The sequence below is a fragment of the Tauraco erythrolophus genome, chromosome 4 (assembly GCF_009769465.1).
Source record: "Tauraco erythrolophus isolate bTauEry1 chromosome 4, bTauEry1.pri, whole genome shotgun sequence".
Lineage (NCBI taxonomy): Eukaryota > Metazoa > Chordata > Aves > Musophagiformes > Musophagidae > Tauraco > Tauraco erythrolophus.
Window position 1 is genome coordinate 14,469,118 of NC_141468.1, and position 205,150 is coordinate 14,674,267.

The following is a 205,150-nucleotide window of genomic DNA, read 5'->3' on the forward strand; positions in this document are numbered from 1 at the left end:
GGGCTGTTCAGTCTGGAGAAAAGGCGGCTCTGGGGTGATCTTATAGCAGCCTTCCAGTACTTAAAGGGGGCCTACAGGAAAGCTGGAGAGGGACTTTTCACAAGGGCATGTAGTGATAGGACAAGGGGCAATGGCTTTAAACTGAAAGAAGGGAGATTTAGATTAGATATAAGGAAGAAATTTTTCACTCAGAGGGTGGTGAGGCACTGGAACAGGTTGCCCAGAGAAGCTGTAGATGCCCCATCCCTGGAAGTGTTCAAGGCCAGGGTGGATGAGGCTTTGGGCAAGCTGGTGTAGTGGAGGGTTTCCCTGCCCATGGCAGGGGGGTTGGAACTAGATGATCTTTGAGGTCCCTTCCAACTCTAACCATTCTATGATTCTATGATTTCAGGAAAAAGACATAACAGATAAGGGATGACTAACGAGAGGCAATAAGCACCTTACAGAGGGAGAGGGGAAGAAGGACTTCTGAGGCACACAGAAATCTTGCCATGACACAGTAAGATAGGGGACCCATAGAGTATTTGTAGAGCAAAGCACAGCGTAAAGTGGAGACAGGGCATACATGGAGGAATTTAAGAATTCCTTCACAAGTTCACTGAAGTTGGGCATAGATGAAGTGAATGGACAAATCAGTATCACAATATTTTAGCTGAAAATTTTGAAAGAAAGATTGCTGACTTCTGCACGTGTTCACCTGACACTAGCAGATCTTTCTAGATTAACAAGTATGCAGAATAACTATTATGCAGAGAACATTGTACTCTGCTGTAGCATAAAATCATTATAAAACCAATATTAGCTGCCAAAGATGGAGAACCCACCTCAAATTAGTCTGTCTTGACATCAATCAGCCTTTCACATAACATATGGGAGACCTTTCTCTTTTAAAATAGAGCTTTTTACACTAAATCAAGGACAATCAAAATTAAAACCGTAATAAAATAGAGAAGAACTTTTGAGAGTATTTCGATAGTATATACCAGATTTCTCTGAATGAAACAACCAGAGCAATTTTGCGCTCCAAAGCCAGAAAGCTGACAGTTAAGAAAAACATAATTTCTTTTTATAATAGTGGTGGGAAAATGGATATGAAAACGTCGTGTTCTGTATATCCCCCTTTTGAAAAGTCACTTGTCTATAAAGGTAGTGAAATTCAAACCAGCAAGTTTATTACTTTCTTCAGTGCTGTTTGGAATCCCTTCAGGAACATTTTGGCTTTTAGAGAGATTCCAGCGGCTGTATTTGCTTGTGGAAAAAAAAGCAATTTCATGATCTCTCCTGGAGGAGTCAAAACATTGTGAAACAACTGTAAACATCATAGAGGCCAAGAAATAAACTCTGAAAAACTGTACATAAACATGTATACACATTTATAAATAGAGCAATTTTTCACCTGTGAGAACTGCTGAATATTTTAGCATATGCATTTCATGTCTATGGCTGCTGCCGCCGCTTTATTTGTTTCTCTAAACATATCAGAAAAATTTAGACAGAGGGTAAAGCACAGTGAAAGAAACTCTAAGCAGAACAATGCCAAAACTGAGGGCTTCATGAGTGTAGGCATTTTTGTCAATCTTGTGTGTGAAACATACAGTTGACACCAGTCAAAAAATATGCTTCCTCACAGTATGGTAGTACAAAAGAGTTCTTGCCAAGACTCCGATTTGCTAGGCAGAGAGAGAACAAAAACAATCTTCAGAATCTGAAAAGTTTATAATATTATGTTAAAACACAACTATAGACAGCTGAGACAGAGGAAAACAATTAGACAGCCTTAGCGTGATAAGCACGAGTCTCCACTGCTTTTTTAGAGGGAAGGGGACAAACTGTAACAACAAATTCATACAATTATAGGATATTAAAGTAAGTTTAGCATTTTCCAATTACCTACTACATAATTAAATTTAAAATTCAACTTATACAAAAATTGGATGAAGTTCAAAAAGCAAAGTGGAAAATTCGTATTTTTGCAGTATCTGATAAATAAACAGTATGATTCAAATAGAAATGAAAGTTGGCATGATTTCTAAATTTACAGAATAGTTCAACAAATATGGGTGTTTTCAAACTGTAGAACTGCAGATAGCATCACAGCCTTGATCCAACATACAGAATTGCAGAGAAAGGGAATTACAAGTCTGCTTTGGAACGCGGGTCAAATCGGGCTGAGAACCGTCTTGTGAAACAGCTTCAGGACAGCAATACTAAAAGTCTGAACTCAGACTCTCAAGACTAACACCAGCATCTTTACTTCAGTATCTCTCCAGCAAACAGCAATGTTCATACACAAGTCACTGCAGAATCCAGATAGGTGGTGCTTAGCTGCATTGACTTTCCAGAGTGGTAGATGCAAAAAGTAGTAAAAGTTAATTCTGAAGAGATGTAGCTCCATGTATGCAGATGCATCAACTAGACCAAGTAAGACACAAAATTTATAAAAACATCTGTTGAGGGAACTACACTTCAAGTGATTGACTTCATTAACAAATCCCGATGAACTCCTTTAAACTTTCTCTTTATTCCTTGCATTTATAAATGATAGGATATCATTTTTCTTCCTAATCAGCTAAGGAAGCCTGAATAATTTCAATCAATGTTATGAGCTCAATTGGCTAATTTTTCTGCAAGTTGCTAAGGAGCACCTTCCCAGCTGCCTGCAGGCAGAGAGGACGGCAGGGGGCAGGGGCAGTACCCAGAGCAGGAAGGCAAAGAACAGAACCTCAGCTGAACAGTGGGGCATGATACAGGATATTTACCCACATCTTCATGCTACCTCCTTTTGCACACAAATCTTAAAAATTACTCTGAAAACAAGACAATTCACTTAGTGTTTCACACTGAATTAGGTAGAAAAATCATGTAATGTATTTGGAACATCAGAAGAGCAGTATCTAGTCAGACCAAAAGCTGATCTAGCTCTGCATACTTCCAGCCAACACTGGATGGCTGGAGAGGGACAGAAGAATCCACCAGTCACACAGTGCGGTGATGCATCTCTGAATCCATCCCCTCTCCCTTTGAATTCCTGATTAACTTTCAGTATCTGCAAATTCCGAGGGAAAGGAGATTCTCCTCCGACCTCTGCACAACTTGAGTAACCAGTGCTGTTTGTTTGGTTGGTTTGTTTGTTTGGCTCCTTGATGTCACCTCATTCTTTTACTGGATGAGTCACTGAATGATCACAACCTTTCTATGTCACTAGATTTTTTTCTGACTTTGTATCTTCATTTGATAATCCTTTTTCTAGGCTGAAGAAGTCGATCTACCTGCTGTCACTGGCATGAAAGCCCTTCTCTGCCTTCCATTGTCCTTGTCATCCTTCTGTAGAACTATTCCAGTTCTACCATATCCTCTTCAAGGACAAAGGAAGAGATGAGAGCTACAGATAATGTTAATAACATAAGAGTACCACGGATTTCTTCAATGACACAGTGATCTTCTCTTCAACCTCTAAAATTTTATTTCCTAATGCTTCTTTCCTAAAGTTAAAGCTTACTGTCTTGCAAGCAGCAGACCTTCTGTTTTAACTGGGCAGAGTCTGTGCTTCAGCATGAAGGGATGTGTCTTCGAATGACAAAGATATGTCAACATGAAATGAGCACTAAAATTAAAACTGCGTCATGTACAATAGGGCATTATAACATGCATTTAATTCAGAATGGATTGTTTGATTAGACTGTATAACGTCATAGATAACTACTTTAGGGGAATGAGAGCGCATCGCATACCTAAACTGCTTCACAGTTTCTGTTAAATGTTTTGTTGTTTCCACTTGTTTTCAGGTCTCTACTATTTGGGATGGAATCACCCTGAGCCACACACAGACTTTATTGGCTGGAGTTGTAATTAGATATGGCTAAGACAGAATTTGAATGGTAAGATTTGCTGCTTCCCTTTTCACTTGGTTTCCATGAGGAACTTACTTTCTGCAGAAAATTTCTGGTAGCGTGACGAGCAAAAAAATCCCTGAGATCTAAACCATTGTGTGCTGTAGAGACTGCCTCTCTGCCACCCCTGAGAAGAAATGGTTACCATCACTACACACACGCTGAATTACTGAGGTGAAAACAAACAAAACATGCCTTGCCTACCCACTGAAACCTAGGCACGCCTTGAGAACTAAGGTGGCTCAAGGAAGCAGTTCAGAAAAACACCCCTGAAAAAATACAAATTGCAAAATACAAAGAAAGGAACTAAAATAATGCAATACAAACATTTCATAATAGAAACACATGAGAATTTTTAATAAACTTGGACAAAAATATCCTGACTACGAAATTCTTAAGCCTTATGATACAGAGGAACACTGACAAGCAGCGAGCCCTGTGTGCAGCGAACCTTGCCAAATGCTCCATGTTAACTTGAAAAGAAGCGTTCTTGCCTCCTGGCATTGCAGGTAGGAGCCTCAGCATGAACAGCAACAACACTCCGGCACGGCAGTGCCATTCTCCTGAGCAGTGAAGTCACATTATTTCTTCATTACATTTGTAGCAAACGGGTGAATTTAATCCTGCCCCGGCAGACTAAGTTTATACCCTGTGGGTGCCTGAAGCTGTCCGATCTTATTCTGTGATTAATTCCAAACACAGAAGTTAGAAAGATTTATCCCTTCTACAGCCTCTCCTACACGTCCTTTTTATTTAATTCCTCTTCCCTTGAAATCTCTCTCTCACCCTAGCCTAAAGGTGCCTCTAATAACGCTTTGGCTTTAAAATCTATTTTATAACACTTTCTAAGATCTAGTTTTTGTTACCTTTTGCATGAAATACAGAACATTCTTTGGCTTACAACAACACTGTAAGTATCTGGCAAAATGGCTAATAAGCATTGTAATTCATTAAGGAATCACACAGGCATCTTGAAATCGGAGCTCTAATTAAATCTGCATTTATAAATTTGATATAGTTTTCTTTTCCCGCAAGCGACAAGTCAGAAAATTAAAGATGAAAATAAATCTCATTTTACTGTTAGACTCTGCCACATGCCATATCAGCTGACATGGGATGAGCTGGAACTTAATCAAAAGCATGAAAATGAAATCGAATCAATATTATAGCCAAAATATAGATGGTAGAAGTAAAACATTAAAAACATGAGGTTTTGTATGCGTGGAGAAAGAAGAATTTCTTCCTAGCAACTACTTTTTATCTGTTTTCTTCAATATTTTTAACCATAGGGGCACACTTAGACTGTATCTACCGAAAAAAATAAAACAAGAAAAAACAGTGAAATATACACAGAGCTAAGGCTTAAGTATCTTTGAATGGTTTCTGGAAAAAAGTTCTCGATTAAGCAACACGTGATAACGTTAAAGATGATGCATAGCATAGTACAGAGTCCAGCCTGATACACCTCCGCTCTCATGAGGAGCATCAAATACTAAGATATTGGAGGAAAAGGGGGAAGTGGGAAAGCAGCACTAACGTTTAAGGGGAGGGAGGAGACGATGGTAAGAAACAGCAGCACTCACTTCAGGAGAAGTGGGTGACAGCGGGAAGCCCCACCTAACCAAAGGCTGGGGATTCCCTTGGAACAGGCGGTTAACAGTTATTTGTTGAACTGGCTGTCATCTAGTGGAATTATAGTACATTGCACCACACTTTTTACAGGTCTCTAACCATTTCCCTGACAAATTATCTAACATTTAAATTCGGTATCTGGTCTCAAGAGGGAGACTTTTGTAGTATTTTTTCCAAAAATCAACTACTTCTTAATGCTTGAAAGAAATAACTTCTATCCTCCATCATGTCCCAAGGTATTTCTTGATACATTTTTGTCTTTCTAGAATTCTCTTTTTCTACGCTAAACTATCATATGGCAGGCTGGCTCTTTCTGTGTTTCATTTATATGATTTTTGAGACTGAATAATGTAAACCACTGAAATTATTTAACTTGAAGGGCTTTATTGATGAATATGAATCTTTATTAAACTCTCCACAGTGAAAATTACAGACGGACCAAAAAGACGGCTATATTCTTTCCTCTTGAACCCTCAGATCTCATTTCAGATTCACAAATAATTAATGCCAAATAGTGATAAAAATGGAAATGAGGTTAATGAGATGAAAAGAGCTTGATGACCAAATATCATATTGCATGGCTTCCATAGTTATTTTTGGAAAAGACAAAAAACAATATATGGAGTGCAAAATGGAGCAAATCAATAAAGTAACAGCCCCAGAATTCATTATTTATTGTGTTGTGTGGGAAAATAACTGAAATTGAAGGGGAATGGGAGAATATTGTCCCCCAAAGTTCAGCTTACATCTCTGTAATATCAAAGCAGCTCTGAGACGGGACACAGCTGCTGCTCCCAGGAACACAATGCACTTTGAACAAACAAGGCCTATGTAATACCCTTGAAATGGGGAGTAGAGTGGTAGGGAGGTATCATGGCTCATCCCTGTTATCAGAGATGAGGGGTGTCTGGTGAAGATAACCATATAATTGCCATCAAGGAAGACGAATCACAACTGCTGCCTCAGCAGTGATGCTGAAATTGTGTCCTTTAGCTAAACTTTGCTACTAAATCACACCTCCACCTTGAAGGCTACCTGCCTCTGAGCTGCGACCACCCCTCACCAGGGAAATTTACACCAATCCTAATAAAGGTATGTATGACTAGAGTCACTCGAGCTCCACCTAAAAGAAATGAAAAAGTATAAAATGGCGAAAGACAAAGGGGATGTCAGGGAGAAGCCCCTCCATCGAAACGTTTGGGATCAGTTGATGGGCTGAACCTCTCTTCTCTCCCCCATAGGGACACCTATTGGGTAAGAGCTCTGTGTTATGCGTGCTTAGTTACTAACATCTGCTAGCTATTTAGTATTATCACTGATCAGTAATAGTTATATTATTATTATAATCAAAGCTGGTTTTGTAGTCAGTCACTATCACTGGCTATCTATGAATCTATATCCTGTCACGAATAAAATTATATATACAAAAGTTCCAGAGACTTTTGCCCTTACTATTGTAAGGAGGTTGGGCTATAGTACTACTGAAACTGGTGTACTCGCCAAAGTTATCTACACTGGCAGACCAGTCGTTTTGACCTCTTAACGTGACATGTTGCAATGTAGCTAATGCACCTTTCTATGCGTGTTTCACTCTCATTATTGGCAGTAAACTACACCTATGACAAGAATGTAGCCCTTGACTTTACATCATAGAATCATAGAATCATAGAATGGTTAGGGTTGGAAGGGAACTCAAAGATCATCTAGTTCCAACCCCCCTGCCATGGGCAGGGAAACCCTCCACTACACCAGCTTGCCCAAAGCCTCATCCAACCTGGCCTTGAACACTGCCAGGGATGGGGCATCCACAACTTCTCTGGGCAACCTGTTCCACTGCCTCACCACCCTCTGAGTGAAAAATTTCTTCCTTAGATCTAATCTAAATCTCCCCTCTTTCAGTTTAAATCCATTTCCCCTTGTCCTATCACTACACGCCCTTGTAAAAAGCCCCTCCTCAGCTTTCCTATAGGCCCCTTTAAGTACTAGAAACCTGCAATAAGATCACCCTGGAGGGTGATCATCATCAATGTCCACATCCTCTACCTCATTTTTAAAATTATTATACAGTGATAATGTGGGCTATGAAGTCCATAAAAGTCTTTTAAACTGAATTCAGTAGTTCCCTACTTGTTTGTAAATGCTATAAGGACAATTGTCTCATGATATATTTGTACCGAACTCAGGAAAATATTTATTTGGCTGGCTTTAGAACTGCCAGGCTGTATCTTAGCTGCTAAAACGCAGTCACAATAAATAACATGTTAACTAAGCCGTCTTGACAGAGACCAGCTTTGGAGCTCTGCAATACCACTTTTGAAAAAACTGTTTTTCCAACACAACTGCCAAACTACTTCTTCATCTTGTGACCAAAGGCATTTCAACACGTGCAGTCTCACTGTAGGCTTAAGCCTAACAAAGACCGGGCTGCCACCCAAAGCCCTGCAATTTCCCCCTTCCCATTCCTCTCTTTTTCCCTGCCTCCTCCTTGCAGGTGTTAAATCCTGCGGCTGCAGAGGCTGCTGCATCAGAGAGCTGAGCGGGCTGACAGCCAGCCAGCACAGCTCTTCCATGGCAGACTCAGGCCTGGCTGCACCAACATCAGCCCCAGGGGACCAAGGAAAAGGCCCCCACGCCCTGAGGTACCTCGATTCCTCACGCACCAGATGGCACCACCCTGATCCCCACGGAGCGGCAGGAAGACTTCCAGCACTCAGGAACACCGGCTGGGAACTCCTCAAACAGGCCTGAGGCGGCCTCGAGGCCCGGCGCCGCAGGACTCGCTTCCCGCCTCTAGGTTGGAGCCGCGGTTTTGCCTCCCCCGCCCCCGGCCCTGCCACCGCAAGTCCCCGCAGGCCCCGCAGCCCCGGCGCCCGGCCCGCCCCGCCGAGCGGCGTCCCCCGTTCCTATGGCGACGCCGGCCCGCCGCCTTTGCCCCGCCCCAACGGGCCTCGTCCCTCACTCTGGCTTCTGATTGGCTTCAGCATCGCGCCCCGCTGCCCAATAGAAAAAGACCACGGAAACGCTCCGCCTTCCCCCATCGCTGATAGGCCGGTGGGTACGGCTGCGGCCTCTGGTTGGCGGGCGCCCGCGGTTCCTTCCTGCTCGGCGAGCGGGCGGGGCCGGCGCCTGTCGCCGGGGCGCGCGCCAGCGGCCGCCGCCTGTTTACCAGCTGCCCCGGTGCCGTTCTCCGCGTGCAGCCGCGTCACGTGACCGAGCGGGAGTAAGGGCCGCCCGCCGCGTGCGGGGCTCCCCGTCCCGTCCCGCCTCAGGCGCCTCCTGCCGCGTCGTCCGCCACCGGGCGACATGAGAGCGCTGCCGCCGCGCTGGGCGCCTCTGGCGGTACGGGCGGCGGGCGAGTGGTGGGCGCCGCCCGTCCCCCGCCGCGGCTGCAGCGACTCCGCCGAGGCCGGCGGCCGTAAGCCCCTTCGGGAGTGGGCGCTGGCGGTGAGCCCGCGGGGCCGGCTGCGGGTGCGGCTGCCCTGCCAGGTGAGCGTGCGCCCGCTGGACCCCCGGCGCTACCCGGGCGCGGACCGCCTGCTGGTGGCCGTCAGCGGCGCCGGCGGCAGCCCCCCGCCCCGCGGCCGGCAGCAGGACCGCGTCCGGGTGGAGTACGACGAGGCGCTGGAGCAGGTGGCGATCGTCGCGGACGGCGTGGACAGCAAGGCCGCCGTGGACGTCCGGACACCCGTGAAGTTCGGTGGGTGAAGCGGGGGCGGAGGTGGGGGTCCCCCGCGCCCCCGGCGGCAGGGGCGGCGTCGCGCCCGGCTGCCAGCCCTCTCCTTCCGGCTTCCCGGCACGCCGAGCCCGGGGGGAGACGGGGCTGCGCTGTCTGGCGCGGCTGCTGCGTCGGCGGGGAGCGCCGTTGGCAGCGGATGTTCGGAAATGGCATCATGCCCCCTCGAATTAAGGAGGTTCAAAGCATCCCGTTTCTTTCTGTGTTTCCTGACTTAGGCGTTCGGATACATAATTTGTTGACCTTTTTGTCAGCAATAGTAGATGCTGGTTCTTATGCTATTAAGTGGCAGTTGCAGTGCACACTTTTATTTTCGCTCTGACAGCTGGGTTCCAGAGAAGGAGTAACTGCAGCTCAGCTGGGAGACAACAGTCCTCAGTATGTGCTATGGACACCTGCAGTTCGACAGTTGGTCCCGGTGGGATTGTTGGACCTGCCAGCTCCATTAGTGGTTGTTACGCTGAGTGGCCATCCGCAAGGATCAAAAAAGTCTGGAAGGTAACTTGGTGAAATGCCAAGAAGGGCTACCTTATCTAGTATGAGTCTTGCATTTTCTTTTTGGGCACAAGGCAAAAATCTGTGCAGAGTTCCTGGTACAGAACCTACAAACCACTTGGGAGAGCAGCTGTAGTGGCTGAAACCAATAAACATCTGTGTTGGACTGAAATACTGACAGTGACTTCAGGTTTAGGGAAGGAAAGAGTCAAGCTTGCTGGGATAATTCCCTTCAGTGATCTGAGGTTTAGGGAGTACTTGACCCAGAGAGATTTATGTTTAGTCATTAATGAGGCTTTTTTCCTGTGGATTTGTACAGTGCGGAATAAGTTTTACCATGCTGAAAAAACTTTTCAGTCTGCAAAAAACCCGGTCCTTTGGTTGGCTTTAAGTGACTGTTTTAAAGGCTGCTGCTTTATTTCATTTCATGCTCTGCTGCAGTTGTGCTATAAGAAATGGTGATCTCATTCTACTTATGCTTCATACATGTCATCTATGACTTTTGTAGAGCAGGGGGTTATGTTCTCTTGGTTACCACTTTTCCAAACCCTTACAGCAAAAACATTCTGCACCTTTTATCCTCCCTTACATTTTTTCCTATTTCTTGAATTCTGCTATGTCTTTTTTTTTTCTTGTTTCCATTTGGAAGACCTGAACTGTATATCATTCAAAATGGAGAAGTGCTATGGATAAATCCATAGCAGCTTTCTCTTTCATTTTCTAGTCTTACTCATCCCTAGCCCACTGTCCTGTCTCCAGCAGTAGTCATGAAGAGATGCTCAGGGAACAGTAAGAACAGGACAAATATAAATGATATTTCGTTTAGGTGAATATATATAATTTATATATAATATATTATAATAATATATTATATATAATATATAGTGTATATATAATATATATTTTATGATATATTTTATATATATATACACACAATATACATGATATTTCATTAAGCTGTCAACTGTTTTCAGCTTGGGGGATTTTTCTGAGCCTGATACCCCCCTCAGTGAGTCTCTCTTTCAAGTGTCTGCTTACATGTGTAAACGGTTTCAGGGTGAGAGCTTCCTGGAAAATTCCATACCTCTTGGCAAAAAGTCCCACAAGGCATACCGTCCATTCAACTTTCTGCTATTTTATCATTTGTGTATGTGTATTTCAAGATCTTTCTGCAATTTGTCAGTGAGTTTTTAACTAATCTGAATAATTCAGTCTCATTGATTAAACTTTTCAACTTTGGTATTTGTGCTGATTTCCAAATTTGTGTAGTGTTGAAGATGATGCATGGTTTATAGCCAAAAGACAATACAGGACTAAGGATATTGTCAAAGACATCTGGTTCATTCTCTTAAACAGATCAACTGTTACCTGTATATTCATTGACTCTTTCACTGAACTTATAGCAGGACTGTCTTTTCCAAGAAACTTTACTAGTTTTGACTCTTCCCCAAGAATTGTCAATTACATTCTTGCAGCTTTTGGTTGTTTTTTTTAACCCCTTCTTGGCAAGTGCAAGGATTACCTTGTCTTGTCTGTAGTACGTTCACAGTCCATCACAGGATTAAAGACAATCAACCTGAAACCCGCTGTTCCATTTATTACCCTTCACTTCTCTGGTACCAGATGTGTCTGGTTACTGTAGCTGTTAGTGATTTAATATTTCACTTTTTCCAGGATCTCTGAGTGACTATTATGTGTTATTCCACACTTGGTTACTCTTGAGGAGATAGAATTCATTGTATTAATATCTGGAGAATTTCATAAAGAGTTTCAATGTGAGGAACCTTCCTAAAGGTCTCAATAATGAATCCTGGTCAATGGAAAAAAAAAAACAAAACAGTTTAGCTTTTGTCCTGTCTTTGAGATTCTTATTATATTCTGAATGTCAACCAACCCTGCAGACTGTCTTACAGTCTTCTTTCTTGAAATAGGCTTTATTATTTCGTAGATTTCTAAGATATTCCAGTTGAGTTTGTGGTAAGTTCATGCAACTCAGGTTCCCTGGACAGTCTGTGAATTCTAATCCCCTTCCACTAGTTGCTGTTTGTCACCCCATAATTAGCATCATGTTAGTGTTCTCTGTTCATACTGTTATCCAGGCATACCCAGATAGTTCCTAAAACATAAATTTTTTTTTTGTACTTGGTGACATAGAATTCCTACTTACTAGAGAGGTTCTACTTGAAGTGTCATTTCAGCTCTGGTTTGGTTTTGGGGTTCTCTGAGTAGTATGTGCTTGGGTTATTCCTGTTCTTTATTTAGGAAAGAATTATCCATTAAATATCATAGCGTAAGCAAAAGATCTTATCCCTTGTGAAAACACATCTCAAACCAGAAAGAAACTGTTGTTGCTTTGCATGCACTTTTGACTTTTCTCTGGCCTTCCTTGAACGCATGAGGAGGATGTTAACTTAACTGTCACATAACTGTAAGAAGTTGAGAAGGTGATGTGAATGTCTTTACAGTATTCTAGCTTCTTTCTTGGTTTTGGAAGTTGCAGCATTTCATAACAGCTTTTGCAATTTAGGTTGGAGCTTATCCATGAAGCTTTAAGCTAGCTAAAACTCCTTAGATCCTGAAGAGCACATGCAGAAGATGCTAGACAATGAGCTTAAGGATGTGTTTCAAACCAAAGGCAACTTGCAAGCAGCCCAGTAGGGCAAGTACTAAGGGAACCTTTATTTCTGTCTTAGTGTCTAGTTTTGTGCTGTGTATAGTCTTTCAATATCATACACGATCTGATAATCCTTTCTGAGACATTTAATTTTCATACATGGTAGATGTCACTGAGTTTCTCTTTAATCTAGCTTATTTATTTTCCTTTGGGTCACATGTATATGTTAGCTATTTATCCTAGGGACAGTATAGGCACACGACTGTAGGTTCGGAGTCTGTTCAGCACATAAAGAGAGCCCTGTGTCTTGACATGTTGAACTGCATGTGCTAATTAAACTTGAAACCAGCTCTTTGATTTCTGGTTACTGTGCGTTGAGTGAGTACGTAGAAGTAAACCCAACTGAGGTCTTGCATAACTGGAATTTGAGAATCATCTGTCCCATCTGACCATGTGGTTCCCAGTGATATACTGTCATAGAATCACAGAATGGTTTAGGTTGGAAGGGACTTTAAAAATCATCTAGTTCCAACCCTCCTGCCATGGGCAGGGACACTTTCCCCTAGATCAGGTTGCTCAAAGCCTCATCCGACCTGGCCTTGAACTCTTCTAGGAACGGGGCATCCACAACTTCTCTGGGCAGCCTGTTCCAGTGTTTCACCACCTCACTGTAAAAAATTTCTTCCTTAGCTCTAATCAAAATCTCCTCTCTTTCAGTTTAAAGCCATTGCCTCTTGTGCTATCACTACATGCCCTTGCAAAAAGTCCCTCTCCAGCTTTCTTGTAGGCCCATCTGAAGGGTCACTATGATTTTTGGATTGACAAATACATATTTGCATACCTATAAGTTTGTGTAAGTCTTCGATGGGAATGTAAACTTCATTCCTCTTCTAGATACATTTGGAGGATCTGTGCAGCTCTCCCCAAGCCCAAATAGAAGTTACTTGGTGGCTACAGTCCAGCAGTTGTGCTGCATCTAAAAGGTTTGAGCATACTTCCTGCATGACGAATTTCATGAGCCTCCAAGTTGGAAACAACCTTTCTGTGCCCTGCAAACACAGACGGGGCTGAAGGACACCTGAAATGGCAAAGGTGACAAAGCTGGGAGTGATGCCCTACACAGCCACCAGCATGAGTCTGGGAACCATTGATCGGCACCAGGTCGGCACAGCAAAAACAACTCTGCCACAAGTCAGGCTTGGTTGTGGAGTAACACAGCTGAAGTACATCCAGATCTGTGGGATATGGCGGCTGGATGGCTTTGCCTCAAATGATCTGTTGTTTGCTGCACTGTTTCTATCAGCACATGGTTTTCTTCAGCAGACAGATCCAGTCTGGCACTTTCAACTCTGATATTCCAGTTATTGCTCCTTTCTAGCTTTGCCTGCTAATTTTGGTGCCACTCAGCTGCCTAGCATGAGCTAAAGACATGTCCTGCAGTGAGGTGCCACACAAAACTGTGGCTATGGCTCTCCCTGTGGCCATGGAGAGCAGGGAGAGCCACCCAGTTTTCTCAGGACCCGGTGGTAGTAACAGTGCGGGTCCCACATGGATCTCCTCGCCCCACTGTCACCCCAGGGCACACCCAGCACCTGTGCCAGTCTGTGCACTGGCCCACGCTGCTGCCTCCAGCGTGGAGCAACAGGGAACACCTGGACAGGAGGGAGGAGGTGGCTGGAGGAGAGATGTAAAGCCCCAGTGGTTTCGGTACACCTCCACGGGCAAGGCTTCCCTAAAACCACTGCCAGTCCTTCTCTGGTGAAATGCCCTAAAAGAGAAATCAGGAGGTCCCCAGCAAATGTTCTTGCTCAGGGTCTCCTGCATGTACCTCCATGGTGTGTAAAGGGGCCAGGTGGCAAACTCCCAAATCTATCTTCCTCCTCTGCATTGGTAGCTGCCTGTCCAAGTTCACTGCACGCACCTCTACATGGATGTTCCCATGTTTTCTAGTCAGAAAAAGGCAGAGTTTACCCCAAAGTTATACCAGGTGGAACTGCCACTGCCATTGCTCTGCAGTGAGACCTGGGATTGCTGCAACTCCAAAACCTGCCTTCCAGGGAGGCAGTGGGGTTCTTAGGCTTTGCTTTAGTATGTACATATTATATTAGAATCATAGGATAATTTCGGTTGGATGAGACCTCAAAGGTTTCTAGTTCATCCTTCTGCTCAAAGCAAGGTCAAATCCAAGGAGGATTCTCAGGGCTTTATCCAGTCTCGTTTTGGAAACATCCAAGAATGAAGACTACACGACCTCCATTGCCAAACTATTCCAATGCTTTTTCCATAGTATACTCTGGTGAAGAGAACAGTGTCTTCTATGCCAAAGTCAAGGAGGAGAACCACGAGTGTTGAAGTGGTGTCCAAGCTTCATGGAGTATAGTATCAAAGCCTGTCCCCTTTGGCACAGGATCAAGCACTCCTGGTCTAGGCCCACTTGTAAGCCAGTATGGGTGTTTTGATATTTTTTTATTTGTTTCTTTTTTATTATCGGTTCTCTCCTTGGGAAAACTTAACTCTACCACATTAGTCTTAATTAAGTCCATGAGATCACTTAGCTTTTTGGCCAAATACTGTAGATTCTTGTGGAACTAACTAAGCAAACTGAATGAATATATGGGTCTTCAATGTTTCTGTGAATTACCAAAATCGTAATTTTATGGAATCACTTAAGCAATTTTTCTGCCTGCTTATATGAGGGGAGAACCTAAGCTCCTGGGACTGCTTGTTTCTGGTTTTTGTTTTTCACAAACATTAGTGGAAAGCAAATGTGAATGTTTTTAACAATGTGTTTTTCTGAAGTCTTAGCATATTAATGAGTTGGAATCATCACTGTCTACTCCCAAGTATGGCAGGCTTATAGCTTCAAAGTAGCAAATGCTATAATCTGATGCCCTCAGTAAATAGTTTTTCCTGGACTGAATTATTTTTACATGCATGCTCACTTACTGATAAGCTTCCTCTATGAGCAGAGAAGTGGATCATCATTAAGTACTTCTAATAGTAGTCCAGGGCTACTGAGTCGCTTTAAAATAAGTCATTTTCTAGTCTATTTCCAGTATTATAGCTTAAGGTAGTATTTCTGGGGTACCGCTGCCTACGTTCTGATACCAAAGTTCTTTTTCTCCCTAGGTACCTTTATTTCCAATACAAGTCCTTTTGCATCTCAAAGATTTTCATGCATTCTTTGAGGTTTGTGTGGCTCAAGTTGGCTTCAGCTCTCATCTCTGAGGAAGAATCAAACTAGCTACTTTTGGAGCTTTGGCACCAAAACAGATTGTATTTGGTTCCTCCTTGCTTGTTGAAATTTTGTTAGCAATATTATCTAGCTTTTAGCCTGCCCCTTCGTGGAGTCATCTACCCTTGCTTCAGGAAGCCTGTTTGTGAGACAGAGGGGCTCCATTCTTTGTCCACTAATTTTTGCTATATCAAAAGTAGCAAAGCGCTGTGACTGCAGAGGATCAAGGCACGAAGTATGTTTCCAGGAATCTCTGATGTTTCTTAACAGCGTGCTCATGATTCCCCAGATTTCTGTGTCCTCTTCTGGCACTCAGCTTTGACAGAGCAAGGATTACACTACTACCTTTCAAATGATGGCCATAGTATGCCCTGCAGGATCAGAAGTTTTTATTAACCTTACTCTTGTAAAAGTCTTATTAAGTTGATATCATGGCTAAACTGACGGCTCTTAAGCCTTTTCATCACCCCTTTTGACAGAGCCAAGAGGGTATCAATCTGATTGAACTCAAAGATTGGCACAAGCAAACTGGCTTTTGGACCTCTCTCTTCTCAGAAAGCAAAATAGAAGAAGTCTTGGAGGTAGATCCTCCCAAGGACTGCACAGTTTTTCAGTGAGTGGTTTGAGCAGTTTTGAGTAAGATAGCTTGTATTTCAAAAATAATATTGCTTTGATTTTGATCTCTCCAGGTTTGTGCTATGCAAGGACATACTGTTTCAAGCTCAAATGTTCGGAGAGCGTCTCTATTTGTGTCTCTCTGGGAACTGTGTTTAAACAACCCAACTGCTCTCTGAGAAGTAAAACCTTGTGGAAAAGTTGCCTTGATTTCAGAACCCGTAGATCAGCATCGATCAAACTGAAATGGCTCAGATGCCACTTAGATATTTTTAGTCTGGTGAAACTTTCTAGGCTTTAACAACATAAAACCTCGTGATGCTGGCTCTCAAGCCTCTGGTGATAGTCACCAGTTCAGTTTGCCAGGTTTTGTGCTTTTACATGCCTTAAAGCCTATCTTAGAGTTTACTTAGATTTAAGAAACTTATAGTTTGATTTAAGTCTTGGTTACAGTATCTCTTTCTTGGAAGTCTTCTGTGAAAAGGCTAAGCAAATAATACCTGCAAATAAAACAGCTTTCTGAAAAACCTGCTTATCTAGTCCACTTCTTCTAGCCCTCTTTCTTAAGGAATTGTTACCTTTGAACACAGTCTGCATCCTGCACTAAATTTAACCTCTTAGCTTAGTGTGGCAATAAAGTAGCATTCGTGAAGCAAAGATGTAACACGTTTTAGCTCTGCTTCTTGGATTCTCCTGCTTTGTCAGGTGGCAAGGCTAAGACTTCCCTTCGTTGTTAATTGGAGCTCTCAGTCTCTTGTCTTCATGGTCTGCAAGCTGCTGTTGCCATGGTTCCAGCATCTGTCCTGTGCAGCAGCATGACAGTATTGATCTTCAGCCTCTGCTGTGTCACAGGTCTGGCCCGGGGAATCTCACCGGGGCAGAGCTTGTTATACGTACTCTGATTCTTCTTCGTGTATTTCTGATCACCTCAGCAGATAGTAGAAGTGAAAGAAAAGCTTTCACAGGTGTTTAAATGAAAGTTTCTTTCCCAGATAATCTCATTTTCTTGAGAGAGTAATAGGCTCACTGTCTCTTAGTCCTTCAGTTATGTCTCTTGCAGCAAACACTTCTAACTCCCGTTCACTTTTTCTTTTTTTCCACCTTTTTAACCTTAGAAGAACAAAACCACTTTTTTCTTCTCCTGCCTTTATGTTTTGCCAGTCATTATGGTGGTCATTAATATAAATAATCATTAATATAGTCTGAATCTCCAAACTGCACATTCTCAAACTTCTTACCGGTTCCTTAAACTCAGGGGTGAGCTCAAGTGGCTGAAAAATGGTTTTGCTGCTCTTGCATGAAGCACTATGAGCCCATAAATTTGTCCCTTGATAACAGAGTTAGGGACAAAGACCTAGGGACTCTTCTTTGCGGGAGCCTACCAACAGTAATAAGGTGAGGTGATTCAGACTAGAGGCAAACATGCTTCTTCATGCCGGGTCAGGGGGGGTAAGTCAGGCCTCCTGGGTGGCTAGGGAAGAGTGACGCATCCAAACTCTTCTATCCCTGTATTTGTGTTATGTTACTGGCTAATTGAAGCAGCACAGGGCTAAGCAAGACCTATGTATTTATGCTGTTGAATCTCATTACTCTACATGTGGCCTCAACCAACCTGCCAACCCCAAAACCCATGTCAGGGTTCCCAAATGTCTTGGTACAATTGCTAACAGAATTGGTGACTAGGGTGGCTATGAGACGGGGATGTTTGGGAGTGGGTTAAAAAAAAAAAAAGGATAAAACGTCACTAAAGGACCACACCCTGCTGATTCCTTGCCAGAGGCTACAGTCACTCTGCTTCCTCTTAATGTTCTCTCTAGAAGCTGGATGGCCATACATGGGCTTACAAAAGTTTCGGTTTCAATTGTCGATAGTGACTAGTCATGCAGTTGAAAGTACATGGCCAAACTTTGCAAGAAGGTTCTTTACTAACAAAGCAGCTGCTTTTTTCCCCCCTACTACATGTAGTCACTAAATAAAGTGATCAAGTACTACGTTACATAGGTCTGACTCTTCTCATTCTGTTGCTAATAAAACTCTTTTAATTCTAGATTTGGATATCAAAACATCAGGGACTGGCTGCGTGAAGATTCAGAAAATAGAATGTGATAACTGCAAAATAGAAACGGAGAAGGGGACTAGTGTCTTGCAGTCAATAAAGGTACAAAGAACCCTCCCTCACTCCATCAGTGTTTTAAAAGGGCTTGTGTGGTGGAATGTAGTATAAAAACTTAAATATCAGTTCTGGAGATGAGAAGTACTCAGATATTTGAGTGTTACTGTTTGTGTAGCACCTCACCTTTATTTATTGCATGCAGTTACAACACAAAGTCAATAATACTAAATAATGTAGAGTCAGAAGTCCAGGTACCTTTGATAGCCAAAGACAGCAGAAAAAGTGACAGCAATGAGCCTGATATCTGCTCTCCCTGCCCCTCAGGGAGGAAAAAAAAGACAGACTGGGATTTCCTGTCTAGTAGGCTAATAGTTATGCTTGCTCGGTTGGGACTTTGCAGCATGCTGCTTTTTTTTTTTTTTCCTGTAGGCTTTTTATATTTCTGATATATCGATGCTATTGACAAACTCTTTAGGTTCATTTTCAATCAGAAGTTATATATTACATGTCCAAAATACCTGACTGAAATATATCTGATAAATACTGTGTATATCATGGTCATCACCTTGTTTTTTCAATCATAAGATTTCAGGTTTGTTGACATAGGCTTTTGTAGAAATAATCAAAGTTTATAGAATCATAGAATGATTAGGGTTGGAAGGGACCTCAAAGATCATCTAGTTCCAATTCCCTTGCCATGGGCAGGGAAATCCTCCACTATACCAGGTTGCCTCATCCAACTTGGCCTTAAACACTTCCAGGGATGGGGCATCCACAACTTCTGTGGGCAACCTGTTCCAGTACCTCACCACCCTCATTGTAAAAAATTTCTTCCTTATATCTAACCTAAATCTCCCCTCTTTCAGTTTAAATCCGTTGCCCCTTGTCCTGTCACTACACACCCTTGTAAAAAGTCCCTCTCCAGCTTTCCTGTATCTAACACAGGTGCTATTTGGAATTCACTTGAAAATTTGGGATTGTGTCTCCAGGAATTGGTATTAATTCAGAACAAAGGCTTTTCAAATAGGGTAATTTCTAAGTTGAACTATTTTTGGGATATGAAAAATCTCTCAAGGTTTTTCTTTACCATGTTAAGAGGTGATTTTATAGCGTATGTATAGGAAACTGAGCTTAAGGGGAAATTTAATATGCAGTAAAGCTAGGTTTGCTCCATATTCAGTGAACTAAAGACAACTTGTATCTTCCAAATTCTGTGTAATTGATCATATTACTCTTTAAAAGGTAGGTTTTTGTTAGATTTTAGTTAACAGCACTTATATGTGTTACTGCTGTCTAAAGCTTTGGTTAAAAATGACTCTTATATAACAACAGCAAACAACAGTAAGTGAGAAACTACATAATATGAGAAAACAAGGTAGTTTTGACCAGCAATAGTGATAGTAATCACAGCATGCCATCACAGTTGTCAAGAATTTTTTATGATGTCACAGAGAAAGGATTCTGAGAAAAGAATACTAACTAATTTCATCGGCATCTTTTCTCATGTACAATCTGAGATGTGAAGAATGTCGAATTTTAAAATTCTATTTTCTTTGAGACTTCGAGTAGCAATTAAACAATACTCCTTAAAGAACTGAAAAGAAGGCTGCAAAGTCACCAGTTTGGGGTTTCTGGGACCAACTCCTCCATGGCCTCATTATAGTTTAGAGGACCTTGGTGCTGCTTTTTTCCTCTGTCAGCTTTGAGCCTTGCTTGATTCACAAAAATGTTGAGAAAACTGCAAATGTAAAAGATGATCCTTTCCCTGTGCATGTGCCTCAATGTGTCCACTATGTTGGTGGCCACAGGAAGCTTCTTTACTCCCTTAAGCCTCAGATGAGAAGAATGGCCTTGTTCCAGAATGCATTTAGAATTTAAAGAATCAAGAAAGAACTGCATATTTCAACTGAAACTCTTATTAAAACAAAGCTTTAGTAGATTATAAGGCTTTGGTGTTTTTTTAACCAAAATAGTTACCCAAAGTATTCTTTTGGGTTGCGAGTGGTGATTGATTGTCATTCTGGTTGCTGTGATGGCTTCAACATACAGTACTAGAGAAGATACGTTGCCACTCTAGGTTTTGTTGACTCTGAAGTAGTGTGGTGAAGGTTTTGAATTAAAATTACCAACCAGGTAGGTGTTCAAGAGCAAACAATTGCTCAATTACAGTATCTTTTAGCTGTACAATCAGTTTTTAGTCTAATCTTGTTTTTGAGAAGTACTGTAGTTCTAGTAAGGCAACTGTAACTCAGTTTTTCTAGATTCAGGAATTATGCTCTGTATTAGCAGAGAAGCAGAATTATTAGTGAGGAACAGAATTATTAACCTCTTGGGTTTTTTCATAGCTGCTGAAAATGTTACAGACGAGATTGTGTAGTGCAGCGCATGAGCCGAGTCCCCTTTAGGGACTGTGCTTTACTGGGCAAACTGAAGCGATGCTGCCCTCCCCTGGGTGCGTTAGAGCTTCACTTCGTGTTATTCTGTGTTCACCGAAATGTTCCTTCGCTGTCGCGCTGTCCCCAAACCTCACTGACTAGCAAAAGAGAAGACCCTTCCTTTACAATAGAGAGGAAAAGATTGTTGATCAAGGACTTTAAATAAACAAAAAAATCTGTTCGTGTGAGGATTATTCAAGAGCACCAGCAAACTGCTTCACGACTGCCAGTTCTCTTAACTTACCACAGGCTGCGAGAAGTTGTCTGTATAACTTGTCATTTGAAAAACTTGCTGATTTTTGGTAGACTGTATGATGTCTTTACAGAAGACAGAAATTTGACATCTGTTTTTCCTTAATCATGCATGCCAGTAACTGAACAGGAAAGATGAGCAGTCTGTATGAGGTTGTTTTATGCATTTTGACTGGTACTTTTGGTGTGGTAGGCATTATCCAGCCAGTGAGATTTGGTGAGGGTTGTTCCATTGAGATTTTTTTTTTAGTTGTTGTTTTGTAATTGGCTAAAACCCACTTCACCCTCTCCCTTCCAAGTGTCTAGGTCAACTGATAGTAATTTCAAAATACAGTTATGACTTCTAGGTCTTCTTTAGAGTATAAATTATTCCCAAATTCTTTATCGAGAAAGAAGTGCTGTTTCTTTTTAATTTTTTCTTCTGCTTCTTAAGAGTCCATCAGTTTAGTAGTGACAGTGGGACCAAGGAGGCCCTTTAATTTTGTTTCTATATTCAACAATTATTTCCAACTCTTTGACTGTGCCAGTGATAACAAGAATTTCCAGATGTCTCTGCACGATCAGTGGAAGACCTGCCATGCTTCCTCACCACACATCATGTCTGAGACTTATTTGTTAAAGTCCTGCACACTGTCCCTCTTTTCCTTGAATTGAACAAATTTTTCTGTTTTAACATCTGTCGTGGCCTTGACAGCCTTTTACTCCTTCCTCAAATCTCTCTCCCTTGCTAGGAGAAGCCTTATGACAAATTAGTGCTTCTTACTTTCAGCTAGTGGAATATTTCCTCTTAATGAAAAAGCTAGTTGATCATTATAACTTGCTTCCTCTCTCAGCAAATCTCACTGCCTGTTAGGTGTCTCTATTGATATTAATATTAATACATTGATATATTATTGTTATCTACCTCTGAAAGACTGTGGGTTTTTTTAAAAGGATAGGGATAGTCTAATAATTCTGGGGGAAAAAAGTTGAGGGACCTGTGTCTTATCAAAGCTTTTTCTATCCCAAAAATGATAGAGTGAAAAATAAAAATTGAGGAAGTAAGCGTGTATGTTGTGGTTTTATTTTACTCAACTATCAGTGGTCATACTGGTAGGTCATTGCTGTACATTAATTCTTCTAATCTTACGAGTTCCCATGTTTTCCTCAAGTTACATGCTTGGAGGATTTGTTCTTTAACCATTATTCTGATAATGTGCCTAATGTAACTGCCTCAAAGGATCTGTGACATCTGGCTGAAGCATCTAATTTAACTTTATCCTGTTTACTGTATATGAAGACAATAATCTGTTATATTTACATAGAAGCTTAGCTGAACAGCTGAGTTATTTACAACCTTTACAAGGTCTGGAGCACTACTGTAGTCTCAAGTCAGGGATGTTGTGTTTTACTGTGGGGAAGCCTCTTAAATGAAGAGAAGACAGCAAGACTTGGGAACACAAAGATTAAGAGTAACTGGTTTAGAATTCTTCCTGTCTTAGAAACCCCATGAAACTTCAGGACACATCAGAAATGTGTCAAAGAAGAGTAACTTAATGTTTTCGATATTGGAAACTTGATTTCATATATATATATTTTTTTTTTAAGTCCTTGATCTTGTTGCCATTCAATTAGACCTAGTTAACGCAGTTGATTATGGCTTATCCAGACAGATGTTTAATCATCTAAACATCTTGAATACTTGATATGCTTGATTGTCACATTTAATGGATGGTGTACTAAATTAAATACCATTTACAAGAATAATACCCTTTTCAACAGAAACAAATATATCTGAAAATGGAGGCAGTGGTATGGGAGAATGAAGACTATGTGTGTGTGTAAGCTTATCCAGCATTAAGTATAAAAAATGCTGATTTTTTTTTTATTCCATTTATTCCAACATTCACGGTAGTGAACTTAAGCAAAAGAGCTTTGCTGTTGAGATCTGTAGACTTCTTAAAGTCAGATTTGTTTACATTGCAATTTATGAATACAGTTGGAGTATTTAAATCTGATTTTTTTTTTTCCCTTCTCCCTTCTTACAAATGAAGACCTAAGGTACTTTTTTGTCTTCTCTGAGAATTGTTTTTTTATATTTCTGTACTTTTTTTTTCTCGTCAATTGTATGCAGCAGCAGCTGGAAGGTATACGGGCTATAGCATTTTTTACTTGAAACCTGGTTTCTTCATAAAAACCTTGAGATTCAGTGCAGATATATGCAAAATACCTAATTTGAGTTAGCATCTGGTTAGAGCAAAACACTGTAGGATCTGATTCTACTTGCAGGCCTACGGTTTTCGCTAGTGTGCATACATAGAATTTTGTGGCTATACATACTACTCCAAGCATAAGTAGCTCTGTGGTGCGTTTTCATATATATGTGATTATCCTACAGACTTCTGTGACACGAAAGGTTCCAGGTCACTGGAAGGCTCCAATTTGCAAGTTCATTTGTCACTGCCAGCTCATGTTTCCCATCTGCTGTAGCACTGGGTAGAGGCATACCTTAGTTTCTGGATGGAGTATAAATGAAACAAAGTTCCCTTTTTCTTCCTCTGATGCTTATTTTAAGATATACTGAGTGAATGTTTTTCTAGTTAAGAAAAAAAAACAAAACAAAGTACTCACCTGTACTGAGAATAAAGGATTCCTCAGCATCATTCTTTCCATTGGGTTTCTAGTTACGAAGAAAGGTGATTTGTTTTGAGTTTGACTCCACTGGAAATAACCAGCACATTTAGCAATCACTTGAGAAGAAACCTTCACACTAAAATGGAAGTTTGTGATCCAAGGTGGTTATTGCGGTACAACTTGAAAAATAAGATAACTTGTTTTCTAATTATGATTATCCTAACAATATGATTTTTAAACTTTTTTTTCAGAGCCATAAAATTGATATACGAACAAATGGTGGCAAAGTAATTGGTCTTGGAACACTTTGTGGAAATACAGATATTCGTGCAACAGAGAAGGGTGTAAGTAAGAAGAAAAACTTTCTCTTCAATAGCTTACTCAGCTTGTCTGTTGCAAAACGACTGAATTAAAGAATATGCTGAAGAATATTTAATTACCATCATTGGTTGATTGCCATTTCACTGTTAACTTACATTTGTCTGTTTAATTATACTGGCTTATCTTGTGCTTGATTTAGATTAGTAAACGGGCTCCGCAGAAAGAGCAGTAGCAAGCATGTGGTCATTCCATCAGCACGGCGGTTGTGCTAGCTGATGCACCTCATCAGCTTTAATTATGTAGACCCTCACAACATTTTCTTTCCAGCTGAGGAAATGTAATCAAATGTAATCTTGTGATGACATGCAGTGAGAAGAAGAATGAACAGGAAAACAGTTTCATAGAGAAGTAGCTTGCTTTATTCACCAGATGGCAGTATGAGACAAACCTCATACTACTCTAACCTGGTTTCATTTCTTGCATTAAGTTTGACTGATCAGTGCTGATTAATTGACAGTTCTCTTGGAACTCTTACTAGTGAGTGGAGTTAGGATCAGTCCTAAGCCACTAGTAGCCATGGGGAGTGGAAGAAGGCAGAGGTAGTTTACAGCTTTCTTGATGTGTCATTCATCTTCCTGCAGAGGCCTTCTGATGGAAGGATCTGAAAACTGGAATCCTTGCTTTCTACCAGTAAATAAGATTGCGCTCAATCTAAGAAGTGCTTTGACCATTGTGGATTCATGCTGTTGACAACATACTAGCATGGTGGTGGACTTCAATTTAGAGTTGTGTTGCTTTGTTATTCATCTCAAACTAACTTGTTACAACAGTTCAGTCCATGGGGTTCATTTTAAATAGCATCTTGCTGATGTTGATAAAAACAAGTGGATAGTAGAAATATAATTAGATCTATATCTACGTGAAAATATAGTTCATGAAAATGAGAAATATAATTGTTTTGCTTTGAGTCTTTAAATACTGTTTAAAAACCTAACTCTTTTCAGACACACTGTCCTTATGAATAAAACAACCTTCATGCAGATTAAATTTGAAGTCCTCCTTTGTGATCATAAATGTTGATATAGCCTGTAATACTGTTGGAAGTCACTCTTAAAGTTGTAAAGCTGTAGTAACTTGAGTGAACTGAGTCATTTTAACAGGAATTTATAGCTATGGAACAATATTTTGGCTTGTTATTGAACTTCTCTTTAACAAACTTTGCTGTGTAGTTAGAAAGGACAGTGTGAGATTTCATTTTCTCAATTGGCCACTTCTGTTAATAATCAGTTAGCCTTACATCTTCTGTGTGTGTTGGTATGAGATGTTTCTTCCACCAGTTGTAGTCATCATTATGTAATTATGGCTCAGTCAGCATTTCCAGCCCCATCCTGGAGGTGGGGAGGGAAAGGATGTGGTAAAAGATACTAAGCACTCGAAAAACAGAGCATTTTTAAGGAGGAAAATGGAGAAGACACTTATAGAACACTTGAGCAAGAATAGCACAAAAAGGAAGGCTGAGATGAAGAATATGTGGGGAAAGAGTTGTTTATGTCATATTTAAACATAGCAAGATGTTAGTATTCATCCTGGAAATGTGTTCAGGTGCAAAAACATTCTCAGTCTGATTTATGAAGATAGACTGACACTTTTTTTTTAGAAGGTAAGAAACTGATGGAACTTGAACATGTGGTCAGTCTCAGTAATTGTAACTCCCAAGGCTCTACTCTCAGGAAAGGAATTTTTCCAGAAAACCTGGTGGTTCAATGGACAAAAATAATGAAACTTGTTTGACTGGGGAGTCATTAGCTAATCTGTGCCACAGGGACTTTTCTATAACACTTACTTAGCAGAGCCAAACATCTATGTTCTGCCAAAAATTCACAAAAGTTAAAGAATTTGGGATTGAAAACATATTTAGTCTCAGTAAAAAGCAATCCCACTTTTTCATACTTTCCCTATCTAGAATACTTTTTTAGTCTTGTACTTGAGCAGTCTGACTCCCTGTCCTGATTTGGGTTATTCTGAAACAAATGTCCCTTGTAATGGTAGTTTTTGTTTTATTCTTTTATAGTAACCAGCTGACTCAGTACTTCTTTTTATCATGTACTGAGACAACTCTTTTTATTGCTGTGCATTTTTAAGAAAGGTAGTTGAGGCTGATAAATAAGATGAGTTGGTGTGTGAGCTTGTTTATAATAGAGCACTTCATAACATTTAAATAAGATAAATAAACAGAGTCAAAACTTGCATACTTGTAGTAACAGATGTAGCTTTTTGGGCTTTCCGTTTCCTATTCAGGAACGCCACAAGGCAGCCAGTTTGCGCAAACTATGCAGATATTTTTATTTTATTCCTGCCTCCCCTTAAAGTGTAGTTTGCTCTGTCTTAATTATGGTGATAGCAATGATGGCCTTGCTAAAATTGGAAAGGTTCTTTGCAAGTCATTTAGCTCTCTTCAGAACAGGTTTAGATCATAGAGCCTAAAATGACAGCGGTTTATGCTTTGCTATCTGGGGTAAGGGAGTAGTAGAGTACTCTGTGAGAAGCATTCCTAGGACAGATGCAATGTAAACTTATGTTTGTTGAGATCTTTGCTTGTCAGAGTTTTGTAAGAAGCATCAAAAGATTGAAAAGCTGAGTTGCTGTCACTTTGAGTAGTGACAAACTACTTGATATCATTGGTTTTGTTTACTTTTGATGCTTAGATTCTGTAGCATGGTTCTAAGCAGCATCACCTGCAGAGATTGTAGGTATTGACTGTCAAATATCTCTAAATCTAGCACAGCACTTTGATCACCAGATTTTCTTAAAGGTTAATGTAACTTGTTACATTCTTGGAGACCTACTATGTATTGTAGCATCATGTCAAAAGTCTTCAGGCAAGTCCATTCTGTCATCTTATGGCTTAAAGCGTAAAGATGACGTAAAGCTCAGTATGTCTGTGTTGTTAAGGTTACAGTATAACTTGGCTGCCGTATAGTCCATACTGAGCCAACCTCTTTAGCTCACCTCTTGGGACACAACAGAGCATGGAGTTTGTGCAGCACTACATCTAGTTTGTCAGAATACCTCTTACTTCATCCATAGCTTATTCTTTATATTATATAACACTGGAAGGGTTGACAGACTTTTTTTTTTGTATTAACTTTTTCCACAAGATCACAATGCTAAAATGACAGAGTGGATTTAAAGATGAATTGACACAAGACGTGGTTTGTTTTAGAAGGCCATATATCATTTCATGTGATGAATAAGGATTTTGTGCAATTCACTTAGAGTCTGCGTAAGCAAGATAAAAGAAATTGAGTGGGGGTTAAGTATAAACTATTGCATGATTCAATATAAATCAAGTTTAACTGAGAAAGAATAGAATTAAATTCATATGGTAGTCGCAGAAGTGTGTGATTTGTTCTGTTTTGTTCAGGTAGGCATAGGTTTTGTCCCACGACTAATTGCTTGTACATAATCTCATCTATCACCTTTTATTCCACAAATCTTATCTGTAGTGCTACTTTTCAAATCTTATCCTTTCTCTCCATTTTTGTTGAAAAGAAGTAGAAACGGAGATCTTATCCCTCATTTTTCAAGGCTTTGTATAGCTTGAGGCTTAAGTGCAAGAATAGAGGCCTGAATAACCAAGGTAATATGAACAACTATGCTGAGAAAGAGCAGCTGTTGGTTTGGTGGGGTTTTTTTTGCAACCCTTCACCAAAGATATGTCTGCAAAGTAAGCCAGTTAGCAATCTATGTAAATAGTTGTATGAAACAGACAGTGGATGTTTCAGTATGTGGTGGCAGAACACTGATTGCCAATACTTTAATTGTCATAGTGCTGTGTGAACATTAAGTCTTCATTTTAAAGCTAATTCTTTTCTTTTACTTTTCAAAATGAAGTGGTTTGGTTTTTAAAAATAAATCAAGCTTTCCTTTCATCTATTTGTGATTATTTGGGTTCTTCACCTGTATGATGGATGTAATAATTCAGAGGAATGTTGTAAAGAATTATTAACTTGTTGGTCAGAGCTCTTGGGTGAAAAGGGTTTTTTGTTTTATCGTGTGTAGCTTTTAACTAAGAACTTGATTCTCTTTATTCTGCACCAGCAACTGCTTTCCGTGTGTTTTGCCTCTTACTAGCATTACTTCCCTCTGCCTTTTCAAACTGTGATGACATGTTTTCCATTATGTTTATTTAAGTTTATTTCTCTTAGAGTGTGAATATAGAGAAGCTACAGGGGACATCCATCAACATATCAACTGAAGATGGGCTCCTGAAAACTAAGTATCTCTATGCAGAATCATCATCTCTATCTTCAGTAGCTGGTGATATTCTGCTGGGAAGTATTCATGGTAAGAAGGAAATACTGTCACATGGTTAGGGAAACACTGTCACAAATTTTGCTGCTTTGAAGTTATGCATAATGTTCACAGTAACTAGTGGACTAATGCTATAGACTGACACTAAATCAACTGTCCACAGTATATAAACAAAAAAGTTCTATATTTCTTAGAGACTGAATTGATGAGAATTAACTTACCCAATAGCATACTGTGTTTATTTTTAAAAACAATTTTGCAAGTATACTTGTGAAATAGGAAGAAGCTTATGTTCAAAAGAAGAAACATATCACAGATACTAAGGATGTCAAAATATTTTAAAATTCAACAATGAAAATTATACCAAAAGCAGTGAAGAGGCTTCTTTTCTCCCTCTACCCTTTATTTTCTTCATAGGAGAAGTTAACTCTTACAGCATCTACTAAGAACTATGGTAGAACTTAGTTGTATTTCAAAGTTTTTAGTAGAAATGGTCTGTGTATGTGCTGGCATCTTATGCTAACAGTGATAATTTCTGAGTTTTGATTGGGGGAAAAAAGTCTCTAATTCATCTACCCTTTATTGTCCTTCACCTAGAGCTTAAACTAATTAACTTGAGTGTCTTCTGTATAAACAGCAGTCAGGGTTGGAATTTGGTGTGGTTTTCTAATTTAACAAAATTGCAACTGAATTCTGACTGTGCTGTAATGTGTTTGTGGTGATTTTACATCCTCTACTTGTTTTACTTAATGTTTAAAGAGTGAAAATTACTCAGGTCAGTCAGAGTTCCAGATTCCCAGCGATATGCCTTATAAACAATTTGCTGCAATTTCTTAGCTGTCATCTTGCTTGAGGAATGACTCTTGTTCCTTCCTTAAAGGAGCAAGTCCTTTGTCCGCTTATAGTAAATTTAAGACAGGTTCCTAAACCTGTTACGAAAAGTTCACTTCAGCATGCATAGACGGAAATAAGATTGTTTTGTTTTCGTGTTGTTATTATATTTTTCTAACGTGTAGACTGATTGTTACTGATACTTCTGTCTGACAAGCTGTTTTGTTTTGGTTGTGTTTTTTTCCTAACTTCAAACCGATACCATGATACTGTGGAATGATCAGTTTGCAAGGATGTTCGTGCTGCTGTGCACATCCAAAAATTTATTTTTGTTTTCTTGGAACAAAAATGAAATCATAACTGCTGAGGTTAGTGACTTACTTCCGTAGTAATGCCTCATTGTCATTTAGCTGAAGAACAGTATGAAAACAAATAGAATCGTATCCAAATTATGCAGACATTTCTTACGTTGCTTCAGGGTTATTTTCATGAGCTCTCTATTAAATGGGTCTGGAACACCTAAAGTTATTTTAGCTGTTTCTTTTTAAAACAATTGCAAATTAACACTTACTTGATCCTTCTAGTCTATTTTTCCAGAAAAATATTTTCTGCAAAATACCATGCTCCTCAATCATGTTTTGATAATAAGAGCAAATACTTTCAAAGTCTTTGAAGTTGTTATATTGCATATATATATATACATATATATAAGAGGAAATGACAAACTCAGATTATAAATTTATGTCAGAAAAAAATTGTTCACTCACTGCTAGTCTTTGCTCATGAGGTAGCTCAATTTTAGTAGTAGTTTTGTGTGTAAACACTTGAACAGATTTTTTCTTGGGCAATTATCCCCACTATTTCCTTATAGCTGACAGTATGCTGATATTATTGTTGGTATAAAATCAGCACATCTGTGCACAGAACTGAGCTCAACTTCATTGCTTTTGCACTGAGAACTTTGAAGTCAGGGCAACACAAACTCTACAAACCTGCCTGAGACCCGCTTTGTAGTTGGAACTAGGGCTGTACAATTCCAACGTTGTTAGTGCCCAAGCTTGAGTGCAAACTTGGCTCAGGAAGAGCCTGAATGGAATTAAAACTAGGACCTGGAAGACTAAAACTGACTTTGTGTAGAAACACTATGGTGATTCTATATTGGAGTCCTTAAGCAATCCCATAACAGTGATACTCTCTTCAATATTCTTGCTGTCCAGTGCCTCAGATCACAGAGGCACGAACCCCCACCAGCATGATACAAGAAAACTATGGACAGAAGATTGCCTGAGCCTTTTATTTTTAAAGAAAGTGGATGTATATTGTGTGCACTATGTATTTGATGTTGTTGAAATTGGTATTTCTGTTACAGAACAAAAATTACCATCATGTTTTTTTTGCAGAATGCCTGTATTACCATTAGCAGGATGAATACAAATGGTAGACTGAATGTTTGACTTTTAATTTAACTTGTTTAGCTCACTTTTTAATGTCATCTAGATTTCACTCCTTTCAGTGCATAATTGCTGTGTTTGTACTTTACTGGTAATTTAAAACCTTAATAGAATTTAAGATTTTACTTAAAGGTATCTTTCTTAAGCATATTCATATTAAAAATCACCATCTGTGAAAAGGTGTAAACTTTATTCACACTGCAGGGAATTTGAGTAATGCTGTCTTAAAAAAAAAAAAAAGCTGTCATTTTCCAGGCACCTTTTAGTGTAAAATCTAAGTAATTTGTTTATCCGATAAGACAGCTAGATTGATGAAATGCCCAGAAATGGGGCTGTTCCCAGTGTATATATCTGAAGTCACTGAAACATTTAAGATGCCCTTAGAATGGGCGTTTAAGATCTCTATGGAAATACCAGTGAGTACACATGTGTTTTTCTGTAGTCCAGCCCACAACTGAAGGGAAGGGAGTCAGTGGTCCCTATTGTGAATCTCATCAGTTTTGCAAAGGAAAAAAAAAAAGTTAAAGTAAGAGAATGTGCATGTAGACATTTCTTAATTGCTGTCGTGGTTTTAGGCTGATCCAGCAACTAAAACTCACACAGTCTCTCCTTCTCCAGTAAAGTAGAGAGGAGAGAAAAAAAAAACAAAGGGACTGAGGGTTGAGACAAGAACAGAGGGAGCACCCACCAACCATGGTCCTGGGCAAAACAGACAGGGCTTTCTCAAAGCAAAACAGTTTATTAATGATTACTTAGAAGGACAAAGGGAAACAAAACCAATTACTTGAGAGGACAGAAAGAAACAAAACCAGATCTTAAAACCGACACCTTCCCCCCCCCCCCCCCCTTCCTTTTCCTCCCGGCTCTACCTCCTCCCCCCAGCAGCACAGGGGGCAGGGACTGGGGGAGTGCAGGTCAGTTCATTCCGTGCTGTTACTGCTGCCTCTTTCTTAAAGGAGAAGGAGTCCTTACACCCTTTTCCCCTGCTCCAATGGATCCCCTACCCACGAGGAAAAATCCACAAACTTCTCCAGTGTGAGTCCAGCCCACTGGAAACAATCCTTCCCCACAGATTGCTCCGGTGTGGGCTTTACCACAGTCTCGGGTACTTAGGGAGCTGTAGCCACTCGCTCCGGCGTGGGTCGTCACGCAGACTCCAGATGCCGCTCTGCCTCGTCGTGCGTCCCAACACGACCATCCTCAGGCTCAGGCATCTTCTCCCCACGGGCTGCAAGTGGGTCTCTGCTCCACCGAGGCCGTCCTGGTTGCAGGGGGGCTGCCTGCCATCTCACCATCAGCCGCAGGGGAAACTCGGCCCCGGCACACCTCCTCCCGCTCCATCCTCACTGACCTGGTGTCGATGCAGCTGTTTCTCTCAGATCTCAGTCCTCTCCAGGTGAACTCAGCCCAGTGGGCACCCCGGGAGTGGGGTGCCCCCGAGTTCCCCAGCTGGCTCTGCCGCCGCCATTCTCCGTGGGCGGTGCCGGCCCGATGCAGGCAGCTGCCCGGCCGGGAGCCAGGGAGCGGGGGCAGTGCCCTCCTCCCTTCTCTCCTCGATCCTGGGCAAAGCACCTTTTCGGGTTCCTTTGTCCTGACTTAAATAGGGCAATTTGCAGAGGCGCCCTATTGGCTCAACCCCGAGGGGGATGGCATTCTGATCTGGTGGCCAGAACTAAGCCTAACCCGGTTCCAAAACCGGGGAGGTCGCAGGGAGCAAAACCCCTCTCCTGCCACCAGAACCACCCCCCCCTCCACATCAAACCATGACAATTGCTCTTCTGGATGCTTCGTAGTTTTGTGGCAAACGAACCACCAATTTTTGAAGAAATTGGTTTCTAGTAATTTTAATCAGTTTCTGTAACTGGTATTACAGATGTCAGGTGCCATTGAGCTTTCTAGTTGACCTAGTAATTACCTCTAGTCAGGTCTTTCTCTCTTTGCTATTGACATGTCTAAAAAAGTACTTAGCTAGCTTAAAAATTGTAAGTGTTCAGTGTTGACCTTCATGGAACAATTACATGACCAAAAGTACACTTCTGTGCACTGTCTGTTGACAGTGCAGGTCACAACACAGCAAGACATTCCTATCTGCTTTAAAAGCAACTTTTGTTCTAGCTAGATGTTTGAAGTGAGCCCATCACACTAATATGTTTACGTTACACAACATTAGTCATGTCTGCCATGTAAGTTCGTGGTTAATAAGAGTTTGATTTCTAAATGTTTAGTATTTTTCAAGGACCTACTTATCAAAACAGAAAACAAAAACCTCAGAAAAACAAAGAACAGACCAGCAAATCTGCAAATCCCAGGGACTATATTCAGCCACAGTCTAATCTAGCTTCAGCTCCATGGGAGTTGCTAGCTGACAAAACCCTAGGCTTTTTTGTAAGTTGTACAAAAATAAGTACTAGTCATGATAAAAAGGGGAAAAGGGTGACATAATTACAGTCTGCCTTTTAGAAACAGCAAGCAGTAAAGCCAAACGTCTTTCAGGTTCTTTGAAATATGGTTTTGTTTTGACTTTAATTTTCAGAACCCCTAAGAATTTTGTACAGCATGTGCTTGAAATGATGAATTTAAGACTATTGGTGATAGGCTTCTTTTCTAGCTTTCAACCCATGGAACTGCTAAGAAAAACACTACAGGTCATATACATTGGAATGTATCCTACCCTAATGGCTGTTTACTAGTGTATAATTACAGAAGATGGGAGCAGAGCTTGATCCATTTGGAAATTTTAAAGGCCTCTTCCGAAAGATCTGAAAATTGTTGTGAATACTGCGTATTACTAAATTACTGTGATCAATCTTTTTTTTCAGTCAGTTGTCCTCCTGGGAGGATGAAAGAGTGGCAGGAATGACATGTTGTGGTTTAGTTTTTTAATTTAAAGCGTTTATTGGCAGGCAATAATACCCGTGTAACATACATGGATCTATGGAAGTTTCTACTAATGTTGTTAGACTGTTAGCAGCATAGATGGCTTTTCTATTATGAGGTACATCTGTCCTCCTTCAAAATTCTCTTGATACCACAAGTAAAGAGGAAGAGTATGTATTTTAAGATTTAAAAATAAAACACAGTGCCTGTTTGAAGTAAGGCAAGGTCAGTGGGAGGCCATTCTACGTTTTTATGCCTTATACACTGTCTGATGTTCTCCAGTTTGCCCAACACACTCAGATCTTGCAGAATCCAATGAAAAATGTTGACAGTGGGTCATCATGCCCACAAGAGAATAAGCTTGGAGGGACTAGGTAACACTCAGTGATTTTTTTTTTTCAAGTGATTGTCCAGGAAGTGGCCTTTGAGCATAAAACAAAAAATGCCCCTGGAGGGAAGGGGCATGTGCATATGTGTGTATATAAAAAAAGAAAATAGAAACAGTTTTTGTTACTCACCCTATTGAACCACTTAAATCCTCCATAGAGCTTTGCAGGCATCAGAGCAATTAAAAAAAAAAAAAGAAAAATTTGGCCCAAAATAAAATTAGAAAATACTCTGCTTTAGCCTTACAGAGCCTCTCTGCTTTTCTCTCCCTCGCATCCAGTCTGTGCCTTTAAGCTTTACTCAGTGTTTTTCTTGTCTGGAATCACTTCATTGTTACCCACATGTGTTGAGATTTTTTTGTTTGTAAAGCAATAATATCCAAGCAATATATGCTATTTTAGTTTAATATTAATTAATAGTTTAATGCTGTTTTGCCTTTATTTGCAAATCAAATATACTACGACAACTATAATGCTCTTGCATAGGATCACATTACTTTAGTCTTTGTTATGATTTCAGAAACCAGATAAATAATATGCTTTTAACACTTGTTTCCATTTTCTTTTCCTAATAGGTGACACCAGTCTTGAGACCAAAACAGGGAGTATCGCAGTAGGTAGGTTCTACCTTCTCTCTGAGGTGTCTCTTTTCTCACCCTTCCCTTCTCGTTTCCAAAAGCTAAATATTCACAGGGAAAGTAAAAAGGAGGCGATTCCTCACAGGTATTTCAGCTCTCTTTTCTTTGTACGAGTAGCACTGATAGCTGTGTAGCTGAAGGAGATCCTTTCCAAACTTGACTGCCAGCCTTTTGCAGTTGGGCAAGGCACACTGTCTAGCTTTTGATGCACAAGTTAGACTGAATCTTGGTGTCATCTTTTAGACTAAGGTGGGATAAAAGGACATGAGAAAACACTAAGCGTGCATCAAGTGTAATAATTTTGCCTTTAATCTAGTTTTCTACCTTACCTTTGTTGATATCAATGATTAGCGCAGTTTAATTTTTATAGCGCGAAGCATTAATCATTGATGAATTACATATTGGAGGAGGGGAAGGCTTGGGATAATTTAAATGTTTCCAAACTATTATGCTAATCACTTTTTTTCCTTCAGAAATAAAAACAGCTCATAAATTTCCTTTCAAGAGCTTGAGCAACAGGATAACTCAGAGTTATCAGTTGTGGTATCCATTGTATTAGTTGCATTATTCTAGGAAAAGGTTAGGGCCCCTTTTTTGACCATTTTATAGTACATCAACACAAAAGTAAGAAGCTCAAACTCTGCTTGTTACTATGGCAGAAAATTGAAGTAACAGAGTCGTAGACAAGGCTCAGTGTCTCTCGAATGTACAGAGAAGGATTTCCTCTTCTGTAAATGAACTCAGTTGCAGGCTCAAATCTCAAAGACTTCTGCTAATGGTGGTAACCACAGTCACTGATGAAGCGTTGTTCAGGGACGAGCTGTACTGTTACAACTCTTCTTATGTTTCTCAGCAATCTATATTAACATTCCTGGAAAATGAGTGCAATACACATCCTTATGACTTAGTCATTAAACCACAGAATTAAATTAAGTTTGCTAGTCTGTTTTTCCTTCTGTTACATAAACTCAGAGACTATGAAGAGTGTTTAAAGAAAGTTTTCTTAACACAGGAGGTATCTTTTTCCATCAACAGATGATGATTTTTTTTCCTTAATTAATCAGGTTCAGCTTAAACATTAAGACACATCTTTCAGTTGAATAAACTTTATTTTTCAGGTTTCAATTCTGAAAGCACTAGTTAGACTTAATCTTTTCTTAAGGAGCACTCAACATCCTTTAGATTTTCATGCATTTTTCCAAAGGCAAATGACTTTTAAGGTCCAGTGGTTCAACTCTTAAAAACTTTAGAAAGAAAATGTAAAGTGTTAAGTGAAAGGCTTTTGTGTATGAGAAATTCACACCACAAGATAGCTTGTTTGATTGCCAGAGACCTGGCAGAGGTTTGCTGATGGAAATAGGAAGAACAACTCAGATCTTCTGACTTCCTTAGCTAGGTTTTCATAGGGATGTAGTTGTTAATTTTACTGGAGGCAGAATTTTACCAGTTAATTGAAAAAAATGCACTCATCTCTAGATTTTTGGGGGTGTAAATAAATCTCTCAAAAGCTAAGGATGCAAGTCAAACTAAAACATGATTGAGAATGCTGGATTTTTTTGCAAAATATTTTTTGGAAAATACAAGCAATTGTATTGATGGTTTTATGCTTGTATAATTCTGCATTAAAACAGGAAACCAGTGCTGTTGTCTTTCACTTCCTTTCATTTTGTACTTTTTTTTAAATTATTTATAGAATAGTTTTATCTGATCTGTTTTTGATTTTAGTATTACTTGTTTGTGTAAATATTTTTATTTTTTTAAGACTATCCAAAATTCAGTCAGATTTTAAGCATATGGCAGTGTTTCACACTAACATTGTTAAAATATGAAAGTAGAGATTATTGCCTTTTTCTTTCTGTACTGTGAGCTTTGTTAGACACTGACAAATTATTTTCCAATGTTTTACTAGAAGCTTCCTAACGTTCTATGGGTTTTGAATGACTCCTTAATTTAAATCAATCAGACCTATTTTTACTTCTAGTGTTAGTTACTACTTAAAATAGTCATTAGAATTCTGAATAATCTCACAAAAAGTAATGGAGTACCCTGGTTTTAGAACTACCTTAATTTTTAAAATTTTTACTGGGTAAATTCAAAAGGAAATCTCAGATTGGAAGAGACCTCAGGCAGTTGCAGAATCACAGAATCGTTGAAGTTGGAAGGGACTTCTGGAGGTCTTGTCCAGCCCCTCTGCTTAAGCAGTCTCTAGTCTCCAATCTCCTGCTCAAAGCCATGCCAACTGTGAGGTTACTCGGGGTTTTGTCCTGTGGTGTTGAAAACCTCCAAGGATGTAGACTGTACAGCCTCTCTGGGCAAACTCTTCCACTGCTAGACTGTGCTCAGGGTGAAAAAGATTTCCTTCTATCCAGACTGAAACTCTTTTTTTTTTTTTTTTTCAACTTATGTCTGTTGTCTATCATGCTGTCATCATGTACCACTCCTGAAGAGCCTGGCTTTGTCTTGTTAGTCACCTCCTCGCAGACACTAGGGAACTGCTGCCAGGTCCTGCAGCAGTCTGTTCTCCAGGCTGAGCAAGCCCTCATTCCTCAGCCTCTCCTGATGGGGAAGGCGTTCCATGCCCTGACTGTCTTGGTGCTTCTCTGCTGAATTGATTCCAATTTATTGATGTCCCCCTTCTCTTGGGAGCCCAACACTGGATGCTGTATTCTAGATGTGGTCTAAGAAGTGCTGAGTAGAGGGAGATAATCCCTTCCCTTGATACACTGGCCATGCTCCAGTTAATACTGCCAAGGATACCGTTGGACTACTTTTCTGCCAGGGGCATGCTGCTGGCTTATGTTCAGTCCTGCTAGAATTTGCTTATTTCTCAATGTTGTTGGAATGGTCTGATTATGTATTCTCTACTCTGCTGCCAAACCAAATTTTCCCTTGCCAGCTCAAAAAAAAAGATTGTTTTTTCTTACTTGATTACTTATGTTTAACCCACTTATGCATTGAAGAAATGAATCTTCTGTGTTTGATAGAGTCAGAAATGATAAAGCTCATGGTGCTGGTTTTGTTTCAGAGGGGAAGAAACAACCTTAACCAGCTTACGGGCAGCAGGGACTTATTCTAGCCAGGAAAACACTAGCTGGGGTCCAAGAAATTATCTTTTTTTTTTTGTAAACACGTTAGTGCCAGTTTGCCTTGTTCTACTAATTTCTTTCTTCAGTAACCCACACTAGACAACCTAAAGGCTTCAGTGACTTGCTGTGATGCTCAGTCTTAAACTGAAACCTAATAATTAAGAACATTTGAACTTTCTCGAAAACATAAATACATGTATAGTCCTGACATGAAAGTGAACTGATGTGTCTGAGATTCTCTGTTGTGATGAGAGAGCATAGTCATAAGGCAATTTCCTAGTACTGAAACAAAACACTAAAGTTCTATTTTAAAAAGGGAATCAATTATGGAAGACAATTATGGTATTTAAGACAGTTGTGGATAACTGAAAAAAACCCTAAACCAATAAACAACTTGGTGTATTTAGAAGTAATGCTGCATCTGTGAGTTTTGAGGGTTCAGTTTTTAATACACGATCTAGGGAATTTTTAAATTAAAAATCTCATTTCTGAATTCCATTCAAGACATTTACTGTACTTCATAAAGTACAGCTCTTAAGTACTTTTAAAAAAAAAACAAAACACAAAACCATGCACATACTTGTCTCTTGATAGCAATTAGTTCTAATGATCTAGTATTTGCCATCTACTTGAAGTATGTTAATATTCCGGCTCTCATTTTAAATGTGCTTCATCTTCCAACTTTGTATCTCAGAACTTGACCACCTTCTGTGATATGCTCCTGTATCTTTTTTTTCCCCATTGTTCCCATGCTTTCTTCCACACCATCCTATTCTAAGGGTGCTTCTTTCCAAGCAGGTTGGAATCAGCTGCTGTTTCTTATCCCTCAGGTGTCAGGTTTTAAAAAATGAAAGTTAAAAAAAAAAAGTCCACCATGAGTTAATATCTGCTGAGTTACTACTTGGTTTTATCTTCAGTCTTTATTTCCATGTTCCACTTTCCTCTTTTCGTCCTTTTGAATGTAGATTATATAGCATTCTGGACAGTGTATGTTGTGGAGAAACTACTTACAGTTGGAGCATAGAGAAAAGGCTGCTGCCTGAGAACAATAGGGTTTTCCTTGCAGCTTAAAAGAATAAATTTTTTACTTCTGTACATGTTCTATTAGCAATAAAAAATGTTGGTAATGTTACGTCATGTATGTTTCATAGCATCTCTTATTATGGCACTGAAGATTCTGGATGTTAGAGTAGTACTTAAAAACATAGCTCCAAAACCAATATAAACTTTTTTCCGTCTCTTGACAAGATATATATTTCATACTAGTAGAATGTATATCTTGCTACAGTTGTCAATATCTATTTGTTTGTAGCAGAAAAATGAAGGACTACACCACCCATTACATCCACGAATAGATACTTCTGTTCCAATATAGAGCTAGCCAGTATACATTCCAGACAGTAGAAATACAACTAGTCATCCAAGAATGATCCAATTCTAATAACTTCTAACAGGCAGTATTTTTCTACAGATATGATGTCTGAAACTTTCATTGTTTTTTCTGAAAAATTGTTTCCTTCACTCACTATTTGGGGTGCACTGAAAGCTCTTGATAATTGACTCTAAAATGCTCTCTTGTGTCTCCTTAAGTACTATCACTTATTTCGTATGCATTAGGTATGTTCTGAGAAATGCTGTATCCTGTAAGTATCAGACTTTTTCATTTTAATTCAAACATATGCCATTCTTAATCTACAAAAATTTAGCTAATGAAGATACGCTAAGAGAACAAATCTGAAAGTCTGAATCTATGCAGAGCTAGACTAATGTATTCATCCTCCTTGGAAAGAAGCAGCTATATAGAAGAACTGCATGTCACTTAGGCATTTTAAAATATAGGGCTGTGTTTAGTGTTGCAGAATAGTATTTATTTATTAGATCTGGAATGCAAAACTTAAAGTGCTTTTCCTGTTGGGATAAAATAGCATTGACACTGAAGAAATCACTCTGTAGTTGGAGGGTTTTTTCCTCAGTAGGTCAGCATTCTCCTTGAACATACTAAAATCAAAGCTAACATTTTCTTACTACCCCTTTACAAGTGTGAAAAGCTATGAATTTTGAAATTGAAAATGAAATCCTATTGTTAAAAGGAGGCTGTTATGTTCTGATCTGTAATATAAAGTCAGTCCTAGAAAAGAAAGCATAATGTGTAATGAACATGTCATCTGGAATTCATTTGATCCACCCTCCTCCCTCCAAACAGGGTCACCTAGACCAGATTGCCCAGAACCATGACCAAGCAGCTTTTGAATATCTCCAAGTATGCCAATAAGATCCCTCCTGAGCCTTCTCTTCTTCAGGCTGAACAGTTCCAACTCTCTCAACCTTTCCTCGTAGGAGAGTTGCTCCAGTCCCTTAATCATCTTTGTACCTTTTCTGGACTCTCTCCAGCATGTCCTTGTCTCTTTTGTACTGGGGAGCCCAGAACTGCACACAATACTCCAGGTTTGGCCTCATCAATACTGAATAAAGGGGAAGGATCACTTTTCTTGACCTGCTGGCAATGATTTGCAGCCCTGATACCATTTGCCTTCTTTGTGGCAAGGGTACATCACTGGCTCTTGTTCAACCTGGTGTTCACCAGAACCCACCCTGGTCCTTTTCTGCCAAGCTGCTTTCCAGTGGGGTGGCTCCCAGCATGTACTGGCACCTGGGGTTGTTCCTGTGCAAGACTTGAACCTTCTCCTTGTTGAACTCCATGAGGTTCCTTCCTGCCAGCCCATTTCTCTTGCCTGTCCAGTTCCCTCTGGATGACATCATGACCTTTTGGCATATTGGCCACTTTTCCTAGTTTCGTGTCATCAGCAAATTGGTGAGAGTGCACTCTGTTCCACCATCCAGATTGTTAATGAAGGTATTAAACAGGACTGGACCCACTATTGACCCTGGAGTTCGCCACTTGTTACTGGCCTCCAACTCGAGGCTCACAGATGAGCAGTTTTACATAACTTATTCAGACTTCCACAGGAGGTTTTGTGGGGATTTCATATTATTGATAATCATGTTCCTGACTAGATGCACGTATTTCTTCAGAAGTTACTTCCACCCCATTAATCTCTTAAACATTTAAAATAGTAGAGACCTATAGCTAATTGGTTTGCAGAGATGATGAACACTGTATGATATAGTCTGTGGAAGAAGATGCGTAGATGTGGACAGTGTGGATAGATATTCAAAGGGGAAGATCCCATTTGATGTACAGCAGGTCAGAGGCTTATCAAGGTGAAGTTGTACTTGGCACATTGTATTATGATGCAGGATTGCGGCATGTAATGATTTTTTTTTTGAAACAGAGTAAGTTACCCAAAAGAGACTGTGACTGTTAAAACCAATGGATATAAATTTAAAATCTAGGTATAAAATAGATCATTTAGAAGTAAAAGGATAATCTGGACAATTTAGGTAGCAAAGGAATTGTTTTCGTGAGAGGTTTCTTTGCTTTCTGTGGTACATCATTTGTTTTGCCAGGTCTGGATGGTGAGTGTGGTAAGGACTGCTAATGATGTTTTTTTAGTAGTATGTGCCATTCATCTATTTAATGTATGCATTTCAGTTTCTCATAATGTTTTTCATGTGACAGCTTTAGAATAATAAACTGAAACAAGAAAATTGATCAATCTTTATCAACAAACCATACAAGATAGCCAGTTAAGTAGGAATTAAATCTTTTTCACAATTCAGATGTGTTGGAATCTTATACTTTTTCCTACCTTTAACCAAATCATAATAAATATTGTGTTTTCCTATTGAAATCAGTTTTGTCGCTAATTTTAAAATGAGCTAGGTCAGTCATTATGTGCTATTAGGAAAGTAAATGTTTTTGCTTAGATTTAAGGAAAGATCGCTTGTGTTTAATCTTTTCTTCGATACTTGGCTTTATAAAACAAAGGATGAAGAGATATTAAATGTTGCGAATGATGTTACAGTTTTGTCTTCTTTGTGGGCCTTTCAGTGATCTTCAATCGTATAGTTTTTCTCAAGTTATGTGTCTTAGGTCTTATTCTTCAAGCTGTACTTATTTTTTTTATAAAGTTTAACAAAAACTTTGTCAAGGACATCTTGCTTCACTGCTTTTTTTTTTTTTTTTTTTATGTACTAGTAAATTCTTAAATAACTGAAGTCGCTCAAGAGTGTAACCATCTGTTCTGTTTCCAGTAGAACAATTCATTCTTGTACTTCCCCTTGAGTTGTCAGTCCTTAGCAAACTCTGATTTCAAACAATGCACTTTTATTTTTGCCTTCAGTTATTCACATTGATCTCAGCTAACAGTAGGTATATATTTAAAAATAAATTGCCTTGGTTTTGTTTTGTCATAACTGTAAAATAGGTATTGTCTCCATTATTATTTCAGTGATGTATTTTGTATTACCAGATTGTGTTACTTAATATAGGGTAATTTTTCTTGTTGAAATATTTATTTATTTATTTAAATTTGACCTCTTTTTTTTAATGTAACCTCATCTTTGCTGGTTTTAATCCATTTTCTCTTTTTGTTTTTTTGGTTTTTTTTTTCCCCTTCTCATTTGTTTACTATTATGGAAAAACAAAACAGCACCTTTAATAGACTTTGTGGAAGTGATGAACAACTTCAAGTCTCTGGGCATTCTTATTTGTATCTAAGCATTTGTATTTAATATAATATCCGTTAAATTATTTCCATAAATCATATTAGGTTTTTTCCATGAAATGTATTTCATGTTACTTCCATAGATCAAAGCTAAACAGATGCTGTAATGTCAGCTTTAGTGTTCAGTTAGTGCTGCTGAGGTTCTCGGTGTTTTTGAAACTTTGCTGTATTTTCTTCTGCCATAAAAAACTTCTGTTCAGTGGTGTACTCTGGGAGTCAAAATCTGGCAAGTCATCCTCCCAAAACAGTGTTCTGCTTTCCCTCAACTTGTTTTTTGTTTTGTGTTTTTTTTTGTTGTTTTGTTTTTTTTTTACTTTTAAGGTAAATCTGTGCCTTGGTGAAGCTGTGCCTACTGCCCTCTTCCTGCATCCTTTATTCTCTTTATGCCTTCTACAAACAGACTCTAGTCTTTCTCATGAAATTAGAATTGAGGTTTTTTAATGTATATGCATATATATATATATATATACACACACGTATAAAACAAAATCTAGAAATGAACTCTCTGTTCAGTCTTCAGGTGAGGAAAATAGCTTTGCAAAAGACATCTTTTTGCTCTGAAGAGTCTCACAAGAGCTGCGTTTGCATTTGATGAAGAGTGGGAAGGGGAAGGAGTCACTGAATAAACATTAGTCTCTCTAAAGTACCATCAGTCCGTTGTGTTGTACAGACTGTTAGCAGTTGTGTTCCCTGGAGAGGGCTGCTGTCCCATCACAGGAGACTCTTAGTGTAGATAAAAGAACTAACTGCATGTTTTGATTAAAGCGGAAGAGTCAGAGGCTGGATATTTCCTGTATCTCTTACCAACAAAATCTTTGTCAAGGTTATGCAGAGTCTCGATGATTGGCTGTTACTTAATTTGATTTGGAATATCTGCAAAAATAGATTTTACATGAAAGTGTTGATTTATTGCTACCAAAAGTTTTTTCATTAAAAATATTGATTCATATAAAATTTTTCTGTTTCAATGAATTTAATTTTCAAACTTATGAACACTTTTAAAAGTTTCATAAGTTTTTTAAAAGTTTTCATAAATAATAAAATGTTTTGTTGTGACTTACACAATCAGAACTTTATTTCCCAGTTCATTAATTTCATTGAATGAAGAGTTCATTTTTTCTTTCAGATTAGAAACAGAACTTCTTTAACACAATCTACTGAGATCAGAAAAACATTCCTGTCCAATTCTAGTTGTTACTGTTTTCTTGTTAGTCAAAGACAGTCTCAGTTTCTCAGCTGACTAAATATAGATTGGTTACTTTTTTAAAAATTACTTTCCCCTCCAAAGAAATTGGTTTTAGCTGTGGGATAATAATCCCTTTCTATGTTTTTTTACTTTTGTATGTAATACACTGATCTTCCACATCTGTGCTTGAGATCTGGCATCAGAAAAGCTCCAGATGAGTGCATTTAGAGCTAAAACTGTATGGCAAGCTTAAGGCATTATTGCTAGACGTCCTTGTTGTAATTAATCAACTTCATTCTCTCATTAATGTTTTTATTTTTTAAAACAGGAAGTTTCATTCAGGTTTGAATTTGTAATTTTAGCTAGTTCTGAAAGTTTGACTGTTTCTTTTTCTACGCACATCCAGAAACTAAGAAAAACAGTCTCTATCAGTATTTCAAGATTTCTTGCCAATATGTTTGTTTCCAGATGAGTATCTGAAAAGATATTTCACTGACTGCCTTTTGTACACATACATGTGTAATTTTTTATGCATCTTCAGATTTGCTTTGTAATTTCTTCGCAATTTTTATCAGCTATATATCTGTTCAGTAGTTCAAAAGTGAACTCTTTAGGACTTCACAGTAATATGGTGGAAACGTGTGTATTTAAAACTGAAATACATTGCAAGTAATTAAAGACTACTTCTCAAGTGTACAATTAAGGCTTCTTAAAGGCTTTCTATTTGCAAAAAAAAAAGTCTCTTCAGAAAGTTTTGTTATCATAAGTTTCAGCAAATAAGGTGTAGAAGAAAATATTGATGTTTCTATTCCAGGGCAAAGAACAAATGCTGTTTTCCTATGTATATTAAAGTCCAATAGTTATCTCAAACATTTGTTTAGAATTCAGATGTGGTGAATCAGACTTTACAAAGCCTGATAACACAGTTCTGCGTAACAAGATGTTACAGTGCACAACTGCTTGTTGTTTGCGCGGTGTAGCTTTCCTGGGTAAAGTTCTCCCTGTGCAGAGTCTGGGCAAATGAACTCTTTTGGAAAGTAAAATAGATCTTAGTGTTCAAATTTTGTGCTTGATCTTTGCACAAAGATGAATTTGTCCTTGTAGAAAGAGGACAGTGTTACTGAGGACTTGTAGACGCTACAAGTCCAGTAACAACTGCAGGGCTATGGCCTTGGGACCAGTGTGCCACAATTCTGGACTGGGGAGATAAGTTTTGTTCAGGAACCTGTGTTTCTAAGAGAAGTCTGACATTCAGTAAATGAATATAAGATCCTTCTCAAACACAGAAGAACTGACAAAATCAGCTCAAAGTACAAGGAAAGATTCTAGCAAATTTTTACTTAAAAACAGTGAATGATATACAAGTTCTTTTACTTTCTTTTTCTTTTTTTTTTTTTTAGATTCATCAGATGGAAGTCTAAAAGCCTCTACACATCATGGGGCAATAGATGTTTATGTCAGTCAATTAAGAAAAGTGGATCTGAAATCCCAGAAAGGTTAGCAAACTAAACCAAATATTTTTTTGTGGCAGCTTGTGATGTTAAAAGAAAAGGAGGTAAGGTGTTTTTTTTGTTTATCTGTCTGGGAAAAATTAATTTGTGATTGTTGGTTATCTATGTTCTTTTTTTACCTCATTATTAGAAAATGTGTATAAATATTTATAATACAGTAAACTCTGTAAGGGGCAATGATACTTAAAATGGATTACAAAATTTTTTTATTTTTCGATACTTTGTTGTTGTTTTTTTTTTTTTCCTGGCAATCTACACAGAAGAATTCTGCAGAGTTGACTTGGATTACAATCTTCCTTTGCCTTGAGTACAGTTTACTCCATGGTGCTGATATATGTATGTGCAGAGTGGCAACCGTTGCATGTTTAAATTTATTTTTCTTACCTTTTCCTGGTGAAATGTCCCATTATTGAAATTGGAAGGCAGGAAAACAAAGATGAGAGAGTCTTACCCTACCATTCTTCCTTTTTACTCCTGATTACTCACTAGAATTTCACTTCTTAATTAAAAGCTCACTCCTAAAGCTGGTTTGTAGTTTTACACTATCATATCTTCTGAAGAGCAGATAACAAAGCCCTGAATACTTTTTAGTCCTAGTTCTGTGAAAAAAAACATTACAACATTTCTGTAATTGACTTTAGCATCATGTCAGACAGTTCAGGTGGTTTAAGTGAACACAGTATTTGGTACCCTTCTCTTGTCTGTGAGACAATGCCTGTGCCCTGTTAAAACCTAACAGTGACTCAGAAGCAGAGTAACAAAAGTAATGCATGGAAATCACTTGTATGCCGTTCTTCTGTACAAGCTATTCTGATTCCATTGGTGCAAAGAAATTTATTTTTATATTACTTCCATGTTACCTTTTGAATCACTTAATACTAAGTTATGTCTCTTTGAATCAGTAGCAAAGAGGAATGTATTTAATAAAAGCTAATTAATGTTATTTTCCAAACATTGCCTGACATCTTTTCTGGCAGCACAGTTTAGTGAAGGCAAAGTTGATGAAGTTCTGTTTTGGTTTACCCCATAAATTCAGAGTAACTGCTGACAGCTGCAGTGTAGAAAATGTCCCATTCGTGATAAATTAGCTGCATGTGTGTTGGATATTATGAGTCACATCACTGAGTAATTCTCCAGGGAGGACCCAAAGATGAAGACCTTTTCCCTTTCTTATTCTAAGGCTTTTGTGTATCCAGCAAAATTTAGGCCTAAATTATGCTGACAGTTATTTGTTCATCAGGACTGTCACAGGCAAGTGATTCTGCTGAGTTTGAATTGCATCGCTAGGGTTGCTTTCTGACTGCAACTTAGCTGTCATAACATCAGTTTTCTTATCATATTCTGCTTTAGCTTTTGGGATGTATTTAAAGAAAAATTTTTATGCTTTTCTAAAATGAATGTTGGAATTGGGCAAAAACTAAGGGGTGCGTGTACAGAAAGTGTAGTCTGAATTTTGGTAGGTTTTTGTTTTAATGTGTAGGGCGCAGCTTCCAAATATTGTGACTGAGTAATTCCAAATACGACTAACATGGGCAGGTGGCGGCCCAGCATCTGCCTTCAGTCTGATGCACAGAAGCACGTATTTAGGGGAAGCAAAGTCAGAATTTCTATTCTTAATCTCAAGGGTAGAATTATTCAGGCCACCAAAGCTGCAGTTTTGCTAGCAGTTTACATTTTAGTGATACGTTGACTAACCAGTTTAGACGTTTTGAGACTGCATCTGTTCAAGGGTGTGAACAGCTGGCCCTGTGCACTAAAGCAAAGACAATCGCTAGCGTTAACAGCATGCATCTCATCGTTCCAGAGAACGCTTCTTTCGTAATGTGCCATGCAGTGGCTGGATTAATCATCAAATCTGATCTCCTATCCTTGCTTAGGAGTGTTGATATGCAACTAGAAGACGAAACTAAAGTCATAATACTTGTGAGATCTATTAGATTTACTTCTCTTTTTTGTTCCTCTAATAAGGTCCTCTACCAAGAGCTGTTGCTAGCAGTATATGTCAATGTTAATTTTTCATGTTTGCCAGGGAAATACTGTGACACCATTTTCTATGTATGACAGAGTATTCTGGTTATGATAAATGGAGATATCTTCATTTATCCTTTCAGAGACAGAAAAAAGAGGTTACTGTGTCCGGAGGCTCTTAAAAAAAAAAAAAAAAACAAAACCAACAAATAAATGATGATTTTATTCAAGTTAGCTAAATAATTGCCTGTTTCATGGTTTAATGTCAATGTTAAACTAACTAGCTTTCATTTAAATTTATACCAGGTTCTATTACAGTCAAGGTACCTGCCTCTCTCAAAGCCTATCTACAGTTGTCTGGAAGAAAAGTGGATGTGAGCTCAGAGATCCAGTTAAAGGAAACACAGAGTGCCTCCAAAGATGATCACGTAACTATAAGTGGTAAGGCTTACTAATCTTGGCTTCCAATAAATGTCTGTCTGGCCTTAGTCAAAGGCATTTACATTTCCTTATGAGTTTATTGCTCTTGGCTGCTTCTTGTTTCATCTGTTTCAGGTTCAAATGTTTGGTTGTGCCATTGAACTCCCCACATTACTAGATGACTTTTTTGTTTTATTTGGTACATGACTTGTGCATGCAAACAACCACTACTCTAACAAAAGTCTTTTATTCCAGCAAATTTGTGAGAGGTAATCTAGGGCTGAATTTGACCCATTGCTTTGTTGACTTAGACAATCACATATAATAAATTGCCTGGAAATGTCTAAAAATATAATTAAAAGTTTTCTCTGTTGGGTGGGAGGGGGAAGTGAAAGGGTATATGGCGTATTGATAAACGTACAGTATAAATGTTAAACAGTTCAGGAGAGGCTGAGAAATGATGGTGAGAGATAGCCAGGAGAAGAGTAGAAGAAGCTGAAACATGGAGGAATAGAGAGTAGATGGAAAGGTGCCTGCAATTAGTGGAAGCATTCTTCTAATGCATTTAAAATTGAACTTGGGAATCCCAAATCTTGCTGCTTCCTGCTTTAGAAAACAGTTGTACAATTCATTGTCAGGGCGTGTATTTCTCTCCTCTCCGAACGTATCTTTCTACAAGTTAAGGCTGTTGCTGTTACCAATTACTCAGTTTGCTCAAGAGGAAACATTAACATAATGTGTCTGAAGGCTCCAGCTTTGTTTTCGAATGTGTAATGTCAGTATGACCTGACTTGATAGCTTAGTGGGTGAGGCTTTGAGGTTTTTCTTCGGTTTTAAACCGAAGAAAATATGCACAAAACTTCTTTTCCTCCCACATGTAAGATAATAATCTCAAAGTCAGGAAATGTCATGTATATACAAAATTGTAATATGTAGCCTTCTTACATAAAATAGTAGCCTTGAAATGTATAGGTGTATCTCTTCCTGTCTTGAACTGTAACTAGCATTTAAATTTACTAGTGGTTATTACTTTTTTTTTTTTTAAACTGTGGTTAGAAGTTCTCAGGATAGAAACCTGTGGAAGGACTTCAGATTTCAGCAAGGGTCTGTGGAATGAATCACGCCAGCAGTAAAACAACACATCTCCCAGTGAATGAGGACCACTAGCCAGTCAATCATCCTGTTACTCTGGCAAGGCAAAGATAAGAGTGGTGTTTCAAATGTACGCAGCTGAATGGCTTCTCTGGTTTCACGACCTAGTCAGAGTGTTGGTGTAGGACAGTCATCACTGGAGCAGATGCAATTTTTCAGCCCACCATTTGGTACGGAAAAAATCTTGGCAGTTGAGGCCAACAGCAGCTCTGATTAGTTAACCCTCAAATACACATGTGTGTGGCAATCAGCAAGCATTATGCAGAGGGATCTGCATTGGACCACTGATCACCAGGTGTTTAAAGAGGTTACAGCATTGCACCAAAAATTTATTAAACATAGATCTAAATTTATCATAATGAAAAATACGTTAATGAGAAATAGACCCTGGAATGGATTTTCTACAGGATGCAATTTGGTTAAACTAATGCTGGCCCAAAGTAACGTATCTTCATCTGTCTTTATACCCAGCACTTAGCTGTGCTGAGTGTTTTCTCACATAATGTAGCCAATGGTTTCTAGCAGTGCTCTCCTCCCTTTTTTTCACTCTTCAGTAAGAAGCAACAAGGGAGATGTAGTTGATTTTAACCTGTGCTTTGCTCCTTTTCTAACTCTTCTGAAAATGGTACCTCCCCTTTCTTTGCCAAGTCAGTAACATTCCTTTGGAATGGCAAGGGAGATGCTTCCTGCTTCTTCTCTTTTACCTTATTCCATGGAGACACTTTATTCTTTCTGCAGGACAAGCACTTGTCTTCTCATTCTCAACAATCTCTTCTTCTTAAAGTTGATATTTGAGAATTTTCCTTTACAAGTAGGTTCTAAAATAATTAAAAATCACTTAATACTGTTTCTGTATCATGAAAGCATTATCCACTCTTGAAGTCTATAGCTATCCTGCGACTAAAGAAATATAAAATGGAGAGAGAAGAGGGATTTGCCAAGTAGGAAAAATCTCTGTCTCACCAGAGCATGGCAGTTTAGATTTTTATGCTTCTGAGCTCAAAGGTTAGTTTAAAAATAGAGGATTTTTCAGAAACTGGCCAGTTCTCATGTGGATAACACAGGAACTGACTGCTTTCAGGAAGCTTTACTTGCCTCTGGGAATATTGTGAGAGATGTTAGAGAGGAGACTCTCCAGTGGGGAGACAGGGTAGAGTTCTGTGACTTGGGTAAACATGCCCCTCGTCTATCACCCTCTAGGAAAGCCTTCCCTACTGCTGTTACAGCAGCTATATGTACGTTGCTTCATGGCTCTCCATTCTATGCTGAGTGGGGAAGTCAGTAAGCTACAATCCCACGAGCAATCACATCCAGTATTTTGCAAGATGGCCACGGAATAGAGCGGGATTTAGTCAAAGCAAGATGATGAAAGCCTGGAGTGAGTGCTGTAGAGGCAGAGTGATGAGAGTGTGAAAAGGTGTTTTGCTCTTTTAGAAAAGGAAGGGACTTTACTGAGTAATTAGGACACTTGCTGAGAAAGGGAAAGAACTAGAGAGCAGTGCCAGGGAGTTTACTCTTCAGAGTAATTTGCAAGGGTAAGGCTTCTGTTTCCATTGGCATCAGTAGGCACTCCTAGTAGTAGTAGTATGTGTGGTATAATGAAATCTGTTATAAAACCAGATTTTTGATGCTAAGTGCTTGTCCAGCTTCCATCTGTGGAAGCGTTTGTTTGGCTGTCTAGTTTGAAAGTGTTTAACTCACTCCAGTCATTTCTGATGGCAATCATGTCAAGGCATGCTTTTCCTTTCCCTGGCAAAGAGGGTAGGAAGAGAGGATTCTGCTTAGCCCTTGCTGCTTGATGTCTGTACCTTTCTTGTGTCTCCAGGTCTGCCTATATTCTTAAATCAGCTGATCATTAACTATATCTGGAACTGTATATGGTAAGAGGAAGGGTAGAAGGCTAAAAAGTGTCAAATATTCAAGCAGAAAAAGAGCTTAGACTGTCATGCCAAAGGGGCTACAAACATGTTGAAGAGCAGGGTTAAAATTCAAACAGTCTTGACTTGTATGCATTTAGGTCATTTTTCTAACAAGTCCTTTTAAGTTTGAAGTACAGAGGTAGGAATAACTACCTCTGTGGTCCCAAGAAGAGGAATACTTCAATAAAAAAATCAGTAAACAGGAAACAATAATTTTACATAGTTGCAAAAAATAAACAGTATATTAACATGACTGTTCCATAAAACTCAAAATAATCCCTTGGTCTTACATGGCATTAGTAATACTTTGCTGGAAGGTGTCCAGTTTTGAGTACTGTACTTCAAAAGTATGTGGACAGCTGTAGAGACTCTAAAGGAGAATGCATGATTTATGAGGGAAGACAAAGTGGAAAAAAAAAGTGTTGCTTCTGTCTGAAGAAGATAAGACTGAGGAAAAATAAGATGCACTTTTCCAGCATGTAAGTAACTGCTGCAGAGATGAAGGAAATAAATTGTTCTCTGTCCACTGGTGATAGGACTAGAAATTATGATTTGACCTTACAGTAAAGAAAACTTAGCTAAATAGTAAGATAAACTTTCTGGTAGTAAGCACTTGTCTGGTGAGGCCATAGGACTGTCAGTACTGCAGACTGTGAAAAACAGACTAGGCAAGCTTGTCAGGTTAAATATAGTGCATCCTCAGGAGGCTGCTCTCAGCCCTGTTTTCTCTTGTCCTAAGTTGATGTGACCACCTGCTCCCACCCACTCCATAGGAAGGTTGAGGCATGTGGACGGATAAATTTGGGGACTAAGTGAATGCAGCCAGTGGGCACGCTTCCTCCCACTTCTGTTGCCTGCTTGTGTGTTGACAACTGTAAGCTTGCTGGAAAAAGTCTTGCAATCATTGAGAGACTTTCTTTGGATCTTTGTATCTGACGGTGTTGATTTCCAAATCTAGTTGTCTGAAATATAACCCCCCAAACAAACACAAAAACAAAACCAAAAAAAACCCATGTAAATCTTCTATCTCTGAGTGATGCCAGGCACTGATTCCAGATCTTTCTCCATCTCTGATCTCAGTTCTAGGGCCAAGTCCATATCCAGCGGCAAGCTTTGACCTGATGCCATCCGTCTGCTTGGTGCTGAGTGAGCTTTTAACTTTGGCAATCACTTACTCCATCTGGTTTTCAGCACTTGCATGAGTTTCCTTGGTAAAAGTCCCACAGTGTCACCAGTGCTTCTCACAGGCTATGGATGGTTGTCTTTGTAAGTTGTTGTGTCTTCCTATTCTTACTTTCTCAAGTTGGCAAACCAACCTCTTCATATTTTTCTGTCCTCTTACAAAGAACAGAGTCTTTGGGAACATTTGTCTGCTCCCAAGTCAAGACATTCTTACTCCCGATTTCATCCAGAGTGACAACAGTTGGAGCAGTTCATAGGATTTTTAGCCTTTGGTACTAATCCCACCCTATCTACAGGACTAGAGCTTTGCTGAGCCACATCCGAACAGTGTTCCTCTCAGAGCCATGTCTTCTGGTGACTGTGCACACAGGTAATAAGGCGAATAGGGCACTGTCTTACATGTTAACTTACACCTTCCCTTCAGTGTCTGTCCTGGGGATGGAGAGGAATCTCCTGTTGTCTCCTCTAACCTCCCCTTTCCTGTGAAAGTTTCCAGGTAGATGTTGCCTCTACCTTTTTGGGTTGATCCAGCCTCCAATTACTCTTTTGATCACTAGAAGCAACTTCTTCCTCATGTGCCTCTGGAGAGAGTCACCCTGTCTAATTACCAGATTCCCTTGAAAAGGTGATACCATTCTCCTATGTCTGTCTTCCTGGGTTTCTCTTAACAGCTTCAAGGCTTTTCACTGTTTGGTTCTCCAGGTAGGTGTAAGGTTCCTCCTTACAACAATCATTCGCTTAGGCATGCACTGAAATAATAAGGCTTTGTGTCTGTGGGAAGTTAGATCTGGATTCCCCTCTGGAACATAGGGGACTTAGATGTTTCCTACCTCAATGTCCTTAAGAAATACCTTTTTTCTCACTGCTCCTCATCCAATAGTACAGGGAGGGCAGCCTATGAGGTGCTGTGGAGTTACCCTGTAGGATTGCTTCAAAGCCAGTGTGAAAGGAGGGGGCTGACTGCATGAGTCTCGTACACTGTGTAGGAGGCTTTACAGATGTGTTTAACTGCTTTTGTTATCAGAAATTCTATACTGTTTACTTTAAGGTAATTTCTGTGTTTTCAGCTGCATGGAGCTCCAGGGTTAAATGCAAACACAGCTGAAGGGACAGTGAATAACATGAGGCAAGCAACTTGCCTTTAAAAGGGAAATAACTGAAAGAACTTACGGCAGTCTGCTGAAACTTAAGTTTCTTCTGAAACTTAACAGCTGTCCGAGTGTAGCACTCCTTCTCCCACTGCGCAGCTGACTTGGGTCTGGTGCATTCAGAGTTACGGTTCTTATCCCAGGAGTAACGCCATCCGCTGCCGTGTCCCTCCCTGTTTTCTGTGTTCTCAAGGCACTTCTTCAAAACTTTCCTTCTTTCCTAGAAGCAATTTTTATTGACTCTTTGCCACTAGAATTGAGTGGGAAGAGCTTTGTTTTACAGTGTCCCTCTAAACACTGTCCCTCTGTGTAGCCTTGATCCTTAAGGAGTATCTTAAAAAAAACAAACAAAGACCCAGGTTCTATCTGGAAAAGATTACATTCCTTCAAGTCGAATAGGAAGTTCATCCAACTTTTATAAAACACTTTAGATGAGATGCTATCCTACAGATTTTTATTGGTTTCAGCTTGCATTTAACTCAAGCTGTTCACAGCCTTTTTGAGATGTACCAGAGTTCTAACAATACCAGTGAAAAACATTTAAAATATGCTCATCTTTGGGCATTTTATGATCAAATGGAGCTCTCTATTTGCTTGCCTTCCTGGAGACTTGAGAAAGTAAACAGTCAGTACTTCACTGCATAATGTTCTGCAAAGGTGTTCTCTGTGTTTAGACACACATTGGGGGGAAAAAAAATAAATTCCTGGGCATTAAATTGGAAGTAGCCACGCAGCATAGTGGTGCATCTGTCTTCTCCTGAGCTCATGCTTTTGTCTTGACTGGTGAGTTTTGAAATGAAAATGAAATTTTTTTTTTATTTTACTTTTTACCCTTCCTTTCCTTATTCTCAATCCAACAGGCTGTTGGTTTTCATGATTTAATCATGCTAGCAAAGTCATCCTCAAAATCCACTTACATTCCCACAGTATTCAGAGTACAGGCAGTGAGTACAGTTAAGACCAAACTGCCATCAAAAGGTCTCCAACTAAACCCTGTTGCTTGATTAGTGCCTCATACACAAAGCTATTTAAATATCTTAAGCTTCATTTGAACCTGCTACTGGCCATAGGCTTCATAACATTAAAATAGTTTGAAGATCTTCATCCCTGGGGAGTGGAACTTGACACTCACTTTCCTGCGAGCGATTCGGTATTTTCTGCATTCCCTTCACAGGCAAATCTCCAAAAGAAGCATAAGGAACAAAACATTTTTCTAAGTTCACATAGCAAACGCAAAATGAGAAACAGAGCTCAGACAACAACTGAGCTTTAAAACAGCTCTTGTTAATTTGTTTCTGTGTTTCCTCAGAACTCTTCTTTGACTTTTTAGCAGAAGTGTAGCAGGGTGTAAGCAGTGCATGAAGCTGTTCGTTTGCAGGGCTGATTCTGTGCTTCAGTGTTTGTTCCTTATGTGGAAGTACAAACCATAATGAGAAAAAGATGAGAGAGGAACTGGGACCAAGCACTCCAATATGCACTGTCTGGAAATATATCTCTGCCCTATGTATATTGTGTCCTCTCTCCTTAAGGAAAAAAAAAAGCTGTGTTTTCAGTGGTCTACAGCTCTGTTAAAGGATCAATTGAAGTTTTCTTTTACATCTCTTTGCTGGTTCACTTTTTTGACACCTGGAGGCTATTTCTCGTTTAAAATTCAGACTCATCTAATGTTTTAAGGGCTACCTCTACTTAAAAGACAGATTTTTGTTTTCATTTCTGTTCTGCATTCTCTGATACAATACTATTGCAAAACAATGATTTGGGAAAGCTTTCTTTTAACAGATTTCACGTACAACACATTTATCCAACTTTGTGATGTTCATCGTAGATTTAAGTGTATGCTTAGATAGGAAGTAGAACTGTGGATTCTGCCTTACAGTAAGAATGGTAGTGAGACCGTGTGATTGAGACTGCTGCTGCCTGGAGCAATCAGGAGTGCAGAAATTGTACGAGGACATTCACATGAAGATCCTTGAAGGCATGTTGTAGCCTAATAACAAAGGACACTGAAATGCTGCTTCATTCAGTGGGAGAACTCCATCAGTGTTGGACTCCTCTGAAAATCCTGTACTTCTAAACAGTACCTCAGCCTGCTAGTGAATTGATGTGGGTTTGGCCCATAACATTAAATTAATCCCACTTGGAAGTACCAAAGCACTGAAATGCTATTGAAAAGTTTGGCAAATAGGCTTGAGTTGTGGAAAGCAATGCAGTGATGTCAGTTGGAGTTTTGCCACTGGTTTTGACGTGGCCAAAATTTAACTTCAGCTGTGTTACAGGTCAGAGCAGAGCATGTTTGCAAAGTTGCTTCAGAATCTGCTTCCCTGCCATCCCTCTTGCTATTCCAGGCTCAAATTAGTTCTAAACTTAGAATTCACTCAGTCACACGAGCACTAAAATAATAACAAAAGATATTTTGTAAAGATAAACCGAAGTGAAGGTTGATCTTGAGATAAAAGCACTAATTTGGGACTTAGAAGATCCCACTTTAAATCCCTATTTGGTCTTAAATCTTCTGTGTAAATTTGGAAGGTTGTTTATTCTCTCTTGGCCTCAGTTTCCTAATTGTAAGATGAGAGTAAGCTGAACTTTCTCCTTTGTCTGTTATATGGCGAGCTGTTCAGAGCATGTCCATGCATACTAAGTTTATGTAAAACATGTCAGACAGACAGACATCTCAGGGGTAGTTTTTTTTAAGCCATTATCATAAGAAAGCAGTAATAGTAGCAACATGTCTGGTCATCTGGAAAGTCAGGTCTTGGCCATTTGTCTTTCCTGTGTTTACAATAAAGATGAAAACTTTTCAAATTACTTAGCCAGATTAATGTCTAATCTAGATGTATTTCCTAGCCCATAATAAAAGCTATGGCACTATAGAATAAAACCCACAACTTTATTTTCCCATCGTATGTTTATTGTAATAGATTAATGCAAAAAACTGTATCAAGAATGAAATATCAGAAGCCTCTGTTAAAAATATATAAATTCTACCAAAAAAAAACCTATTTCCAGGGAGCTTGAAAACAGGCAATGTGGAGATATGTTTACTGTGTGTCAAATTAAACTGAACAGAATTCTCTTTTCCAGGTCACATGAATCAAAGGAATGAAACAGACAAATGGATTAAGGCTGATGCACAAAATGGCAAAGTGTGTCTTAAAAGCCAAAGCTGGATCCAGTCTGTCAAGCTGAAGAGTTCTTAAAGGTGAAATAGGCCAAAGAGATTAAATCAAAAAATTGTAAAGGAACATTTCTGTAAAATTATGAAACTTTGTTGGTGTCTATTCTTAATATAATAGAGAAACAATATTAAAAATGAGGGCATTTTAACCCAAAATTTGCCCGTGACAGTGGCTGGTGCTTAACAGGTCTGGTTTACTTTTAGTGCCTTTTAGGAATTACAAGATCTTACATACTCAGAATTTGTATAACTTGGCCCACTTACCACGTCAGTTTAAAAGCTGGAAACTTTCAAACAAAAGTTTGGAGTTGTCATTTAAAAATAAAAAGCATTTTCAACAGCTGGTATTTGAAAATATGAAAACTTACTTCTAAGATGACATGCTCTGCAAGCTATATTATATTATTAAATTAAACATCTCAGTACTATGGGAATTCTTCTAGTTTATGCAAAGTGCAGAGAATTTTCTTCAAACAAATTATTCACGGATAAGGCAAAACCACTTTCAGAACTGTAGTTCTTATTTGGTCTTCTCGTTGGGTGTTTGACCTCTAAAGCAGCTTCTGCCTTGTCAATGGGTACTGGATGTGTAAAACTACTTACATGAAATGACAGAACTTCCTCCGTGTCATTCTGAACCACTTATTTGCCGAGAGCAATAAGAGCTCTGTCTACCATTGTTCACCTGCAAAGAAAAACTTCTAAAGTAAATACTCAAAAGTGCAATGGCCTGGCTGTTTTCAAGGAGGAACTCTGCACCAAGAGTCCACATAAACATTCCCCTAAAGTAGAAGCTGCCAAGAATGGAAGTATTGGCCTAATAAATGAGGACTGTAATCTATTTGCTACATTTCCAGTGACTTACAGTCAACCTTGCGTGACGGGACTGTAAGCTCTTTGAGGCAGAAAGGCAGAGGGAGGTGAGGGAAGCATGTATGCCCTGCACAAGGGCATACATGATTTTTGTGGAGGATTTTGTGTTACTGTAAAGTAAACGGAGCTTTAAAAGCCTTTGCATACATATACATGGTACCTTATAAAAGAAGTACTGAAATTTGTGTTTTAAAACTGAAATGTAAGAATTCCTGCCAACTGAGTGGACAGAGGGTAGCGAAGAAGAGTTCAGAGCATCAGCTCAGGTTTTAAGTTGTGTGTGTATCATAATGGTACATTATGAAATGAACTTCTTCCCCACAGGATTCCCCCAAGAGGTATAATTGCGCCTGGCTAATGGACTTCCAATAGTCAGGGGCAGCATTTTTACTATAATTCAGAGTGGTTAAAAACTCCACATTCTGTTTCCCGTTGTGTGTACTGTTTGTTTGGATGAGGTGGGCACTGATGTGTATGGCAAATTATATGTATTTTTAATATAAACACTAATATATAAAACATTACTAAGATTGTTACTAAAAGCATTATAATATTACTAGTTGTTAGTAATTATCATTATTATTGTACTTTTAAATATACAAAATTAATAAATGCTTAATGGTTTTAGATTTCCTGAAAAATTTGTGAAACTAGTGATTTCTGTGCACTGCTGCAGACAAAGAGAAAGAAGCATCTCTAAATTCACACTGAATTGAAAAATAAAACCAATGTAGTAGATATTTCACAATATCGAGTCCATTTAATGGTTCCATTATTCACCCAGAATACAAAGCCTGTCAGACTCTGTGATTAAGGTCATGCTTTTTGGGACTGCTGCATCAGCAATTTAAAAGATAACATAGTAAGAAAACATGTTATTTCCTCCACGTTCAGAAGAAAGCAAGCTAAGGCATTCATACTCTAAAAGTGGCTGAAATTAAACATTAGGATTGCTAGTTACTTGCTTAAAGAAGCTTAAATAAGCCATCAGAAAAATTGCGCTACCACTAAATCTGCTCTGATTATATTCTTTCCAAGCTAATAAATATTAAGACTTGCTAGAACTTTAACCTAAAGTTCAAGAATGATCTGAAAAAAGACAAATCTCTCGGAGTTTCCTCAAAGGCATTGGAATAATGTCTTGTTCTGCTATAATGAGCTGAAACTTTATCTTTTTCTTTAGACAAGGAAAGATTAGTGGCTTATGAATAATTAGGATTTGAATGGTGAATCCCGTGTGTGCTCTTTTTTTTTCTGTCCATTTGATGAGAAGACACGTTCCTGTAACTGGAGGAAGTTTAACGCTTTTCTCATCTGCGCTCCTCCTCATTTGATTCTCCTGCCTCCATCAGCTGCCAGCTAACCCACAGTTCAGATCTGCAAAAGCAAACATCAGCTTGCTTAGAGAGCTGAACTCGGCCTGAGAGAGAGGCTTTTGTGGGAATGAGGGCTCTGTGTGCACAGTGACTGTTGGGAAGTAGAGAACTGTGCTTAAATGTGCAAGTTTGTCGTGTATTCAGGAGTCAGTAGTTACTACCTATTCACTGTTCTTTGTTGCTGATGAACGCTGTACTTGATGAGTACCAGCCCTGTCAAGTGTGAAGTTCTGTGGAAAGTCAGTGTGTTTATATCCTGGAGAGGATCTTCATGGCAAACAAGAACCCCAAACACAAAGAGATTTATTTATTGCTTACTCTGCATGGGACTACAAAAACTTCTTGTTATCGAAAGATTAAGACAGCTCGAATCAACATCTCAAAGTTAGGAATGTTGTTTCAGTGCGGCTTGCTTGAAGGCATACACGGTCCTGTGAGAGAGATTCACAATGCTTCCTTACTAATTCAACAAACAGCCTTTTATTAAAGTATGATTAGTTTTAAGAAAAATAATATAGTGTTCTTTTCATGCTCTAGTGAAAAATTCGAACTGTAGATGATGTTGCACAATTTCTTCATTTTTCATTTTGAAGTATTTATTTATTCAAGCTCTGATGTGTGATTTTTGGTGAAGGTGATTATGTTACCATCCCGGTCATATCCAAGCCAGGAAGGAGGGTCAGCATCATTATGTTCTTGTTTCTCCAGTGTGGCTGTATATTTCAAGACAGCTTGTCTGCAACAAAAGTAAAAAAAAAAAAAAAAATTACAAGAGTAAAAAAAAAATTTTGCAGAGGCTATTTCTACAAAGAACGTTAAAAGCTAAGTTTAATGAGCAGGAGTTCTTTGTTTTAACTGAAGCTATCACTGTTAGAGATGGCATGGAAACTAGAAAATAAGATAATTGGTTAGATTACAGACACATAGAATAAATTAAGCTGGAAGGGGCCTCTGGAGATCATTTAGTCCTGGTCGTGCTCTAAATGGATCCAACTAGACCAGGTGGGTCATGGCTTTTCCAGCTGAGCTCTGAGTATCTCCAGGGATGAAGACTGCACAGCCTCTCTGGGATCCTGTTCAAGTGTTTGAGTAGCCTCCTGATTAAAAAATAGTTTCCATGTTTGTAATCAGAACTTTACATATGCCACTTGTCCTAACAGTGCACCTTTAAGAACAGTCTGGCCGTGTCTTCTCTTCTGTATCCTCTGATCAGAGTTATAGACAGCAATAAGGTCTCCCCCAGCCTAAGCCCTCCCTTCCTGTGACTGAGCAAAGCAATTCTCTCAGCCTCTCTTTACGTGTCACATGCTCCAGCCCGTCCATGGTTGTGGTGGCCTCGTCTGCACTTGCTGTAGTGTGTCGGTGTCTGTCTGGACTGGGGAGTCTAAACCACAGATCTTTGGGGCTGAGTGGGCGATGCCATTGGAATAATAGCATTGTGTTTTGAAGAAAACGTAACACCAAACAAGATAAATAAACCAGTTACATCAAAGATACCACAGTCTCCAGAGTGGTTTTCATAGCTATATAGGAAGGCTGCAGTAACTATGCAGGTCCCTATCTCTGTTCTTTTCTTTGAATTGTCTGTCTGGCACCCGCAAGTATTTTTACCCTTTCCTGGTTCACCTTCTGCTTTCCTTTTGATTAACATCTCCGCTTGTAGTTATCTTCTGTCACCTACCTCTTTTTGAAGTGTGTTGTTTCTGAGGCTGAACTTCACAGGCAGAGTGACAGAGCCGGACCGTTACCTGCGCTGGCCATGGGCTCACCCCGAGGCTGTGTTTGGCAGCTGCTGTGATAGCTGAACCCGAACAGAATTGCTTATGATGACCAAACACACCCATGACCCTTCTGATCTCCCTCGGCATTTCACGACCACTGCCCCTTTGCAGCGTTAGAACACAAAAACAATGAACTAGAGCACAATGACACAGAAATAGGAGAAAATCAGGCCCGCTGAGAGAGATACCCTAAAAACAAGTTGAAGAGCAACTCTCTCCTCTCCCTCCTTTCTAGGCAGTGTCAGTCCAGCAGCTTTCATTGCCCTCCCGAGCTGAAGAAACTCAACCCACCACTTTCAGTCTTCTGAACGTCTCTTTCTTTCCATCACCTCTGCAACTTGGCTGTCAGCCCACTCCTGGCCGTGCAGGGCACCCGCCTCCCCCCATTGCTGGCTCTCGCGCTCCAGAAAGCTCCCCGGGGCCGAGCGTACTTGTGTGCTCATTGGGGACGAGCCAGCTCTCTACACCTCCCATCCTCTTCAGGAGATTGTCTGAGCTGTGTGCCACAGCCGCAGCAAGGTAGTATTTCTCCCTGCTGGCCAATTTCCTAAGCTCTGGAACAATATAATACATGGCATCTAGACAATACTAGAAAAAAATCCAAATTGAAGTGGTCTGTTATCTGCCGGTAATGCTTCTACAGTATTATTAATGATGTTTTTTTCCAATGTGAAAATGCTGGAGATGGTTACAAAAGAGGCAGACATGCACAGCGCTAATGCCTGCACCACCACAGCAGGAAAGGGGAACCCGGGAGGGGTGCAAGAGGGACAAAAGTAGTGAAGCAAGGAGGGCTCTTTTTCAACCACTGCAGGATATTTTTTTTTAAATCTAACACTGACACACTGTATGAACACAAGGCTGTATCTGTTTTTATATTAGGGAGGCCTGTGCCATGGAGGAATGTGTGCACACTTTATATGAGCTATAAGCTCTAAGCTATAAAATAAAAATCAACTCATCAAAGTCCAAATTCCTGTTTTTCATGGAAACTGCAATGTATGGTGGCTGTCTGAAGCATGTATAAGGGGAGCTATTACTATTTTTTGGAAACTTACACTGTCCCATGCCTGGAGCTACACTTGATTAGTTTGCCAGAAACAGCCATTCATTAATCATCAACACATGGCAAAATAGATCATTTATTTAAGATAGATACGCTGTACTATGATAGAGCCTGCTTATTTATTTATATAGTGTCTTAAATGATCACATTGATGAATAAAAACATTACAATTATCTTTGGCAAAGCAAATATCTCTTGGTACAAGTCAGACAAAAGCCCAAACACATGGCCTGAGCAGCTCTGGAGTATATAATTGAATCTTTACCCAAAGTTTCAATCCCTTTTACTAAGAGGGGGTAGCTAGGAAATACAGTTCTGCATCACAGTCTGAATCCTGAGCAATTCCAAAATTCAGAAATGTTTTACTGGGTCTATCATAATAAAAAGCAGAGGTTTTGAAAAGACTTACAAATGATGAGATTACAAAACACAATCAAGAATAAAAAGTAATGGAAAAGAAAAACTTACACATGGGAGAATTGTTTATAGTGCAAATATAGGAGAAATTAAGCCCAAGAGGCAAGTGAGGCAGTCAGCTAATGGGAAAAGCAGACAGCATCCTGCAAGCATGCTCTAGGTTACAAAAAGTGATAAGACTACACAAAATCTGAAGTATTCTGAGGTCTATGTCAGCTATGGTAGTTGTATCGTTTTATGGCATCCAATTCAAGTGCACACGTTGGCTGAAACATGGTGCTCTGAGAGCCTCCATGCCACATCTGAAGCTCAATTTACAGTCACTGAGAAGACAGTACTATGATATTTTTGTTGCTTCTTCAAGAGAAAACAAAAGTAATGATTCTTAGTCCTTTACCAAATCATGCGCAGGCTGTCTTCATTTCTAATTACGCGTGTTGGACTCCCAGATCCTTTCTGCCTTGAGACGTGAATATTTGGGTAATACCTAAGAAATTCTGCTTTTTCAAGAAAAAGAGTTCTTGCAATCACCTTTCTAACCAACAGAAAGCACAGCAACAAAATCCAAAACAAAAATCAGAATGTTCTCCACATGTCGAATGTACTGCAGCTACTAAGACCCAAGATAATTTGTTTAAAAGGCAGAAATAGTATTTGTTGATGAGTCACTTGTTAACAGAGGAGTCATGAGTTTAAAAGAAACGTAACTGGTTTCACACTAGTGCAGACGAGAAAGAAGGAAGCATTTAATTTTGCTCTCAAAGAACAGCTTTTGGTGCAACCAAACTATTACAGACGAGGCAGTTTGGTGAGAGCGCAAGGCTGGCTGGCTTCTCAAGGCAATGCCACATTTCCTTTCTCATTTTCCACCCAGAAACGTTAATAGAGAGCGACACCTTTCTCTGCACTGCAGCTAACTTTAAATGCTGCTTGTGTTTTGAAGTTTAAGGAGAATGTTTTACAGGGAAGAGAACTGTTTCCCTAAAGATGCCAATGTGTTAATTCTTGTAGGATTAGTCCCAACTGAATCACAACCGATACAAACTTTTACCACACATGCCACATTTTAAAAAGCAGTTAGAGTTTCTTTTCCTCTAGGAGAAGAAAGCAATTGCACCAACATAATTTATTCCCACAGGTGGATTATCCATGATTCTTTATGTCATTTAGAAACAGGATTAATTGAAAGGTCGTAAGCCTCTGGATACAGAAATATGCAGCAGGGTATCAGGCCATAGACTCTTTTTCTTCTAACATTTAATAAACCTGGAACCAGGCTAGTATGTTGGCAAATACAATCTCGGACGCTACCTGATACTGGAAAGAATGGACAATTTATATGCTCGTAACTGTTTCCTATGAAGCTGCATTGGGCTGAAACTTGAAGAACTTTGTGGCTCCATATGTTTTGCATTTTAATCTAATGAAACAGTAAGAAAAAAAACTTTGTAAAAGAATGTGACACAATACAAGAGATATGCCTCAATACTTGGAGGGCTCAGTCTGCTAAGAGATGTCTGCTAGGACTGGTTAGAATTTAATAATAAACAACAGGGAATTCCTCTGGCAAAATGAAATATACATGATTTATGGATTTTTCAGGGCAACTTTAAATCAAAAACTTGTTTCTTCTATTGTGTATTTAGAACCTAAGCCACTAACATGTTTAGGTCTCCAGATTAATCTGGTTTTTACATAGATGTCCTCTTCCATCTCCTGAAACAGGGACTGAAATGTCTCTGAAATGAACGTTTCATACCTGAGGAATATAAAGTACACCTGAAACCAGCCTTTTCCTCTAAATTTTGTGAAAATCTAAGAACCTGAATAAGGTTTTAAGAGTTAGTCTGAAAACAGAGAATGAGGCCCTGTTGTTCATTTTTCTGACAATCTGTTGCTTATTACTGAAAAAATTCAGGTTGTGAATGAAACACATAGTTTTATGAACATATATTTTGACACATTAGTGACAATACTGTCATTGCTTTTGATGTCACTGAAAAGCTATTGCAAAACAACTAACAGTGTAGCATCACTGCCATATTTTACTGTGCTGTTGATGTAGTTATTGGCAGAAGATAATTTTTTTTATCATCTTTGCAATATTGGCCTTGAACTACAATAAAAAATAGATTTTTCTAAAGTGTGGCACATATAGGATGTGGAATATATCTGAATCTAGGTGTAAACTCCCTTTCATTTTCTGAATATCATTCCATCTAATGACAATTTGAGAGTCTGATTGAAAAGCCACTCGGATCTTGATGTGGTCAGTCTATTCTGCAGCCTGCCTAGGTCTAGGGAGGCTCTTCAGAGCTGTTGGAAGGAACAAGTGAAAAATCTTCAGTGATGAATTACTCTACGTGATCGACCACTCAATAGTTGTGTCCTAGACTCAAATGGCACAGGGTGGGAGTCTCCTGTCATTGAACATATGGTGCAAAGCATTAGAGACTGAGGCGGGCAAAGAAAAGAACCATCCACCATCACACACCGGAAAACCAGGCTCAAGAAAGTAAAATGATCAAAGTTTGCTTAGTTATAAAAATCATAAAAAAGGTCAAAGATAACACTGGGTGGAGATGTATTTCTCATGGTTGCATTTTGTTTTGTAAAGACCTGTAACTCTCCAGGGCTTTCTTTACAGTAAAAATAACTGGTTGGGAAATTCCTTGGCTGAGTCAGAAGAGTTTAGTCCAGACATTTGGAGAACCCATAGCATATGGGACTCTGAGGCAGAGGCATAATCCTGGGTCATCCTGCAAAGGCTACAGTAATGCAAAAGGTTTTCTGAGAAGTCAGGTCAGCTCTTTGATCATGGCTCACCCAACAGAAATTGGCACTCACCCAAATTTCTGTTCCTACTACATCTCATTTCCACGGGAAGATGTATAAGCAACCATAGCCCAAAAGGGATGACACACTATTTAGTGCACTAAACAGAGATATGAAGTCACAGAAAAAGCAAGTCAACAAGAGTAATCAGGAGGTAAAAGAAAATCTCTTCAGGCTTAACATAAGAAAAACTATTAATCAGAAAGTTATGAGGAAATTAATCATATTTGAAATATCTTTTTTTCAGAATGAAGTGTAGTTCATTTAGAATATTTTTTTCAATTCATACTTTTGCATACCAATCCTTCAAAACACCTTCTATATCTAACAAGTATTTAATTAGAAGTAGAGGTTTTGAGATGGAAGTTCTAAGATGACATTAAGAAAACTAAGTCAGAGAGAAGTAAGGAAATAAAAACAATGACAGCAGAAATGTTTGTGGCGAGACAGTTAGAGGGAAATAAACCAAGGAGAGTTTGGAAAGCATGAAGCACATTGGAAATATCTTTGAAGTTATTAAGCATCTGCATTGGTCTTGTGGTCTCTAAAGTGACTATTAAACCCTGGAATGATTTAGCATGGGTGCACTATCTACAGTGGTCCTGTTAGAGTGGAGTTAGAGCTCTCCTAGTATAGATACTCTCTATATAATATAGTGTTATGTATTTTTTACTTTTACTGAAGTCATAAAGTTTGATTAAGTTATATACTCAGATATATCAACCATGCTTAAACTTTAGTTCTTTTCCAAACAGTTTCAGTCCCTTTGGCATGCCTGGCCACTGTGCAGTTCTAGGTGTACAGCACCTGGTCTGTGATGCTCTTAACCCCCATGGAAAGGTGACGGACATTGGATCTGCATCTTGGAGACACAGAGCTGAAAACTCAGCTCTAAACCTGACTAGAACCAACTGGCTTTTAAATGCCATGGGGAATCAAGAGGCTGGGTCCATTCACACCAGTAGGGAAGCTGGATTACATTGTGGTAGATGACTCGTTTTTTTCCAATTGTAGATACATAACAAGATGTTTCACTTGTACTTCATGAAACTATGCGTATGATACCTTGACTCATTTGCTGTAACCATGCTGAGCACAGGCCACATCAATGCTCAAATCTGCTTTTGCCATATACTGACGTGCAGTCATTGAGAAACAGGCTCCCACAAACCCTCAGCATCAGAGTGTGATGGCTGAAAGCATTAGGCCCAGCCTGTTTTTCTCTCACGTTCCCATGTTCCTTTAAGGTGATATCCTGTGTCTGCAGAAATTTCCCTAACAGGACATTGTCCACCATAAAGACAGACGAGGTCCCTATTTCCCTTCACTTCTGGCTGACACTGAAATATGTCACTGCCCACACCAAGCCACAAGAATCCTAAGGCAGCAATGTGGACACCTTCTAGATAAGAGAGATGACTCAAGCCAGATACCTGGCATGGCAACATGATGCCAATGAAGGAAAAAACCTCATTTTTTCCAGTTTACAACAACTTCTGAAATAAGATTAGGAAATAGCCTCTTACTTGGTAATATTTCTACAGTACAGCATCTTGAGAATCTGGAGTTGCTTACAGCCTTTCCAAAGATATTTCAGTGCTTTGTCAGTAAGATGAATACAACCTGTGACATCCAAGAAGTGGAGATAATGGCAGGCTGCAGCCAAGTATTGGATACAGGTATCAGTCATCTGTAAATGAAGCAACAAGACATGCAGAAATTATTGAACAGCTGAAAGAAAAAAAAAAAAAAACAGAGCACAATTTTAGTGTCTGATTTGTGGGAAAATTGTTTTAAAATACTTCATAGAAGTAAAGTTTCTGGCACAGCAGAATCCTGAACCTCTGCAAGAGGCTCTACAGGAACCGTCACTTAAATATCAGGAGCATATTAGATATTAGTTAACGGTGATTCCAGTACAGTCTAAAGTGTTGTAAACCTAATCAGAATGGTTTAACTTTTCCAAGCTCATAATTGTGCCTTTAGCCTTACCTGCTATTGCATTGTTGTCACTAAACTATTAGGTTGCACTTATAGTTTAGTTATAGCAGTTTGGTATCTCAGTTCTCTGTTACAAATGAGTGTCTCACACCAAGACCTTTTTAACCTATAGTTGTTCTTCTTTAGCTCTGAAGCAGAGCTGCTTAGTTCCACCTCACAATTTCCTTTTTTCTAAGCTGATATTCATTGCCATTAATACTGGAAGTCATATATGAGAAAAACATGAGACACAGAGTCTTCAAGGTACATAAACAGTCATGCCAGCTACTTAATTGCTCCACTGACAGTCAAGAATGCATTATGTACGTAATTTAATTACCTTGTTCAGTCATGACCAAAAATCAAGAGGTAACATACTAAAGACCTTTTAAAGATATTTGATTAAAATCAGTGGACTGGGAAGATGGAAAGAGAGCCGAGGGTTTCCCTTGCATTAAACAGTCAATCTCTAGAGAATCTAAAAGGAGGTAAGATGAAGCTGAGACCTTGGGTTATGAAACAGAAAATTAGCATGCTATCTTGTGATATAGTCCTCCTGGAATATAGAGGCAATTCTGTGCTTTGCTTATTCCAGATTTAGCTATATGCTCAATATTAAGTTCTGAAATAGATTAAAACATAGATTAAAAGTTTAATAAATAAATTAATATTCCTATTGAAATGGAAAGAAGTTACTGACTCTGAAGTCAGTAATTGTCATGCATTTAAGAGAAATTTACATTCATCCTACACCCAATCCTACTCCCTTTAGAGGACTGAATTACAGAATTCATTGTCCAATGAATCAATCAATGTCAAACTGTGTCTTCAGAACATTGCTATTTAAATAGCTGATTCCTTTAACCAGAGATTTATTTTCAATCAGTTCAATCAAATACACATCTATTTTTCCATGTGTAGGATGCTTCCCACGGCATCATTTTTTTCCTATGAAATAAGAATTACTCTTGAATCAGGCTCATTCCTTGAGCAAGACTCAGAACTACTGAATATTTTATATTATCAGCATTTGCAAAATGACTTTTACCTGTCCTAGGTATACAGAAACATGACAGGGAGGCTCTCTGCACTTTCACTGAACCTGGTGGGGTTTGTTCAAAAACAATTTGCTCCAGTAGATATGATTAAAGTGATAAGCTCTTTCAATTTTAGAGTAACCTGAATAGCACGTGCCAAAACATTCTTCATAGAATCATAATATCGTTTAGGTTGGAAAAGACCTCTAAGATCATCAAGCCCAACCGTTAACCTAGCACTGCCAAGTCCACCACTAAACCATGTCCCTAAGCACCACATCTACATATTCTTAATGTCCATTCTTAATAGACATGTATTTCAATATTGATATTTTCCATGTTCTCTTGCTATGATTTTTTTTTAATTCTTTTTTTTTTATATATATAGCTGATGTTGCAAGACATGACTGTCAGACATATTAACATATATCCTTTGGAACAGATTAATTCTTACTTTAATCTCCTGACCATTTTTAAACAGTCTCTGAGTGGAAAATATTTCCTTCCTTACCAGCTGGATCCTCTCAACTTATACTAGAGATTGCCAAAGGATTTGAAAGACCCATTAGTTTTAACATCCACAGGTGTACCCATCTCATTTTATGGAGTTGCAAGCTGGATTCTAGTCAAAAAATTACTTGTAAACTTACATGTAGGTTTATTTGAAAGAGTCTTCATGTTCTTTTCTGAAAATAGTAGGGTATTAGCAGTTAACAGATTGGCTTTATAACAGTTTAAAGAAAAGATACCATCTAGGAACAAAGTTTTGGAAGGGGATTACTAGGTCACTCAGTCTATTTCTTGTTCCCATTTCAAGGAACTACAAAATAAGACACAGTTCATTCCCTTATCAAAGGCCATCCTAACATTCCTTAATACTTTGTTCCCATCTCCCTTCCCAGAATGCTGTTTTACATTTCATTGCTTTGATAATCAGAAACTCTCTCAGTTTCCAGCCTAACTGTATTTACTGCTATTTTATAGGGGGGATGTGTTTGGGTTTTTTTTCTGTGTTAGTATGTAAGGTGTAATGGAAAGCACGGCAGAGAAGACTGCTTGCAAAGCTACCTAACTTCAACTACTTTTGGAAGATCTCCATGCACAACTTTTGTTATTATTGTTATTATGAAAAAATAGATTAATATCTATCTAAAAGCAAAGGATACAGGAGATTGACACCCATCTATACAATAGTTAATGGTGTACAGTAAGTTTCCATAAGATATAAATCAAGGGCTATTGTAAGAGAGCAAATTCCTTGGCCTGCCAGATCTAACAGAAAGCCTGTGGGTTATGGCCTAAAGGCTGAGAAACTTGGGAACTTTTGGAAGGCTAATGAAGTGATCAGAATACAAAAAATTTAGGGCTGGCTTATGAGTCAGCCAGTTCATCTCAAACGAGATGGCCAGAAGGCCAGAAGGCCATCTGTTCAGCCACTGCAATGGAGGAGGAGGTCATGAGGACTGTGTGGAGGGCTGAAAGGACAGTCAAAGGTTATGGAGATGGGTGTTGGAGAGCAGTAAGGCAGGGAGAAAATATGGTTGCACGTGTATTGTGGAAGGAAACAGGACACGGGCACTTCAGTAGGAAAAAAGGGGGAAACTGGTCTGATGAATACGATCAGAGAAACATAGATTCATAGAACAGTTTGGATTGGAAGGGACCTTAAAGATCATCTAGTTCCAACTCCCCTGCCATGGGCAGGGACACATTCCACTAGATCAGGTTGCTCAAATCCTCATCCAACCTGGCCTTTAACACTTCCAGGGATGGGGCATTCACAACTCCTCTGGGCAACCTGATCCAGTGCCTCACCACCCTCTGAGTGAAAAATTTCTTCCTATACCTAATCTAAATCTGCCCTCTTTCAGTTTAAATCCATTGCCCCTTGTCCTATCACTACACACCCTTGTAAAAAGTCCCTCTCCAGCTTTCCTGTAGGCTCCCTTCAAGTACTGGAAGGCTGCTATAAGATCACCCCAGAGCCGCCTTTTCTCCAGGCTGAACAGCCCCAACTCTCTCAGCCTGTCTTCATAGCAGAGGTGCTCCAGCCCTCGGATGACTTTTATGGCCCTCCTCTGGACTTGCTCCAATAGGTCCAGGTTTTTCCTGTGCTGAGGACCCCAGAGCTGAACGCAGTGCTCCAGGTGTGGTCTCACGAGAGCAGAGTAGAGGGGCAGAATCACCTCCCTCGACCTGCTGGCCACGCTTCTATGGATGCAGCCCAGGATACGGTTGGCTTTCTGGGCTGCAAGTGCACATTGCTGGCTCACGTTGAGCTTCTCATCAACCAACACCCCCAAGTTCTTCTCCTCAGGGCTGCTCTCAATCCATTCTCCGCCCAGCCTGTACTTGTGCACCAGCCCATGTGCAGGACCTTGCACTTGGCCCTGTTGAACTTCTTGAGGTGCACATAGGCCCACCAGTCAAGCCCATCAAGGTCCCTCTCAATGACATCTCTTCCCTCCAGCATGTCAACCACACCACACAGCTTGGTGTCATCAGCAGATTTGCTGAGGGCACACTCAATCCCACTGTCTATGTCACCTACAAAGACGTTAAAGCATGCCAGTCCCAATACTGACCCCTGAGGAACACCACTTGTCACTGGTCTCCACTTGGGCAACTCTTTGAGTGCGACCATCCAGTCAATTCCTTATCCACTGAGTGGTCCATCTGTCAAAGCCCAGTCTCTCCAATTTAGAGACAGTATGTAGTGTGGGACAGTGTCCAAATCTTTGGAGATGTCCAGGTAGATGATGTCAATTGCTCTTTCCTTATCCACCAACGCTGTAACCTCATCATAGAAGGCCACTAAATTTGTCAGGCATGATTTGCCCATAGTGAAGCCATGCTGGCTGTCACCATTCACCTCCTTATTTTCCATGTGCCTTAGCATAGTTTCCTGGAGCATCTGCTCCATGATCTTGCCAGGCACAGAGGTGAGACTGACTGGCCTGTAGTTCCCTGGGTCTTCCTTTTTTCCCTTTTTAAAGATGGGGCTATGTTCCCCCTTTTCCAGGTGGTGGGAACTTCCCTGCACTGCCACTTCACAAATATGATAGATAGTGGCTTAGCAACTTGATCTGTCAGTGCCCTCAGGACCCATGGATGCATCTCATCAATTCCCATGAACTTATGCACTTTCAGGTTCCTTTAGACTGTCTTGAACCTGATCTTCTCCTACCATGGGCAGTTCGTCATTCTCCCGTGATGAAATTTTAAAGGCTAGTTCAAGACGACTTTTCCAAAAGTAGTAATAAACTTAGTCTATTCTCACTTGATAGTGATGGAAGCAATACTACAACTTTTTCCATTAAATTGAAAAAAAAATCAGCATTGTAGAGATTGCATTTGAATGCTTATTGCCAAAATGCAGCAAGTATTTGGTTTTGCTATTAAAGAAAATAATTGAAAGCACAGAAATAATTAAATGCACAAAAGTGAGAGTTAAGTCAGAGAGTACAGAGAAGTAGATTTAGTTATTCAGAATAGCCATAATTTTAAAAAGTAACACACATTCTGATACAGGAAAAAGATAATTGAGATGCAAGACTTTAATCAAAAAGAAATTATTCCGAAAATATAGGAAGTGAAAATGCTGCAGTATAACCTCATTTTAAAGAGGAACTAAGTTTCAGTATAGATTAATCTTAAACTAAATCAATTAATAGCTGGAAATAATTGGGTTTTTTTCCAGCTATCTAGACATCCTGAATGACAGTTAGTTGAGTAGCTTTCCTAAATAGATGTGAGTTAATTGAATATGGCTGCAACTGCAAATGGTTTTATTGGTAATAAATAACTACTAAACATGATACACTACATTGGACTCACCAAGGCACACTGATGACAGCGGAAACCTCTAGCAAAGCTGTCACAGCAACTGGGATATTAAGGGAATATTCATATAGCCTGTGGATGACTAGTTTTCTGAGTCTCCTTCTAGTAAGTCAGTAGAGAGACGGTCAGTCAAAGAACTAGCAGTCAGTCAAAGAACTGAGGACAGGTTCCCTGACTGATGCTTTGTAGGAACACTTCTCTCCACTGACTATAAAAAACAATCTAAGAAAGACTCCCTTGCACAACTATAAGTTATCCAAATACCTTGTAATTTTTATTTTCCAAAGGACTTTTGAGCTTAGAATCCTCAGCATTTTCAAGCATGAATTTACCTCTCTGGGTGCATCAGCTTTTAGGCACTACTGCTATTTTCAAAGTAGCCACTGCCCTGCCATGTAAAGCCACAGGTATAAAGTTCTCATGTCCCAGTTTGTGCTTTACCTGAGTTCAGAAAGAGCATTGGAAAAAAAGAAAGCATGAAAATATCAAGACTTATTAAAACAAAGACACCATCCTTTGGAAGCACCCAAACCACCAGAAGCTTAGACAGTATTTGCAGGAAGCATCCCTAAAAGTCTCCCTCTCTTCACCCGTCCCTAGGCATCAACCCCTGAAGAGACAGACTTTTACCTGATCCAGCATGGACACCTTTATGTTGTAACTGCAACCGTTAGAAGAATGCCAAGCACTCGCAAGATCCAAGTCTCAGAACTTAAAACTCATGGAAAGTCAGCTGAACTTAAGCTCTGATTTCTAAATTAGTTGAGTATGCTGTAGAATTGTGACAAGATACAGACACCAGCAGGCCAAATTTCTGAATGAAATATTAAATAATTCTTTGCAATAGCAATCCCAGAGCTATTGCCCCATTTCTTACACTTACCCTTGGACAACCCGCTATGTCGACAGATGTTAGTCTGTGGCAGTGCAACGCCATTGCTTCCACAGCTTCATCAGTCAGCTGAGGACAACAAGAGATGTGGCAGTGTTCCAGGTATTCTGTGCCCTTGCAGAACTCCTGAAAGAGCGACAGACAAACCAATCATTCTTAGGTGACATGCCTACTCTATTTTTCTCAATTTATGATACATTTACATCAATCGCTTGATCCATTTCAGGTACTTCAGTTTTCTAGGTACCCTTTCTTAGTAGCAAAGTCATTCAGCCATTGGCTGTGAATGTGACTAGAAAAAGAAGAGGAGAAGACGTGCATTAAGAGACTATTTCCCATTGCTTATATATCATCCTATGTGTTCATTAGACTAACATCCATATAAGTTCCACTGTACATACTAAAATATGTCAAATTTGGGTTCTTTAAATTGAGCACAATCCAGAACTTAAAGTTCTGTGCTTAAAGGACCAGCCCCTAATACATTTATTCTTCTACTCTCTGCAAATGAACAAACAACTGTATCTGTATAAATTACATTATTTTCTAGGAAAGGAATGGGTAAGAATCTCAGGACTCTCACTCAGGAGTTCTGGGTTCTGATTTGCTCTGTGAAGCTCAGGCCAGTTAGCTGTGGCTGAAGTGCCATGTAATTCCTGCTGTGATACCTATTGACTACAATTTCTATCCTCATTTTTAGAGCAAATAAGCACCTGCAGATCCTACTGACTTCAATTCCAGCACCTCTGTAACTCAGGTATTAGCTTTTTTTGTACACCTTGTAGAATAGATCATTTTGGAAAACATCAGACCTCTCCCAGCTTATAAAATGAAGCTGACATAACTTCACACATTATGAAATTGCAAGAGCTGTTTACAATACATTTTGGTGACCTGCAGATGGCAAGTGATAAACAGGTGTAAGGTAGTATTATTACTACTATTATTACTATTATTATTACTACTGCTACTATTCAGAGACTCCGGCTTCTACATGAGTTTTTTAATTTTTACATGAATACCTTTTCCAAGTTCTCTTCTACAAGGCCAAGTGAAAAGACCAAAGGGAAAATTTGAGCAACTCAACGTGTTCATGTATTTTTCATCTTACATTTGATACTTGCACCTTTGACAGGTGATGATATGAACAAAAATGTTTGGCAAAATGCACGTTAAAGTGTGTATTTAAAATAGCATTGGAGAATCCCACATAAAACTTTGCTTCTAATGAAGCATGGGTAGTTATAACTTTTGCATACTATGCACATTTTATTCTTTGCAATGAATCTCTTATGAAAGGCCACATAGATTCATAAAATACAGTTTTCTCCTTTGCACTCCGAAACTTTGTTTACCTCTTGGCCTGAATCTTTTTCAAACCTGAAAATACTCACTTCTAGGCCACCAAAGAGAAGGAGAAGGTAGACCATAATTTATGTTTGTGGAAACATTCTCTTGAAGAACCTGCAGATTTGTTAACTCAAGAACCAAACAACCTCAAATGGTATTTCTTCACCTAATGTGAGTGTTGCAGAACATTGTGGAGCTCAAGTAAAGCTTTAGATTCAGTGAGAATCTCTGCTCTTCTGTGATGTCCAGCCTACGACCATCATAAGATGCCTTAAAGTTGTCACTGAGCTGATCTTCTAGGCCTGCTAATTTTAGCCTAAGGCCAATGTAATTTGTTATTTATTGGAACAGAAATTCTACCTCTACAGGGAAAAGAAGGAAATAACCATGTAGTAGGTGAAACTACTGGTTTCACAAAGGTTTTCAAAACTTTCAAGAATTAGTCCTGAGGCAAACAGACTAAGACTCTGTGTGCATGCACACAGAGACACACAAATGCACATATTTATCACGCATAAATATTACATATTTATCATTTTGAAAAAAATCCATAGTAATCAGACTATTACATTTGACACATGGTTATCTTCTCAGGAAGATACAGGAACTCAGGCACTAACATGTGGTTGATCACTGGTAAACATTAGCTCTTTGATGACCAAAAAGCATGTGATTATGCATGATTTTCATAAGCCTTACCTAAACAGATGCAAAGAAAATTATTAAGTCTGAAATTTGTTTCACAGATCGAAATTTTAAAACTTTTTGTCTGTATCCTCACTCTAGCTTGCTTTTTTTTTTGTCTATCAGTACAGCTGTAGCAAGGCAGGGCTTCTTGGGCTTCTTTTAGGCTTCACAAGTAGGATGTGACTTCTTTAACTTAGGACTGGTTAGAGTGGACAATTCAGAATTTATAAAAATTGACTTCTGTACCTTTCCTCTTTCAGTCCTAGCTTTGCAGGCTATTACCTGCAATTCAGAAACATTCTAAACCAAGTAACTGAATATTTTTTATTAATGTGTAAAAGAAGCTGCCCTCCCTTCAGAATTAGGCCTCCAATGTGATGACTTAATCACTACATTCTCAGCTAGGGTACGTAGCACAAGTTGAAGCCAAGATTTCAATGCCTGTGAGCATTATCTTGTTTTCACTGGCATAGTTTGTCTGCATACATATTTAAAATATCATTCAAAGTTAGGTTCTGAATTTGCTCATAACTTTAAGTCTACCCCAGCATTATTTTGCAAATAGCACTAAAATTATATATCCAAACAGAGGAGATGGAGCTTTGTTTGCTCTGTATCCCTGGTTGTACACCTATAAAGAGAATAACAGAAGAGGTTGTGAAGGTAAATAACGTTTGCAAAACTCTACAAAAAAAATTGAATACCATATGAAGGAAATAACATCATTTTCTAACCTATTTGCACGTAAATAAGACCTGAGGGCATCAGGACATAAGCATCAATGAAAATTTAAAATACTAAATTGCTGCTCATTAATTAAGCATCATCTAAGTTACGAATGAGAAAAGATCCTATTTATAAAATATGTGATCACATAAGCATTTACATGTCGCGGACTGCCTGTGTCTTCTTCCAACGGGTCGCAACCAAACGGCTGTTGCGACCACAACGTATCTCACAATCAGAAGGCTCTTCTTATCTCCAACAGAGAGCTCCAACTCACGCTCTCCAGGGGCTCCTGCTACTCCAAACTCCAGGAGGGAAATGCCCCACTCCCTCTTGGGAGTGCCCCGCCTTTAAGCTTCTCATAGGTCACGTGGTCTCCGGCCAACCAACGTGACTCAGCACCTGTCTTGATGAGGCACAGGTGCTTCTCATGTAGCAGCCGGGAAACTTCCCCGACAATTCCCCCTTTTCTTTTAAAAAAAAATGCCTCGCAGCCTTTAGGGTTTCCAACATTTCAATTCCATTTTCCGTCGCCGTTTGTAAGTCATTCTCATTTTTTGCCGTAACGTGACGGCGGGTATATCCATTGATCCGGCGACGACGGATACATCCACCTTGGCTGCTGTGGCTGCTTTTTCTGTTGATCAACCTGTGGCTGCCATAACGCTCCCGCAAAAGTTTTGTCCAGACCATTATGCATCTGCATACACTTTCTCATCCTTTTATTTCTCAGCCAGCCGTTAGTGTAAACCTCTGAATTGCATTGCCTAGCAATATGGCCTATTTTCCCGCACCTGTAACATCTCTGTTTTCCATATTTATGGCAATTAACCGAGCCATTAACTCTTCCGGCATTTATTGTCCGCCTTTGACCCTTTCGTCCTGGGCATTCCGATTTTATATGTCCCAGGTTTCCACATCTATAACACTTCTGCTTCCTTACACGCAGGGAACCCGGAAGGGCTAGTGCCACGGGGAACGCACTAGGCCCTCCCCTCATTTCTGTTATAGATGATTCTTTATTGTTAACTGGTACCCCCAGAGCTTCAGCCAGGTCCCAGTCCCTGGCCTCTATTGCTTTTGTTCTAACCTCGTCCCAGAAGCGAACTGGGTCATGAGGCTGAACTGTTACTGTAGTCGCTCCCAAGGGGTCTGATTCCAATAAACAGGCGGATTCTGGCGACTTTCTCCTTGGTCTAGGTGCGGTTGGTAACTTCCCAGCAGAACTATCACTTGCTTCAGAGGTTTCTCCTGCAGTCTCTCTTGCTGCAGGGTGGGTCATGGCCTGCTGAGAGGTTTCTCCTGCAGTCTCTCTTGCTGCAGGGTGGGTCATGACCTGCTGCAGCGTCTTCACTACGGTTACTAACTGCTGGGATATACCTTGCAGCATTGTCATAACTTGCTGTAGTATTATTGGCTGCACCAAACGTACCTGGGCCGGATAACCAGATACTGCGGGATAAGAAGTTGCCAAGGGTGGGGCCAATTGCTCAAATGGCGGAGCCGTAGGCATAATAACGGGGGAAGGGGGAGCTGTTGGGGCAAAGGGTGGGGGACGTTTTAACACCTCCTGCAGGGTGGGGCAAAGTCCCTGCACAGTCCCCGCAACTTCCTTGATCTCCTTGAACAGTGAAGATAGACCCGATTCACTGTCCGTGCTGTCTGAGGTCAGTCCTCCCTCAGACAGTTCGTCGTCTTCCTCAAAACCTTTGCCCATTGATACATAATCTGTTGCTTGAATTATATTATCCAAGGCCCCCCATGTACGCAACAGGTCGGTTTTGGTCGAGTCCTTATTCTCAAAGACTACTTCATAAAGCAACTTATCCCCCAACTTCTTCCATAGCTCAAGGCTAAAGGACGTATTGAGACTCACTAGGTCTTCACGCTCCGCCGCCCAGTTAAGTAAATTATATAGATCCTTCCTTCTTATATTGGCCCCCGCAGCCATTATCGCAGATTCAAGAAATGCAAAAGTCTGGCCTTCCTTTACAGAGTTCTGTCTCATGTCCATTCCCAGCGGCTCACCTTGTTCCAGGTGTCTAGGTCAAAACTGGTCACTCCGCAGCTCCTGCCGCTCTCAAGCTTCGCTGGGTTTTATCTCCACCGCAGTTCACCCTGCGGTCCAGGCAGTTCACGTTTCGACAAATCACGTCAGGGTCACCAGATGTCGCGGACTGCCTGTGTCTTCTTCCAACGGGTCGCAACCAAACGGCTGTTGCGACCACAACGTATCTCACAATCAGAAGGCTCTTCTTATCTCCAACAGAGAGCTCCAACTCACGCTCTCCAGGGGCTCCTGCTACTCCAAACTCCAGGAGGGAAATGCCCCCCTCCCTCTTGGGAGTGCCCCGCCTTTAAGCTTCTCATAGGTCACGTGGTCTCCGGCCAACCAACGTGACTCAGCACCTGTCTTGATGAGGCACAGGTGCTTCTCATGTAGCAGCCGGGAAACTTCCCCGACATTTACATACTGTTATAATGCCTGGGAACAAGTAAATCAGTTAACACTGTACAGTCAACATTATTTTTGGCATTTGCTAACTTTCAGCAATTTACTTAAGAGTCTTAGTAAAGCCTTCTTAATACACATTTTCTTTTCACATAATTTAAATATTCCTTATATAATCAAAGGACAACCAATATGTGCAGCATAAAATGGGGTTTCTCTCTAGAAATTTTCCATAATAGCCTTATATTCAACTTACAAAAAAGGACTTGCCATTTCTTTTTGAGTTACTTCCTTACCTCTTAGTCTTTCTCCTGCCCTCCCTAGATCCACGACAACATGGCTTCTGTAACTCCTACATGTACTCCCTGCTGATGCTTTCTTCCTCTAAAAGTTCAAATTCATATGGCAGACAAGGAAAGTGTAGACACTTCTTTTTTCCCATTCTTTTTTGGAACTTACTTTATGCAGTGAGACAATGAAATGGCTTCTTAGCCATAAGAATAGCACAATGTAGAAGTGAATATTCTCCTCTGAAAGCAGCAGCACTGGCACTACACTGACTTTCCATGAGATACACAAAATGTACATAGTTGGTCATTGTTTGGTTAAAAACATGGAACTTCACACAGAACATTCATGAAAGGCGAGTCAGAATTATTCCTAAAGAAGAAAATCCTGATGGCCTGACGTGTATGTTGGGTAAGAAGATTCAATCCAGATGCATCCCTTGCAGTACAGCAACAACTGACTCATTCTCACAATATATGGTAATAAAACGATGGATGTTGGAGCTTTATAATGGAAAATGCATAAAAGATGAAGACTGGGATTATGTGATGGCATTGCCTGTACCTGCAGTCTTATGATCCACAACTGTTTATGGGCATGAAATTGATTTCATTAAAAAACATGATTTAAGCATTTCTGTTACATATAGTTAGGAACAATTCTCAGTTACAGAAAAAGATTGCTCTTCTTTGGATGTAAATCCTCTCTCCTTCCTAACAAGATGTATGTATGGTTCTTTTTCTACTGTAAAGTTACCAACTTTTGTTTATTTCTTATGTTGTTGCAAAACAAATCAGTAAATCTATGCAATCATATTGAATTTGCCAAATCTCCATAAGGATTTAAGTAAACTTCAAGCAACCTGTGATAAGGAATTTCACAGTTTAACTACACATTTTGGAAACAGTCATGTCCTTTTCTTCACTATAAATTTTCAGACTAGATTCATTTCATGCTGACTAGATTCTGTATAGAAGTACACAGCAAGAAGTTGACCTCTATCCACCCTTTTCATGCCACTTGCGATTGAACAGAACTCAGTCGTGTTCCCTCAGCCACCCCCTTGCCAGACTGCAGGTTCCTTGCTTACTTATCTGTTCCTTTTATGGAGATTGTACCATACCTCTGATCATCCCTATTACCCTCTCTGAATCTTTTCCAGTTTCCAGCGCAATGCTTTACCCATAAAAAGAATTACAGTAACACCGCATAACTGATTTACCAAAACAAGACAATGAGTACTAATAAATTAGAATTTACTATGTTATCATCATCATGATGATAGCATGAAGTAACTGAAGCACAGTTACTGCTGTGATGATAGTGTAAGTCTAATAAAAATTTGGATGGTAAGTCTCATTGGTGACGTTCATGTTAAAAAGCTAAAGTCAGTAAATCATAAATATAAAAAAACTTAAAAGCATTGTAAAATGAAATTCAAATACTGTATTAGTATTAATATTTCTATAATTGCTGATTATTCAAAAGAGGAAGTATTTTCTCACTGTGTAACTTCATAACTTACCATCAATGTAAATAACTGCCTTTGTGGCAAATTAAATTTGCAGGTTTTTCTACAAGTTATTTAATTTCCTTTCTGATTACTTTATGAAGATTGTTGACCCTGGGAAATTTCTAAGTTCATAGGTAAAATTTGAGATCAGAACACTAAGCAATGCATGTTTTAACCTATTTTTTTTATTTTGAGGACGATATCTAGCTTTATATTGCCCGAATCCAGTATTTAAATTTCAAAACTAATTTTAAAAAGAAAAACAATGGAAAAAATGAAGTTTAGTAAGATGAGCATGATGAGATTTTTAGAATAAGAAGTCAGTATTTCAAACATCTAGATTAAAATACATTTAGTCAATTTTCTAGTATATTATTTTCATCATTAGATATGAATAAATTATGCACTTGATGTTTTCATAGGACATTTTTAAAGGTTTTATTCGAATAATGACACAGAGAAATTTGTGCTATTTTTCCTATAAAATAGCTATGACATTTATTCAATCTGGAGAAGATGCACATGCATTTCTTATTGAAATACAATTTGTTATTTTTAATCATAGTAATCATACCATTTATGCTGGTAAGAAATATGCCTTTAGATGTATACTGAGACGTGTTTTTGTGTCACTAAGAGATAACGATATGTAGCAATATATTAGCAGCACATGAGGAACCAACTGTAACAGACTAAAAGAAATTCAACTATTCCATTCAGCTAGGCGTGCTAAAAGTCATTTAAATACAGTATTCAACAAGTGACTGACTAAAGAAGCAGAAAGCAAGACCTGAAAGCCCACACTAGTGATGGGAAAAATATGGTTTAGATAAAAACTGGTGAAGGAGTTGTAGAGCAAGAAAGAAATAGTAGTACCAGCAATATAGATAGCAATTTGCACAGTACAATTCAGTAGAAATTAGGGCTCTTGAGGAGTGAATTTCAGAGTCAAGCAGAGTGTAGAATTCAAGACTCATTAAAATTCATGGAAGGAATGAAAGCAAAACGGAAAGGAATGAAAGGGGAGAACTATTTGTAAGAGTGAGAGTGTAGAACAGTGTAATGAAGAATGAATGATGATGTATAGAGTAAAATAAGATTAGTTTTGGACATGGTTAATTTGAAGAAATAGAGAGGCTTCCAGGAAACATCAAGAACAGAGGTGAAGTTTTACCTGAATCCCAGTATCACTGATGTTTTTGCATTCTGATACAGTAAGTTCCTTTATTTTTCCATAGTGGCCGAGGGCTCTCAAGCTCTAAAAATTCCAGAAAAATTAATCTTAAAAATCAATACATGCAATTATATATAATGACATTTAATATGTTAAGATGGTCAATAATATCCAATGCCTGTATATTAAAGCTTCTATCTAAGAATTACAGCACCTTTTAAAACATTCTTTTCAGTGGAATGCATATAGTTTATCCTCCCGATTTTTGCTTGAAGTACATACAAGGGTTAAGAATTCTTAACTGAAGAAAAGTAGCGTGGTATGAAATGCTTCCACAGGACACAGACCAGGACTCTCATTAAGCAAAATACATTTACAGATCTCCTTCAAAATTGCTGTTTGAAAGTACTTTTCACAATTTTTTTTTTTTTTGGAAGAACAAAATACTATTTACTACTACTAAATATCTTTTTGCTGCCTTTATGATTTACTTACCAGTATGAGCTTTATGGCTACAGTTATGGTACAAAACAACATTTGAAATGGTGCTGTCACACTCATAGGTGCATGAACCACCCCCATATTCGAGACAATAGGGAGGTGAAAATTTGGTAAATTCCTATTTTAGGAGTGCAAAAGAATCCAAAGATGCTTTATGATTTTTACTGCTTGTACACCAGGAAACAGGACCATGTTCTGATCCTAAACTCTCTAATCTTAAGGAGAATTAAATGTTGATTTCATAAAATGTATTTTGATAGCCACAGCAGGATATCCTGTGCTTCCTGTCAATAAACTGTACTGAAAAACAAAGTTATCATTTTATTCCATATGGTTAATAAATTATCTACAATTAGGCAGTGAATAGCACTGCACAGAGAGGAAATATTGTCTTGAAAAAATAAGCACATGTAAATACTGTCTGGAATCCAGATGTGGACACTGTAATGATAATGCTGGAAGAGTGCGGCTGGAGTTCAAATTTTGCAAATTCCTGAAATCTCACAGGCTGAATAAAAACAAAAAATGGAGCAATGAAAGAGATTTCAAATCCTGGCTACTTATGAAAACAAAGAAATTTGCATTTTTCTCAGCAGATGCAGTTATGTGGCGACCATTACTTTCAACAGCTTCATGAAAATCTACGGATTTGAAATTTTTGTTGACCAGAGCACTCTTATTCAAGACAAAAAAACAACTACGCACTTAAAGCCCAAATGGGTTTATGTCAGAACTTGAATTCCTTACAGCAGAGACTGATAGTGGTAGGTGTGACCTTATGGACATAACTTCTTCTTGCATTTTTCTTTATTTAAAAGTGGCACCACTTTAATGTATTTGGTAATTAAATACTAAAGAATATTATAAATATTTTTTTTGTTACACGACAACCAATGCTGCTATGACTTTAAAGTTAATTTCTAATCATTTTATATGACTAGAGTGACATTGAACCACAAACCAACTTTTTTTTTTCAGTGAAAATCAAAGTCTTCTTTGAGGTGTTTCATTAATAATTCCAGATTTGAGAAGGGAAAAAGTGAAGACATGGAAGACAAAGAATGTCATTAGGAACTGTCTCTTACACAGAAAAACTAGGAAAATTTTACATTTCCAAAAATAAACCTCTTCAAACAAAGTCTATGCAGGAAGTCTAATCTATATGAAATTTTTACCTATTATTTTTGTATCTAACGTACACACAAAGTAGCCAATTATCACTAGTTTCATTAGACTTCCTGATTTATTCAGTAGTACTCCCTGATAAATAACATCAGGTTTCCCCATTCAGGATACTAATCTATTTCTACATACTTTCTCCTATACTAAGCCTCTAGGCATTTTTGAAAGTTATGGTCAGAGCTATCACATTATCATTGGAACTCCTGGAAATAGATGCTAGGAAAAAAGATACTGTGCAGACTAGGATCACTCATTCTATGTGTTTCTGAAAACATACTTCTCCTTTAACATAAAGAAATTACCCCATGTTTCTTTTATCAGTCTTCTGTTGCCATGCAAAAAGGGAAGACTTTGTCCTGCATCTCTTGTATAGCATATGTATAGTATCATTTCCATGTAGAAAACAACTTTAAAAGAAACTTCTTGTTCTTCTCCAACAGCTGTTTTTCTCAAGCAATCTTAACGTTTTTGTTCTGTTTCCTTTACTTTATTATGTGAGGCCTACACACATTTGCAGACATAATTTATTGTTATTTCACCAAGGTTTTTGTAGATGAGAAAATGAGTATCTATTGTACCAATCAATGACGTCTTCTCTTGCTAGAGACGAAAGCCATCTGAGGCGATGGCATACCAAACAGCAACTCTTTATTATTCAGATTCACGAGCTGCAAGTCTCTGCCTTTCAATGCAGACTGCAGTGAATGTACCGTCTGTCGGTAACAATAACCATGTGCTACTCTATTTTCAACTTCTTCTAAGATTTCTGTTCACATAGCTCTTTGCAACCTTAAAGCTCAGCATCTGTAATGTATATTTATGTTCCAGAAATATACAGATGTTACTTCCTGTTCATACCACAAACCAAACAGATTGACCTCAAAGCGACTCCAATCTTGGAAGACAACTCTTAAGAGATATTTCCCACCTTTGATTTGTGAGCTGTATACTATGAAATGACTCAGTTGATCCTCTAAACCACTCAGATTTCTGCACAGATTTGTCACAGTCAGGCACCAGTTTCATGGATCAAACACTCAGTAGAAAAGAAAAATTTAACTCCTATCATTTCGCTAATAACAACTCATATGTGGCAGAACAGTTCAGTTTCAGATCGCAAAATGTACCTTGCTGGAAAATGAGTAAGTTCTTAAGCAAATGTAGCTATAGTGTTTCCAATATCTGAGCTGACAGAAAGCTGGGTCAGACCTGTTTACAGGAACCGTAGAGACATTTTTCTATCTCAGCGCAGAAATCCGCCTGTATGTGTATAATGCATGTAATAAAATTTAATTTCTGTACCTAACAATGTTTGCAATTAGACCACATCATAACTTATGAAATATGTTTGCTACCATTTCTTGACACTAAGTCCATACAACAGGGCTTCCATTGTAACAAAATGTCCTGTAAAAATAACAAGTTGAATTTTCAACATAGCTAAGTCCCTTTAATTCCTACCGATTTGCATTGGGACTCAAGGTGTTGGCACATCTGGCACGGATTGTAATGACTCTGTGTTAGCACTTCCTATTTCCATGCAGAATTAACTTGCTAAGTCTCCAGGTCAAGTTCTCTCTTTCTCTATTATCCCAAGCAAACCAGACTGCTAACATCTGAATTTGGAGCCCACTGTAATATATGTTAACATTTCCTTTCCTCTGCCTTGGGATTGTGTGTCGTTTGTTACATTCTTTCCTTCGGAAATCAAATGCTGCTAATTCATTTGCAGTCTGTTGCTAGTTACATCTATTAGATTTGATAATATTTTTTCCTTAATTTTTACAAGGCTCTTCACCAGTTCTACTGGCCTAATTTTCTAACAGACCAAAATGTGGATTCAAGTCACCACAGATTCAGAATCCTACTGAGTGCAAAGAAATTAGTCTAGATAACTGTGGAAAGCCAAAATGTCTTTTTTGGTGGGTTTTTTCCCTCCTATTTAGAAACTTTGTATTAAAATATTAGTAAATATTTATATTGCAGCCTGGTCTTCAGGACCAGCCAGGATCTGAAGATCATTAAGTACAAACACATAAGAAAAGAAAGTTGAGCTGCTTATACATCCATATAACCACTGTTCCAGAGCTCCCAATGATTACAAATTATCCTCAACTTTAAAGAGTGACTACACATAGCACGCAAAAAATCTGTGACTGAGTAGCTGATGCGATGCCACAGATAACACTTGAGGAGGCATTTCAGCCAGAAGAGAGAACAGGGCCTTAGATTACTACAGAACAGAATTTCATGCATGACAGTCATTGCAGAAGAAAATGAAGAAGCAAAGAATATTTCTCTGTATACTTCACGTTTCCTTTTTATCTTTGATTTCAGAAGTGTATCAAAGTTCTTCCCATTTTTAAAGTATTTTACCTATTTGTTATGGTTTAGGCTATTTTTTTTTCCTCTCTCATTATTACACTGCATATAATTCATCACTGATACTAAGCTTTCCTGAGTCTTTGTCAGGGAATCTACTGTTCTTGTTGCTGGATGCACTATACACATCAGGAGTCAACTAAGTTTCTTTAACAATTTCTTATATTTTTCTTTGCTATGTTTTTTCTGTCTAAATCTTGCTTGACTTAAGACACTTTCTTCAAACGTCCTCACACTTCTATACTTAATTTTTTTCTAATGTCCCAAGAAGACGGGTGGTCCAGGCCATAATCATCAGCAGCTTGTGTCAGAACGAGGAAAGCTAGGCAGCTGCACACTTTCAGACTCTCAGACTTGGAGCAAAGCTGTATCATATAGACATCAGAAAAAGTTCAAGACATTTTAACAAAAATTTGGAGAGTATGAGAATAAAGCTTATAACTAAACCTGCTTCTCTAACTCAAGGAAGCATTTCCACTGAGTCTGCTTTTATAAGAAAGACACATAGGTTTTGGTCCTAAATCCTAATGTTTCCAGCTCTGTAACAGAAGCTTGAACACCTTTCATATATTTTAAATACCTTTACAATTATATCTAAAATGACTTGCATTATCTATGCATTCGTGAACATGTTCACCATACTCACAGTTTAAAATATTATGGTCGCTATTCCAGGGAATTTGAAAGAGCAATACATGAGGGAGAACAATAAGGGATGGGAGGCTAGCTAGAAAAAAAAAAAGGGAGTTTTCTCAAAGAATTTAAAGGTAATTTTTCCAAAGAACTCAACATCTTTGCTCTGTAATTCTGTTTTGTTTTGGTTTGGTTTTTTGTTTTAAAGAAATACTGTCACTAAGTTGCAAATCTTTTCATTTCTAAATCTCTTTAAAGTTGTTTATAAGTCTAGGAAACCAATTTCTAGTACTTCAAGAATGACAAAAACAGAACAAATGTCCTTCTCACTATCAAAAAGAGTTACTGAGACTTAAAAATGTGTTATATGTTTCAAAAGAATCAATTTTGAATAAAGAAGGAAATATTTTCTGAAATGTAAAAGGATGAATGCTAAAATAACTGAGTGAATAAATTAATATTTAAAATGTAATTGTGGGCTTTATTTAATGTTATAAATTTCACAAGAGTAAGAGCAATATAGTCAAAGCCCTAATGAGAAAAGCACAGTAACTTCTTCAGTGTTCCACCAGTTTATCATATGCATTCGTCATTGGATGATATTTGGTTTTGTTAATTAATGGTCTTTGGCTTATTTAGCAAGACACTTAAGCACACTACAACTTATACATGATGAATTACTTGCCTTATCCTAGCTTGTGTTTAGCAGTTTGCCTAGGTATTTTCTCTCTATGTAAAATGCATGACTTTCTATACTATACCAAAATCTGAATATATGCAATGATTACTTTTAGTCAAATTCCAGTCTTTCTGTTGAGGAGTAGACTCAGGACAAGGATAATAAACTTCTCCAAACATGAGAGAGACTTCTCATGTATTTCTTATTAGCACTACATTTTCTAATTACTGTGAGTCTACAGGGTACTGTAAGTTTTTTTTTTTTTTAATATTATCAAGATTTCTTGTCAGGGACAATTCTAAGAGTCAATATATTTCTTCCAAATGCAACAAATTCCCTGAATGAAAGACAGATCACAATAGGAACCTTCACTTGTTGAGCATCAGAGTAACTACAGAAGAGGAAGGCATCCACAGTGGAAAAAAACCTTCCATTTTGATTAAGTAGTCATACCTGAGACACAAATCTGTAAGAAAATATGACTCTACTGTATCTTTTCTCCTCCATCCTTCTCTTAAGTATGTCATCCTTATTGTAGTAAATTCTGCTCTGCTTTGATGGACAGAATGATTCTGCTGTCATTTGAAAAACCAGAAAGGAAAATTGTCCCGTGTAGTGCAAATCTGTGTTGCACGTTCTACATTTTTCACACTACATAGCAAGACAGCAAAAGCAACAGACCTCCACTGCACAGACTGCAGGAAAGCATATGAGCCTTACAATTTTTCTTTATCAGCAAAGCGTAATGGTGTTGATTACGGCACATAAAACATTGTGTTTTCTGCTACCTTTTTAAAGCAAAACTTACAAAGTCTAAATCAAAAGAGATCTTAATAGAATTTCCTTTATATGCTAATAAAATGCATAGCATTTTAGTCAAAGTCAAAGCATACAAATAGTAGCTTGTTACAAAGCAAACTGCTAGATATCCTTTTATCAAATAACATTTTAAGGTTAGAAAATGTATTTATTATACATGAGTGAATGTTACATACTTAAACACAGCAAAGAGCAAAAACCATAACAGTTTTGCAGCTAGTACCAGCCATCAGATCAGAAATTATGAAACCGATAAACAGTAAATTTCCGGATTAATTTATCTGTCTTGTGGGAGAGAGAAAACTGAAAGCCTTAGAAATGCAGTGTAAGCAAAAGAGCTTGGCTTATTGCCGAGGTCATGGGTTCTGCTATGTGAAAACTAGAGTAAGAAGCAACACAGCATTTGAAAAGACTAGCTGTGCCAGGCAAGGAGAAAGAAAACATTTATGTTGAAACATTGTGGGACTCTAATTCAAGGCAGCATAAACTTCATTCAGATATAATATTATGATATTTTAAATGATCACATTAAATGAAGTCTTCTTGGATTTCCCAACCCTCTTTACTTAGCTTAATTTTGTGTTTTATTTTCAGACCTCCGTAAAAGATACAGACATTTTAATTACTTTTTCACATTTTAATTACTTTTGCACAAACTTTGTGTTAGAGCCAAATAATAAAGTTCTTGGTCAGAATTCTGTTTGAACAGTGACTGAGTGAACAGTCTCTATGGCAAGTTTTCTTCAGGAGGCTTCCCCTAGATTTCGGTGTTCAGTGAAAAGAGTTTGCTCTAAAAGTAAAAGAAACAGCAGAACTGGCTCTGAACCCTGCACACGAGGCAGGACCTGCCAAGAACATCTAATGTGTTGACCTGCAATGTTTAACCTGGCTCTCACACTCACTATTTTGCTTTCCAAAGTCTTAGCAACTTGTCACATTGAAGATACCTTTTTAGCAATTCTTTCACTAGCAATTATTTTCTAGACCACAGTGTAGAGAAGTGCCTCTGCTAGAGCTATCATTCAAGATTTTTCACCACAAAATCTAGTTCACAGAAAACACAACTTTTACAAATTTAAATGTTAAAAATACCAGTTTTTCAGTTTTCCTCAGGCCTAATCATCCTGGAGCAAAACAATTCTGCTTAATAAACATTCTTTTCAGATCAGCTTCACAGGAGCCAGACTTCCTTTCTGATGGTTTCTGTTTCTCTCTTTCAAATGTGAGAATTATCCAACTTAAGAATTACCTTTTATTTGCTACTGCCTATACATGGGCTATACATGCTTCTAAAATACATTTTAATGACACTGCAACTCCACTGCTTCATATGCATGCAGGTGTTTAAATGAATGGTTTTTGATTGCATTTTTTTCTGAAAGCCTAGATAAATAGTAAACACATTCTTAATTCTTTAATCATATATATACCATATCTGAGATGCTGGTTCCAGAGATATCAATGGATATCAATGACGACATATTTCCTAAGGCTTGAATTCCAGCATCAGTCACATTTTCACAATGATGCAGACTTAGGTAGGTCAATTCATGACATCTAAATTAAATAAAAAAACAGAGCTGTCAGCTTTTCTCTTTTGTTACAGAAATGTAGTATAGCACATACATTTTTCTCATAATCCTTGCTAATGTTTCAGGAGACTTATGAAAATAGGTGTTCCAGACTTTTGATACGTAGCTTACACAGGCACACAAGGACTCCACTCATAATGCATAAGCATCACAAATGTTTCAAATCATGAACAGCAACCAAATTAAATCAAAATATGGAAATCAAGGAACTGTATTACCTAAAAATATTTTTTAAATTAGTTTGGTGCTTGACTTTTCCCTGTCTCCAAATCTCTCATATATTCCATATGAACTTCAAAGGTCACTGCAACAATAGAATTCAGGACCCCATGCCTGTACCCACACCCAACAACAGCTATGCAAATAATGGTACACAGCAAATGAGGACATTGCCAGTTCTGCAATTAGCACTCACTGCCCATACATGGAAAACTGAATTTTGCTCCGTAAGTAAGTAGCATAAACTGTATCTTCCCATAATAAAACCAAACCTAAGAAATGTGACTCCTCAAGCAATGCACTATGCTCAGAGCCTTAGGGGTAACACTCCATCATTAAAACAGAGGAGGCATTCCCTAGCTTACCAGCAAGCATGCTACAATTACTCACAACTACTGCTACGAAAGAATAAACAGGGGCCTGCTGAGAGATCTAGTAACGAATAGAAAGACTGATTCCAGTCTCCTCTGGAGAATTAAAAATTATCTTTTGATTGCCAATACCAACACTCCTTCTGAGGAACTGGAATTGAAGATTTTTAGCAATGAAGTGCTTTTTGTTTGTGAAGACATGACTATTTATTGAGTTTACAAAATGTGACTTATACACACTAATCTTTTAATGCAGTTTTGTCACTGACAACCATCATTTAAGCACTTTTTTCTGCCTAAAATTAAGACTTCTCAGGTTTCCATATTTATATCAATGAATTTCCCTTTATGTAATGGATCATTTTTTAAGAGATTCACAAAATCAAAAGGGACTAGTCTTTTATTTAGTCCGATTTTCTATTACAATTGGCTATATAATTTTACCTATTTATTAACATATTAAGAACTTCAACATTAGAAATATAATGCAAGTCTAACCACATCAGAAAAATATTGTACTGGACTACGGTACCTTTGTGCTATTTCTATGACAGAAGCATCAGTGATAAGAATACAATTAGTCAAATTCAGCTCTCTTAGCTTAGCTCCTGAAGAACCTTGTACAAATGGCCTTACACCTCCATCACCGATTCTAAAAGGGAAATATAGACAATATTTATAATATGTATTTTTCCTATTCCATGTAAGTCAATATACAACTTGCATTCAGCAGCCTACATTGTAGATACGCAAAAACTATTAATGGTATTTTTTAATTAGCCTTTTAAACCCAAAAAGTAGTCAGAATACTTAATGGATCACTTAGAAAGATGCTGCTCTTTGGATCTGCTGAAAACCAGAACTTTCTGGAAAAAAAAAGTGTGTTGGAAATTATGAGAACTTCCATTAGTTCCAACACTTCAAAAGACAAAGCTTGGAAAACATATTTAGAAATCATCAGAACCTGTTTAAACATTTCAGAGTAATATTTGTATTAGTATCTTTGTTAATTTAAGGAACTGAAATAATTTAAAGGATAGAGGCAAAAGTCATAGGTAGCGTATACATGTAGTAACTGTTCTGTACACATACATGAAGAGTTAACCTGAGATCTTCCTTGGAGCATTTCACGTAATCAACTGCATATCTCACATGCAGCTAACTTATGATATACATAAAGGTTATAAAAATTAAGTAGACAGAAAATATTTCAGCCAAGTTGAGAGGGTTGGAGAGCTGACTACAACTTGGATGATTCAATACAGTTCATATCTCTGGTATGTTTAACATTACGGTACACTTAGCTTTTCAATGCATTCCCAGTATTTCTTCTGTGTTCCCTCATGAATAAAAAATTAAACCCAGAATTCTGTAGGACAGAATCATATTTTGGCTTGTACAGTTTGTTGCAGCACAAAGAATCGCTGCAAATCCCAAAGTTTCAGAAACACATGGGTAAGAATAGCACTAACTACTAATAAAACAATAACCTGAACAGAGCCCCATTGCGTGACCACGAGCTACAGATGAAGCTAAAATTCATAAAGTGTTAAAGTAATCACTCTGCAATAATTCAACCACTGTGGTAGTTTTGGTGTTATGTCACAATGCAGTTGCTTTTCGTTCAAGATAGACAAATTCAACAAATACTGCTTCAGAATAATTAACTTGCATAAAGTCTGTAAGGAATGCAGAGAAAAAAAAAAAAAAAAAGCTATTCTGTAACCACACTGGGCTTGAGGGCTGAAATAGCCACATTGTAACTTTTTTAATAATTGTGCTGTGAATACACATGCTAAGTTTCGCTAGTCAGCTCATTAACTGTGTAAGAACACAAGCCACACACTGCTTCATCATAAATGAAGATAGCATACTTAAACTGGAAAAATATATCAAGGGTATGAGGCACCAAATTGCCTGTGTCTGGTTTTAGCAACCTTTTAACTTACATCACTATTATTTCTTAATTCTAATAATCATGGTCAGTTAATTATCTTTCTTCATTTTTCACATGTAATCAAATAGTTACTGTAATTCAAGAATTCTGAACCTTTAGATTTGTTCTTTCTGTTTCTTTCATTTCTCAAAAAAAAAATCAGCATGACTAAGTTAAAAAAATTTAGAGTCTTAGACTAAGAAAACACGTCAATGAAATAAGGAAATGGATTAAGAGCACTAAGAGAGCTAAGCATTTCAAAATCTGTTCTTCAGATTCTACCACCTTCCCTTGATTCTATGAGAAACCCCTAAATGTCTCCAACTCGCAATATGAACTTTTATAGCAATACAATGTCCAAATAAGAGAAACACAAACACTAACAATTCCCTTTTGTAGTTCCATATCTCTTGAGAGAAACTCTTGACCAAGTTGTATTGGGTTTGCGTGGCAAGGTTTTGGCAGGTGGGGGGCTGCAGGGATGGCTTTTGTGAGAAGTTGCTAGAAGCTTCCCCTATATTTGATAGTGTCAATGCCAGCTGGCTCCAAGATGGACCCACCACTGACCAAGGTCGAATGAATTGGCAATGGTGGTAGCACCTCTGGGATATCCTGCTTATGAGGGGAAAAATTTGCTGTGCAACAGCAATTGCAGACGGCGACAGGAGTGAGAATATGTGAGAGAAACACTTCTGCAGACACCAAGGTCAGTGAAGAAGAAAAGTGGGGAGGTGCTCCAGGTGCCAGAGCAGAGATTCCCCTGCAGCCTGTGGTGAAGACCATGGTGAGGCAGGCTGTTCCCCTGAAGCCCATGGAGGTTAATGATGGAGCAGAGATCCACCTGCAGAGCCCGTGAAGGACCCCACACCAGAGCAGGTAGATGTCTGAAGGAGGATGTGACCCATGGGAAGCCCATGCTGGAGCAGGCTCCTGGCAGGATCTATGGAGCCATGGAGAGTGGAGCCCACACTGAAGCAGGTTTGCTGGAAGGACTTGTGACCCCGTAGGTGAGCCATGCTGGAGCAGTCCGTTCCTGAAGGATCACAGCCCATGGAACGGACCCACACTGGAGCAGTTTGTGCAGAACTGCAGCCCATGGGAAGGACTCACATTGCAGAAGTTAGTGGAGAACTGTCTCCTGTGGGAGAGACCCCACGCTGGAGCAGGGGAAGAGTGTGGAGTCCTCCCCATGAAGATGAAGGAGCAGCAGAAACAACGTGTGATGAACTGACTCCAACCTCCATTTCCCATTCCCCTGTGCAGCTTGGGGGGAGGCAGTAGAGAAATTTTGGAGCAAAGTTGAGCCCAGGAAGAAGGGAGGGGTGGGGGGAAGGTATTTCAAGATTTAGTTTTTACTTCTCATTATCCTACTCTGCTTTGATTGGTAATAAATTAAATTAATTTCCTCAAGTCAAGTCTCTTTTGCCTGTGACGGTAATTGGTGAGTGATCTCTCCTGGTCCTTATCTTGACCCATGAGCCTTTTGTTATATTTTCTCTCCATTGTCCAGCTGAGGACAATGTATAACTCTGCACACATTTTTGTTACAATCTGTAACTTTGTTAATGATGAAACTCCATGAGTGTCTGCAAAAGCAATAAAATAAGTACAGAGGTTTACAATAGCTTTACAACCACTTAAAAAGTTTTGTTAAGGTAATTCAGCAATTCTTTAGCAGTAGAGACAGTAGACATACGTGCAAACACACTCACAGCCCGAGATTTGGCTAACAAACTGGAAAATCCAGCCTTCTGAATGTTAAACCAGAAAATACAGGCAGCTGTCCCACCTGCCCAGCTGAATTACCAACATGACGTCATGGTGTTACTCCAGCACTTCTCCGTGCATCTACCTGCAATGTTATCAGATTTTTATACAGCACCAATAGGCATAAAAAGTACTTTAGTTACACATTAAAGCAGAATCCCTAAAACTTCACATGACATCAGAGATTTTAAGATGAGCAGCAATTCTAGCTTCTTTTGATTATTTTATAGGTCTGTTGATTTTGAAATGTTTGGAGGTTTTGCCTTCCCTATTGCCTCCCACCCTTGACTCCATCTGATCCTCCACCTGATCACCTTCTATGACAGGGTGACCCGCCTGGTTGACGAGGGAAGGGCTGTGGATGTAGTTTTCCTAGACCTCAGTAAAGCCTTTGATACAGTTTCTCATAGTGTTCTGGTTGAGAAACTGGTAACTGCTGGCCTGGATAGGTACACCCTCCTTTGGGTTAAAAACTGGCTGGACGGCCGGGCCCAAAGAGTGGTGGTAAATGGGGCTAAATCCGGCTGAAGGCCGGTCACCAGTGGGGTTCCCCAGGGCTCAGTGCTGGGTCCAGTTCTGTTTAACATCTTTATCAATGACCTGGATGAGGGGATTGAATGTACCCTCAGTAAATTTGCGGACGACACCAAGCTGGGAGGCTGTGTCGATCTGCTCGAGGGTAGGGAGGCCCTTCAGAGGGATTTGAACAGACTGGATCGTTGGGCTGAGGCCAATGGCATGAGCTTTAATAAGGCCAAGTGCAGAGTCCTTCACTTGGGGTATAAAAACCCCAAGCATCGCTATAGGCTCGGGGAGGAGTGGCTGGAGAGCTGCCTGGCGGAGAAGGACCTGGGGGTGTTGCTTGACTACCGGCTTGATATGAGCCAGCAGTGTGCCCAGGTGGCCAAAAAGGCCAATGGGATACTGGCGTGTATCAAGAATAGTGTGACCAGCAGGAGCAGGGAAGTGATCCTGCCCCTGTACTCGGCACTGGTGAGGCCACACCTGGAATATTGTGTCCAGTTTTGGGCCCCTCGCTTTAAGAGAGATATTGAGCTCCTGGAGCGAGTCCAAAGAAGGGCGACTAAACTGGTCAAGGGGCTGGAAAATAAAACTTATGAGGAGCGGCTGAGGGAGTTGGGGCTGTTTAGCCTGGAGAAGAGGAGGCTGAGGGGAGACCTGATTACGGCCTATAAATACTTGAGAAAAGATGGTGGGGAGGTAGGGGAAGGGCTCTTTACATTAGTGATGGGTGATAGAACAAGAGGAAATGGGCATAAGCTTAGTCAGGGGAGATTCAGGTTGGATGTTAGGAAGTATTTCTTCTCTGAAAGGGTTGTCAGCCACTGGAATAGGCTGCCCAGGGAGGTGGTTGAGTCCCCATCCCTGGATGTGTTTAAGAATAGGGTGGATGAGCTACTTGAGGATATGGTTTAATGGGGATTAGGGATGGTTGGACTCGATGATCTCTGAGGTCTTTTCCAACCTAGAAATCTATGAATCTATGAATCTATGATACTAGAACAAAAAAGTACTTGTATAAAGTATTTTTTAAAATATTAAGATATGTGTATTAACCTTCCAAGAATTTATTTTTAAAACTGAAAGATGTGTTAACAGGACATCTTACAAACACAATTAGCTTTACTAAAATTCCTTTGCAACCGTTTACAGAAATCTAGACATGATATAGTACCTCATGCAGTCTGCTACATTCAGTACGAGAATATGCTTCAATGGTGAAATCATCTTAAGACCAGCATCTGTAATCTTCTGGCAATCAACCATATGAATGTGCCTGAGGTATGGGCAGCATTTACTCATCAGCTTGAAACTTAAATCAGTAATTTGGTTATTCCCTGTTAAAAAATATAAATATGTAAGTTAAACATCTGACATACATTAAGGGCCTGATCCAAATACCCACTGAAATCAGCTGAAAGATTTCTTTCAAATTATCTGCACGAATTTTAAAAACACATCATCCTCATAACGTTGTCAATTAGTATACTAACCTTCAATGCTGACCTTGACAAGTTTACATTCAGCAAGGGCTTTAAAAGTTGAATCCGAGAGATGTGGAGAGTCAAGAAAGACAGCAGACGTTATCTGTCGGCATTTTTCAACCAGAGCCTTTGAAGGGAAAAAGGTGAAATAAAACATTCATATACCTATTCTGTCACATGACAGAAGATCAGCAAATATTCTGCATATAATACTGAATGTTACAATTTCAAACAAATAGTTATAATCCATTTTAATAGTAAATTCTAGCCAGAGAATAGTATAAAAACTAATTAAATTCTCCATATATTTATCATGTTTGGGAAGAAAAGGAGAAGAAGTAACTAACTGGAGACAAAAAATATGGCAGACATTTCAAGAGTTATCTAGTTAGCAATCTCTTTTGCAGAAGCCTGAAAATTCTATTTTGGTGGGCAAAATAAGTAGCAGAATGCTGTTCCCATATATTATGTTTGCTTTAACACTGAAAAAAAAATTAAAAACTCTCATTTGTAAACTAAAAGACCATAATTCAGCCACACCCATGTAGCAAAAGAAGACAAGACAACTGAGATTTTCTGAAAGTGAATGCAACTGAACAGGATTTATTAACATAATTAGATAATAGTTTTAAAAATGTTTTCAGGGAGAAAATTTCCTCTTAAATTCTATTTGCATAACTTTCTTTAAAGTCAGTTGAGAGGATAACACTGTTCCAACATCAGAAAGTTTCTCAAAGTACGGATTTATTTTCAGTTTCTTACTTGAATACATCTGTCTGTAAGAGTTGGCATTTTGTTGATTAGCAAATCTTGAATCCCACTGCAGCCATTGGCAATATTTCTGAAGCCATCAACTGAAATCTAAGTAAGAAATAAAATATTTATGTTTTAGCAAGCTTAACAAAAAAAATACAGAAAAGGCTTGAGATTTTTTCAGTGGTTTAAAATCACAGGTACCTATATACCCACTAAAACAAGAAACGTATTAATTCCATTAAAACAAAAACAGACCCATGAGGTACACATTATTCTGAAATTTTAACAACATAATCTAAATCTAGAATCTATTCCAAATATGTGCCTACTAGGCAAGCAAGAGTAAGGCACAATTTCTTCAGCCAACACCTTTTATGGGAGTAGCAATGAATGTCATTGTCACATCCTTCTACCTTTGTTTGCCCAGCCTCATGAAGCATTCACACATGACAGGTACTCATATCTAGTTTGAAGCAAGGTTTGAATGTAGTAAAATATCTTTATTATTTTTTTCCAGATCCACAGTAAAATGTATATTAAATTCAGATGGGATACAAAAAAAGATCCTATTTGACCACAATAACATAGAGCTTGCTTACAGAATCCTTCATGCAGGACCACATCACCAACTCTGCATACTCTAACAGAGCAATATCCAGTGGAATTATGAATGGACAGTTGGATCTGTCAATTCAGTTTATTCCCTTTATCACTCCAAGGAGTGACTTCAGGGAGTGACTCCAGGGAGTCAGTTCTTCAACTGTCCAAATTCAATAGATGCCAGCTCACTCTTGCGCATACAAAGTAGATCTTTGGATACATAAATCCTGTGTAAAGTCTCCTTTTAGCTCCATGTTCTACAGACAACATGGAGGTGAACCATTCCTCCTCATTCCCCCAATATTTGCATTTAGAGATCTCACTGCTTCCCAGGATTTTGAACTTCTATGATAATAATAACAATCTTGTGCAGCTCAGACTACAGCTGTGCTTTGCACCAGGAATTCATTTGCAAAACATCCACAAAAAAGCAGTCTGGCATGCCCTCCTGGGTACCAAATAAGGCGTGTGGAGACAAGAATCCAAAGGAGGAAACTTCGAAGATAAGTATACTGGGAGGGATACTTGCTATGCCACACTTCTCCAGCTGCTGCAGAAGCCTGATTTGCGTAGTTATACTGCTTAAGGAGAGCAGCAGTGTAAAACACAGGCTTTGGTTAGGCTATACACCTTGTCTGATAGTGGACACCATTAGCAGACAGGAGATGGTCGCAGAGAAGCAAACCAGAAGCTAAGCAGCAGCTAATCACCCATCACAGGCCAGTATGGTAGCAGCGCGCCAGAAGATGCTTCCAGTTCTTGCATTTGCAGCCTCCAGCCTTTGTAGCACATTTGACTGCTCCCCACAACTACTTGTCATGGAAACAAGGGTCAAGTCTGCTTTCATTCCACTCTAGCATCGAGTGAGAGGGTTAACACATCGGGTTTCTGGCTCTCCTTTTTGCAAACTTTACGTTTGAGTTCTTTTGGCGTGTAAGATTTTTTTCATGAATGGGGTATCTGACTTTACAATCAAGTTACAATCAAGGCAGACTGCCTTTTCTTTTCTGGCACAATGTCCCGTCTTTTAACTTATGGCCAGGTTGGCTTGCTCTTTGTTTTCATGCTGGAGTGGCCTTTTAAACAGCCTCTTTATAAATTGTTTTAAATATTTTGAGATTAAATGTCTTTTCTCTCCTTTGTAAGGGATTGTAGAACTCTCTGCACTTTTTCCCTTGTGCAAGGGGGTGTCAGCACTAGAGGGGAACTGGCTACATGTCTGTCAAATGTGTTCTTAGGCTTGAAGTGTTTGTGCAGGTCTCATGTCCAGACAGACAGAATATGTTGTGGCTCATGACACACCCTGGCACCGTTAGCACTGTGCATGCAAATAGTTCGATGTGTTTTAAGCTCAGGACAAGTATAGCATGAATGTTTTTCCTACAGTGGGTCTGTAACAGCCTGCAAAATGACAGTGAAAACCTTACCATCACAATAACTGGGAAATATTTTGCAGGTAATGCATGGCAACATAAATCCCATCAACTACCCTCAGTCAGCTGTCGATGTTCAAGGTCAGGTCTGATACAGTGCAGCTGTGTAACCCTGGATCAGGCTCCTCTGAAAACAGCTATATTGTTAAGAAAGCTGAAGAAGGAAAAAGAGCAAAATCTTGGGAGGGAGGAGGGAAGGCTGCAGAAAAGGATTATACAGAATGATAACCATCTTGTAACTACAAGCTGGTCAGAGCCTGTTGGTGTGCTCCAGGCTCTCACATCCCCTCCAACTGAAACATGTCTGCTAGACAAAAGGACATCATGAATTTGGGAATGTGGTAGATGTGGGTAACTCATCAGTGAGGATCTGCAGACAGTACTGCAGATCTTGCCCATCAGTGTGGATAGGTTGGACTTGACCATGCCAAACGATTGCAAAACACCAGTACTAGGGTAAGGCTACTATGCCAATGGCAATCCTCTTCTCAACTGGTAGCGATTACCAGAAGGTAAAATGTCCACATGGAAAAATGGACAGAATATGAAATTCAGTTGCCCAAATTCTACAGTTTTGTACTCACTATTGGTATATGTAATGTAGGACAATACAATCCTACCTCCAGTTTCCTCTGCCCAAAACCTCCAGTCTGTATAAAAGGGATTAGTTTAAATCATGAACATCAGCAAGCAGCTGCCAGAGGGAGGTATGGGGAAATCTCCATTGTCTGCTGATCAAGAAGCACTAATTGCTTTAACATGGCATGACCAATTCATTCAAGTAAGAGTTTACCTAACCCTGCAACAGGCCTCCTCATTGTTGGCTCTCAAGCAGCGCAACAACAGAAGACAGCACATTTCTACAACGTGCACCAAGTACTTTAATGTGTTAAAGTGAAACAAATCTCCCCCTAGAAATTTCAGTTTGAGAGGTGAATTTCTGGTAATCGAGTCTTGTTCTTGGTCCATATAGTATAAAGAGCAAACCATTCCCAAGAGGAGAGAGGGTACGTTACATCATAGTTTGTTGTAATACATGGTAATAACACTGTCCATTATAATCTGAACATGATGCCTTTTCGAAAGACTGAGGTTTTCACTCTTTTTAAAAAATCAGCCAGTTTTTAAGCAGTTTGAGTATGCTTTAGCTGTTACAGTAGGATTTCCCCTTGTAACTGCTGAACACATTTGCTATGATGAGACAGAATAACTCTGCTCCGAAGGAACAGACGCTCCAAAGCTGAGACGCAGAACATGCTGCATTCAGCTGTGCTTAGTGTTCAGACTGAAGAGATTTTGTAGGACAGTTCCTATGCATGCATCGACAGTAACCAACAACTTACTCCTCTGACTGCTAATCAAAGAAAGGTGTGGGGCTTAAGGGGGCCTGCTGCCAAGTGTGCTTGGGTTGGTTTTTTTTTTTACCACGAACACACTGTTAGCTCTTAAGAGTACCTACCTAGGTTAATGATCACAGTTAGATACAGAGAGTAGGAATACAAGATCCCTCATGTCAAGGTACTTAAAATTCAGATGCGAATACAATTAAATGATGTATCTTAGTTACATTACATCAATTGTTGCTTTGACCAAGATTTTAAAAATATCGCTGAAAAATCTAAATGCAGACTCAGGAGCCTAGTTTTAAGCTCCTGACTTTGCAAATGTTACCCATTTAACTGAGCAGTAAGATAAATATTTGCAAGGCTTACAGGTTGTTCTGATAACTTTAGAAGAGGAATGACAGTTGAGAGGAGTTTAAAATCAGGGAAATAGGTAGGAAAAATGCTAAGTCAAGAACGTGCCAATAATATTGATGGTGATTTAAAAAATAGACTGCAGATGCTAAAGCCTTTGTTAACTCCACAGAAATTAGGAATATTACTGAGATGTCTATGTTAGAAAACTATGAAACCTGGGATCTCTGTACAGTAAAGAGCAAGAAAGATCTCAAGGCAGCTCAGATCTGAAAAAGTCTGAGTCACCTCTGGACATGTGTCTCCCTCTCTAATTTTCATATGGACAAATTAAGGAAATTTTCTAGGCAATATCTTATGTTAGACGCCTAAAATTAAGTGAAATTCCCATTCTCAAAAGGAGATAGTAGGTAGCAGGTGATCAGATCAAACTCAGCAATGTTGATGGAGAGAAGTAGCATATATGTTCCTGGAATTCTGCAGTAATGACTGCACAATGTTAACTGCAGTCTAAAGCATTTTTAATCATTTTGTCTGGAAAAACACTGTTTGCTTAACATAGCCATTTGATACCACGAATAGCAGCAATTGAGTGTTTTCCTCCATACAAGCCAAAAACAATTATACTGAAGCAGCTAATAATACCCCTGCACAGATTGTTTCAAATTTTTCTACTTGAACTGTTTTTTAACTTAAAGCTGAATAATGGATCTCAGGCATCAGATTGAGAAAGTTCCAGTGTGAAACACGCATTCAGATAAGATTCCATTAAATTAGTCAACATTTAGATGCTGCTGCAATATCATATGTATTTGTTTTATTTTCCTTTATTCCTAGAACAATAAAATCTGAATCTTGAATTTATTTCCTAAAGTGCCTATGGATAATCTACGAAATTTTAGGCACTCTTGGAGATAAGGTATAGAAATATGAAATTTTGTACATATTTTAGTAAAACAATTGCTTTCTCAACTCACTTGGAATTTCAGTGTTTAATAGATCGCCTCAAGAGCAAACAGCTTGACCCGAGAATCAATGTTAGGTTACATATGGAATCTAATACTGCATTCTTCGCAGGTTTGGGCTTATTTGCTCCACACACAGTACTGCTTTAAAATTCGTTCTTTCTCCCCTGTAACAATTGTATTTATGGAATCCACCCTGCAAGGCAGAACACTGTCTGCAGCACAGAAAGGATTTTGAATAAACACTATTCTACAATTCTAGTATTGTCAATGCACTGTGAGTGCAGACACTTGAAAATCAGTGTTCATGATTGAGGAAGTATTCTTGTGGTGCACAAGGGCTATCTTTTTTTTTTTAATTCTGCGTTTGGCAAGAATAATAAAACAAATTGTGACATCCTTTCAGATGTTGGGCACATTACACTGATGGCTTGCCTCCACATGTCATTTTTCTTTTAATTTTCCACTGTCCAAAAAAGCTTATATTAACACACTCCTGAATTAACATATTTGTAAAATATAGAATAGTGCATGTTTAACTTATAATTAGGTATTCTTCAGTTACATGAGTTTATCCTCAGGAAATGTAACGGATTCCTTTTCTTCAGTAAATAAATAAAATCATGGCTCAGATTTTCTCCCCAAGCGATGGTCCCTTTCTGCTGCTTGATACATCTGAAGAAGCCAGAATTTGACAATAGCTGTCAAAATGAGAATTCTCCCAATGAAGTCAGAGTATGAGGAACTCAGATGGTGAAAACTGGCAAAGCCTACACCAGCTATTTGCCAATAGCTTCTCTGACATCCCCACAAACACTGCAGGATGTTAAGAAATGAAAGGGTCAAATTTATTTTTCCCAGTGGCTTGTGATCTCTTATCCTGTTGTTGTAAACTACAGTAATTGACCGACCACTCTAACACAATTTGGGCCAGAAAAATTCCAGTCTGAAAATCAACCATAGATATTGGCAGAAAAAATAAAAAGTCAAGTTCTTCGAAAACCTCCATGTTTCTAATTTAAATGAAAATATCTCACCAAACTGTTCTACCTGTATAATCTCAAACTAATATGTGGGTAAATGACATGCAATTGCTTTATACCCTTCCATCTTTTCAGTTTTGCATCTAATAGCAGAAAATTTTCCACTTATACTGTTCAGCTTCAGAAGTAGGACAAAGAAATCTTATGCTTTCTAGGTAATTCTATGAGAATATCAGTTGTGTAATAGGACACCTTGTGAGTGGGACACAATAGAATTTCTGTGTTTTCTTGAAAAAATTTTGAAACTCATTAATGAAAATATTTACCTCCCATGTCATAACAACACAGTCTTAATTACTGAGATTTTATGCAAAAAACCCATACCTGCAATTCATCCAGTATTATTACCATGTATTAATATAATAGTCGAAGGAAAGACTGCCTTCTTTTATGACAGTGGACTAGAAAATATGTGCTTAATTCCCAGTTTTCTGCCTGACTGTGTTTTAAAAAGCTATCTAAATGCCCTGGTTCACAAGTTGCCACTCGCAAAATCATTAAAATCATAGAATCATAGAATGGTTTGGGTAGGAAGGACCTTAAAGATTGTCTAGTTCCAATCCCCCTGTAACAGGCAGGGACACTTCCCACTAGACCAGGTTGCTTAAAGCCTCATCCAACCTGGCCTTGAACAGCTCTAGGGATGAGGCATCCACAGCTCCTCTAGGCACTCTGTGCCTGTGTTTCAGCATAATCAGCTAAGTGTATTAGCATAACCACCCACTTTACAGATGGGCTTTTTAAATAGACATTCAAATCCTACAGTAGTAATGGTAATATAAGAACTCATATAAAAAGCACTGTAATACTAAAATGAAAGAAAAAACAGGAAACATGAAAAAACAGGAAAAATATATTCTATAGAATATATATTCTGTTGTAAAGAACATTTTTTAGCATAATTTAAATGTTTATACTATAGCTTCACTATGTTCTTCTAACTAAATCTGAGACATTAGTTCCCTTTGGCTTAGTTCATCCAAAAAGGGGAAAAAAAAAAAAAGAATTCTTTCTTATTAAAATGTTTCTGCAACAGTGATGCAATTTGATGCTCTTTTTGGTTTTAACTGTTTATTTAAGTACTCAGTCATAATCATTAAGAACTGTTCCAGAATCGTGGGGAAACCCAAAATGGAGGAAGCTGTGGAATCCCTTTCAGAGATGTCTAATACACTGGTAAGCAAACCCACTTTGCTCTGGAAAGGGGAGGATTGTGGTTTTCCCAGTTCGATGATGATCACTTTTCTCTGACTACTATTAGATCATTCTTTCTAGAGGCAGATCCTTACAGCTCATGATTACACTTATGAACATGAAGCTTTTGGAAAAAATTACCCATTAGTGGCATTTTGAAAAAGTAACTCAGAGGTAGGTAGTTTCTGACTTTCCTCTAACCTCAGCCCTCATTTCAAATTTCACACTGTCACCACACAATAGTCTCAACACGATTCTCAGGAACAAGAAACAAGCACTCACAGTAAAGAGCAGTCAGAACAAGACTGTTGCCCTATCTGCCTTCATCCTTGGTTCTGAAAATGTTTTGTTAGATGGAAAGTTAAACCGTTATATTCCTCAGACTCCATCTCTTTATCATTTCACATGTATTTTGTCATTTTCAGAATCTTCTTAGTGTACAAATACATGTGGGAGTCTTTATTAGAACACTGGCAGACTTTTATTGCCTTACAGTTTGGCATTTCATATTGCTTTTGAAGTGTGTTTCAAGATACAGTATATATTTGAAAGTTCCTAAAATAGTACCAGATTCTAAAACCTTGGTTTTCTGTAGAAGTTGAGTAGGAGACTAAAATAATCCAAAACATTAACTATTTTTAGATTGCAGTTATAAATACTACTTCAATTTATATAATAAATCAACATAAAATAGTAACAAAAGTTCACTTTTTAATTAATTTCCTTCTCAGGAAATCAAGTGTAAACTCGTACTTTTCCAGTGCAGAGTGGCTATCATTTTTTTCATACCTTAGTAAAAACTGCATTTTCAAAGCTCCTGATTCAAAATCTTAACTAATCATGAAATAGAATTAGTCTATTTATGGCTACAGAAAGTAAGCCTTGTTCTCATTATGCAGTAAGTACTAGCTGTTTATAGACCTGACAGTTTGTTGGAAGTTATCCAAACCTATAGTGCTATTATTCCTTAGTAAAATTTAAACAGCTGTAGTCATGTAATTCAAAACCCTGGAAGTCTGCTGCAGTGCTTGTTCTACTTCAGTATACCATGAATGCAGGCTGCAGCCAGTCATATAAAGGATTCTCTTCTTCACAGAATGAAAGAAAGACGTGAACTACAAACCTGAATGCAACCTGAAATGTCCAAATAGATGAGCTTGTGACAGCCTTTTCTAGAGCCCAGGTACAGTAAACCTTTGTCTGTGAATTTTCTGCAGTGAGCTAAACTCAGATATTGTAAATTGGGGAAGCTGTTTTGCAAAAAAAAAAAAAGAAAACAGAGAGCAAATAATTACAAGGGTATGTCACAGAATCAAAAGAACAAAATATACCATAGTTAAAGTATTCTGAAAATTATTGTAAAAAAAGACGTTCTGTATGAAATAGAGTTATCTCCTTGCTGAAGTTTCAAAGTCTCTTTCTTCTGCTGCACTTTTTGTTCTGCTCCTTGTATTGCAAATTACTGGGGAATAGCACTATCATACAACATATTTTACCATATGAAAACAGTATCATTTTAAAGTTATCTTAAATAACTGTAAAAGCATACTTTTTAATTAACTGGGATTTTTGTGTGCATGCTTTGAAAGCTAATAGATTTTTCAGGGTAAGTTTGCTGGACTGTCTTTGCCATTGATTTTACAAGCAGTGCCTGCTGGATGAAAACCAGAACTCTATCAAAGGATGTTAAGAGCATAAACGTACAGTTAGAGCTTCTCGAGTCATATAATTATTTAGAAGAGTACTATTAAAAGAATCTGAAAAATTTAGAGATACAAAAGGGAATTATCCAAAAGTGAATCATCTAATGTTACGTTTTGATCAGTTCTTTTGGAAAAACAGTTATTTTTACTAAATGTTAGTTAAAGAACAAACGAAAAAACAAAATGTTTAAGTGGAAAATGTAAATCAACAGCACTCTGTAAAAGCAAGACTCTATACTCCAAATATACTTAAGATTCCATCTGCAGCTTTGGTTTATAACATACTGAAAACTATTCATTTTACTGAACTACATTTCTAACCGGAATAAAAAACAATTGCCACAAGCACCACAAGTGAAAGCACACAGAAAATCAAAACCTGGAATTAGGACCTACTGCTCTGGTAGACATTTAGTTGTAGGGATGGAGTCACTCAGTTCTGCAAGTCAGCAAAAGTAGGCATTTTGAAGAAAGATGGGAACACCTACTGAGGAGCTGACTGCTTAAGGAGTGGCATACATTTTGGAACTGACTTGATACTTTCAATATGGAGTGGGGAAATGTGCTAACTTGTATGGAATACAAAAAAAAAAAAAAAAAAAGAGATAGAAAGCTGGAAAAGAATATTATCCTAAAAGAAGGATAACGTGTATCAGAACCAGATATTAGAATATAAGGCCATGTGCTTCTGGTGTGGGTTTTTTTAATGGAAAAAATTTAATTCATATTAAATCCAGAAATAAAAGTATCCTTCTTTGTGGAAGTATAAGCATTTTTGCACTTTAGTGACATATTCCACAGAAATGAGTGGGTAGAAACAAACTCAGAGAGAGTATACTTTCAATCTTATCTGAAAAAAAAGAGATAGTCATTTAAGAGACTGATTTTTAAACACTGGCAGTTCCGAGTCTTTTTAAAGCATATGTTGCTACAAGGGTGCACAACTTAAGATTGTGATCAAAACCTTCCAATACTTTTGAAGAGACACTGATTTTCTTTATAGATCATATGACTCATTTTTATGATCTGGCAATTTCAACACATGCCTTCTTCTGCCACTTTTAAAGTAACATCTTTCTTAAGCTTGAGCACACAAACTACTAAAAATCTTTATTTTGTGTTATAGCTAAATTCTGCAGGAATTCTGTGATACCGTTTTTTCAATTAATTTTGGCATTAGCAATCTCAGGATCATTGTTTTAAAGCAATCTGACAAAATCATCTTCTGGCATTTATTCCTGGTAGGCAATATTCATGTTTGTCATATGCAAGATCTCAAGGTCTCTTCCAACCTAAATGATTCTATCACTCTATGAAACTGTCGCTGATGATCTATGTTGTGTAATACTAAGGTTAAAATGCTTGTATGGAACAGTAGGAGAGAATAAAAAACGACCAAACAGCCTACACTTTACTTGATCCTTGTTCCAATAATGGACATCTGATACACAATAGCAAACCTCACGTGCATTATTATGAAACGCAATACTGCCACCTCTGAGAACTTTGTATTAGTTACCTTATTACACAGGACCTGTGGGGAGCTAATGTTTTCAAGAAGGCATGTGAAACGTTTATGAAATTTGTCTGCTATCAAAATCTGCACAGGACAGCAACTTTTTGTACATCCCCGTAATCTCAGAAACAATGAGCTTTGCTTTTTGTCTAAAAATTGTCAATAAAGACAGTGGTATCTTATGGTTTTAAATCAGAAGCATCATGTGTGACTGGGAAAATTTCTTATTAATGAGGTGCAAGCTAGCTGCAAAATATATTTTGACAGTGGAGAATTTTTCTTTTTGTTTTAAATATTTTATTGCACTGAAAGCTTCTTGAGAATTCTTTCTTGAGCGCACGCTATTTATGCATCAAAAGAAATGAATGGTTCTGACTTCTAGTAGCAACAGCATGCTCAGGTAAACAGAATAACATACGCTGAGATTACCTACAGAACATCTGTTCCAAACTTCAACATAAACACATGGAAATTTAAAAAGACAAAGTATCAGCCAAACCAAAGAAAACACATACTATGACAAGAATTATACTGATGCAGAGATGAGTGGTAAAATTGGAGACACTAAATGGAAAGCTTTGCCAAAATAAATGTTAGTTAAATGAGGATATGACATCATAGACTAAGAAAAACAAAAGTCAAAATGTATTATGCAAATGCCAAAGAAAAACATGTTTCTGAACTTTGTGGGGCTGCTGTTGAAAGGAAGACATTTGTTTTCCCCATAAGAAAGAGAAACAATGTACAGTTATCTTCAAATCTCCATACACCTTTGCGATGGCTGCCACTGCGGACCAGCGTGCCTCTTTTCCTTTATGACACCTTTTAATGCAGCACTTCTCCCTACCAGCCAGAGTTCCAGGCTCATGGAGGGACGCATCTAAAACAGGAATGGCAGCCCTCTGTAAGAATGTATATTTTCTGCCTTCAGCTCACTAATCTTCCAAATAAGAGTTCGGAATAGGAATAACTCTTTCTTTTGCAGTTGTCTCACAAGGCCTTGGCTTACACAATACACCTATCCACAATCTTCTCTTGCAAAAACAAATTTTTAAGAACATGTGTAACTTGCAAACTTCTTGCGTCATCATGAGTAACTGGACATGCCCAACAAACTTTTGTCCAGCATGTTCTTTCAAAAGTTTTGGTAAAACTCTGTGGAATATACAGGGTTATCTAGCATGTATTTTTAATTATACCAAAAAGAGGAATGAACTGCTGTCTAGGTCAAATGCACAGGGCATTTTTTTTCATTTTCTACAGCAAACACAATCCTGTAAATCACTCAAAATGAGTATTTCTGCTACATATGCCTCTAAGTTTCCTGCAAGATTAAAACAAATGCACCTTTATATTTCTGTTTAATTTTACCTTGACAATTGTCGCAATGTTCCATTAGTAATATCTGTATATGACAGATTTAAATAGAGAAGAGCTCTGCAACCTTCTGATATGAGTCTCATCGATTCATCCTCAAAAATAAAAAAAAATCCAAAAGTACATTAAAATTACATTTATTAATTTATCTTAAGTTTTTATGCTGAGTAACATGGGAAAAAAAAACATGAATAAGTATCTTTAAATCATTGTAATAACTTTTACATATTAAAGCCATTTTCTTCGGAAGTCTCAAAGTAGAATACTGAGATACACATGATGCTCCTGTAACTCACTTGAAGTATGGTAATTTTAACATTTCAACTCAAAAAAGCATTATATACTACATAGTCCTACAAAGCACAGGGGACTTTTCACGTGATTGAAGGTTAGCACGTTTACATATTTTGCTAAATCAAGATTCTTGTTAGCCAATCCTGGTATCTAAAAGTACTGGTGAATTTTCTCTGTAAACTCTAGTACACTTCTCTAACCAGTAATCTCATTAACAAAATGCTTCCTGTTTAGTTCTACCCTCTGAGTGAAATATTAGATTTGAGTAATTATAAGGCTTCCACGTTTTATTGATCAGAAAAAGTGGTACCACCTACATTGTTCTATACATCATTCCATTAGAATATAATGGGAACAAATTTCTTAGTATGAAGGATGTTTCACAATAAATGTGAACAGAAAAGCAAAAAGTCAGCACTTATACATGAAGATGTAATAGTTGAGTGTTTATCTTTTGCCATGTTGTGGCTACCTTTTTACTAGGTCAGTTATCAGGCAAAAGGACCATCGAGATAGCTGTAAATTCAATACCAATCAACTTTAAAGAGGGCAGTCTGTGCTTTTGAAATACATTCCTGCAACAAAGGATTAGAGAGAAGTGATATCAGTAAAAATAGGTATGTTGACAGAAGATAACCATAACCAGAAGAGAACTGAAGGTATAGGGAGTGGTGAGAAAGCATTGAGGGGATAGCATGATGGGGAAAACTCTGAAACTTTCCATGTGAAAGCAGCACAATCAGAGGTCCATCTCAAGTGTCTGAGCACAAACACTTGTAGCATGGGAATCAACCAGTAGGGATCAAAGTCCACGCACAGGTGCAGAGTTATGATTTCCTTGGGATTCAAAGATGCAAAGGGGTAGCCCACACAACTGGAGGGCTGCAAAGAATGGTTCCAGAATACTTAGGAATGACAGCCCAGGAAGGTGAGGACAGGTTGCACTCTGTGTGAAGTTTTGCCTAAATGCATGGAGCTTTGCATTGGTACGGGTGACAAGTCAGTCGAGAGCTTCTTTGTAAGGATCAAAGGCTAGATCTACAAGAACGACATTGTGGTAGGTATCTGCTACAGATTGCTTGACCAAGAAAACAAGGTAGATGAAACCTTCTTTGGGCAGCTGAAGGAAGCCTTACAATTGCCTATCCTGGTTACTCATGAGAGGCTCTAACCACTCTGATATCCACTGGAAGAACAATATGGCTGGGTGCAAACAACCCAGAAGACTTCTAGAGTGTGTTGAGGACAATTTCTTGATCCAGGTGACTGATGAGTGGTCTAGGGAACACGTTCTTCTGGACTTGTTTCACAAACAAAGAAAAAGCTGGTCAAGGATGTGAAGAACTAGACTGTCTTTGGTTACTGCAACCATAAAAATGAGGAGTTTAAAATCCTGAGAGAAGATACTTGGACAAATTGTCAAAGCAAAAGCCTGAACTTGAGAGCAGATTTTGGCTTGTTTAGGGATCTGCTTAGCAGGATCTCATGGCAGACAGCCCTGGAGGGCAAAGGGGCCCAGGAAAGCTAGTTGATCTTCAAGGCCAAGGTGCTCAAATACTTTTTTACCTCCTTTTTTACTGCTAAGGCTTGTCTTAAGGCTTCTTAGGTGCCTCCCAGGAGCCTACTAGCAGAGTCTATGGCAGTGAAGCAATACCCATGGTAGAAGAAGATAATGTCAGGGAGCACCTGAGGAAATGGGATGAGACAGGAAGCATCCAAGAGCACTAAGAAAGCTAGTTCAACAAGGCCAAGTGCAAGGTCCTGCACATGGGTCGGGGCAATCCCAAGCACAAATACAGGCTGGGCAGAGAATGGATTGAGAGCAGCCCTGAAAAGAAGGACTTGGGAGTGCTGGTGGATGAGAAGCTCAACATGAGCCGGCAATGTGCACTGGCAGCCCAGAAAGCCAACCGCATCCTGGGCTGCATCCAAAGCAGCGTGGCCAGCAGGTCGAGAGAGGTGATTCTGCCCCTCTACTCAGCTCTCATGAGACCCCACCTGCATTACTGCGTTCAGCTCCGGAGTCCCCAACACAAGAAGGACTTGGAGCTGTTGGAGCGGGTCCAGAGGAGGGCCACGAAGATGATCCGAGGACTGGAGCACCTCTGCTATGAAGACAGGCTGAGAGAGTTGGGGCTGTTCAGCCTGGAGAAGAGAAGGCTCTGGGGTGATCTTCCAGCAGCATTCCAGTACTTAAAGGGGGCCTACAGGAAAGCTGGAGAGGGACTTTTTACAGGGGCATGTAGTGATAAGACACGGGACAATGGCTTTAAAGTGAAAGAGGAGAAATTTAGATTAGACATAAGGAAGAAATTGTTTACAATGAGGGTGGTGAAACACTGGAACAGGTTGCCCAGAGAAGTTATGGATGCTCCATCCCTGGAGGTGTTTAAGGCCAGGTTGGATGAGGCTTTGAGCAACCTGATCTAGTGGAAGGTGTCCCTGCCCATGGTGGGGGATTTGGAACTAGATGATCTTTGAGGTCTTCCAACCCAAACCATTCTATGATTCTGTGATTCTATGAAAGCTGACATCAACATAGGACAGATATTAAGATATATGTAAAGAAGAACCAAAACAGAGTGTTATAAACTAAACCCTCATGATTCTTCTGCAGCTCTTGCTTCTCTAACTCAGCCATTATATGCCATTTTTGTATGAAGTTCATAAGCTGTAGTTTATCTGTGATAATTTTTAAAATCTTGTGTGTAAATATTTGATGTTTCTGGACTAGACACTTGGACATACACTTCACTCCAAAGACAGCTAAACTATACCAAATTATTTGTTTGTGTACTTAACACTACAAATAGCCTATAAATGGATGTATACATTATACAAATCTAGTAAGAACAATAATTCCTAAAAAAATAATTATTTTATTGTTAGATTGATTTTAGTATTACAAAAATTTTCACATATCAGTGTCATTTCTAAGAAATTATTAATTAAAGCAGAGTCAAACATTGTTTTTCCATCAGAGAAGAGCAATGAAAAAACATTAAAGATAATTCATGGAATCAAGATAAAACTGAAAACGTTAAGGGAAAAAGAATGGACAAATACACAACAGTGATTGCATACTTCAACACTTTTCAAATAAAGGCTCTCACAAATATCTAGAAATTTAATGAGACATTTTTAGATCCTTAGCGTACTGCTGAACGAAGGAATGAAGGAACTTGGAAACACTATAGGATTAAAATGTATTGTTGTTGACAACTCCAAACTTCAAATAACAAAAAAAAACTCCCCCAAAACTGATGAAGTTTTGAAGCCTGTTTATTAAAATTAATTGAGATTGAATATATCATTTTGCCCTGGCACTGTAGAAAACAAATCAGAACTTCACTGAGTCTCTCTGAATCCTACTAAACTCCATTTTCAAAGCACTTAAGAACACAAGTCTCAAGAAGATTTGTGTACCCAAATAAGCACAGCATTTTAAAAAAATCTTCCTTTTCAGTATAAATTAGAGTTTGTAGAAAAAGGCTGTAGTACTTACATTTAATCCCTGGCATTCAGAGAGATTTAAGTCTTGCAAATTCTTACATTCACCTAAAAATAATAATAAAAAAGTCATATTAAATGTAAACAGTTCAAATTCTCAGTGTAGGACACAAATGTAAGAATTCCTATCACAGATTCGGTCCATCTAGGTCAATATCCTCCCTCAAACCATGGCTACAGCAGATTACTGAGAAAAAAAGCACAAAAGCTGCAAGTAGAATACAAAGTTGGTGTAAGATATCCTGAGGAAATGTCTCTTCTTACACTCCATCAACTAATGGCTGGCTTAGGAATCAAGCTGTTTTCAGTCTTATGGTATGAAAGGACCAGAAAGCTATCTAATTAAGGAATTTGGTGTTAGGAAATGCCAGAATCAAGTTTTCCACATACCTAGGTTTATCTATCCCTCTCACTCATATGTTATGACACCAATATCTAATTATATACACAAACAATTTTTTCCCTCTGAAAGCAGTGGTGCAGCAAACAGACTGATTGTAGGAAAAGCCCTGCTTACCTTCTGCAGTATGGAATTTCAGTGAATTTAGCTGTCTGAGACATATGTGAATATAATCTATTATTTTTAGAAACTCCTACTTTGCAAAGACTGTTGTAATTCTAACAAAATAATGAAAGATAGATGTCTGACACCAGAAACAACACTTACACATCCCTTCAGCCACTCTTCTGCCAAATTTTGAGTCTATCCTTCAAAGTACAGATGCAAAAACTCCTATTAAACATAGTAATACCTTTTGCCTTAGTTTAATCTTTCAAAATAACTGAAAGGAGATATAAAATAGGCCTGATCTAGATACTTACTATGGAAAATGCAGTATGAAAAGTTTCTAGAGTTAAAAGAAATATATTTTAAAAATCTTTAAAAGCACATTTTCACATGGTAAGCCAAATATATGTTTTCAATTGCAATCAAGCATTAGTACAACAATAGATCTGTACATCCTTTTCTACAGGAACTGTGACTTCACTTGTAATACTGTCTAACTCAGTGCCTTTTTGAAGAGCAGGACAATACTGAGAGGGATTGCAGGCTCAAAAGAACCTAACCAATTAAAATCATTCTTCATGTTGCTCAGCCACAGAAATAACATACCTCTCTTACATTTTCATTTTTTGTCCTAGTACTAAATGACACACAGTTACAATTTTACATGTGAACCTGAACATGCTACTGAAAGCAGCTGCTCATTCTGGTATTATAGCTGAGTATAATTTAGTCAGCAGATAGAATGTAATACTAGTAAAAAATCCCAGTTCTGACCCAGGAGATGGAAAAGATAGAATCTCCTGGACAGAATGAGCTATCACATTACCAGAAGGGTGAACGGTTCAAAACAACACAGAGGATCCCAGTCATGATTCAAGTTATTAAAACATCTGATCAATTTACACTGACTAGCACAGAGCTACCAAAAAGAAACAAATAAAATTTCACTTTTCATGTAAGCGAAAAAGTCAGCAACCACTCATTCGCACTGTGAACTAACGGAATCTGAATGCAGATAGACAGCTGGCAACTACAGTAACAAAATGGAGAAACCAATCAATGGGTTTTCAAAGGGAATATTAATAACTGGCCACATGGATTAGAGGGATGCAGTAGCATGCATAGACAGGACTGCTCCATCTCTCTAATGAGTAAGAATTGCACAAATACGGAGAATGTCCTACAGTCCAGATGTGGTTTAAACTGATCTACCAATTTGTTTAAAAATGAAAAATTTCTTTGCTTTCAAAGGAATTTTATCCGATATTAGTTGATTTATTGTGCCACTTTTCTCCAGATAAAAATGAGTGTTTCGAGCCCAGAACAATAGTGGTTTAGAAACAGAACATCTGTGCAATGATCTGCACCCAACATCGGGATTCAATACCTTTGCAGGTGCTAAGGCCAAAAAGCACTGAGCATAGCGCAAAGATGTACACAGTCATAGAGAAAAAGTAACTAAGTAGTTAAGCCAAACAATGAAGAATTTTAAAAAGGTTTCAGCAGGAACCATACTGACTAGTAAAACCAGGAAATTTATGAGATGGAAAAAGTTAGAAAATACAAAAACCTCGAGGGGTTAAAATGTTTCTAAGGAAACACAAACTTGTGGTCAAATTTCACTGAAAATGAAGGAAAAGGGCAGTGCGCAGGAGTACTACGGGAAATTCAGGAGGGAACATAGGCCAAAAAATTACTAAAAATACTGAGGTAATTTTGGACACAGTTGCAGAGAGCAGTCCTTGTCTAAAGGACTAAAAGCTCCTGGCTTACCCCTCTGTACTCTCTCTCCCTCCTCAGGTGGCCAGACCTGGAAGTGGTTTGAAGCAGGTCATGGCCAGGACCTGCAGGTTCTCCTTGCACTCCACCTATGCTCAGATGACATATAGCCTCACAGGCTCTTGCAAAAGATTATTTTTGAGTCTTTCTCAAAGCAGTTCAGTCAACTTTGTCTACCTGACATGGGCCATGGAGACATTTGGTAGTAGCAGGGCTAGTTATGATAAACTGAGGCTCAACCTGAAAACAAGTCCACACTTGAGCACAGTCTAAAACTGGGGGTTTGACAGGCACTGGATGACTTTCCCTGGTCTGGCTCTGTATGCATTCCAGTGAGTCAACACCCAGAAAGCTGGAAAATACCAGCTTCGAGCTCCTCTTTCAAGCTCATCTTCCAAGATGAGCTTAAATACAAAGAAGTTTCAGCCTGATGTTGTTTTCCTGAATACATGAGAATCTTCTAACAAAGATCAGTTAGAAATTGGTCCATATAGTTTCCCATGTTTAACCAAAATGAATGACAGTAGATCAGAGACAGTAAAAACAACAACAAAAAAACAGATAGGACATTAAATCTTCAAAGTATTTGTGAAGTAATGTGACGATTGTGCACTTGACTGAATGCTGCATATTATGTACAAGACTCGATGAAAATGCCTGTTTCATCTGTTCTAATGTTTTACTTTTCTTCCAACACAGGGATCCCGCATACCCCAGCTGTGCCTCCTCAGATCTGTACAACACTGATTAAGACTATCCAAAAATTTCCACTGTTCCAGCTGTCACAGAAAACAACTGGGGCCAGCTGAATGTCAGGATGCAAGTAGTTACTATTATACTACTACTTCTTCTTTGCAAAGCATATGACTGTAGGAAGACAAGGAATAGGAATCTGAGAAACAATGAAAGGGAAAATATCTTACGGAAAGCATCCAGCACTGTTAAGCGCAATGTCCGAGGCCTACCATGTGATATATACACTTATCTTCATGAGAAATACCTAGATTGTCAGGAAAGAAAATTGATTTTTGTGGCACCTGATTGGCCAGAGGATTTAAAACACATGCTTCTAGCGAGAAACAGGATTCGTAAATTGAAGAATAATATGTTTTCCAAGTATAAAGTACTGAAAAGTCTGGATTTACAACAGAATGATATAACAAAAATTGAGAGCGAGGCCTTTTTTGGTTTGAATAAACTTACCACACTTTTACTTCAGCATAACCAAATTAAGAGTTTGTCTGAGGAGATTTTTATTTATACACCCAGTCTAAACTACCTACGTCTTTATGATAATCCCTGGCATTGCAACTGTGAACTAGAAACTCTTGTTACCATGCTACAGATTCCAGCAAACAGGAATTTAGGAAATTATGCCAAGTGTGTGCACCCAATAGAACTTAAAAACCAAAAGCTAAAGCAGATAAAAGCTGAACAGTTATGTAGTGAGGAGGACAGGCGGGACCCCCAAAACATAAAACAGGAGAAGCCTGAAGCTGTCAAACCAGAATTTGATTCCTCTTTGTGCCACATGTACGTGTTTCCTGTACCAACTCTGAACTGCAAAAGAAAAGGTTTGTATCAGTCCTTAGAACTGAACTGGATTTGAATATTCTTGCTCCCTCTTAGTACATTTATTCACATATTATTTACAGCAAATTAATATAGTACTAGTACTCGCTTTACTTACTTTAACTAATACTGTTGTTTTTCTCTCATAACTACAAGCAACAAGTAGGAATTCTTTCTGCATTTTACTTCTACTCCGCAGCCTCAGATATTCTTTAGTGCTTTAGTATAAAATACTCAACAAAAATCAACAGCAATAAAATTAAGCACATACATAAGTTACTGAAGGACCAGCACCTCACTAGTCCAATTTTACAACTACGAATACACTAATCAGTCAAATTACAGCTGTGCTGAAATTGTTGTACTAATACAGAAAAGCACAGAGTGTCTTTTCTTCTTTCCAGAGTACAAGCACAAAGATAGCCACAACGTTGACAGAAACGAGCTGTGAAGCCGGACTGGAGTAGCCAGCTGTGCTTACAACGCCCAAAGGGACCTGATTGCAGGAGGGACCCATTGCATCCTCACATTTTCTGTACAAGATTTCTTCTACTAAGGAAAGACATTGTATGCTGTTGTTCCTAAAGAAATACCTCCTCTGTGTTCTTCCTTTCAGCACCCAGCAAATATTTCAAAGTTCAAGGGCCTTCAAGAAATGTTTTTCAGACACTTGGATCCATTCCAATCCTAAATCCTTCTCAGGCTTCTAAAAGCCTTAAGGGTAAACAAGCTGGGGCATATATCAACACAAAAGTGCACACTTATTTCTGCTTTGTATTTCCCATATTTTATGCCATAATGAAACAAAGCAAACAACAAAATAATTCAGAAGACAGTCATTCTTTAACATTACAAATCTGAAATAAAAGGCATTAGTAGAAACAGCTGAAACAGGCAGGATTTTTTCCCAACTTTTGTGAAGCATAGCCAGCAATACTGGATCACTGCAGTATGTTTTGCTCACTTCTTTCTTGCAATGTGTTTGCTAAACGTCTGTTTGCTTTAACAGTGACTTAAATTTATGTAACATCTGTCTGCCCTTATTCTTGGATCTTAATGCCAGAGAAAGCTCAGAAGTCAGTATTGTCAGCAGACAATACCTAAATATAAAGAATTAAGTATTTCAGTATTTGATTACATGGTTTATCTATCACATATGTCATAAAAAATCGTCCATGTTTTTACTTTTTTCCACCCTGTAAAACTCCTTTCTTTTTCCTATTGCTTATTTTTTTCTTTGTTTTACCATGTAGCTACCACATTGTTTTTATTAATGATTTCTGCTTTTTTACTAACATTTATTAATTTTTAATATTCACTTATCTTACCTTTCCTTGAAGTTAGGATCTTAATTATTAGATTACAGATTACAATCTTAATTTTCCTTCATAGGATCATAATTATATCATTATTACCTTATATCTCCAGTAAACTGTGCTACTGAACAAAAACCAGGCATATATTACAATTTTAATACAAGAAAAGACTGACTTTACAGCTCTCCCTATTTAGTGGTATCAAAGAGATGAGCTGAATACATGAATATACTCAAAAACTTTTAGCAAGAAAAATACTACTTTTTTCTCTAAGTTCATAGGAACATTCAATGTAGTCTGCTCTTCATGGGAGTTTCACAGAACTTTTAAAAAATGGTTTACTGTCTTTAGTACTATAATGAAGGAATAAAGTTACTTCAACCTCTACATAAGTATACTAGAGGATACAGGGACTCCCTCCTTCAGGTCAAGAATGAAGTGTATCAGTCCAGGACTTCCTGAATGTCTAGCACGGACACATTGAGTACGTTCAATACTTTTTAGGAAGTATCAGATCTACTGTGCATATGCTTGACAGCTGGATGCAGATATCCCATGGACATTCGGGATTTCTGAACATATGGTATTCTTTGATGAAAGCATTGTACTTACTGCTTTTGCATACGATTACTGCACAGCAGATGCACAATTTCATTGGAATTTTAATCAGAAATAGGAGTGTAATGCACCCAAAATCCTGGGAAAACACAAAATTTCCACATGGACAAGATTTCAGGGTAGGAGCTGCCTTCATTCAAAGATGGTTGAATAAGAGATACCACTCATTTTCTTGTAATAACAGCCCAGGATCAGAGCACTGATTGAGTAAGTATAATCCTGGAGATTAGGTTTATTAACATTATCCTGAGAGGATTCAAACCACAGTTCGTGCTTCTCAAGAACATGCCCTTATGACCGGACTAGAAACTACTCTTTCTGTAACTCTTTTGCAAGGATCACGGTAACGATACGTACACAGAGGATCGAGAGGTGTTTGGCAGCTTTGGTAACGCCAATGATACAAGTAGGATAGGGAAGTAGATAGATGGAATGCCTCTATGCTGCCCGGATATATAATAACTGTAAGTATTGCAACAAATATAAAGTCTTAAATATTACTAAAATGCTACATAACTGTAACTACAGAACTAGAACGATATATATTACTATAAATACTATAACAACTAGCATTTGTATTGCTGATAAATTTTAAACATTTTACCTTTTGGCAACACAAAACAAAGGATGTAAGACAGCACACTATAATTCAATTATGGAAGATATTCATATACCAATGAACTTTTTTTTATATAGTTACTCTGGTTTCTTGTCTTTGAATGATCAAGCCCTAATGAAAAGAGCAATTTTCACATGAAATGTAAAGATACAAGTGAACAAAGCAATGAAATCCCGAAGCTGAAAAAACATGCTGACATTAATAGTGGGAATAAAAGGGAAATTAAACAAGAAACAATGCTCGACTGACAAAACTCTGTATGGAATGCAACTGTGATACCTAAGCAGTGAGAATAATCTAAAGCTGACACAAGTTATGTCTTTTTCATTTTTTAAGATTTAAAGAAAGTTCCAGGTAATATACCTCCAGATATAGTTAAACTTGATTTGTCCAACAACAAAATTAGACAACTACGAGCCAAAGAGTTCGAAGATGTCAGTGAACTGAAGATATTAAACCTAAACAGTAATGGAATAGCTTACATTGATCCTGGTAAGAATAATTTTAAATATTCATTAAAAAATTATTTGTGTTTTATTAATTATAAACTTTAGTAATGTCTCTATCAGATATAAACGTGGGGAAAAAAGTATTTTAAAATTTAGAAGCTGGTGCAAATTTTACCTTTTCCATCACTCAATTCCTAGAGTAAAAGTTTGTACTGAAATGTATTCATCATGGAAATTAATGAAGAGAGATTGATCTTAGCTGCCGTTCCTTACTATTAAAACAACCAAGTGGATTAAAACAACCAAAAGGATTTGAACTCTTTTGGGTTAAATATCACTCCATCTAATTGCTATTAAGTTATATATTTTTAGAACTCGAGCAGCCTTGTGACAATTTACTTATCGTCTATGTGTATTTTGGTTTTAATCATGAAAATAGACACAAGGAGAGAGAGATGGAAAGTATGAAGCAAAAAGAGCTTTCTGCAGCAGCATTTTGGAAGTTAGCAGTAGAAAGTGGCAATATCATTGAAGTAGTACTTATAAGGTTTAACATTACACATAGTTGATTTATTTAAATTAAGGATTCTTCCCTTAAATGAAACAGTATTCTTGCAAAAAGTATGAATTGCTCTCTGAAATGGGACTCAGAAGCATTATGCAGCTCCATGTTTATTATCTTCCATATCTTAAAATATTAAAGGTTCTATACACACACACATAAATATGGGGGGCGTGGGGGAGGTACACAAAAATTACTAGTCCTGCACACTGTCTAATATGTAATCAATTTCCATATTTCTACTTCTGTATCATGGCAATAACAGTAGACTTCTACGAGCAAATCCAGCATTCATCCACTTTCACTGTCCCTGTTCTACACTCATGCATGTCCATTAAGTGTTTTATATCTTTACCAGCAGTACAACTCCCCTAATGTCGACCTATTTATACCAATATGTCACTACTTCTCAAGGCACAAGCCATATTTTCAAGTTAAGTATTTGAAAAGCCTTTTTTGTAGCCTTTATCAAAAAAATAAAAAAGTATAATTATGAAAATGTTTTTCCTCTTGCAGATATGCATGGGTTTTTTCTGACTTATAAGGTACCAATAACTATTTTTCTATTGACTAGCTGCTTTCTCAGGCCTCAATAACTTAGAGGAGCTGGATCTATCAAACAACAGCTTGCAGAATTTTGAATATGGTGTACTGGAAGATCTTTACTTTCTGAAAATACTGTGGCTGAGAGAGAATCCTTGGAGATGTGATTACAACATTCATTATATTTTCTACTGGTTGAAGCATCACTACAATGTTCACTACAATGGCCTAGAATGCAAAATGCCTGAGGAATACAAAGGATGGTCTGTTGGAAAATATGTTCGAAGTTATTACGAGGAGTGCCCAAAAGACAAGTTGCCCATTTATCCAGAAACTTTTGATCTGGACAAAGATGATGAGGAATGGGAACGACACAAAGAACAATCAGTTCAAACAGTAAAGAAGCACGGTGTGATTGTCACTGTGATAGGCTAATAAAGGAATCTTTTTTTTTTTTAGTACATTCAAATATTTGATACTCTGACAAAGAAAAACATGCTGTTTACATTTTTTGTTAATTGTACTGATTGTTTGTAGGACTATCTGCCTACAAAGATTTCTGTTTATTGCAGTTAATAATTACAGAATGGCATTAGTTACACAACATCCTTCATCAAGTAATTGTTTCTGACAATGTGTTCTGGACATTCTTCTGAAATATTCTGGCCAATATTTGAAACTATACAGTAGAAATGGACAGACACAAATGTACATAAAATGGTGGGGAGGAGCTGTCTTATATATGAACACAGCTTATGTGTTGACATGGAACTTGCTGCAGGATTGTGACCAAGGCACATTTTTCTTGGATGTATTGACAGTTCATTGTATCTATCAGTTTCCTGAAATATTCCCAGCAAACATTTCTAAGATTTTTGTATCAGCTTCCTGTTGTTTTATTGTATACGAGAAATCAAACTGAAGACTAACCTTAAATACAGTTCTAGAAAACCAGGAATGGCAGTTCTTGTACTGATTAGGAATTAAACCCAGAAGTTAGGTTCTACTTGCCAATTTATCAGTGTTCCTGCGCAGTCTTGAGTCAATAACTCAGCCTCTGCCTCTTCCATACCTGAGCTGCTGGAAACCATGAGTAGCCAAGACATGGTTGGTTCCCAACATGTAGCTCCACATGCTCCTATTTGCCTTGTTTGGTTTTTGCAGTAGGGAGAGCTGAAGTCTTCCTAGGAAGCATTTTAGGTTGTCATGCCAGTTTGACACAGATTACATGACATCACTTCTAGGTGAAGAGGACCATGCGAAGGCTGCTGTGGTCATCCAACACGCCAGTGCCCATCCAAACTGAAGGTAGGTATGCTCCTGAGTGCTCACTAAAAGTATAGGACATGCTTAAAGTCCACTCTTTCCTCAGCTCATAAAATGCACATTATAGCACCTCCTTATCACACAATTGCCTATGTGAATATATATTCATTAAAAATTGTGATTATTCTAACACTATGGTAACAGAGCCATACAAATGCCCCAGCTAAGTAGACAATATCTCTAAAGATAAAATTCCTTGCTACATAATATATTAGCTAAAAGTTCTTTTACGAAAAAAAGCTGGTTTTACTGAACGACTATTCTTAGCTTTTACATAATAGTTGGGTTTTAATTTCTGCATCAGTTAATATTGAACTAGCAGAACTAGCATCTCTTATAAACTTTTTTATACATGAAAAGGATAAGTAACTCCCCAAGCTCATATGGTGGACAAGTAGGAGATGCTGGGTTAAAATTTCAGCATTCCTAGCTCAAGCCCCAGACCAATCTCTTGCTCTTAGATCAGTAAGAAATACCTAAGTGCAGGACAGAGATTCAGGGCCAAAACTTTACATATCTGTTGGCTATCATGGAATAAGTTCTGAAACACACCAGGGAGAAAATATGCTATTTTAAAGATCTGCACACAATTACAGTGTTTGTATATTCCTCTGGTGCTTTATCTGCAAGCCTGAAAGGTCACACATTTTGTTTTAGAAGTGCAATACAAAGCACTTGGCACTTTTATGCTAACATGAAATAAAAGAACAACATAAAGGAAAAAATCAGAAATTATTAAGGTTGATAGGAATGCCGAAGGATCCTTAAGCAAACATATCCTAATATTAACTGCATTCCTTCATATCCTCCATTATTTAGATTATGAAAATATTTAATGGTGCTTTACTAGTAAACTGAATAATTTAGCCATTTCTGCTGCAATGTTTTAAAAACTTTACAGCTAATACAACAGTATCTGACTCATCTCTGCTCCTGGGAATATCTTAAGCATTATCTTAATTAGTAAAGGTTAATCCTGATAAAATGGAGCACAGATTAAAATCCCATTTGGCCAGTAATATTCATTAAATAGGGCATTTTCTAGAAACTTAAAAGTGCTGAAAGAAAAAAAATCTGTCAAACAGCATTAAGTGAAATACTACTCCTCCTCCTCTTCTCAAATTCTGGGGGATTATTTCAGTGCAGAATGGAACTATTGGGAATGATTGAAAAGGACAGACAATGGAACCACAGCAGAACATCTGTTATTGGCAGCACAGCCAATGGAGAAAAGCTGAGTAGGAAAAAATGAATTTATAAACCATGTTAGGTTAATTTCTGCAAACAGTCAGTGTTAAGAAAAAAAACTGGCTTGAGGTAGGCTAAAGTCTGGGTAGAAAAGACAATCCAGGGAAGGAATATAGGATAAAAGCTGGGTGAGAGTTCTCTGATCCTTGTGGTAAGCAAAAGGTTACCAGCTGGAAAAGCAGTGGAATAAGACTGAAGACCACAAGCAGTGGCCAACTTGTTTTAAATAACAAGTTCAAAGGCCTTGGGAATTCCTAAACAGATCACGAAATGTCCTTCTTAGGACCAAGGCTAAAACCTGGGAGTCACGGTGATAAATAAGACAATTGTTCAGTAGAAGCCAGAGTTAAGGGAGCGGGGTGTGGGGGATGATCATTCAGGGTTCTCAGACAGTGGCACTGCACCTGTTGAAGTTTCAAGGGGGATGATGAGCTGAGCATGCTGCCTATATCTAACAGCACAAGATGTTTGGTGACAGCTATTAAGTGTGAAATCTGTGAAGGACATATCAACAAGGACACTTTAGAGGAAGATGGTTCAACAACTATCCTGAAAAAAAGGGTTTCAGTGTGAACTTGTGAAATCAGTGTTATCTCAGCAGCTTCATGAAAGAAACACTTATGCAGTAACAACAGAATGAAACTCAATACTTAAGAGAGAATCTGCCTAGACCTCTGAGAATCAACAAGTGAAAAGACTCTAGCAGTCAAGAGAAGAATGGACTGGAGTTTTGAATGTTGGAATTATCCTTGCTACTATTTTCCTTAGATGGCTTCTGGAGCTTTCAAGGAGTAGCTAGAAGTTCTATTCTTTTAACTACAATGCACTATAATTTTATTCCTTACTGCCTAAAGTTACTGCGTATTTCAGTTTTTGCAACAATACCAGAGAATTGTTATAAAATAGATATAGGAGTATTCAACTGGCAGTTTAGTTTCCTATAATTTAGAAAAAAAAAAGGGTGAGGGGAAGTCCTCCTTGAAAAACTGGGTGGAACCCATTAGCGTTTTCTATATGTTGACATTTTCAGACACCTACACTGAGGATGTGGAAGAATAGACAGTAATTACAACTGCAAATAATGTAAGAGCACAAGAATGGAAATACTGGACTGGGGCAAGGGTAATATAGGCTACTGTGTTCTCCTGAAAGTGTCTAGTAGCAAATTCTTTGAGAACAGACTGTATAAACTGGAAAAGCATATAGAAATTATGCAGATAGTACAGAAGGAGGCAGCCCAAGGAAAAAGACAGAAGTGTGTTGGAAAACATACGCATGGGGCAAACAACTAACTGTTGCTAAAAACTTCAGCATTACAGGGTTGATTGCTACTTCTCTGAGCATCTCTGAAATGTACTGTAAACTAAAGTACACGCTCCATGAAACACCATAGCCACAAACCACAATTTAATGTTGACATTTCTTTGTTTCTGCACTATTCGATCACAAAAGTCCCAGAAGCACTTCCACGTCTAAAAGAAAATCATAGGCCTTCCTCTTCCTTTATATGCCTTTTAAGTCCTTTCTTTCAGTAATTTCTCTCTTGACTCCCCTTCTTTCTCTGTCCATATGCAGGAAATAATTGCACGATAGTGCATTGTCTTCCTGATATGCAGTATATGCACTAGGAGTGCTGTCTTAAGGGATAAACTACAGCACTCTACAGAAGCAGTGCCCGTCTCTCTACGCAGTACACACGAAACACAAAAAAGATTATTTTGTGCCAGGTTTTGCCATGACAGGGTACAGGAAAAATGGATAGGTCTGTCAGTACTATGACCACTACTGGAAACGGAACACTTCAAAAGCTTCTGAGGAAGTTTTAGCTCCTGTGCTATGAATATGAAAGCTTTGAAATGCAGTTCCCAGTCACACATGGAAGTCAAATGATTCTCCAAGATCACTGAGTGGGTGGAGTAACACCACAAGCAGCTGAGCTGTAATCCATGCATCTCATATACTCATTTTTCTTTGGCACAATAACACATTCGTTTGCCAAAGAATAGTCTGAGCTGGAATCATATAACATTCATATGTAGATATTAAATGACGACCACCATGTGTACACCACATAACAAAGTTGCAGTACATAAAAACAATTTTTAAAAATTGCAGATAATTAATTTACAAAAAAAATATTATCACGATTAGCCAGCCAAACAGACCTAAACCCCAGTTAGTATCATTGCAATTTTACCATTAACAATAGAAACATGCTGCCAAAATCTGTGCAATCTTGGATTTATTTGGAAAGATGAGGTCAGAACTGTAGCTCAGGGAAGTTCGAATGGAAAGGTTCATCACATCTGTAGCCTATAACTGAACAGACAGCTCAACACAGTTTGTTAGCTGAGGAAATGTCAAAGGAAGAGAATTTCAATATGATTTTCAATCATTAAAAAAAGATAGAGAAATAGTTTTGCAGCAATTTTAAATCACCCACAAGAGCTTCAAAAGAATGGCACAAGTAGGTTGTATGATCAATATCAATGAATATTAACAGAAAAAATATGTTATTAATCTAAATAGCAATAGTACACTGATATAAATGTGTTTCATTCTTGAAAAGAACTACTGGATATCTTCAAAGTTAGAAGAAACTGCTTTATAAATCAATGATTTCTAAAAACCCTGTGGACCATCATACATGGTTCATGACAGTTTAAAATTAATAGCACTGAGTAAATGTAAATGGACATAATCTTTGATTTTGAGCCTACAGAAAACAAATTATCAACAAAAATGGAAAATACATAGCTTGTAGATACACAAATTGAATTTAGTGGTTTTGATATGTAAGATAAATGGAAATAGATGGTAATCAACATACTGATATTCCAACTGATATAAACAACATGCTGATAATTCTAAGTTAAATTATTTTAACTAGATATGAATCAGTTAAACAATGTGATAGAAAAGGCAGTATGTATATAAAATTTAATTCCATTGCAACTGTTCTTTACATGTTTCTAGTTTTAACACAATAAACATTACTGTGGTTTTAGTTTTATACATGAAAATATAAGGAAAACAAAATCATAAAAGGATTTAACATTTCTAAGTACAGCCACCATAATGGAGGTGACGTGGCTGTATATTATTTATTTGGGCTTGCTTTCTTTTTCAGCTGCCGAAGTTCATTATAATATTAAATTAAATGATTTCACTAAACAACTTGCATGCTGATATCATTGAGACTGTTATTTTATCCTGTGATTTAAAAGCCAAGACCATGACCAAATATACTTTTTATTCTTGGTCAATTGTTCTTTTCTGTCACCACTCCAGAGAGCAAATTGTTCTCACCCATAATTACACAGCCACTTTCTAAAACAAAAGAAAACACACTGAAATTGTTATAGGCCGCATCAACAATTTCAATCATGTATTATCTGATTAAATAATAAATGCATTATAGTCTCGAAACATCAAAATACAATTTTATTTGGAAAATAAAAACATTTTCCTTCTCTTTTTTATGCATTTGCATTCAATTAAAGTGTAGGCTAGAAAAGAGTCGATCAGTAACATTCTCCTGCTTGAGAAATACTGAAGTAAAGCTGTGCCAGGAATCAAAACTTTTCTTGGGATCTTGCCTAGTTGTAGCAGAAGAGTTTTTTCTCATGAAAACACTACCAAGATGTTTTAACACTCTTCACGATAAAACAGCTTAATAACAGTTAGGATGCAGGTAATTCCTAAAAAAAATCAAGTACACTTTCACAGCTAGCATCATACTTCTAACACACATCATAAAGGCTTTTGTTTTTCCTGCCCACTTCTCTGATTCGGGCAGCATACAACTGCATTGAGAAAAAGATTACTAACCTGAAACTATTGCAAAATGCTGTCACAAAGGGAATTAACCTCTGATCACATGGTCACATGTACTTCCACATATATTATCCAGAAGGACTAAAATCCTTTTCTACATCCAGAGGGACTCTGTTTTGGCAGTAGAATCACGTACCTATTATTTGTGCTAAAACTTGAACACCACATTAGTATCTTGGACCATGGGTGAATTCTTTTCTTTTTTATTTTTTGTCTGTGAGCCTCTTGTTAGAGGCCAGTAATTAGCAGTATACCCCAGGGGTCAATACCGGGTCCAGTCCTGTTTAACATCTTCATTAATGATCTGGGTGATGAGATAGCATGTACTCTCAGAAAGTTTGCAGATGACACTAAACTGGGAGCAGTCACTGATACACCAGAGGATTGTGCTGCCATCCAGAGGGACCTTGACAGGCTGGAGAACTGGGCTTTCAGGAACCCCATGAAGTTCAATAAGTGGGAATGCAAAATCCTGCACCTGGGAATTAAAAACTCTAGGCACCAGTACATGTTGGGGGCAGCCCAGCTGAAGAGCAGCTTGACATAAAAGGACCTGGCAGTCCTGGTGGACACCAAGTTCAACATGAGCCAGCCACGTGCCCTTGCCACAAAGGTGGCTAGTATCCTGGGCTGCATTAGGTGGAGTGTTGCCAGGTCAAGGGAGGTGATCTTTCCCCCCTACTCAGCACTAGTGAGGCCACACCTGGAGTACCACATCCAGTTCTGGGCTCCCCAATACAAAAGAGACATGGACATACTGGAGAGAGTTCAACAATGGGCAAAGAGGGACTAAAGCATATTTCCTAGAAGGAATGGCTGAAGAGCTGCAACTGTTCAGTTGGAGAAGGCTCAGGAGGCTCTTACCAAGGTATATAAATACCTGAAGGGCAAATGTAAAGAAGATGGAGCCAGGCTCTTTTAATGGTGCCCAGTGACAGAGGAGATAAAAGGCAATGGGTGCAAACTGAAACACAGGAGACACTGTCTGAACATTAGGAAACACTTTTTTACTACGAGGGTGACTGAGCACAGGTTGCCCAGGAAGGCTGGGGAGTCTTCATCCTTGGGAGATACTCAAAAGCCATCTGGACATGGTCCTGGGCAACTTGCTTTAGGTGGCTCTGCCTGAGCAGGGGGATTGGACCAGATGACCTCCAGAGGTCCCTGCCAACCTCAACCATTCTGTGATAATTGTCTCAGTAGAGTTGGATTCTGGCACTCTGATATATTTACGCATATGTTTGCATTCCAATCTTATTTGTCATATTACAGCATTTCACACATAATATAAACCATTCTATGGCATTCTATTCCTGTTCAGTCACATGGATATTGCTGGGCCTGGAGAATGTAATGGAGGAAGGGGCAGGGCACATTTAAAGTAATTTTACAGATCTCATACTCACATTGCTTCATTATGGCTGAACTTACAGAGAATAATATAGGCAGTAAAATGGGACAATAGTGAAGCATAGAGTGAAGACACAGTTTAAAGAGATAATTAAAAAGTTAAAAATACTTGTAATACTTACTGATAGTTTTAAAGCTAGGCCAGTGAAGAGAATAGCAACCTCGAAGATTCAAATGTAATACATACGGATGCCACTTCTGCAAAATATTTACTACTACTTGGTCCTGAAGTTTATGCTTCACCGACGAAAAATTGATCTAAAAATTTAAACAGTTGATAAATAACTCAGTACTAAAAAAAGGCAGTACATGCAAAATAAACATCATTATGAAAATCACTAGCAAATATATGAAGTTCTATGTAAACAGTGAATCAATCTGGAAAACACAGAAATGACTGTTTATTACATCTATAAAAATTCTAGACAGCTGACTAAAATACTTAAATGTAGAGGAAGCATGTGTCTACAGTATTTATGAAGCTGAGACAAGCCTTGAACTGCCAAAACATGACAGAAATATTGTGTTCAAACAAAATTGTCAGACTTGAATATTTACTTTTTTCCCTTTAAGATGTACAAAATCCTAAAGTTGCTAAAGATATTTTTTCTAATTAATAGTCTACTGATACATCAAAATATCAATATGTAACCTACCATCTTAGTTTTAGAAGAATCCTTAAGTGATTTAAGCTGCAGGCTGAGGAAATCTACATTTTTTACTAAAAACATTATTTTTCTTAGTATCTGTCAAAAGTTCATGTTTGTGAAGTTTTAACAAAAATTACTAGAAAATAGTTTTAACAGTCTATTTACCGAGTGTTTCAAAAAAAGGAAAGTCAACATAAAAATGTTTAATAAGAAATATCTCGTTTTTTGAAGTAGACTTTTTCATGCCTTCTTTAAATTTGTTCATAAAAACAAGCCAGATAAAGCTTTTTTTCCCTTTGGTATAATCTGCTACAGCTACGCTGCATCTGTTTGTTGTATATTTCATAATACATGTTTATTAACCAAATACTTTGAAAAATCAATCAGCATTATTTCTATGCAGAATGCTTGGAAGTGGTTACCGTATCAGGAAGTCAGGAGTTCAGAACTTTTTCCAGTTTTTCACATTCTTATTAGGATTTTGTTCCTCTTATATTAAAATTATCAGAAGTTTTAACACTAGTTTCATTAAGATCACGAATTCATCACAGTAACTTAAGACTAGAGCTAATAAAGGCTCCAGGAACCCACAAGCTGAGTATTGCAGTGTCTTTTAGGTGTTAGTGCCCAGGGCAGATTCAACTCAGAAGCAAGCAGAGACTCTACAACACATACCTGACAACTAAGTACATCAGAAGGTCAATTTAAAGACACCGACACAGAGAACAGGCAGCTGCCTAGAATCAGACAGTGGGACATGTAAGCAGCGTTGTTGAGTCCTCCAGAACTTCTCTACTTCAGCCAGGAAGGTAGATAAAGGCTTCTAGCTACTTGGGAACCAAAGCCTGTGTCCTGCTCAGGGGACAGAACAGCGCATTTGGGAGATCCAAGTTCAGATCTCTTCTCAGCCTCACAAGGCACAACTCTGTCCACCTTCTGAATCCCAAATGGATCTCTCTAAACAGGAGAGAGGTGCCTAGCATCAGGGCCCTAGGCTGACCAACAGGCTCTGCAATCTCTTCCTTCCTCAGGGAAGTTCCCAGTGTCCAAGGTCAGCTCCTATGTGTTGCAGCAATGGAACCCTGTTAAGACTGTTGCAAAAACAGTTCACTGTGTGAAAAAGCTGGAGAAGCCTCATTAGAGGTTTCCCTACATGGCTCAAGAGCTGCCTTTAAGCCCATGCCCTTGCCCTGAGTCTTTGCTTGAATCACCCTTCAGGCACGTCTGTGTCCAGCCATGTGTCTGGCTGACCCTCAATCTCACTCATGGACTTCACTTCCTGACTAGACCACAGAGGTGTCTCTTCACAACAGGGCTGACTGGCAGTCTCTGGTGGGTGTCTGACCTTGGTTACTGTCACTGGACCTGCTCTGCTATTCTTGCCCAGGTTCTGTGGGAGTGTGCCCCCTGTCCATTGGGAGGCACTGCCCTTGTCTGCCCTTCCAGCACCTTTGGCTCCCAGCTCCCGGCTCATCCTCCCTTGCAGAGCAGCCCTGCTGCTTTCTAATGCTAAGCTCCACAGGTCAAGCAGTTCTTGGACAAGAGAAACACAATCATCTCCATCACCATCATCATCATCATGAACTTTTAGGCCCAAAATGGAGATGCCTATCAGATTAGACATCTCCAGGATTATGCAGAAGACGTACAGGGTATTTTGGATTGTCATTTCAGGCTTGAGGGCCTAAAACGTGACTAAATCATGTTTGAAGGGCCCATAAACTTCTAAAAATCTGACCTTAATCTTTCTTTGTACTGCTGATAAACGGCTATACGTGAGGCAATGATACAGAGGCAACAGTGATACTGGTTAAGGTGTCATGTCCAGACTTAAGCCACTACCTAAGGACTGGGGAGCCTTGAGGTAGTCCTTCACACCTGAAGCTGCATCAGCGGCTACTGAAGGCGATAGCAATGAGCAGTGTGATTGTATTTTTTATTTTTAAGTTCAAAGCAAAGACAGGAGTAGCTATTTCAGGTATGACCCAAAACAGACCATGCTTGCGTGGTCATACAATGTGTGTTACAAGGTAAGTTGACTGAAATGTGTGCTAGGGAATGGGACTGCTAGGATAGAAGAAACAATGCAGTACCCTGGACACTAACATGTGCTCTGGAGAGACAGTGACCACCTCAACAACTCTAAGAGTTCGTGGGTATGGAACTGTGTGGGAACTACGGCTGGTCCGCAGATCCCAGGACAGAAGATGAAGAAACTGGCCTTGAAGAAATCGCTGTGTACCCTTGCAGATCTGAAAACTCCCTGAACAGAAGTGGAAAACAACTTGCAGGTGCCTGGGGGAGCCAGGGAACCGTAAGATAAAGAGGAACTGTATGATAAGAGACTGAACTGTGTTTTTGCACTAATTGTGTGATGTAATGAATTTGGCTTAAGTCATGTAGAGCGCGTGATCACCAATCATGTATTAGGCTAAGGCGCGTGAACAGCTGTAGTTAACCAACCACCTAATTGCTTATGTCGCGTGCACTGCTAGAATTAGTATAAAGGCGTGCTGGAACTTGCAAGGGGGGATTAATTAATTATATAATAAATCAACACTGCTTGAACCTGTGTATGTCGTGTCCGTCTCAACAGCGACATACAGCAACATCTGGTGACCCTGACGTGATTCACCAGGACACGAACTTTTGGACCGCAGGGCGAAGTGCGGTGGAGACAGAGCCCAGCGTAGCTTGAGAGCGGCGGGGAAGCTGCGAATTGATCCGGATCGACTTAGACTTTGACACCTGGGACAGGTGAGCCGCTGGGAATGGGATAATGGGAAATAGCCTCACAAAGGAAGAGGAAGCTGTCCATTCTTTGTGGACGTTAATATTGAAAAGAAAAGGACTGAAAGTATCTAATAATAACATCCAAAAAATGTTATTGTGGGCGCAGCGACAAGGGCTTGAAGCGAACTCTGCCACAGCATTCAGTGTGTCTGTTTGGCAAGCCCTGGGGAAGAAATTATTTGATGCTGCTACCAGTGGGGAAAAAGAAGCTGTGGACTTATTGACAACGCGGCGATCGTTTTTAGAGGCCTTGAAAGACTTAAAGTCTGAGCACGATAAAGCAGAGGATAAGACGGACTCTGTTCCGATAACCTCTTCTGCAGTAAGTGAGGTTGTGGGAGAGACTTCTGAAGTGAATGACAGCTCAGCTGGGAGGTTACCGCCTGTGCCTAAGCCGAGAAAAAGGTTGCTGAAATCCGCTCGTTTAGTGGAGCCGGACTCCCTGGGAGCGTACGTATCCCCCGCAGAACAGCTAAAAGCGGCGGAAAAATCCTCAGGAACATATGTATCCCCTGCAGCACAGCTAAAAGCGGCCGAAAAATTTACTCCCTATAAGTTGCCTTGGCAGCAGTTGCAAGAGGCAAAAGAAAAGTACGCAAAACCTAATATCGAAACATGCTCTCTCCCTTCTTCTCCACTGAATTCCTCTGATATTAAGGCGACAGAGGACGAACAAATACAGGATCAGGTATATCCTCCTTTACCAGAGAGCAACGAGGAGGAGGATTCCGTTACAGATTTTGCTGAGATGCCCTCTGTTTCTGCAAAGGGGGTGGGAAAACAGGGGGGTCTACCGTATCGGCCTCCCTTACCGCAGTCGTGGGTGTTGCCACCTGCTACAGTGATGGTTCAGCCGCGTAATGCAGTACAATTTTGGGACGCGGTTAGGAAAAAGGCAATGGAGGTCGGGGACTGGGACTTGACCGAAACACTGGGGACACCAGTCAATAAAGATCTGTCTGTGATGGAAGTGGGGGGAGGGCCTAGTGCATTCCCTATGGAGCTAGCCCTCCCGGGCTCTAATCAGCCCAATCAACATGTGGGGTGGTCATGGAAAGTTATACAGAATATGCAGAAGGCGGTAGCTCAGTATGGACCGAATTCCCCAGCAGTGACACAATTGTTGCGATTATTGAATTTAGAGGTATTGGTGCCGTATGATTTTCAACATTTGGCTCAAATTATGTTTCAGCCAGTACAGCACTCAGTTTTTATGAATGTTTGGAGACAACAACTGGCTGATCATCAGGCATTGCAAAATATGCAATTGCCCCAAGGTGACCCTTGTCACGCTGTAGGTACTGATGTGTTGATGGGAACGGGTCAGATATTTAGTAATCCGGCAATTCAAGCACAGTGGCATCCCCAAATTCTTGTGCAAATTAAGCAAATAGGGATGCAAGCTTTGATGCACACAGCAGAAATGGCGGAGCCTAAGGCAAGGTATTCAACAATTAAACAAGGGGTCAGGGAACCTTTCTTACAATTTGTGGAAAAACTGCAAGGGGCTATAGACAACAGTTTGCGAGCCCTGTTAACAAAGCAGTTGGCGAGAGATAACGCCAACCCTGATTGTCAGAGAGTTATCGAGACATTGCCGGGGGACCCCTCCTTAGAGGAAATGGTTACTGCGTGTGCTAAAGTTGGGTCTGTAGAGCATAAAATGACTGCACTGGCCACCGCCCTAGCTGCCTTGCGTGTTAAGGAGCAGAAGTGTTATAGTTGTGGAAACCTGGGACATATAAAATGAGAGTGCCCAGGACTGAAAGGCCAAAGGCTGACAATAAATGCCAGAAAAGTTAATGGCTCAGTGCCAGTTACTTGCCATAAATGTGGAAAAATAGGTCATTTTGCTAAACAATGTCGATCAAAGTCTTATGCTACTGGTCAGCCAATTCCGGGAAACGGCAAAAAGAGCGCAAGGGGGCGCGTGCAGACACAAATGCCCTACAGTCCTGGCAACCCTTTTGCGGGAGCAATGCAGCATCCACAGACCAATCCGCAAACTTATGCAACAAACTATCAGGAAAGACAGTCGGAGCTGCCGGGATGGATGTATCCATCGCCGACACAGTAACAATAAATTATTGTCAAATTCACAAAGTGCTTTTGGATGCATGGGGACCAATCAGTAAAGGACTTAGTGCTTTGTTAATAGGACGATCAAGTGGCACCTTGCAAGGGTTGATAGTGCATGTAGGAGTGATTGATGCTGATTATACAGGACAGATCTGTACTATGGTATCTACTGCGACACCACCAGTAACTATTGTAAAAGGGACTCGAATTGCTCAACTTGTGCCCTTTGTGAGTTGTGTTCCTAAAACAGAGCAAACTGTTTGTGGCAACAACGGATTTGGATCTACAGGGAAACCATCTGTTTTTTGGTCCCAGACTGTCACCGACAGGAGACCACAAATGACGTGCACGCTTACAATGGATCATGCAACCCCATCGCAGACAAAACTAACGGGTTTGTTGGACACAGGAGCTGATGTTACTATCATTGCACAGCGTGACTGGCCTTCCACCTGGCCTCTAGTGTCAAATAATGCGGGAGTAGTGGGTCTTGGTGGGGTTGCTATCAGTTTTATGGCCGCCAAGCCTGTCCTTATTAGTAACCCTGAGGTACAGAAGGCCACTATTAGACCATATGTGACCGCAGCACCCTTAAATTTGTGGGGGAGGGACTGCCTTGGACAATGGGGCGTAAGAATTACAACGGATTTTTAGCAGGGGTCACTGTGCTGCAGGGCATGACAGCCCACACTGGCATTAACATGGTTAACAGAAAAGCCTGTTTGGGTGGATCAGTGGCCCCTTAATCAAGAAAAACTCACAGCCCTGCACCTTCTGGTTAAAGAGCAATTGGCTGCAGGACATATAGAAGCCTCTCACAGCCCCTGGAACACACCTGTGTTCGTGATAAAAAAGAAATCAGGAAAATGGCATTTATTGCATGATTTAAGAAAAATCAATGAGGTGATGGCAACAATGGGGGCCTTGCAACCAGGGTTGCCCTCACCAACTATGATTCCAATGCAATGGGAAATTGTAATATTGGATTTAAAAGGATTGGTTTTTTACTATTCCTCTTGCTAACCAGGACATGGAGAAATTTGCATTCACAGTGCCTTCAGTGAATAACAGTGAACCAGCCAAAAGGTATCATTGGAAAGTTTTACCACAAGGTATGAAAAATTCACCCACTATTTGTCAGTGGTTCGTGGCAAAAGCCTTAAGCCCTATTCGAGCTGCATTTCCATCAGGGTATTGTTATCATTATATGGATGACATCTTACTAGCCGCACCTTCGCAGGTAATGCTGGCTGAAATGGAGGCTGAAGCACGAAAGTCATTACAATACCACGGATTAGTGATTGCCCCAGAAAAAGTGCAACGCCAGCAGCCATGGTTGTACCTGAGTATAAAGGTGTTAGATCAAACTGTAATGCCACAACCAATTCAGTTACAAATAAAGGTAAAAACCTTGAATGATGTACAAAAACTAGCAGGGATGATTAATTGGGTCCGACCTTATTTGGGCTTGACGTCTTCCAAATTACAACCGCTCCTGGAGCTGTTAAAAGGGGACTCGGACATTTCTGCACCACGAGTTCTAACTCCAGAAGCAAAACAGGTGATTGAAGAGGTAGAACAGGCAATCATGCAGAAACATGTATGGAGAATCAATCTAACTGTATCAGTGCAAGTGTTTGTTTTGATAGATGATCTGATACCTTTTGCAATGCTTGCACAGTGGAATTCTGATTGGCAAGATCCTTTGCATGTTTTGGAATGGGCTTTTTTGCCTTTTAAAACTAAAAAAACTGCTCCTGGACTTTTTGAACTTTTAGCTCAAATTATTATGAAAACTAGAGCTCCCTGTGTGGAATTGTTGGCAAGAGATCCTGAGAACATTGTGATACCAGTAAAAAGCGAATATTTTGAATGGTGCCTTGCCAACAGTTCAGCACTTCAAGCAGCAATGACAAATTATACAGGTCAAATTAGTTATCACCTGCCCTCACATCCATTAATAAAAATGGGTGGCCAGATTCGATTTGCACAAAAACAATTAAGTCAATCTGACCCTGTGCCTGGTCCCACAGTGTTCACTGATGGTTCAGGAAAAACAGGGAAGGCTGCTATTGCCTGGTATGATGGACATCAATGGCAGAACAGAGTGGAACACCAGGAAGGCTCTCCTCAGATTGTTGAATTGAGGGCCATGACTACGGTATTTCAGCAATTTTCTGGTCCTGTTAATGTTGTTACTGATTCGGCCTATGTGGCTGGGTTAGTGCAATAGTTAGACAAGGCTGTCCTTAGCCATGTTACTCAAGAAAAACTTTTTGGAATTTTAAAACTATTATGGACTGAAATTCAAAAGCGACATTCTCCTTATTATGTATTACATATTAAGAGTCATACGAACCTCCCTGTTTTTTTGGTGGAAGGAAATGCAAGAGCAGATGCACTAGTATCAGGCGTAGCAATGGGACCTACTCCAAACATTAAACAACAAGCTATTGCTTCTCATCAATTTTTTCATCAGGGTTATCGAGCCCTGAGACAACAATTTCGCTTGTCCAATGCTGAGGCTCGTGCTATTGTTGCTGCATGCCCTGACTGTCAAGACCAACATGTCCCTCACTACTATGGGACCAACCCTAGAGGGTTACGGGCCCTCCAGATCCGGCAAACAGATGTTACTCATATTGTTGAATTTGGCAGATTAAAATTTGTCCATGTATCTATTGACACGTTTTCTTCGGTCATCATTGCTACCGCTCATGCGGGAGAAACTGCCAAAGATGTCATTCGCCATTGGCAACGGGCTTTTTCTATTGCTGGAGTCCTGCATCAGATAAAAACGGATAATGGTCCAGCTTATGTATCTCAAAAGGTTAATTCATTTTTACAGCTGTGGGGTGTAACTCATGTTACTGGTATCCCTCATTCTCCCACTGGACAAGGTATTGTCGAACGTGCTCATGGCACATTAAAACGGCTTCTGCAAAAACAAAAAGGGGGAATGGCAGGGGAGCCTCCAAGGCTTGACTGAACAAAGCTATGTATGTCCTGAATTTTTTACAGGTCTCTGATGATTCTCAGGAACCCCCGATAATACGTCACTCTGGCTCACTAACCACCACCTGTGGGATGTCTCCAGGAGCCAAAGTTAGGGTTCGGGATCTACAGACAGGTCAGCGGTCTGACCCCTGTGATCTGATAACTTGGGGTCGAGAGTATGCTTGTGTCTCGACAGATGGTGGTCCCTGGTGAGTTCCTGCTCGTTGTGTCCGGCCTGTGGTGGAAAGCTGATCTCGTTGAGGGATGGACGTTGGCTGAGTAAGCAAGCCAATGCTATGTCAATAGTATTGAGTGATTTATTAACTGATGCTGATAGTGTTAGGCATGCTACACTGCAAAATAGAGCTGCAATTGTTTGTCTTTTATTGTTAGTGCAAGGAGATAGATGTGAAGATTTTGAGGGAAGTGGTTTTGTACAGGACTGGCTGAATAAATTGCTCAGAGGATGGGGATTGCCCAGCTGGTTGTTATCATTGCTAAAAACAAGGTTGCTGATTCTGATCATTGTTGTAGTTGTGTTATTAATATTCTGGGATAAAACTTTTATCCAGATATTTAGCATTCTTAAAGTAACCTACCTCCTTGCCTCACTGTTTTTTTACAAATAAAATAGAAATAAAATATTGAAAGTTATCATCTTACTTACGTCACTCCATAACGAACTGTCCTGAGTTAGCTGCATCCACATTTGGCTAACTTGGGCACATCTTGCCAGATCAACTAAGTTTACATAACGGAAAACCTGCATTAGAAAAACAGACACACATGATATTGAAAACTATTCAATAAGAACACCTCTGTGCCCGGCAAGATCATGGAGCAGATCCTCCTGGCAACTATGCTAAGGCACATAGAAAACAAGGAGGTGATTGGTGACAGCCAACATGGCTTCACTAACGGCAAATCCTGCCTGACTAATTTGGTGGCCTTCTATGATGAGGTTACGGCATTGATGGATAGGGGAAGAGCAACTGACATCATCTACCTGGACTTATCTAAAGCATTTGATACTGTCCCACACCACATCCTTGTCTCTGAACTGGAAAGACATGATTTTGATGGATGGACCACTCGGTGGATAAGGAATTGGCTGGATGGTCGCACTCAAAGAGTTGTGGTCAACGGTTTAATGTCCACGTGGAGGCCAGTGACGAGTGGTGTTCCTCAGGGGTCGGTACTGGGACCAGTGCTATTTAACATCTTTGTTGGCGACATGGACAGTGGGATTGAGTGCACCCTCAGCAAGTTTGCAGATGACACCAAGTTGCGTGGTGTTGTGGACACGCTGGAGGGAAGGGATGCCATCCAGAGGGACCTTGACAGGCTGGAGAGGTGAGCCTGTGCGAACCTTATGAAGTTGAACAAGGCCAAGTGCAAGGTCCTGCACGTGGGTCGGGGCAATCCCAAGCACAAGTACAGGCTGGGCAGAGAATGGATTGAGAGCAGCCCTGAGGAAAAGGACTTGGGAGTGCTGGTGGATGAGAAGCTCAACATGAGCCGGCAATGTGCACTGGCAGCCCAGAAAGCAAATCGTATCCTGGGCTGTATCAAAAGGAGCGTGGCCAGCAGGTCGAGGGAAGTGATTCTGCCCCTCTACTCAGCTCTCGTGAGACCCCACCTGGAATACTGTGTTCAGCTCTGGAGTCCCCAACACAAGAAGAACATGGAGCTACTGGAATGAGTCCAGAGGAGGGCCACGAAGATGATCAGAGGGCTGCAGCACCTCTCCTGTGAAGACAGGCTGAGAGAGTTGGGGCTGTTCAGCCTGGAGAAGAGAAGGCTCCGGGGTGATCTTATAGCAGCTTTCTAGTACCTAAAGGGGGCCTACAGGAAAGCTGGAGAGGGACTTTTTACAAGGGTGTGTAGTGATAGGACAAGGGTCAATGGCTTTAAACTGAAAGAGGGCAGATTTAGATTAGATATAAGGAAGAAATTTTTTACATTGAGGGTGGTGAGGCAGTGGAACAGGTTGCCCAGAGAAGTTGTGGATGCCCTATCCCTGGAAGTGTTCAAGGCCAGGTTAGATGAGGCTTTGGGCAACCTGGTGTAGTGGAGGATTTCTCTGCCCATGGCAGGGGGTTGGAACTCGATGATCTTTGAGGTCCCTTCCAACCCTAACCATTCTATGATTCTATGATTTACTTAACTTCAAAACTCAATCTAATTTAAAACTCTAAGGAATGTTGACACAGCTCACAAAAAGTATTTGAATAAATGAAACTATGTGACTTGTTAGAATGAGAAAGAAAACATTGACTGTATTATTATTCATTAATACGGTCTAGTTTCATATTGGAAGAACAAAAGCAAGGCTTTTAATTTGACACTCTTGCGAATAACCTTTTGAATTTTCAGTTCTGAAAAGGTCTGTTGAAACATTTATTTCATGTTAGGTCAAGACCACAGTAGCCAGCTTTAAAGCACAGCAACCATTTTCTGTCAATAAATCAACATTAGTGTACTGTGGTACCACTGACTTTTTTAGGAAACTGCAATTTACAAAGCAAATGGTTTCCAGCTGGCCCTGAGGACAGATTTTAACTTAGCAGTAAAAACTAACTGACAGAACAGAAAGCTACAGTAAATGATAGCACACTAACAATGACATTTACTGAACACCCTATGATTTTGAAATGATCCACCGCCAAATATCATCTACAGTGCCACAGACAATAAAGTCTCTTTATCATAAGTTCAAACTGCTTATCAAAGTATCAAAAATCTTGAAAAGTTGAGGCATGCTTTATTTTCAAGTCTGTGACTGCTCCGAGCAAACACAGATTTGGCCTGGAGGAGACAGCACCCAGTAACAATCTCCTGTTGAAGGAGATTGTGTCTACATACTGGATCCCCCAAAAAGAGAGCACGAGGATTCATGGAGGGGAGAGGAGGGAAGAGAAGGGAAGGAAAGGGAAGAAAAAAAAGAAAAGGGAGAGGGAGAGGAAAAAGGAAGGAAGGAGGGAGGGAGGGACGGAGTGAAAGAGAAAAATGCTCTGCCTTTCTGCAACAAATTGTTAGGCACTCAGCTAGTGGCAAGCTCTGGTCTGTCCCAGTAAACAGAAGAGCTCTTTCTGCACTTCCCATACTGAATAAAATAGAAGCTGTTCAAGAAAAAGAAACTAGGTGACAGCCACACAGATTTGCACTTGTCTTTGGATCAAGGGAACTGCATTCTGTTTAAATGCAAAATGGAAGCATTTCAGTAGGCTTCCCGCTTTTCTGTAATAAATTTTTTTCCCCTCTGCACTTTACACATAAATAAAGCCATTATTTTCTGGCTTGTCCCAAAGATCCACAGCTCTAGCTTCCAGCCCACATATGTAATAACTTGTATTACTTATCCCACATACACAAAAAATACTTGCAAAAATACTTTTAGCACAGCTGGCTCAGCATGTTCTCCCTCATGTGGCCTGAAAGAGACCCTCCAGAAGGCGCTCCCCAGCTCCACACACTCCCATGTCCCTCTGTGCATCCCTCCCCAAATCCCTGCACTGCTGCTGTCATCTTTTTTGGTTTCAGTCCTTAACCCTCCCAAACCCACCATAACCCAAGAGAATCAGCTCCCATCTCTTGGGACCCAGCTGCTCTTGGGATAGCTCTCTAGAGAAAAATAGGAAACTGCTGCACCTCCATGCATTGCAGCAACTAGGGGATATCTCACAACAGCTCAGTTTGTCTCACCACTGCACACAAAAAAAGGAGGTGGGAGATGGCAAACTCTGCCTAGCACACCAGTCAGTTAACACAAAACAAAACTTGTTCTTGCCTGGCCTACTGTCTTCATCTATATCCCAAACCTACGTCCTCACTGTCTAAAAGTTATGTTATTCTGTTAAAGACAGAACTTTTTTTTCTAATATATATATACACACACAAATACACACACACTCTCTCTTATATAATACTATCTTTTATATATAATACTATTTTAGTGTATAATACTACCTTACTAGGACAGAGAACATCAGGAGGTGGCACTGTAGATCAAATTTCCATAGAACCATTTAGGTTGGAAGAGACCTTGAAGATCATTAAGTCCAACCACTAACCTTAAACTGCCAAGTCCACCACTAAACCATGTCCCTAAGCACCACATCTGCACGTCTATTAAATACCTCCAGGGATGGCAACTCCAACACTTCGCCGGGCAGCCTGTTCCAATGCTTGACAACTCTTTCAGTGAAGAAATTTTTTTAATATCCAATCTAAACCTCCCATGGTGCAAATTGAAGTCATTTTCTCATCCTATCGCTTGTTACTTGGGAGAAGAGACCAACACCCACCTCACTACCACCTATTTTCAGGTAGCTGTAGAGAGTGACAAGGTCTCCCCTGAGCCTCCTTTCATCCAGGCTAAACAACCCCAGTTCCCTCAGCCACTCCTCACAGGACTTCTGCTCTAGACCCTGCACCAGCTTCATTGTTCTTCTTTGGACATGCTCCAGCACCTCAATGTCTTTGGTCATTCTGCTACTCATGCAGTAAATGAATCTCTCTGTTTTAGTGCTGTTTACATCTGTACGGGAAGAACATTTCCTTTCGAGCGCACTGCTTTTGAAGAAGAGGTTCATACCAGAGATTCTTCCTTAACTTGTATCAATGTCCTAGTAATCAGAAGTATGAGTATTATGACTCCCAAATTCTTTAGGTGAGATACTACTGCTACTGCAAGGGACCCACATCTGAATCGTTTGACAGCAGGAGTTCTCTGGTTACTGAATGAGGCAGCACTACGAAAATAGCACAGACTAAACCCCATGGATGGACCCAAGTCAAAATAAACCAGTCTCACATCCATGAAGACCATATGCACCATCAGTGGAATCCACATAGATAACATCAAGAAGAATTAAAGCATGCTGCATTTTTGGTGAGTAAGGTCTGTAAACATGATTTAGCTTACAGCTTTGATTTTCCTGTGACGTCAGTGGTGCTATGTACATGCTTAAAATTAAGTATTTGCATTTGGATATTAAATTTCACTGGATAAAAAATTAATTTTGAGTTTGCTATAGTCCATACTACTTAAAAGAAAAACTTATCAAGTTTTTCTGAAATACCACTTTGATGTTTTTGCAATATTAAATTAATGGAAAAACATGATAGGATAAATTAAAGTTTAAAAATAAGATCATAAAATTAAAACATTTTAGTAATAGTTCCAATGTATCCCTCAATGGCAATTATTTTCAGTAACCAACCTATAATTTAGATAAACTGGCCTCTACTACTGAAGGCCCCACAACCGGTAGTTAATAATTCTATTCTATTTCTAAAACACTGCCACAAATCAAACTTCCTGTTTCTGGGTAGAAGTATCTTCTCTTCTAGAAGTTAGTGTATTAACAAGCTTTCACTCTCTAAAGTTACATTTTGTAAGGATACGAACATACTGAACAAAGCAACCTTCTAAACAAAGAAATTTAAACAAATTGAATAAAAATGTTTGGAAAGAAATCTCTCCCTACCCACTGTGCCTTTGCAGCAGATTCCTCTACTCTACTCTTGCTTTCTGGCCTAGCAGTTTCTTCTGTCTTAAGGAGCTGCATAATTGTCCATACAGTTTTCTCCGTATTTTTAAGAAAAATAAACTGCTTTCTATCACATTTAGGGCTTGGCTTGTGAGCTTCTATTCAATGCAAAGAAAACCCTTTACTTCTCTCAGGAGTTCCACTCTCTACCTGTACTAGAGATTTTCTGAATTCCTGTTCTCCCTTTTCAACAAAGTCTCCCTCTTTCTCTTTCAGTCTCAGCTTGAAGAAGCTTCTGGATGTCAGATCAGGGCACGCAGAATATGATCAGGTGCCACTGCAGGAAAGAACAGCATTACCACCCTTCAAAGGATTCTACCTGACTCAAAGTGCAGCATCTAGAGCAACGTAAACAGGAAACTTCCTTTCCACCACACAAACACATCCTTTTCAACAAAACATAATACATACCATTTATGAAATATACATATTAAAAATTAAAAAGAACTATCACAAACCTGTAATAAGGCTCTTTCTGGTACATGGGATGTTTCATGTCCAACAGTAAGATAATTCGTTCCAAAACAGCCTTTCTCACTTTCCTTTGCCAAACTCTGATAAAAGATGGTACAAGAGAAGTACAACTTTATCTTAATTGCAGGTTCAAAGTTTTTAATAAATTTAAATATTAAAAAAAAAAGAAAATAAATCTGCTAAAATTAACTAGGTATTTTCAAATCCCCATATAGTCACACACCTATGAATATTTGCAACTGCTATTATTGAGAATAATCATAGTTTTAGGGTGCATCTCGTGATTTTGCGTCATAGTAATAAAATATAGAAGCATAGGAGACCTCCAAACTGAAATATTGTGTACACTAGTTTGTGCACACAATATGACAAAAACAGTATATATAATATACTGTATACTAATAATATACTGTATACTAATAATATACTGTATACTAATATAACAGTATGTTAGCACATGCAAATTTTTCAGGCAAGTCTTCAAAAGGTATCACTACTAAAATCTCTCTGATGCTATATTTTATCCAACAATGTATACTGCATGAAAGATACTAATATATCTTTCATATCTAATCCCAACACAACAGTAACATTGAATTTCCTTTTTTGTCTTTTATTCTAGCTCTAGAAACAGAAGAGTTTCACTATAAAATTGTTTTTCATTTGAATATTGCTACAGGGAAAGGAGAAGATAAAAGAAAGAGGAAATATTCAGGAAAGGAGAAATTAGGAATAAAGAAAACGGGAAGGAGGAAAACAGTGGGATGGGTAAGTCAGAAAGAACAGAGTAAACAGAAACAATGAGCCTTAGATTGTAACTTCCCATTCTGAAAAATTTATTTGCCCTTTAGTAGCAATGAGAGTTCTTCTGGTCCATTAAGTTTATTACATATTATAATTGTTGATGGTTTAATTCTGCATTTAAAACTCAATGTCATCTCAGATGCCTCAGATTATCCAAGATAGCCACAAAAGACTGGCAGATAAGTCACAGGACTGGCAGAGGATTCTTACACTTCTTGAGCTTTAAGCTGGAGGCCTGTCTGATCTAGTCTTGTCTGAGATATTCCAGGGCATACGGAATTACACCAGAAGCTATATTTAGGTGACTTAATTTCATCCAAAATGCCTACAAAAGCGTACACAAAAAAGTGCACTATCAGAAAACGTGGATTCAGTTATATGCTTTCTGTTTCATGTATTCTAATCTATTTATAGAAGTCAAATCCACCCTTGCAACTGCTACCAAGAAGGGAAGAATTTAAGAACATTATTCCCTAAGAATGCCCTGATATGCAAAACCAGGACATCTTTTGTGCACCCAATCTAGTCAGACTAACATTATGAGTATTTTAAGACAGTAGCAAGAAAACCGAAAAAAAAGAAATTGTACAGGAGAGACAAGAAACAAAAATAAAACTGAGAGGCAACCAACTAATTTGAGAAAACAGAGAAGCAGGACTAATGACAGGTTTACTCCAGGAAGGATTTGACAACTGGTCCCTGGCACTCAGCAATTAATAAATTGTCTACAGCTGTTCAGTTTCCATTCAGACCACCCTACAGTAGGGGAAGGAAAAGGAGCCAAGCAGTGGGAGAGTTATCTGTGTGAATCTGATTTTTGGAACTCCAATGCTCTTAGCAGTGGCCAGGTCTTACAGCTCCCATCTCTCCCCTTCCCCACATGATATCTGCTGAGATTCCCAGCAAGCTATGGCATTCTCTTCCTTGGCAGGAGAAACCTTCCCAGAAACAAGAGCAGCCCTGTTTTTCACAGTGAGACCAGATAGGGCTGCTGGCAGTAGGGCATATGGGGCTGTCTGCGTGCTGTCTACTCTCAGGTGACCACAGTTTTGGTTACCCCACACTTTTGAGGAGGAGATGAGGTTACTGAAGCTTCTCTGCACCCTGCAGGAATCTACACCTCTTGGATTCTGGTGGCAGGGATCCAGAGGCATCATCTTTACTGATTATCATCTCAATACTACCCCTAAGACATCAGCCAGATAGATCCAAGCCAGCTAGATCACTGATAATATACAACACTCAATCCCTTTTGCTGCTTAAAATATGACCAAACTTTTACTTGTGAATATAGAGCTAATGACCTGCTTCCCACAACACTGTAGGCACTAAATAGTAATATTAGTAGTAGTACACTAAAATGTTTCATTTAATATTAATAGAGCTGTTTTTCCATAAGTTGGAATTAATAGAGTTAATCTTTATAATCATTGAGCTTACTGTATTTAGAGTATTACACTGCATACCTCAAAATACACTTTCGTTTTCAAAGAACGGAGGGCCTCTCCATGCCAAGCTTTCACAACAGCATTTAAACATATTTTGTTAAAGATCTGTTGCAGTCTCTTCGCTGCCACTGAAAATATACATAAGTATAACCAATTTGAGTACCACAAGTAAGAACAAGTGTGTCATTTAAATGCTTTAGATGAATGACTGTCGATCAAATTATATCTCAATAAAATAGCTATTCAGTTCAGCTCTGTAAGGAAATAACAACTTTTTACAATAGATATAATTAAGACCATCGCAATAGGATTTCAGGTTGGCAGGCAAGGCATAATATTCAGAGCTTGGAGCTGCAAGATGTATACAGACCTCAGTGAAAGAAAATACAATAATAAAACTTTAATAATGCTTCAGATGGCACAGAAGTCAAAAGTCGTAAGAAAAAATTCAGTAAAATCAAGTGCTAAGTGTTACACCAGTGTTAAACATACAAAGAACAGTAAAGCAGCTTATGAAAGATCACATGTTCATTATGAATTAATGTAAACATTAAAAAAATACTTTTAAGAAAAGTTTGAAGGAATTGAATTTTCTTTAGTCCAGCACAAAAAAACACATGAGGGTTCCATGAGGAATACTATAACCATCTTCCTATATGTAAAAAGTGTTACAAAAGCAATTGAAATGCTCTTCACAGTCACTGAAATAAAAACAAGAGGAAATAAGTGCAATTTACTGCAAAAACTTATGTTGTCATTCAATTTTTTTTTGTCAGTTAACTTTGTAAAAAAAGCAACAAGCTACAATGGGAGCTGAGAGACTCTTCTTACTTGAGACTCAAGAACATACAGCTGTTTAAGCAACATAGCCCTTTATGATCCCATCTCATGCACAAGAACTAAGCTTGGTTAGTGTGACATGCAGTCTTCTCTGTCAAGAGGAGGATTACACTGTAAACTTTTACACATCAAACACACACTGCGGAATCACTTATCTGCTATTTTTTTAACAAAAAGGTGTCTTGAAATTAAACTGAAATAAATTATTACAAAGGTACACTTAAGATCCATTCTTGTTCAGAAAAAAAATATCAGTGTGTCTCAAATGTGGCAAGAGATGTAATGTTGACAGTACACACCTAGAATCAGAATGGTTAGGGTTGGAAGGGACCTCAAAGATCATCTAGTTAATCACCTAAGATCATCACCTAAGTTTGTTTTCTGTTAGTTGAGTTATGCTCAAACAGTATGTGTTCTAGGGAACATATTGTATGATACCACTTAATGATACACTTTAATAAGTGTACACTTTACACTTTAATTACGAACTTTAATAACTTTTTAGGCTACACAATCAGTAAAATACAGAAACTAAATATTTGCAAAGCAAATGCCCAGAAAATCTCATCAAATTTTCATTGTCAAAAAGACCCAAAGGAGGAAGGCAAAACTCTCAGGCTTGCAAGGGAAGTCCAAACTGCATCTATATTAATTCGCTCTGATTTTCATCAGTTGGGATCTAACAGTCACTGACCTACCCCTTTAATTCTTTCTCACAACACACTATTCACTGTGGAACTTTTTCCACAGATCACTCCTTCAGTGGTTGTGTTCATAGTATAGTAGAGTTCTCGTATAAGCAGATCTCCAAAGCAATCAGATTTTATTTCAGAAAAATAGACTCACTTTTTTTAAAAAAAAAAATCTGTCATTCCAGCAACCTTGTTTACGGTGCAATCCCACAAAGAGTTATACTGGTTCTAGTCAAGAGTCAATAAATAGAGTCACAGCCAAGAACGACTGAATAACATTTCTCCATATGACAGCCTTGTCATGGAAGGAAATACATTGTTTAACTATGCCCTCTAGATGTCTCCTCCTCTTCTTCTGTGAATTTAAGATCAACAAATGTTGCTTTGGCTGAAAGTAATATCTGAAGAGAAAAGGAAGTAATAAAAAAACCCTGGAAATCTCTGAAAACTGACTAGGCAAGTGAGACAACAGCTTGGGCATCTGGCTCTGTAAGAGCAATGTTTGAGTCACACAAAACCTTTTCAGCTCAAACTCAAAGCTATAGGTAGTGCTTTTGCCTCATTCTTAACTTTTATGAAACTTCTGGCTGGGTGGACTCAGTTTAACAGAGCCTATGTTCACAGCCGCTGCTGTGTGGAGACATTTTAAAAAACCCCACACCTGCAGGATCTGTCAAACACAAAGTCTCAGGCAGAACGAACAAAGCATTTATTTTCTCTGTGTTCTGACTTTTTTTATTTTGATCTTCACTCCTTCCTCAGCTCTCATCATGAATTCTCTCTAACTCAAGTCAAGACTCCAGCTAAGTGATCCCTCCTGTTTTATCCCTATCACTGTACTCTTCACCTCCCAGAAAAGCATCCCAACTCACTCCACCCTGTACTTCTGGCATACTCTCCATTTCCCTAACACCTCCCAAGCCTGCTTTGCATCAGCATCACCGCTCGGTCTTTAGAGAAGAGTTCCAGCACCATCCGTCCTAGCAAAGCAGTACAGGACACTGCCTCTCACGGCATTCATGGCATCAAGTTGCCACAGGCCAAGCAATGAAAGGCATCCTGCAAAAAGATAGCTAGATAAATGTTGGATTGAGCATATTTAATTTAAACAGCATAATTTTATTTTATATAACATGTATTTTTTGTTTTATGCAAAGCAGCTATATAGACTTACATGCCATTTTTTCCTTGTGAATCTGCACCCACGTGCTCCACTTCCGTATAATAACTCTCAATATTTGGACATTATAATGAACTACTGCTAGATCCACCTTCTGCTTTGCCTTTTTTCTTTTGTTCTTTCTCAGCAGATTATATTTTATCCATTCTCTGAATTTTAAAACAGAATGAGTAATTTAATATGGTTCTCGACCAGAATGAAGCAAAATCTATAAAACTCTGCAATTTGCTGTAAAATACAAAGCACTCAAGCTCAACAATATAAACTTCTGAATAGAACTGATGCTTGTTATTTATAATTTAAATAAAATACGCATTGGTAATATTTTTCAGTAGCAATTCATTCATTCATTTTAATAAAATTTCTACTTGTTCTTAATATTCTGCAGGCTCAAGCAATAAAAACTTGCTTGCTTCCACTATCATTTACTCCTGCTGCTGTCAGCTATACTTAATGCACAAATCTGTATTTATGGAAGGACATCTGAATGTTTATATAGAGTAATTTAAAAGTGCTAGATGTGATGCACTTAAGTAAATGTGTGATGCACATTTACTTAGATGCTATTTACATTTTCTTGGCAATACAGATAAAAATTAATATAATAGAACACAAATTCAATTTATATCTTAAAAATTTTAACCTTTGGTAAAAATCTCATTTCTCTTCTAAGCTAAGTAATATGAAATAATTAGATTCAGAACAAAAAATGTATTTAAAATGAATTACATGTTGCTGATATACTAAAATGCAATCGCTCTCTGTATCTGATTTGCTGGAAAGACTACTGAAAAAATTAGACTTTCTGCAACTACTTTCATTTGCCAAAATCTCTCTCATTTCAAATAGTAGTTAAAAAAATTTCATTATATATAGTTGGGAGCAATTATAAATGGAACATTCTATTGTTCCAATCCAACTTCTATGATAATATAACAAAACTGTTAGCTCAGACAATCTTCAAAATGCTGCTGTAAGGGAAAAAGGAATAATCTTGCATGTCCCTGGTGTCTAAGACAAAAAGAGAAAAAAATATTTCTCTGACAGCAAAGAAGACCCAGGTATTCAGAAAATATTTCTAGTAGAAAGGATTAAGAAGTACTGGAATAAACTGCCTGCAGAGATTGTCATGTTTTTAACACCTGTGATTTTTAAGATGACTAAAACCAGCCTAGACAAATGTTCACCAAGGCTAACCATGATATAGCTTGAAAACCTTCACCTCCCTAATGATACTGTGATGCAGTGATGCTTAGTGAGGATTTACACCAGTGTTCTTAACAGAGTTGTTCCCCCTTTACAATTAGCATTGTATGCTTTTCAAAACAAAATAGCCCAAACTTATCTATCCTAAATGGAGGATCACTAAATTTTGATACCTGTTTATAACAAAAAAATCAGAATGTTTGTTTATTGTGATTTTCATATTTTAAAACATAACTATATATTATTCACATTTTTAAAGGGAGCAGTTGGATTACATAAGGTATGAGTTACCCAATCCTAAACACAAAGGCAATCAAAGAAAGAGCAGAAGAGAACCTAGATCTTTTACTTTCAGACTCAAACACAAACTATCCTTTAATTCCTGGGTATACGACCACATTCCTAGCAAATACAGCTGATTAAAGCACAGAAACGTCAAAGGACTTTGCTCAGGTCTGGCACAGGCAGAAACTCAGAACTGACTAGTTTTAACACAGAATAACACTGCTGCAGAAAAATAAAGCCAAATCTAAGTTTCTAATCTCTCTTAATTTTCTTCTATTAAAACTAAAACTTTTTCCTTCCCTAAAGGAACTACACAAATATTCCTTTGGTAAAAGATTTTCCCTAAGATGCTCCTGAGGTATATATAAAATGCATACACTTACCCAAAACAGAGCTTCATTAAGTTTCTGCTGTAAAAGTCCCATGCTTTGGCACATAATTCTTTAATCATCTAAACAAGTCATTTATGACATTAGTAAACAAAACAGCGCTGTATTATGAATATTCAAAAATCAAACAAAAATACGAAATTCTGTACTTTCCATATTGATTGGTGCAAATTCAAGTATTTATTTTAAAGAGACGAATGTTCAAGTATAATTTTCTGTGCATAGTTAGAAGTACTTTGCTATCAAATTATTTTTACATGTGTAACTTAAAGGAAAAGCCAAATTAGCATACAAAACAGAACTAATATGTGTACTTGAGGGAAAGCTCAGTAATGGAAATTCAGTCTTTCATCCCTCATAGCCACTTTTATTGATCAGCTGTATCCAGCAATTAAGCATATTAAACAAATACTTTAGTTACTCTTTGCAAAATAATTTACATTGCTACGTAAACCATTTACCACATGATTCTAACTCACAGGTATTTTAATAATTCTGTTTGAACTTTTACAAAATCAAAACTATGTAAGACTGTGGGTTAAGAATATCCCTGTAAAAGATAACACAGTCCTTTTAATCTGCAAATAGCAACTGGGCCTCAGAAAATATTATTTTTTATCTCATTTATTGTTCTTACTCCTAAGAAAGCCTATGAGCGGATTTGATCATGACACATTTGTATATTTATATATACAAAGTATAAATCAATCATTCCACTTTTAGACTGATTAATACAATATTTGAGTGGTTGGTAAATGAGGAAACAGCTGAAATTGCAGTAAACTCACAGTACAGATGTACTAAGAAAAGACAAAACTGAGCACAGTTACACAGAGGTAACTTAGAGAAAAATCTGGTCCCACTGCATGCCAGCTTACCAAGTACATTGCTCAGACTGCTTCCTCGCATGCTCATACAGCAACTCCCTCCTTCTCTGAATGTTTTAAAATAACAGCTTTTCTTCTCTACAGGTGAATTTTTTGGACCAGTAAAACCAAAGTGTTTACCTCCTTATTGCTGTATGTACATTAATACTGCACTTAGCTGTAAATACTGTTAGCATTCATAGCAATTTCCAAGATTTAACAGTTCAAGCGTAACGTTAGGAATCAGCCTAAGCAAAACTAAAGAATGTATAGAAAAACATGTTATTGAAACCAGATTCATATTTATGTGGAACTCTTTTTTAAATGATGACCAAATATGAAACAGGAACTACTTGTTCCCTACCATACGCCTAGATGCTATGCTCACCTCTGATGACATTAGTTTTTGGCTATGAATCAGTATCGATAGAAAGAACTACAAAGTATCATATTCTTTGTATTAGCTATAGAGGAGTAACATGAGAAAACTTAAAAACAGAATATTCTGTATTAGAAGATTTGTTCACAGCATAGACTTAACGCAAATGTTCAACAATTTTTACCAGTTGTTCACCATCTAGTCCAAAAACAGTGTGCAGGTAAGTTTCAGAAATCCTCTTTAATTTTGGGTGTAAAGACAGATCAATACACATAGACCTTTAAAAGAGAAGTAAATCATATTAACCATATTAGTACGCCCAAAAGAAAATGCAGCTTTTCTCTGTACCTAATAAATTATAGTTACATGTTATGGTATTGCAATGTAATTACTAAAAGATTAAGTCCTATATCACTTTCATTACAAATACCTATAGCAGCTACTTTTAAAGTGTGTTTACAAAATACAAAAACAAATTACCATGTTCTATTGCCACTCTTAGAGCTACATTGAAATACTGTGTATATTAGTGCTTACTACATTCCACGTAATCCCTATCTTGGATGTTTCCTATCAGATTATACTATTTTGTTTCTCATTTTAATATTGACTGAACAGCCATTTCAAATTTTCAGCAGTTGGAGCAATGTTTCCTGCTGTTGCAGATAAGCCATGTCATGTCTAGGTAGGTAAGCGGTTTTGTTTTAATTTAAAAAAAAAAAAGAGACACATTGTGAGAGCCAAATAAATCAAAAAAGACTATGCTGCACAACGCTTCCATGAAAAATATGGAAATAAAAAATATTTACCAGAGGGCTAAAATAAAAAGAGAAATCAGTTTAAGTTGTAGGAAAAACATCATAAACATGTATAAACAACAAAAACTTATCATTACGGTTCAGGCTGTTGGTGCACCCTGTGATACGAGGAACTGTGTCACCTCATGGAGAACACCAGTGAAAGGACACAACAAGGGCACAAATCTGCATCACCCACTGTAATGATTTTAGCTGCTACCACAACGTACCTAAGTCAGTCTATAAGTGCACGTGGAGTGGCTGAGGGTCCAGACAACTCTTGAGACCTCTGCTTGAGTGGGCCCAAAGATTAAGGAGTTATTATCCACCTCATACAGAAAGCTTCACCCAGAAGTGACAATTGCACAGAACATAAAAGGGACTAGCCCTTTGAAACTACAGCTTCTTCACATTGCAAAAGATGCATTTCCTAGCATTACCATGACTTTGTGTATTATATTCCCTTCCCTCTTTTTTCCAACTCTCGTTCTCTAAGTTCATCCAGCTCCCGTCTAAACAGATCAGCAGTGTCTTTTGGGTCAGTTTCAATCCAGTAATGAACGCTGCAATTTTCTGACAATGATGAGGCATTTTACAGAACTCACAATCTCAACAGAACAGTCTCTTACTACAAAGGTGTATCAGTGACAGCACACCTGCTTGACCTGAACTCTAAAAAATTATATTGTATAGACTTTACATGTAATACAGAATTCAATTCATATTTAATTAACACCTTCCCTCTCACTCCTATACAAAGCTCTTTCACTCCCCAGCAGAGTTTCTGCCTCCAGGCATCCTTATTGTTACGAAATTTTGTTCATCTTTTTCTTATCTTCTTATCCAGTACCTAAAGGGGGCTTACAGGAAAGCTGGAGAGGGACTTTTTACAAGGGTGTGTAGTGATAGGACAAGGGGCAATGGATTTAAACTGAAAGAGGGCAGATTTAGGTTAGATATAAGAAAAATTTTTCACTCTGAGAGTGGTGAGGCAGTGGAACAGGTTGCCCAGAGAAGTTGTGGATGCCCCATGCCTGGCAGTGTTCAAGGCCAGGCTGGACGAGGCTTTGTGCAACCTGGTGTAGTGGAGGGTTTCCCTGACCATGGCAGGGGGGTTGGAACTAGATGATCCTTGAGGTCCCTTCCAACCCAAACCATTCTATGATTCTATTCCCTCACACTACAATCTCAGTACAAGTTCTTCTCAATATTTAAAGTTTTCTTGCAGCTTAATCCTGATGATATCCTTAAAACATCAGGCTTGATTATTGCACAGCTGTGACACCTACAAATGAAACTACACTCTTGGATGAAGTCCAGTGAGTAAAAAAAGAGGGTAGTCCATATTCTTAGTGATACACGTCACTACAAATACCATTATAGCTTGCTGTTCTTCCCTCTGCACCAACTCAACTTTTTTTCCTGATACTCAAAACCTTCAATGGATCAGAATTTATAAACCTCAAAGATAGCATATTTACAAAACCCAACTTCCTTGAAAACTATGAAATCACTTAATTATAAGGGCAAGTTAAAGCAGGAGAGGAAGTAACTTTCACAGGAGCTGCACCAACAGTCATGAATATGCTTCAAAAAGAGGTAAGAACATATGATCCCACAATATTTAAAACTAATGTAAAATTCTGTGTCTTATTTTCTGCACAGTAAACTAAGAATACACATACACACTTTCTTTTGTCAAGTACAGACTAACTAGAAATTAATCAAAGTCTTTTTTTCTAACAGTGGGCAAAAAGCACTAACAAGTCTAAGAAAAAGCACTTGCTGTGAAACGCATTTTTAAAAATTCAGGTGGCATGTTTAGCCTATAGAAGTCGCACATGTTTTAGAGACCAAAATCTGCTCCCATTTAAGTCAATCACAACATTCTCTAAGATTCCAGTGTAAACAGAACTAAATTCTTAGTCTTTTTTATCTCACACTGTGATGACTTCACTTAAAAGGGTGAAAGAATGCACAGAGAAGAGAAAAAATAAGAAATGCTACTGTTAATGATTCAGTCATAGAATCATAGAATGGTTTGGGTTGGAAGGGACCTCAAAGATCATCTAGTTCCAACCCCCCTGCCATGGGCAGGGAAACCCTCCACTACACCAGCTTGCCCAAAGCCTCATGCAACCTGGCCTTGAACACTTCCAGGGATGGGGCATCTACAACTTCTCCGGGCAACCTGTTCCAGTGCCTCACAACCCTCACAGTGAAGAAGTTCTTCCTTTTATCCAACCTAAATCTCCCCTCTTTCAGTTTAAATCCATTGCCCCTTGTCCTATCACTACAAACCCTTGTAAAAAGTCCCTCTCCAGCTTTCCTGTAGGCCCCCTTTAAGTACTGGAAGGCTGCTGGAAGGTGTCCCCGGAGCCTTCTCTTCTCCAGGCTGAACAACCCCAACTCTCTCAGCCTGTCTTCAGAGAAGTACTCCAGCCCATCTTCGTGGCCCTCCTCTGGACCTGCACCAACAACTCCATGTCTTTCTTGTGTTGGGGACTCCAGAGCTGAACGCAGTATTCCAGGTGGGGTCTCACGGGAGCTGAGTGGAGGGGCAGAATCACCTCCCTCAACCTGCTGGCCACACTTGTTTGGATGCAGCCCAGGATACGATTTGCTTTCTGGGCTGCCAGTGCACATTGCCGGCTCATGTTGAGCTTCTCATCAACTAACACCCCCCAAGTCCTTCCCCTCAGTCCTTGAAGGCCACATCTCTGGATCATATAGGTAAATATACTGTGGCCAGCAATGAAGTTATAACAAGTAACACTACCTCAGTTTTGATTACCACAAAAGTAAGAGTTTAATATATTAACTAAACAAAGAGAGGCATATTCATTAGATATTCTGTAGACAAAAAAAAAAATCAAAAGAAAAATATTTTCTATGTATTTAGAAGATATTGTCTTACTGTATTTGTAATATCATATGCCATTAATATTTGAAAAAAAGCAATATTAACATTTAACTTGCAGTCTACGCAGTAGATGCTGTACCATTACCATGCTTTGAAAGTCAAAGTTCAATATTATAAACCACATAGCACACATACAAATATTTAGTATGTACCATAAGATGTCATCTAATCCCTTTTCCATTATTTCTCTGAGCTTTTCTTCTAAAAATGTAAGTGGATCTTCTGGACGCACAACAATTACACCACAAAGCAGCACCTGCAAAAATAAACTGCAAATTAATGCCTTTGTGTTAACAGCAAAGTAGCATCTAGATATAAAACTGTTAAAATAAACACAAGTTTACCAGCATATTTTAAAATACTGTAAAATAGAGGTATTTCTTTGTATCACTCACCTTCCCTTTCATTCCATTTTTAAAGGTAATATTGCACGTATCAGTATATTTCAATTGCTAGACTTCAAAGCACTGGGTTTAGGATAGTAATAAAATATGTAGCATTTATTTAACAATTCCTACTAAGAATTTTGTTGCTTTTAATGTGCATTAAAGAAAGAATATATAGACGATCAGATAGTTTTAGTTACTCAATGAAAACCAGGATTTAAAAGATTAATCCTGCGTAGCGAAGAGTACATTGAATGGGAAGCATGACCAGAAATTGATCTTGTCATCAAGTGATCTTGTTATGACAGTGCTTTGCATTGTCTTTTAGTAACAATGCACAACAATAATGAACCATTTTTCTCATTTGTCCTTTAGCTGTCTTCAGCTAAAAGACATAGATCATTTATTTTGGATAGTGAGCTCACATACAGCAAGAACATCCAAAGCATATTCATATTTAAAAGTATACGGGCGCATTACAGCTATTTAAGTGAATATTTAACAGAAACTATAAACTAGATGTTTATGTGCCTGGTAAAAATTTCAAAACATGACTGTGTATCTTTACCTAGACATTAATCTAGGATTAATGCAAAGATGCATTTTGGATTAATGCAAAAGATGCTGTCCTTAGACACATTCTCTTACTTTTATTTCTCTCTGCCTGCTATAAAGAAATTAACATTTATTAGTTACCACAAAAACAACACCTGAGTTTTTAGATTTTCTTCCAGCACTGACACTTCTTTGCCTCTGCCCACTTTCAACTATCACCACCCTCCATGGTGCAGTTGGACGGTACACATCTAAACTTTGCCGTTCAGAATCTTCTCTTGCCTCTATAAGCTCATCATCAAAATTCTGACTATGCAATTTCACCATCCACTTCTGTTTAATTTTCCCAAACCACGGCCCGGGTGGGTAGAAATACTTTCTCCATTTTCTAATCTATATGGACTACAACTGATCTATATGAAACCAAATTTTAAACCCAAGAAATATCTGAACAACTGCTACGTTTGATGGATCGAAACAACACAATAATACAATGGTTTACTCACTGTACAAACTCAGATGTTGCAATGTTACTTTCCTTTCAAAACACGGCCTTTTGCTATTATTAAATTAATGTGGAGCATGTGCTTGAATGCTTTTCAGGAAGCACAGTGGGAAGGCAAAGGAAAAGAGGAAGTCTCTAAATCAAAACCATGCCATGGATAGAAAGCAAAAACCATGGATAACAGAGGCAAAAAAAGGCACCTGGCCAAGTGGGCCCTCACTCTGCAGCAGCAGAGAGCAGGGCAGGCAAGCAGAGGGAGCAGCCTGGGAGCCTTTGCACGCTAGCGAGGCCTTCCACGTGCTCATCGGAATATTATGCAGAAACAGAATCAGACAACAACGTAAACTGGAAGGGATCTCTGAAGGTTGTTGAACAGACGTTGTGGATGCCCCATCATTGGAAGCGTTCAAAGTCAGGCTGGATGGGACTTTGAGCAACTTGATCTAGTGAAAGATGCTATTCAAGCCCCATTCTGTTACCAATTAATAATTTATATTATGCATTCTATCACTTTCTCTTTATCCTTCCAATACTTTTGAGCCCACTCCTTCCCAGTTGGGGAAGGGGCACATTTATGTTTTCGCAGCAGTTTATCCATGGCTATCCTGCTGACTGCACCCATTTTACTGTCACGTTATGGCTTCTCTCTAGGGAAAACATCTATTCATTTAAAGGCATGTGGTGAATTAGGAAGTACGGGCAACTCTATCCAACAGTTACTACTTCTGGAAAGCTCAGAGCTGAAGCTTTAATCTTGCAGTATAAGATATAGGATTTATAGTATATATTAATTTATATATTATATTAATACTATAATGTAAGGTTTGCACATGCATGCACTTCACATGTATACATTTAATTTCTGAAGCCTTTACATAATCAAAGTGTAAACCAGAATACTGACACATTTGCATAGTCATCATAGTCATCCAGTCAGTACTGAAGAGGGAGAGATTGTGGGACTTTGTCCTACAGCCTCCAAGGGAGATGCAAGGTGTTCTCATGTGAACCTTACTGCCATATGTGCCTGAAGAAGTCTGCCATGGCCAGAGTACACCTGACAGGGCTCTGGGAAGACACAGCTAAGGCCTTGGTGACCGGCACAAAACACTGATGCCAAGCACAGAATGAGCATTACTCACCAGCCCAGGCTGCGGCTCCAAGGATGCCATTGCATCTTCTGCAGCCAGGAGGAAATGGCCCACCTTTTGTAGGCAGGGCCTAAACCTTAATTACCAATATAAGCCAGCTAGGTGACAGCCATAATTCCCCCTTTTCATTTTACAGTTTTTTTGGTTTTCAAGAAGGCTTTACAGTGAGCAGAGACCCAGTTCATTCATTCCGACTCCAGCACACTTCCCTCTTTTTGGGTAGCAGCTTTACCTTCTTTATCAAAGGACTTCTCGCTCTGGCTCCAGGGTCAAGGTCTTCAGGGTCTCTCATGAGGATATCACATCAGGGTCACCAGATGGTGCTCACCAGCCTGAGCTGCAGCTCCAAGGATGTCATTGCATCTTCCACAGCCAGGAGGAAATGGCCCGCCTTTTGTAGGCAGGGCCTAAACCTTAATTAGATAATTACCAAATCCAGCCAGCTGGGTGATAGCCATAGACGAGAGACTGGGGGGATGGAGTGGGCGGCAGCATTGTGGTAACCCCAGATACGGTTGCCATGGGCCCCCCAGCGATGCATTGTGACATCACCGAGCAACGGATGGTTACCACGCATCCCTCGCTGCTTACATTAGGGCACCGAGCCTCACCTGGCCACTTTGCACCCACACTCCAGCTGAGTGAGGTCGCGAGGTTTGGAGTGGGGAGTGAGGCCTTTGGTGCTGGAGTTGTGCCTGGGAAGTTGTTTGTTGCAACTCTCAGTGCCTGACCCCAGAGCCATTTCCCAAGGATTTTCCCTGGCTCTGCCAGGTTCAGGAAGCCAGGACAGGCAGACGGCATACTCACAGCAGCAGAGGTGAGCTGTGTGGGGCAATCTCATGCCGGGAGCTGGGAGGGTGTCCTTCTTGAGGTATCTGGGTATTACTTCCATCTCCGCCCAGGCCAGCCCATGATCGTGGCCTCTCTTCCTATTCCTGCGCAACACCCATTGCTGCAGTGCTGGTGAGAGGGAGCAGCTTGACATCCCCAGCTGCCCCCAGCCCACTGCAGCACGTGGAGAGCCTGGCCACAGAGCTGGAGAAGCACTGTCCCATGTCCCTGAACAGCTGGGAGGAGGCCGGCTTTGTGATGCTGTGCCTTCACCAGTTCTGCTACCCATGCATACTGCGGTGGGCTGAGAGCAAGCCCCCTGTCAGACGTGCTCCAACACTCTGCACTTCTCTCTTGGCAGGACATAATGTCAGGCAAGGAGGAAGCCATGGGGGAAAGGGGCTCTACTGCAAGGGACGGCAGCGGCAGCCAGCGGCCCGAGGCAGGGCGGGCGGAGAATGCAGCAGACTCCTGGTGCCCCATCTGCCTGGGAAGCATTCAAAATGCAGTATACGTGGCATACTGCATGCATGTCTTTTGCTTGGTCTGCATCCGGGGTTGGATCAGGAATTTCCAGGACTGCCCACTCTGCCAGCAGCCTTGCGAGATGCTGCTGCACTGGGTGCAAAGGGATGGCGCCTACCAGGAGCACCCGCTCGGCTTGCCTGCCAGCCTGCGCAGGGGGATGGCCACAGAGAGGGCCCGCAGCCGGTCCCCTCACCGACGCTCCGACCTGCACCGTCGGCCCACGGATGGACATGCCTTGGCTGGCAGGAGTGGGCCCGAGCAGCCCGACCACGAAGTGAGGCCAGGCGCAGCTGCAGGGCACAACTGTGCACAGAGGCGGCGAGTATCTCCCGGGACCAACCGTGAAGAGAGGCAGGGAGCAGCTCTGGGGCGTCACCCTGCGCAGCAGCAGGGAGCAGCTCCGGAGTCTGACCACAGGCAGAGGCAGAGAGGTGCTCCAGGCCCCCACCTGGCCATGGAAAGGGCCCGCAGCCGGTCCCCGCACCGACGCTCTGACCTGCACAGTCGGCCCATGGATGGACACGCCTTGGCTGGCAGAAGTGGGCCTGCATGGCACAACCGTGCACAGAGGCCGGTTGCAGCTCCGGTGAATGTCCAGAGGCCGGGCGCAGCTCCGGTGGATGCCCAGAGGCTGCGCGCAGCTCCAGGGGATGCTAACAGGCAGAGGCCGGGAGCAGCTGCCAGGGATGTGCACAGGCAGAGGCCAGGAGCAGCTGCCGGGGATGCCCGCATGCAGAGGCCAGGAGCAGCTGCCGGGGATGCCCGCATGCAGAGGCCAGGAGCAGCTGCCGGGGATGCCCACAGGCAGAGGCCAGGAGCAGCTGCCGGGGATGCCCACAGGCAGAGGCCAGGAGCAGCTGCCGGGGATGCCCGCATGCAGAGGCCAGGAGCAGCTGCCGGGGATGCCCACAGGCAGAGGCCAGGAGCAGCTGCCGGGGATGCCCACAGGCAGAGGCCAGGAGCAGCTGCCGGGGATGCCCACATGCAGAGGCCGGGAGCAGCTGCCGGGGATGCCCACATGCAGAGGCCGGGAGCAGCTGCCGGGGATGCCCGCAGGCAGTGGCCAGGCGCAGCTCTGGGGCCCGGTCGCCAATAAATGCAGGGAGAAGCTCAAGGGCCTAACTGTGGACTGAGGCTGGACGCAACTCTGGGGCCCTCCGACACCGTCTCCCAGCAGGTTTCCGCACCCACCACTTCTCTGGAGCCAAGACCGTCGGGCGCAGGAGAGCGTGCAGCTGGCCCTGCTGCTGCTCCGGAACCACACAATAGCACGGTGCAGCTGCGTCCCCTCGGCATCTGCCTTTTCTAAATCCAATAAACATCGTTGTGCTTTCCGGGACACGTGTATTTCATGACCAAAGAGCAACCAACTGCGGGGTATGCTTTCCATCACTGTCTCAGCAGTGTGGGAAAGCCAAAGGGGAGAATTTCTCGGAGAGCACCATGATTTAGCACCATGATTTCCCTTCAGCTAAGTGCTGCAACAGGCCACGCGTCCCTCGGGCTCTCCCAGCCTCCCCCTCCCGAGCACCAGGGCAGGGCTGCCCAAGAAGTTCCCTGCACATGGCAGGGGGGTTGGAACTAGATGATCTTTGAGGTCCCTTCCAACCCAAACCATTCTATGATCCCATGATTCTATGTCCCTGCCCACAGTAGGGTGGTTGAACTGGATGATCCTTGAAGGTTCCTTCCAACTCAAACGGTTCTATAATTCTATGTTTTTATGATTCTAAGTTAAGACCAACAAGAAACAGCGAAGAAAAATATTTTCTTTATGCACAGAAACAATGAAACTGTCTTCAGTTTAGACATCTTGAATATTTATAACACTAATCAACACACTGATTCCAACCTTGGCATTTCTTCAACCTTCTTAACAAGCACCCATCACTTATAATTTTAATTCATAAAAAATATTATAATTTAAAATAATATACGGGTAGTTAAATGGCTTTCATCACAGATTTTCCTATGGACAGATTTCCCAAAGCCGATCCCAACGTTTGTCGGCTGCTCCCTCTGCTGGATTAAGCCAGTATGTGCCTGCCATGCGAATGCCATTTATTATTTCAAGTTTTGTTTAATGTTTACCTTCTTTTTTTCCCCTTTTTCAAACAAACACAAACAACTTCATTTTCCTTTGGATGTTCTGAAAGGTCTCCAACACAGGAAATCCAAGCTATCCAACCATATCCTGGAGTGCAAGGCCTCTGTTTAACGTTTGAGCACTCCTTTATAAAACTTAAAAAGGAAGAAATTGTAACACCTGGTCTTGCAGCCCTCATTCAGGTACTCTTCAGTGACGCTTGGGCCACGTGTAAAACTGCAAACAACTAAGCCAAATCTGTACAAGTCTGGCTATTTATATCAGACTTCTACAAGACTCTCAACAATCTGAGAGTCCATCGACAATTTTCTCAACATACAAATTTATTCAGAACACTAAACAAATAAAAGCATGGTCATACGTCAAATGATCATTAGTCACATATCATCACAAGCCCCAGCTAAACAACTACCAAACAAGTATTAAAAAAAAAAAAAAATCAACAAAACTGCTACAGTGCAACTAAGTTATCAGGCTGGAGTTAAATACCAGGTTTTTATATGAACTTCTTCTATTTACCAATCTGAACAAGCTCATCTGTTGTTTAAAAGTTCACAAAGGAAAGTCCTAAAATCCCGCAGCATTCAGTTTAAAGCTCAGTAATGGAAGAACCACTTTTAGCCTTCCTTCCTGCGTACCTTTAGCAACCGTTAAAAATACATGCATACCTACCTATGTATGTTGTTGTTCCTTAGTCATGTGTGAAAGAGAGCTATTGAGAGTCAGTATATTCATCATCTGAATAAAATAATCGATACTGATATCGAACAAGTTTTACAAACTCTTCAGCTATAACATTTTTTCATCATTGAAATGATCTCAGTACATAAAGCAACAGTTTTGTTCATGTTAACAGACATGTTCTAAACAGTAACTTTCATTTATTTCCCACACCAAATAGGCAGCATGACTGGGTGACATGGATGATGACTGTCAGCTGTGCCTTAGAAAACATTCCCTAAGAGGACAAAGAAACATCCATGTCTTGTCTATTAAAGTTTTCCAAAGTAAAAGTTTCAAGATCTAAGTTCAGTGGCATATTTTCATCATCTTCTCTTACTCCTAGTCCTGGACAAATCAACACAGCATCTACCCAATAGTAATTCATTAGAGATATAACAAACTTTAAACTTAATGATTCTCCCAAACCTCATAAGCTGTCCAGAATCAGTAGACACCAGATCTAGTCTTGTTAACAACTCCTGTTGTGCTCTCGCAAACCTTCATAACGTGCAGTGCTTTTCCAGAAGCACCTACTAAAATCAAGAGACTGTATGTTTTCCTGTTGAATATCAAAAAATGAACTAAATAGTTTCCACAAAAACTCTCTTTTCTGCGAAGCTTCAATAAAAGCCCTTGACCATGGTTGGTTTTGATGTGTTGTGACTACTGCCTTTCCCTGCTCACTAATAATGATCTTACTGTGTCTTTGTGGGTTTTGTGTCCATTTTTGTTTCTTATGTCCATTTACTGGTTCACCATCAGCTTATAAGGCACCTGGGCAAGGAATCTCTTTTGATAAATGTACAGGACCTAGCTGTGATACAGCATAATATCCTGAGTCATTACCTAGGTTTCTAAGAATTACGATGATGATGACTATTATAAGAAAGCAGTATGAGATCAATATACACAAAAAAATTATCAAGAAAGGTATGAATTTTGTTGTCTTGATTTGTCACTACAAATGTGTGTTATTTCCCAGCCTCATGCTTCCAGTGCTGATGATGTGCTGCTCACTGTGTATTCAAATTACATTACCATTTATACATTTTAGCTGTTCCACAACACCTTGCTTAAATGTCAATGCAGTGTTATAAACACTAAATATTATTATTTCATGTCCACCTGCAATAAGAGACTATGATCTAAAACCAGATGCATTTTTCAAAGACAGTAAAAGCCTGCCATCCCCAGGATGAGTTCTAGCAAGGTGGGCAGCAGCCCAAAGCAGCCAGTTAACAGTGATAATGAAACTGCTGCAAAACCGTGACAATACAGTTGTCAACTTTGTCTCTTCTGGAGACCCAGAAAGTCTGGTCTGCTGCTGCTATTCCCACGAGGGGAAGAGGAGGAAAAGAGAAGGGTGCGCAAAACACGTAATGAGGTCAGGACTTTGAAAGCAGCACAGAGGAAAAGGACTTGGGAGTACTGGTTGATGAGAAGCTCAATATGAGCCGGCAATGTGCACCGGCAGCCCAGAAAGCCAACCGTATCCTGGGCTGCATCCAAAGAAGTGTGGCCAGCAGGTTGAGGGAGGTGATTCTGCCCCTCTACTCAGCTCCCGTGAGACCCCACCTGGAATACTGCGTTCAGCTCTGGAGTCCCCAACACAAGAAGGACATGGAGCTGCTGGAGCAAGTCCAGAGGAGGGCTGGAAGACGATCCGAGGGCTGGAGCACCTCTGCTATGAAGACTGGCTCAGAGAGTTGGGGCTGTTCAGCCTGGAGAAGAGAAGGCTCCGGGGTGATCTTATTGCAGCCTTCCAGTACTTAAAGGGGGCCTACAGGAAAGCTGGAGAGGGACTTTTTCCAAGGGCATGTAGTGATAGGACAAGGCGCAATGGCTTTAAATTGAAAGAGGGCAGATCTAGATTAGATTTAAGGAAGAAATTTTTCACTCAGAGAGTGGTGAGGTACTGGAACAGGTTGCCCAGTGAAGTTGTGGATGCCCCATCCCTGGAAGTGTTCAAGGCCAGGTTGGATGAGGCTTTGGGCAACCTGGTGTACCCTGCCCATGGCAGGGGCGTTGGAACTAGATGATCTTTGAGGTCCCTTCCAACTCAAACCATTCTATGATTCTATGATCATATGCGTAGTGTTTGCAGGATTACAGTTTGCCTGACTTTTTACAGATACTGTTTAAAAGTAAATCTGGATAAGACCTGAAAGAGAGAAATCAGACAGGAATGAAAGACTCAGACACAGCAGGGAATCCCAAAATATTTGGACACGATTATTTGGACTTCACCTGTGTTTGGACCATGTCCAAACCACAACCTAATCATAAAAATACTTAAGCAAATGGCCATTTTAGAACTCTATATCCTTAATTTCGAGAATATGTGTATAAATGTTCATACGTCTTGGCTTAGCTTTGATCTTCCTTAATACAGGGGCCAGTATCATCTCATTTACCTTCACACCAAGCACACTGTAACTTCATAAAGAAATTAAAATGTAATAATATGAAATAAGAAATACGGCTAGATATCAACAAGCACCAACCTCTAAGAAACAAGAAAAAAATGATACAAAGATCTTACGTAGCTAATTTTTAACTGGTTTTCTTTTAAGAAACTCCCTTTAATCATAACTTTAATTCTTTCATTTTTAGTTTATTAACTTAATGTCACTGTTGCTATAAAGGTATTTATAACTTTTGCTTGGAAATGTAAATATGAGCTATTTTTGAAGTGCTGAATCAAGACATACACCTCACGCAGATACATCTTATCCTTTGTTTTTCTGTGCTTAAAAAAACAGAGAATGATCGAGAGACAGGCTCTCAGGAGAGGTACTCAGTCTGCCTGGCAGCGCTGCTCTATAATTATTCTAATTGGCTCAAGATTTCTTTATTAATGTTTCCATGGAAATCCTGGCTGTAATAGCTGCTTACAAATGAGGTTTATTTTTGGTAGCTTAAAAGTATCAGGATGTCTCTTACACTTGTATTTGTGCATTGTGCCTTTCTTTGTTTTAAGGAAACAGCTGCTGCAGGTTTTGAAATGGGCAGAGGTGAACGTGACAGAGATAAAGAGGGACGAAACTAAAGAAATACAGAGAATCAGGTACGAATTCTAAAGGCAAACCCACTGTTTCCCCCCCCCCCAGTCCTTCACGTTGTGACAAACAGGTTTATTCTCTAACATTTCATGGAAGTTTGTTTACTCCTGGGCCAATAAATAATGCAACATCTAAAATGTGGTCTGCCACCACCTTTACCTTTTACCACATAAATGACCATAAATACTCACTCAAAAAGGGAAACAAGGGAAAGAGGGAAGTATCCAGCCACTGCATGTCGCAGTTTCCAGCTGAAACTTAGGAGTACTTCTGTTATTAAAACTAAAAATCTTAGGCAAATCTGGGGAAGGTGTCAGTGCAGTTCACTGTGTTTGCCTTCATTTCAGTCATCATTTGAGTTTAAATACGGATTAAGAAGCAGAACTACCTTGTTCCAGCTCAGTTCTATTTTTAAAGGTTTCACAAATCGCTTGAGGCAAGCCATTAACAAGGGGAGAACAACACCACGCCTTGCACCAGCGGGGAGCCGCGTTAGGGGTGTGAAACACCCCGGCCAACGCTGAGGGACCCGATACCGGAGCGCTGCTGAGGAACACGCGAGGCCCGTCGCGGAGGCGAGGAGGAGGTCGCCTCCCGCCCACGAACGCTACTGGGGGAGTCTGTGGTCCCACCGACCTCAGTGGGGACCAGGCCGCCGACCAGCGAGGATGAGCGGCCGGTGTGGTGGAGGGCCAGGGACGGCTGACAGGGCCGCCTCCCTCACGCCACGGCGGAAAGCGCTCCCCTCAAGGGCTGCCATGGCGCAGGCCGAAGACGCCTCGGACCCGCGGGGCCTGCGCAGAAAGCGGGGGCGCGGGCCGGGGCGGGCGGTGGCAGCGGGTCTCGGGCGGGGAAGGGAGGTGGTCGTTTCCCTCTGCCGCCGTTACCTCGTAGATGTCGAGGAGGTTGTGGCGGCTGAAGTACGTTCGGAGCTCGGGGCTGGCGGTCCTGAGGGACGCCATGACGGCGCCGGGCCCAGCTGCGGCGGCGGTCGCGTAGCAACGGGCCCGCGACCTGCAGCGGCCCGCGACCTGCAGCTGCCCGCGCCGCGGTGCCCCGCGGTGCCCGCCGCCCCCTCCGCGGCACCTGCAGCCGGCGGGGATGGGCGCCCTGTCCCTGCTCCGCGGACGGCTGCGCGCCCGCGTCCGTCCCAGCCTGCTCCCCGCTCGCCCATCGAGCGGGGCGAGGAGTGGCAGAACGGCTGTCAGGTGCCAAGAGGCAGAGAGAGGAGCATTCACCAGTTAACTGCTCCGAGGGGTCCCAGAGAGCCCTTCCCGCCCGGCGCTACCAGGATCTGCTTTGCCCATGCTTTGGCTCTCCACCTGGGCCTGATTTTCAGCCGACGCGAGTGCTGCCGGTGTTTGCGGCTGCTGCCCGTGTGCACCGCGGAAGCCCAGCACATCTGCAGATGTAGGTGTCCCGAAGGGCAGCAGCTGAGATGGCAGCACCACAGGGTAAGGATTTGGTCAGCGGTTCTGCGTCCTCCCGAGGCAAATGTTTTCAGCGTATGTATTTTTAACATATTGCGTTTCGCTGCACGCCAGCAGGCTGAGGACCCCCCTGCACCACACACAGCCCTGCCGCGCTCAGCACCCCTGGCTGGATGCCCCTGGCACGGCGGGCCCCACGGCGCGGCTGCAGCAGGGAAGCGGGGCCCGAGCGGAGCCGTGCCGGATGGGGCGGCGGCTTCCGGGCGGGCAAAATGGGGGATTCGCGGGGGGCGGCGGTGAGAGCGGCGGCCGTCGTGCTCGGGGCGGGCGCCTGCTACTGCCTGTGGCGGCTGGCGGCGGGCCGCCGGCGGGGGCAGCGCGCTGCGGCCGGGGCCGCCCGGGGCCCGCTGTCAGGTGAGGCGCGGGGCGGGCGGGAGCGCCGCCGAGTCTCTGCCGGCCGGGCCGCTGTCGCACCGGTGAGCGCGGCGGAGGCCCCGGCAGCCGCGGCGGGGCGCGGGGGGGTTCCAGCCCCTGCCGAGCCGCTGCCTGCGGCTCTAGAGCGCGGCTCCGGGCTGCTGCCCGCCCCTGGCCGCGGAGACGCATCCGCTGCCAGTGAGGGGGTACGGTACCAACCGTGCTGCCTGTCGGCCTGCTAATGGTCGTGCGGCGTTTTTGAAGGTCTTTAGAGCATGTTTTGTTTTTTAAAAAGCCTGATTTGTATTTTTAAAGTCCCCCTAAAGCGTATGTCCAGTCAGTGTATTTACTTAATGGGCTGACTTGCCCATTATTGCTCTTATTATTTATGTTCTCCTGTAATTCAAAGCTAAACACTGCTTAGATGATGATGAGATGAAGATAAAAATCAGTTTTGTTTTTCAAGCTAGCTCTTGGATTATGGTAAAGTAATTAACCTTGACCTCTTTTTTTTTTTCTCCCCCAAAGAATACTGTGGTGTTCACCTGGTGAGATGGTGGCAGCAAATATTTGAAATTATAAAGGACTGGTTAGCTTCTCAAAAGTCATCTTGAGGCATCTATGACTAGTCCAGTAGTCATAGATGAGGTCTTCAGGCTATTCAGCTAGCTAAATAGTTCGGTCTCCAACCTGGCTGAAAATGGTCTTTGATGGCATTTGCGTCACCCTTTAAGAAAGCCAGGTACTCCGTAACATCATTCTGACTCAGAAACAGCCTTCCTCAGTTGGCCAGGTGACACCATTCTTAACATTGTGGCGATTACTTTGTCAAAAGACCTGAGGGTACTAGCAAAACGTCATTATCATAATTTCTGGAAACACTGGTCTGCAAGTCAGAAGTTCTATTTTCTTTTCTTACAATGTCCAGACAGATTTCCACATTTCATTTCAGGCAACACAAGGGAAAAAAAAATTATCATGTTTCATGAATATTCCTAATAATTTTGAAGGGGAGGTTTGCTGTTGGTAACTAAATAGTCACGTACTCCACGTGCTTATTATGTATTCCTTTTATGTCCTACTTTGAAAAGAGGTAGTGAGAGGACTCGAGAAAAGGGACGGAAGTCCGTCTGTTCTAAAAGACAGTCTTTTTGCCACGGTATGATGGTTGGGTACAATCAAACTTAGAACCACGCGTCCCACAGCTGAGTGCTAAACCTCAGCTTTGTAAAAAAACGTTAAGTGGTAACAAAGTGAAATGTCTCAAACTTGGTATCAAGTATTTCATTTTTAAACACTGACAGACAATAGTCCCCCAGTGTCAACCCATACCATGGATGCGGATGCTCTACAGAAACTTATTCATTTGCTCCAGGCCACAGATGATCCATTAATTCAAGAGCAAGCTTTAATCACTCTCAGCAACAGTGCTGCCTTCTCTGTAAATCAAGTAAGTATTGTTCTGTAGAAAACAACAGTGTTTCAATACTAGTCAGTATGGAGAGGGGCTGTTTTGCTGGAGAGTGACACAGGACTGAGAGCTACAATAGCTTGTGTTCTAAAATCCATTTTATCTCTATGCCTTAATTTCTGCTAGCCCAAATAATATAATTTACCAGCTTCACAAAATTTGTTTAAGCTTAATGTTCGTACAACGTAAAGGCTATACAGAGTTCTATGCTTTCCAAGTGCTGTAAATATCTTTGTCTCTGTTGCTTACAGTTATGTAATGTTAATGAAAGGGCTGAATTGGAGAAGGGTTAAACACTTTCAGGATCAGATCTGGAATGTACTGAGATACTTTAAACTAATTTTTTATCTTTACAAAGTTGTATTCCATTTACATCTCAGCAACTTTCCAACTATCCAGGTCTCTTGGAATCAATTGGAAATATGATGCAGAAAACTTTTGAGCTGGATGTAGATTTTCATGCCTTTGTACAGGTTTAACCTCCAGGGTCCCACACTTTTCTTTCGTTGTTTTTTTTTTTTTTCCTTTTTGTATGGTACTTATGACAGCTGTCTATTCTGGCTTCTCAAAACTGTTTTCTTAATATAAATCTCTCAGAACAGAATGTCCCAAGGCCCATTGGCCTATTTTTCATTTTCTTCAAAACAGTATATGCTTTTTTCAGTGATGGTTAGAGTCTAAGTGAGAAAGATTAAAAAAAATCAAGTGTAAAGGAAAAGAAAGATATAGTTTTAGAACTTCTATTCATAATAATACAGAGCTGCATCTTGAAATTCTGTTCTGTTCAGTCAGGAGTTTTAGGTACTGTGACCGGGCTCAGCTATTCTATAAACTCATTATGCAATAATTACCTTTGATTCTTTATAATCTAAAATGCTTTAAGCATGCTTTGCAGGCCAAATTTTGAAAGTAAAGGTGTTATGCCATTGTCAAATAATGTCATATAATACTTTGGCCCTAAGGAGGACTATTCTTCATTTCAGTGGAAGCAATAAAGCAATATCTGCTAACATTCTGTCTTTAAACAGCGGAGTCTATTCTGGAAGTCTTCGTTCACATACTCCATTTGCATTAAAATGGAAACTTCAAGGAAAGCCTTCAGCATTTAATTTTTTTAATAATCTTATTAACTATCTGTTTTATATTTCAGGATATAATCCGAAATTTGGATGGCCTTTGTATTATTGGAGGAATGCTCTCAGACTGTGTTCCCAAAGTTAAAGAAAAAGCACTAAATGCACTTAATAATTTAAGTATGAATATTAAAAATCAGGAGGAGATACAGGTACGTTCCTTAAAGGGAAACATCTAAGTAATTGAGACACAGGAGATAGTACAGGGCTTTCAGCGTATTTGTCAAATACAAGCCAAGATGCCAAAATGTTTTGATGTTAGACATACGAGTCAGCAGATCTGGATGATCTGTGCATCCCGAGGCCAAAAGGATAACTTACAAATGCATTGCATCACTGACACTTCCTTTTTTCAAAGACAGTTACGAAACCAGGCAGCTTGTGTTCAGCTTTCACCAACTGCTATTAAGCAGAGATTGTGCTGCTAAATTTATAGTAAAATTACATGAGACAAGATGATTCCCAAACGTGTCTAGAACATCAGCAGTGGTTGTTTAACAGGATGAATTGCATGGATGAACAAGGAGCTCCTGGACAAACTCAAAAGGAGACCTACAGAGGGTGGAAGCAGGGACAGGTAGCCTGGGAGCAATACAGAGAAATTGTCCGAGCAACCGGAGATGAGGTTAGGAAAGCTAAAGCCCTGATAGAGTTAAATCTGGCCAGGGACGTCAAGGACAACAAGAAAAGCTTCTATAGATACATCAGTGATCAAAGGAGGACTAGGGAAAATGTAGGCCCTCTCCAGAAGGAAATGGGAGACTTGGTTACCCCGGATATGGAGAAGGCTGAGGTACTCAATGAGTTTTTTGCCTCAGTCTTCACTGGCAGGAGCTCCAGCAGCACAGCCTAAGTCACAGAAGGCAAAGGCAGGGACTGGGAGAATAAACAACTGCCCGCTGTAGGAGAAGATCAGATCTGAGACCATCTAAAGAACCTGAAGGTGGACAAGTCCATGGGACCTGATGAGGTGCATCCACGGGTTCTGAGGGAAGTGGCACGTAAGTTGCTAAGCCACTATCCATCATATTCGAGAAGTCATGGTTCCAACCCAAACTCTTCTATGATTCTATAGATTGAAGACTCAATTTAGCATGACTCCTTAGGAAAGAGAGAAGAAAGCAGTAATCGATCCCCTCGGTTTGTTGTATAAGACCAATTTTTTTCTTTCATCTTAAAAGAACAATATGTAATAACAAGTCCTGCTGGTAAATGTAGATAGTATGGATGTGAAAGGACCCACCATCAAAAAGGCATCCTTTGATATTATCAGATTAATGGATAAAAAAGTGTCCAAGCAGAGAGCTGATGCAGATGTGCAGATTTTTACTAGTTTTTTCATTAGCTTCATAAAAAGACAGTTTGACTGTACATGGTAGTTGCAGCATCTTTAGTGCTTAGCAACTTTTTTAAAGTAGTGCTTGCTAGCAGCAAATATTTATATAGGCATTAGGTAGAAAACAACTCCTTTGGTAAAGGCAAAGTCTTTTTTTTTTTCTTAGTTAGGACCCCAAGATCCGTTGGGTACTGTCATCCAGAAGAAAAGCTGGTAAAAAGCACTTGTCAGTGTCAGTTGTCATCACTGTTCCTGAGGAGTACTCCAGTGAATGGGCCACATGGTTGTAAGAAAGGATTTCATTCCAAGACTTGTCCTTAGTTTGTTCTCAACATTTTAGAAGATGTCGGTTGCTGAAATGATTTTTTTAAATAACTCCTTAAAGCAAATCTGCCACTGAGAGATGGAGTCAATCCACTGCTGAGATGGAGTCAAAGTCATTTGGGTTTTTAGAGCAATTTGTGCTTCAGGAACGTTAGTGAGCGTAACTCTGTAATGTCTGCTTCTATCCTTCTATCATGCCCATAGACGTTTGAATATATTCACAACAAAAGAAAAAAGTACTTGTTTCCAGCAACCTTGATCAGGTTATGTATTCAGCCAGCAGTATTCAAGAGGTATTTTACGCTACTGTGGCTAGGCTGCTCATGTGATTTGTGAATAGAAAATCTGCTTGTATCAAAAAACATCTTCTATCTCCTTCCCTTTTCCCCCAGGTATATATTACACAAGTGTGTAGCAACATTGAGTCAGCTCCCCTGAACTCTGATCTGCAGCTAGCTGGGCTCAGATTGTTGACAAACATGTCTGTTACCAGTGACTACCACCATAAGATGATAAATTCAATTCCATGCTTTCTTCGTTTGCTTTCAGAAGGAACTGAAAGAACACAGGTATTGGGTAGTGTATTGTTACAAACCATTTAGGAAGCTGCTTTACTTACCTCCTTTTTACTGTTTTTGTAAAGTGGTTTAGACTGCTTAGAAAATCAAACATTCATTAATGATAGTGCATAAAATCTGTAAAATATGGATCTATGCTACTTTCTCAATGTAAATTCAGAAGAGGGGAAGGAAGGGAATCCTGATAGTGGAGCCGTTGGGCTAGAGCTCTCCCAAACCAGTGCTGTGTGCACTGCTATTGTCCTGTGCCTTTGCTATAGCAACTCCAGAACTCTCTTCAGCTGGATAAACATTGCTGCTGCATCACAGAGCAAGGAGGATCTGCATGTGAAAGGCTTCACTGATGCATGAATCTCTCTAGGGGAACACGCCAAGCAGTGACAACCTCAGTTATGGATTTCTGTCCATTTACATGTCTTTCAGCCCTCATGACTGCAATGGGTAATTTGGCTTATTTGAGAATTACTTAATATTGAAAGAAGATAAAAGCTTCAAATAGGGACTAAATTCAGCGTTTGTTCAAGATGTCACAGTACCATCAATATCAGTGTACTCAATTGCTCTATCAGATCAAAACTAGTTTTCCAAAACACAAATTTCCACTAAACTTAGCAGACCTACTTTACTGAAGTACAACAAGTAGCATTTGGCCTTTTCTGAGTGTTTAGTTAATAGTGTCACAAGGTCCAGGAGAGTACAAAGGAGTATCTGTATAAGCTTCTGATCACATTTTAAATACAGTACTTAAACATCCTCTCTATATTTTGAAAATATTTTGCCTACTGCGAGTTGTTTAAAGATCTTGCCTTATTTTGATGTTTAAGGCAAACTGAATTTGCTTCTAAAATACCTATACTTGGTACATATGTGCCAATGACTCCATAAGCTCTGTTTTTTCCTATACCAAAGACTGAAGCGCACAACTCAAGATGTTTGTTGGCCCATTCTCCCTTTTCCTCCCCAAGTCAACACTGACATTACCGATGCCCATTACTGCTGTACTTACCAGTTTTGGACCTTGCAATGAACTTGGATGTCCTCCATTTCAGATTCAAGTTTTGAAAGTACTTGTGAACTTATCTGCAAACCCAGCCATGACAAGACATCTTCTCAGAGCTCAAGTAAGGTTCTTGCTATTGCATTGTATTTTTAGCATTTGTACATGTGTATGCGTGTAGGTATGTGCATCCATTAGAAGAATTTTAATACATTAGAAGTATATATGCAACTCCAGAGTAAAATTCTAGGAAGTACCTGGTTTACTAAAATTAGTAGCTAGAAGAGTACATTCTTTCCTAGGCTGGCCTTCCTCCAGAGCATGGTGTAAAACAGATACTGTGCTTGCAGAGGGAGAATCACAGGGCCTATGCACTTGCAGGCAGTTGGTCATACTTCTTGTGTACCATGCCAAATAATCAGTGACGACTTGTAGAAGCCTGTTCTCACCTTCCCTTTCCACCAGAGAAATTTTTGTATGTAGTATACATCATACCCCAGGTAAGTTTCGAAAACAAACCCCAAACCTCAGTACTAGATATGCAGTCAGTATATATATAGGGTAGATTTAGATTGGATATAAGGAAGAAATTCTTCACTCTGAGGGTGGTGAGGCACTGGAACAGGTTGACTAGAGAAGTTGCAGATGCCCCATCCCTGGAAGTGTTCAAGGTCAGGCTGGATGAGGCTTTGGGCAGCCTGGTGTAGCGGAGGCTTTCCCTGCCCATGGCAGGGGGGTTGGAACTAGATGATCTTTGAGGTCCCTTCCAACCCAAACCATTCTATGATTCTATGGTATCAATTGAAGACCAGGTACAAATACCAAACACAACCAGTACTGTAAATAATACTTCTCAACAGCTGTTCCTATAGCAAACATACCATACCTTAGAAGACCAAATTCCATTGAAATCCACACCCTTTACTCAAATGCAGCCATAAAACTGTCTCTAAGCCCTACAAGTGAACTTTCGCTGTGCGTTTACTTATATATCTTCATGGAGAACTCTTATCTGACATTTGGTACTGCTGGCCTTGGCATACAGGTTTATTTCTGTTATATCCTTTCCTCAAACTAAAACAGAGTCAGGGCATAAAGCGAAGGCTGCCTCCAGCCCGGTGCCAGCCAGGACCGACGCAGCCTCCCAGACGGACCCCCGCTGGGTGCACGCTGCCACCCAGGTAAGCTGCAGGTCTTGTTCCCCAAGTGTATTGGCTCAGGTTGCCACCGGGGAACTCACTTGTGGGAGCTGTGCCAGGGTGGAGGAACTCCTCCGCCTGGTGACAGAGCTCAGAGAGGAGGTAAGCAGGCTGAGGGCCATCAGGGAGTGTGAGAGGGAGATTGACCAATGGACCAGTACTTTGTGCTCCCGCCCGCAGACCCAACAGGCTACCACAGCTTCTCAGACTGAGGAGCCCCCAACCTCTCCCCACCTGGCCGGGAAGAGGAATCCAGGTGGGAATGAGCAATGGCAGCAGGTCCCTGCCCGGCGCGGCAAGCCTGCCCCCTCTGCTCCTGCAACTACCTCCCAGGTTCCATTACACAACAGATTTGAAACTCTGCAAGTGGAACCAACACCCAGGGAGGATGATGATACACACACGCTAGTATCCTTCCCTAGGACCACACGTATCATCAAGACAGCCTCAGTTAAGAAGGAAAGGCGGGTGATTGTTTTAGGAGACTCCCTTTTGAGGGGTGTGGAGGGCCAGATTTGTAGACCTGACCCTCTACACAGGGAGGTCTGCTCCCTTCCTGGGGCAACAATTAGGGATGTAACAAAAAAACTCCCATCTATAGTCAGGCCCACTGATTACTACCCTCTTCTTCTTTTCCAAGTTGGTATGGATGACATTAGGAAAAGAAACATCCGGACTATTAAGAAAGATCTCAGGGTTTTGGGAAGAATGTTGAAGGGATCGGGGGCCCAAGTAATATTCTCTTCTATCATACCGACTCTAGGACATGACACAGGATGGAAAACAAAGATCGAGGATTTAAATAATTGGCTACAAAAGTGGTGTGAGGAAAACAACCTAGGCTTCTTTAACCACGGGCTGACCTTAATGCCAGATCTTCTATCTAGGGACGGGGCGGGTTTGTCTCCACGGGGGAAAAGGCTGCTCGCTACAGAACTAGCTGGGATCATCAACAGGGCTTTAAACTAGATGTGAAGGGGGTGGGGGGTATTATCAGACTTAGAGGATTAACAGCCGAGGACGGCCCTCCATTGTCTGATGAAGGGAGTGTAGGCAGGTGCCTTCGGCCTGCTGCCTCAGTGATACTAGGGGGTGATATGTGTAGTCAAGAGCAACACACAAGTTGCCTAGAGGTTAAAGAGAATCCCAAAAATAACAGCTCAGGTAATAAAACTTCCCCCCCTAGGGGTGCCGTGGGGTCGAAAGCCCAACTTACGTGCTTCTATACGAACGCACGCAGTATGGGCAATAAACAAGAGGAACTGGAAGCTCTTGCTATCCGGGGAAACTACGACATAGTTGCCATCACTGAAACATGGTGGGATGACTCGTATAACTGGAGTGCTACCATGGATGGCTACAAACTCTTCAGGAGGGATAGGAGAGGTAGAAGGGGTGGTGGGGTTGCCCTGTATGTAAGGGAAGATCTAAACTGTTTAGAGTTAAATGTTGGGGATGACCTAGTAGAATGTCTATGGGTGAAAATCAAAGAGGGGCCTATGAAGGCGGATATTGTAGTGGGTATCTGCTACAGGCCACCCTATCAGGACAGTGAGACTGATGAGCTATTCTTTAAACAACTGGGGGAAGTCTCGCGCTCACTAGCCCTTGTCCTTATGGGTGACTTTAACCTGCCTGATGTCTGTTGGAAGTATAACATGGCAGTCAGGAAACAGTCTAGGCGGTTCCTGCAGAGTGTGGAGGACAACTTCCTCTCACAACTGGTTAGTGAACCGACTAGAGAAGGAGCTCCCCTAGACCTGCTGTTTGTGAACAGAGAAGGTCTTGTGGGAGATGTGAAGGTTGGAGGACGCCTGGGGCTTAGTGACCACGAGATAATAGAATTCTCAATTCTAGGGGAAGTTAGGAGAGGGAACACTAAAACGGCCAAGCTGGACTTTGGGCGAGCTGACTTTGGGCTGTTTAGAAGTCTGGTTAACAAAGTCCAATGGGAGACAGCTCTCAAGGGTAAGGGGGCGCAGGAGGGATGGTTACTATTCAAAAAGGAAATTCTGGAGGCACAGGAGCGAGCTGTCCCTGTGTGCCGGAAGTCGAGCCGCCGGGGTAGAAAACCAGCTTGGATAACAAAGGAGATTTGGGAACATCTCAAAAGAAAAAGGGATGTCTACAAGTCTTGGAAGAATGGGCAGGCATCCAGGAATCAATACAGGGAGGAAGTTAGGGCATGTAGGGAGATAATCAGGGAGGCAAAAGCCCAATTGGAACTTAGACTAGCCAGCTCCGTAAGGGACAACAAAAAGTCTTTCTATAAATATATTAATAACAAAAGGAGGGCTAAAGATCACCTCCAGCCCCTACTGGACTCAGGGGGTACGTTAGTCACTAGGGATGAAGACAAGGCTGAGGTCCTTAATGCCTTCTTTGCCTCAGTCTTTAATAATAAGGTCAGCAGTTCCCAGGTGAGCTGGCCTTCGGTGTCTGAGTGCAGGGAGGGAGAGCAGATCGAAGCTCCTGTGATCCAAGAGGAACGGGTCAAGGATCTGCTCCTTCGGCTGGATGCCCACAAGTCTATGGGGCCTGATGGTATCCACCCGAGAGTCCTGAGAGAGCTGGCGGATGTCATTGCCAAACCCCTGTCCATTATCTTTGGGCAGTCTTGGCTCACTGGGGAAGTTCCGCTGGACTGGAGGCTGGCGGATGTTACCCCCATTTACAAAAAAGGGCGGAAGGAGGATCTGGGGAACTACAGGCCTGTCAGTCTGACCTCGGTGACGGGCAAAGTCATGGAACAGGTTATCTTGAGTGCTATTAATGAGCACATACAGGTTAACCGGGTGATCAGGCCCAGTCAACATGGGTTTATGAAAGGCAGGTCTTGCCAATCAAACCTGATCACCTTCTATGACAGGGTGACCCGCCTGGTTGACGAGGGAAGGGCTGTGGATGTAGTTTTCCTGGACCTCAGTAAAGCCTTTGATACAGTTTCTCATAGTGTTCTGGTGGAGAAACTGGTAACTGCTGGCCTGGATAGGCACACCCTCCTTTGGGTTAAAAACTGGCTGGATGGCCGGGCCCAAAGAGTGGTGGTAAATGGGGCTAAATCCGGCTGGAGGCCGGTCACCAGTGGGGTTCCCCAGGGCTCAGTGCTGGGTCCAGTTCTGTTTAACATCTTTATCAATGACCTGGATGAGGGGATTGAATGTACCCTCAGTAAATTTGCGGACGACACCAAGCTGGGAGGCTGTGTCGATCTGCTCGAGGGTAGGGAGGCCCTTCAGAGGGATTTGAACAGACTGGATCGTTGGGCTGAGGCCAATGGCATGAGCTTTAATAAGGCCAAGTGCAGAGTCCTTCACTTGGGGTATAAAAACCCCAAGCATCGCTATAGGCTCGGGGAGGAGTGGCTGGAGAGCTGCCTGGCGGAAAAGGACCTGGGGGTGTTGGTTGACTACCGGCTTGATATGAGCCAGCAGTGTGCCCAGGTGGCCAAAAAGGCCAATGGGATACTGGCGTGTATCAAGAATAGTGTGACCAGCAGGAGCAGGGAAGTGATCCTGCCCCTGTACTCGGCACTGGTGAGGCCGCACCTGGAATATTGTGTCCAGTTTTGGGCCCCTCGCTTTAAGAGAGATATTGAGCTCCTGGAGCGGGTCCAAAGAAGGGCAACTAAACTGGTCAAGGGGCTGGAAAATAAAACTTATGAGGAGCGGCTGAGGGAGTTGGGGCTGTTTAGCCTGGAGAAGAGGAGGCTGAGGGGAGACCTGATTACGGCCTATAAATACTTGAGAAAAGATGGTGGGGAGGTAGGGGAAGGGCTCTTTACATTAGTGATGGGAGATAGAACAAGAGGAAATGGGCATAAGCTTAGTCAGGGGAGATTCAGGTTGGATGTTAGGAAGTATTTCTTCTCTGAAAGGGTTGTCAGCCACTGGAATAAGCTGCCCAGGGAAGTGGTTGAGTCCCCATCCCTGGATGTGTTTAAGAATAGGGTGGATGAGCTACTTGAGGATATGGTTTAATGGGGATTAGGGATGGTTGGACTCGATGATCTCTAAGGTCTTTTCCAACCTAGAAATCTATGAATCCTCCTCCCCCTTCCCAAAGTATGTTTCTTAAAACACGCATTGGCTTTTACTTTTGAGCTAGCTGCCATGAGCGAAGCTAGTCGAGATAGCACCAGCTTGTCATTATTAAAACAAGATTAGGGTAGCTATATATTCAGTTCTCTGTTAAAACTGTATCCTTTTCTTGTTTATCAGATGCGTTAACGTAAAAACATTCAGATCACTGCAGAGGGCAAAAGAAATATTATTGAGAAGGAAGGCAGACCCTCTCTTCTAAATGGGAATTTTCCAGACAGCCACGTTTTGGAGATTGAAAGTACAAAGCATTTATTAGCCTGTGATGCACAAGCCAGTCTTTTCTAAAGAGGAAATGTGCACGCTGTGCAAGTTTCGGCATGCTTTCCCAGCATATGGAATTCTGTTATTTCATAGGGTTTCTGTTTTAGATGGTTTAGGTGCAGATTTTTTTTTACTTTTTTTTTTTTTTAAGTTAGGAGATTTAGTTACCTGTACTTACCGCTGGTGATTAAGTATGGATTATTTCTTGAATATCCTAGGTGCCATCATTGCTGCTACTTTTTGACAACTGTATCAACAGAGATATTCTGCTCAGAGCCCTGGCATTTGCTGCAAACTTGAAAAAGAACGTGAATAATGAAGATGGCACCATGATTCAGGACCAATACAGTGAAGATTCAATTTTCTTTACATTCTGCAGGGACTCTACCCCATTTGCTCAGAAACTGGCATCTTTATTGCATCACCCTGATACAGAAGTGAAAGAGCAAGTTGTGAGAATTTTAACACAATAGTGATTTTTTTAAAAAACAGACTGACCTGATGAAAATACCTAATCTTAAGAAATGTTATGCTAAAACACCCCAACAACCAAAAAAATTATCTGGTTACTACTGTGTTACTAGGCACAAATCAGTCGCTGCAAAAGAGAATGCAATGTATTTAATGTAGAGAGCATAATAGACTTTTACAAGCAAGATAAAAGCAATAGCTTAATTAGTACTGAGAAACCACTGTACAGCTTGTAATATACACAAAGGGGGAAGAATAGTTTAAAACATGGAAACTTTCACACGTACAGTGAATGTTTTAAATGGATGAGTAAAGTCAATCAAAATATTCTTAAAGAATTTTTGCTGCTTTAAATGTTTAGAGCTGTTGAATAATACCTCTACAGAATGGTGCAGTAAAGATTTAGGAATTGGAGATTAGGCATTTACATTTTCTTAATCTGATCTCTACTACTAAATGAGTAGAGCCAAATCTTAGAAAATGTTGATACACCCCCTCGGTTCTTAATAAAATATTACTCTCTCATCTTTCTGTAATCCAATAGATATTTATTTTAGTAGACAACTTTGCAAGTAGCCAAAACTGCAAGAAAAATGTGACCTTGAAAATACAGTATGTCTATGCCCTAATCAATTCAGGCATAAAGCTACATGTATCTAATTTATCTACAAAGGTAGTTTTAACTCATCAGGAATACAATTAAGGCAGAAATAGAAGTTCCCAGTCAGAACCCTGACAATCGCTGCATTGACAGTGAATTTACCTTTCTCCTTCCCAGTGCTCCAAAACCACTATTAATTTTGTAATAAACAAATTACATTACCATCACTTAATGTTTTGCCATTTTTTGTAGATTTAATTTTTTTCTGCTTCTGTATTTAACAAAGCAAAATAAAGGCTAGGTCAGACACTAAGAATTTACCAATCCCACCTTTCTCTACTGACATTAAGAACTTGGACTAGTCTATTCTAGGTCTAGCTGATATATGTATGTTTTCTTAAGGTCAGCAATGGAGATGTCTAGATGTCCTTCTCCACGTTCTCCAACCTAAAAATAAGTTTTTCAAACATCATCTTTTTGATAATTAAAGTTGATCTCTTATCCTTTGCTTTGATAGCTGACAGAAGCAAGTGGCCATCGTCCCCTTTTCTAAAACTACATGAAAACTTGCTACAGTGTTGTCTCAGTCTTGCATTTCTGGTCTAGAAAGACCTATTTTTAAATGCTTTCCTCATAGAACGATGCTATTGGGATGTTTTGAAATCATGCAAGACTCTCCAAAGTGTCTTCACACAAGTGTGTCTAATTTTTTTATCCCACATTCCAGATGGAATCTTATCAGCACCAAGCAGAGCAGAACAGTCACCGTTCTACATACAAATGGTGTGAATTAATAGATCCAAACCAGAATGTATGCCATTACTGACATTTAGTCTCTGGTCCTTGTAAGTTAGTACTCCTCTGGTACGTGGCTGCTTATCTAGGTATTCCGTATTTTAGTTTCATTCTTTCTTTCCAGAGTACAGAATTTTACAGAATAGTCTTGATGATTTTGAAATCTCTAAAAAAAAAAAAACCAACCCCAAAAAACCCTCACAACTTCAATTTTAATCATGTCCTTCAAAGCACTCAAAATATCCTGCAGCTTGGTGTCCTTCACCATGTTACAAACATGAAATACTCATTATATTATCCAAATCATTACGGAAGCTATTGTGTAAATACGAGGCCCAACAGAGACTTCAGCTGACGTATCCTCCAAAAATCAACACTGCATGACTTTTAAATCAGTTCTGAACACGTTCTGGTGAACACATCTAGACCATACTAGAATTATTTTTTCAAATAAAGAAATCTTGACGTTTGTCAAATATGAATGCCACCAAAGGAACGTAAGCTGCTTTTCCTTACATGTAAGTGTAATCCTCTGTTCCAGAACCCTTCCTCAGCATGAACTTGGACTAACTGATCTTAGCCTTCTTGTGCTGTTCTGTGTTGGTATTAAGATCTGTCAGACTTCTAGGACTTCCTGATATAAATTTTTAGAAGACAACTGTCAACAGTTAAAAGACGTTTTCAGTTTGCTCCTAGCAGGAATCTCATTAACTGGTTTTAATTAGTTGCCAGAAGTTCATATCTTTAAATTGCAGGGAAATAATGTGGGGGTTTTTTATTTACCTTCATGGAATATGAACATAAAACATAATGCACAGCGAGAGAATATCCCATAGACCAAAACAAATCATGAACACAAAAAAAAAGATTTGCCAATGAATTATGAAGGAGAATAACAACCCTTTTTATTGGCAACAATAATCTTTAATTCCGTCAATTAGCATAGCAATTTGATACAGATATATTTAGCCGAGTTTTACAATACTGAACATTGTAATCTCTCACTCAACTTTAAAATTATAGGGAAGCTATAAGAAAAAATACCACAGCCCTTGCTTAAGACTTTTCACTTTAAAAAAAACCAACACAAAAACAAAACCCAACTTAATAGGCTGAGTCAATGCAAAGACAAGCACCATTAAGGGATTCTTCTATTTCATGTACTGCATTTGACAAGAAAGTTATTTTAGACACATTCAGGCCTACTTAAAAATATTGACAAAACAATGAAAGTGTGCAGATACTCTGGCCAGCAGTAAGTTTCACACATCAGTGATGCAATACTAAATTATCTCTCTCTTTAAAAGGCACATTGCTTTACATCATTGTAAAATTCAGCTTTTGTGGTTCATCAATACATGAATATGTAGAAGCATTCAGTAAAATAATTATTTTACTGTGCTTGTCCTTTAACAACAGAGCTGTATTGGAAGACTCCACCCCACAAAACATACAGTGAAACTATCAAGGTACAGGGCATAACCTGAAGATTAATGACTAACCAGTGGAGATGACATTCTTACAATGACTAATTCAAGTCAACCATTAATTCTAAGAATATGTCCTGTGCTGAGGTTATTATTGCTGTTGCAGGTAAGATGAAGGGTTTTAAAAAACCCAGTAATTCATCAGTGGTATAGGTAAGAGTTGAAACTGCAAGTTATTCCCAAGCAATACCTTATATATTAACCAGTTTTTAGATCACCTCTCAAAATTTATAAGCAATATAATTAGTAAAATTTATCATGAAATCGGTATGCAAGTTTTAGTTCTGAAACTGACAAACCTGGTATCTAAAAACCCAATTCACTCCAAAAAAATCTACTTAGTAAGTACATCGTATCAATAATTGTAATATTAATTGCTAGGTCAAATCAAACGAGGCTCACAAGGAACTGCTACCGTTTCGTTACTCAAATGCGTCATTTGTACTCAAGTCCCGTGACTCTCCATGGTTTAAGACAAAGAAGTCTTCGTTTTTCAAGCCATATCTTTCAAGAGCTTCATTCAGTTTAACTGGAGGATCCAAGTAATACTGGAAAAATCAGAATAACATGAGGGAAAATATACCACTGCAGCATTTGGGGAAAAAAACAAAATAGAGTATCACTGCTCTAAGATAAAAAGTAAACCATTTCTTGCTAAGTTATCTAAAAAGGGGGAGGGGATATATTAATCCAACTAAAATATTTGTTTTCACCTTCAGTTTTTAAACGATAAGAATGCTGACTTGCAATTGTAGAGTAACTAGCAAGGCACAACCTATCATGCAGAAGTCAGTCGTCTTCAACGTACTGAGCTAGATCTCCGAGAAGCAGCGGAACGGTGATCCCTGACTGCCAGCACGGGGGAGGAGGGGCGCGCACGTCACCAGATGGCGCTTCCTCTCGTTTAGTAACACAAAAGTCGTCAGCTTCACCGGTTAAAAACTAGTGCCGTTTCAATGAGGTCCTCCTGAAGTTACTTCATTACATTGGTCACATTTCGGAACAGGTATCATCAGGGAGAAATCATCCATTTTTTGGTGCTTCTGAATACACAGTGGCATTTGTGCCACGGGTGCTAGTGACACAGCTTATTGGAAGCATTAGGGATTGAAAGCGTTACGTGCAAGTTAAAGAAAACTTGACGTATCAGGTGAACAGAGCTAGCAGCATCAGGACTGGGTTATAAGATAAAGCAGTGCAACTGATGCAAAGTTGAAAAACAGCTACCAGACAAGGTGTATCAAAGCAGATACTTCCCTTTCACTGCATTTTTAGTCACTGTTCAAGTGCCTAGGTAAGCTCCTTATTACAACTGGGGACTTGGGAGGGTGGGAGTGGACAAAAAAAAAAAAAAAAAAAATCAGCAACTCAGAGTAACTCAGTTTTTCATATTCTTGTTGGTATTTAACTATGAATTAATAATTTAAAATACCATTCAATTTATTTACTAGACAGACGGGATTAATAAACACTGCATTGACCTTACAGGCATGCAACTCTTGCTGTCTCCAAGGGATGCACTGCAGAGTTTACTTTTATTATTGCACACGTCCCCACCTTTCGTGTTCCTCAGCTTTCGGATATCAGAAATCCTCCACGTTTGTTTCAATAACTCTATACTTTCAATTTAATTTTAACCGTGGAAATATTTTTATGTAATTGGTTGTGAAAGCTAAGCATTGTTTTTAGCTGCAGTACATATAGTAACACCTTTTCACTCATACCATGTTAGAGTATACATTTACACATACATAGGTTAAACTGTAAGAGCAAAGCTTCATCAATGACTGTGTACTTGGGAAATCTAAAACTCATGGATAGCGTTGAAATTTACCTCATTTGCTAAAGCAAAGGTCCCCCAATGAATCGCTACAGACTTCTTTGCTTGAACATCAATATGGATTCTTACTGCTTCTTCAGGATCCACATGCTGGTATTTCATAAACCACCTACCAAAACACAAAATACATTTTTTTTGTGTCACTAATTTAGTGCAAGATTTCTTCTTTACTTTTGTCGAGTAAATTGCAAAGAATCTAAAAAAAAAAAAAAAAGAGTGTGCTCACCTAATAAAAAAAATTATGGAGCATCTGTGTCTGAGCAACATACAGAACACTCAAAATCAACAAGCTGGAATACACCAACATGCTCACAAAACAGCAGTTCAAGTATTTCACCCTCCTTTTTTCTTATCTATGTTTTTAATAGTATAAGAACATATTACTGGTGCCTTGAGGCATTAAGGCCATAGATTAAAATCCATCCCTAAAAAAATTTCATGCTAGCAGCACACCTTAAAAAGCGTGTGCTTCAGCAGATAGCCTAAGGGGACGGTGGTAAAGCAGAAGAGAGAATCTGGCAATTCTTGACAGATACTTGATTTTTACCATGTTACTGTGATACCCATCTTCCTTTCCCAGCCTATACATGCTTTGCTTCCAGTAAAGTAGGGAAAAAAAGTAGGATACAGATGCCTGAACAAACAGATCTTTCACACTCTACAAAGGAGTCATCTTTATCTCTGGATAAGCTGCAAGCAAAAGAAAAATGCATCAAATTGCATGCATCTAAATGGGCTGGATTAAGTGGTGCTCTTTCAGAAAAAAAGCCACAAAGTAATTCCAGATTTTTACTCAACTTTTTTCATGGAAGAAAGTCAGCTGATTCATCCTTGCTGTGCTTACGAAAAAACTCTACAAGAACATCACACATACACAGGCAAGCATCCTAGACATTTCAGCCCCATCCTCTGATTGCCTGCTTTTTTTTTTTTTGGTCATTCAGCAATGCCCTTTTGCCTCAGCAATTTCCTTCTTTTGCCTCTATATTCTATTGTATATTCTTAATAAAGTATACCTACAGTTTTCACTTTGGGAGTATTTTTTTGTCATCAGTACATAATTTAAATGATGTACTTCGATCAAACTTTGATTTTCATACCTTGGCTCATAAGCTCCAATGGGGATGGCTGCAAGATCAAAAGGTCCAAACCTTTTACCTATCTGTTCAAAAGCAACACAATATCCAGTATCGCCTGAAAAGAAAAACCTATTCCAAGGTCCCAAGACAGACCAGCTGCCCCAAAGAACCTTGTTATCATCTGTCGCAGTCCTTTTGCACCAATGTTGAGAAGGGGTGAAGACAAAAGTGACCGCATCGTGACCAGGGACGCAGTTCTCTTCCCACCAATCCAGTTCAATCACATTCTCACAACCACATCTCTGCATCCAGTCCAAGAGCCCGAGAGGCACGAACCAGCGCAGCTCACTCCCGAAGCGTTCGTTTAAACTCGTTACAGTGTTGTAGTCCAAGTGATCATAATGGGTGTGGCTGATCATGACTGCATCTACTTTGGGGAGCTGCTCTACTGTGCATGGAGGTCCTCGGAAGCGCTTAGGACCCATCAGCTGAGTAGGCGAAGCTCGCTGACTGAAGATTGGGTCAGTAAGAAATATAAGTTCATCCATTTCCACCATAACTGAGGCATGTCCCAACCATGTGACTCGCATACCAGTTCCTGTCTTCCCAGCAAGTTCCGGGTTTTGAACAAAGTAAGGTTTTAACACTGGAAGCTCTTTATCGAGTTCCTACCAAAAAAGAACACAACATGGATGAGAGATTTCAGAAGGCACTTGGCAGCAGAACAAAAACTGCACACAAGGCACAAATCATTACAGTCCACACTTGCGTTTTGTTTATAATTTTAGGCAACCAGAGAACTGCAACACAAACCAGAAGCCTTTTTAACAACCATTTTCCCAGCTACTTCTCCTAATTTCATCTCACGTTTTTGCAACATTTTCACTTCTCTGTCAAGAGAGAGAAGAGAGAGCTCGACATCAGGCCAGGAGACCTACTGATAGACAAAAAAAAGAGTCTGAAAGCACTGTAGTGAAAGCACTGCGAAGCACTAACAACATCCTGGGAAAGGCTTTGCAATCAGTTGGCCTTCCTGACCTGGAAAAAAAAAAAAAAACATATATACATACACAGTGTTATTGCACCAAATGCTCAAGTTTAGCTTGTGCAACTAAATCCCAGCACAAGTAAGTCACAAACCAACAGATGAAAGAGAATGCAACGTTTCCCACAGCAGTCCACAAAAGCTCTGTTCTACTAGCCTTCAGCAGACTCTCTCTCCGTCCATGGAGAAGCTGCAGGTGGAGGTTAACCCCACTTGGCTAATGTTAGCTTTTACCATTCTCTTTCCATCCTGCCAATAATTCAATGAACATTCATAAAACACAAACTAAAACTCAGATCTCATTTTTAAGACAGTCCTTTAGGCACTTAGCTGTGCTTCTCGTGATTTTTTATTGAAGCCTTCTAGCTACGTAAATTTTAATTATTACTGAATAAATCACTATACTGATCTCCCTGTATGTTCAGGATGCAGTCCCACAAATGACTTAAATCAACCTAAACCCATATGCTGGTATAAAAAGTTATGGAAACCTTCCCCCACCTGCCTTCTTGTTCCAGCCTCAATGCTTATGTGGTCTCCACTCAAGCCTGGCAGGTCAGGGAATTGATCCAGCTGAACATTAATCCAGAGGAGGAAAACAGACAGCTTTCAGCTTGATTGACTTCCAAATTGGACTCTATGTACAGCCTCAAGAAGACAGCTGGCACAAAGGAGGCCATGGCTGTACATAATCTACTGAAACTCATCAAACCACATCTCATTTTGAACAGGAGTTACATTCTTCACTGCAGGTTTGGTTGAGATGCTTATGCAGAAACTTTATTTGTAATGAATAAAGAGTTTTCCTAAACAACAACAACAACAAAAAAACACACACAAAAAAACCACAACAATAAAAAAAACAACAACCAAAAAGTCTTCTCGATGCTCCTGACCACTTCCAGCTGTGCCACAGTGTGGCTAAGGCTCTCCTCACAAACAGTTCTGGTCTGAACTCCTCACACTACTTGAGAAGAATTTTCCTGTATTAGGTACCTTCTACAGACTCCTGACACTCTTCTATCCCTGGTAATCACAGATGTCCCAACGTTTCTGGTTCCTAGTCAGTCTCCCTGTCATGGTTGCTGCTCTCATTCTCTCGGTCTATGATAGAGTCATAGAATGGTTAGAGTTGGAAGGGACCTCAAAGATCATCTAGTTTCAAGCCCCCTGCCATTGGCAGGGAAACCCTCCACTACACCAGGCTGCCCAAAGCCTCATCCAACCTGACCTTGAACACTTCCAGGGATGGGGCATCTACAACTTCTCTGGGCAACCTGTGCCAGTGCCTCACCGCCCTCTGAGTGAAAAATTTCTTCCTTATATCTAATGTAAATCTGCCCTCTTTCAGTTTAAATCCATTTCTCCCTGTCCTATCACTACACACCCTTGTAAAAAGTCCCTCTCCAGCTTTCCTGTAGGCCCCCTTTAAGTACTGGAAGGCTGCTATAAGATCACCCCGGAGCCTTCTCTTCTCCAGGCTGAACAGCCCCAACTCTCTCAGCCTGTCTTCATAGCAGGGGTGCTCCAGCCCTCGTATCATCTTCGTGGCCCTCCTCTGGACCCGCTCCAGCAGCTCCATGTCGTTCTTGTGCTGAGGACTCCAGAGCTGAAATAGGACATTAGTGCTCTCGGTGATCTTACACAGAGCTAACCTCCTGCTCCCTTAAAAGCCCAAGCTGAAGCTTTGACAGTTTAGGATCTTCCTTGCTAAAACAGCCCTGACAATGTCAGGAACGTTACTTTCTCTACAATATTTTATTGATTTGGAGAGCATATGTTAGGAAAACACAAACACGCACCCCCCTGCAATCCTCCTGTAAGTAATAAAACATTAACGAAACTGCTTTTTTCTGAGCGCTAATGGACAAGACATTTTTACTGAACAAGTTTCATTACTGTCTCCAGGAACAAGAAACAGATAACCTATAAAGTTGAACATAAGGTCAGTACAATACGATCACTTAATTCATACAAGAATAAAGACTGAGACAAACTTCTGCTTCTCCAAGAAAGAAACATCACTTTCTCATCATTATTTCACTCTAAGTACATGGAACAACACTGGCAGGAGAAAGCTGAACCACAGAGAGTGTTATATTGTAACACTTCCATTAAAAAAAGAGTGGAAGAGCCACAAAGCTAACATAATACTCAAAAATGGGAATTAGGACAACCCACCAAATTACACATGGTTAAGCTACCAAAACAGGTTATATCAAGGAGATTAAACTTAGATATGGAATTTAATAATTGTCATAATGCAATTTAGGTCAGCAAGTAAGTACATTTTTTATTGAAAATGTTCTTTTTAAGTAGTTTTTAAAGGTAGACTACAAATAATTCTGAGAACCCTAAATGAATCCACTTTATTTTTGCTGATATTTGACACAAACTAGTTTTTTAAATTAGCATCATGCAATATCAACAAACAATACTAAATGAATTAAGAACTGGCTAATTGGCAGATGTGAACAATGAGTTCTTAACTAGGACTTAAAACATATCGTACTGGTTTTGGCTGGGATAGAGTTAATTTTCTTCCTAGTAGCTCAATATGGTGCCATGCTTTGGATTTGTGACCAAAACACTGCTGATAACAGACTGATGTTTTAGCTCTTGCTGAACAGTGCTTACACAGCATCACAGCCAGGAGGCTGATGGTGCAGGAGGAGTTGGGAGGGGACTGGGAGAGCTGACCCCAGCTGACCAAAGGCATACCCCATACCACATGATGTTGTGCTCAGCAATAAAGGCTGGGGAAAGAAGGAAGAAGGGAGGACATTTCGAGTTACGGTGTTTGTCTTCCCAAGTAACTATTATGCATGACGGAGCCCTGCTTTCCTGGAGATAGCTGGACATCTGCCTGTCGATGGGAAGTAGTGAATGAATTCCTTGTTTTGCTCCGCTTGTGCGTGCAGTTACTGCTTTACCTGTTAAACTGTCTTTATCTCAACCCATGAGTTTTTTGCGCTTTTACCCTTCCGATTCTCTTTCCCATCCCGCTGCAGGGGACAGTGAGCAAGCGGCTGTGCGGGCTGAGCTGCCCGCTGGGCTTAAACCACAGCACACCTGTACTACTAAAGGCTTTACAGGGCTGTCACTAGGACCCACACTATTAACTACTTTGAACAGTTATTTAAAGGTAAAACTAATGACTACAAAAGGCATTTGTAAAGGACATGGAGACAGAAAGATTGATAAATAAAGGGTAGCACAGTTCAAACAACTAGTATCCTAACCTGAAATTCTGTAAACAAAAATTCAAGGCAAACCAAGAGCACAAAGGCAGTGCAACTTGGAAAGTGCTGACTCTGTATGAAATCTACAGGTTTGTGATACACAGGCATCCGATTCAAATCAGTGATTCCTCAGGGGATGAGATCAGAAATCAGGCATTATTTTGAGCTGCTATAGTAAATCACACAGAGAAATAGATAAAGAAATTATTTGTCAGTGCATGGGTTTGGTTTTTTTTTTTTTTTTGTAGTTTTTGGTTGGTTGGTGTTTTTTTTCAGTATTTTATAAAAGTACGCTAAAATTCCCAAAATTACCTTTTAAAGCAATAAGGACTCATTACTCAACTCATAAGATTTCAAACTAAAACACAAGTCCTACTGGCAGTATACATCATATGAAATTCTTAAAGCTCATACAACAAGATAATATAATGAATGAAGTACATAATCTTATGGAATGTTTATCCTGCTATAGTACATTTTGTTCTCTGTCAGAGTAACCAGAAACATATTAATATGATTCTATGAATTATAACAGATCTTTGAAATATGGTATTAATGTCAATCCAGCTACCAATAGAAGCAAAACGTGCCTTATACTGTCTTATCTTCATCACTGGAGGAATACAAAAATTCTTCCTGCTGTGCCCCTTCCCCCCTCCCATGTTCTTCTTTCCCTCCTAATGCAAAGCAAGAAGGAACACATGACGGGCTTTGGTAAGACTAGCTAATTAGCTTAGGATTTTTGGTGCTTAGTGCGTACTGGAATACCACTGGATTTTACAGAAATGAGAACAATCTGAATTGTTGATCCAACAACTAATAATTAAAGATACTCCAACAGCACTGAAAAATAAAGCCTGTAATGAAAATACAAAACGTCTATGCATTCTGAATAATGATATAGCTTGTTGTGAAGGCATGATTATAATACATATAGCTTTTACACAGCGAAGTACGTATCCTGGATAACATGCCTTTTGTTTTTACATATGCAAAGCACTTGGTACAGATACACTGAACCTACCCAGCATAGCCGGGTATCGCTGGGCACACTCAGTGTGGAAACTGAAGTAGGAGTCTGCTGGAAGGACATGCTATCTGGCAGTGCTACATAAAGTATGGAGCCCTTGCTTTGAATTTTAAACAAGCTCAGAGGTGCTTTACAGGTTGATTTAGGTGTGAAGCAAACATAGCTGGAACAAGCATCAAAATGGCTGAGGACTTAAGAAGTGCATTTCATTGATCCCTATCTATGTTTTTCTATTTCTGATTTACTTCACTAAGCTCCTGAATAATTGCTGGCACTTAATTAGAAAATTTCATATGCAAAGCAATAAAATTAGTCCAAAATGAATCCCAGCTGGATCAGAGAGACAGCTTTACAACTGGTACAGTGCAGATTTCTTTGTAATCATCTTTTATTGCAGGCATAATCTGTAAATTAAAGGGGAGTGCTCCAGTTCCCCACTGCCATCAGAGAGCTGTATGTTCTGCATTCTGTAGCACACCTGAGCACTGCACTTCAGTCGCTAACCAGGTTTCTGCCCGGTGCTGGCCAGATACAAAGTCTACTGTACACAGAAAGAGCAGGCCAGCGGCCAAAGGCAACTGAAAACACCAGGGCGTGAATTTTACACAAATGTGGCCGAAGTATCGTAATGCAGCACACTGCTTAGAAAGCTGTACACACCGAGGCACAACTGCTGTTGCTACTACTACACGGTCCAGATAATGTCTGGAAGCAGGACGCCACATTTAGAACAGTAAATTGTCGGAAGGGATCCCAGGACTGAAATAGGTTTGTTGTGCTTTTTTCTGAAGTCAAATTATTATTATTATTACAGAACAATTACAGCCAAGATTATTTCTCTCTTAAGTGTGTTCCATGCCATGTATCCTTAAAGAAATTCCCAAAACTCTGACCATCATGCAATAATAAGTAAAACAGCTTTCCTGTCCATAAGGCTGATCAAATTCCTTCCTTCACAGGTAATTCACGTAAGATAAAAATGAAAAGTATAAGCTCTTTGCTAAATCCTGTGAGATTTATAGCTTATGCATGTGTTCTTGGATGCTTAAAAGCATTATTAACATCTATTTGTTCAAAAATGCTTTCACTGGTTGCGCACCCTTTGGCACATATTCTCCAAAGTGCAGTCAACACATCAGAAAATACACACAAGTAATCCTAACTGTCAAAACTGTAGCCATTGTAACACTTGTTGTGGCCACAAAGATAACCTGTGGCTTTCCAGTATCCATAGAGAAGAGAAGGCTCCGGGGTGATCTTTTAGCAGCCTTCCAGTACTTAAAGGAGGCCTACAGGAAAGCTGGAGAGGGACTTTTTCCAAGGGCATGTAGTGATAGGTCAAGGGGCAATGGATTTAAACTGAAAGAGGGCAGATTTAGATTAGATATAAAGAAGAAATTTTTCACTCAGAGTGTGGTGAGGCAGTGGAACAGGTTGCCCAGAGAAGCTGTAGATGCCCCATCCCTGGAAGTGTTCAAGGTCAGGTTGGATGAGGCTTTGGGCAACCTGGTGTAGTGGAGGGTTTCCCTGCCCATGGCAGGGGGGTTAGAACTAGATGATCTTTGAGGTCCCTTCCAACTCTAACCATTCTATGATTACTCTTCATGGAAAAGAAGCTTCTTTCAGAGGTTGCTTCCCCTACCTCCTTTATATGCAGTATCTGACAGAAACAATACACCAAGAACAAATAATGGTGTTTCCCTGAAAACTAGCACTGTACCTTTACTATTTCAGTACAATTACTTGCTCAGGTTAGATTTAACATATGCATGTTTTTCTCCTGGTGCACTGAAATAGAGAAACATAGATTTGCAAATACTAAATATTTGCACTCATTTACTTACGGAAGTAAATTTTTATGAAAAAGATACAACATACGTAGTCAATGGCAGTCTGGGGGGAAAAAAAAAAAGGCAAATTTTTTTAAGATTAGATATGCCACAGCTGTTTCATCCAATACAACTGATGTCAGTAGTATGCTTCATAAAGTAACACCTATTAAAAAGGAAAGAATGTAACTGTAGTTTATGATTGAGCTAGGGGCCTGTTTTTGTTGGTTTTGTAAATATAAACCGAGCTGGACAAATCAAAGGGTGTGGAGCTAAGAGTAAGGCAAAAAAAAAAAAAAAAGAGGCAGATAGTACTAACCCACCTTTTGAAAAGAATAAAGTGATTATAGAAATCAGAAAAATAACGCTTAGAAAAGTCTCGAAAGACGCCTAATAAGTATTAGTTAGAAACTGTCCTATTGTATTGATTAGAGCAGAGGCAAAAGCAGTCTAACTCAAGAACACAAAACATGCAAGGATTTACCTGCTTTGAGCATGGCACATTGCTGTTGTTCTTTTCCATGAGGGACCATTTCAAAATATTTGGCAAGGTTGGTGATTTCCATGTTGGCCACGGATTGACAAATTTCCCATCTTTGCCTCTCTTTGATTTAGTTACATCTTCTTCTAATCTGTAGTCCAGCCTGAAGCTTTTCCGGGAGGTCCTGGAAGAATCACTGCCCCTGGAACCTCGACCCGAATTCTGACGTTTCCTCACTGCTTCTTTAGGGTACTGGTTACATGCAGTCAAAGGCTGCTCTTCATCTGTTTTCTTATCCATATCTTTTCGAGGAGAACTAAAATAAATTTTAAACAAATTATTCTTTCCTTGGATTACTATCAACATTCGTAACACTGAATGTTCTCACACACATTAGAAACAAGCCCGCCCTTCTCATTTTACGATCTACTGTATTTTTTTCCCTCAACAAAATAGGCTTTTAAAACAGTTGCTATTACACAAAAGACTTCAAAAACATGCTGTGGCAAGTAGACATGAGATCTCTTTGTAGTTCAGGCAGAATTTTACTGCCTGGTATGCACAGCTTCAGATGCTAACACTATTATCTACCAACTGCAAGAGTGAGGGGGAAGGGTTCCTTAATTCACATTTTGGAAGAATATTAAGTGCCTCCTGAAACTTATGATATTTAGTGCCTGATGTAATACGATGCTGCAAAGCTGTTCAAGAGACACTGGAACTATCCAGTACCTTAAGATTTGCCTCTATAGTGACTTTGTTTTGTAGCACAAGCAGCAGCCTCGTGTAGCATTAATAACACATGACTCCTACTGACAAGATGCACACACATGCACAAAAGTCAGAACACAAGAGACGCTTGGTCATATTTCCTTTTTACTCAAAACCAAGGAAGAGCTTATTGTAATAACAGTAAAAGTAACTGTTTAAATACAATTTTGATACAAATTTAACTGAACTGACTAGTGAAAGGCCACAGAAAACTGGAATAACTCAAATCATGGCCAATGTCTGTTCTTAATTCCATTGTGAAATGTAAAAAAGTAAGAAAATAAGTGAGAAAAGCTTGTGGGGCATTTCTTAGAAAACCGTGAACTCAGCTGTTGAACTCTCTTACTCCAAACTGCACTTAAGTCTTGTGGAATTTAGGAATATGGAGTCCTTTTCATCTCATTATATCCAAGGCAGGAAAAAAAAAAAAAAAATCCCTATTTTATTTTAAAAGTTGCTGAAGGTAATTGCTTCACCTTTGTATAGTTACTTTCAACATTTCACTTAAAAGTAAATACACTGCTATGACAGTTTTTTTTAAAAAATAGGTTGCTATTTTAAAGAGCGCACAACTTTCTGGTACTTACAAACTCTACCTGATAAAAACGAGATGACTAGTAATGAACAGAAGCATGATATACTGCGTAGGCGCACAAATAATTTTTAATAAAAAATTGTGTACTTTGTCCTGTGGAAAACTCTATCACATGTTCTGGACTATCTACTATTTAATTAAGTCTTATACTCAAATGAGAAGCATTGGGCTGGTATACCAAAGCCAGTCCATCCAAACAAAGTTTTCAGAATACAGAATTAAAGCCCGCAGTTTTCTTAGAAATTGCATAACTCACTGTGCCCCCATAAGTTCATCATTACAGGGAAAAAGAAATACATTGTCACTGTGACACTACAGCTACACTCTTAACACTTCTTACGTGTGTGTATCAAATCGGACCCAAATGCATTAACTTCAAATGCAGCGCCCGTCCCTGCTATTTCAGCAGCAATCGATGACTAAACAGAAAGCATGGTGCCACTTGCAAAGATATGACAACTGATAAATATTGTGAAACTTTCTTAACAAAATAACCATTATTTTGCCATACAGCACAGATAAAATATTAACAGATCAAAATTCACTTCTGACGAAGAAGCACAACCAACGTTCAGAAAACACTGCTGCCAGAATTTTTTGATAAATAGTACCCTTGGTCATAATAACCTTGTTTTAACGTAACTGCTTTATACCCTAGCTTCCCTGAAGTTTTACTGAAAGCTTTACTCCATTTATGTATTTTCTATTAAGCAATAAGATACCACATCTGCTTCGTAATTTTAATTTAACTGTTGATACTCCCAGGCTTTCTCCTCCAATCCACTAAACATTTACTGGAACCAGCCTTCAATGGAACATATCCTCTATACCATTTTAAGCAGGCATAAATGGTAACAGAAAGAACCAGTGCCACAAAAAGGCAAACAGAATATCAAAAAAATTGTAATGGATATATTAACTGTTACTTTAGCTTAAGAGGGTTGGTTGAGGTTGGTGGGGTTTTTTTTTGGCATTCCTCAAAGAGTATTTTCAATGCCGAGTCAGCTCATTAATTTAGCAAAGCACACAGACACAGCATAAAATATCCACTCTTCTAGAAAGCATCATGAAAACAAATCACAAAAGTTGAATCAGATAGGCACTTAATTCTAAGAAATTCTTCTGTTAAGATCTCTGATGTCTGATTTTTAAATATATATAACTACCATAATTATTGTTCCTACAAGACACTTCATATTAGAGACCAGAGTGCCTGAGGTTTTATTTTTAAGCTTCTGTTTATCTATTCATTCATCTCTAAAATAGGTGAACTCTACTTTTGCTTAAATTTTCATATAAACCTTTGATCTTATTCTGAAAGTATAGGCCTCCAGGGGAAGTAGGGATCAGCTACGCTGATTAAACAAAGACAATGCCAAAACATTTAAAGCTCTGCAGGTATCTGTCTGCCAACATATTTTCCACATGATGCACATACATTACTTTCATTAGTATTCCATAAGCAGCTGAAGGGAGAAGAGACTTCAGTGCTCACAGAATACTTTAAACTCTTCTACATGCATAAGAAAGGGACACATTTATAAACAATTAACTGACCGGTATTCCTGATGAACTGTAGATTCCTTTGAAGCATCAATCTTGCTAGTTTACCTCCCTTCCATTTCAACTGGCAAAATATATACAAGAATATTCATGGAATACAGAAAAAGAAATCTATTTTTTCTTATGAAAAAAACAGTAGGTTACAATTTCTTGAAAGCCAGCAATCATTAGCATAAAATAAAACTCAAGCAGTTATTAGTCTAAAGAGATTCTTACCTTTTTTTTTGAAAGAAAGAATCTACATACAAGGAAATTTGGCAGGTATATTTCAAATATTAGAAAATACCCAACCAAAAGTGAGCTGATTTTTCATCCAGCTTTCCTGAATTCTTCCCCCCCCAAAAAAAGTTTGGCACTCAAGAAATAAATTCAAGCACTGGATTGCCAGCCAAATTATGAGTGATAGAGACACCAAACTCAAACTGGAGTAGAGTTATGTTCACTTAGGAGGGCCATGGAGAAGGAGTCATGTCCTTAGTGAATATTTGTTATTGTAAGACTCCACAAGAAATCTATTTTCCACACTTTTAAACAAAGAGGAAAACTACTATTCTACTTAGAAGCATTAAACTGCTTTCTTAACAAATGGAACCCGTCCTTCAGAATGAGGTGACTCAGCCCCAAATAAGGGCAAGTGGACTGCCACCATACGTAAGAGGTGTGCAGGCAGGACGCAATGTGGAAACCCTCTCCATACTCAGAGATGCTTTCCTGTTTCAACCGAATTCAGAAAAGGAAATAGACCAAGACATAGAAACTACTGAAGGAGACCATTTGTCATTCCAGATGCATGAGGCCAGAAGGTACTCTAGACAGAAGACCAGCACTGACTGATGAATAGAATGAAGCCTAACATGAATCAAAACCCAGAGCCCACATAACTGGTTTTCCAGCACCGAATACTGAGGGGCCTCTGGTAATCCACAAAGCAAGAGAGAAGTTGTAGATCAGGCAGGACATGGCATGGAAAACCGCGTCTTATGTCACAATAAACAGGCTTACTCCTGTAAACAGCTTGGGAGGGGCAGGGCGAAAACAGCCTTTAGGACAACAGGTTTGGGGTCAATTGAGTTTTTTTAGCATGGCTTACATAACTGAAAACTTGAATACAAGTTTTTTGGCTTTAAGTCTTTTGTTGATTTAGGAAAATAATTAAAAGTTTAGTTAAACATTTTAACACTTTCTCTTTCTGTTCCAAAAGAAGGTTGGAAAGAGGAACATCACACGAAGCACTCTGTCGTTAAAATGTTCTGCGTAAATGCTATTTTTAAACACTGCAGAGCTTCAAGCCAAATATTTTAACTGTATTTGAAAAATAAATGCATCACCATAAAATCTATTGTGAGGCTTCGCCTTTTTGTCCCATTCACCTCTAACATCCACTACTCCATAACTGAAACTGATATAGCCCCTCCTTCTAAGCATACAGGCATGCACAGACATGCCATCACCCAGGAAGTCTGCCAGATAAAACTGATTTATCCTTATTTTCTACATAGAAATATGGCCCTTATGTAACAAATTTTAAGAGAGAGTTACAATGAAGCTATGGTTTACTGGAACCCAACAACCTCCACAGAACTTCACATTTACCTTGCAAACATTCTACAGCTTTCCAAATACCCTTCACTTTCTCTAGGTTTGAAGTAACAAGTTCGGTTCATTTCTAATTGCCATGTCTCTGTATAGACTGCATCCAGAACTGGGCTGCACTACACATCACCTAAAAGGGACAGCACACAACTACTAGCAAACTCCTTTGGTTCGTGCTTCTTCATGCCACTGTAGCCTTATCAAAGCAAGAATCTGAGCTTTCTGCAAGACATGTACTGCTACACAACTTGGAAGTTTTCTTTCAACATACGTATTTTTGAAGACTTCAAAAAGCACATTTTTTGGCTTGAAACTTAAGAAAAAAAGAAAAAGAAAAGGATTTCAGCAAAAAGGTAAGGTATTTGCAAACACTAGTAAGCATACAACTAATTTTTTGAAAAAAGCCTCCTGCACACTCAACCACCAAACAACTGCCAGCTAAGTTTTGGCTATGCTTCTATTTTTCCTTCAGGTCTGAAATTGTCTGCTTTAATTAATGAACAGCTTGAGACTGGAAAATTCTGAACACATTTAAACTTTTATTGTGCAGTACTTCAGGCTGCTCGTCATACCACTGTAGCCTTATAAAAGCAAGAACCTGAGCTTTCTGCAAACCATTTACTGCAACACAACTCAGAAGTTTTCTTTCACTATACATATTTTCTTAATGACTGCTACAGCAGTTGCAATAGCGGTTATTCCAGACACTCTTGGTCTTAGGATTGCACACAAAGAAGATCTCTCAAGATTGCAACTAGCTGATCTATAAATACTTTTTATTATTTGAGATTTCCCACTAAAAGCTGCAAGCAAGAAGAAGCAGTGTTGAAATTTTCATTCTAATTATTTGATATTTTAACAGTCAGCCTGGGATTCTGTGCGATTTCTTACTTCCATATTTTCCAAACATCTACAAAGCAAAAAACCCATGCTAGTACAGCCTTCTTCCACTCTTGGATGCACCCATTTCATAACACAGCTACAGGTTACCAGCCCAACTGTTCTCTGTTCTCAACAGATCTGTGAGTATGCTAAGTCTACAGTGATCTCGTGTACTGTTCAAGAAAGATGAATAACTGAGTTGATAACAGAAACAGAAATAGCTCTTTCCATAAACAATCTCACAGAATTAGGATGAATCCTTTGCCATTCTCATCAGTTTTGAGGATCAACAGTAAAACAAGGCAAAGTTTTATTTAGACATAACAGAGGAAAAAATCTAGTTACAAATAAAACGAATGTGAAGCATCTACCCATGGTCATAGAATCATAGAATGGCATAGGCTGGAAGGGACCTCAGAGATCACCTAATCCAACCTCCCTGTCATGGGCAGGGATGCCTCTCAGCTAGACCAGGCTACTCAAGGCTTGTTAGGCATATTCTTACAACAGCTGTATTACTTCAGCAGTCACCACCATGAGCCAACCCATTGCTGTCCTCGTTACTCCCCCAAGCTTGCCAAAACAAATGTTTGTGTCCACATTGTGAATTATTTCAAGAAACCCATGTAGTGATAGTCACTTCTTACCTTCCTATTCCCTAGAGAAGAGCTTAATTTTCACCTGCATCACTGTGTAACTATGCAAGTGTTTATATCAACAAACTGGCTAGGACAGGGAAGAGCGAGAAAGGGAATATACTGTTGTCATCAAAAACTACTTATATGCTAGCGCTACTATTAAAAAAGTAATTCATTAAAATGCCTCCATTTAGAATGCACTCAGTGTAGCTCAGTTACACACACCACCAAGTTAGGTTCAACGATTCCCCCTACCCATATATATTGCGTTTTCAGTCTATTCCATATCCAAGGTTTCACGTTTAGTACTGATGCTGCTTAAACTCTCTGGCTGTCTCCTCCGAGAGTGATGTTTCATATTATAACCAAGCAAATTCAACAGCTACCTACCACCCAAAAGGCAGCACTCTCCCCTTACTACACATTCTGACCTCTACTTTCCTAGCATTCATTAGGGGAACTAAACCAACAGAAAGTTATTCATAGCCATTACAAGTGCCTATCAGCTACACCCTTATATGCCTCTGGATACAAATGCAAATAAGCTTCACCGTCAGGTCCCTCAGTAGTACCTGGAGCCAGCCATTTCTCAGCCCTGGGTTAAATACGATCAGCTACGGGCATTGTATCAACTGCATAAAGATGCCTCTCCCTGGAACTGAGACAATATATAACTACTTTCCCTTTGTTTCCAGGTGCCCCAGCTGACTGTCCCTGCCCAACACCAGCACTATGTAGTCCCCAAACATGTTTAGGAACTGCATTTAGCATTACAGAAGTTTTCTGCTACATGCATATTCTGTTTAGGTTGTGATCTCTGACATGACAGTAGGTGTCCACATATATTAACAGAGGTGTCAGTCCCAGTAGCCAATTTCTTTAGCTATCCAGGCCTATTAAAATAAGTTATTTCCCCCTCTACCTTCATCTTTTCCTGAAGTCTTGAATCAAAGTATCCAAAAGTTGGCATGTGGCCATCACATTTGAAAGAGCAGCCCAGACTATCACTATGATCAAGCACCAGAGCAGTGCAGTTCTGTGCTATTGCTGAAGCAGTCACCAAAGGAAAGTAGGAGTCAGTTTTCCCTACACCAGAACTTAGAGTGCTTTACTTTGCTCTTCTTAAACAACTAATTTCATATGACTACTTAATGTATAGGGAAGCATGCTGGAAACACAGGAGCTGGAATGAAAGTTTTCTTACCTGCTCTGCAGGACTCAGCCTGACAACATACAGAGGCAAGGTTTGTGCACTACAGCTATGTTATGGTATGCAAGACAAATCACACACAGATAATTTTTAAATTCAACAGAAAAACAAGAGAAGATAGCACCTGCACATAGCTGGGCCAATAAACCGTGGATTCCAACAGCAACAATAATCTCCACGGATGGCCCTTCACACAAAATTTCAACAAAGCTCTTCTAAAAGAGCAAACATGAAACTTGTATCAAGCCACCTACAGGATCTGGACCCCAACTTTAGGGTTCTGGCACCAGCTCCACTCCTGTAAGTATTTATGCAAATGAGCAGTTCATTAGTTTCAGCTGGTCCACTGATGTGACTACTGTTAATAGCAGATGCAATCCTTTCCAGTATGGGCCTTACTGCTAGAAAAAACAACCAAACTTTATAAAGTTGAGCATTTATAAACATACTTTAGCCACTCCCATGCGTTAACAGCCTATGCATCTCGGGTTTAGTATTTTAAGTTATTATGTAATGTTGAAGCTGTTAGCACAGGTTTTTCTTAACTAAAATCAAGTTTTAAAATGTTCTGAGGGTAAAGGTTTCTCGACCTACATGTCAATTAGACATGACTAAAAATAAATACTACTAGACATAATGAAACTAAGGCTCCACGTCTACATACTATGGTAGAAATCTGCTTTCCTTTGTAGCACGTGGCCACAGAGGCCAAGTAAGAGCTGTTTTCATAAAAGCACACAGAAACCACGTTAAAACCTTTCTCCACAGGATCCACGTGGCAAAGCAGGATCTGAAGCAGTTAATTTATAATCAGCACTGGTACTTTATGTCTGCAACTGTGCAACTGCTATCTCCACCTCATTTACTAAGCCTTTTAATTTTCTCTTTCCTTTTCTCTCCATGTCAGAGAGGAACAAACTCCTACGCAAACTTTCTCTAGACTCACACTGACAATAATCTTGTAAAACCTTATGAAACCTCAGTTGTCCAGGAAGTGCAGCAACACCCAAGCACTAAACTAGTTCCTATTTTTAAGTTAACATCCGGTCATACAATTTTGTTTATATAAATACTTAAATGCTTATCTATTTGATTCCCTCTCTTCAGTTAAAAGGCCAAGCACATAGGACCCAACATTATTTCTCTGCAATATAAAACTATTTCCCTAAATTCTTTCTGAATTTACTTAGATTTCAACATAAGCTTAGTTTTTGCTTGTCCCAACAACATTCTCTCCCTCCGTGTACGTATGTATGTACACACATCCCATAGATATATAGAACTATTCAGAACATTTGACCTCAAATGTATTGAAATCCAAACAAATCATTTACAGATCAGTTAAGCAACATAAGACATCTTTCTTTGTTGAAAAATATGTTTTTCTTGAATGCAACTGTTCGAAGTTGCATCTTTCACGAGTTAAGTTAGAAGGTCATCAGCCTTTCCAAATATAAAAGTTTCAAATCTCCAAAACTTAACGCTGGAAAGCCAGAAACCATATGTGATACAGCACCTTATGGTTCTTTAACTGAAACATAGCCATTAAAATAAATTACAAGTGGTAGAACACCAGACACAGCAAAACACAAATACCCAAGGCAACTGAAAACGTCACGTGACACATTAACGTTTTTCATGACAACTCTTTTTCCTATACATAACCAGCGTTCTACTTTATCCCCACGACTCTAGATTATGATGTTTCTTCATGTACTTCAAATGAAATGGAAAGCATTTTGGTTGTTAGTCAACAACAAAACTGTTAATATTAGAAGTTGTTTGGTTTGTTTTTTTGTTTTCTTATGGAAGAGTCAAGGCATATTTCCAACACAAGTATGAACCATCTATTAGTTTTCAAGGCATGATTCTAAATACGTAGGTGTTTTAAGAAGACAAAGTGTTTAATTTAAACACACCTAAATAGATACACATGAACAACTGGTTATTGCCACAATCTCGTTATCAGAAACAGCTGAACCTCACTGAAACCCTCGCTCAAAAACCAGTCCACAACATGGGAGATTTCAGCCTAAACAACTGGAACTATTTCCAAACATTAGAAGCAATAAAACCTGAAATCTTATCTCAGCAGACAGTAGCACGAGCAGCTCCAACCACGGTAACAGGTCTTACACAAGAAAAAATCTCGATATACATGCCTTACCACTTGACTTCTCACTCCCACGACATCTTAGCAAACCTTGGTTTTCACAGTAGGGACGCAATGGCAGCAAAATGTTTTCACAGTGTCACTTCGTAATGCCCACTTCTCCTTGCTGAATGGCTTTTTAAGGTTTATCTGCTTGGGTGTGGTTGTATGCTATTCAAACCCAAATCATCCCTTCTTTATACAGCTACTAAATATTAAGATATTACATGCAAACAGTAAATAACATCTAACTTCTTTCCTAGATTTTCTAAGAATATTCAAACCGAGTGCACATCTGGTGTACAGAAAAATTACTCAAAGCTGCATTTAGACACAAGATGACCAAATGATTTACCATGGTCCTGGCTCTGAGCGTATAGACCCTGATTACAGTGCTAGCCAGCATACTGCAAGACACATATCTGCAGCAACTGCCTGAAAAAAATTAAAGTGAGATCAGGATGGGATTTATAGATGTGACCAAAGGAAAAAATAATTACCCAGCAGGTGTTACACATAAAAGCACTAAATAATATAGCAGCATTAGTATTTTTCTCACCACAGACAAAACAATTGCTTTCCCATTTGCAGAAAAGAATTTAAATCTATTTCTAAATGGGGAATTAGCAGTTTTGGTTCAATCTTGAACTGATAAGGATTGACAAAATAGCAGATTTCTGCTGAGGTAATTCCTCAAATCTACAGTTAATACAAATGAATAAAATCATGATAATATTGGATTGCTTCCTTTTTAAAAGTCTGCAGATCTCTTGATTTGGGCCAAGCTGAAGCCAAATTAACTGTTATTTAGTAAATATTTTAACAGTTTCACTGTCATCCCTTTCTCCCTCCTCTCCATCATAGCAAGTGAATCAGACTGGGCTTTCCAGTCTCCAGGTATTCAAAATTCCCATTATCTTTTTATAACAGGTATTTCAATGTCAGGCATTTCTAAAGTAACTGTTGCAATAATAGGATTAAAATCTTATTTCTTCTCATTTTGCCGAAAGCCTTATCTGTAAAATTAATCGGGCTTTCTATTTTATTAACTGATAAAGTAGCTACTATGAATTAAAGAAAAAAAAAATACATTACTATTTTCAAGAGTCTTTCGCCAGAAAACAGCAGTGATTTTCCTGTCACTACCTTTAATTTTTTATGTCGCTCTAGTCAACGTAGCTTGAAAATTTAAGAAAAAATACGCAAGTACAAATAGTACTCTGAAACGGAAAACTTGCCTCATAATCGCCACTTAGCAAATAGAAGAGCAAGAACTCATAACCATCACTAGAAAAACCATTTCTGCTGAAGTTTATATTAAACTTAAGTGCATGCCGTCAAGCCGTTCAACAAATACCTTCCCTAAATCCTTACTAGAGATAATTGCCGATCACTGAGATTATTTCACTGAACTAATTACATTAAATGACTTTGTTAATATCTTCCACGTCGCACTTACGTTATACAACGCAAGAAAAACGCTCGCGATAAACATCTGTTCGTGCCTCCTCTTCAAAGGAAAACACTCGCTAAACCGTCAATACCATGAAGTGTATTTTTAATAGGCGATTATATAACTTGTTTCTTTCCGAGCGCTGCTGCAGCGTATTTTACTGTCAATTTACGGGAAGGAAAGCATTGCCGCCGGGAGGGCGGAGGGGATGAAGGTAGGACTTTTTCTTCCAGGATTTCTTTCACCAGTGCGAAAAGATCTGCCAGTCCCAGCCGTTTTCGGAGCAGGCACCAGTCGCGATTCGCCACTGACCCCCGGGGCACCCTTCGGGAGCGGCCCGCCCGCTCCCCGGGCAGGGGCCGCCGCTCCCCGCGCCGTGCCAGCCCCGGCGCCGCCGCCAGCCTGCACCTACCTCAGGGGCTGAGAGCGCGCAGGACGGAGCCGGGTTACACAGCTCCTCTCCGGCCAGGAGCCAGGGATCGGCGGCCCCAGGCACTTCGCCCACCGACTAACTTTTCCGAGCGGGCGCCCGCACTCGCTTTGCCCCGCTGCCGCCGGCGGGGCTCCCCGCCCCGGCCCCGCTGCGGCTCAGCCCGGTGCCCCGTGCCACACGCACCCGGCAGGACCGCGGTACCGTACGCCTGGCAAGCCCCGCTGCCGCGCTCCGAGCCAGTGCGCAGAGCCGCGCTGCCCCGGCTGCCAGCCGGGCTCTGAAGGCGGCAGGTCAGGCAGGTGCCGCTCCTCCGGCGGGCGCGGGGCGGGAGCCGCCACTCGGCTGGGTCCCTCCCTGCCCGCAAGAACGCAGCGGGCAGCGACCCCCACCCGCGGAGCGCTGCCTGCCGCCGGAGAGAGAGCCGCTCACCTCACAGACTGCTGCTGCCCCGAGGAGTCTCGTCCTCCTCCTCCTCCTCCTCCTCCATGGTGCCGCTCCACCCCCTCAGCGGCGGCTCCGCGGCTCTCCAGCAGGAGCGGTGGAACGGCTGCGGCTTCCCACCTGACCAGCCCGCCGCCAAGGGCAGCGCGGCGAGCTGCAGGCAGCAGCTCCACAGCGCCCTGCCCCTCACCATGGCGCGGAGGCCTTCCCGCGCTCGGCGGAGCCCCGCCGGCGGCGGCGGCGGGCCGCCTGGTGGCGCGTTAGCAAGATGGCGGCGGGGGGGCTGGCGCTGAGGGAGCTGTGGCGGCCGGACATCTCGGGCCCGGAACCGCGACCGGGGCAGCGTCAGGGCTGTGCGACCGGAATGCGCGTCGGCCTTAGAGGAAGGGAAGCCCTTGGTTCTGCTCTTGTCCGGCTACGGTGGTTGGTAAATGCTGCCCGGAGTCCCATTTGGGAGCATGAGCGTGCTCTGACCACCTGGTGCTGCAGTGAAAAGTTTCCTAGACTCAGTTTTCCCAGGCACCTGAGGCAGTGCCGCCATCACTGGGGAGTACCCGCACACACGGGAGGTGCGGTGCCTGAGCGAGGCCAGGCATGGCCACCGGCTGCCCTCCTGCCGCCCTCCCACCTCCCAGGCCCGTGTCCCCGTGGTCGTTTCGCCTGTGTTGAGAAACAAAACTCACGCCTGGTGTCTTCACGCCCTGGACTACAACCATCACCTCACCTCTGTTTACGCCTGTCAGTAGTTCACACACATCTCCAGCCAGTAGGCTGGGAAGTGATTGATTTTGGGGGCACCTAATCCAGAGAAATTAAGTTCTCAGAAATAAATACGCATTTTTTTAATCTTTCCTTACCTCCTTAAGCATGTAATACAACAGAAGGTAAAGGGCAAAGCTATGCAGCTGTGATAAAAAAAATCATATATAGTGGCAACACGAAATCTAAGACTGTCTGGAGCTCCGATAATGCATTTATGTACATTTTATCTTGAAGCTCAGGAATGAATGTCTGGTTTATTAGTGAAGGAATCTTACCTGTGTTCAGAGGCCAAGTTCTCAAGGCAGGTCCTGGGAGGCTAGAAACATGAGCCTTACTCTTCTTATCATTATTCTATCATTCTCTTCATCTCCGTAAGGTAGAAGGAGGATAATACTACCAAGTTATCTTGTTCTGTACGAGGAAGACAGGTACATATTGGTTGTTTATGGTCAGGCAGATTTGCTGACCTTCGCCAGTGGAAAATCTTAATTATTTCTTACTTCTGACTCTTCTCACTTGATGTTTCCTGATGATTTCATCTCCTAGCAGTATGTCTAATGCTAAGCTGGCTAGCAATGACTTTTACTTACACATTATTAAACACAAATCTATATTGACTGAAGTTATTTCTACTGTTACTTTATGGAATCTAAGACCTACTAAATGAGTTAGATGATAAAGCTGCTCTCCATAGCTCTGATTAATGCCCATTAACAGTTAGTAATAATTAGTGCCTATGTATAGAAATCTGTGTAAGCCACCAGGTAAGTGCCTCTAGGCTGGTAGTAACTGACTGCCACCAGTAGCAGATTTCTGATGCTCATCCTACACTTCAGCTGAGTATCTCCTGGTAGGCAGACCTGCCTCCATGTGTCATTTGGAAGTAGTTTGTATGTCACCAGTGCTGCAAAAGCCACAGTTCAGGAGGCTCTGCTTTAGCAAATGAATTTTGTGTCTCTTACAAATACAGATGTCAACATTTGGAGGCTGTAAGTAAAGACACTTGGTGTTTGTGCAGCATGCAGTTTTCAATTTGAAGGGGAAACATCTCTTTTCTGATATAGCAACTGGTGAAGAATTATATGGTTGTTCAAGTAATTTCTGACACTGCTAGAATTATGTATCAGCACCTATTATCTACACACATGCCAGTGTGCACAACATGAGAAAATTCCACTTCAACAGAACCAGAATTTTAAACTAGTTTCCTGTTTCAGTATTCCCATGAGCCAACTAAGATCTCAGTCTAGTCCTGCTGCTTTGGTAGTTGGTTTTGATCTTTCAATGTCTTGTGCACACAAACACATTTAAACTGAGGAAAAGTCCCATTGGGACATCTGCGCTCAAATAGTTGTGTAAACCCAGAACAGAGACCTCGCTGACTCTTAATACACCCCAGACATGCTAATATGCTTAGAGGACTGACCTTAGGATCCTACAGGAGTTGGAGGCCAGAAGTTAGTAACAGATGGGAAGGTTCCAGCCATCTGTGCCTGAGGTAAGAGTTTTTTGCTTGGCACCTAGTCTCACGAAAGGGAGTTTTAATAATTTTATTTTCTTCAGTGGCATGTATTCTTGGCATTTTTACTACTCAGACTGGCCATATATATTGTCCACTATAGATGGAAATAAAAACAATTCGGGAGCTTCTTTGTACTGCAGAGAAGCACAGATACTGAGAGATAGCAAAGTGGGGGTATTTGGGGTCAGTGCTTTTTCTTGCAGTGAAATTTAACAGCTGAAATAATCAATTTTTTACTGAAAAAGTTTTTGGGGTATACCATTTCATTAACCACTTGGAAGGAAAGGTTCCTTAACGTGGCTTAATCTGCTTAATGCAACAACTTATATCTTAATTAGAACCGCACCGTTCATATTTCATGAACTGTATCTGCAGTGGTGTCTTTCCCGTGGAGATAGCGTATGCATTAATCATGGGCAGGACAGCTCAGCTAACCTGATTATAAAACTTCTCTTGATGAAGGGTTTAACTTTCTGTGCAACTGAAGTTTGTCAGTATTTTGTTTAGATCTCTAAAGTGTAGAATGAGTATCTTTTTCACAAAGTTTAATTTAGCCGGTTGGCATAAGCTGTGTCTGAGCAGGATACTCATTGTATTGGGCAGTAACTGAAGCACAATTTAAAGTAGGAAAAAGTAGAAATTCTTATAGTTAAAATTTTTGTAGCTTTATAACAGAGCTCTCTTGATTGAAAAGCCTCCTAGATAACAAAATAAAAAGTGTTGTACTATCTCTCGCTCCATTTAAGAATATCAAGTCATAGTCCAAAATCCCTTCAGGCTCAGGCTTGCTATATACTGGCAATATTTACTGTTATAGTGTGGATGCAGTTTATCGCAGCAAAAAAGCACACTTGCTGAACAGTTTGTGCTGGATCTCTGAGTGAAATAAGCTATCCTAGAACAGAAATTTTTCACCACTCTAATATTAGCTATTCTGAAATTTTTACTAGCATAGAAATTTTGCACCAAAAGAAGTGCTACTAGGCTAGTAAAAGCCTCTCTGGCAAAACTGGCCCATATCAGGTCATAATCAAAAAGCCTAACCTAGCCCTTCTAATTACAGTGTGGAGAGGAAACTACCCTTATGATGTCCGCACTGTTTTGGAGAGAAATTGAGAGGGAAAAGCTATTTGGCACCTGGCAGGCAGAGGTTCAAACCATGATGGATGTTAAGTTACCCTGTGAAAGAGAGTTACATGACCAGCTAATATATATTTTTATATATGTATCTCTCTATATATAGGTACAAAATGCTTCACAGTAATGTTAATCAAAACATTAAATTGCCTTAGTTACAAAATTGATATATAATCAATACACAATACTTAATGAAATGACTGTAAATGTCTTGTTTACCATTACAAATATAAGCTTCTTACATGATAAAGAATTTGACAACCTTTGAGACTACAGAGAAGGAACTTATGAACTACAGTTAAAACAAAACAATGTGTGCTTGTAAATATTATATGAAATGCTCTTGGATGCCTAGCTGGTATCTCTTTAACTTCTACTTAGGGGACATAATTTGGGGAGACAATAAACTGGAACCATAACAGACATTTAGGCTTTGTCGTACTAGTAACAGACCAGGAGCCTGCTCCAGCCCTGACGCCAAATTGTACAATGCATATATCTTCATATAGATAAACCTTCCTAGCCCTGAAGAGGAGGTGGCTGCATCAAAATTGCTGTTGAAAGTCTTCCCT

At 39.8% G+C, this 205,150-nt stretch overlaps 5 protein-coding genes and 1 pseudogene across 11 annotated transcripts; 4 read left to right on the top strand and 2 right to left on the bottom strand.

Annotated features, from left to right (window-relative positions):
- The first annotated feature begins 8,825 nt into the window (after positions 1 to 8,825).
- On the top strand, positions 8,826 to 57,231 carry FAM185A (family with sequence similarity 185 member A). The gene is made up of 8 exons (XM_086610117.1): positions 8,826 to 9,219; positions 18,263 to 18,372; positions 23,879 to 23,971; positions 28,157 to 28,295; positions 34,383 to 34,424; positions 44,746 to 44,841; positions 47,131 to 47,265; positions 55,730 to 57,231. Exons 1-8 carry the CDS (start codon positions 8,826 to 8,828, stop codon positions 55,843 to 55,845), a joined length of 1,125 nt encoding a protein of 374 aa, XP_086466243.1. The 3' UTR covers positions 55,846 to 57,231.
- A 1,441-nt stretch (positions 57,232 to 58,672) lies between these two features.
- Positions 58,673 to 163,242, bottom strand: FBXL13 (F-box and leucine rich repeat protein 13). The gene is made up of 20 exons (XM_086609861.1): positions 163,168 to 163,242; positions 152,585 to 152,688; positions 148,897 to 148,990; positions 147,462 to 147,529; positions 145,582 to 145,736; positions 142,894 to 143,003; positions 135,262 to 135,357; positions 126,198 to 126,333; positions 110,284 to 110,336; positions 106,479 to 106,579; positions 103,012 to 103,138; positions 94,963 to 95,061; positions 94,210 to 94,327; positions 93,891 to 94,053; positions 89,024 to 89,143; positions 87,740 to 87,866; positions 80,114 to 80,197; positions 71,915 to 72,049; positions 65,698 to 65,861; positions 58,673 to 58,808 (listed from the first exon to the last, which is right to left on the bottom strand). The coding sequence occupies exons 1-20, from the start codon at positions 163,240 to 163,242 to the stop codon at positions 58,673 to 58,675; spliced, it is 2,265 nt and encodes a 754-aa protein (XP_086465987.1).
- LRRC17 (leucine rich repeat containing 17) lies at positions 113,282 to 118,689 on the top strand. The gene is made up of 3 exons (XM_009981106.2): positions 113,282 to 114,149; positions 117,037 to 117,192; positions 118,286 to 118,689. The coding sequence occupies exons 1-3, from the start codon at positions 113,393 to 113,395 to the stop codon at positions 118,687 to 118,689; spliced, it is 1,317 nt and encodes a 438-aa protein (XP_009979408.1). The 5' UTR covers positions 113,282 to 113,392.
- Positions 129,505 to 131,595, top strand: LOC147528818 (endogenous retrovirus group K member 10 Gag polyprotein-like; annotated as a pseudogene).
- A 740-nt stretch (positions 163,243 to 163,982) lies between the features above and the next one.
- Positions 163,983 to 175,999, top strand: ARMC10 (armadillo repeat containing 10). Of its 2 annotated transcripts, none has more exons than XM_086610516.1 (6): positions 163,983 to 164,124; positions 165,429 to 165,574; positions 166,746 to 166,880; positions 168,781 to 168,957; positions 170,016 to 170,087; positions 175,745 to 175,999. In XM_086610516.1, the coding sequence occupies exons 1-6, from the start codon at positions 163,983 to 163,985 to the stop codon at positions 175,997 to 175,999; spliced, it is 927 nt and encodes a 308-aa protein (XP_086466642.1). The 2 variants fall into 2 exon arrangements, with proteins under 2 accessions (XP_086466642.1, XP_086466643.1); XM_086610517.1 differs by having other exon boundaries at positions 163,983 to 164,070.
- Positions 176,000 to 178,295: 2,296 nt separating this feature from the next.
- On the bottom strand, positions 178,296 to 201,350 carry NAPEPLD (N-acyl phosphatidylethanolamine phospholipase D). Of its 6 annotated transcripts, XM_086610077.1 has the most exons (6): positions 201,155 to 201,350; positions 200,984 to 200,993; positions 189,430 to 189,742; positions 181,821 to 182,467; positions 180,715 to 180,829; positions 178,296 to 179,428 (listed from the first exon to the last, which is right to left on the bottom strand). In XM_086610077.1, the coding sequence occupies exons 1-6, from the start codon at positions 201,348 to 201,350 to the stop codon at positions 179,303 to 179,305; spliced, it is 1,407 nt and encodes a 468-aa protein (XP_086466203.1). In that variant the 3' UTR covers positions 178,296 to 179,302. The 6 variants fall into 6 exon arrangements, with proteins under 6 accessions (XP_086466203.1, XP_086466202.1, XP_086466204.1 ...); XM_086610076.1 differs by lacking the exon at positions 200,984 to 200,993 and having other exon boundaries at positions 201,151 to 201,350; XM_086610078.1 differs by lacking the exon at positions 200,984 to 200,993 and having other exon boundaries at positions 201,146 to 201,178.
- Between the last annotated feature and the right edge of the window lie 3,800 nt (positions 201,351 to 205,150).

What these genes read in the sequence shown, in the direction of transcription:
- LRRC17 (XM_009981106.2), top strand. Translation starts at nt 113,393, where the DNA reads ATGCAAGTAGTTACTATTATACTACTACTTCTTCTTTGCAAAGCATAT. An exon ending in TCTGAACTGCAAAAGAAAAG is followed by an intron (nt 114,150 to 117,036) that starts GTTTGTATCAGT and finishes TCATTTTTTAAG; the next exon opens with ATTTAAAGAAAGTTCCAGGT. An exon ending in AATAGCTTACATTGATCCTG is followed by an intron (nt 117,193 to 118,285) that starts GTAAGAATAATT and finishes TCTATTGACTAG; the next exon opens with CTGCTTTCTCAGGCCTCAAT.
- ARMC10 (XM_086610516.1), top strand. Translation starts at nt 163,983, where the DNA reads ATGGGGGATTCGCGGGGGGCGGCGGTGAGAGCGGCGGCCGTCGTGCTC. An exon ending in CGCCCGGGGCCCGCTGTCAG is followed by an intron (nt 164,125 to 165,428) that starts GTGAGGCGCGGG and finishes AAACACTGACAG; the next exon opens with ACAATAGTCCCCCAGTGTCA. An exon ending in GACATCTTCTCAGAGCTCAA is followed by an intron (nt 170,088 to 175,744) that starts GTAAGGTTCTTG and finishes TGAATATCCTAG; the next exon opens with GTGCCATCATTGCTGCTACT.
- NAPEPLD (XM_086610077.1), bottom strand. Translation starts at nt 201,350, where the DNA reads ATGGTGAGGGGCAGGGCGCTGTGGAGCTGCTGCCTGCAGCTCGCCGCG. An exon ending in ATGTGCCATGCTCAAAGCAG is followed by an intron (nt 182,468 to 189,429) that starts GTAAATCCTTGC and finishes CTTTTTTGGTAG; the next exon opens with GAACTCGATAAAGAGCTTCC. An exon ending in ATTGGAGCTTATGAGCCAAG is followed by an intron (nt 180,830 to 181,820) that starts GTATGAAAATCA and finishes GTGTTTTGGTAG; the next exon opens with GTGGTTTATGAAATACCAGC.
- FAM185A (XM_086610117.1), top strand. Translation starts at nt 8,826, where the DNA reads ATGAGAGCGCTGCCGCCGCGCTGGGCGCCTCTGGCGGTACGGGCGGCG. An exon ending in TCTGCTGGGAAGTATTCATG is followed by an intron (nt 28,296 to 34,382) that starts GTAAGAAGGAAA and finishes TTTTCCTAATAG; the next exon opens with GTGACACCAGTCTTGAGACC. An exon ending in GGATCTGAAATCCCAGAAAG is followed by an intron (nt 44,842 to 47,130) that starts GTTAGCAAACTA and finishes AATTTATACCAG; the next exon opens with GTTCTATTACAGTCAAGGTA.
- FBXL13 (XM_086609861.1), bottom strand. Translation starts at nt 163,242, where the DNA reads ATGGCGTCCCTCAGGACCGCCAGCCCCGAGCTCCGAACGTACTTCAGC. An exon ending in ACATTGCGACAATTGTCAAG is followed by an intron (nt 103,139 to 106,478) that starts GTAAAATTAAAC and finishes TTTGCAAAACAG; the next exon opens with CTTCCCCAATTTACAATATC. An exon ending in TTACAGACAGATGTATTCAA is followed by an intron (nt 94,328 to 94,962) that starts GTAAGAAACTGA and finishes TTCCCTTCAAAG; the next exon opens with GCTCTGGTTGAAAAATGCCG.